This window comes from Mixophyes fleayi, chromosome 2 (genome assembly GCF_038048845.1).
Source record: "Mixophyes fleayi isolate aMixFle1 chromosome 2, aMixFle1.hap1, whole genome shotgun sequence".
NCBI classification, from domain to species: Eukaryota; Metazoa; Chordata; class Amphibia; order Anura; family Limnodynastidae; genus Mixophyes; species Mixophyes fleayi.
The window spans coordinates 50139903-50428260 of NC_134403.1; the positions used below are offsets into that span (position 1 = coordinate 50139903).

At 41.8% G+C, this 288358-nt stretch overlaps 1 protein-coding gene and 1 non-coding gene across 2 annotated transcripts; one reads left to right on the forward strand and one right to left on the reverse strand.

Moving 5' to 3' along the window:
- Positions 1-38477: 38477 nt before the first annotated feature.
- On the reverse strand, positions 38478-150405 carry UBL3 (ubiquitin like 3). The gene is made up of 5 exons (XM_075198946.1): positions 149701-150405; positions 86475-86583; positions 51115-51201; positions 44954-45031; positions 38478-40409 (listed from the first exon to the last, which is right to left on the reverse strand). Exons 1-5 carry the CDS (start codon positions 149725-149727, stop codon positions 40357-40359), a joined length of 354 nt encoding a protein of 117 aa, XP_075055047.1. The 5' UTR covers positions 149728-150405; the 3' UTR covers positions 38478-40356.
- Positions 150406-194434: 44029 nt separating this feature from the next.
- On the forward strand, positions 194435-194506 carry TRNAA-UGC (transfer RNA alanine (anticodon UGC)). Its single transcript has one exon. It is a non-coding gene; the product is annotated as a tRNA-Ala (tRNA).
- Positions 194507-288358: the final 93852 nt, after the last annotated feature.

The window sequence follows — 288358 nt, forward strand, 5'->3', positions numbered from 1 at the left end:
TCTGGACTAGGCTGTAGGATTCTAAGAGGCAAGGTCAAGCACGAAGTAGAGCACCCGGGACTCCAACGGACAATTTCCCCTCTTTTCCAGTCTATAAGGGGGTTATGACTGCGAAGCCAAGGATACCCCAGAATCAAAGGAGCATAGGGACAGGTAATTAGGTAAAAGGAGAGTTCCTCCGTATGGAGGGCTCTTACAGACAACCGCACCATTGGAGTCCTAGCGAGAATTCTTCCCCCAGGCAAAGGGTTACCATCCAACCCACAGGTGGCAATGCTTGATCCTAGCTTGATATCCGGGATGCCGAGCGTCAGAGCCAAATGTATGTCCAGGAAGTTACCGGTCGCACCACTATCAAGAAAGGCTGTCAGATCCATGGATTTCCCATGGAAGGCTAAACGTCCAGGTACTAACAAGGAATTCTCTGAAGAGATAATTTGAAGACCTAAGCGCACCTCTTCACCTGCACTTAGGCTTTGGAGTTTCCCGGCTTATTGGGACAGGAACGTACTAAGTGGCCGGGTTGACCACAATACATACAAAGGCCCAGTGAGCGTCTTCTGGAGCGTTCTTCTGGAAGCAAACTGTAAGTGCCCAACTGCATGGGTCCAGAGGAATCGGGCAGAGAGGTACCGGAGCTGAAGGATAGGTCAGTAGGTACGGATGACTCCCGTTCAGTCTTCCTTTCTCTGATCCGACGATCAATTTTGATGACGAGTTGCATCAACTCCTCCAATGAATCTGGTAACGGATACTGAACGAAGGAATCCTTAATTTGCTCGGTAAGACCTAGGCGAAATTGACTTCGTAGTGCTGGATCATTCCAGGCACTATCGGTGGACCAGCGCCGGAATTCCGCACAATATTCTTCAGCAGAGCGACGTCCTTGTCTTAATGCTCGGAGATGAGACTCAGCTGAGGCCACCCTGTCAGGGTCATCGTACAGTAACCCCAAAGCTTGGAAAAAGGCATCCACGGTCTGCAAGGCTTGACTCGTTGAAGGCAAGGAGAAGGCACAAGACTGAGGGTCGCCCTGTAGTAGGGAGATAACGATCCCTACCCTTTGCTGTTCAGACCCGGAGGAACGGGGTCTCAGGCAGAGTACAACCTACAACTCTCCTTAAAGTTGCGGAAGGCTGACCTGCTTCCAGAGAACCGGTCCGGCAAGTTAATTTTTGGTTCCGGTGTGTCACCAGCGGGGGCTTGCTGAAGCTGCAGGTTTCTGGAAGCCTCTTCTTGGACTGCCAACCGCTGGGATAAATTCTGCACGACTTGGGAAACCGTCTGTATCTGATTCACCAAGGATCTGGGCTGGAGACAGATTCGGTTTGTCGTTGTCCATGGCCGTATAATGCCAATCTTCCTCGGCCGGTTATAATGTTAGGAACTCCCAAGCCAGTACAATGAAACTCGGGGTCTACTCTGAAGGCCCGGTGTTCGCTGGAGCCCCTAGTGGTGGGGACAGACTTGGCCGCGGGCCAACAGAGGGACGAATAACGTATACTGACTTAAGGAGAACCCAGGAGTGGAGTGATTGGCGGACAGTAGCGGGCAGGAAAACCAAGGTCAGAGGTCACAAGCACAGGTTCGAAATCCAGGGACAAGGGAAGATCAGGAGCACTAGCGGAGGAGCAGAATCCGGTTAACAGGCAAATGGTCAGGGTCAAAAGCGTAGGTTCAGTGGTCCAGGAACAAGCAAAGGTCATACACGGGAAGTCAATCAAAGGTAATAATAACCAAGCAGAGAGAGAACAAGCAGGCAGCAGAACAGAGGACAGGACGCTATAATCGGCAATAAGGCTCAGTCCTCATTGCCTTAAATAGTCCAAGTAGCCAATCAGGGAAGAGCCCTAGAAGTGTCCAGAGGCGTGACCAAACAGATAATGTACCAGGTGGCCAATAGTGATGTAGTTTGGCTGCAAAACATACCACTCAAGACACTGCCTCCTGAACCTCCAGATAGCCATGATTGGCTACCACCTAAGTAACCCTGCGCGCGCACACCCGTCTATTGGCCAGCTGGCCGGGCGCCGCGCCAGGGAGCCTGCAGCGTCCCGGTTGTTGCCCAGGCAACCGGGACGTGGAAACCGGAAGTGACGTCCCGGTTGCCGTAGCAACAGCCGGGACGTCATCAGAAGACAGAGGAGAGTCGCGGCGGTGCCCGCGGCCACCGCAATCTCTAACATGCACCAGCCAAATATGCTGAAATCTACTTTTGAATTAACCATTACTCCAACATCCACTGGGCACGGGTGTTGAAAGAGCTCAGTGCTGTTTTTTTGAAGGAAGGGGGGGGGGGCACCTTTTTTTGCAAGCCCACCTCACCTAGTAATTTCAGCCTTGTGCTGAACAGGCTAGGGCTGGTTGACATTATGAAGGGGACCCAGGATGCGGGTTTCCCTGCTATAGTGTCACCACCAGAGCCTGTCATATCCTAGTGCTGGTAGTCATAGGAGCCAACTTTGTAAAATAATCACATTTACCATCACCTCCACCAGATGGCTGAGGGAACGGTCGGGATTCTGTAGTCAGAGTACAGTAAGGATGCTCCACACACCGAATGTAGGAGTGAAAGCAGCCTCAGAGAGGCTTCTTAAGAGGCGTATCTTTTGCAGCTGCCCTTCCCCCGGTACAAGATAAATACTGATGAGGATCTCCAGCACGGATCCTGCATCAGCATTAAGAATAAAACCATGCCCCTCCAAAAAAGAAAGTGAAACCAGCTCTAGTACTGCCAAGCTTGGCTGGTATTGACACAATTTGTGTGGCAAGAAGTGGGAAATTCCCCAAAAGTACAGATACTAGCAGACTAAATGAGCCAGGACTTTTGGCACCGTAGCAGCATGGGATCCCCCTGCCATAGTAATAACCAGCCTTAGGCCGGACAGCACGGGGCTGAATTCCCTAGGTGAAAATGTTTGTTATCAATAATTAAGTTATTATAATTACATCTTCTCCTGTGACATCTGTGTGGTGATCTGATATCTGCCTTCACACAGCTGCTCTTACCATTAAATATTTCTTCTAGTGTTTTAGATTTATGACTGTGCCTGGTTCATGTTCAGCTGCAACTATCTCTCTCTCTCTCATATATACACACACACACTATATGGACAAAAGTATTTGGTCACACCTGTTAATTATTGAATTGAGGTGTTTCACACCCGTTGTCAGAGGTGTATAAAATCAAGCACCTGGCCATGCAGTCTCTATTTGCAAACATTTGTGATACATAATGGGTCGTTCTGAAGAGTTCAGTGACTTCAAGTGTGGTACTGTGATAGGATGCCACCTGTGCAATAAGACAGTTTATGAAATTTCATCCCTGCTGGATATTCCACTGTCAACTGTAAGTGATATTATTACAAAGTGTAAGTGTTTAAGAACAACAGCTACTCAGCCACAAAGCGGAAGACCACGTAAAATCACAGAGCTGGGTGAACGACTGCTAAGGCGCATGGTGCATAAAAGTCACCAATGCTCTGCTGATTCTATATCTAAAGAGTTCCGAACTTTCACTGACATTAATGTAAACACAAAGGGCTAGATTTACTATCAGGCGTGATGCATGGCGGCTTCAAGCCGTCATGCATCGCGGCGGTTTTCCGGCGGGTTTGCATTGCAAACAGCCGGATTTACTAATCATACTGGGTGAAAAAATAATGGAAAAAAAAAAAACCAGTAGCCTGAAATTTCATGACACTTTGGCCATTTTCTATACACAGTCCTATACACAGTCCTAATGGGTCATTTGACATGAAATAGGCCTTTCTCTTATGGTCTGATTGGCAAAATATCTGAAACAGCACACTGTTTGAACCATCACGCCGCTCACAAGCAGCGCTTTCATTTTGGTCTTTTGAATGGCGGTTTTCTGGCGGCTTTATAAACCCCCTAACAGTAAATCCGGCTGTTTGTATGTTGAACATTGTTGAAACCGTCATGGCGCTTTATACAGAGGCGGGTTTGAAAACATCATTTCTGGTCGTTTGGACGGCGGGTTTAGCCTTAGTAAATCCGGCGATGACTAAACCGCCGCCAAACCCGCCGAAAGTCGGCGGGTTTACAAACATGCCTGATAGTAAATCTAGCCCAAAAACTTTGTGGCAGGAACTTAATGGAATGGGCTTCCATGGCCGAACAGCTGCATGCAAGCCTCACATCACCGAGACCAATGCCGGACATAGTGGTGTAAAGCACACTGACACTTGACTGTGGAGCAGTGTAACCGTGTTTTGTGTTTTGTCGAGTGACGAATCACACTTCTCCGCTGGGCAGTCAGATGGGTGAGTCTGGGTTTGGCGGATGCTGGGTGAATGTTACCTGCCTGACTGCATTAGGCCAACGGTGAAGTTTGGTGGAGGAGGGATAATGGTATGGGGCTATTTTATAGGTTTTGAGCTAGGCCCCTTATCTCCAGTGAAGGGCAATCTTAATGCTTCAGCATACCGTCATTTTGGACAATGCTATGCTTCCAACTTTGTGGCAACAGTTTGGGGAAGGCCCTTTTATTTTCCTACATGACTGTGCCCCAGTGCACAAAGCAAAGACTATAAAGACATGGTTTGACGAGTTTGGTGTGGAAGAACTTGATTGGCCCGCATAGAGCTTTGACCTCAACCCCATAGAACCTTGGGATGACCTATAACGGAGATTGTGAGCCAGGCCTTCTCGTCCAACATCAGTGCCTGACCTCATAATTGCTCTACAGAATGAATGGACAAAAATTCCTACAGAAACACTCCCAACATATTGTGGAAAGCCTTCCATACATATTTATTTGAATACAATGTCATTACAGTCCCTGTTCGTAATTGTCAAGAGTCTGATGCTTTTGTCCATATAGTGTGTGTGTGTATATGTGTATGTATATTTATTTATATATATATATATATATATATATATATATATATATATATATATATATAAATATATATATATATATATATATATATATATATATATATATATAATATATAAAAGCCTAGCGGCGTGTGTGTGTGTGGAAAACTACCGGGTGACAGAGTGCTCAAGCTGCAGTGCCACATGCTGGGCGGAGTTATATACTACACTGACCTACTAAATTCTTAGCATTATCTAATATATAAAAGCCTAGCGGCGTGTGTGTGTGGTGATGAAGATGACAAGAACCTTTTTAACACCTTAAGTAGCTTGATCTGACTAGAATGCATGAGTATCATGCACGGGTTAACTTGTATGTATGTATGTATATATATATATATATATATATATATATATATATATATATATATATATATATATATATATACATACAGATTGCATACTGTGTATATTCAGTAAAAACATTCCCAGCATTAAGTAATACCAACTATTTTCTGAGAAAATGTGGATATGTTTAAATAAATATTTTAATACCTTAATACTAGTATGTGTAAAATAACAAGTAGAGACAGGCACTTTGCAGACTTTTTGGCAAGAAATAAAATAAAAATATCTATTATATTTTTTGGAAGGGGCCTTGCTGTGGGAGTGCAAGAGAAGATTCACATTGTCTCCCATCTCGATACATACTAATCCAGAACTCTCTTTTATCATTAAGGCAGATGCGTTGCATTCTACTATTGGGGACATTATTGTTGCAGAGAATGGGAGAGAAGTTGTCACTGTACCCATGTGATTTTTTTTTCTTGTGGAAATTGTAACATCATCTGTACGTACTGGCAGCAGCACAGTTAAAGGCATGCCACAAGGCTATCCATATTTCTGGTGGCCACAATATCTCCAATCAGATTCTAGGTGTCATTTTGTAGAATGTACTAAATAAATGCTAACTAGAATCTGATTGGTTACTATAGGAAAGATCTCCACTTTTTCAGACCTGCAGTTTAGTAAATATACCCCCTGGAGTTCTTCCAGGTGCGCTGCCTGTAGCCTCCTGCATTCCAGAGACACCGAAGCCAGCACATGACCCCGTCTCTGGAGATGCTCCTGAATTATCTGCATTTGTACAGCACTGTATGGACTTGTTTGTCAAATCCAGTACAATACTAGCAATAGATAGCATGTGTTTCTGAAATTCCAAGGTGATGCTTGGAATCGGGCCCTGTTTCTTATTGAAACCTCCCATCCTATGCTGCACATAACTGATATTGTGGTACAGGAACATTGGTGTTTAGTGCAGCCCCAGTGCATCGTCCTAGGTATCGGAAATGACTGCCTTGTATGAAGTCTATGAGACAACTCCTCTGCCCAGGGTCTCAGTGACAGCTGCCTGAGGTCCATAGCTGTGCTCAGCCATTGAAAGTCTGTGTCAGTGTAGCTGCTGCCTGAGGATACAACTACTGTCCCGGCCTTCATCCCTGATAATAAACCTGCTGCCCAGGCATCTAGGCCTGAACACACTGACTTTCCAGAGGGTTCAGAGATTCCTGCATTGCTAGAGGGTCCCGAAGGTGTAGAAGTTGTTCTAATGCTTATTTATTTTACCCCAAGACATTGTGGCCCTGTCTTTAAATGTCCCTTCACATCATAGTTGCAAAGAGCTATTTAAAATTTTGGTTTCAAATAGGTATTTTTTGTATTTGTTATAAAGATATTATGACATTTATTATTGCTGCTTTTAGATTTGCTGCTATCATTGTTAAAACATTTTCATAGGTCATTTTTTCAAATATTTTATAACATTAACATTGCACAGGTCTAAAATTTTAGAGATTAAAATGTGGTAAATATAAATAAAATAAAAAGAAGTGCAGTGGCAATGCCAAGAAATAGTAAACTTATTTTGTATGTAGTCCAGGTAAAAGGTAAAACATAGCTAAATAATGTGGGAAAAGTAAGTGTGAGCACCATGAAGATTAATGTTTAAAAGACAGTCTGGCCAATGTGAAGGAAAGCTCAGACAGCATCCCAATTTGTGCTTGGGAGGGGACGGGGCTTTGTGGATTACTTCACTTTGGTCCTGTCCCTGTGATGTAATGGCGCGTACTCGTCATTATACAGTGGGGGGGGGGGGGGGGGGGGGGTGGGGCCAACATGACGTGATTCTCTGAGAATAGCCTCACTGAAGCTCTAATTCTGTCCACTTCCCAGTGAAGTGGGCAGATGTGGGAGGATGCCAAACTCTCCCGGGAGTCCAGGAGACATACCTGGAATTTGGGAATCTCCTGGACATTCCAGGAGAGTTGGCAAGTATGGATAAAGTATACAAGCCACACCCCACTATTACCATATGCACCTAAATTTGCAGAAGGGATGGTGGTGGTTTGTGAACAGTGAATTGTGGGGGAAACATCACATAAAAAACCAACCTCTTTGCACCTTTTTCATTCAATTATACTTTTCAGTCGTCCTCCTAAAATACTGTTCTGTTCAGCCTCATTTATGGCTTACATTATTTATGAAGGTGAGGGGACATCGGGATGTGTCACTTTTGTGTGTGTGACACTTGAAGACACAACATTTGTTCAATTTAAAGAGAACTGAAGACCTGCTCATAGCTGGTGCAAAACTCAAATACGAACAGGCCCGGCGCTCCCATTAGGCAAGGTTAGGCACTTGCCTAGGGCGCCGGGCTCTGGAGGGTGCCACAGAATAATAAAAGACTTTAAAACGGGGAGGGGGGAAAAGGCTATTTTGTCACCTCCGCCGCCTCTCTGCTCCCTCAACTTACTAGTGTCAGTGAGTGGAGGGGAGGAGACGGAGCAGAGAGGCGGCGGTGGTGAGACAAGGTAAGGAGAAGAGGGAGGAGGGAGGAGGGCGGCGATTTTTGCAGTTAGTGCAACTATTTCATACTTTACGTTTATATGTGACCCAAGACAGATCACCGGTCATCAAACCTGTTTAATCCTATATAAATATATTTGACATTTTATAATTAGTTGATGACTGTTTACAATTTTTATGGACAGCTAAACATACAATAAAAGTTGGCTATATAAAATAACTATTACTACAACATTTAAACAACTGTTTTGGATAAAAATGAACATGAGTGGCTAGTCTGAAAGTAGCTCTTTTATTTTGTTTATATCGTAACTTTAATTTTGGGTTTAGTGGATCTTTAAATTTATTTGTGTTGTTAAAATAATATAAACTACAAAGTTAGAGCTATTAAAGCCTAATTCCATCTAAAGTGTAGAGGTTACATTTAATTATCTACCCCTTTACCAGAATGGGGATGGCCATTCTACTGTGATTTCCTTTCTCCGTGCCGGGGAGCACTCCTGATTAAATGGGGTGCAACTTGCAGCCAAGCTGGTGTGGTCTTTCGTGTTATTCCACTACTTAAGTCTGCCGACATCTGGTCCCAGCAGCAGAAGTTATTATGATGGAACTTTGAAGTGTTATTATTTGAGTGAGCTGAAGTGAATGACAAGATTAAAGGTGGGACCCAATGGTTTTCTCCACTGCAAATTGCAATATATACAGTGATGGCACCATAAGTGTGGGACAGACATTGCCTAAAATTCTATGTTGGTACCTCATAAAGGGTTAAAGGGACATCATAGATTAAAAGTTTTTTTTTATTTTATGCTGTTAAATGTTAGGCTGGGTGCAGACTATGGTGTTTTCAGCCGATTTTCAGGCCAATCAAACTATAAACAACTGTTCGGGCCGATATTGCATTAGCGTGTTTGCTCCAATGATGAACAATTATTGTGTAATTTAATTTGATTTTTAAACCAGACTAAAAGTGTTGTTCAACGATGGAACAATGTCATTCCAGTCCTGCAGTGTGTATGCACTCATGACCGGCAGTGTCCATAGATCTCTGTGGATTGTGCAGAGTCACAATTTTTTCAGCAGAGGGTTATGACAGATGAAGAGCACAGATCTGACGGTAAATTATGTGAAATGTGTTTAGTGTGTTCACATGAACCAGCATGCTGTTCGGGACTTTGTAAAATTTCGATAGTAAAATCTTTATAAGGATATCGCATTGTGAGAAATTTTCTATAGAATGTACCCAGCCTTAGGCACTGTCTATTGTCTATGTTACAACAATAACAAATGAACATTTCCTTGTGTGGGGAGTTTCCCCATGTCTCTAGGAGTACATGGTCTCCCGTTATGATATCTGTTGCTCCATTAAATAGCAGGGCTCAGATTCCCCAGGCTTTAGACGACACTACCAGCTGATTAGTGATTATACTAAGGGGACCAATTCAATTTGGGCGCGTATTCTAGGAATAACGCGGCCTGCGCACTATTACCGCTAGTACGGTAAAAGTGCGCAGTATTACAGTTAGTACGGTAATATTAATGCTGATTTTTGCTCGCACCTCACAGGGCCGCAAGTAAAAATCTGGGTTAAAATTACTGTATTAAAGGTAATAGTACTAACGCCGCGTTAATCCTAGACTAACGTGGCCGAATTGAATCTGCCCCTAAGGGGCAGATTCAATTCTTTTTTTTTCGGCGCCGCGGAAAAACTATTACCGTTAATTACCGTATTAACTGTTTTTACGTAATAACAGTAATCATGCGCCGACCGCGAGATTTTCGGCGTTTCCGCCGAGAATTGAATCTGCCCCTAAGTGTCTGTTGTTTCCAGCACAGTGACACAAGACATGCCTTTGAGACCAAAGGTGCCCACACATGACCAGAGCCGTGGCTGTGTCAGACCGAGATGCCAAGAAACAAGAAAAGAAGATGACTTTAGGTTATTATTTATTATGGAGGTAATGTTTAATTATAAATTATGGGAGCAATATTAATTTCTTTATTAAGATGACAATATTAATTTATGTAAGGGGCCACTGCTGTTGATTGTACGACTTTTGGGGGCATTTTAATTTATTTCATTAGGAATGGGGGCAATATAATTTATTAACTAAGGGTGCACTACAATTTATTTCATCACTATAATTCATTAAGAATGGGGGTACCATTATTAAATTCATTAGGGAGGAAAGCTCTATTTTTTTTCATTAGGAACGGGGGCAATATAATTTATTTGCTTAGGTAGGGGGGCAACACTTGTCGTGCAATGTGGCATTACAAGTGAAAGTATGCGCATGCTGGTACTTGTAGTGCCAAGAGAGTGCAGTTTATTTGGAGAATATTATTCTGATACCCCCCAGCCACGGGTACTAGGAGGGGCCCAGTGCTATGCAGCATTACTCTATAAGTTCAGGGTCCTGATCATGTTTTTGGCCCACCCCAAAAACATTTACATCTGACTGTACCATGTGGTTTGGTCTGAATTGCATGCGCTTTATAAATTTTTAGTTTTCAGCCTCCAGATCTCAGGATAGGATAGTAGTTTGGCTCTGAAAATCACATTCGTTGTTCGGCTCTTATTTGAGGTCTCCAAAGCCAGAAAGGAATTTCCTCCCAGCTGCGCAAAGTTGCTCTTCTCTTTCCAGCTAAAATAAAGACTTTCATTAATAAGGGATATGAAGAGGAGCCAAGACCTTCTTAGATACCCAGGGCCTGATCAACCACTAGGCTGACCAGGCTGCAGCCTGGGGCGCTGGGTCCCGGGGGGCGCGGCGCTGCGGGTATTTTTTTTTTTTTATTTTTTTTAATTTTTTTTTTTTTCTTCATTCATTTTTTTTCTGGGTGGGGGAGGGGGGGGGCGCCGCGGGGGGGGGGGGGGGTCACCGCGGGGGGGTGGGGTGGATGGCTCAACGATCAAAAGCATTGGTGGTCAGTGGTTAGCAACACACAGCCAATCGCCAGGCTGCCTGTTGCTGTGCAGCAGACAGGAAGCAGGACGTCTTCACTTCCTATCTGCTGATCTGAGGAGAGGAGCGACGCTGGCACAACTACAGGTAAGTGAAGGGGGGAACTGCCCTGCATATCTATAGGGAGGGGGGGGAACTGCCCTGCATATCTATAGGGAGGGGGGGAACTGCCCTGCATATGTATAGGGAGGGGGGGGGGAACTGCCCTGCATATCTATAGGGAGGGGGGGGAACTGCCCTGCATATCTATAGGGAGGGGGGGAACTGCACTGCATATCTATAGGGAGGGGGGACGACTGCCCTGCATATCTATAGGGAGGGGGGGGGGAACTGCCCTGCATATCTATAGGGAGGGGGGAACTGCCCTGCATATCTATAGGGAGGGGGGAACTGCCCTGCATATCTATAGGGAGGGGGGGGGAACTGCCCTGCATATCTATAGGGAGGGGGGGAACTGCCCTGCATATCTATAGGGAGGGGGGGGGAACTGCCCTGCATATCTATAGGGAGGGGGGGAACTGCCCTGCATATCTATAAGGAGGGGGGGAACTGCCCTGCATATCTATAGGGAGGGGGAGAAACTGCCCTGCATATCTATAGGGAGGGGGGGGGGAACTGCCCTGCATATCTATAGGGAGGGGGGGAACTGCCCTGCATATCTATAAGGAGGGGGGGAACTGCCCTGCATATCTATAGGGAGGGGGAGAACTGCCCTGCATATCTATAGGAAGGGGGGGGAACTGCCCTGCATATCTATAAGGAGGGGGGGAACTGCCCTGCATATCTATAGGGAGGGGGAGAACTGCCCTGCATATCTATAGGGAGGGAGGGGGGAACTGCCCTGCATATCTATAGGGAGGGGGGGAACTGCCCTGCATATCTATAGGGAGGGGGAGAACTGCCCTGCATATCTATAGGAAGGGGGGGGAACTACCCTGCATATCTATAGGAAGGTGGGGGGGAACTACCCTGCATATCTATAGGGAGGGGGGGGAACTACACTGCATATCTATAGAGAGGGGGAGGGAACTACCCTGTATATCTATAGGGAGGGGGGGGACTACCCTGCATATATATAGGGAGGGAGAGGGGGGACTGTCATGCATATGTATAGGGAGGGAGAGGGGGACTGTCATGCATATGTATAGGGTGGGAGGGGGGGTGCTGCCATGAAAATCTATAGGGAGGGAGAGAGGTTGATATGTATGAAGGAGGGCAGAGGAGGGGGGGCTGATATATGTGACGGGGGGGGCAGCTACAGAGTGGAGGCAAGGAAAATAGCTGCAAGGGGGATGGATGCAGGGTGGGAGGTAAAGAAAATGGCTGCAGCAGGGGTTAAGGAAAATGGCTGTGGGGGGGTTGTGGTTAAGGAAAATGGCTGCAGGGGGTATTTAAAAAATAGAGCAGCTTTGGGGGGCAGAATCTCGTGATTGTGTGGTGGTCACATGGGTGGTCTCAGCAATCGCTAGAATACTAAATATTAGTGGGATGGGGCTGGTAGAGGTTTGTATTTGATTGACAACAAATATTCAGATATTGCTTATATATGCCTGTCCAATGGGGTACTTTAAGCTGGCCATAATGGAGTGTTTTGTTTTAACTAAAGGGCCTAATCATTCAGGGTTTGCATTATAATACATTTTTGCATTTTCAAAACAGGACGCCAACTTTCCAGAAGCCAGCGAGAGGATAACAAAGTTGCAAGAGAGAAGAGCAAGAACAGGTAAGAGACAATGGCACAATCTGTCTAAATTTTAATGCTGGAGAATACACCTGAACATTCATATTCAGGAATGTTCCTATACACCTATATATTCGGAGGAGGGGGGGGGGGGGGGCGCTGCGGCTGTATTAGCCTAGGGCGGCCAGAACCCTTAATCAGGCCCTGTAGATACCAATGGAGAAGATGGCGTGTGCCAGGGGCGAATCTAGACTTTTCTTGAAAGGGGCAGTTTATAGATTAATACTGAACCCTCCCCCTCTCCAGTTATGGCTCCTTCCCCCTCCTTTCCTCTACAGGCTCCCCCCTCTCCAGTCCCAGCTCCTCCTCCTCTCCCTCTTAAATCCTTCCCCTCTCCAGTCCCAACTATTGTAGGCCCTGTGCTCTACAACACCATTGCATTATTTTAAGTTTTATTATTATTATTATTATTTATTTATAAGGCGCCACAGATTCCATAGCGCTGGATACAGAAGCAAGTAACAAATAGATGAGGCAATACACGTCAGTAGCACAGATGAGTGTGAGTAATTCTATGGGGACTCACACAATGCAGCAGCAAAAGACATGACAGGATGTACGAGGGACAGGAGACAGATGTGGGACAATAAGTAGAGAGGACCCTGCCTGCGGGGGCTTACATTCTAAAGGGAGGGGTGGTGAGAGACAGTAGGACTATCTTGGAGAAAAAATTTAGATGGCAGATGAGGAAGAGGATGTGATGGATATAATGGTTAGGAGGTGGTAGGATAGGCAAGCTTAAAAAGGTGAGTTTTGAGTGAGAGTTTGAAGGACTGAAGGTTAGGGGAGAGTTGAGTCAGATGAGGTAGGGAGTTCCAAAGATTAGGGGCAGCATGGCAGAAGACTTGGCGGCGAGCATGGGAGGAGGTAATGAGAGATGAATTGAGGCGGAGGTCAGAGGCGGAGCGGAGTGGCCGGGTAGGTATGTACCTCAAGAATAGTTCAGAGATGTAAAGGGGAGAAGTGTTGGTAAGGGCTTTGTAAGTGAGGGTAAGGAGCTTGAACTGAATTCTGAAATGAATAGGAAGCCTATGAAGTGTTTTAGGCAGAGGAGAAGCAGAAGAGGTGCAATGGGACAGGAAGATGAGCCTAGCCGCAGCATTTTGTATGGTTTGAAGGTCAAAAGTGCGAGAGCGAGGAAGACAAGTGAGAAGGAGGTTTCAATAATCGTGACGAGAAATCAGTGAATTGACCAGGATTTTGGTTGCTTCCTGAGAGAGGGAGGGATGGATTTTTGTAATGTTACGGAGGCAGAAGTGGCAGGATTTGGTGAGGGACTGGATATGAGGGATAAAGCTGAGGGGTGAGTAAAGGGTGACTCCAAGGCAGCAGGCTTGTGTGACAGGAGAAAGAGTGATGTTGTCAACCAAGAGGGAGATATTGGGAGGGATAGCAACATTGGCAGGAGGAAAGATGATGAGCTCGAATTTGGAGATGTTGAGCTTCAGGAAACGCTGTGACATTCAGGTAGTTACAGCAGACAGACAGCTAGATACCAGGAGAGAGGTCAGGGGAGGAAAGATAGATGTGCTTGTCATCAGCATAGAGGTGGTATTGGAGGCCAAATGATTGAATAAGTTCACCAAGAGATGATCGACGGTGTCAAAAGCAGCAGAGAGGTCGAGGAGCATGAGAAGGGAGAAGTGACCTTAGACTGGATCACGTATTAATAACTTATGTGTCACGAGCCGCAGCGGTACTCACAGCCGCCCGCGGCTCGCTTCTCATGCGCCCCAGCGTCCCGGCCGTCACCTTGACGACCGGGACGTCATTTCCTCTTCCTGTCCGGCCGTTACCAGGGCAACGGCCAGACGCTAGTACACTAGCGCTGCGTCCCGGCGGTGCTGGTAGCCGGGCGCATGCGCATAGCAGGCAGCCTGTGGGCTGATTAGGCTTAGTAACAGGCATTAGCCTGCAACTGTGTAGGTCAGGGGCAAGCCCTGATTGGCCCTGCTGGATACTAGTAAATTAACCTGCAGGAGTGTGTTCAACTGCTGATTGGTCTGTGTCTGTATTTAAGGCAATGAGGTCTGCTGCCTCATTGCCGGTTATAGCTTCTGTGCTCCAGTCTGCTGACCTGCTTGTTCCAGTTCCTGTATCCTGTTACCTACGTTTTGACTACCCGTGTTTGACCCTTGGCTTTGTATTGGACTTCGCTTGTGTTTCCTGTGACCCTGATCCTTGGCTCGTTTACCCGTTCCGCTTCTCTGCCTGTGACCTTTGACCTCAGCTTGTTCATCGATACTGATACCTGCTGCCGGCCTTTTGACCTCTGCGTGGACCTGACTCTTCTTGCCTGGGTTCTCCCCAGCCGGTACACACTTCACGACCCTCTGCCAGTCTGCAGCCCAGTCTGTCCCCACCATCAGGGGCTCCAGTGAACACCTGACTGACAGAGTAGACTCCGGGTTGTGTTGTGCCGGCTGGAGGAGTTCCTAACATTATGGTATACATTTATTTAAAGGAAATAGCGCAGGGTGCTTATTTATATAATTGCACATGCACTTATTTTTTGATATTGTGCATATTTTGAGATAGGAAATAGTTATTTCTGAGACCAGGGTAGAAAATGTGTTTTTTTTTTTGTTTTAACCTTTCTAAAGCAAGTGCCTATTTCTGATGTATATATCTGATACAATGAGCCTTTGTGGATGGAAGCCTTTTGTGTATTGTGATGTGGGAAAATAGCTTGTTTTGGTTTGTGATGTTCTGTGGGAATGTGTATTCTGAAGAAAAACCCTATATGTTAATTGGGTCTTTTGATGTGTGGGGTTTCACTTGGAGACAGGAAGGTTTAATTTAAAACGTGCTGTTAGATTTCCTGCATCTAAAACAAAGATGCAGGACATCACAGAATTTCACAGATATGTGTAAATATTGTTAGCTTTGCAATTCATGTAAATCTATGTTTTGGTAAATAAGGTACATCCTGATTCTAAAAAGAGCCTGTGTCTAAATCTGTATAAAAAGCACTGTCCTGTACACTGAAATGTATCATTCTGATGTGCCACCTGACCTGACCACTGATACCTTTAATCAGTGGAACTGTCCTTGTCAGGGCACCTGAGCGAAGTATAACATCACTCTTTGCTTCAAGACCCTGCTTGACAACCTCTTCCATATTGCTGTAATCCTGTGACCTGAAGATCAGACCCTAAATCTAATCCGTTCTCCGACTGTCTCTGAAGTTTGGACCCAAGCTTTTCCGGTACCACCGCTCTCCCGCTACTCTGCAGCCGTGGTCAGTGTGTTAGGCCAGGGGGGATCGATCAACAGCCACCCTGATCTATAGGAAGAGGTCAGGAGTACCAGCCCAAGTGTAACAGCACAGGAGTACACTAGCAGTGACAGTTACCCAGAAGGAACGTGGTTCGAGAGGACAGGTTGTAGAAGAAGAGGAGGAGAGAAGAGAGAGGATCTCGGGCACAGTAACAGATGGGGTTTATTAGACAGAGAGGAGATGAGGGATGTGAAATGGGTTTTGTTTGGCAAGAGAGAGGGCAGAATAGTAGGAGGAAAGAATGAATTTATACTGGGTGAAGTCAGCAATGGAGCGGGATTTCCTCCATTGGCGTTCACAGAAGCGGGAGCACTTTTGGAGGAGACGAGTAAGAGGGGAGTGCTAGGGTTATGGTTTAAATTGGCAGGGACGAAGGGAGGTGGCAGGAGCTGCAGTATAAAGGGCAACAGAGAGTGTGGTATTGTAAAGAGAGACAGCAGCTTTGGGACATGATAGAAAAGAAATGGGAGCAGGTAAGTTTTTGAGAGAGGACGTAAAGATGATGTGGTCAATAATGTTGATGGATCGCAGTGTTAGCGTGACTTTGGGTGGGAGAGGTGAGGCAAGGGGTAAAGAGAGGGGATAGGAGATTGTGGTCAGAGAGGAGGAAGACAGAATTGGAGAAGTTGGAGATGTCACAGAGATAGGAGAACACTAGGTCCAGGGAGTGACCATGGCGGTGGGTGGAGGAAGTTGTCCACTGGGAGAGACCATGGGAGGAAGTGAGAGTGAGGAATTTAGAGGCAGCGGTAGTAATAGGAGAGTCAGTAGTGATGTTAAAATCCCCAATTGTCATGTGCAAGCTAATTTTTAGGCATAAATCTGCAAATATATGTTTGTGAATTACTTCCTAGAAATAGTGTGACATGGTTCTCTTAGAAGCTGTTAGATCAAGGGGGTTTTGTGTATGTTAAACCACCCAGGGGGGCTAGTAGATAAGGGTAGCACCTTATGCCATTTATGGCAGGACGCAAATGTGAAAGCCTTTGAAGAAATCTCTTGCAAGACAATGAAATCTCACACATGTTTGGGAGGCCCCAGACATGCCGACTGCAGAGACTGGGTTGTATGTAAATGACAGATTCCAGCTGAATAAGGTCACAGGAAGGGGGGGCCTGTGGGCCCTGTAGCTGGGTTTTAAAACTGTACTGAAAAGGTAACTCCTGGTTCTTCTGAGGGATTCATTTAATTGAAGAGGTTCCATTTTTTCTGCTTCTCCCAGCCCAGAAACTTGATTCTAAGTGAGGTATCAATTCTGTGTTTTATCCTTTTTATTTTATAAGAAACAATTGCACTATATTTGTATGTCATTTTATTATCTTTTTATCTTAAGCATTGTGGATGTATTTTTCATATTAAATTACACTTAATAAGTTCTAGTCTCTGTGTTCTTATGAATTCACGCGACCGTTTGGTCCAGGCGCTACCTAATTGAAACTGTGCAAACCTTGTGGTTTATGTGAACTCTGATTAAAGTAAATTGTGTTGGATTAATGCTAGGGAGAACCGAAGACTTCCTAAATAAGAGTGTCAGCTCTTATCCGAAAAACCTTGGTGGTGGTAATTAGTATCGCAAAGCTAGTGTGTGGCATAGATAGGGAAGGATTTAATCATTTTAGACAGACCAGGTGGTTGTCTTTGTGGTTGACCCTGTGTCACATATGCATCACGCAGACTCAGGTGAGTGCTGTTCGTGACACCAATGATAGTGGAAAGATCAGAAGAGAGGAAAAGGAAAAGCCAAGCGGCAAAGTTATCAAGAAATTGAGAGGATGGGCCAGGGGGACGATAGATGAAAGCAACACGAAGGTGGAGAGAGAAGAAGAGGCGATGGAGTGAACTTCAAAGGAGGAGAAGGAGAGTGAGGGTTCCGGGGGAATAATGCTGAAGGTATAGCTAGGAGACAGTAGGACACCTACACCAGCTTATTGGCGGTCCCCAGGATGGGAGAGGAAGAGGTCATGAATGGGAGTGAGTTTGTTGCACACAGATATTGCATTCCAGAGTGCACAGGACAAGGGAAGGTGAGTAAGAGGAGTGATGGGAATAAGGTTGGCGGGATTGGATGTTCTGAAGAGACAGGGTGATATTTGGTGGAGGGAGGAGCGACAGGGGATAGAGGGGATAGGTTTGATCTGTAGTATGGAGAAGTGATGTGGGGAGCCATGAGGGAGAATGGGTGGAAGTGCTGAATGGAGAGTAATACGGCACAGGAGATGTAATAATTGAGAGTTATGAAATAGGTTAAAACAAAAAAAAATTGCGTGTAAAAGACAAATGAGTGTGTGTCAGAGAGTAAGGACTGTGACAGGTTACAATTGAAGTGAGGAAAAGAGAACAGGACAAGTGAGTAAAGTGAAAGACTGTAGAAGTAGTAGGAGAGTGAAGAGGAAGAAAATATGTGAAAGAATCAGCAAGGGAATGGGAAGTAGCTAGGACAGCCAACAAAATCAGCGTTTAAACATTAAAAACATGCTGCACAGCAGACACTGATCCACACAAATGTTTGGACAATATGACATGAGCCTTGAAGCTGAAAAAAACAAAAACATAAAAATAGTACTCGGTAAATCATACATGTCACGGCAATAGGGTTTCTGATATCCGTCTCAGGACCCTTAGGGCTAGCTGTGGCAGGGATGTAGTGGAAAATGGGAGGCCGGATGAGTGTCCTGCTAATAGGGGCACCTCTATTCCTGTATACTAGATGTTAGGAGGTGTGCTGGACTGGAATCTGGACCTGATGGACTGGAACCTGGACATGGGAACAGGGGGGACCTGACCCCAAGGCCAGAGACTCAATACTACCAAGAACTCAAAAAATCAGAGGAATATAGTACCTAGAACTGGTACTGAGAAGAGTCAGAACTCAGGCAGAGACTATACAGGGGTTTCAGCCTCCTGAACAGAATAAGCCTGGAACTGGCCCTGGACAACTCAGAACATGAGGTAGACCTGGAACTGGAAGTCAGTACCCCGAAACACAGATATGGCTCCAGAAAGTGGATGACTCAGAACAACAACCTACTACCCCAAGTAGCCAGTAGGAGAGGCAGGAAGAGATTGATGAGAGGAGGATCCACACAGGCGGTAACAGCTGGATTCTGTACATGAGCAGATAGAATGAAGGTGAATCCACACCAGGAATAAATAGCCAAAGTCTTTATTTCAGCAAGCAGAGAGAAGCTGAATTCACACAAAGGGTTAATGGCTTAAAGTTTGTATCACAGCAAGCAGAGTGAAGCTGACTTTTCACAAAGGGTTACTGATTTGAAATCCATACAACAGCAAACAGGATGAAGCTGAACTCACTCAGAGAAGTTGGCAAGACTATGGGGCCCCTATGCTTGTGCGCCCATGCGTTAAGACAGCTCTGATAAGGGACAATGATCAGTAGCAGGTTATCTGTATTTCTGCAAGAACTGAAGGTGTTCTACTTTGTAATTCTACATTGTCAGCCTAATGCTACTGATTGGTATAATTATTGACAAGCTTATTACCGTAGATAAGTTGCTTTAGCTTAAGAATTGATCAATCTCTCATGTGAGTATTACTTGAAGGGCAAAGTTACTATAAGAAATAGTCACCATTAATGTTATCTTAATTGTTATATTTACCTTTTAATTATTGAGACTCTGACTAAACTATATTGATCTTTAATTATATGTCACTCTGTGCTACTGGGTTGTTTAAGTAATGTCAGCTACATCTCGATGATTCTATGAAATCATCCTGGTATTATTGGATTTCAAAATAAGGAATTCCTTTGTTGGGCGAATGCCTTGCAGTTTAGCTGTTGTTTCAGGTTCCTACATGTCATTTTTTTCTGTAACTTAGTCCATTTGTTCCTTATTGTTTTTTTTATTGCCCATACTCCCATGTCTTTCTCATAGAAATATCATCTTTGGGAGAAAAATTGATGTTTGATATTCATAACCTAGACTGATAACATATGAGTTAATTTTTCTTCTCTGTCTTTTGACCTAGGGAAGGAATTAGCAATACATTTTGACATTAGACCTTACCTATATCCTGGAATCTGGGAGGGATTATCTCTTCTGCAAAGTGTATGAGTATTATATCCTACATCAATTACCCTACATCTCATATAAACTTCCTACAACAAACTCATTTGTTCCCTACAGTACTGGAATAATTAAATCGGCAAAAGCAAACAATACTAACTTACACCTCATCTAACTTCAAATCAAGAGGAGCAGCTGTATAAAAATATTTCTCCATTTACTGTACAATCTAAAATTGTAGATCAGGCAGGGAATTACTTACTAATGGATCCCTCCTTTAATAGTGCCAGATTTACTTACGTAATGTATGCGCATCAAATGCTTATAATAAGGACTTCATCATCATCATCAGTTATTTATATAGCGCCAACATATTCCGTAGAGCTTTACAATTGTGGGCAAACATAGTAAACTAATAAACAAACTGGGTAAAACAGACAAAGAGGTGAGAATGCCCTGCTTGCAAGCTTACAACCTATGGCACTTCTTGTACCTCATTGCTGATCACAATTAAATGGTGAGTAGGGAAATTAATTTAGTTGTATCACAGATATTAGATAGAAAACCGAACTACAATTTGCAACAACATAACAAAATAAGGGTTTCCTATCTTACCAAATAACTCCATCATACAGATTTTTGGAAAGCATCAATTTAGAGTATACCTGTCAATCAATTGTACACAATTCTGTGTGGAAGATACTTTTTTTCTGATCATCATTATTTTAGCTACTAAAATGATCAATATGAGTTTAGAGCCTATAGTTCTCTCAGACAACATCTTACTTTTACTTGAGATTGAGAGACTTGGAAACGGAGGCATAAGTACTGGAAATGTCCCCATTTTCCTAGTGAATTCTCCAGAATATGTTGGGTAACACTTGGCATCACCATAATTGAGCACATTTTCCTATCCCTTTTTTGGCAAGCAGCGAAGACTATTATAAAAGGACAAATTATTTCATACATAAGGAAATGTAATAAAAGTCACAATGCAGTCTATGTAACTGTACAAAAATAGTCGACTGAAGCTTTTCAAATATTTAAAAACGGATCATTCCCGAAACTAAAATTTTATAGCAACAAACAAGACTAAGCTTGATTCAATTGCTGCCAAGGTGGAAAACTGCTTTACATACATTTGGGTGGGGTACAAATTACCGATGAGCAGAACTTTGACATCAGGGATGTAGACGCTAAAATGGCCATGGGTATTATAGTGACATGTAGTAAATGTAGACTTACAGAAAAAGTGACAACAAAGAACAACTGTTAGTACAAAAGCTAAAATAAAAGGCATAAGGGATTGTCTTATAAACACTATTAACTGTAGTGCTGCCAAAGTTAAAAGTGTTCATAAAAACCACCCCAACGTTTTTTATTTTAGCTTTTGTGCTAACAGTTGTTCCTTATCCTGGTGCCAGGTGCTCACATAGCCCCCTTAAGACCAGCAATCTCACTGTCTGCAAGTTAAGTGGCGAGAATCAGACTGATTCGCCTGACGGCTGTCGGAAATCTTTGCTGTCACTTTTTCTGTAAGTCTACATTTACATAATACCCGTCGCCAGTTTAGTGTCTACATCCCTGTTGTCGGAATTCTGCTCATCAGTAATATTACTACCACCGATATATATTGTAATAAATTGTGCAGATTTAGGTCTAATTTGTTAAAAGGAGACATAGATCATATTAATATAATAGGTCTTAGAGGAGAAGAAAAATATATATGAACCTGTTGATTTCTTATATAATTTTATTCAGACTGATGAATAAAAAAAAGTGTTTTGGGATCAAATAAAATTAATTTATATTACCAAAGAACAGGAGTATTTGTTTATTGTTTACATTAAGACTTATCAAGTGCTCAAAGTCATTCCAATATTTTAGATCCCCAGGGTTTGATGACCTGACTGGCAAATGTTTCAAATTATTAAAAACTCACGGAAGTGATACTAACATCTTTATTGTAACACAATTGTAAAGTCACAACAGAACACTGCCATGTTGTGAATCAGCATCATATAGCTCAATATCTTTACTTAATGCCGAATATAAGAACCTAGTTAACATTCTCGCTGAGAAATTAAATTTGATATTACCTTCTGTTATTAAGGACCATTTTATATTGGGCAGCACGGTGGCGTAGTGGTTAGCACTTCTGCCTTACAGCACTGGGGTCATAAGCTGCCGACCATGGCCTTATCTGTGAGGAGTTTGTATGTTCTCCCTGTGTTTGCGTAGGTTTCTTCCGGGTGCTCCGGTTTCCTCCCACACTCCAAAAACAGTTGTGTGTGTGTGTGTGTGTGTGTGTGTGTCTTAGGGAATTTAGACTGTAAGCCCCAATGGGGCAGGGACTGATGTGAGCGAGTTCTCTGTACAGCACTGCGGAATTAGTGGCGCTATATAAATAAATGGTGATGATGATATTGTGAAGTAACTCAATCTCAAATATCTGATTTGATCCGATTTCTAATTGATTGTTAGAAAAACACCAAAGTATGGCCCAGGCTTCAGATCTAAATGTATTAAACTTTATTAAATTACTCCAACAATTTGGTTTCCTTGACAAATTCATGCAGAACGCAATCTCTGTTTACTCGTCACCCATGACCCAAATTGTTACTATTGGTTTTATTTCAGTTCCCTTTGATGTGTGCAAAGGCAGAAGACAGGGATGCCCAATTTTACCACTACTTTACCATTTTGCCATGGATGGTCAGTGAGATGTGGTGGGCATTAAAATAGGCAACCATGCCTTGTTTGCTGATGACATGTTGCTATTTTTAACTAACCCAGAGAATTCCCTACCAGAAACATTATAAATAATAGAGCAATTTTATGAGCAAAATGTTATTCACACAACTTTATACTATCAACTATATGCTTCTAAATGTATGTTTAAGGTTAAAATTAATTAGTGAAATTTTGATGATCGTGTCCCTTTAATAATGTCTTGACTGTCAGGGATTCAGGGCTTTAAAGACTGACGATTGTCACTCATCCATAGGGATTGGGGGTTGGCCATTCTTTGCTCTTCTATTAACGACTCATTTCTGTGTTGCTGTTTTTCTACGTTGAGGATCACAGTCTTTCTCGAATGTTGTTTTGCATAAAGTATGTCCACACATTGCGATTGGTCAAGTTAGTGCAGTTTTGGGTCAGTCATAAGGAAATCAAACTGATAATGACTAGGTAGCCTACATGGCTGTATTAAGGATTGGTGCAGCCCTAACCACTATGAGTGAATACACCCAATAAAAGTAAATGCACACCCCCAAGGCTCGTGCCCCATCATCCTGTTTCCCCTCCACCATTATTTTATTTTTACAAGAAAAAATAGATTGTTGGTAAAAATCAAACAGGAAAAACACTATAATTTCAAAGAAAAATGTAAATAGACATAATGGGGCTCATTATATACGGACTCATACATATCTATTATTTTGGGGTGTACGAGCAGTATGGAAATGCAAATGTTAGGGAAAAAAAAAGCCAGGCGTTCGTCTAACCCTGAACAACTCAATGTAATTTCTATGCTGTCTCTTGAAAAGTCCTGTCCTATGTGGTATATCTACATAGCATATTGTGTTTCACAAACAAAGTGTAATTTTTTTTTTGTAATATTCTTTTAAATTGTTACTTTATATACAATGAAAAGGTGTGGCCATTTTATTATTAAGGTAATTATAAACGGAATTATGCATTAATACGTCTTCATGAATTTAATACTCTAGAATATGTCTCAATATAATGTTTAAGCAAGAAACAGATGGACGCTTGTGAAACAGAAAATATTTGGATGACATATTTGGATGAATATTTGAGATAACTTGGCTTGTGTATTGTGGTTAAGTCAGTTTAGTTTATATTAGAAGTTTTGATAGCATAGCCTGGGAGCCATAGTTTCTAGGTGTGTATCAGTGTTTGCAATGTAAATTATCTGGCGGACATATACTTGCGGCAGGGTGCCTAGATTTGTTGAGGATGTATCATGTGGAGTCCGAAAGCAACGCAATAGGGCAATGTAAAAGATAAGCTGAACTGCTGTAAGGATGCTTTAGTGCTGACAATCATGTCTGTGGCTGCATATGTGGAGGCCCAGATTGTACAGATTTCATGCAATCATCAGAGGTTTACCAAGCTCAACAAAAAATACTTTGATAGCGCAGAATAACATTGTCAATCACATTCACATAGGCTATGCCAGAACACATTTTGGTACAGAAAACAAACTGGCTTTCTCAATTATAGCATATATGACCGAAAAAGAAAAGATGGACACAAAGACATGTTCGATAGTTTTCTTGAACCTCTTGTTGTTAAATATACTATAAAAGTCAAACTGAAACAACTTGTGTGTTTATACTCACAATCATAGGACCTACTTTAGTATTGCTTTTCATCTATGTTTATTTCCATTTTAAAACTCAAAAGTAACATACAGAAATACTAAAAGCACAACACTTCCACATCACCAGATAACTGGATCAGTGCAGTTTATCCAATGAAAACATATATTAGCTTGTTTCCAGATATAGCAATTTTATTTTCTATTATTTGGGTCCATTTGAATTTTTGCATGTTAGTTTGGAGGGGCTGAGCTCTCCACACCTAGCTCATATTGTTATGTCACAGTGCCAGAGATTTAGTAAAGGGTTGGCACTAGAAGAGCCAGGCCAGCTTGCTTTGCATTATTTAAAACACTATTATTGTGAACATACACACCGACTATAAATGACTGGAAATAACTCACACCAGGAATGGGGGATAAACTACTGATCACGTTTATTAAAGGCTGTGTAGCTTAAGGGGCCATAACCTGTAAAGCAAAGATTCAATCTCTGATAAGGACGTTGGGTTTTCATGCAGTGTAACCATGTCATGGAATGAAGCACAATGACAATGCTACGATATCAATGCAGGAATAGAGGGACAATGGCATTGATAAAGACAATCAATGACGACAACGTATGGCAGTGATACTCTGTAAAGAAACCAGTGGTATTATTGGTGACTTGACAGGTTCACAATAGATAATACATAATATATAAAACTTTCATATAATGCACTTCAGCATAAACTGTTTTCTAGCTTTGTATAATGAAGCTGTGTAGAAATACCATGTCACATCTTTGCTAAGATCCTTGGGCAGGACTGAAATAGGTGACAGTACTGATGGTTAGCCCTGTGTAAGGTGCTGTGCAGTATATTGCGGTTCACTTGCGCTTTCCATGAACACTGACTGGCCAGTCCTGGAAACCTGGATAACTCTTTAAACAGAAATTAAAGGTCTGGAGGTGCTCCAGTGACTCTCCTCTAAAAGATGTAATGTAGTAGTAGTATTAGCAGCAGAAGCAGAGAGTTCTCTTCTCTTTTGCATGCTGTGCACTCCCTCACTCCTTCCATTTGATTGTGTTTGGAAAGCTCTGATGTACTTCCTCCAATCTCTCTCTCTGGGTGTGCTAGGAGGTGTAGTTTCCAGTACCCACCCACTGCTACCCCTACTGGAAGTGGCTCTTCCTCCCCAGATGTTGGAGAACTGATTCTGGGGTTTACACAATTATATATTTATACACACAGACAATGATCAACCACAACATTAAAGCCACTGACAAATGAAGTGAATAACATTGATTATCTCACTACAATGGCACCTGTCAAGTGGTGGGATATAGTAGGCAGCAAGTGAAATGTTAGTTCTTGAAGTTGATGTGTTGGGAGCAGGAAAAATGGGCAACTGTAAGGATTTGGAGCAACTTTCACAAGGGCCTACTTGTGGCTATATGACTAGGTCAGAGCATCTCTAAAACTGCAGGTTGTGTGGGGTGTTTCCGGTATGCAGTGATTAGTTGTTACCAACAGTGGTCCAAGGAAAGACAACCAGTGAACTGTTACAGGGTTATGGGTGCCCAAGGCTCATTGATGCGCCTGGTGATTGAAGACAAACCCGTCTGGTCCAATCCCACAGAAGAGCTTCTGTAGTACAAATTGCTGAAAAAGTTAATGTTGGCTATGATAGAAAGGTGTCAGAACACACAGTGCATTGCAGCTTACTGCATATGGGGCTACATAGCCGAAGACTGGCAAAAGTGCCCATACTAACCCTTGTCCACCACCAAAAGTGCCTTCAATGGGCACCTAAGTGCCAGAACTGGACCATGGAGCGATGGAAGTTGGTGGCCTGGTCTGATGAATCACATTTTCTTTTACATCATGTGGATGGCCGGGTGCATGTGCATCATTTACCTGGGGAACAAATGGCAGCAAGATGCACTATGGGAAGAAGGCAAACCGGCGGAGGCAGTGTGATGCTCTGGGCAATGTTCTGCTGGGAAACATTGTTCTGTTGGCATCCATGTGGATGTTACTTTGACATGTACCACCTACCTAAAGATTGTTGCAGACCAAGTACATCCCTTCATAGCAATGGTATTTCCTGATGGCAGTGGCCTCTTTCAGCAGGATAATGCACACTTGTGTTCAGAAATGGTTTAATAAAGAGTTCAAGGTGTTGACTTGGCCTCCAGATTCCCCCAGATTTCAATCGGATTGAGCATCTGTGGGATGTGCTGGAAAAACAAGTCCGAGCCATGGAGGACCCACCTCGCAACTTACAGGACTTAAAGGATCTGCTGCTAACATCTTGGTGCCAGATACCAAAGGACACCTTCAGAGGTCTTGAGGAGTCCATGCCTCGATGGGTCAGAGCTCTTTTGGTTGCACGAGTGGTACCGAAACAATACTAGGCAGGTGGTTTTTATGATGTGCCTGATCGGTGTCTTATTAGCCCTTTAAAGCAGGAAAAGTAGCTGATTACAATGAAATACATTGCTGGTGTTGTACGCATCTAGAAACTCACAGTACTTGGTGTACTCACTAGTCTTCAGCATCTCTGGTTACGTAGGGAATCTCTCTCTCTCTCTGCACAAGCTGTAAACTTGCTGCTAAAATCTTGGTGCAAGATACCACAGGACACCTTCAGAGGTCTTGTGGAGTTCATGCCTGGAGGGGTTAGGGAGACCTACACATTATTAGGCAGGTCGCTTTAATGTTGTGGCTGAGCGGGGTGTGTGTGTGTATATATATATATATACACACACACACACACACACACTATCATTTGTTTTGTTTTGTTTTGTTTTAAGAGCAGGGTGAAGACAATCTGTATGTTGAATATGTATTTCCGATATTGTTGTAAATAAATATTTAAAAGAAATTCTAATTTCACTCTTAACTCCTCGTATTGGTCCTCCTATTGGCCAGTGCAAACCTCAACATATGTCTCCATCTTATTCCACATATATGCACACTTTGGCGGAATTCTTGATGCATTTGTGTAAATCGATATGTATAGTACTACCAAAAGAGCATTTTATGCTGCACCTTGGTTATTTTACGCTTTGTAAATTAGTGGCAATTCCTATAGAGACAAATTATCTGCAGTCACTGTGCAGTAAATTAAACCAAACTAGTACCAGATGGGAACCATAGCCACGTTTGTAGTGAGTAGGTACCCTGATATTTGTATACAGAATTTGTCTAAGATTTTTTTCTTTTTCAACCAGTGGATCAGCTCCACTTTATTTTCTAAAAAATTTCCTTGAAATAATGCCAGTTGTAAATATCCTTATTTGTATTCTAGTTAAAAAAAAAAAAAATCTTCAGCGTTGCTCATATTTGCATATTTCCTGGATTTGTAAAGAGTGGGAATTTCTGTGCTGGAAAATTTTATGGTAAAATCAAAATTCCCAGAAAACGTTATTCAGATGTTGTACTGCAGGATCAGAGTTATTGTGAAAGCACTTGTATTTGAATGTTAATCTATAAGTACAGCCACAGCTTTGAGTAAGGATAGATTGGACAGAACCTTGTAGTTTTATATTCAGTAAGTTACCAACACACATAGCTATTGAGATCAGTGTGAGTCACCATACAGTACATGTTAAGAGACACCTTCCTGAGCTAGACAGGAGTGACTGCAACTACTGTGCGGGAAAAACAACTTGAATCGCTGTAAAAACTAATGGCAACATACAACAAAACAGTAGACATAGTGTTACAGGACAATACAATAAACACATAGCAATACAAATCACAACACAGCTATGAATAGTCGTACTAGGCAATGAAGTTTAAACGGGTATAACACACTATAACTAGAAGAAGGAGAGGTGGGTAAATGATTCATTGCAAGCTGAACTCAGTGCCTATGAGCGTGGGAGCATCTAACAGGATCAGAGCCACTGACTGGAGGTTGAAAACAAGGGACAGGTGGAGGCAGAAAGTCCAGGGAGGAGGTGCAAAACATAGCTGGCGGTTAGAGGGCATAGGTTATGAAAAGAGGACATGAGGAAGAGGACCAACTAGAAGGGAAGGGGCAGACAAACAGGGGAGACATATGGGATCTAGAAATCAGATGGGTGTGTTTGAAATAAGAGCGGTTGACATGAAGAGGGGAGGATGAAAGACGGTGAGGAATACTTTGTATAAATGAAAGGCCAATGAAGAGGGAAGAAATAGAGGTAAGGCTAGTGGTTAAATTACAGAATGCATATAATCAGTAAAAGAGAGAAGAAAATGTGCTTTTATTGGGGCACTCAGCGATTCTGATTATGATAAAATAATAATACTTTATTGTTTCATATTAAAAATTGTATACTTCCTACCTACATAATTAGTTGTGAGTGAAATATTTTAAAAAATTAAACAGTGACTGAATTGCATAAGTGGATTAAAATAGCAATATATTAGTTGCTAAGCCTCGCTACTTTGTATAGTTGAATTATGTTTATATCTTTTAGGAACCCCTCCAGCCGGCACAACACAACCCGGAGTCTACTCTGCCAATCAGGTGTTCACTGGAGCCCCTAATGGTGGGGACAGACTGGGCTGCAGACTGACAGAGGGTCGTGAAGTGTGTACCGGCTGGGGAGAACCCAGGCAAGCGGAGTGAGGTCCACGCAGAGGTCAAGGGCCGGCAGCAGGTAGCAAGTCCAGTTAACAAGCCGGGGTCAAGGGTCACAGACAAACAGGAGAAATGGTAAACAGGCCAAAGGTCAGGGTCACGGGATACACAAGCGAAGTCCAAATCCAAGCCAAGGGTCAAACACGAGAGGGCAGAAGAATTTCAATACACAGGAGCAGGAACAAGCAGGTCAGCAGACTGGGAGACAGAAGCTATAACCGGCAATGAGGTAGCAGACATCATTGCCTTAAATAGTGAGCACAGCCAATCAGGGCCTGGCTCTGATAGTTCCCAGCCCCCCTGCACCTAATTTCATTAGCCCGCAGGCTATTAACTTTACTGAGCGCATGCGCCCGGCTTCTCACTGCCGGGACGCAGCGCTGAAGCGTCCATCCGTTGCCCCGGCAAAGGCCGGGTCATGGGCGGAAGTGACGTCCCGGTTGCCATAGCGACGGCCGGCTGGGCACCGCCACGGCTCGTAACACTGTGACAGTCATCACTACACCTGCCTTGACGCTGGTGCACATACTTTAGAGAGACCCAGGACTTAAAGTGGCCGAATCTGAATGCCTACTCCACAGCCATGACAGCCGCCTGGAGGAGAGGTGTGGGAGCAGGAGAGAGGGGTAGGGGAATCTGTGTCAAAGGGGGAGATACAGGTTTTGGCAAGATTCCGGTAAGAGATAGAAAATTGAGGGAATGATATAGGAAAAGGTCATGAGTTTGTTGCAGACGAAACATGCGGTCCAGAGTGTACAGAAGGGGAGGTTGCTGACAGTAGGATTGTTAATGAGGTTGGATGGGTTGGAGGTGCATGGTTTGAAAGGAGTTTTGGAAGGAGAAGAAAGGTTAAGATGAAGATAATAGAAAGGGAAAAGTGGGTGAAGGGATAGAGTCAGAGGTGGTACATGGGACAGAGTGTTAGGAACTGCTCCAGTCAGCACGACAAAACCCGGAGTCTGCTCCGAAGTCTGGAGTTCACTGAATCCCCTAGTGGTGGGGACAGACTTGGCTGCAGACGAACGGAGGGTCGTGAAATGTGCACTGACTGGGGAGAACCCAGGGGTAGCGTGAAGTAGTACACAGCGGCGTGAGATCCAAGCAAAGGTCAAGGGCCGACAGCAGACAGCGATACCAGATAACGAGTCGAGGTCAGGGGTCACAGGCAATACAACAAGGTCCAGAGACAAGCCAGGGGTCATACACGGGAAATCCAAACTAGAGTACAGCACAGGAGCAGGGAAACAGGAGCCTAGCTACACTGGGAGCTATAACTGGCAGTGAGGCTCTGTCCTTACTGCCTTAAGTAGTGAGAGGAACCAATCAGAGCAGTGTGCAGCGAGACTCCTCCCAATACAATCAGCCAATCCATATTAAACAGACTAGCCTGAATAAACAGTGGTAGCTCTTGGACATAAGTGTCCATGTATATTCCTATCCTGCCTCCCACAATAGCTTCTAACAGTTGCCTAAAGTTATAATTTTGTTAAATTGCGTCTGCGCGCATGTGCCCGGCTGTAGGACAGCTGGCCGGGCGCTGCGGCAGTAGAGGCAGAGCGTCCCGGTTGTTGGCCAGGCAACCGGGACGCGGAAGGCGGAAGTGACGTCCCGGTCATCAAGGAGACGGCCGGGACGTCTGAGTGACCCGGAAGTGAGCAGCGTCGGCCCGTCGGGGAGCTGCGGCTCGTAACACAGAGGTAAGATGCAGGAGGGTGAAGAGTGCGAAAACATATAGGGGGGGTACGGACAGAGGGGAGAGAGTGAGCAGATGTAAGAGATAAGGATGCTGGTGGCATTGACAGGGGTGTGGGAGGAGATCAGGAGAGTAATAGGGAGGGAGGTATTGGTGGAAGACTTAGGAAGCTGGAAGAGGGACAAATAATAGCTTCTGTAATCTGCAACAGAAGCAGCTAACAGGGGGTACAAGAGGTGAAGAGTAGAATGAGTGGGGGCAAGATGAAGAATAGTAGTGGAAAGGTCAGAAATGAGTAGCAGTAAAGGCAGATTGGTGCAGTGTACTAAACTACAGTAGACCATGAGGGTAAAGGAGAGTTTGTCGGGCAGACTAGCCTACCTGGGGTGAAGGAGATGGAAAGAAGCTTCATTTAGTGGGAAGGCCGAACAGAATGAACATGAAGTTAGCTGTGGTAGGTGGCATACTTGCCTGCTGTTTTTTTAGATACTGGAGGGGAGTGCAAGTGTGGAGGGGGCAGGCGGGGCATCACAAATTGTGTCATTTTGGCTCTGCCATGCAATGACAATCACACTAGGAAGTAAGCAGTATGCAGGGAAATAGCCTGCTCCCCCGAGAGACCTACCCAGAATTCAGAAGTCTCTCAGACATTCCAGGCAGGGTCAGACTGTCCCTCTTTGAAGATGTGCATTGGGAGGAGTTTGCCATGACCAAAGCTGTGTCCATGACAAGGTAAACCTTTGTGTATGTGGAATATCCATTGCAGGACCCAGCTATCCCACTGGATGAGGTGTGCCTATTGATGCTCAGATTTACTTATCTGATGGTTTCCACACATGGTTGTCTCTCTTTCCTTTCTCCCAACTTCTCCACGTTATTCACAACAGACGTGTAGTTTCCCCCCCCCCCTCCCCCTTTGGCTTCTGGTCCTCTCTCATCTGGTCCTCTCTCCTCTCCCTCACGTTGTCTTTTCATTTAGCCCTTTTTTCCGATTGTCTCCCACCCTTGATTCTATGTCGCTCAGTTCTCTATTGCTACCTCGTCTCTGCAGCAGTTTTCTTACCCTGCCCATTGAGATAGGCCAGGCAGCAAGGTCCTCCTCTCCTCTTGTCATTTTATCCATGATGCCTAAAGAAGGACCTCTGGCTCTTCAGGATCGTCTACCAGAGTCTTTGGTATGAATAACTTTGCACTGTAATACTGCACTTCAATGATTAAATTCTTCATCTCTTCAATGAGCTCTAAAGCGAATACAAGACGGTGGAACTTGGATGTTCAGGTGTCGTAGGTGAAAATGTTTTTTCAATTGCAAACCTAACTTGCCTCCCCCCATTATTATATAGGCCAGGCTGAATTAATTTAACCAGATCTATATTTAAAATACACTATACAATCATTTCCAACAAATGCACACCTTTAGCCTGATCTAGATTGCAATGCAAAAATACAGCTGGACCACATGTTCTTTTTCTGCTGTAATTTCAATAGGCTGTATATTAAAATATGTCTCAATTAAGAGAGCGCATATAGATGTGTCTGCCTTAAAGATGTTTCCTAAGCAAAGATCCACCAGTCATCATGATTGACTGCTGTATCTATGCTTTTTTTTTAAAGGCTTAAATATTTTAAATAGGAGCTTGTCTTCTCCCCCCAAACAATCAATAGCTAGCACCAGTGCTACAGCCTGGCTACACGTTGGCTCCCACAATTTTGAGTACCATACTAGAGATTAAGAGCATAATGTTTCTTTGCGTGACAAAGTTCTGTTTACCCCCAAAACATTGTGCTGGGTATTTAGCAAGGTGAGAATTGATTCCTTTCTTTGGACTGTTGTAAGTGCACCAAGTTGTCCTTTGAAGTGTCATTGATAATGTCAGTAGGATAATGTTGATGTCATTTATTAGTTAGTATTATCCTGTCGCTTTTCCTGATAAATGACAATATTCTTATACTGAAAAATCTTGGTAAACATGTAGAGGTAGAAATGAGTAGACTGTGTGAACCATTTCACAACCATTTGAAGCATTTTACAACTATTTGAACCATTTTATATTTTATTTTTAAGTATGCACAATCAGAAAAATGTCATGGAGAGAATGCAGTAAAGCAACATACCCCTGAAAAGTCTTGTTTAGCAGCAGACAGGGGGACAGGGGGAATGGGGTGTTGTCATACTAAATGGGTGTGTGGTAGGGTGGATTGGGGCTGGGCTTCCCGTTTTCTTTACCCGGAATGTTGAACAGTGTGCTGTACAAGATCTACCAGACAGACCGAAACTATTAGTTCATTGGTGAACTACATAGTCGCTTTCTCTGATGTGAAACAATTTATGATGGGTTAAAAGAGGAAATTAAATTTGATTCTGTAAAAAACTGGTGACTTAGATAACGGGTTTGCTTAGATTTTATTTAAATAAACAACAATAAAAAACTAATGGGATTATACAATTCTGTTGATTAAACAGAATCAAATCGGGGTTTTAATCTAATCCAATTTTTATCAACTCCTTCTAATAGTTTGCACATGGCTGTATGTGGAGTTTTCTCTGCAGACGGCGCAGTTCGTGACCTGGAATGACCTGGTCTTCTCATTTATACTTCTGCATTCCTGATGAAATAGATCTAGACGTTGGAATGAGGTTCATTTCCTTCAAGCATGGAGCTCTGTATCACAATATTGTGTTTGCTTTTTTAAATTAACTTATTCTTTCAGTTTCCCAATGTCTTACTGGATTACAGCGTTAGTCAAATGCTACAGTTTATACCAGGAGAATACAAGGAAGGAAAACTTTAGGGTAGTGTCAAACGAGCCTATATGAAAAGTGTATTTTTCCAGCCACAGTCCCCAAAATAACATATTACATTATTTACCAAAACTGTTTCACTGTCATACAACACTTTAGAAAGCTGCAGCTGTTGTCAAAATGTTTTTACAATAAATAAAGTACGTAAATAGTACGCTGACAAAAAGCACAAAAGTAAACAAAATAAGGGAAGCCACACATTGAAAGGATAATTACCGTATTTCCCCATGCATAAGACGCTCCTGTATAAATCATGTGAAAAAATTGAGGTTTATAGTCTTTTGTAGAGTAATTGGCGACTGCAAAAAACATTAACCTCAATTTTTTCACAGAGTAACTGTGCAGCGGGTGCAGAGAGGAGAGACGGAGTTCTAACCCTATTGCTAATTCTGCCTTACCCTGTCAGATGCTTCCTCTGTCCGGTAAAGTCTTCTTTCTTCTGTCCGTTCTGATCCTGATGCTGGAAAATCGCTTACAGTCCTCTTCCCGATGACTGGATGTCCAATCAGGACTTTGACAAAGTTAGACAAAATACTAAATGCAGAAACCGGAAGTGTGCGTTCCAACCGCGGTTCACGCACCACATCCGGTCATCACGAAGAGAACGGTAAGCGACTTTCCAGCATCAGGATCGGAATAGACAGAAGAAAGAAGACTTTATCGGACAGAGGAAGCATCTGACAAGGTAAGCGCTACTACCCCTGTATAAGACGCACCCAGTTTTTAGACACAAAATTTTTGGGAAAAAGGTGCGTCTTATACATGGGGAAATACAGTAATTACATGAACCAGAATTTTGAAAAAAGGAATTCTACTTTGACAAAGCATGAGTTTTGTGCTGCAAAGTCACTAAATATATTCACTCTATAATGTAAAAAAAAGTAGAAGTTATTGTGCCATCTAGTGGTGCTGAGATGTTTTGTCACTTGAAAATATATTTCATTGCATGGTTTGTAAATTTCTTAGGATTCCTGGGTAGGGATATCAGGATCTACTTATCATGTTTCTTGGAGCTTGTTGGTTCTAAGGAGAGCTCAGGGAGGAAAGAAACCACCCGTGTAGCAGAATTACACATATGACTAAAGTACACATATGCACCGATCAACTACTGACAATTTAAGTGAATAACATTGATGATCTCGTTACAATGGCACCTGTAACGGGTGGGATATATTAGGCAGCAAGTGAACAGTCAGTTATTGAAGTTGATGTTGCAGGAAAAATGGGCAACCGTAAGGATAGGATGATTGACTTTGATAAGGACCAAATTGTGATGACTAGACCAGTGGTTCCCAAACTTTTGCAGTTCGCGGCACCCTTAGAGTCTCCAAATATTTTCAAGGCACCCCTCCAAAATAATTATTGAGCAGTCCTGTTTTAGAAGTAGTTGGGTCAAAAAAATGTAATAAGTATTTACGTCAGGACAGAAATACTTATTTAGTTGTATGCAAAAATGCCCCCTCTGCATCCAGACACTCTGACCCCTCTGCCCTCAGGCACTCTGCCCCCTCTGCATCCAGACACACTGCCCTCTCTCACGCTGTCCCCCCCTCCACTGCCCCTCTCACGCTGTGTCCCCCTCCACTGCCCCTCTCACGCTGTGTCCCCCTCCACTGCCCCTCACGTTGTGTGCCCCTGCACTGCCCCTCTCACGCTGTCCCCCTCCTCTGCCCCACTGTCACCCTCCTCTGCCCTGCTGTCACACTCCTGCCCCTCTGTCTGCCCGCTGTCACACTCCTGCCCTTCTGTCTGCCCCGCTGTCACACTCCCTCTCACTCCTCTGCCGCAAGCCAGCCATAGAAAAAAAAAAGCAAAGGGCACATAAACTTACCAATCAGCGCGGCGCCGGGACCCAGCAGACTCCTCTCTCCCGCAGCTGTCACTGACACGGACACTGACGTCGATATTCAGTGACAGCTGCGGGAGAGAGGAGTCTGCTGGGTCCCGGCGCCGCGCTGATTGGTAAGTTTATGTGCTCTTTGGTTTTTTCTATGGCTGGCTCGCGGCACCCCTGGGAGCCGCGGCGCACACTTTGGGAACTGCCAGACTAGACGATGGGGTCAGAGCATCTCCAAAACGGCAGGTCTTGTGGGGTGTTCTCGGTATGCAGTGGTTAGTACTACCATAAGCTGTCCAAGGAAGGACAACATGTGAACTTGTGACCGGTCGTGGGAACCGATGGCTACCCCGTCTGGTCCAATCCCACATTAGAGCTACTGTAGCACAAATTGCTGAAAAAAGTGGCTGGCTATGATAAAAATGTGTAGGACAAACAGTGCATCGCAGCTTGCTGCTTATGGGGCTGCGCAGCTGATGAATCATATTTTCTTTTACATTATGTGGGTGGCCATGTACATCGTTTGCCTGAGGAAGAGATGGCACCAGGATGCAAGATGGGAAGAAAGGAAGCCGGTGGAGCCAGTGTGATGCTCTGAACATTGCTGCAGACCAAGTACACCCGTTCATGGAAATTATATTACCTAATGGCAGGGGCCTCTTTGAGCAGGATAATGCATCCTGCCACACTCCAAAAATTGTTCAGAAGTGGTTTGAGGAACATGACAGAGCTTAAAGTGCTGACTTGGCCTCCAAATTCCCCATATCTCAACCCAATAGAGCATCTGTTGGATGTGCTGGAAAAACAAGTCCGAGCCATGGAGGCCCCACCTCATAACTTACATTAACTTAAAGGATCTGCTGCTAACGTCTTGGTGCCAGATACCAAAGGACACCTTCAGAGGTCTTGAGGAGTCCATGCCTCGATGAGTCAGAGCTGTTTTGGTTGCACAACTGGTACCGAAACAATACTAGGCAGGTGGTTTTTAGGATGTGCCTGATCGGTGTATTAGTAGCCCTTTAAAGCAGGAAAAGTACCTGATTACAATGAAATACATTTCTAGTGTTGTACGCATCTAGAAACTCAGTACTTGGTGTACTCGCTAGTCTTCAGCATCTCTGGTTACGTAGGGAATCTCTCTCTCTCTGCACAAGCTGTAAACTTGCAGGTTCACACGGACTGTGAGGACAATGTGCTAGTACAAATAACATTTCTGGATCGCTTTAACTATCCATCTGCTTGACACCTCTGACAGCTCAGCAATTGCGTTTAAAGTACAGATGCAGCCTGATCAAACAGTTTTTCAGAGAAACATACTTTATGATGTCTCAGTTCCCCAGCACAGGGAGATTGATGCGGTTTATCTCTGTCATACATCTGCACAGAACTTTGAAAATAATCTGTAAAATAACTCCAGAACAGACTGTCCAAATCTAATACAGGGTCAAGTGTACATAGCTGTGCTCGCTTGCAGGAAGAACGCAGGATATATAATGACTTGTATTTCGCTGTGACAATAGTAGGCATTCTGCTTCAGTCATTTACTGTGCAAAGTCTCCTATTAAAATGTGGTATTACTGGGGACCATCGCACCCACAATGCTTGTACAGAGTGCAAATTGGGTAATTTTTACCTTCTAGTCCAATAATATGAAAAGGAGAAAAAATATATATATAAAATGAACATAAAAATTTGCACTTAATGATTTTAAGACAGCAATATAACTTTCAACCCCGACACCGTGTTAATGTGTTTTGTTTTTGAGTCTTAGCAAAACCTTATTCAGAATCTTCTCTACAAAAATCCATCCATTTGAAATATATCAACAAAGAATGTAAAGCCATGAAAAACAGCTCGGAAAACCATTTTGTATTTTAGGCAAGACTGGGGTCAGAGCGCCTATTGAATTCTTGAAAATGGGTAAAATCATACTAACACATTCTGCAGCCAATCAGAGCAGTAGAATGTTAATATTTCACCACTGACAATTTCTGCATGGCCATATGTAGGCAATTTAGAAGTGGGAGATGCTAGGCCATCATATAGCCAATCTCCAAATACAAGCTCTATAGCGAGTAATGCAAGATGTTCACACTGGTTTGGTGGCAGCAACCACGTTTTTACAAGAAACAAACTTAGTACATCCAATTTGTTACGAATGTTATGTTCCACTGACTAACACAGCCAAGTTATTGGGACTTTGTGAGAACACACTTGGACAAATGGCTTTTTACTCTCCAATTCAAGAATAGAAAGCCTATAGGCTTGCCTGAATAGTGACATGGCAGTGACTCGTCTTCGTCCGATGCTGAAGACACTGGTTAGCTCATGGGGCTGAGAACTACAAATTATATAACCGGAATTCAGAGAAAGGGTTGGGATTACAGATGATGGGTTTTATGGTGTGGGGTGATCCCAATGTATCCTCACCTTTCCACTTTCACTACAATCAGTACCATTTCTTGACATGCTATGGATAACAGAAAAGTTGCAAAAACCCCACTTCTGGCACTCAAGCACGAAACAGAATAACAACATTCAGAATCTGGATTAAACACTGTATTGTTTCGGACGCATTCCTGTATACACTACTCGGTTGGGATGGTGGCAATTATTTCCCCAACTAATAGCAAATACTCAGGATATCCATGCTCTGTAGTAACTACTATGAACGTATGCACCGACTAGTCCAGTATTTGCAACCAGTCAAAGGACAGGTTGCTTAAATTAGTCACTTTGACAGTTCCCACTTTCAGCTTGATTACTTACGCACAGGACAGCACATAGGGAGCCACAGAGCCCATCTAGAATTACATGACTAAAGTTACTGTATAGCAATCCTCTTTCAGAAAGACAGAAAAGGCAAATATATGACGAGAGCTCTAAGCAGATCCAAATGGGGGTAAATATAGCAACTGAGGCTAGTCTGTAGTCAGATCTTCCACATAGCTTCACATTGAGATGGGCCTTTAACCCTGAAGCTCTTTAATAAGATCTACACTAATACAAACATGCTAAAGTGTTTTATATTGTCTCTTTTGTAAGCTGTTTGATGTGAATGAGTAGAAACAGTTGTCTTGGGGATCAATGATCCCTGTGACAACAAACTAGGACAATCCGACCAATCCCATAAGCTACTCCAGCTGCCAATGCTTTCAGTAAAGACCAATCCAAATGGTGGAGACACGGTCATGTGAGCTACAAATAACTTAATTTCCACGTTATTTATTTGCGCTGTTTAGAATATAAAATATTATATTAATAAATTGACCATAAACATTAAATTGCAGTACTGAGCATAATAAATACTACACATATACTTTTACATACTAATCGGCCATTAGAAGAGTTCAGAGGGCATATTTAATTATACGTTGTCTTCACATTTTTATGTCCAATCTTCAGCAGTAGTAATTAATATAAACATTACCAAAGTAAAACATGTGCTTGTAACCGAAGGTCAGAGACAGACGTCACAACTTTGTGACAATTTACTTTATTATATAGCTATACAGGAAAATATCATAACAATTCACTATCAATGGGATTACAAAAGAAATCAGTGGGATTAATTTGCAGAAACAAAAAGAAAAAAATTGCATTGATTTTAAGTTAAGTTTCAAATGACTTTTCCAGTTTTATCAAAAAATTTCAAAGCAAATACAGCCCCAATCAGATCCACCAAACAACCAACAAAAAAATGCACTACAATATTATTTTATTTAGTTACAGAAGAATCTATATCAGCACAGGTTGCAGAAAGAAAACTCATTAGTGCTATTTACATTTGTTATCTGTTTGAGTTGTTTTTTTTGTTGTTTTTTTTTTTAAATTGTGTTTACAAATTTAAGTCAGATCCATATGAACAATATTAAGACCGAATGTATATAAAGCATCTTGTCAAAGCTAGAATAATGAACAAAATAATTTGATTACACTAAAATAATGCTAATCGTTGGAATTTTTTTTTTTTTTGTTAAATGGAATATTTGTCATGGTGTTTTCACCTATTTTTGAATAATGAATTCAGAACGTCAGGTCAACCTGTGACTTTGTGTGTTTCGAAAGCAATGTATAGGTATATTGTTCTATTAAACTATGCCAATCTATTGTTAGATTCTATAATAACGCATTTTATATATTTTTTTTATTAAATATATTCTACACATATTTGTAATTTCAACCAAGAAGTTTTTCCTCCCTGGTGGAAAAAAAATATAAAAAAAAGTTTATATATATTTTGTTTTTGTTTTTTTTACAGTTTTAAATGAAACATAGCTTCATGCTTTAGTGCTGTGCAAATTCATTATAGCATGTCTTAAATTATTTGTATGAAATGAGGAAATGGCATCTTTTTGCTTGAATTTTAATATCCTTGCAAGCACTAGTATAAATGCAAGTTACATAAAGAAACAAAAACTAGTACTAAGGTTGAGAGCTGTTTCTCTTACTATTTAGACATGAAATTGGACACTAGGTTACGGATGAGTTGTTTTTTTTTTTCTTCTTCACCGAAAACATCAATGTTTGATATTAAAACACAAGTTTGATTAATAATGACATCTGCTAATATCTCTGCACAATAATAAAAGCTTATGGACTACAGGAAAAATAACCCTCCCATATTAAGGCTAGGAAAGGCACTCTTCTCGAATGCTTGGTATGAGCGTGCATGCAACGTACGCTTGAGATAAGAGTGCACAAAATAGTACATTAACATTTACTCCAGCGCCCCCTGCAGAGTGCTTTCAGATTACAGGCACAATTAGCTTTGTTCCTTGAATATAAACCGTATTTTCTTTCTCCCGATACTACCTTGTGCCGCCATGGGCAGAAATGACATTAGGTAGAAGTCACATCACTAATACTTTGATTTCAGTCTGATTTGACGCCTTGATTTCCAGTGTAGAACTTGTCCTCTAGATGGTTGTATCAAGTATGGCTACAGCTATCTGTCGTTGAGGTCATCGTTCAATCTGCATATAGACAGCCTGAAATCAGTAATTTGTATCTTGTTATGCTGCAGCAAGAATGAATATTGTTGTAGAAGAGAAGATATTGACTTTTTCCCCAGAATACTGAATGCATTAAAAGATGGAGATACTATAACATACTACAAAGTTACTCTGCAAGAAAAACAAAAGTTAAATCGTTATGAGAATGTCCTCGTTCTCTTGCGATGAAGAGAGCTCTATGAGAGTGTCCATGTAATATATCACTTCCGTGGATATTATGATAGGGTGTTGATCTAAGGTTCTCTGAAGCAATGGGTCTCCTCTATTCCAGCAGCATGAAAAACAAAGACTATATTACATCACACTTCGCAGACACATCGTCATTTACAGAATTACACAGCAATTGCTCTCTCCGGTCTTCTCGCGGTTTCTTTGACCTGCAAGAAAACGAAGACAAGTGTTATAAGTGTTAAAATCAAATCACAACCACACATTACACACACAAATGTCAGCCAAGTCCTTACAAAAAAGTCCATAAGAGAGACACGTGATGTAACTGAGCATATCATTACTATAGGGAGGAACAGTCCACTGTCAGCCACATTAGTCCGTCAGTAGCTGTATGTTGCCGATAGATTATACACACTGGATCTATTGGCACTTACAGTAGGGGAGCGCTTAGGAGTCATTTGTTGAAAACAAAATGAAAAAAAGATAATGTCTGGTCGTAGCCCTGTGATTATGGTCAAGCTTTATAAAATACATATATTTGGTATAAAAAAAAAAAACCTAGAAAGAACTAAACAGTTTAATTTAGGCTAAACAAACAGGTTGTCACAAATTGCGCAAAAGAATGGATGGGGAAAACTTTATAAAGGCCTGTTTCGCTGTATCTGTTTTTCCATTGATAATAATATAAAATATATATATTTTTTTATTTGTTCTACTACTAAAACAAGTCATATCAGTCCCAGACTAGCAAAGCTGACTCACAACAAGACCTGGACCTATCATTATGGTGTCATTGAATCATTAACAAAGACAAAGTAACCAATGGAAACTAAATGTGAAGGGGGACTTATATTTCCCAAAACAAGAAACTGTTTGACACAATGCTCTGAGTGATAAGTACCAATAGTGGTGGCATAACTAGAGGGCCGTCCTGGTATCCTTCAGCACTGTCCCCACGTTGCCAAGTACTAATAGTGGTGGCATAACTAGAGGGCCGTCCTGGTATCCTTCAGCACTGTCCCCACGTTGCCAAGTACCAATAGTGGTGGCATAACTAGAGGGCCATCCTGGTATCCTTCAGCACTGTCCCCACGTTGCCAAGTACTAATAGTGGTGGCATAACTAGAGGGCCGTCCTGGTATCCTTCAGCACTGTCCCCACGTTGCCAAGTACTAATAGTGGTGGCATAACTAGAGGGCCGTCCTGGTATCCTTCAGCACTGTCCCCACGTTGCCAAGTACCAATAGTGGTGGCATAACTAGAGGGCCATCCTGGTACGTCTCCTTCATCACTGTCTCCATGTCACCAAGTACCAATAGTGGTGGCATAACTAGAGGGCCATCCTGGTACGCCTCCTTCATCACTGTCTCCATGTCACCAAGTACCAATAGTGGTGGCATAACTAGAGGGCCGTCCGGGTACGCCTCCTTAATCACTGTCTACAATGTCACCAAGTACCAATAGTGGTGGCATAACTAGAGGACCATCCTGGTTCGCCTCCTTCATCACTGTCTACAATGTCACCAAGTACCAATAGTGGTGGCATAACTAGAGGGCCGTCTGGGTACGCCTCCTTCAGCAATGTCCTCAGGTCGCCAGCTGTATGTTTTATTCCATCGCTTCTACACTGTTTTAACCCAAAGGAAGACCCCCACAAAATGTCAAAGAACACAATACTCCACCTCTCCCCAGCACTGATAGATTCAGTGTTAACTGGATCTAAAAGTAACAAAATCATATCTCTAGTTGCATCTCACTGGTTCCCCTCTCTTATGAGCTGTCCCACCTTACAGAAGTGCTCAGTGTGAATGCTGTGTGCACTGACTTGTGGTCATTAGTTATGTGAAGTTAATCAATGAGGTTGTGGTATCATACACCAACGCTTATTTATTCAATGTATGCCAATGTTATGGAACATGGGACAGATCGCCTCAAAGTATGGCAGCATCTTTTGTGCATTTATTATGTTATTTCCAGTGTTAAACAGAGCTGTTCTTGAAAGTAGGAAAAGAGACCCGAGTAAAGGACAATGATTGTGAGTTCACTTTGTGTCATCCCTGTCACTATCCCGCTACACGCTGCTGTGTAACGGGGATGCCCTTTCAGTAAAATGCCTTGTTAAAGGTCGGCATGTAAATTAGACGCTACTCATAGGGAATCATGCTAGTAATTTAATGTTGGTAAAATGTCAAGTTACTTATCTCTCTAGAATTTTAAATCAAAATGAATATTTATTACTATAAATAATGAAATAAAATCGACATAATGAAGCGGTAAATGTGTTACGTTTTGCATGAATAGTAGTAGGCAGGAAAAATAGGAACTTTGTGATGAAAGCACATTACATCAATGTAACAGTGAGCAGAAAGAGTGATAGATCCATGGATGGGCTCCCAGTAGATGTGCTGGGGAAATAACAAATGCAAGTGACAAACAGACTATTTTAAAAGGGAAAGCCCATAAGTTAGGTAGAGAGTGGAACAATTTTTAAATCTATTATAATATTTTTGACTGAAGGGCAGATGGGCATAGGACACACACATGGCACATCAGATCGCTGGTACAGGTGATCTTCTGTTTCGGATGTAAATTAGGACTACCCAGCCATGATATCACCGCAAACACTGGAGGAAGCCATAGTTATCTTACCAAGTCTCCAACTGTCTGTACCAGGAAACACAGTCAGTGATTCTTTTAACAACTTGGTGCTAAAATACAATGGTTGGCAGGCACTACACTGCAGCCAAAGGCTGTCACTGACACCACAGGTCCAGCAGCTGGGTGCAAAGATCTTTATGCACAATCTGAAATGTAAGAAGACGTGTAGGTGTACAGTGGGTGGAAGTGGTTAAATAACCATCTGGGGCAATGAGTTAGGACACAAGTGTATGTAACCTACTGGATTTAGGTGTAATGCATTGAACTCGAAAGACCACTAAACTCTGCAATTGAACATTTCTGATATAAACTATGAAGGTAAAATTGTTCAAAGATACCCTAGCATCCCACAAAGAAGTAATCTATTACGTTACCACTCCTTTACATCTAGCTACATGGTATGTCATACAAGCAGAGATATCACTGGCCCGGTAACTGCATATTAATCAACCAATCCACACTGTGCATTCCTGCAAAGCAAGGTCACTGTCAGTCACTGTGTGCCTGCTCAGTAAGAGAAACATCACATAACATGGATAAACATTCCAGTTATTCCATGTATATCATTCATAATACACAGCCTCTGATATATATTAATGTCAAGCAGTGGCTTTAACTCACGCTTTAAGAGAAATTACAAATAAGAGTATACTAAGATTTCTCTGATTTTAGGAATGTTTGCTACCAATTGTTAAGAAAAAATGCTGTAGAAAGTGTTTCACAAAATCAAAAGGATTGGGAAGTGATCTGAATAAGCCCTGCTTTATGTACTTGATCATTGGTATATAAAGCACCCATATATCAAATTATATTAACATTATGATTCAGTAGTACACAGATATTTATGCCCATCTATTCCAGAAATACACCTCTCTCTATCCTTATCTAACAGCCCTGTTATATTGCCAGTAGAATTCCTTGCAATTGATAAGTTTCTATAGTCTCAATTACAGTATAAATGAAGCAGGTAATGGTTTTCTGATTATGTTCAAGTTCAAAATGTTGTTTTTTTCCCTCAGATTTCTAAATGACTTGTTAGTGGCCTGTCTGTTTGCGTTGAGCTTATTGAGGTTTCTCAAGCAGAAATCATAAGTGGTAGAATTGTACAGTGCGAGCATTAATAATCTCCATATAGGTCATCTATAACTACTGACACGTATAGGATCTGAATCATATACAGGCTAAGAAGTTTCCTCAGGCTCCCATTCTATGTTATATGAAGTGATCCACCTCTTGTCTGGGAGATCCGAGCTCCAGTCATGTGATACACGAGATAATCCAACAATAGCTCAGTGTTCCTTTACTATAGAGGACTCGTTGTCTTATTACTGGAGGAGTGGTAAGAAATATTCCTCTCATTTACAATCTAATCATCTACTGGCTTTCATTCTCGGCACATACTCCAAGCTATTCAATGATAATTAACAAACGTTGTAATCCTAGCTTACAAGACTGGTAGACAAGTTCTATGTCACAGAATAAAGAGCAAGGTAGAAGTGAAGAACAGTCAGTCACAATGTGCCTGAATAGCCAGCAGACAACGAATAAACCTGGGTTTGGAATGGACAGAGAACTGTTCTACCACTACGTGAAAGGTAATTTATGCCATGTACAATATGGAGTAATTACAAAACTGGTGCTCAGAATACTTTCACTCATAAAAGGAACAATGGAAAATGAATTATGCAATCTGAGGTTTCGGTCACACCTTCACTATTGTCATCTATATGAGATCTATAAACAAACAACTAAAAATAATACACATTTGAACTGTCCCGTTCCCACCCAAGCATTTATATGTTGGTGCGGTTTTAGCATTCCCTTACACATTTAGTGCATTTAATTGAATCCATCTAGGTGGAGGCTTAATAATACACAACTAAATGTCTAAAAGACAAGTCTAACCAAATGTACCTAAATGGAGAGAATGAGCCCCCAAAGCCTTGTCTCTAGATCCGAGGTACGCAACTGCCACTCTCCAGCTGATGCTGATCTGTACATTTCAGTAGCTTCACAACAGCTGAGGAGCCGCAGGTTGTTTAACCCTGTTCTAGAGCAAAGATCTAGAATTTGTACCCAGAGTAAAACATACCTTGAGAGTTTGGCTCTGGCAATGTCTCTCTGGCAACCAAATGCATCACTGTTGTCTTGCCAAGTGGAAGTTTTAATGCTGTATGAACCAAAATAACAATAGATTAGACTACAAAGGAAATAAAGTGCAGACACATAGATAAAGATACACACTCCAACCAGCTGAAAAGGACAATAACTGATAAGAAATTATGATACTAAAAAAATTTGAAATGATCAGGAGCAGACAACATTTCACTCTACAGATGTTACTGATCACTATATACTAGAAGGTATATTCAGCAGCAGGTATCAGTCATGATCTAGCCTCCTGCTAAAGCACTGCATGGATTTAGAAAAATACCATTTAGAATCAAAGACCTAGTGTAGCGTGTGCGTATGTATGTATGTATGTATGTATGTATGTATGTATGTATGTATGTATATATATATATATATATATATATATATATATATATATATATATATATATATATATATATATATATATATATATATATATATATATAGCTATCGGTGACAGAGAAGCAGGTGTGTTGTGGCACATATCTCAGGTAGGATACAGGACACGCCGGAGGTTGGGCTGAAGTGGGCACAGCATTATCAGCCTGGAGGGGGAGGGAGTGGCTAAACATGTTATTTTGGGCCTGGGAGCTGAAGGAATAGAATGTGCAATAACCAGAGACAACCGGTTCTAAGACTGTAAAGAAAAAACTTTAGAAACTGGGTATACTTCGTTTTTTGGGTATTTTAAAAAACAACAACAAAAACAACAAGTAAAGATTTTTTTTTTTTTTTAAGGGGGGGGGGGTTAAAATAGTGCTGTTCCCACATGTGAATTTTGGTGCTGTATGTTTATAGAAATGTTTGGTTTAATGAGTCTGTAAGAAAAGAATAACAAAACCATGATATACATCTGTATAATTAAATTCAGGCTAAGCTGCTTACTGGATTTCATCTGCTACTGAGTATTATATCTGTCTTAGTGATTGTGTTGCTTTTTTTTGTTGTTGCTACTGTCGTAAGAACACAAAACCTGCTATTAGCCGTAAGTCCACAAGATGGTGCAATTGCATTGTAAATGAGTAACAGACACAAATTGTGCAGCAGACAAGCATATTTTTGTACTAAAATAACAATGATTTTTTTCACCAGAGCTATTGACTTAGAATATAAACACATAAGCTACTGCATACTACCAATATAGAAAACTAAAACGGATCACATTTGGTAATGGTTACCTACTTGAAAAGACTGCAGCACACAACATGTAATCACTGCAATCACCATCTGGGACAGTGAAAAATTAAATGTTTACATGCTATATATTGCCGTCTCTTTGTATAGCGCTAATACTTCCACAGCGCTGTACAGAGAACTCACATCAATCCCTGCCCCATTGGAGCTTACAGTCTAAATTTCCTAACATACACACACAGACCGAGAAAAAGACTAAGGTCAATTTAATAGCAGCCAGTTAACCTACCAGTATATTTTTGGAGTGTCATAATTTTTTTTTTGTTGATTACAAAAGTACCTAATGAGTAAATGAAAACCTATCTATCTGTTACCATGGAGAACTGGTGTTCTCTATTTAAATATATGGTGCTTTGCACATTATGCATATATACAGCTTGAAATTCTCTGCTGCCTGTTTGAAGGCCTATACAATAGGATTCTGTATATGAACTGCTATAAATTGCTTCTAAATTGGTGCTGCACTGTGTTTCTGTGGTTTGTTTGGGAGCCACTTCTTATAATCTCCCTAACACGCCCCTCTTAGCACATTGACAGGTTGTTCCACTCCATGCCTCAGCTGGATACATTATTATTAAGTGTTTTCAAATCTGTTGTACAGGATATATAGCATTTTATTTTTTAAGGCATTTCTAACCTTTCAACTATTTCTGCTTTCACCCATTCTGTGTTTATATCCCTCTGTGTTATTGCAGGCAACTCTGTTATGTTTTTTTAATTGTTTGCCATAATGTAAATTTATGTTTTATATAATAAACAGTATCTTAACAAAATAAATAAAATAAAAAAATGGCTGTATGCGCTCATCTTGCAATATGTGATGCTAGAAAGAAGAGGAGAGCAGGTGATAGCTCTTGCAGACCAGATATAGCGCTGGGACTGTCAATCATTGTGACAGGACAGCAAGATGGACGACTTAATTAACACTGGTTGGCTCTCTATAAAAAGTTGACTGTGGTAACCAGTGAAAGATTAGCAGCTGTTACACTGAGAGGACAAATTTGTCAGCCAGGTAAGTAGTTGTATTGAAAAAATGGTCTCCTTTCACTATCCACAATTCTAATTGTAATACTATACACTAATAGGGGGAGATTCAATTAGAAAAAAACACCTACAATGTGTCTCCCCAGAACGGCCATGAAGACACCTCGCGCATATTTTTTTTTTTTTAAGTAAAAAGAAAATATTTGTACTTCCGTTAAATCTCTTTCTCCGATTCCATCTCGGGGACACTGCTACCATGGGGATGTATGAGGGCACATGGAGTTGTCACTTAAATGGTTAACAACTAAGTTTGCTGCCGACTCCTTCCCTCTGCAACCCCACAGACCTCAGTAATAGTAAAGTCCCAAGAAAAGGGCTCAACAACACAACTAACCATAGAACAGCAAAAGGGAGGGAACGCAGTGTCCCCCAGATGGATGGAATCGGAGAAAGAGATTTAACGCAAGTACAAAAATTTTCTTTTCTCCTTCATCCACTCTGGGGGACACTCATACCATGGGGACCTTCTAAAGTAGCCCCTAAGGGAGGGAATGCTCTTGTCTACAAGCCTGCAAAACACTGCAGCTGAAACTGGGGTCCGTAGAACTGGCAAAACCTTGCAAAGGTATGAACCTCGTCATCCTAAACAGCTGCTCTGCAGATGCTCCATGGCGAGCAGCCCAGGAAGCCCCCACCGCACAGGGAAAGTGTGCCGTGAGAACTTGAGGCACAGGCCGATTTCTACACACATAAGCAAGCTTAATCATAGACCTAATCCGATGAGCAATGGTCTGCTTAGTGGCTGGCCTACCTCTTTTATGAAAAATCTAAAGAACAAAAAGAGCCAGACCTGCATCCAGACTAACAGAGGAAGGAGGCCCAGAAGGAGCAATCTTTTCTCTAAAGGTCGGAACCACCCTAGGTAAGAAACTAGGTACGGTCTTATGAACCATCCTATCCTCATGGAACACCAAATAAGGAACCCTACAGGACAAGGCTCCAAGCTCTGACACCCCATTGAGTAGATGCAATGGTCAGCAAAAACACCACCTTCCATGGCAAGAAACACAGATCAGCCGACTCCAGGGGTTCGAATGGAGGGCGCTGAAGAACCTTAATAATCAGGTTCAAACCCCACGGGGCCAACGGAGGAATGTTGGGAAGCTGAACATGAATCACCCTCTGAAAGTACAAACGTCAGGGAGGAAAGCCAACGGGCGCTAAAAGAAAATAGAAAGCGCAGAGACCTGAACCTTCAAAGAACTCAGTCTTAGTCTCATCTCTAATCCATCCTGAAGAAAGGCCAGAAAACGGCTAATCTGAAAGAGGCAGGGTTATGACACATCTTCTCGCACTACTGTACATAGATCCTCCACACCTTGTGATAGATCTTAGCTGATACCGGCTTCCGAACCTTTGAGGGTCTCCACTACCCTGGAAGAGAACCTCCTCGACCGCCAGAGGTCGGCTTCAACAGCCACGCCATTAAAGCCAGCCAAGGTAAGTCCAGATAGTGTAAATGGCTCGACTGTGAAGATCAGGCCTGAAAGAAAGAGCCCAGCCTGACCCTTCCCACCAGAAGCAAGATGCTGGCGAATCAGAATTCTTTGCCACCAGAATGACTGGAAGGCCTTCCAACAGTACTCGCCTTAGAATCCGCAGGATGATTGGAATTGGTGGAAAGTGATATCCTAAACAGGAGTCTCAACCTATGGACATTACATGCAGTGCCACAGCTAGAGAAACTTGCGCAGAATCTTGAAACCTAGTGATTGTGTCTGCGTGCCATCAGATCCAGATCTGGCAGGCCCCTTTTCCAGACTAACTCCTGAAACACCTGAGAATGCAGTTCCCATTCTCCTGGAAGAATTGCATGCCTGTTGAGATAATCCGCTTCCAGTTGTTCACTCCGGGAATAAACCCTGCTGAAATCGTTGGAACGAATTTCTCCGCCCACAAGAAGACCTGTTCCAGTACCTGCATAGCTCCTGCGCGTCTTGTTCCTCCTTGGTGATTTACATATGCTACTGCAGTGGCATTGACGGATTGGAGGTGGACTGGTTTTCCTTGAAGGAGAGACTGAGCTCCCTGGAGGGCTAGCAGCATGGCTCTTATCTCGAGAATATCCCTGGGCCGAAGCGCCTCCCTGTCTGTCCAAAGAGCCTGGAAACGAAGCTGGAGAACAACAGCTCCCCAGCCCTTCAGACTGGCATCTGCGGTCACCAAAATCCAAGACCACAGGACAAGAGATCGGACCATCATCAGAAGTTCTTGAACTAACCACTATTTAAGAGGTTGACAAGTCTCCCTGCAGATTCTGATTCGTTGGGTCTCCAGATGAAAATAGCGGGGGTCACCACCATTGTCTTAGTAGATTCCACTGGAATGTACGAAAGTGGAAACGACCGTATGGGAGGGTTTCGAAAGTCAATACCATCAACCGTAGAATCCCCGTGCCCAAGCGCATGGAAGGACCAGGGTGACTCAGGATTAACCATACAGAGAGTTGAAGGGAACTGTAGCGAAGGTTCTGAAGACAGATCTTCTGAAAAGTGGTGTCTATAATTAATCCTAGAAACCTCATCCTCTGTGAGGGCATCAACTGGGATCTAGAATAATTGATTATCCAACAGTGTTGCTCCAGAATTCAAACAGACAGGGACAGATTCCGACAGAGAAAAGGACCTGATAAGGCTTTGAGGAGAAAATAGTCCAGATGCGTAATAATGTTCACTCCCATGGCACGTTACGTGCTGCCATTAATACCATAATCTTTGTGAAAACTCTCTGGGCTGTGGAAAGCCAAAGGAGATCACCCTAAATTGATAATGGGATCTTCCTACTGTAAAAACAAAGGACTGATCCCTTCCAAAACTTGTCTACTCGTAGATGTTGGTTTAGCCCCTTGAGGTTTAGAATTAATGGAAACGAATCGTCCTGTTTGGGCACCAAAAACAGGTTTGAATAAAACCCCCGGTGTTTCTGCCACTCTGGACATGATCCCCAAGACCCAAATATATCAGCTGGATGCCGCCCACTGATACTTGAATAATTGTTGGTGACCCCCTATACCGCAGTCGCGTGGAGAGGAAGGGTCCGTTGTACAGATTACTATTATTTATTTATATTTATGAAACAAAAACGGAACTATATTCCATTTAACAACTAAATGAACCATTGTAAAACATAACACTAATCCACTTCTAACCTCATTGACATGTCAGTAACACTAAGAAAATAATAAAAATATAATCTAGCAGCAAGTACTGCTAAGCAGTACTGAAACAACCCAACTCCTTGGGCACTTAAACAAAACTGAGGTCTGTGGGGATGCAGAGGGGAGGAGTCAGCAGCAAACTTAGTTGTTAACTATTTAAGTGCCAACTCCATGCGCCCTCATACAACCCCATGGTAGCAGTGTCCCCCAGAGTGGATGAAGGAGAAATATCTGCTAATTTTTTCTTGGGCCCCATAGAGCTGTGAAAAATGAGTGGATATCTTCACTGTACTAACAGTACGTTCTCAGGAACATCGCGGCTAAGTGAATCTTCCCCTAGTCTGAGTAAAACACATCACATCAGAACACCAATTTTGTCTGATAAACCATTTTTCAGCAATGGAAACACAGCGGTTGTCTGCACTTTGGATGGTGCTCAATGCTGTTCACAGTGATGTGTTTATGCTTCTAAAACAACACATACAGATTTAAAAACACATTATATTTCTATATATTTGACACACGGATGACAAATGGTTGACTATGCAAAGACAAATATTAGCTGGATTACGGTCAAGGTGTTTCTTTGGTAGCAAAGCATTTATCAGGATAAATGTTCAGTCTGCAGACAGATTATCGCGCTGCTTTCAAGACTCTGCAACATAACTTTTAATGAAGTTTCAATGAAAAATATGTCCCAATACCTCCTAAAGTCACATTGCCGTGGAGAAACCGTCCTTGATAAATGAGTCGGAGAATGCACGGACTGCTGACCTGTTCCTCTTCCCAATCTGAAAAATACAAGACACCACGATCAACACCGGATTCAGGATTTTTTATTTTGCATGCACATTATATAGTAAAACTGGCAATACTTCAAGAAGAACATTCAAATGATTCTTAAATCTCTTTACTTATAAATGTCGACAGATAGGAAAATATACAAAAAAAACAACCCAGTATGCTTAGAAGTCAGAGGGCTACTTGTGCGGTTCATACCCCCTCAATCAATAATTATCTAATAAGATTTTGAGTTTAAATATAAAACAGGGAGAAAAGAGGGTAACGCTGGGTTCTAGCAGAGGTTAGTTGGTGAACAGAGAGATGGTAATTTTATGAGGCTTCAGGGAGAGATGAATTTGTCTCAAAGTTTTGTAAAAGACAGATACCCTATTGCTAAGTAGACTGGACAGGTATTATTATTATTATTATCATTTATTTGTTAACAGGTAACCCTATTAAGGAAACAAACCATACAGGTTTCTAGTCGGAGGGCCCTTCTTCAATTCTCTTGTGATCAGAAGCTTGGCTGTATTACTTAGGTGGGTGATGAGCTTATCCATATGTTTGTTAGGAGATTTAAGCGGTATATTAAGAAATTGCTTTATTGGATCTACAGGTTCCATAATTTGGTTAATTAGGTTAATGACCATAAGCCAGAACTGAACCATTAAGGGACAATCCCACCAGATATGCATTAATGACGCAGTGTTCCCACAATTTCTCCAGCGGGGTCTGTGGATACTTCCTGTGTACCTTCGATGGTACAAATACCATCTGGAACACTAGGAATTTTGATTATTCAAATGATTTTTAATCAAAGAGTGACATTATTATTTCATCCTCAACATAGTGAACACCAGTTCACAAATAATACATATAAAAGCAGCTTTGAAAACAGACTTATTGTGTGATAGGAGATATAACGTATGACTGATGGATATAATACATGTAGAGGATATTATCCTCTTCTCTTTATGGTTAATGCGTTTTCAGATAACATCCCATACCATTACTTACATAAATATCTATCTATAATATATCAGATACATACACATACAATTGTCAAAAACGGGGACAACCAAAATACAAGTAAACTGCCCAACTGCACCATAAATACCTCAAGTGAAACCTCCAGTATGAAATAGAAAAATGGGCACTTTCTGGTCTTCCCTGTCAGTTTATCTGTTACCAAGACTCCGCAGCATGCACAATGCAGCAATGTTTCGGAGACATAAGAGACTAGTACTATTTTATACACTGTACATAACATTAAAACCACTGACAAGTAAAGTGAGTAACATTGATTATCTTGTTACAACGGAACCTCTCAAGGGGTGGGATATATTAAGCAGCAAGTGAACATTCAGTTCTTGAAGTTGATTTGTTGGAAGCAGGGAAATTGGGTAGGTGTAAGGATCTGAGCAACTTTGACAAGGGCCAAATTTTGATGACTAGATGTCTGTGTCAGAGCATCTCAAAAACGGCAGGTTTTGTGGTGTGCCAGTATGCAGTGGTTAGTACCTACCAAAAGTGGACCAAGGAAGGACAACCGGTGAACCGACAACAGGGTCTTTGGTGCCCAAGGGTCATGGATGCCCAAGGGTCATTGATGCTTGTGGGGAGCAAAGACTAGCCTGTCTGGTCCAATCCCACAGAAGAGCTACTGTAGCACAAATTGCTGAAAAAGTTAATGCTAGCTATGACAGAAAGGTGTCAGAACACACAGTGCATCGCAGTTAGCTGCAGACTGGTCAGAGTGTCCTTTTTAACCGCTGTTCACAGACAAAAGTGGCTACAAATGGGCAAGCGAGTGCCAGGACTAGACTATGGAGCGATGGAAGAAGGTGGCCTGGTCTAATTAATCACGTTTTTTACATCATGTGGACAGTCAGGTGCATGTGCATCTTTCATCTGGGGAAGAGATGGCGCCAGAATGCACTATGGGAAGAAGGCAAGCCAGCGGAGGAAGTGTGATGCTCTGGGAAATGTTCTGCTGGGAAACCTTGGGTCCTGGTAGTCATGCGGATGTTGCTTTGACACATACCACCTACCTAAATATTGTTGCAGACCAACACCACCCTTCCATGACAACTGTATTCTATGGTGAGCCCTGCAAAAATTGCTGGTTTGAGGAACATCACAAAGCGTTCAAGGTGTTGACTTGGCCTTCAAATTCCCCAGACCTCAATCAGATCGAGCATCTGTGGGATGTGCTGGAAAATCAAGTCCGAGCCATGGAGGCCCCACCTCGCAACTTAAAGGAATTAAAGGATCTGTTGCTAATGTCTTGTGTATATTTTAGTCTCAAACACAATGTCAGATAAAAGTTAATTCACCTGAAATGGATGTTCTGAGAAAAGGTCTATTTAGGAACTTCTCAGCAGAGTGAAGAAAACCTGAAGATCCAACAGTGATGCACCACCAGTAGCTGTAGGGGAATGCCAGTTACCAATGGCAGCTATTATTATTGTTGGCAGATAATACTGCTGCCCCCTAATATATTATATTAATATATTATATTAATATATTATATTAATATATTTATATATATTAATATATTATATTATATATATATATATATATATATATATATATATATATATATATATATATATATATATATATATATATATATATATATATATATATATATATATACATATACACATACACACATATATATACACTAACATGCACACACATACATACACACACAGTGTGGATTTTGCACTGGCCATGCTACCTTTAACTCCAGCTGAGAAACTATATACACAAGTATAGATGTACACTCAAAACTGATTACTGGTATAAGAGTTTTAAATTATTCTTTAATTACTAACATATTGATACCTAGAATAAAAGCTATTTCAGAAATTTATGTTAATATGGCAAGATCGGAAGGAAAATGTATGCTCAAGCAATCAATGATCTCACGGATCAGATGCTGATTTATTAGCCACTTTCCACAGAATCAATGTCATGCAGTCCATGGAACACGTGACTGACCCAACAGAACAGTTCAGGAATAAATATTGCAGAACATAGCACAATTATGGATGCTGCTCAGATACTAGACATTTTTTATTTCGCACATGACCTCATCAGTGACATCAGCCATGCAACAAAAATCGGTTGCTCAGGTGCTCTGAATCTCGGTTTCTTTAATTTAACCTTGGGAATTTTGTATAGCTCAGACAGACAATGTTTCTGCTATCTGAGAAATGACTGATAAAGTATGGTAAGCAGACATAGGTTGTAAACATATCAGACCAAGAACTGAGCCCATGGCTCAGCACAAACTGCTACCAGCATGGGAGATGTGTAGCTCTTCTCCCAGCATGAACAAGCAAAACAAAACCATATTTTTTGCATGCATAATCAACAATATGCTCTACTGCAAAACAATGCATATTAAATGAAAGAAATAAAAAAAAACATCACAAAATATTAATAGATTTCTCCCAATAAAAGACTTGCTGCTTTCTTAGAACTGTGACAGATGAAATGATAAAAGGGGGATTATGAGATTGTTGGGGATAATATAAGAAAACTCTAAAATGCCAGATGTGGTCTAGGTGTCAGAGAAGACCATTGCTTAAGACAAGGGGCTGCAGTCTAAATAATGTACCATAGATGGCTACCAGACCCTCCTATGAGAGGAATGCGCTCAAGGTCATGTGATCAGACATTTGTTTATACATGAAATGTACCACACTGCAGCCAGGGCCGCCGAGAGGGGGATGGGGCGGGTACTAATTACCCAGGCCCCTGATGTTTTTTTTTGCAGGGGGGGGGGGGGGGGGGGGGGTTTGGGGGCTCGGTCGTTGGTGGGGGGAGCAGGGTAGTAAACAAAAAATATTCATACTCACGTGATCGCGGCGCCGGTGTCCCTACTCTCTGCTGCTCTGTGCTCCATTCAGACTGTCTGAATGTCGGGTGTGACGTCATCATGTCAGACCTAGCATTCAGTCAGTCTGGAGCAATGGAGCACAGAGCAGCAGAGAGGACCAAGAGAGAAGAAAAGGTAAGTAAAGGGAGGAAAACGGGGGTGGGGGGGGGGCTGACAGAGGGGTTAAAATCGAGGGGGGGGGGGGGCCTGTCATAGAGGGGTTAAAAAACAAGGAAGGGGGGCCCTGTCATAGAGGGGTTAAAAAAACTAAGGGGGCCCCTGTCATAGAGGGGTTAAAAAAGCGAGGGGGGGCCTGTCATAGAGGGGTTAAAAAAGAGCCTATTGATTTTTTACCATACTCGACTATAAGGGGGCCCTATTAATTTGTTGTACCGGAGCCCTGAATTCCTCTTGGCAGCCCTGACTGCAGCAGATAACCGGATTGCAGTGCAGATTCGTCTGACTGGGGCGTGATATTGTCAACATAATAGCCAACTTGAACGAGTTGCTCTATGTAATGAATCACAATATTTCTCTTAATGCAAGGTATATGCCTTAATGTGTATTGTTAACATGGATCATCCTTATTTATAAGTTGTCACAAAACTCTAAGTCAGGGGTCGGCAACCCCCGGCACGCGTGCCAGACGTGGCACGCTGACCACTTTTGTCTGGCACGCCGACGCTTAAGCTGCTTCAATAAAACAACCGGTGATGGCTGAAACGGAGCTTGTGCGCATGTGCAGAAGCTCCGTTTCAGCCATCACCGGCTGTTTTATTGAAGCAGCTCCCAGGTTTCTGAGTCTACAAAGGTAAGTAAGGGCAGAAAATTGAGGGGCACATATACTTGGCATACTTTTTATTTGTGGGGGCAACTGTGGCATACTATGTATTTGGGGGGGCAACTGTGGCATACTATGTATTTATGGGGGCAACTGTGGCATACTATGTGTTTCTGGGGCAACTGTGGCATACTATATATTTATGGGGGCAACTGTGGCAAGCTATGTATTTCTGGGGGCAACTGTGGCATACTATATATTTCTGAGGGCAACTGTGGCAAAGTATGAATTGTGGGCACAACTATGAGGCATAAGATTAATTGGGGACACAATTATGAGGTATGATGTGAACTGGGGCACTACTGTGCGTTATAACGTTTTTTTTGCTGAGAGGGGAGGGGGCGGCTACAAATTGGCCGGGCCTGCTTGGTGGCCCGAGTCCTCACTGGAGACCTATCTTTGAAAATCATTTTTTTATTTTAAAAGTACTTTTTTTTAAAAAAAATTATTGAGTGCAGGGGGGATCGGTAGTGGCTAAATCCCCTTCAGCTCAGGTATCTTCAGACGCCAGGTCATGTGACTGCAGTGGTCACATGGTACTCGGTGGGCTGCTGGATATCTTCCCATGCTGTGCAGTGGAGAATAAGGTAAGAAGAAGGTGTGCTGGAGAGGGGCATGTGTCACTAAAGGTGCTGGGCAGAGGGGGGGGGGGGCAGTGTCACTAAAGGTGCTGGGCAGAGGGGGGGCGAGTGTGATTAAAGCATGTGGGCAGAGGGGACATATGTGAGCAAAGCTGCTGAGCAAGGGGGCATGTGTGAGTAATGCATTTTTCTGTAAGAGAGTGGCCTGGTGCTTTTCACCAGCTAGACATGCCCCCAATGATGCACTGCCACACCCCCAATTGTACGACCACTTGCATGGTAAAAAAATGTTGTGGAGCGGCTGCGCAACATTTTTTTTTACCATGCTTGACTATAAAGGGGGACACATGAAGTTGCTGTACTGGGGCCATGAATTTCTCTAGGCAGCCAACTGGCACACCTGGGCTTCACTAGATTTTAGCCGGCACTCTGATAGAAAAAGGTTGCCAACCCCTGCTCTAAGGCGTATTGCAGATGGTAAAAAAAAATCTTACAAAAACATTCATACAAAGAAACAGAACAAGGACATAGCAAGCTGCTGGAGAATGTGCAGACATGAAAAGAGTACAATCTAAACAGAGTGCAAAATTAAAACAACAGGAGCTAGTGGGTCGGGATGATAGCTGAAGAAGTCAGAGAAAGTAGTATCAGGTTGTCTGTAGTATAAGTTATAGTGAGAAATGAGTGGTTTTGAGGCAGTGCTTGAAAGGTTAAAAGGAACTTGGAGAGTCTGGTCGGGTGGGCTAGGGTTTTTCCATGAGTGAGGGCCAGCATGGGAGAAGTCTTGGAGAGGGAAGAGAGAGGTGGTAACGTAGGTGAGAGGGCATGAGGGAGAGTATATTGTGACAAGGTCTAAGATGTATTAGGGGGAGGTATTGGTAAGTAGCTTCAATTGTATTCTGAAGGTTATAGGAAGCCAGTGTAAGCATTTGCAGAGCGATACGGAGAGAGCAACACTAGTCACGCAGCAACATTCAGGATGGATTTTAGTGGGTACAGATGGGCAAGGAGAAGGTTAGATAGGTGGAGGATGAAGTTGTCAAGAAGGGAGATAATGAGAGTGTTTTGGTAATGTCCTGGGGGAGAAATGTGTATTCAGGAAATTTTTCAAGGAATAAAACAACAAAGGCCAGGAGAGTCAACAGTGTGCAGAAGAGGGTGGTCTAGTGTATTGAAAGTTGCAGAGAAGTTAAGTAGGATGAGTAAGGAGAAGGGACCATTTGATTTAGGGACACTAGAGTGAAGTCAGTCTTGGTGGAGAGTAGAGAGCAGAAGCCTGACTGCAGAGAGAAAAAAGGGAGAGGAGAGAAAGTCTGTTAAGTAGCTGTACACGAGCCAGTCAAGTAGTTTAAAAGTAATGGGTTGGGAACAAGGTGAAATTTGGAGAGGTAGGGTCGAGAGATGGTTTCTTGAGGAAAGGTGAATTTGCACAAGTCTGAAGATGGAAGGGAAAATGCCAGTGGAGATGGACAGGTTGAAGAGGTATACTAGATGTGGGCAGACATTGGCTGATTAAACGGAGGTATGCTAGATGTGGGCAGGCATTGGCTGATTAAACTGAGGTATGCTAGATGTGGGCAGACATTGGCTGATTAAACGGAGGTATGCTAGATATGGGCAGGCATTGGCTGATTAAACTGAGGTATGCTAGATGTGGGCAGGCATTGGCTGATGAAACAGAGGTGTGCTAGATGTGGGCAGGCATTGGCGGATAAAACGGAGGAGTTGGGAGAATGTTATGGGGACAGAGGGGGAAGAGAAGGCATGGTCATCTTGGATCATTCCACATCCATCAGAACAGGAAGACTTCACCATGGAGTGGAGGTGAGCATACAGAATTTATATGTTTTGCCATGCCCAGTGAACATATCTCACACCATAATAGAGCAACAAACCTGCTTAATTATCTTGGGAAGTACAAATGGGAAGTACAAATGTTCAGAAGCACTCACAGTAAGTAATACATACAAAATATATTGACTGACATGTTTATTTTGGGTATCAGTTCTTTTCTGTATGGATGGGAAAATCCAGCGTACAATGTCTTTTACTGCTCAGTGTCACGCTCTCCTTGCATGCATAGATAATCCTAGTGTTCTAGATGTGCTGGCTGCAGACTAATTATGACCAGGACATCTCTAAATACATAAAGAGGGTGGTCCTATGGGCGAGTTTCTGACGGTTGGGTTGTTAGGATATCCAACAAATTTTCCCCAGGATTTTCCGCCATAACTGACAGAGACCGCCGCACCTTTAGAAACTGTGATCTAAGTAAACAAACAAAACTCCTGCCACTTCCCTCAGTGGGATCGGTTTACAAATAGCACCTAAAGTGCCTCTGATGTTGTTGTCTCATCATACAATTGACTTGTTATCCTTAAAGTAACCTTATAAAAGTGAGCCTCGTCAGTCTCTTCAAGACACAAAAATACACCTAAAAGATAAATTAATTAAATGATGTGTCCACAAATACGTAGTTCTCCGTTGTGGATATCTTGTAAAGCTAGTCATAAAAGAAGAAGTTGTACATTTTAGAACAATGCAAAAACATTTTTAGAGAATAACCATAATGTCTGCATGGATGCTTTGTACATACCAAGTCACCCTTTTATTTGTTTTTAACCTAAAACAGGAATGCAGCTATGTGGCTGGATCACTTATAAATAACTTATTTGTGGCTGGATCATGTAGAATTAATTTATTTAGAAATGTATTTCAATTAGTGGTGTAGGCACCAATATATATATAATTGCAAATGCACTTATCGTGTTACATTGGGATGTGTTTTGCATGCAAATGTCATGTTTGGGGTTGTAACTATTCTTTGGGAATTCCCAAGTTAGCAATAGAGTGGAGGAAATTTATTTATTTCTGAGGCATATGCCAAGTGAGGAAATGTGTATTCTGCAACTGTCTGAAGAAAGGACCCCATGTTAATCTCATGTTAATTAGACTTTTTCATGTGTGAATGTCCAACACACCTGAAGGCACAAGAAGGTTTGATTAGACTTGCTGTTTAGACTTCCTCCGTCTCTAAAACAGGATGCAGGAAATCACAGAAAGTTTTAGGATATTACAGATAAGTGTAAATTTTGTTAAGTATAAATTGCATTTAAATCCATGTTTGGGAAAACATATTGATATAAAAAAAAAACAAACACAGACTTTAGGGAACTGGCTTACCCCCCTGTGAACCTGTGTCCAAAACTGTATAAAACAGCACTGGTTTGTACTGAAGTGTATCATTCTGTTTCTTCTGACCTCTTGATCACTGGTACCTTCAATCAGTGTGAACTGTTCTTCAAGGCACTTGAGCAAATAAACATCACTTGCTTCAAAGACCTGCTTGACAACTTCTTTCATGCTAAAATCCTGTGACCTACAGATTAGAACCAACTGATAACGCATAAATGATTCAAAAAAAATATAAGTATTTGAAAAAGCAAAGGTTATCTTTATTCTTACAAATTATAAGATATATAAAGATAACCTTTGCTTTTTCAAATACTTATATTTTTTTGAATCATTGATGCGTTATCACCAACTAATCCGTTCCCGGCTGTTTCTGAGATTTGGACCCAGGTTTCTAGTACCAATGCGTTGCCCACTACCCAGCAGCTCTGGCCAGTGTGATAGGGCAGGGGGGATCCATCCACAGCAACCCTGATCCATAGTAAGAGGTCAGGAGTAACAGCCCAGATACACCAGCAACAGGGTACACCAGCAGTGACAGTTACCCAGAAGGAACGCGGTTCTGGATGCCAGTAAGGAGTCCAGTGGTGGCAGCAGGTAAGCCCCTCCTACTGCGGTTAGAGGGCACATTTGGGATAACAAAAGGGAACGGTGGCAAAGTAAGCCCAGCCGGTTCCCAGCAACAACAGACAGGGTGGCATAGGCGGTCCATCCTGTCACAAGCTATGACAAAGAATGGCAAGGGAAAGTCGATAATTACAGCTGAAAGATAAAAGCCAAGTGGACTCTCTGTCACAGCTCCTACCCAATATATCCCATGTAAGCAACATTGGTCCCTGCTGAGTACATGAGCTGATTACATTTGACACATTAAATATTTTGAAGAATGTTTTCCTTTAAAAAGACTTGTGAATGAGAAAATCTCATTATATTCAGGGCCATCTTTTCCATTGGGCATGATGGGCAGGTGCCCGGGGGCCCCACGGACAAGGGGGCCCCATAGGCAGGGCTCTTAATTAGAATAAATAATCCTGAAAAACAAAAACCTTCAAGGGATATATATATGGGCCCCGCTGCACTGCTTTGCCCAGGGGCCCATAATGTTGTTAAGATGGCCCTGATTATATTTACCTGCAATCTCAAATCTGTGTTTAGCTATAAATAGAGAATGAAATTAAATCTATTTAGCAAACACCCACTGGGATGATTGGAATAATTACTGCACTAGAACACAATGCACAAGTCTATACAAGTCGGTTTCATTCTTCTTGGCGGCAATGTCTCTACCCTACTCCTATACATCCAATGTCATCAAACACACATTAGCATTAAACACTCACAGCTATGAAAGGTATATGATGTTTTGCTTAATAGTAGTTCTAGGCCGCTACTAATTATGCAGGGTCATTTAAGGAAGGACAGTAAAAAAATTAGACCTTCAGAACATATTACAGTAAATAATCCTGGATATTACCAAAGTTTTACCTAAGCGACTAATGCTGCAGATAAAGCTCTTTAGGACAGAACAGACCTGGACACTTGCATTGGTACAGTGTACCTGCCATCTACACACTGCTGAGGCAGCCATTTTGTGGTTTGAACAAGTAATCCTGATAAATCATTCTATCAATTCACGTCTGTGATAACGCTAGTTCCTGGCTGCCTGCACTGTGTCTAGGCAACAGTACACTGTCAGGAAACCTGCAATTGTAAAAGTTAAACATACTCGGGGGATCTCCACATTAATTTACAGTCTGTCAAGTGCATATGCTGTTTTATTTTGTATGATTTTGCTGTGGTTTATTTTGGCAAAACTCCCTCATTTAATTCCCTAAAGCTCTTCAGAAGCACATTAACAGTTGCTTATAATGTGTTTTGCTACACAGTACAGCACAAAGGAGAATAGGCTTGCATTTAGCAAATAATGTGCAGCTGCAGGTTCTTATTAATCCTCAGCTATTTGTAAAATGCGCAGATAGTGCCCTGTAGTGGTTATGGCTTTTTCCCAAAGACCTCAAAGGTAAAACATAACAGACAGCTCAAGCTGCGTCCTCAGCCATGGACAGAATGAGCAAAGAGATGGTCTACATGCACTACGTGGCAAACAGGTCTTTTTCAATGTTTTGGCTGCCGACAGTTATTGCTGTGAAAACAGGTGTTTGATAGATGAATTGGTGTAAAACACAAGTCAAACCAGCAACCTGCTTTCCATGAAACAACTACTCCTATGATGGGCAACAGTGATACAAACAAGAAAGAACATCTGGATTCATCAAGTTCTTCTGCACCTAAAACTGCAAAACTCCTAGGTAGGAGGTGTTGGCATCAACAAGGGGCCCCTCCTGGACGAAGTACAGAAGAGATTGGACAAGCATAAACTTTTGGAAGGTATAATTATTCTGGGACTGGGGCAAGCAGGGCCTTTTGGACCAGAAAGAAGACATCTTTGGTGAGTATTTGGGTTGTTTTTATTTTTATTAAATACATGTGGTGTAAATGAGGGTGGTTAGTGTGTTTATTGTGGGTTTTTTATTTTTAATAAATGTATGTGGTGGTTACTAGGGTGTTGTGGTTTATTTAACATTTTTTTTTGTGGAACTACAGGTCCCAGCAAGCCAGGGATGTCAGGGCATGTTGGCACTTGTGGTTCTCCAAGTGCCAACATGCCCTGGCTGCCGTGGGTATGCTGGTGCTTGTAGTTATACAAGCAGCAGCATGGGCACACTGTTTTTGGCAACCTGGCTGGCTGGGACTTGTAGTTCCACAAAACAAAATGGCGTCAGTTTATTATTTTTACTCTTTTGCGCCGTTATTACCCTATTACCCACAGCCCAGGGGTAGGAAGAGCCCTAGTGCTATCAGCACTGGGCTGGTTCTTTCTATGGTGGGGGGGTGGGAGCCCGCTCTTTTTTTTCGGCGGACCCCACTCCCTCGGGAATCCAGCCCAGCGCTGAACAGTCTAGGGTTGGTTAGTCATTATGGCAGGGGGACCCCTGCTGTGTGTCCCACTGCTATAGTGCCGCCAACCCTGGCTGGTTTGCCTAGTGCTGGTAAAGTGAAAATCGGGGGGACCCCACGCAAATTTTTTCCCCGATTTTCACGAGACCAGCACTAGTCAGGCAGCACTAGGGTTAAGCTGGAATAGCCGGGCGACCCCACGCTTTTTTTTTTTTTTTACTTTTATCTATTCTTTTACATTTTAACACTGCCAGGGCAGTGTAACAGTGATGTGTTTGTATAACACGCTGCTATCAAGCAGCGTGTTGTATCTGGCGTGTTTTGAAGCAAACTCTCCTGAGCAGCTTTATACATTTGAGAGTTGTATAGCTGCAGTGGCAAACAGTCGGGAGTTTGATCTCTGGCGATTTCGCAAATAGCGATTTTGACAGAAGCACAACTCTGGCGATTTTGCATGAAATCTCAGCTTCATACATCTGCGAGTTTCAACTCTCCTGAGAAAAATCGCTGGATTTGCAAAATTGAACTTTGATACATTTACCCCCCTAATCTTCATTTCCACCCTGTAATTAGTCATTACCATGTGATGAGCACGCTCTGTGAAAGAGAGCAAAAGAGGTACAGACAGAGACCCTTACCATTTTTAATGGTGTCCTTGGCTAGTTGGCATGGTAGATATACAGGAATATATTTCTGTGGCCTATCATTTTAAAACTGCAGCAGCAATGTCCATATTATAAAGGGATCACGTGTTATCTGAGGCTTTATCATCTCAGAGTTGTGGCAACACTATAAAGATGTTCGTCCCTCAATCACAGAACACCTCCCTGTCCTTATAGATGTACAGGGCCGGATACAGTATTAGCATTTCCAAGGAGGAAAGTATAAAAGTATATCATGCCAATACTGTGACAGTACACCAGACAAAGCAAAAGGTCTCTGTACATAATTTAAGAATAAATAAACATTATCTAGAGGTTTCTAGTGTTATATTGTATCCCCCCCTATTATTTACATTTAAATTAGTGTCAAGAAACAAGAAACCAGCACATTGCTGGAAAATGCAAACCAGACTTTTGAAAATGGCCATGGTAAAAAAAAAAGCAGAGAAGACATCATTATCATGTAAATAGCCACATCCCAGGGACTCACATTGAATTACTAGGAGATGCTATCTCGGACTGATATTCTTGATCAGAATGATCTTGGAAGAGCTGTTCACCATTAACCCCTGTAACTGCAGAGCCCATGTCTTGACTCGCAGATATTAGTTTTCAGATGATAAGAAGCTAATGGGTTATTTAGCTTTAATGAGCAGCGCTGAAGGCCTTGTAAGATTAAAAATGGGTTTAAAAAAGATCTAAAATCGGCATGAAATAATAATTATCTGAATTATGGAGGAGACTCGAGCTAGTGAGGAAATGTGATCTTTGCGGCTCAGACAGCTTAACTCTTGTAAAAGGATTGGAGCCATCATCATTTGTGAGGAGCTGAAATCAGAAGTCTCCTCTACAGGCCAAAATGTGAAGACAACATGAAATATAATTAGCATATGGGAGAGATAGTACTGCAGCATTAACTTCATGTGGTTCACAGATTGCAAATGAGCTTTTATATGTCAGCAAAGCCAAAGGGAGACTTGCACTATCATTACCAGGTTCTGGGGCTACTAGAATTGTCAGTTTTAAAAGTCATTGATAAATTGGAAGCCAGGATTCAGAAATCTATATTTTAGGATTTGGACAAATGGAGGACCCTTTATCCACAATGTTAAAGCAGAGGTGTAAAAAATCTGGTTGGCCAGTCACCCGGATGCCTAGAACTGGTGACCAGCTGCTGCTCCCCGTGTCCCTTCTGTAACACAGGCTGATATGTAGAGATGCAAACATGTGTCTGCAGTGAAATAATAAAAAACAATATTTTGCCCTCTTATCTGCTCCCTGCACGGATGGTTTGGTCCGACTCTCACCTGTATATTACACCAGCGGTTGGAAATCACCACGGCCCAGAATGCAGCTCGCCCATTCTCCCTCGCTCTATTTGAAGTGTAAGTACAGACTAGGGATGTGCACCGGCGACTTTTGAGGTCTCGTGTTTTGTGTTTTGGATCCGGATTTTCGTTATTTTTGAGGTTCGGATTTGTCTCTCAAAACACTTGACGAATGGTCTCGGTTCGGATTTAAGGTTTTGGATTCGGATTTTTTTTTAAAAAGAACATAAAAAGTTTAAAAATCAAGTTTTTGGGCTTATTTTCACTCCTAGGCTATTATTAACCTCAATAACATTCAATAACAAGCATTTCCACTAATTTGCAGTGTATTCTGAACACCTCACAATATAGTTATTAGTCCAAAACGTTGCAACAAGGTATCTTTCTGGACTGCGTAGAGGAGTGGGTCACCACAATATATATTAAAAACCCTGAACTTTTATGATTCGCACCAATAATTGTACCTGGACTGCGTAGAGGAGTGGGTCACCACAATATATTAAAAACCCTGAACTTTTATGATTCGCACCAATAATTGTACCTGGACTGCGTAGAGGAGTGGGTCACCACAATATATTAAAAACCCTGAACTTTTATGATTCGCACCAATAATTGTACCTGGACTGCGTAGAGGAGTGGGTCACCACAATATCTTAAAAACCCTGAACTTTTATGATTCGCACCAATAAATGTACCTGGACTGCGTAGAGGAGTGGGTCACCACAATATATTAAAAACCCTGAACTTTTATGATTCGCACCAATAAATGTACCTGGACTGCGTAGAGGAGTGGGCACTGGGCACCACAATAAAATATATAAAAAACCTTCAACAGATCTGCATTACACTACACATACGGCTGCTCCTCCATCCTCTCCATCATATACATGTTGGAGTTTTAGCGTGTGACAACCTCTTGTTTTTGATAATGTCAGTGCATTTTGAATATTTTTCAATTTGCCCCACACCACTGAATGTACTTTATCTATGATACGCAATACGCATCTATCTATCTTGACTGCGTAGTGTGGTGGCCCCGGTACACAATTTGGTACCGAGGCCACAATATAATTAAAAAACCCTCCACGTGTCAGAATTCCACCAAACAAGTATCTGGACTGCATAGTGGGGTGGCCCCGGTACCCAATTTGATACCGGGGCCACAATACCTCCTCCAAACATGGTACAGACAATTCGTCATTGAGATCCCAGACAGACAGGGTCAAAGTGTTATTGTTTGACTTTGTAAACCCAAAAAACTGTCCCTGTTGCACATAGTCGTGCAATGAAGACTGACTTTTTCATTTAAAGGCACGATCTTTCAAGTGTAGTGTTTGTAAGTCTAAGTCATATTATACTTTTGGTAAAATTGGTTTATTTTGTTCCTCTTTATGGTAATTAGTAATAGAATTAAAGTATGAAATAGAATTAAAGTATGAAATAGAATTAAAGTATGAAATAGAATTAAAGTATGAAATAGAATTAAAGTATGAAATAGAGTGGTATAGAGTTGTAGTGTGGTATAGATAGAGTGGTCCACACAATATAATAATAAAACCCTCAACTGGTCTGAATTTCACCAAACAAGTTTCTGGACTGCGTAGTGTGGTGGCCCCGGTACACAATTTGGTACCGAGGCCACAATATAATTAAAAAATTGGGCATCAACTGTCACCGTTGTTTAATATCTGATACACCTAAATATGGACTGCACAGTGGAGTGGCCCCGTTAGTAAATTTGGTGCCGGGGCCACAATACCTCCTCCAACTTCCAAGTGTAGTGTTTATAAAGACAGACAGCGTCGAAGTGTTATTAGTTGACTTTCTTAACCCTAAAATTGTCCCTGTTGCAAATATTCGTGCAATGGACAGTTACTTTTTTATTGAAAGACTCAAGCTTTCAAGTGTAGTGTTTATAAAATATAAACAACAATACAGTAGTTTTAGAGCACGTCAATACCTCTTGTTTTAAATTATGACACGGCATTTTACTTTTGGTTTAATTTCTTGTATTTTTTTAAATTTGGTTTTACTTTTTGAACATGGCAAACGACTGTTGATTGGTCATATAATGCAAAAAAAAAAGGTCCAAGATGGAATTGTCCTTGGGCCCTCACACCCACCCTTATGTTGTTTAAATAGGACATGCACACTTTAACAAACCAATCATTTCAGCGACAGGGCCTACCAAACAACTTTGGCTGAAATGATTGGTTTGTTTGGGCCCCCACACCAAAAAAGCTATTCATCTCTCCCTGTACAGACTAAACAGGCTCTACTGAGGCAAGATGTCGTCCTCATCCTCAACCTCTGATTCCTCTCCCCCTACAGTGTGTACTTCCTCCTCATCACACATTATCAATTCGTCCCCGCTGGACTCCACAACCACAGGTCCCTCTGTAGTATCTGGAGGGCAGTGCTGTACTTCATTGAGGAATTGATTATTCATTTTTATAAACATCATTTTTTCAACGTTGTGAGGAAGCAACCTCCTTCGCCGCTCACTGACCAGGTTCCCCGCTGCACTAAAAACTCTTTCCGAGTACACACTGGAGGGGGGACAACTCAGGTAAAATAGAGCCAGTTTGTACAGGGGCTTCCAAACTGCCTTTTTTTCCTGCCAGTAACAATATGGACTGTCTGATATGTCTACTTGGATGGTGTCAGCAAAGTAATCATCCACAATTTTTTCTATTGTGACAGCATCCAATGCAGCGAGAGTAGACATGTCTGCAATGGTTGGCAGGTCCTTCAGTCCGGACCAGATGTTATCAGCATCCCCGTCAGTGCCTCTTTTGGGAAAACTGAGCTTTTTCCTCGCAGCCATAGATGTGGAAGAAAATGAGGGTGGAGCTGTTGGCATGTCACGGTCCTCTTCAGAGGACAATCTCCTGACCAGCAGATCTTTGCACCACTGTAGACTTGTGTCCGCCGGAAACAGAGACACAACATACGCTTTAAACCGAGGATCGAGCACGGTGGCCAGAATGTATTCCTCTGACTTTAAAAGAGTGACCACCCTCGGATCCTGGCAAAGCGTACGAAGGGCTACATCCACAAGAGCTACATGCTTGGTGTAATCGCAATGGCTTACCAGCTCCTCCCTCACTTTCTCCAGCTGCTTCTGCAACAGCCTGATCAGGGGAATGACCTGACTCAAGCTGGCAGTGTCGGAACTGACTTCTCGTGTGGCAAGTTCAAATGGCTGCAGAACCTTGCACAACACGGAAATCAGTCTCCACTGCGCTTGACTGAGGCGCATCCCCACTCCTTTGCCTATGTCGAAGGTGGCTGTGTAGGCCTGAATGGCCTTTTGCTGCTCCTCCATCCTCTGCAGCATATAGAGGGTGGAGTTCCAGCGCGTCACAACCTCTTGTTTGAGGTGATGGCAGGGCAGGTTCATGCTTTTTTGATGTGCCTCTAGTCTGCGGTAGGCACTGGCTGAATGCCGAAAGTGTCCAGCAATTTTGCGCGCCACCGCAAGCATCTCCTGCACACCCCTGTCACTCTTGAGGTAATGCTGCACCACCAAATTAATGGTGTGGGCAAAACATGGGACGTGCTGGAAATTGCCCATATTTAATGCCCGCACAATGTTACTGGCATTGTCTGACACCACAAATCCCCATGAGAGTCTAAGTGGGGTAAGCCACTGGGAGATAATTTCCCTCATTTTCTCTAATATGTTGTCAGCGTTGTGCCTCTTATTAAAGCCTGTAATGCACAATGTTGCCTGCCTTTGCATGAGCAGCCATTTTGTAGATGCTGCTACTGATGCAGCTGTTGCTGTTGCTGCGGAAGGGGATGCATCTACCCAGTGGGCTGTCACAGTCATATAGTCCTTCGTTTGCCCAGAACCACTTGTCCACATGTCCGTGGTTAAGTGGACAGTGGGTACAACCGCATTTTTAAGAGCACTGAGGACACTTGATCGTACTTCTCTGTACATTTTTGGTATCGCCTGCCTAGTGAAGTGGAATCTCGAGGGGATTTGGTACCGGGGACACAATACCTCCATCAACCCTCTAAATCCCACTCCACTGATGGCGGACACCGGGCGCACATCTAACACCAACATTGCAGTTACAGCCGCAGTTATACGCTTTGCAATAGGGTGACTACTATCGTATTTTGTGGTCATGGCAAACGACTGTTGGACGGTCAATTGTTTTGTGAAAGACTTAGCGGTCTTACGACTTCCCCTCTGGGAAGATGACCGACTAACAGCAGCAACAGCAGCAGTGGCAGTAGTAGGCGTACCGCTGCAGGATTCCTCGGATGAATCCCGTATTGAGGAGGACTCAGTCTGGCTGCTGACTTGGGCTGCAGGACTGAATCTGATGGAGATTGTGGAGGAAGTTGACGAGGAGGGTGTTGCTGGTGTGTATCCAACTGGACCACGGGATTTAGGTGTCCCTGTACCGATGAGGGTCCTAGCCCCAGTTCCTGAACTAACCACTGAACTATGAAGGTTATTCAGGTGACGTATAAGGGAGGATGTTCCTAGGTGGGCAAGATCCTTACCCCTGCTTATTTGAGCTTTACATAAGCTACATATGGCCATACATTGGTTGTCTGGATTTGGATAAAAATAACTCCAGACCGAAGAGGTGCATTTTTTGGTCTTCTGACCAGGCATGACGATGGGCTTTTTCATCCCATGGACATCAGCTTTTTCCCCCCCTGGTGCCTCATTTACAATAACCACATCACCATCCTCATCATCAAGTTCCTCCACAGCGCCAGCTACATCATCAATAGCCTCCTCCCGAGCCACCTCTTCCCGTACAGTGATGGGAAGGTCAGGCTTGACAACCACCAACACCCTTGGACTCGCCTTGGGGATTTGTGATAATTTCTCTTTAGAAGGCAGAGTTGTTTGCTGTTTTGTTGCTGACAGCATAACTCTCTTCAATTTTTTGTAGGGGGGGGGAGGAGGAGGAGGGCTAAGATCCGTGGGTGAAGCTGAACCACTAGTCATGAACACGGGCCAGGGCCTAAGCCGTTCCTTGCCACTCCGTGTCGTAAATGGCATATTGGCAACTTTACGTTTCTCCTCAGATGATTTAAAGTTTCTCTTTTTGCTACTTTTTCTTAACTTGGGCTTTTTGGATTTTACATGCCCGGTACTACGAGATTGGGCATCGGGCTTGGAAGACGACGTTGATGGCATTTCATCGTCTATGTCATGACTAGTGGCAGCAGCTTCAGCATTAGGAGGAAGTGGGTCTTGATCTTTCCCTACTTTATCCTCCAAATTTTTGGTCTCCATTATATGTAGCACAAGATACTGCAGAATGTGTGAACTTGGTAATATTGCAGTAGCAATGGACTTATACTGCTGTATTGGTTTTGCAAATTTGGTTATAATTATTATATATTTTTTATTTTTTTTAATTTTTTATTTTTTTTTACTTTTTTTTAATTTTTAAAAAACGTGGGAATAGTGGGGAAAAAACTATGCCCTTAGAAGCACAGAGCACAGGACACAGCACCACTGGACTGAACAGGACACGGCACAGGACCCAGCAGCACTACGGAACTCAGCAGGACAGAGCACAGGACACAGCACCACTGGACTGATACTGCAGAATGTGTGAACTTGGTAATATTGCAGTACCAATGGACTTATACTGCTGGATTGGTTTTGCAAATTTGGTTATAATTATTATATTTATTTATTTTTTTTTTACTTTTTTATTTTTTTTTTACTTTTTTTTAATTTTTAAAAACTTGGGAATAATGGGGAAATAACTATGCCCTTAGAAGCACAGAGCACAGGACACAGCACCACTGGACTGAACAGGACACGGCACAGGACCCAGCAGCACTACGGAACTCAGCAGGACAGAGCACAGGACACAGCACCACTGGACTGATACTGCAGAATGTGTGAACTTGGTAATATTGCAGTACCAATGGACTTATACTGCTGGATTGGTTTTGCAAATTTGGTTATAATTATTATATATATTTTTTTTTTTTTTACTTTTTTATTTTTTTTTACTTTTTTTTAATTTTTAAAAACTTGGGAATAATGGGGAAATAACTATGCCCTTAGAAGCACAGATCACAGGACACAGCACCACTGGACTGAACAGGACACGGCACAGGACCCAGCAGCACTACGGAACTCAGCAGGACAGAGCACAGAACACAGCACCACTGGACTGATACTGCAGAATGTGTGAACTTGGTAATATTGCAGTACCAATGGACTTATACTGCTGGATTGGTTTTGCACATTTGGTTATAATTATTATATATTTTTTTTAATTTCTAATTTTTTATTTTTTTTTACTTTTTTTTTATTTTTTAAAAACTTGGGAATAATGGGGAAATAACTATGCCCTTAGAAGCACAGAGCACAGGACACAGCACCACTGGACTGAACAGGACACAGCACAGGACCCAGCAGCACCACTGACCTCAGAAGGACAGAGCACAGCACACAGCACCACTGGACTGATACTGCAGAACACAGCACAGCACAGCACAGCACAGCACAGCACAGCACAGCACAGCACAGCACAGCACAGCACAGAACTAAACAGCACAGAGGACCACCTAACACACCCTCCCTCTACCCTGATCAATGCCCGAGTGAAGATGGCGGCGACTAGCGGGGAATTTATAGGATCCGAGTATCGCGAGATCCGACAACGGGATTATGAGTCAGAGCCTCAGTTTCACTTTTGAATTTGGCGCCAATACCCGGATCTGTCTCGGATCCGACTCGGATCCGCAACGTTCGGGTGGGCTCGGATTTCATAAATCCGAGTGCGCTCATCCCTAGTACAGACACAGCCTTATGTGAGATTTTTATTTAAAGAGTTAAATATGTACGTTGAAGTGCATCAAGTGTTTACTATACGTGTACTTTATTAAGGTCACTAGTTTAGATTTGCCTCCTGTGATCACATTCCATTCAGTAGCACACCTGACAAACTGCCCATAGAACATGCATTAAAGTGTAGGTAGCACAGCGATATTATATATGGTCTATTGCTGTTTACTGTTACACCTGTGTGGCTGAACTGTGATCAAAAAAGTCCATAGTATCTTGTATTTTTCAAAAACACGCTGGTTTTGCCTTCAATAAAACTGTCGCTTTAAAAATGAATCCACTGTTAAATACATTTACCTCTAGGTTCCTATGACGGACATGGCTGGAATGCAGAACATTGGAGAGCCAGCTTAGGAACTATAGTTCATTTTTAAATGTAAAATCTAAATTTTTAATGTACAATACATAATAATACATTCATTGAAAAGTGTTAAGATGATATCATGCCCTTAAATCACCCCACTGATTGGTGCATATAAGCTGTAGTCACTCTCAGGATTTCTCAGAAGCTCAACACCAATTGCAGGTAGGTCAAGAAAGCAGATGTTGTGCTGGGAATTGTTGGGCACTACTTGGTTATTGTTTCGGGCAATGCCAGTAAACTCTGACTTGGGGGCTCATGTTGGATATTGTTGGACAAACCCACTCCTAACACTTTTGTACATGATTCTCTGCGAGCCACAAGTTTCCTCCTACTAAATTGCTGGATCTTAAACTTATCAAATGACATCCTTAAATATCTGTTAGAACAGTGATGACCAACCTGTTACAAGTAGTTTGGATACAAAGGATACAGCACCTACCATCACTGCTTCGCCATAGGCCCAACATTACATGATCTGAATTGTACAATTCAAACTCTCTAATATCATCCTATTGAAAAAAAAAGTTTGCTTGGCTCCAGTAATTACTACAGCATATACTTAAGCAGCAATTATTTAAGGGGTTTAATGCCTAGGGTCTTTTACATTTAACAAAGTAAAAAAAAAATAAAAAAAAATAGTCATGAAAAATGACCTCTGACATTGTGTGGGTTGAAGGGAGGATAGAAAACGTACTTTGTTAACTAGACATTTCCTTACTTGGTATTTTAAAAAGTCCAATATAATTCTATGCAGGGGGTCACAGGCACATAGTAAGTGTGAGCATGGGCAACCGACTTAAAGTTGTTTTAATAACAAGCAAGGTGTTTTAGATTCTAGAGACGATTTAAAAGCACCTGCCGCTAGATAGTGACTGAGGTTTTATCTACGGAAAAGTTTAGTTGCTCTTAAAACAACAAAACAAAACCATGCTACCAGCTATGCCATATAGCTCTTTCAGTATAAGAGGGCAGCGCTAGTTCCACTCTGCCAATGCCAACAGTCATCTATTATGGTAATTTATTTGTATAGCGCCACTATACTACACAGCGCTTTCCAGATAACCAGTCACATCAATCATCAATTTAGCTCAGTGTCTAAATCCCCTCGAACAAATACACACTAGGGTCCATTTCTGGTCTATGCCAAATAACCCACCAGTACGTTTTTGGACTCTCCCTACCAGTAGGAAGTGCTGGGAACGATCACTATATTGTAGATTCTGTTCTGTGTTGTAGGTATGGGTGGGGTAGGGTTGAAAATGTTTTTGTTTTGTTTCTTTAAAACATTTATTAAAACCACTAAACTTTTCAGTAAACAAATAAAACTCCCATGTCCCATTTTACAATAATAAGGGCCTGATTACAGTGGAGCATACCTGGCCAACCTGTGGCTCTCCAGCTGTTGTGAAACTACAAGTCCCAGCATACCCTGACAGCTACTGACAGAGCATGCTCTGGCTTGTTCCCACCACCTGGAGAGCCACAGGTTAGCCAGGCCTGCACTAGAGCATTACCTGAGAACTGTCTGGACAATGCAGTTGTCTGTCCAAAGTGTAAAGACCAACACACTGCAAACATTACTTTCATATTTTCTCTTCTCAGTAAAGAAAATCACATATTTCCATCAATAAAGTACATTTCCTCTATAACATCCATAATGACAAAGTGTAGATGAAGTGGTAATATGTGAGTGTGTGATATTCTCGTCAAAGCTTTTTTCCACAAATCTATATAAAGGTCATTTTTACTGGATTAGAAGCGCAACAGATGGCTGTGTTATTATTAATTACCTCTTCACTCAATTAAACGAGGGGGATCACCAGTGGACATCTACCTACTGTCATTTCATGAGAGCAGGAACACAGACTGCAGCCGGTCATCTGCTCTTTTGTCTGCTCTGGAGCAAAGACCCCTTTCCTAATGAATTGTACCTAAGCTGTCCTATAAGTGCTGCATATATTATATGGAGCAGTATAACACACACACGCACACATACAAATATATACACACACACACACACACACACACATATACATACATACAAACATATACACACACACACACACACACACTACATTTCTGTAGTTAAGGATAATTGAAAGTCTTACTTTTTTGGGTTTCATACTGCACAATAATACCACAAACAATAAGAATATTTTCTGACAGACTATGACCATACACTTTCCACATAATAAACAACATCACTAATATCGCTGATCTGAACAAGACAGGGAAATGTAACTGCAGTTGCCATGGAAATAAACCAACCAGAGCAAAATATCTACATACAGCACAAACTAATTTTACTAAGCAACCACAAGATGGATTGGGGAAATTTCTCCAGGTAACTAAGGAGGTGTCACCCGTAGCAACTAGAGTGTCATATTTCTAGCACAGCTGACGAAATGAAAGGTCTGAATGGTTGCTATGGGCAACACACCTTCTGCTACACATTTTAAAATATTTGCATGAACTGTATAGTACAAAGATAGCCACAAGTCAAAGGTGATTTGGGAAAAATCCAAAAGCAATACATTATTTTGTTTATAACCCAGTTAGGTATTATTCATGCACATTTCGTGTTCCAATCTTATTAATACATTTAATAAGATTGACTACCCATACATGTTATACGTTCCCCTCATGGTATAGTATAACAAATGACATGAGGAATGGGGTTACCCATGCAGTGTACATGTTCCAATCATGTTCATACAGCACAGTGGGCAGCACAGTGACCTAGTGGTTAGCACTTCTGCCTCACAGCACTGGGGTCATGATTTTGATTCCCAACCATGGTCTTATCTGTGTGGAGTTTGTATGTTCTCCCTGTGTTTGCCTGGGTTTCCTCCGGGTGCTCCGGTTTCCTCCCACACTCCAAAAACATACTGGTAGGTTAATTGTCTGCTATCAAAATTGACCCTAGTCTCTGTCTGTCTGTGTCTCCGTGTGTGTGTCTCCGTGTGTGTGTGTGTGTATCTATATTAGGGAATTTAGACTGTAAGCTCCAATGGGACAGGGACTGATGTAAATTATATCTTTGTACAGCGCTGCAGAATTAGTGGCGCTATATAAATAAATGATGATGATGATGATGATGATGAACATAAGGCAAAGCACATGGGGTTACATATCATGTTACATGTTCCACATAGGTTAATATAGACCACACTGAAACATGTCCCCCAGCATACTCCATAATCCACATGTTAGAACAAAATCAAGTCAATTAAACCAAGGAGAAAGCTTGGTTGTTGAGCTATTGAGCTGATAAATTACCCCAGTAAATAGGTTTTTTTTTTTTTTTTTTTTTACCTGGCAGTTGGTGAATCATAAATGCAAACAAAATAAATAACTCCCTATGTGGAGTAACCTTTGTTTTTGCTTCATTTAATATCAATAATATGAAACTGGTTCCAAGAAAACAGGTTTACTTCTATTTATGTAATAGTTCAGTGGAACTTGTACACGAGCAGTTATGTCCTAATTATGTACAAGGCTTATTACCAGCAATAATACCAAGGAAGTTATGGGGAAATTGCAGCCTTCTGAATTCCTGTAACACCTACAGACAATCCTGTGAAAAGCTGTGTTCCACGCAACTGGATACAACCAAAAGCACTAATCTGCTGAGCTTTTGTTGCAGTGACGTTGTCTCTTACACAAAGAAGAAAAAAAGCTACACCGCAGGGCATGATGTATACTAGTGGTGTATACTTCAGCTGGGTACACACTACAGAAAGTGTCAATATTGTTAATGACTTTACCAAGGACTGAAAGCCCCGATCAGCATGCCGATCCATGTGTACACCCTATACACATTTTACAAGATTTACCGTTAGATCTGTGCTCTTCATCTGTCAACAATAATCTGCTGAAAAGATTGTGACTCTGTAAACTCTATGGAAATCCTGACCGTAAGTGCATACACACTGCAGTTCCATCACTTATGGAGATTTTTAGTCAGTTTATACAATTAAATCAAACAATACAATGTGCTTTGGAACAATAAAACATGACACACTAATGCGGTCGTTTGTTGTGTAATGGGCACGAGAATCGTATGAAAAACCTGTAGTGTGTACCCAGCCTAAGGACCTGTTCCCAACGGTATTTTATAGGTCTGGTGTGTGGAGCTCATGAAACGCACAGGACCAGAGCAGAGATCACTAATCCATATGTAATATACACGGCTCTGTTCACATGTGTATGAGAAAAAATTAAAATAGAACAAAACCGTGAATGACCCATTAGGTTCTTATCATTTATCCCCATAATCACATCTTTATGTAAAACATTTTCAGCACTAATGGGCTCCAACACCTTTTGCATATAAATCTGTACAGAGCAACAAGTAAAGTGAGTTAAGGGAGTCAAAATGCCCTAAACCACAAATAAAACGGTCAAAAACATTTTCTAACTAGAATACATGCACATGCTAACGGCTACATAAGAAGCAATCCTTCATAATACCAAGAAATGGAAGCGAGGGTGGAGACATGCAAATTCCCCTTTCATATCCTGTCTTCTGATTACACATCCAGAATGGCTGGTTTAGTAGCATAACTAACGCCAGGTATGTAGAGCCATATATTCAACTTTTAGACAGTTCTAGGCAGGGCCGGACTGGGACTAAAAATCAGCCCTGGAATTTATAGCACACAGGCCCACGTGTTGTGAGCTCCATGCACTATATTGTTGCGCACTGATGCTGGCGCAGTGCGCGTTGCTGGTGCTGTACAATATGATGTAGTATGTGTGTGTGGGGTATTTATTTCTCCTAATGACCCTCAACATTACATTGTTAGCACCCCAATTACATCAATAAATACCATGACAATACATTATTAGTGCCCAAATTACAGCAATAAATAACCCCCCACACACACTCATATTACATCAATCACCCCCACATTACAGCAACCGGCATCACACCCCACATTACAGCGTCCAGCATCACCCCCCACATTACAGCATCCAGCATGACCCCCCACATTACAGCATCCAGCATGACCCCCCACATTACAGCATCCAGCATGACCCCCCACATTACAGCACCCAGCATCACCCCCACATTACAGCACCCAGCATCACCTCCCACATTACAGCGTCCAGCATGACCCCCCACATTACAGCGTCCAGCATCACCTCCCACATTACAGCATCCAGCATGACCCCCCACATTACAGCACCCAGCATCACCTCCCACATTACAGCACCCAGCATCACCTCCCACATTACAGCATCCAGCATGACCCCCCACATTACAGCATCCAGCATGACCCCCCACATTACAGCATCCAGCATGACCCCCCACATTACAGCATCCAGCATTACCCCCCACATTACAGCATCCAGCATTACCCCCCACATTACAGCATCCAGCATAACCCCCCACATTACAGCACCCAGCATCACCTCCCACATTACAGCACCCAGCATCACCTCCCACATTACAGCACCCAGCATCACCTCCCACATTACAGCATCCAGCATGACCCCCCACATTACAGCATCCAGCATGACCCCCCACATTACAGCACCCAGCATCACCCCCACATTACAGCACCCAGCATCACCTCCCACATTACAGCACCCAGCATCACCTCCCACATTACAGCGTCCAGCATCACCTCCCACATTACAGCGTCCAGCATGACCCCCCACATTACAGCGTCCAGCATCACCTCCCACATTACAGCATCCAGCATGACCCCCCACATTACAGCACCCAGCATCACCTCCCACATTACAGCACCCAGCATCACCTCCCACATTACAGCATCCAGCATGACCCCCCACATTACAGCATCCAGCATGACCCCCCACATTACAGCATCCAGCATTACCCCCCACATTACAGCATCCAGCATGACCCCCCACATTACAGCACCCAGCATCACCTCCCACATTACAGCACCCAGCATCACCTCCCACATTACAGCACCCAGCATCACCTCCCACATTACAGCACCCAGCATCACCTCCCACATTACAGCATCCAGCATGACCCCCCACATTACAGCATCCAGCATCACCTCCCACATTACAGCATCCAGCATCACCCCCCACATTACAGCAACCAGCATCACCTCCCACATTACAGCATCCAGCATGAGCCCCCACATTACAGCATCCAGCATGACCCCCACATTACAGCACCCAGCATCACCCCCACATTACAGCACCCAGCATCACCCCCACATTACAGCACCCAGCATCACCCCCACATTACAGCATCCGGCATCACCCCCCACATTACAACATCCGGCATCACCCCCCACATTACAGCATCCCGCATCACCCCCCACATTACAGCAACCAGCATCAACCCCACATTACAGCAATACCCTCTCCTACTTATTAACAATACTAAGCCCCAAACACACTAGAACATTGCCGCCACCACGACACCCCATACTACAGCAATACCACCAATTATACAGGCGCCACAGTAGGAAACCAATGTTTTGCTTTTTTCAAATCTCCCACAAGATAGCAACAACAGAATACATACACACCTATAGGTAACAGGTACCCTTTTCCCTCAATTAAATAGTAATGGCAGAATTTTCATGAATCATTCCACATGAAATAAAACTCTAACATATATCTAAAAAAAAAAACATAACTATTGAATGATCATTTGAACCCACACGGCCACATTAAAAGTATTTCCATCTACAGCAAAATATCAGAGAAGATAATATGGCAGAAGTTCATATTATGCCACACCATAGTGCGCCCAGTTCATATTATGCCACATCGTAGTGCCCCAAGGTCATATTATGCCATAATAGTGTCCCCAAATAACATTATGCCATAGTAGTGCCCACAAATCATTAGTAGTGCCCAGACAAAAACTCATTCACAAATAAAAATTGTACAGCATATCAGATACTGAGTGTGTAAGTCCCAGGAGCAGCTTAATACACCATTTACAATGCAAACATAAATAGATATATTGACACAATCAGATAAAATTTATGACAAGCAATGTTTTTTCCTTTTAATTAAAAATCTTTGTACAGATAAATATGCAAGAAACATTACAGCGCAATAATGAGCAATACATAGTGTTTTAAACGTCATTGGATACACAGTAGTGCCCCCAGTTCAAGAAAGGATGGTTAAAAACACATTGCACACGAGAAAATATTTGAACTTACCCGATTATGGCATCCTGTGTTCTGTTCTCCTACTGGGTGCGCTGGGCGAGGAGGGATCAGCAGCTGTCAGCTCACAGGCAGTCGGGAGCAGGAACAGAGGGCAGTGGTCGAAGCGGAAATTTAGAAGTGGGGGTATGGAAAATATAAGTAAATTGTCCCCTCTGTGCATTCCTATTCTTCATTACTACTTGTGTTTTATGATGGCTGTATCCCTGACATTCCCATTCTTAAGATGTCTCTCCCTTTACACTTTCTTTTACCTATGTCGCTGCACCATCTTCTCCTTTGTCCCTCTCACTTAACCCCCTGCACCACCTTCTCCCCTGGCTCTCTCACACATCTTCCTGCACCACCTTCTCCCCTGGCACTCTCACACCTCTTCCTGCAACACCTTCTCCTCTGGCACTCTCACACGTCTTCCTGCACTGTCTACCCCCTGCACCCCCTACCTCCCTGGCTCTCTCACCCCTCTTCCTGCACCCCCTACCTCCCTGGCTCTCTCACTCCCTCTTCCTGCACACCCTTCCCCCCTGGCTCTCTCACCCCTTCTTCCAGTGCCCCCTACCCCCTGGCTCTCTCACCCCTCTCCCAGCACTCCCTGGCTCTCTCACCCCCTACCCCCTGGCTCTCTCACCCCCTCTCCCCCCCTCTCCCAGCATCCCCTACCCCCTGGCTCTCTCACCCCCTCTCCCAGCACCCCCTACCCCCTGGCTCTCTCACCCCCTCTCCCAGCACCCCCTACCCCCTGGCTCTCTCACCCCCTCTCCCAGCACTCCCTACTACCTGGCTCTCTCACCCCTCTCCCAGCATCCCCTACGGCTCTCTCATCCCCTCTCCCAGCACCCCCTTCCCCTTTGGATCTCTCATCCCCTCTCCCAGCACCCCCTTCCCCTTTGGATCTCTCATCCCCTCTCCCAGCACCCCCTGGCTCTCTCACCCCCTCTCCCAGCACCCCCTGGCTCTCTCACCCCCTCTCCCAGCACCCCCTTCCCCTTTAGCTTTCACCCTCTCTCCCAGCACCCCCTTGCTCTCTCACCCCCTCTCCCAGCACCCCTTTCGGATCTCTCATCCCCTCTCCCAGCACCCCTTTCCCCTTTGGATCTCTCATCCCCTCTCCCAGCAACCCTTTCCCCTTTGGATCTCTCATCCCCTCTCCCAGCAACCCTTTCCCCTTTGGATCTCTCATCCCCTCTCCCAGCAACCCCTTCCCCTTTGGATCTCTCATCCCCTCTCCCAGCACCCCCTTCCCCTTTGGATCTCTCATCCCCTCTCCCAGCAACCCCTTCTCCTTTGGATCTCTCATCCCCTCTCCCAGCAACCCCTTCCCCTTTGGATCTCTCATCCCCTCTCCCAGCAACCCCTTCCCCTTTGGATCTCTCATCCCCTCTCCCAGCAACCCCTTCCCCTTTGGATCTCTCATCCCCTCTCCCAGCAACCCCTTCCCCTTTGGATCTCTCATCCCCTCTCCCAGCACCCCCTTCCCCTTTGGATCTCTCATCCCCTCTCCCAGCACCCCCTTCCCCTTTGGATCTCATCCCCTCTCCCAGCACCCCCTTCCCCTTTGGATCTCATCCCCTCTCCCAGCACCCCCTTCCCCTTTGGAACTCTCACCCCCTCTCCCAGCACTCCCTTCCCCTTTGGCTTTCACCCCCTCTCCCAGCACCCCCTTGCTCTCTCACCCACTCCCCCAGCAGCCCCTACCCCATGGCTCTCTCACACTGGTGATCCCCGAGCGCAACTCGCGGCACCCCCGCGACCCCCCCCCCCACCCCCCAGCGAAAATCGCGGCACCCCCGCAGCTCCCCCTCCCCCGAAAATCGCGACACCCCTCCCCCAAAAATCGCGGCACCCACGCGGCCCCCCTCCCCCGAAAATCGCGGCACCCCGACGGCCCCCCCTCCCCCAAAAATCGCGGCACCCCCTGCGACCCCCATTCAGAAAAAAAAATCTGGAAACTGATTGCTTGTAAGTGCAACGGGGGAGGGAGCGCAACAGAGGTGTTCCCGGGGAGGAACCAGCTACCATGAAGACAGGAGTCGGGCCGGCCCATATAGCCATCGGCCCTTCTGGCATTTGCCAGAAGTGCCAGGTGGCCAGTCCGGCCCTAGTTCTAGGGCTCCCCCACCCATCCACGGTTAATGCACACGTCACCTGCAAACTGACACCTGAAAAGCACATTAAGAACAGGATGAATGGTATCTTTAGGGCTTATTCCAACCACTGCATTCTAAATGTTAAATGCTACATCTCAAATTTTAGAACACCATATGCTCCATTTCTCATGTGGTAACACACACTACCAGTACAACAGACAAGCCCTCAACATCTAATTAGTGTCATATTTTGTATAACAGCTTTGTAGGCCTTATAGATTAAATCAGTGGATCCCAAACGTTCTGAGTTCCAGGCACCCTTAGGGTGTCCATCATTTTTTCAAGGCACCCCCCCAAGTCAAAATAAGTACCAATTTGCCCCCGCCTTGCTCAGCACCGGCCCTAGCCGCAGCACCCCAGGGAGACTGCCGCAGCACCCCAGGGAGCCACGGCCCTCAGTTTGGGAACCACTGGCTTAAAATCATGCAATGCTTTTACTGTTCTGTTTCTGGCCGTTCAGGTACGAAGCCAAATAATTCAAATCTTGCACTAATAAAATCTAGTGAGATCAAAACAGCTGAATGTAAATCAGATGTGTAGCTGTACATATGTGGTTATATATCAGGGCACCAGGTCACCATGGAGCCTAACCCCATTCTCTGATGTTTTAGGCTGTGCTCAGAGTATAAGGCTTGGTGTATATGTGCCGCAGAGAGGTCTGTAATGTATGATCAGTTCCCCCAAGTAAATGCGCAGGAGTTGCATATCAAGGGCTAATAATAAAGGATTAGGTTAATGATGGAGGGAGGTTATGATGGCAGGTTAATAATGATGCAGAATGGAGGGGTTAATTATATAGACTTGAGTGTATGTGTATGGGACGGTACTTATTAGCAGATACCATATACAAATATACCTTGCTCCTATATTTAGAGGCATATTGTTAGAGACCTGTTTTATATATACCAATAAAGCAGCGCTTCTGGATGCATAGTTAAGTTTACCCACAAATCCTTAAATTATTATTAAATTCCTATTTTTTGTTGATGTGATGCAAAGTTTTTACTAAACCAGAAGGTATGTTCCTTGCTGAGCATATATAAATGTGACTGTCCTTAGTTACTATTTAATGTAAGACAAGTTGCATAATTCCTATGTTGCAATGCAGTGTAATAGTGGACTTAAAAGTATCTCTGGATCAGCAAACACTGAAGGTTTCCAAGTCTTTGACTGTGCAAAATCTGAATACGCTGAACTGTGGTATCAATCACATTATGAGACTGAACACTATTTTATACTGCTTGGCACCATTCCCTGCATTACTTCTACAGACATAGGACAACAAACTGGAAGTCAGCACCTTCCAGGCAGCAGTGTCTGACTGTACAAATTGAGATACTTGCAGAAAATGACAGTCAGTATTTCCTGTGGAAAAACATGGGATCCAAATACTATATAAAACCCCTTTCCAGTCGATACCTTATATCTCTTAAATGCAATGGTATTTCATAAAGTGCAACACATAATACAATTATTCTCATTCTTCCATTGTTCTAGTTCATCATAAACTCTCATTAACCGCTTAATTAAAAAAAAAATCTTCATATCTTCTTTCCTTGCCTGATGTAGTCCAAAACTGGGACAACAAAACATCAGATGCAAAAAAAATATGACCGAGAGTAACTGGGACCCCCTATTAATTGGCAGCTAATCATAAGCGGTTTCCTGAGATGGCCACTTGATACTCTGATTTTTGCAAGCCAATTTCCCTTGGCGCAGATTATACTACTCGTGTGTAAGATTGTTTTCTGAAAATGCATTATTTTATTTTACATGTTTTGCTTATGCATGTCTGTGGCCGGGTGACCCGCGTACCGGCCGCCCCACTCGTGCTGTGGCCATCTTGAAATGGACTCCGGCTCTGGGAGAGTTAATACATGGTGCCGGAGGGGTTAAATCACCGGCGCTAGGCGCTGCGTGAAAAGTTGATAAAAATGTTAAAATAAATGTAAATGAAAATGTATTTTAAAATGTGCGCTGCAGTAATGAGTGGGTAGCACCCAGCACTGCAGCAGGGAAAGGGTTAAACCCTGGTGGAGTGTAAATGTGGCGCTATGTGTATAATGTGTATTTTAAATGTACAGTGTTGAAAGAAATAAAGTGTATATGCGTAAAATAAAAAAATAAAAAATACTTACCTTGTGCTGGGGCTGCAGAGGATCCCCTTCACCCTCTGGCAGCCAGATTTAGTGGCTACCGGAGGGGCTTAGCAGCCAGCCTCCTGGAATCCAATGGGTCCAAGAGGTGCAGCGTCTCCAGGAGGTCCCTGGAAGTCTCTAGCCGGAGCTCAAAGAGCTTTAGCTAGCGACAGACAGGGGCTGCTGTCCCGGGACTTGGTCTCTCTGGCACTATTTTCGGCCAGGAGGGAGAGCCAGAACCCGGAGCAGAGTCCCTGGAATTAACTTTGGGTGGGAGAATTAAAAGATAAATCTCTTGCCCCAGACAGACAAACTCCTGTGACCTACAGATTGGACCCAACTCTAATCCGTTTTCGGCTGTTTCTGAGGTTTGGACCCAGCTTTCCGCTAACACTGCTCTGCCCGCTACCTTGCAGCTCTAGCCAGTGTGATAGGCCAGGGAAGATCCATCTACAACAACCCTGATCTATAGGAAGAGGTCAGGGGTACCAGCCTAGGTGCACCTCAAGGGGTACACCAACAGCAATGGTAACCAAAAAAGAATGCGGTTCTGGATGCCGTGAAGGAGTCCAGTGGCGGCAACAGCTTAAGCCCCTCCTACTGCGGTCAGAGGGCGCATTTGGGATAAAGAAAGGGAAAGGTGGCAAAATAATCACAGCCGATTCCCAGCAACAACAGACAGGGTGGCATAGGCGGTTCATCCATTCACAATGTCATGTCATCTTAATTGTTTTTATTACCTGTAAGCATTGTACTTTTTGTATATTAAATCTTAAAATTGAATAAGTGCTGTCCTTTTTGCTTCAAAACTAACTCACAGCCGAAGAAGATTGCTACACAGAGCTAACCCTTTAAGTGCTGATGTGTGAATGGCCAATACATATGTCTACCAAGCTTAGTGTGTGCTTTCATTTACATTTATGTAACAAAGTCTGGAGGTGTTAAGTGTTAACCCTTGGATTGCTGGTGTGTGCAGGGCTCACCCGCGTGTAACAAGGAGCATAGTATACCAGTGTGGGAAGTGTTAACTTGCTTAGCTATCAAAGTGCAGAGTGTGCGCAATTGGGTAATTAAGTCAAATGTTTGCTACAGGCCTTATACGTAGCTGGTGGCAGTGCGGAGAGTTGTGGAGGAATACGCCTGTGTTGGGAAAGGGACCAGTTAGATCTGTAGCCTAAGAGAAAGGTGAGAGTGACTTTGAAGCTTACTGTAAGGAACACACAGAATTCCAGTCTCAAAGTCATGAGTGGTCAGGAGCGGTGTCCTGACAAAATAAGAGGTGATATATTGTGTGACTATTTGATTATATGATAAGATATTAGATCAGGGAGCTGATAGAGGTGGCTATCCATGACAATTGGGTTAATTGTATGAGTCTGTCCAGGTTACATGGGCTGAATGGGTGTATCTTGAGTGCTGTTGGTGTCATTTAGTCTGCTTTTATTTTGTGGATTTCTGTAGTATTGAACACAATATTATTTTCAACATTACTCAGGGATGCTTCACATTATATATTCATGCACCCTTCACACTAAAAAAGTAGGACATTATTGCCCTTGATCAACCCAACCAAGCTGACTGGTGGAATGTGATCTCTATAATATAAATGCCTAGTGGTGTGTGTTAGTCTGACTGTGTGTGTGTGTGGAAAAAATAAAACCAAGCTGCAGCGCCACCTGCTGGGCGGAGTTATACACTGGTCTACTAAATTCTTAGTGTGTGTGGGAAAAAAAAATTCAGAAAGGGCTGAAATTTGGTATACTAAGATGTTTTTAATTTGTTAATTTAATTTGTTAATTGTTAAAAGTGTTTATAAAGATTTAAAAAAATATATATATATATTTCTTGAAGGAGAAGTGACAGTTGGGAGTGGTTGGTGGTTGCCGGTGGTGACAGTGGGGAGTGGTTGGTGGTTGCCAGGGGTGACAGAGTGAGAGGAGTGTGATACTCAGGACCGCTGAGAGAGATCCCTGTGTCTGGATAGACATGGCGATGAAAATGAAGAATGAGGTGATGGAGAAGAATGATGAGGTGGTGACATGTGGACAAAACCACGTTAAAAAAGGGCGCTTACGTCGGGAAGTAACGCTCTTCCCCTGAGGAGGCCTGGGCTATGGCCCAAATGCATGACAAGAACCTTTTTAACACCTTAAGTAGCTTGATTTGACTAGAATGCATGAGTATCATGCAGGGGTTAACTTGTGTGTGTGTGTATGTGTATATATATATATATATATATATATATATATATATATATATATATATATATATATATATATACACATATATATACATATACATATATATATATATATATATATATATATATATATATATATATATATATATATATATATATACACATACATACATATATATATATATACATATACACATACATACATACATATACACATATACATATACACACACACCTCAATGGCCTTATTACAACACTACAATTTTCATCATTGAACTTAACAACCTGGTTTGTGGTTAGTTAAAAGTACCATTTACCCCCACACATCCCTGCAGACCGAATGTAAAAATACTTGTCTCACTTAGTTGTCACAGGAAGCATGTGATACATTTTTCTTCCTGCCTTCTGCAAGACCTTTCTGCTCTTGATCAGATGTATCCTGATGCATAATAACACTGTCTTAACATGCTAAGATTTATGTAATACTGTAACATGTATAAGTCCCAAAGTAACAATTTAGTCCAATCAAAATTCAAGCACATTACACACGATTGACCAAGATGAAAACTGTGGTTGGGGCTCAATAGCTGATAAGGCCAACCACTAAATGAACAGATCTGCCCAAGCAGCCCTCCATGCATGGTCAGACTGGTCGTTTACCATCAGGTTGAATGACCAAATTGTTAAAAGTCACTGACGATATCATCAGCACCAGAAGGGTCCAGAGATGTCAGAGCAGACAAAGGCAGACGGACACAGTCCTCTAAATTTGATTAGAGCTTGTAATATAAAATTATGTCTAGTATATGAATCACCTTGAATTACAAACACAATGTAGTTTTCATGCTTATGGCCAAATGCTAGTAACACATGTGGCATGCACAGTGATATTCAAAACACACCCAAAAATGACAAATTCAGCACAGCAATGATTTCTCAGACAGGAGCATTCTACTCACCCATTGGCCAGTTATCATAGACATGTTTAGCAATGTCTGCTGCAGAATCATTTGGTGAAAAGAGAAATTCTTTTGTCTTGCCGCTTACCAAGATAAGACGTAAATTAATCTGCAAAAGAGAATAGTCAAATTTAGGAGAGATTTATGAAAAATGTTACTTAGTAGAACATGACACATGAATGATCCCCCTGTACCCATTTCCTTAGACTGCAAATAAATATTCAATTTTCAATAAATAAGCTGATATTTTCAGTTTGTAGCATATTAATCATTTTGCTATGGCCCTCCAACCCTTCAGTAATTTTGTTAGAATGTTTTGTTTGGAAACTGCAAGCCTAAGTTTCAACTGTTGTTACATCTATGTGGTATGTGCCCTGGTACACACGACATTGCAGTCAGTGCAAGGACTAGCCATCTCAAATTGGGACTGTCACACCTAAAAGGGGGATAGTTTTAGGAGGTATGTCCAACTGAACCAGTCTTTACTTGTAAATACTATATTTGTTAATGCATGTACTTGTGTCTTTACTGTGAACACATCACTCAGTTTTCACATTAAGAGTATTTATTTTAGAACAAGTTTACATTTATTTTACTTTAACTAAATTTTTCATGCTATCAAATTATGATGCATAAAGATAAAAATAAATAAAAACAAAACAAAACTAAAATTAAGTGTTAAGATAGATTAACTTTTAACAGGCTGAACTCTCAGGAGGACATTGAAACAACATATGTGTACAATAGCCCTTGGGACTTGCTTTGGAGCTACAGAGTAGACATGTGATAGTAGAGCTTCCCCATAAAATCAACTATCCCAAAAACACAATTACAATCTAAAAACATTACTGCCAAACCTCCCAGTCTCACTATATATTTTCTGAAACTAAATATTTTAACATCTTTAATTCAAAGACCGTTGCTACCATTCTGGGTTGACTGCTGTAGTTTTCAAAATACAACTGTGAAGAAAACAAATTGAAAAGTGAAAATGTTTTCCCTAATTTACCATTAAGGACATTTATTAAACAGGTAAAATAAAGGCATATTTTGCAATAAACGGCAAGATCACCAAACCTGTAAAGCAGGGTGCACAAGAAATTGTAATTTTCTGTGCCCCCTTGACTTGACGTAAAATGGGAATAGCATTTAGTGGGTGGAGCATTTATGACAGATAAGCTGCACTTGAAAACACAAAACTGACACAAAGAAGACACATTTCTTAGGTCAGGTTCGACCAAATGCAAGATGTTACTCTTGTCCATGGATTTTCTTCTGGTCTGTTGGGTTTTTCTTTCCAAATTTTTCTATGCAAGTCTTTAAATAAAAGCCACTACATACCTGCAATTTAAATATGTATTGTAGAATTAGCTACATATGTAATGTGTCATGAAGCGGCCTTAGCCAGACACACAACTGCCCCCCTACACCATAATGGAAATAACATAAGGATCTAAACACTAATCTGACTGCTAACAGGATGTCAGGTGTGATTACAGATCAAAGATCGCTGACCTGGATTACAGGGAACCTGGGGAGCCAGAAGTGAAATGCATTCTTTACTATATTCACAAAGGCAGTCATCAATCACACTCTTCATTAGTATCCTGCTCCTATAGATCAGATCACCCACTGTACCATTGTCAGCAGACATAGTTCTACACTGCAGCCGACAACTCATTAAAGAATAAAGTAACAGCACTGAAAGGTACAGTCATAAGCAAAAAAAGATATTGCTGTTAAATGTATGGTGAAAATGTACATCATGAAGTTGAAAATAAAATATATTATTATTGTGCTACTATTTGGAGTCAGCACATGCCCATTATGAAGCCTGGGGAAATTAATGACAAACATGATGATTCAAGTCTGACACATGAGTAGTCCCCACACACAACTGGCATGGGATCACTCCAACACTCAGCTAGACAGTAAGCACTGATGGTTTCCACACTCTCCTACATCAGAGTAATGCAAGACAGAGAAGCACCTCCCTTCCACACTCTCCTACATCAGTAATGCAAGACAGAGAAGCACCTCCATTCCACACTCTCCTACATCAGTAATGCAAGACAGAGAAGCACCTTCATTCCACACTCTCCTACATCAGTAATGCAAGACAGAGAAGCACCTCCCTTCCACACTCTCCTACATCAGTAATGCAAGACAGAGAAGCACCTCCCTTCCACACTCTCCTACATCAGTAATGCAAGACAGAGAAGCACCTCCCTTCCACACTCTCCTACATCAGTAATGCAAGACAGAGAAGCACCTCCATTCCACACTCTCCTACATCAGTAATGCAAGACAGAGAAGCACCTCCATTCCACACTCTCCTACATCAGAGTAATGCAAGACAGAGAAGCACCTTCATTCCACACTCTCCTACATCAGAGTAATGCAAGACAGAGAAGCACCTTCATGTCCACAACCTACTAGAAAAGGGGATGGAAGGAAAACACAGGTAATTTTTATATGCAAATTAGTATACTTTAGAAACAATGGAAACCCCCTTATCCAGAAATACCTAGACATAGATTACATGGCCTGTATTGCAATATACCAAATCCAAATAAGTAGTTCATTTAAGTTCTAAAGCCTTGATAAGGCTGTGAAAACACAACAGGATTATCTAGTTATCCATCCATGTGTGAGCTGGCCATAAACTATCTTATCTACCTATGTATGTATTTGTGGGCCAGCCTAGCCACTATGGGGGAAATTCAACTAGGAGTAAGTTGACTTGCACAGAATTGCTCTGTGTGTAATATACCAGAGAGCAATTCTATTACAAGACCTAAGGTACTAATCTCAATAGAAAAATAGGTCTTGATTTTGCTCATACCCTGGAAGGTGTGCGAGAACTGGCCTGTGCATGTGTGTATGTATTACACATCAACATATAAATAAATGTAGCATTACAAACGTAGCATTATAGAAACCATGCATAAATGACATGTGAACACTTTAAGAACCCAAAGACAGAACATCGTTAAATAAGATTCAATATGACAAAAAGTCATAATGCTTACTAAATAAAAATGGTAACAGTCTGAAATATAAATACAAAACAGTTTTTTTTAACACAAAACTGAAATAAAACAGAAACAAAAGATTTATACTAACAAACGTCTCAGGTAAGCTACCACATAGGGGAAAGGCTATAGAATGTGGACAGTGCTCAGTAGCACAATGACCCCCTAAAAAACCCCTGCCCTTTTCTAAAATCATTTAAATCACCTTTTATACCTTGTTCTTTATTGCCACACTGCCCTTTGTCCAAAAACAGTTCTATTATTGGGTTCTACAATTGTATTATAACACTCTTCTGGAGATATATGGCATTAATTCTATTAAACATGGTATGATTTTTTTTGAACATATGAATATGAAACATGATTACGTTATATTGATTCCTTGGTAGATTATATGGCATTATTCCTATAGGTTAATTATGGGGCCTGTAAATGTCATTGATTTAGATGGCTTCTTCCAGTGGTTACAAATTAATACAAAGGTCTTCTCTCAAACATGGATTATGGAAAGTACTGCTTGAATCCATTATGATTCGATAAAAGGATTATTCAAGAATTATTTAGAATGACACCTTATATCCTTTCTAGCCAAAAGAATTTTAGCCAAGCTTTTAGCATCCGTAAGCTCTTAACTGGGCAATCACTTCTGAGACACCAAGCATCTCTGAATAAATAAAGGTGGCATAAAGCAGGCCACTGAAGCATGCCTGTCTCCATCACTAAAACACATTAACCCTTAAATGCTTACACATAATGATCCTATAGGGCATGTGTATCTTTTTTTTTCTTACTATCTGTCATACATTTCTGAAAAGTGCTGCATTAGTTTTAATGAGTTTTAATGTGGAGAATTGTAGATAAAAGGTTTCAGTGATTATTAGTCTCTCTTATGTTGGTCCTAGATTTGTACACAGCTGTATAGATTGTCAGCAACATTCCAATAATAACGGAAATAAAACATGCGTAAATTCATAGACTTAACCACAACGTCACAGGAGATTTAAATAAATATGCATGTGTAAGATACATTGTAAACAAAATAGATTAAATGCTTTATTGCTTTTGTAGTGCTGCACATATTTTCCATGGAACGGCCAAAAAACCAGGTATCCAGCCTGTCATCCATGAAACTACAACACTTCTGTAGACTGTGTTCCATCTTACTGCACGACTTGGATCATGTAGAGATTAAAAATGCTGAACAGTCATTATGACATTCGTTTTCTTTTGCTCATATTTGATTCAACTGACAAAATAAATTGAATGTTTTTTACAGGAACTGGCAACTGACTTTTTGGAGTCTTGCACAAGAAAATACCCTTTTAAAAGTTACTTTAGGTGTATGCATATATATGTGTATATATATATATATATATATATATATATATATATATATATATATATATATATGTATATATATATATATATATATACACACATACATACACACACACACACACGTAATACTTCAGTTGACTGTCATTGAGAAGAACACCCGTCTCTTATCCATTTTTAATAAGCTCTGCCTACCGATTGCTGTATTTTGCAGACTTAACAGCCTGGGGGAGGTGAAGTACATCAGGAATGGGGGTAGGCCACCAGAGATTCTATTGCTTGGGGGGAGGAGGAGGAGAGGTCTTTGAAAGCACAACGGCGGTTTAAGAATGATGGCATTTTGGAGAAACATTTTGGGGAAATAAAATTATTCCCAAAATGGGACCCATACCACATTGAGAGTGTTAAAGCAGCTGGTTCTATCCACAGTCACATGATAATGATAAGCTATTTGTTTTCAAGCTTGCTTTGGATCAGGTTATGAAAAAGGCCTCTGATGTCGACATGCAGCAGAAATCGTCACCATGGAAACTATTATCTCTCCAAGCTGATCTTGAATGATTTACGGATCTTTTCAGGTTTTGAATCGGGGCAAATTCCTTTGCTAATGCAGTTATATGTGGTGGTTTATTAGATTTTATAGGAGAACCTTGTATTTGTTATTTAAACATGATTTCATTTTGAGAGTACTGCAGCAAAATTAAGGGGAAAGTTGAGGTTAAATCAAATCAGAGCAACTGAAGTTGTGGCTGGCATTAATTACACTTCACACCATCAATTTTGTTAACCTCTGTTCAGAATAACTGGGATTGATAGTTTTACTAGTTAAGTAAGGAACCATCATTGGTATAATACAGGAAGAGCTACACTGAGAATGGGTACAATTCTCAACTAGCATGATTGAGGTTGGTCACTACCAAACAAACCACAAATTTGAAATGTTCACATATGTAGTGAGAAGGCAAGGCTGGGTACAGTATACAGAATTTTTCCTGATGCGACATCCTTAACAATTTTACCAATGATATAAAAAAAACCCCAAAAAAAAAAACCATTCAGATTCATGTGTACACACGAACACATTTTACACGATTTACCGTCAGATCTGTGCTCTTCATCTGTCATAACAATCAGCTGAAAAGATTGTGACTCTCCACACTCTAGCTCTATAGAGATCTTTGGACATTGCCGGTTGTGAGTGCATACACACTGCAGGATTGGAACAATATCGTTCCTTTGTTTAATGACATTTTTAGACCGGTTTAAAAAGCAAATGAAACAATATAATGTGCAAACGATAATTGTTCACACACTAATGCGATATTGGGCTGAACGTCTGTCAATCGTTTGATAGGCCCAATAATCTGCTGAAAACACTGTAGTGTGTATCCAGCCTACATAACATTGTTCTTTAGTAACCTGACAATCCACTGTAATGCTGTTGAACAGACTATTACAGACACTTGAAGCCACCTCTCACATGTTTGGGATAGTGTTCTAATGGGATCTAATGCAGGCCAGAAAGCGGACACTCACTGGCACTGTTCCTGCATATGAATCTACCAATCCACACAGTCTGTTTCTACATAGCATGCCTGTTCAGCTACAGAAAAGCCTGGCCCTTAACAAAGCCACCTGCTGCAGAGTGAGACAGTCTTTACATATAGCTAAATAGGTCCATAAGAAGTTACTTCTTGTAACTCAACCAGCTTAGTTATACACAACCTTTGTTACACAAGTATGATTAGAACTTAAGCATAGTTAATACTAAAAAATGTCGCCTGCACCTATATAATGCTTAGCAGCCTGCATTGAAAACAAAACTGTTCAAGCAGTTTCATAAAGTGGGCACGGATCCCATCACTTGGAGCTGGAGTCAAGATTGAGCATGTGTGGCCAGCTTAATTTGCAAGACACCACAAACGTGTCACACTATACACGACACCCTGTTGTGCATTGGAAGTGTAGCAATTGTGATTTATTTTTATTTTCCCATTTTGCTGCTGCCATTCAGCCTGTGCATTGCTGACTGAAACAGAAAATCATTAGTTCCTAAAAATAAACACAAGAAACAACAGCATATGGATTTTTCATACTTTACTTGTAAATTGTTTCATTGGCATAGCAGCGCACAACAAAATTAGCAGCTTGCCCACCAGGTGGCTGGATTAAAAGGGACTCCAACTCCACTCTCACTGGACAGGGGCCTTTGGCTCTCCAATTAGACAGTACATTCACATCTGTATTCCTGTCCACTCCTCCAGCTCTGAAACCTGAATATTTCTGAGGCTTGAATTGGTCCAGATGAGCAGCAATCATCAAGTAACTTTATGGGATTCAGAGAAACAACTTCAGCCAAACGGCTATATGTAGGGCCACCAAGGGACATCAGAGAGCCCATTAACATTTGGCAACTGGAGCCACACTTTCATTGGTTGATATTTCATAATTCAGACTGGCATGCAGTACGCCAGCTTCCACTTATGCTAATACATGTAAATATATAGAGAGAAAATGTCCTATGATCATTACGTATAATTGAACTTTTGTAGGAAAATTATGTAGTATAAAATGTAATCCTGCTTATAAAAATGTTACATTTGACACAAAAGAAACGAGAAAAGTCAAATCCATTACTAAAACTATAATGCATCTGGTACAGAGTCTCAAACAAACAAAAGGTTGACACCCCCCTTAAATCATTATGCAGAGTACTGATTGATCGCCTTGCACTTAACAACCCAATACTTTCACTAATTCAGTCAGCAGGGGACTTTTTAAACCATACTCTTAATTGTCTAATTTCACTGCAAACTGCTCATTAAGTGATTTTAATTACATTAAAATGTCTTAAAATAATCTGAAAAAGTCTAACAAAAGTATTAAAAGTCTCTTTCACTCGACAGATTTAATGAAATGATTTTTGGGAAGATATGAACATTATCTCTAGAGTATGTGACAAGTTCTTGCCACCCTGAAGCCTCTGTGCAGCTGTCAGATTTTAGGGAAGGCGTCGATTGAAAGGCTCAGTACCTAATCAAGGGCTTCAGGCCTTTCAGCCTAAGCAAACGAAAGATGTGCCATTCATCTTCACATGGTTTATGGAGATGAAATAAGCCTTGGCTCAAAAACACAGTGTCCTCACAACTGCCTGAAACATCAGCACTTTATAAAAGAAACTGGGACTATGCATTTCCCATTGAAATATAAATGTATATAAAATTTGCTTTACATGACCATGATATACGTGTTACGTGTAAGTTGAATCGCACATATCTCAAGCTACGTCCAACTCAGAACACAGCAGCATTTCTACGACATGTGTACAAATGTGTAACTATAGCACGGAGATGCAGTGTGACAGCGTTTGTTATAATACAATAGAATGTAATGACATGTCCTATACACGAGAGGACTGTGTTCTGACAACGGTATTGATAAAAATGAAAGTCACGTTTTCCATACTATATAATTAAATATAAACACTGGCCACATCCGTCGTTTACCATTTTATAAATCCCCAGGGAACCTTCTTTCCTGCAGTAATTCAAATGGAAATGACAAATAACAAATATGAATAGACGGCTGCAACTTGACATAATGGAGCCGCCAAGCTAATGAATGATGCATTATTGGCTGAAGGGGTCAACACCCAGAAGCAGCTAGATAGTACTGCTGTCCTCCTCATCATCATCATCGTGTATCTTTACACCAGTCCTCTGGTACCCGCAAAAGATACGCCTCCTAAGAAGTGTAATTGGAGATGTGTCCAAGTCTAATTAGGTTTCATCTCCACATCTCCAGAGGTTGTGCTATACTTATGTGTACACACCCCTACTGTGTTCAACTTACGTCTGCCAACCCTCATTCCTCCTCTCCTGCTGTAACGAGCCGCAAACCTAAGATATGCTCAAATATCATCATCAGCTATTTATAGAGCGCCACTAATTCCGCAGCGCTGTACAGAGAACTCACTCACATCAGTTCCTGTCCCATTGGGGCTTACAGTCTAAATTCCCAAACATACACACACAGAGAGACTAAGTTGAATTTCATAGCAGCCAATTAACCTACTAGTATGTTGTTGGAGTGTGGGAGGAAACCGGAGCACCCAGAGGAAACCCACACAAACACGGGGAGAACATACAAACTCCACACAGATAAGGCCATGGTCAGGAATCGAACTCATGACCCCAGTGCTGTGAGGCAGAAATGCGAAGCCACCGTGCTGCCTCAAATATAAATACGGACATATTTGGGTACACATGCACAGTAGAGTAGTACTTCTTTTTATGTCCCACAAATGAACTTATGTACGAGGCCATCAATGTGAATATCCCAAGAAAGTTTTAAATGAGGTGGAGCCAGGAAAAAATGTTTCAAACCTTCTCATTGGGTGACAATAACCTTAAGTCACTTGAAGCACCACTTTTATGTCTGTCTGTCTCATTGTCCAGACCAGAAAAAAACTTTTTTTGTTTTTTCAGTCTCAAGACAGTGACATTTCTGTGCATGCAATGTAATTGCTGCAATTATGTTCTCTAACACCTATGAAGTCAGTATGTTAAACACCAGTACCAGGGGAAGATCCAAAAATGTCACAGAACAGATGGCGCAAAACAAAAAAAGAAAAAAAAAACTTGCACACTGAAGACACTTTTATAAATGTACATTAATGTGTAGAGAGTGATGTTCTTCTCAATGTATAATGCGATATTCTGCTACAAGAACCATCATGTAGCTCACTGAGCAGAACAGCTCTTGCAGTATATAATGAAATGTTCTCCTAAAATGGAACCTGGTCTACATCACTCTGAATAAGTGAAGCTCCTGTATTGTATAACATGATCTTATAGATCAGTGTTCATAGAGTAATAGTTTTAAAAGAACAACTCTTATAATGTATAATGTGACATTCAGCTATAAGAGCCCCGATCCACATAACTCAGCAGGAAAACAGCAGGGTATAACCTGATTATCTATTGCTCAGTGAACCCTGGTGTAGATCTGTCTTAGGAGAAAAGTCCTTAGTGTATAGCGTGACATTGTACTACAGATATCTAGTCAGAATCACACGTTAGCAGCATATAATGTGCTTCCCACAAACTGGTCTCATGTAGAGTTGTATGCATTTGTGTTCAAAACATGCACATAAAATGCGTGCCACTAAAATTGTGCATTTATGTTTTTATTCTGGACTGCACATATCTTAACATGTGCAACTCAGAATATGCATTAAATGCATCAGCCTGCTGTAAGCGTTTCAGGATTCGGCCACATACTAGAGATGCCAGTCATCATCATCATCATCATCATCATCTTGATGATTACTGGCAGTTTAATGTAAAATACGAAAGTTGTGAAAATAGTGGCCCACCCCCAAGAGTGATCCAAGCGCTAGCGCTCATTTCTAATGCAGGGAGACAACAGTAGTGGATCCACGAAAGCTGCAACCAGCACAAAGCTATGGCAGGTTGGTCTGGTCACACTGTAATACCCCTTTCACACAGAGGCGTGGACTGGGGAATAACCCAGGCCGTGTGTCTGTATGAATGGGGTGACCCGTGTCCACGGTTGGACCCAGAGGATATGTTTCTGTGTGAAAGGTGTTACCAGGTTATTTGACCCTGGTTCAGTTAAAAGCAACTAATTTGCAGGGCAAACACAGGTCCAGTGTGAAAGGCAGCAACTTGGGCTATTCCTGGGTCCATGCCTCTGTGTGAAAGGGGTTCAAGGGTTGCAACACATGTTGAAACCATGTTCATTATCCCATGTCTGACCTGGGATTTTGGTGTGAAAGGGGGATAAAAGGGAAACCCGCAGCATTGGCCAAGTTCTGCTACACCAATCATTTTGGAGGGTAGCTTCACAACTGTCACTTTTGTCATTATCAAATCGGGATTCTTATCAAAGGCTTTTATTATCACCCTTTGTTTATAAAGGGGTCACAATGGTTCCACAGCACTGCACAAAGGGCTTAGGACATACTGCATTGTAATAAAAAATAACATAAGTGCAAAAGTGACAAAATTAAATACAAAACAACAAATTTACATCATTACATTAAAATCCGCAAAACCACATGTGGATGGATCACTTATAAATAACTTATTTAAAGGAAATAGCGCAGGGCACTTATTATATGGAATTGCAAATGTACTTATTTTTAATATTGTGTGTATTTTGGTATAGGAAATGTCTTGTTTGGGATTTTGTAACTTTGCTAGAGGAAATCTCCAATTAGGCATATGTGGGAAGGGAGTCTGTTTTTCTGATAACAGGAAATGCTAACTAAGTTTTTTTTTATGTGAAGTGTCAATTGCCTGCACTGGCCTGAAGGCCCAGCAGGGAGCCATTACCTGTATATTGGTTAAAGTAAAAGAAAATCTCTGATTATTATGAATTAGGATATCACAGATTACTGCAAATTTTGTTAAGTATAAATTGCATTTAAATATATGTTTGGGGAAACACATTGCATACTGATACTAAAAAATAACTTAGACTTTAGGGGACTGGCTTACCCCCTGTGAGGCTAAAACTGTATAAAACAGCACTGGTTTGTACTGAAGTGTATCATTCTTGTTCCATCTGAATTCAGATCACTTGTATGTATCTTCAACCAGTGTGAATTGTCCTTCAAGACCTGCTTGACAACTTCTTCCATGCTGAAATTCCTGTGACCTACAGATTAGACCCAACTCTAATCAGTTTCCGGCTGTATTAAGGTTTGTACCCAGCTTTCTGGTACCACCGCTCTGCCCGCTACTCTGCAGCTCTGGCTAGTGTGATAGCCCAGGGGGGATCCATCCACAGCAACTCTAATCTATAGAAAGAGGTTAGGGGTACCAGCCAAGGTGTACCAGCAAGGGGGTACCCTAGCAGCAAGTGCTACCCAGAAGGAACACGGTTCTGGATGCCGTGAAGAAGTCCAGTGGTGGCAGCATTGTAAGCCCCTCCTACTGCGGTTAGAGGGCGCATTTGGGATAAAGAATAGGAACGGTGGCAAAGTAAGCCCAGCCGGTTCCCAGCAACAACAGACAGGGTGTCATAGGCAGTCCATCTGGTCACACTACATAACTGCGTAAGGAAAACGCTAAGAAAGAGGGCCCTGTTTGCAAGAGCTTACATCCTACAGAGGATGGCTGGGACACTGAGTGGGTGAAACTGAGTGGCGGATGAGATCCCAAATATTATGGAAAGTTGGTGTACTTTCATCATATTCTACTGTGCTCAAGCATTTGTTAACTGTAAAATTAAGAGTACTAATAGATTTATCTAATGACAACTAACTGCAATGTACATTCAGGGCAGGATAAAATATGCAAAACAAATATTTGTGTTTTTACTGATCCATTTAATTGAATCATCAATGCAGTCCTTCTATAACACCAGCATGATAAAGGGTTGCCAATCAGCTTCCTCAAGTAACAGAACATTGCATTCAACTGTATACAAAACATTGTCAACATCTTAATTTGCAGACAAGACACCTAAAGATCAGGAGAAAACAAAATGACCAGGCTCTTTCGAGAGCAATCTGTTCTTCTGGGACTCCATTATCAATAACTGAAAATGCATATTGGCAGGAAGCTTTTAAATGTCTAAGACCATCATAGTGTTTGCCCAGCAGATATTCTTTCAAAGTCTGCATTACATCTGTCCAAAGAAAAATCAATGAAGCACTGTGTCTTGCAGTAATTACAGATGGATGGACAAATGTACAGGGAGAAGGAATCATAAACTTTGCAATGTGAAAGCAACATCGGAGATCATACTGGATACTTGTCTACGTATTACAGCAAAAGGATGTGCATCCCATGGGCTAAAACGGCTTTATAATGACTCTGCAAAAGATTTAGAGAAGTACAAAAAAAAAAAATCAAACATATAAAAGAAAAGAAAGAAGAAAAGAGTGTAAAGAAGTGTAGTGAACACAGTACTTGATGAGGATCTTCTGCGTTCCATCACAGAACTCCCTGAAGATTCTAAAGTCAATTTCATCAGCTATCACTGCATCTGAATCTGACAGTGCACTTTCATATCTAATATTATAGATTCTTACCACAACAGCTGATATTAAGTGCTTCTCCGCTTAAAAGTACAGAAGAATGAAAAAGTTAAAAAGTTTATTAACAGACTGAAAGACTCAAAGAATTTTATGGTCAATTAATTAATGGTTCAATAAGAAATGTAACTCATAATAACATTGCTACTGCATGTGGCTTCATGACAAAAGATGTAACACACTTAGGCCAGGTAGGTACTGGTGTTGTGTTTTCTGTTTCTGCTTTTACTTCACCTTAAAAAAAACTGCAGAGAAAACCCCTATCAATACGGGACTCACGTTATTACGGGTGTTTGAAGCTCAGTTATAGCGTTTGAGCTCCTTGTAGGCTATTCCAATGCATTTAACATGCAGATAACGCAAGATCTGTTCATAAAAATGCCACACACTGGAATGCCACATGACAGGGTATGATCTGGAGTGGGTATGGTGACATTAGAAACAATTGGTACTATTGTCACCCCTTCTTACATGGTGTTCTATGAACACCCTCTCCTCTAGATTGTAAGCTCTTCAGAGCAGGACTCCCTGACTCATGTTTGCAACTTCTCTGGCATCCCTGTCCCTTGTTTTGTTTTAATTAGCCATTTGTTTGTGTCATGTTATACCAACCGTCCAGTGCTGCGGAGTTCTGCGGCACCTTATAAATAAACGATGATGATGAAGTATTCTGATTACAGTGACTGAATACTATGTTATATCCGCTAGAAATACATCAAGAAGACATTTAGCCAATAGTTATGCTATTTAGTCACACCTCTGCACATTTCTAGTCCCTTTGATTCTCTTCTCCATGCAGGGCAGTAAAATGGTCAGGAGCTTTTACTACTAATAACTGTAACAAATCACTTAACTATTTAAATAACTAGACTCTTGCATACAGAACACACAAACATCTAACATACATAATCCCATCCCCAGGAGCAGATCAGTGAAAGTAAACAAAGTCTGTAAAGCAGAGGTAGGCAGCCACCGCTGTTGTGGAACAAGCAGGGGCGTAACTAGGCCTTTGTTGGCCCCTTAGCAACATTTTGAAGGTGCCCCTATAGTTTTAGATAGTAACACCTATGCTGTCACCCTTCCCCGACTGCCCTATTTGCCCTGTGGATTATGAAAGCCAACTTCACACACAAAAAACATTGTGGCTTTGGCAGGAAGCAGGACCCGTCAGCTGCTGGATACAATGGCATTTGCACCCCCTGCTACCACTGTAATTCCGCCCCTGGCAAGGAGTCATGATATGACCTGCCAGTTTGTGGCTGGTAGTGTATGCTGGGAAATGTAGTTCCACAACAGGTGGACAGCCACATATTGCCTAACTCTGCTCTACAATAATAATCGAATGCCCAACTGCGAAATAGTAAGATACAGCTCACAGTGCAATGTTTTGCCATAAAATCTGTGGCCACATTGATTTTTAGGATTGGAGCGATTTGACATTTACAATGTAAAGCCTACACAGTACTGTGTTAAACAGGGAAACAAATAATATATTTCTGTAACAGAATAAAAAAAAAAAGACATTCAATTACCTGGAAATGCACCAGTTATTGATCATCAGGACTAATGAGGTTCTTAAGCGCAGTGGATGTCTGCCAGAATGTTGCCATTTAAAAGTCATTGTGTAATTTGTGGAGCCACCATAATTAAAGGGAAAATATCCAATGTTATCTTAACTGAAATAGATAGCAATAACCTGAATGGCTGTGGAACACTCCCGCTGCGTGACTGGCTGGCAATCTATGTGCTGGTAGCCGAGAATGGAAACTTGCAGCAACCGAAAACACTATATCCTCCCCAAATACATGATTTTAGGAAATCAGACTGTAATTCAGCCCTCTTTGTTTTACCTGTGACAAGAACACTGTATCACAAACAACGTCATTATTTTCAGTGACAGGATTTGATAAACAATTTAATATCTTGGGCCAAGACATTATTACAGTGTATGACTGCTTGAGGCACATACCTAGTAACAATAATATACATATGAAACACAGAAAGGTAGACGTTTCTAAAATACAGATTGGGAGTTAGTTGTTGGAGAGTGCTGGCAACTTCCAGCATTTGGACAGTCGTTGCATATACCTATGTTGAAGCTCTTGATAAAATAATGAACTGTAAATATGCAAACATAGCTGTACTAATATAGTACATAGTTAGAGAGAGAGCTCTGCAGAAATTTGAATACTATCAGTAGAACTGTCTTAAACAAATGTGATTAGTGGTTTCGTGACCCCAAGAGCTTACAATCTATGTGGGAGAGGACACATACAGAAATAAGTGGACAACACAAGTGTGTAAGAGTAGGTTCTATCCACCCTTCTTACCATGGAAACGATTCCTGAAGAATGTCACCTTGGCACATATCTGTACCTATGGATCAGTCCTCAAATCATCATATGAGAAAACTGGCAAAATTCCATGGTTTAAATCCAAAAAAACATTAGGAAAATTGCACTATAGAAACCACTCTGGAGTCTTGGACTGATTTTTTTAATGCCTGAAATCAATTTTGCAACTGAACAGTCCAGGGTGATCACATGACATGTTTAGTGTGATATAAAACAGATTGGGCCAAGGGGGGTAATATTGAACACAGACACGGGACAATACTGGACTCTTTTTAAGATGAAGTACAGAAGTTATATAATTGTACTGAGCTCAGTGACACTTGTACTTTTTACCTGACAAAGACACTATATTTCATCATAGTATGGGAACTTTTACATACATGTTACAGACTGTGTTTTTCCGTGGTAACATCTATTTTGGGCTAGAGACCCCTTAATTATGACATAGAAAAATTTAACTTTATTTTTGTTTTCAAGTTGATGGATGGTAGTTTCACATTTAAACTCCACAATACTAAACATCAGTACTGCAATCCACACAATCTAGACCAACAGATACACCGATAATCAAAATCAACAACCTTCAAGCTGGAATTTAAAAAAACTCCATGTGAAAAAAAATCACTGATAATAAGTCATTCATATTCTACCTAGCCCACCATACAGTCACTACATTCAAACACACAGTACAAAATAGTCATTAGTCACAGAGTGAACCATTCCAATTATCCATTTACATGAATCGAATCTCTGTATATTTTAAGATGGGGTTTAAACGCTTGTTGCTCTTTTATGGCCTTTTTGGGCCTGTTTCCACAATTAAATCATTAGAGTGGTAGATACGACGGTCTGGCTGTCTGACACGGCAGTGGAATCAGTTTGATGACTTGGATGAAGCACAAGGTTGCAATACACAGATTCACTATGTGTTTTGGGTCACTCATTTTACAAGTATTCTCAGTGTCAAAGTGCTCTTATGTTACTATTACTACCTACACTATTTCTGTCTGCATCTTTTAGCTATATACAGTATAAAGACAGTGTCCTGGGAAATGCAGAGGCTCCAATGAGGTAGGTGGTCACCCTACCCAGCAACACAGCGTTAATACTCATCATCAGCTATTTATATAGTGTCACTAATTCCACAGCACTGTACAGAGAACTCCCATCAGTCCCTGCCCCATTGGGGCTTACAGTCTAGTTCCCTAACACACACACACACACACACACACACAGACTAGGGTCAATTTGATAACAGCCAATTAACATACCAGTATATTTTTGGAGTGTGAGAGGAAACCAAAGCACCGGGAGGAAACCCACGCAAACATGGTGCAAACATACAAACTCCACACAGATAAGGCCATAGTCCAGTGCTGTAAGGCAGCAGTGCTAACCACTAAGCCAATATTCTCATCCACGTATTTACAAATAACACAAGAAAAGTATACAAAAACTTGCATCATACTAAAGTGTCACACTTTTCCTGAGTGCCTGAGTGGGAGCTACCATGATATCTATCTCTCAAAAGTGGCAGTACTGTGACACAAACACACATTGTATCTACACTAATATTATATCGCTGGTCTGTATATGCTCTCCTACAACTTGTACTTAATAAATGACTTTATCATGCTAGTCTTATTCAGTACTTTATAGCCTTGCCCTAGCCTAGTATACACCATGCAGAATGGTTTATTTTATGCCCTTGGATATGACATAAATCTGCTTTATAAATACACTGGAATCTTATGCAGAGATCACAGCTGTGTTGTATCACAGGACAAAAAATAGACCTCTTCTTGATGACAAATATGTGGCTAACCAATCACAGGAGGCTAGAAAGAAAAAGAAGTGCATTAAACAAACGTTGCAGGAGTGATGCACAAGCCAATATATCAAAGTTCTTTGAAGGTGGAAAACTATTGTATTATAAAAAGCAAACATCCCATTCTAAGGATACAAGGTTTATGACATCACAATACTGGGGGCTAGTAATGGAGGCATGTACACAAGTTTAATCGCTAGACAAATGGTAGCTTTGTGAGAAGTGGCACACTATAAACATGTAAACTATGTTAATTCCTCAATGGATTAATCTCTTCTAATAGAATTTTCAAAGGAGTCAATGGCTGTATTATGAACGGAAGTCTAGACACGCACTAAGAACTTGTGGTTATACTTTCAATGTTTAGCTTTGCACTTTCAACACTGTCCTAAAAAGAGCAGGCACCAAGGAAATTCCTACTCTCCTATTTATATCAGAAAGCCCTAGGACTGGTGGGGACTAAGCCCCTTTTATTAAGGGAAAGGAAACATTACAGCAGAAAGCTTATACATTTTTATATTATTCAAGGATTGGTGCAGGATTTCATAATTCTCTCATCAAATAATACCTACACTGAATGGGTGAAGTCTTGTTAAGGAGTCAGTGGTGGGCAGCAGTTTAGTTTAGAATTTAGGTGTAAGTACTATATTACCAGCTGCTGTGGCTTCTGGGAGTTATTTAGAGCTGACCCTCGTGTTTTCTTCTTAAATTACCACGAGCCCCAACCACTAACACAATTTAAACATTTTAGCAACCTTTCAGAATTAAAGATATTCAATATAAACCAGTAATTAAATGGACATTATAGGTGCATTCCGCTAGAAGCACTTCTACTTCAAAACCTGAGGACAAGTAGGGGATGACGTGGTCAGGACTAGAATGTATCTGAAGGATTAGATATTAATAGCAGCACAGAGTATTTTAGTTAAGGCAATGCCTCCATATCCATGTGTAGGCAAGTTTGAAGCGAGGGGTGTGAAGGAGCGAGCGCTCCTGAATGCGCCATCAGCGATGATGTCATTGCGGTGCTGTGTGAATTAGCGCATCTTTAATGCTGCACATCCCCCTCCCCTTCAGAAACCTGATTTCTGCTGTAGAAAGTGGAGCGGCTTAGGTCAAGCCTCAGGTAATTAACATGTCTAAAGGTATAACTGTACTAACACTCCATCCACAATTGGGGTCAAGTGAGAGTTCTCTCTCTCTCGCTTGCTGGACTCAGAAGCAGGCACACACATAGGATATTTCTCCAGTTTGGACACAACAAAAGACAAGTATATATGAGCCCACTCTGGGCTGTTTTAATAAGTGATCATGAGGGAATATATACCGGTTAAATATGTTTAATGTGTACAGGGTTTCAACCCAGTGTCTATGTTCAGTGTTTTAATAGTAAAGTTTTGCATGCATTGATGTTATAAGGTTGTATGAGAAAGTTTTGCATAGATTGATGGTTTAAATGGTAATAATGTGTATGGGAAAGCTTTGCAGATTGCATGGATTGTTCAGTGTAAGCGCATAGACTGTTTTATAAAGAATATTGCTGAGATTTTGGCGTTAGATAGGATTGGAAAGTGAAGGAAACGATTAATACATAGCAAGAAATAATGCTGTATGGAAAGTGACGATAACGCTTACTTAGATGGGACTGGATTAGAGAGTGATACTGATTTGTACTGGAGTCAGTGGCAAGATGTTAGAATGTGGCTGAGGTTTACTTTGTTACATGGGATAAGTTCAGTGTTGCTAGTTAATATGGCAGCAAGGTGATATTTACAAAGACTGCACTGTTATGGTGGAGTTTGGTATTAATATGGCCAAATGCCGTAATATGCTGGTTATACTAAGATGGCCGACAGTCAGAGCCACGAGGTCTGGTCTCCAGTTTATAATGTCTTTGTCTATCTACCATGTGGTTTATCTTCTCTAATGCACACACTGTCTTACAATTAACACACACACACAAATACAAATACACACACAAATCTGATTTATTAACATAGATAAGAAAGACATACTTATAGATGGATATAATACCTGAAGCGGTCAATGCATTGTATTTTATGTACAATGTATTATGCTTTCTACACTATTATATGTATAAAGACTGTTACTGAAAATACCTATTGTTACTAAGAATATATATGATCTTAAATGAGACTTTGTGGAAATCCTGTCTTGATATGATATGTATTATTCCCTGTATTATACTATGGTAATCAGAGTAAATAGAGCAGACATTGAAATATAATTAACTTTCTAAGAACTGGGGTTAAACTGGAACCTACTCTGTGTGAGTGATAATGAATTTAGTTATTAAATGGTCATCAGTGCGATATTAGCATTAATTGTATATTTGTCTCATCATTGGACCCTCCTGATAAGAGAACAATAGCAGTCTCTCAAAGGAATGTAGCACCTGCTTTAGGGTTGGTATATAGAAACCCTTTTACAAGGGGCCAAATCAAAGTTAAGCCAATCTGAGCACCAGTGATGAGCAACATGATACACTTCAGGGGCAAAGCAAAATCTTCAAAATTGCTGCATATTACCCTTAATCTCAGTTATAAATTAAAATACATTTAATGAAAAAAGAGACACCTATCTGTAATAGCCTATCACCACTGCAGCATGGGAAGGGTTCATAACCAATGCTGTAGCCCTGAATGGTCACTCCTCAGCACAGCGGGTGCCAGAGGGTCTAATGGTGCCTCCAGGATTCATGTGAATCCAGGAGACACAGAACAGACTGAAATTTCCAGCCTGCCAAGTAGCATACTGGCCCAGGAGCGGCAGCATAGGGACTATTGCCCTCTATCTGGAGCCAGACCCCAGAACAAGGTTCCTGTGAGTATTTTTAGGGGGATTAAATCTCCCACTCTAGACTTAGTGGCACCAGTGGTGGAGAGGAGGCTGAGCCTTCCTCTATCAGGCAGCTTGTATACAGGGGGAAGTACACTCGGCCCACTCCCCACCACTACCAACAATATTAAAGGTGTGAAACCCCTCCAGGCTGATTCACATGCTAGCTGCATGAATCAGCCTGGACTGCTTAGGGGACAGGAGGCTGAATTACCTCCTGACAGGTTATTTGTCCAAAACTTTTTTTTTTAATAAATACAAAGAGATGGAATGTGCATGTTAAAGGGTGTTCCAACTTGTATTCCTTCTTTACTTCTGGATGATCACCAGTACCTCTAACTGGTGTGTAATGGTCCTTATAAGGACCCTTTAAGCGTAATAGACCATCACTGCTTTCAAGATTCTGCCCGATGCCTATCGCCTGCTATAACCGGTGAGCTTACACTCTAATCTGTTCTCTGGCTGTCCTGCGTTGAACACAGCGACTGCTAGCCGGCAGTCCTGCTCCATAGTAAGCGATCAGGAAGACCCAGTTAGTATACAACAAAGTGGCATTACTCAGAAGTGCTGGTGAAAGAGCCTGGTGGCGTTAGCTACTATCCTCTTCCAACTAATGAGCAGTTGGCATTCGCAGCCGACGAGTATCTGATGGCAGGTGACACCAGTAGGAGTGGTCAGTAACAGTCTGTTATGGATGGTAAGAAGAAAATCCAGATAAATTGTATAAGACCTGCTCTCAAAAAGAAGAGCAGGTGGCAGCGTATGGCCATCCTGACACACAGAGTAAATAATGCGATGCTATGGTGAAACTGGTGGTGGAAGATTGTGGTGTGAAACACAGCTCGATATGAAACAAAGTTCATACATCCAGAGACAGGAAGAGACATACAGAGGACAACAGCTTGTATGTAATAGTTATATGTAATCTCAGCTAGCTGGGATTACATACAACTACTTTACTGTGTATCACAAGATTGTAGTATCAGTGGCATCATTACTGCGATGACGATAATTCTGGCAACAGTTACAGCGACTTGAAAACAGCGATTGTTGTAATTACGATATGCAGGAAATCCAGACTTCATGCAAAAGTGACAGACAAGAATTCTGGCAAGCCTGCTATAAATGGCAACAGAAGAACATGCCGGCACTGAAGAGATTGAAGTCATTTAATAGCAGCAATGTAACCGTCGCCATTTTAACAGGGCAATGTGAGGAACCAGCAGTTCTATAATGTTTTTTTACGAGGGGTTGGGCATTATACAGCCGCCGGGTCCTCGCATTGCCTCGTTAATAGCAGCAATGTAACGGTCGCCAATTTAAGTGACTTTAATCTCAGTGCCGGCATGTTCTTCTGTTGCCGTTTATAGCAGGCTTTCCGGAATTCGTGCCTGTCACTTTTGCATGAAGTCTGGATTTCCTACATATCGCAATTACAGCAATCGCCATTTTCCTGACACTCTGTTGTTGGAATTACCATCATCGTCAACTTGTACCCTACCCGGTAGTATATAATTTCAAAAACAAAAAGGTTTAAAAGAGATTTGGTCAATTCCATATGAATGCCATTATTAAATTGAAAAAGTATAAAATCAAAAAGCAGGACTAATAGGTCAGGTAAGTCAGCATGCCTAACAAATGTAAAAATAATAATTCTGTCTGGTGCGTAAACTTTGGCTGCCCTTTCAATTTAGGACAATGGATGCGCATCATCTTTTGCTTGTTAAAAGATACTGCTAGCCCCTAGAACTGATAGATTGGATCCTGAATTATCCATTATTTTGCCCTTTTGCCTGTGTGTAAATACAACCAAAACAGAGAAACAAAACAAAAAACTCTTCATTTAATATGCCTGATAAAAATGAGTTCAGAGAACACCGAATGGACACATTTAGGGCATGTGCACCTTCAGTAGAGGCGCAGAAGAGATAGAGGGGTGACATAAGCTTATAGGGATCAGCCACAATGTTTCTCACAAAATGGATGCTGAACAGGGATAAGGAAAAACAGGACTTGTTATACTTTTGTACATCCATGTCAGTCAATCAGCCGCTTTCTTCCAAGTACGATCATGCGTTACTTTGTGAGCTCCCATCTCCCCTCTGGAAAGTGATTAACAGTGAATACAAGGGAACGGTCTTGTTAGCCAACTGGCATCTGTGGGATGCTGCATCGTCTTTGGCAATTACATTCAGCGCTAGCAGTACAAATGTTTAGCAGAACAGGATGGCAGGGAAATAGACACAGATTTCAAATGATCTTTTTAAGCCAGCTCGCTCATACAACAATTGTTTTGTACATGAAGCACAGAATACACGGAAGCTAAATCTACAGGTACCAAACATTTTAGTTGGGGGTTTTAAAAGCTACAATTTGGAGAAATAAATGAAGTTTACATTTACACAAAAAGAAGACGTGTGATTTTCTCCAGAAAACATCACCGTTTCACTTCCATGTTTAGTCTGTATGTAGTTACCTTGTTATTGAAATACTAAAAAAGTAACCACAGCATCTTACAGTCAAGATGGGAGTATATCCCACTTCTCACACCAAATATGTTGTAGAAGAAACTGTCAAACCATAAAATCTCTATACAAAGAATTTATTTAAATTCCAAGGTGATAAATACACTTTCTGTATTACTCCCATTCACAAGGTATGTAGAGGAGATTCAAGGAGTGGAGAGAGCACATTTATGGCAGTTCCCTTGTTTGTGGACACACACACACACAACCTTCTTCTCCCATTAAAAAGTACTATGGGTGCTAGGTGGTGCCAGTAATCAAGAGTTGTTCTAGACTTTCAATTAGACGGCTTCTTTATTATCATGTGGGCATAAGTTATTAATACTCAAGCACAAAGTGACATGCAACAAAGGCATCCCCAATGTTCCCCATTCCCTCGCATGATTAACCTAGGACATAAATGAGGCTGGAATGAGCAGTATTTTTGGAGAAAATATGAAAATTTTATTTCATCTACTGGATGGTAAGTGGTAAAGTCATTGTATAGTGTAAATGAAGACTTTGAAGTGACTTTTTTTTTTACTACATCCAGCATGTACATTTCCACCTTGGATCCACACTCCTGAAAAAGTAGACGCAGACTGACTTTATGGGCATGTCTTTATGTATCCACAGGCTGAATACATAAGCACATATGTTAAATTAGGGCCATATTTTGGGAGCGCTTGTTTGAGTTTAAAATCCTGTTGAGTAAAGCAACCTTCGTCTATCCAGTATTTGTGGCACTACAACATCCACAATGCTCTGGCTGGCAGGTCGTGCTGAGACTTTGGAGAAATCATCATCATCATTATTTATATAGCGCCACTAAATCCGCAGCGCTGTACAGAGAACTCATTCACATCAGTCCCTGCCCCATTGGAGCTTACAGTCTAAATTCCCTAATATAGACACACACTCACACACACACAGACACAGACAGACAGAGAGGGAGAGACTAAGGTCAATTTTGATAGCAGCCAATTAACCTACCAGTATGTTTTTTGGAGTGTGGGAGGAAACTGGAGCACCCGGATGAAACCCACGCAAACACATGGAGAACATGCAAACTCCACACAGATAAGGTCATGGTCGGGAATCGAACTCATGAACTCAGTGCTGTGAGGCAGAAGTGCTAACCACTAGGCCACTGTGCTGCCCACGAGAATTGTTCTACAATATACTTGTATCACCACAGACGACACACGAGATACTAAGGTGTGATTTATAAGGCAGTCACTCCCTGTGTGCACAATCTCTACTCTAGTCTGTGTGGGTGGCTTAATACGTAAGCAGTGATACATTCAGAGTAGCAATGGTTGCATGTCACAGGATCATAAAGTTATCTATAGAACACAATGAGAGCAGGTCATATGTACAGCTGAAAACATTAAGTGATGTTTGGTTTCCTAGTAATCAAACATCTGGTACCGATCAGTGTTTTCATTATTTTATCACAAAACTGTTTTAATAAAAGATATTTTTTTTATATCATGCATCTCAATTTAGGGAGAATTATTATTATTTTATTTTTTTTTTAAATTCAAGTTGGTGTGCCAGTCTTGCAATGTGTTCAATCACATTAATAAAACAAATACTAACCAAAAGGTGCAATCGTTCTCGCTCCCGTCTTTCTGGTACTGTTGGTGTCTGGAGTTGACTTTGCATGACTCTGGAATAAATTACTATGTTGAAGGCTTCAGGTTACCTCTTGGTTAGTTCCACTGGCTGCTTCTAAATATGTATGTTAATGAATGTGGTCACCCTCAGGGATTAGGAGTTAGGACTATCCTATTAGCAGAAGCTTCCTGAAAGCAGTGGGTGGCTTAGACATGCTTTGCAAATTATGCAACTAATATCTCTCTGCTTTAATTTTCCTAAACACAGGCTTTCGATTACTTTTTTGCTATGAAGCAATCGAGTGCACTTTTGCAAGTTAAAATAGACAATCTGCATTCCTTCTCCTTTTATCTGGCTGCCTCTATAATTATCTCATCAACTGAAGAGGGCACTCTCCTCCCCCCGGTATGTATGTGCGTGTAATTATATATATATATATATATATATATATATATATATATATAATTATATATATATATATATATATATATATATATATATATATATATATATATATATATATATATATATATATATATATATATATATATATATATATATAGCTCCCATTGGGGCTTACAGTCTAAATTCCATAACACAGAGAGAGAGACTAGGGTCAATTTTTGATAGCAGCCAATTAACCTACCAGTATGTTTTTGGAGTGTGGGAGGAAACCGTAGCACCCAGAGGAAACCCACGCAAACACGGGGAAGAACATACAAACTCCTCACAGATAAAGCCAAGGTCGGGAATTGAACTCATGACCCCAGTGCTGTGAGGCAGAAGTGCTAACCACTTAGCCACCGTGCTGCCCAATATATAGACATATACACAAATATTATTTTTACTGTTGTCCTAGTTATCTGCATCTCATGCCGATGCTGAACAAGCTCCGATGTGTTGGTCAGACACAGAACCTGCTCGCTGTGACATCACCACCTAACAATTTTATTGCAACATCTCTAATTTCTATTCCATCTTTACTTGAATATGGGCCATCATCAAAATTTAAATAACATCCTGTACATTATGCATCATAACATTCACTGTACATTAAAATATTCATAGGACTAAATTACTGTCCTATAAAATGCAAAAATAAAATAAGAGTGAGTACAAAGAATCCCATTTTCCAGGACCAAATAGAACATGAACAATATTTCACAATGTACAGCATTAAAGGGTCAGTCATGGCCAAAGCTATGGACACCTGTGACGGTTTTTTTTTTTTACTCCTAATAATGCACCATTTCTCACAGATGAGCATGGAGAAAAGCTGAGAAGGTCATACAGAAGATTGTAGCCAAGCATAGACAAATCAATCTCTAGAGACCTTGATGATCCCGTTTCCACCATACGCAATGTTACTAGGAAATTTATGGCCAATGGCAACGTAGCCAACCTTCATGGAAAGACAAAAAAAAAAACTCGAAGATTGTAGCACAAGAATGTCCGAATGGAGAAAGCAACTTTATCAACTGCTTAATAGATTCAAGCTGACACCTGTCACAATGTACGACAGTTTCAATTTGCAACATGCGGCGCCAACTCAATGAATTGAGGTTATATGGTAGGAGGCCAGGAGAGTCCCACTGCTGAGAGAGAGTCATAAAGCCCAAATTGAGTTTGCCAAAACACACCTGAACAAGCCAAATTGATTCTAGAAGATTGTTCAGTGGACAGATGAGACCAAATTAGAGCTTTTTGGTAAAGCACATCATTTCTCTGTGTACGAAATGCAAAATGAAAAGTACGCCTTCCCAACAGTGAAACAGGGAGTGATGTTTTGGGGGTGTGGTGCTACATCTGGCAATGAGAGCCTTGAACATAAGCAGGGCATCATTAAATCTGGAGATTTACAGGCCAATTTGGAGAGCAAGGTTGAACACAGTGTCAGAAAACTAGGTCTTCCTCAAAGGTCATGGGTCTGCCAGCAAAACAATGACCCTAAACACGAAAAGTACCCAGAAATAGTCAAATAGGCAGCAAGAGTCCAGATCTAAATCCCATAAAGCACATGTGGAAAGATCTGAAAACAGCAGTTGGGAGAACTGAAGCAGATTGCAAACAAACAGTCGACCAAAACCAGTAGAGAGGTGCAGGAAGCTCATCCATGGCTGTAGGAAGGGGTTGATTGCAGTTATTTTGACCAAAGACTGTGCTCCCATAAATTATGTCTAGTGTGTCAATCACTTTTTCAATGCCATTTCTTTTCATTGCCCGATTTAAAAGGATATACAGTAAACTGTAAATTCACAATAAAAAAAATAAAGGTTTTGTAATATTTACAGATAAAGAATATTACATATTATAAGGACCAAATACTGACAATTTCCCTTTACGTTCAGAGGAAATTGTGAGTTATTTGAAAAAAAAAAAAAGCCAATATTTTTGCCAACAACTGTACATACTTTGAAGACAAGTGTGTTTATACGGCTGTAGAAAAGTAAAGGAAGTTATAAGCAAGCGTAATCTAGCCACACACGTGCCCATTCTGTTGGCAGAAAATCAGAACGCGCGTCCCACATAACAATCACACTAAATGAACAACATCCAATTGTATAAAATGCAACAGGAAACCTGAGGTCGTTGAGACCCGTTTGCTTGGGCCATTCATAGAAAAGAGCTAGTACAGAACAGGTACACTTTAATATGGTGATGAAAGGGACAAACATCAAAAACAAGCATTAAAGCCTGCTAGGTTTAATATAATGTGAAGGCATTTTAATACACTCTGCTTATGTCACAATGCATAAATGACTATTAATAAGTACCAATCTATGTACCATGGAACACAAATGTCTCCACTTCAAGTAAAAGCTATTTTTGTGTGAAAATTATTTTAAAAGAAAATACTTGTTTGCAGGCATAAAGCAGAATAAAAAACATCACATTAAAGCAAATGCAGCATCTGGAGAAGACAGAGACGTGCACAATGCAGAACAAAGCTGTACAAAGGATTTAAATAAAGAGATCCCATCACAAAGTGGTACCACAGTCTGCACACTTGTAGCCTACGCATATGTACATCTACCTTCAGCTGCATGATGCACAAATGTCATAATAGACTCAGAAGCCAGGCTGCTCAGTGCAGGAAATGACCCCTCACCATTACCTTGTAATTCCCTCCACTCCACATTTCTTTCAGTCTTAGAAGGGGGAAATAAGGGGACGGGGCACTCTAGGTTTCTTCCCAGGCTTCCAAACAACATGGATCCTCAGCAATTACAGGGTAAGAGGGGTTTAATCAATATGTCTTTGGTCTGTTGAACATAGCAAAACTGCAGTCAGTGTAGGTCTATGGGTTATTTTCTTGTTAATACACATGGAGATTTTCTAACCCGTTTTTCAACGTCATTTAATGATTACAAAGTGCAAATAGAAAATTTATCCAGTTAATAAAATATTTTTTTATGCTTTCTATTAATGTCTATAGAATATGTTAAATGACAGATTACGATGAGAGTCCGAGGGGTGGGACATAACCCGAACTAATAAACAATAGCAAACACGTATCAGAAATTAGCATCTGCAAGGGAATCTTAAGGGGTGAGTCCACCTAGAATGTTGTCGGTCCACCTAACAGAACCATGGGGGTTCCATGCCGGTGAAAACACTGTAGCACGTGTGGCAATGACTTCTCACAAACTCTGGGGGTCCCTCGTGGTTCTATTAGTCTGTGGAGATCAATGAGCAAACATTTAATTTCACCATATAAATATACACTGCACATGTGAATAAATCTGCTCTCAGAAGCTGGTCTGGTCAGTATGGAAATCAAACCTGTGTGTCTGTCTGGCCAAGGACACCAGAAACACCCCACAGGAAACCGGATTCACCATGAGCCAAACTAAGACAACATCATTATTAATTCAACATAGAAAACGCTGAAGGGCATTTGGAATTTGTCAGCTCTATTGCAAGAAGTGAATGTGATATACATTCACCTCTACATTCAGCATATTTACTGCAAGTGTAATAAGAGAAACCGCCGTCCACAGCAGCAAATCTACATAAATACGCAAGAAAAATGTTTATGCTTAATCATCTGATAATCTAGGGCGTCATATGATTGTGGTTGGAGGCCAGATGGATAATTACGGATCAAAAAAAGAACAGTCTATCTCTACGAATTAGGTCTGAATATAATTATATATATATATATATATATATATATATATATATATATATATATATATATATATATATATATATATATATATATATATATATATATATATATATATATATATATATATACACACACACACACATACACACACACATACACACACACACACACACACACTACCCGTCCCTGTATAATACTAGCACATTTGTGAAGGTGGAAGGTACCCTTAACCATGCCCCTTCCTCATGCCCTGCCCCTTTGCCACGCTTGCCCCCCACATTGCTGAGTTTTTTTTTATTATTTTTCCTCCCTTCTCCTTCTATTATAATAAATATATATATCCAATTCGCATTTAACAGTAATAGTGAATTTATAAATTATTAATTCACAACTGAAGCATAACTCCTGAAGACAACTCTCATACCTAATCTAGCTCTTGGGCCGATGTTAAAGAACAAACTTTAAGCGCTTTTGGTCTTGAACAAAAATAGAGTGAACTAGATGTCAGTTTAATACATATGGACAATTAATCATACCAAACTCAAACACAGTCCTTTTAGACAATACAGGAAACAATAGGCGAAAGTGGTTAAACAAAGTATTACTAAGTCCACCAAGTTTACATGCACATCCCCTCTCTTCCTAATTATGGTGGGTGTGAACTGCAATTTCCAATAACTCGCCCCCACCAGTGCTGTAATGACTTCTGTTCTAGCACTGAAATCCAGCAGTAAATCTGAACAGTGCTGTGACGTTCTCTAACACAGTCACTGACATTAGGAAGCCAAAAACACACAAGAGGTTAGATTTACCAACTGCAATGACACATGGATCAGTATATGTATAATAAGAGGTCCCCTGAACAGTTTACATTAACATTGCCGACACATAAGGCACCAAGGGCCTCAAGCCTCAATGGTGTCGCTGCTTCCTAGTTAACAGCATTTCAATTCACTTGGATTCAATGGCTGTCTCCACTAAGTGGTTAGCTTTAAATGACAAAATCTCTAACTTAAAATGTCTGCATTGATGCAACATGTTATCTTAGAAAAAGCTATGCACTATCACATCCATTATCTTCATCTCACAGCATTAATATTGACTACTGTCAGGACAATGCCACATAATGACACATTACCTGTTCCACCTCCACAATACCATGCACAGCAATCTATAATATACTGTATTGATTTACCAGTAAGTCAGAAACCCGAGTTCTGCAATACACAGAAAATAGTCTCTCTGTGAATAAGTTGAATAAAGAAACAATATTTCATTATTATGTACAGAGAAATATAGATCACTGTGGCAATGTTCTTCCCCTCTGCTTTGATAAACAAGTGTGTGAGGAATAAAACAGTTGCCATCCATCTTTGCAGATAGGAAAACACTATTTCCCTGCAGAAAAGGCAACAATTTAACAGCTATTGAATTGTATTGAGTCTTAAACAGCACATATATGTTATACATCAGACATATGCCTCTCGTCATGCAGTATATACCACATCATTGTTAGGATCAGTGGGCAGACATGCTCCACCAAAACCTCCTCTTCCTTCCCCGGCTGCTCAGTTCTTATGAATGCCACTGAGCAACGGGTAGGTAGTTCAGTTTGATCATGTGATTGTGCTACAGCAAATCATCTCAGCGGAACTCGGCTCACTAGTAGCCTCCTAATTGGCTTCCTGCTCTTCATAGTGCAGAAGGTTCCAAGCTGCTGTGCCGATTATCACACTGCAATATGTCTGCTATAGTTTGTCTTGCCTTTGATTCTGGTTCTGAGCTCTGCTTTGAACCCCGACTGCTCTCTCTGGATCGCTGCCTGCCCTGACCTCTGCTTTGGACCCGGACTACTCTCCCTGCATCGTTGCCTGTCCTGACCTCTGCTTCGGACCCTGACTACTCTCTCTGGATCGTTGCCTGCCCTGACTTCTGCTTTGGACCCTGACTACTCTCTCTGGATCGCTGCCTGCCCTGACCTCTACTTTAGACACAGACTACTCTCTCTGGATTGCTGTCTGCCCTGGCCTCTGCTTTGGACCTTGGCAACTACTCTCATTCACTAGTTGCCCTCATCGCCACACTGGAATCAGACTACGATCTGGACCGCTGGTCGCTCATACTCCTGTAACTCTTGAATTACACATACAGAATTATAAGTGGAAGCACATAAGAATTCAAGCCAACATAAAAATTAAATAAAAAAATGTATATACTGTATATTGTGCTATATCGCCCAACACTAATAAATGTTAGAGGTGAAAGGCACGTGACCTCATAGGGAAAGTTATGTGGCATTAGTAGAATAGGCTGTGGCTGGGGGAGGAGTCAATTTGATCTGATTTTCTAATGTTGCGAGTATGGCAGTCTTCATGAAAGGCTTTCACATTTACAGATGTCTAAACCACTCAATGTTTAAAAGTGCAAAAACCTAGACAAAAAAAGCCATACCCTGACTCACCAAGGAAGATACATTGATGCGACCTCTATAGTTGTATGCTTTAGGTGGCACACAATGTAGAAACTTAAGTTTTTTGCTTGCTTAAAGAAAATTACAGAAAGGTGGAGAGGTGATTGAAGGTAGGTGTGTTGTTAATTAGCTGTACTAAACATCTGTTACACTCTTACATTTCAGGAATGGTACAAACAAAAGACAGAAGACAGCATAATTATGTAATAGGAATAACAGTTTTATGGTTATATTATACTATTACGAGCGGCATGATCTAAAAAAAAAAAAAAAAATAGAAAAATCTTCATTTATTTCTTCTCTTTTATATACATGTGTAGACAAGCGTGTTATTTATTGAGGAACAACAGAGTGGTGTTTATTGTTGCTTATAGAAACTTCTTAATTGGAGCACTGTCTGATCCCAATATAAAGGGAGGATATTGAGCGTGTGACAAGCAGTGACAGTGAAGACTGTAATATGACTGGTACAGGATACAAGGGCAGCTTGCCCAACACTGCTCCTGAACACAATAAACAGCTCTGATATTTACAGATAGAAGTTTCAGGATGCCCAACCCTGAAACTACAAACAGCATTTCAAAACAACTAGTATATTTTTAATATGATACATTTGCTAAATGCTCATAGTCAACATGCCAGGAAAAGGAACAGCATACACAGACAATCTTCTACAGTTTGTCTAACTGAACAAAGCTGGGACATTCAGTGATTTCTCCCCCTTTCACTACAGAACTTCAGCAATATTGTCCTGGCCTGGGTGATTGGCATTTCATTTGCATCTCATTATCCATTGAGCTTCATGATTCTAACAATGTGTAACATTAATATTGTTAACACTAGTAACGAGGTCAAATAAGCTTGACGGTATATGTCCCAACACATCACTACACTGGAAGAACTGCCTGCTTCCAAAACCATTACAGTAAGAGTACAACATGGCTAGTGTAATGTATTATCTTGAACAGGAGAGCTAGCAGGAACATGTTGGGAGTAAGGGATTCTGGGATATAGTATATGCTCTGTTCCTTATGCTACAGTCTCTGTGAGCAACACAGAGCTACAGAAACAAGGCAATGACATCATTGCTGCTATTTGGATATATAATTTCATAAATAATTTATAAGAATCATCACAATGCACTTGACTTTAGCCTGTACTTTATGGCCGTCATCATTCACAGCGAGCCAGCACATATGAAAAGCAGGAGTGCATTAGCTCTACCTGATAGCATACTGATCGCCCATTATTGATAGATATATTTTTGGGGTGGAAAAAGGGCCTGGCTGTCCTCCTACTGACTATTATGCAGAAATTATTTTTTGTAGGGGTTTCTGGTTGACCCAGCTTTTGAAAACCTAAAACTAACAATCTTAGAAAAGTATAAATCCACCATTGTGCAATATACTATCTAGTGCAGTGTTGGCTAACCTGTGACACTCCAGGTGCTGTGAAACTACAAGTCCCAGCATACCCTTCCAACAATAAGCTGCTATATATTGGCAAAGCATGCTGGGACTTGTAGTTTCACAGCACCTGGAGTGTCACAGGTTAGCCAACACTGATCTAGTGTGAATCAGTAGGTCCCGGAAATATGCACAGGACTATACCCTTGGGCTTCTTATGATGGAGACTCTCCATAACAAGATCCTAGTTAGATGAACTGGTAAAGAATAAACATATCCAATGATTAGATACAATAAGGGTTAGATGTAGACTCGCCACTAAAGGTATTCACTAGATAAACAGTGGCAGAGAGCATCTGTCCAATGGTTAGATACAATTTGACCCTTTGATGTTAGTTTACATTTACCCTCACCCATCACAAAGCAGTACTTATTTATATTAACCCAACTGATCTGGTCATATGCTGTGCAGTAAAGATAGCTATAAGTTCTAATGTAAGCCTCAGCTGTTGTAATAAGGGGCAAGAGCACTGTCCCACAGGTTAATGAAAACCGCTAAAGAGACAGATTATAGCGATTTGGGACAGATGTTAATATGTATATAGAAAGAGTACAACTTTTGAATGACATTCAAAAAAGCCAAAAGATACATGTTACCTTCTGCTGCAACATAGGATAAATGAAATGCAGAGTGCAGATGTCAATAATGTAGTTTATGTAGCAAAATGTATGACATTTAGGGTCATTTCATATCACTTGAGCCAGAGATACTGCACATGGAGTCCCTATGTAAACGGCAACTTTCACTATCCTATTGGTCCGTCAAACATGACAACATGGAGACAAGCCGTTCTAAATCCAATCCGCTCACTTTTCTACATTTACACGTTTTACTAAAGTAGCGATTCCCAAACACTGTCAGATTACATTTATATTGGACAATGTCAGGCTGGATGTTAGACAAAAATTTAGGGGTAACCGAGAAAACAAACAAAATATTTCGAACATATGAAATATAAATGTATACAATTAACTTTAGTTTAATTGCAATCTATACAAATTAGCTTTCTGTTTTTCTGTATTACAACATTTGAACAATTATGTGCCGTGAAAAAAATAATTGTGTGGCATCTGTGGTGGCAGATTGTCACACACCACCACAAAAGGTTGGGAGTCACTGTACAGGCATTATATAACAATCAGATTAGCTTTAATTCCACCATACACTAGCTCCGGATCACATCTATCTTAATAGGCTTTTTTTTTTTTTTTTTTAAACAGATGCAAAGCCAAGATATTTATACAAACCGGAGAACTGGCTAAAAGAGGGATAAAAAAATAAAAAAACTTTGGTGGGAAACCCAAAAGTGCATATACTCTATACAATAAAAATACACATGAATCAAAATAAAAAAAAAAAAAACATCAATTGAGCTAAATAAATGTATGTAAGGGGAATATAAACCCATTTACAAGACGAGAAGTGGAAAGTCGAAGAACAATATCATGTGATTTGATATTCATAGCAGAACCGGCCATACAAGTTTTGGCGAACCAACCTTTGAGTACCGCTATTGCTTCGTTATTCCAGGGAAAGACATTATGGGGCAGATTCAATGCAGCTGTGACTAATGCGACGTTAAAGCTTATATTGTTAACACAGTAATTGTAAGCCTGCCTTCTGCTCGCGGCTCCCTGAGCAGCAAGCAAAAAGACAGCGTTGAAATGACCGTATTAACGATAATTACGCGCACTATTACCGTAACGTCAGTTATAGCGCGCAGGCCCTGTTAGTTTTTACAGTACGGTGCCAATTAAATCTGCCCCTATGAACTGTAATTGTAAATTTGCATTTTGCGTTGTTTATATTTCAAGTCAATTTATTGTCTCTATAGGTCTGAGTCAATAACAGACATTTCATTCTGCTGTGTGGTGGGTGCAGGGCTGGGACACTTAAGGCCAAGCTCTGCTTGTGAAATATGATATATGATATATGATATATATATATATATATATATATATATATATATATATATATATATATATATATATATATATATATATATATATATAAAATTTGATGTGAATCTGCACAGCTTCTTTGAATATTTGCATGAATTACACCACCTATCCAAATTACTGTGAAAAAAATGACAAAATACAAAACACAACAAAGCAAAGAGAAAATTGGCATCTCCAGATCCAATAAAGTAAGTTCCAAACAAAACATATTCTGGACATTACCTGGCATCATGTCTGGCAGATCCCATGTGCATGTCACAGAAGGTGATAGGACCATTCAGCAGGATTTTCCACCTTGCTGGATAAAACCTAATCCAGCATGTAACTGACCAACCCAACCCTGTCTACAGAGGGTGCGTAGGGTGTATGGAGAGACTGCTTGTTTCTCTAGACTTTGAATTAAAGTTCCCTGTTAGAAATTAGCAACAATGAAATACATATTTGCCAAAGTTTCAGGAAGACAGTAATACTAAGCACATATGCTGCCCACATGTAACGTAATGATATACAGAGCATAGAGATAGGAGAGAGTAAAATAATGCAGGCAGGATTTGTCAGGGTCACAGGCATGTGACAAATCACTGCTGTCCGTGCAGTATACCTAAAATAGCACAGACAACGGATCTCTTCTCAGTTTCCTCCTATCCAGTTCTGACCACAAGAGAAACTGCTTGTCTGAATGTGCGCTTAAAAGACAACTCCAGCCAAAAGAGTTTTGGGTGGAGTTTGATGGTGATAAATATAGTGTCACAGGATGGACCGCCTATGCCACCCTGTCTGTTGTTTCTGGGAACTGGCTGGGCTTACTTTGCCACAGTCCCCTTTTGTTATTCCGAATATGCCCCTCCTGCCGCAGTAGGAGGAGCCTGCCACCACTGGGCTCCTTTATGGCGCCCAGAACCACGTTCCTTCTGGGTAACTGTTGCTGCTAGTGTACTCCTGTGCTGGTACACTTGGGCTGGTACCCCTGACCGCTTACTATGGATCAGGGTTCTGTGGATGGATCTCCCCTGGTGTGCAATATTGAAGAAGTTATCAAGCAGGGTGTTGAAGCAAAGAGTGATGTTTTATTTCGCTCAGGTGCCCTGACAAGGACAGTTCCACTGATTAAAGGTATCAGTGGTCAGGTCAGATGGAACATCAGAATGATACATTTCAGTGTACAAGACAGTGCTTTTTGTACTTTTAATACACAGGCTATTTTTAGAATCAGGATGCAATGTGTTTACACAAACATGGATTTACATGCATTGCAAAGCTAACAATATTTACGCTCATCTGTGATATCTTAAAACCTTGCTGTGATATCCTGCATCTTACAGTGGACAGCAAGTATAATCACATCTTCCGATTGCCTTCACACATCAAAAGATCTAATTAGCACGAGTCCTTTCTTCCAACAGGTGCAGAATACACATTTCCCCCAAAGAAAAGAATTCCCCAGGAAAAGTTGTAAACCCCAAACAAGACATTTCCTTACACCAAGATATGCAAAAGGCTTTCAAAACAAAGGCTTATTGTATCAGATATATACATCAGAAATAAGGTATTTCCTCTAGAAAGGTTAAAACAGAAAAAAACGAATTCTCCCCCTGGTCTCAGAAATTAAAGATTTACCTTACCAAAATATACACAATATAAAAAATAAGTGCATGTGAAATTATATAAATAAGCGCCCTGCGCTATTTCCTTTAAATAAATTTATACCATAAGCTATTTATAAGTGATCCAGTCACTTATATTATGCGCTGAGACAATATATGACTTATTGACAACTCTTGTGAACCCCGTGAACCTGGAGGATCAGCGATTGTTTTTGTTTGAGCTCACAGAATCCACCCAAAACTAAATTCTTACTTTAGGGTGGAGTAAATTAGTAAGTTTGAAAAAAGGCACAGGTTCATAAAGGTCAACATTTTGTAAATGCTAATTACGTCAATCCAGAGGAAGGGAAAACAAAAATCACAGTAGGACAGTGGCAATTCAGCCTCGCAGGAGACCAAAAACAGCAATCAGGTAAGTTTCCTGGATCAGTCACCCTCATAATATCCTCTGCTAATTATAGCTACAGATACCATTACAGATACTGAACACTTGACAGGTGGTAGTGGATTACATTTTTCTTATGTTTACAAGGTAACTGGAAGTAAATGGAGAAGATGCTTGTAAAAAGGCAACAATGATTCAATGCTCCTGAACTCGGCTATCATTGTGAGTGGATATGGGATAGTTGGAAAAAAAAAAAAATAATTAACTCAGACCTGTATTCATGCATTGTTCAAGGTGCAAAATTTCTAGCACAACGCACAAAATTGGCATCAGTGGGTATGATGCCTAAAGGAACTTTATTATTATCATCTCTAAAGCGCCAATATATTACAGAGCACTACAGAGAGAATGTTTTATTATTCACATCAGCCCCTGCCCCATTGAATCTTGCATGCTAAATTCCCTACTACACAAACACATACACTAGGGCCCATTTGTGCCAGCAGACAGTTTTAAAACGGTGAGAGAAACCATAGCACCCAGAGTAAACTCACTCTTACACATGGAGAACATGCAAACTCCACACAGATGGCTCTGGTCGGACCCTAATTTTAGTCAATTATTAGGAACAGTATAAGAATTACTCACAATCACTCACTGTACATGATCCTACTGTGATTAAATCTATAGACATAGTTTCTTAGCTGTATATAAGAAAATACTAATAATAAAAAACAAACAAACAAACAGATATTTAGACACATTTAATTAATTGTCATACTCCGTTGTCACAAGATTATCTGAAAATCAATGCATCAGATCATGGCGGGGACATGGTAAAAAAGAAAAACTTAAATGTCACTGACTGTACAGCGAATGAGGCTTGGACATTCAAATATATTATCCCTAATCAAAAAAAATAGGCTTTACACAAAATAATAAAGTTAGAATGTAAGATAACTGAAAACATAATTTGTAGCTTTCATTTCGAGTAATAGGTTCTACTTCAGTCTGCTCAGCCGCATAATACAATTCGTATAGCCTTAAATATATGTAGTTATGTAACTATTTCAGATCACTGAACTCTTCTGATAGAAGCGTCACACTGCAATGAAGGGCGGACTGTAGCTACTGTGAGACATTCTCAGAGGTAGCATTAAACATAGCATTCACAGCCAATAGCTATTGTATGAAGAGATCCGGCAATAGGGACGACAGGAAATCACAGTGCTGACGTACAAGAGAATTCAGACGGTAAATTACAGCACATATATGGTGTTTACAAGAACATAAGGTTTCCCAAGAAAACATTACATGTCCTACAGATATTGGGTCATTTCAGAAATCCGACAGTTTCAATGGAATTAACTGAACACTGGGGAAACGTCAAGCTTATATCCAGGTTTCCTAAACTTTTGACTAGATTTCTCAAAATAAAAGTACAGGTTTGGGATCTATTCCCAGAATGCCTGGCACTTATGGATTTCCAAATAAGGGTTGTTCCTGTAATTTGGGCCGCAATGACTAATATACACCAAGTTACATTTAATATCCCCCACTCTTTCCCTACAATTCCACTGACACTTCCTTCACCAATAAATTATTTAGCAGTGCTCCTCATAGCACCTGTAGGAAAAGACACTGAAGGGTAAATGTACTAACCTTCTAAGAAGGAAAAGTGGAGCCTCATAGTGCTGGGGTCATGAGTTCCTCTCCCAGCCGTGGCCTTGTCTGTGAGGAGTTTGTATCTTCTCCCCGTGTTTGCGTGGGTTTCCTCTGAGTGCTCAGTTTTCCTCCCAGACTCCAATAAACATACCAGAAGATGAATTGGCTGCTGACAACATTAACCTTAGTGTGTGTGTTATAGGGACTTTAGACTGTAAGCTCTAATGGGGAAGAGACTAATGTGAATGACAGAAGAAAAAAATATATCTGTACATCACTGTGAATTGGTGGTACTATAGAAACCTGTGGTTGTGAAGATGATGATTGTTTTGCCCACAGGAACCAATCTGACTTCTGCCATCATTTTTATAGAATGTACTATAATGATAGCTTGAATCTGACTGGGGGTGTTACCCATAGCAACCATGTTTCCTTTTTAGCACAGCCGTGATCATGTTGGTGTATGGGGGGAGGGGGGGCGGACAAAAAACTAAATAACAGAATACCAATCATTTCGTTTTTGTCATTGATGTAATTCTGAACTTCCTGGGTAAAAGGCCCCATACCGGGACATATTATTTACATATAGATTACCAATAAAGATATTATATTATATTTATACACCAACATTTCATTGTAGCTTTACAGTTCTAGACTTAAAAAGGTGCTTCTATTTGTGGGTATGGATACTTGTTTTTAAGTTTCATTTTTGCATTTTAGTATTCAAAGGACACAGAGGCAGAACAAATTATATATTTCTGCAAATTAAATTTTGGCTACCAGCAATATGATTACCAGACTTGTGTGTCATACTTTCACTTTACTAGTCCTTTATATTGCAGCATTGGATCTTCCCTAGTAGTGATTACAAATACTGCTTTATTTAATATTGTTTAATGTTTCTGCTCTTTCCAACAGGTACATGCTAACCTGAAACACAAGCAATACAATGGTATTCCCAATTAATATTTAAAATAGGTATAAATAAAATATGTATAAAGAAACATATGAAAAACACTCACAAATGTTACGCATTGCTTTACATCAAAGTCACATTTCAAAATGAGTTTTCCTTTCAAATAATCCTTAGGCAAAAGTAGTGACTTCTCTGGAGGGTCGTGAACAGGATTTCAGCTGCATTCTTGCAGATAATTTGTTTCCATTCATCCCCACTTCTGAGACAGATGTGTTTTAGTCATTTGAGTATAATTTTATTCATTTACATATGCTGCACTGTTCAATTTTCTCAGCAGTTTACACGTTGTGCTGGTAATTACTTAACCAGATTAGAAGGCCAATGTTAACTGCAATTTAGATGGGATAAGGTCCTGTTTTCATGCATCAAGTATTTTAGCAACGGAGAGCTACTGACATCAGACTGTGCTCGCAGTCTCCTCAATAGGGGGTCCAGAGGAGAGAGATGTGAGCAGTGAATGATTCAGTGCACAGCTTCCTGCGCTATGTCAGCATAGAGACAAGCGCATCAGCTGCCAGAGTCTGCTACGTAGATGCGATAATATATTCATACAACTCTAACACTTTAATCCGTAAGGATAACAACTATTTTATATTTTACCTTCTCAAACATGTAACAAGTGAAAGAAAAGTAAAAATAGATTGGCAGTATGTGTTACTTCTCGGTTATGGGTGAAGGGATTATAAATGATCTATGAGATGCTATGATGCTAATAAGTCAATGCTAGTTCAGGGAGCAAGGCATTAGATGGGACGTAATTAATCCTTTTCCTGACAAACGAAAGCATCAATATTATTATTTATAAAGTGTTACAAGGAAGATATACAAGTATTTGGCTACATCCCAGCCATTATTAAAGCCAATATGCAGATAAGCCTAGCCAGGGAATGAAACACTGTATACGATTCTGCACCAGGGGTAAATTGGCTCACAATGTATCTTGTCAGGTAGTCCCTAGAATCCAACCTACCAACACCCGATTTAAGTGGCGAGTTACAACACTGTTCCCACAAACCAAGCCACTAAATTTCCACTGCTCTCTACATGTAATCACGACCTTCTCACAACTAAGTGTGACATTTAACCTAGTGAGAGACACTGCAGTCCAAAACGCACTCTCTCTTTACTCCAGCCCACTGTGACGTTCCTCCCACGTAGACACTTGAGTATAGTAAATCACTAATTTAACTGAGGTTCTAATAATCCAGGTATTCACAATCTGAACTGTAACCAGGAAACAGGATGGCCTAGAGCAGGGTTCAGCAACCCGTGGCACGTGGGCCACTATTGTCTGGCACACCGGTGCTCCACAGCTGCCTCACTAAAGCAGCAGAGGATGGCCAAAAGGGAGCTGCTGCGCCGTTTCACCCATCATCAGCTGCTTTAGTGAAGCAGCTCTCAGGATTCGCTATGGAATGGAAGACGTGTTGGCTAACTTCAAAGATAAATATGAGGTGCACTATTTATCGGAGGCACAACTATGTGCCATACTATGAATTGGGGGCACATCTATGTGCCATACTATGAATTGGGGGCACAACTATGTGGCATACTATGAATTGGGGGCACAACTATGTGGCATAATATGAACTGGGGGCACAACTATGTGGCATAATGAAAATTAGGGGCACTACCATGTTGTAGTATGAACTCGGGCACTACTGTGTCGCATACCTTTATTTGTGGGTCCCATAACTATTCCTAATCATCAACATTTTCGCTACTGTGGGGAAAAAAAGGAGTCAAATTATTCAAACATTTACTCAGAAATCATGTTTGATATTTAAAGTTCTTGCAAGAAATCACCCTCCACGTGGTCAGTTCCTGGGAACCTCTTACTGACAGATTTGGACATTTTGTCAACACCTTAACTCAGGCATTACTAAACAGTAAATATAAAACCTTTAATATTTCTATTGTACCATAGAAGAAAGAGCTCTTTAGATCATTCAGGCAGCTCTGGTTCAGGCCAATAAATTACTTTTATTAATAAAAGTTGGTGTGTTAAAAGCTCAGCCAGGAAGAAGAGACATGGAGAGGAGATACTGCAATGGAAGAAAGTGATCTTACGGAAGAATATGTTAATACAAAATATGTCAGTGTCCCTTGCCTTCCTAAGTATAATAATAAATGGGCGGTATCGAACATAACATGCATTGGGGCGAATTTAGAGGTGGGCAAACAAGTTTTTTTCCCCTATAAAACACACACTTTCGTACTGCGCATGCGCACCTATAAATGTGTATCGGGGCAGGCAACGCAAACTGAGCGTGAACACATAATCGTTATAAAATTCAATATGGACACATACGCAGATACACCAAAACCCCATTGAGAAAAAAGAACTTTCAAGTTCAAAGACAAAGGTAGAAATGTAACATATATACAAAATATAAAATTACTAATGTGGAAAAGTTACTAAAAAGTCACTGTCAATTCCTCTCTCTACTTCTGTTTTTTCCATGCAATGAGGATTCCTCCTCCTGATAATCTTAGACGGGTATCTTCATCACGCGGATTCACCATAAAAACGTGAAAAGATATATGTTAGTGTAGTAGTTCCTCATTCATCCAGAAATAATATTCCAGATCATAGAGAGTGAAACAACTGCAACAAGATCTCAACTGTGAATGTTCCTCTGTGGATCTGCAAATCAGTTGTAACACAGCATCACCCCCCAGACAGTGTGCTGGAAATGGCCAGATCTTAAGCCCTCTGGTCTTCTCTGGTGACTCTTATCCAAGTATCTCTAGATATATAATAAACAAGGGAACAACACACAATCTAGTGCATAAGGGAACAACACACAATCTAGTGCATAAGGGAACAACACACAATCTAGTGCATTACCCCTTTTTTATTTTACAAAAAAATACATATGAAGTTAAAACACACACAATCCATGTTCTGATCTACCAATGATGTGCGTAATATTGATAGATATAAAGGCGCTGTAACAGGTGAATGAATGGTCCCAGGATCAGCACATTCTCCACTTCAAACTCGCTGTGTCTGTAGCCCCACTTATCTGCAGATCCTCCTCCTAAGAGGGCACTTGATGCAGGTGCAATGATAACTTCACATTTCCATTTGGACTAGTGCAAGAATGAAGTTTGCCATTTCAAGCTTAAATCGGAAAACATCTGGGGGTAAATGTATCATACCCCGGTTTCTTCAACTCGCGGGAGTTCGGCGGGATGACAGCTAAAATTTAAAGCGGCGCTGCCTTGTAAAGGGAAACTTGCCTTTACAAGGCAGTGCCGCTTTAAATTTTAGCTGTCATCTCGCCGAACTCCCGCGAGTTGAAGAAACCGGGGTATGATACATTTACCCCCAGATGTTTACATTTAATTTGTTTTTGCGTCTTTCCCTTAAGGTGTAAGTATACACACTTGTACACCTGACGAACATCTGGCACAAATACTACTGTTTCTGAGCTGGACATAAGATGGTTCAGCATATACATGTAATATGCTTTTTCTTGTGCGAGTCTTTACCTACGTACGTTGCCTCTAACTCCCCATATTGTACATAGTATGGTTTCTTTTGTAAGACCATAGCTCATGTAAACTAGAGGAGGCAAACTACGCTCACTTATATTATTGATCCCTATGGTAAACACACCAGACAGAACACTGAAAAGTAACAAGCTGCTTTTCTTTAAACACATTAGTATTTAACATGTGCTCATTTTTTGGAGAGGTGCAGACAAGAAGCAACTTTTACCAGAAGGTTCTACTGTCCATAGCTGGTCCTTTCTTATCTGATGAAGATATACAAGTGACCCATTAAGGCTAAGTGTAACGGGTGTTTAAGTTTGTCTAGAAAAAAGGATGTACTAAAATCATTCACAGATATATATGTAAAATGTCCAGGAGCTTATATGAGTAGTTTAGATATTTAATGCAAACAATGCAATCATGGAGTAATATTTTGTTCTTATGCACATCAGGTTTCCTGTGTTTAGGTACACAGCAGCCATTCTCAGTGAAACGGCTGAAGGCACAACTTTCACTCATTTATTAATAATATAAATAGTTTTTTTCATATTGAGTCAACCACTTTATTCTATATTAAAACGCAATAACACAGCACTCTAGTATAAAGTACAGCATTCTTGCCTACTCGCCCAGATCGTCTGGGAGACTCCTGAATTTCTAGGAGTTCTCAGAACTCCTACCAGATCTCACTCGATCTTCTATATAAATAGCCAATGAAGATGATGAAGTGGGTGGAATAGCACCGCGATGATGCAATTCACATTATCATACTTTGTGTGGGGTGGCGCAAATCGCCTTTTTATACCACCCACAATTGCCATTTGGTCCTCCCCTTTGACAAGTATGAAGTAAAGTATTACCTGCCCACTTCATTACAGCCACCAGAAGCCCATCCCATATATTAATGACAAAAAGCTGAGTATGCCATCTATCATATCTTCATACACCGTGCCAAATACTCATTAAATGAAAGACAGTTTATTTGACACAGTGCAATGCTTGTTTGGTTGTTTGACACTGGCAGAGGTAATCACACACACATACATACACTATATGTTATACACACACTCACATACTCTGTGTATGAAATAATGGCTTTTCCTGCACTGTAAGTGGTAATGATGTTGTCATGGCGCCTCTGACACTGTTACTACTCTATTGTTTAACCACAGGTCTATTTATTTCCCAGAATGCAGACATAGGTTGTCATTCTGCGTATATATAGAACACAAAATACAGCTCACAAACTCTGTTCTGCTATAAGGAAAATCCTGTTACAATGAAGCTGCTTTTTTAAAAAGAAAAAAAATTGCTCTATCAAATGAATAGACCAGAAATGGAGCATCCAGCAAGGGAATCATAGGCAGTGTGATATTGTATACATTACTACTAAAGATCTGCAGATTTATGTGCTGCCCATTGCAGCTCCTCATTGAGGAATATATCAACCACCACCTAGTGATTATATATTGCGCAGCTTTGGACTTCCCAGTTACATTACTTCTCAATTTGCTGAGCCTCTGCTGGATTACATTTTTATCTGTAACGATAAAATCCTGTTTCATCAGTCTGCTGACAATGTCATCTTACAGCTGTCCGTCCAGGCTAGAGCTGGCTCCTAAGATATCCAATGACTTTAATCTTTACCTAATTTTCTTGCAGCATAACTCTACTGGACATTTCACATTATCATAATCCACAAAACATTTTACAACCGCAGGCTCACCCAGGTGTATGGTTTTCCAACATATTAAAAGGGACGGTCCACTTCCTCGGGATATTGTGTGTATTGCAGAAGCTCTACTGCAACTTCCACCAAATACATTATTTGATCTTCATGGCTTCCTTCCGGCAAGTATTTATTTAATCAAGCAGAGTGGTTTGCTGTGCTCTGTGCTTTTGGATACAATCGTTTCCAAAGAACAGCTTTGCATTGTAACCAAGGGCAATAAAAACAATTGTAGATTGTATAAAGGTATACCTGAAAGAGAGAGAGGCGTCAGTAAAAGTTGGAAGGGCAGATGTAAGCCGATAAATTAAAAAGTCTTAAATACTCTAATGTTCTCTGATATCAGCCAAGTTCTGCAAAATGAGGGGAAAACAGGCTGTCTGCAATGTCCTTCAATGAGCTCAATGACAGGAAGCCTGAGGTGCGCAGGAAAATATTTCTCCCATGATCATAATCCCCACCCCCCAAATATCTATAGATCCAATATCATTCTGAAACTTTTACATATATATTTGGTGATTGCATTATTAGCACTTCTATATAAATCAATTTGTATTTTATGTATCGTGGACCTCTTAAACAAAATCACACATGTCCCCCACCTGAATCCAAGACCTCACTGGCACAGAATCACATTCAGCGTGCTACATCCATAGCGCTTCCACAGAGGTCTAATGAAGTAATATAAAACTGAGAGTGCAACAACTGACCTACTCTAGGCTTTCCTCCTTCTTACTGAATCAATAGGCTGCATTCTCATGAAAACTGTTCCACAACAACATGGCTGTCTCCTGTGTGTGTAGACAACAGGTACTTGTTTGCCTAAACAGTCAATCTGCTTGTTAGACATACAGGATGAACTATTACAAAACTATAATTATTTATATAAAGCATTATCAGTTTAACTGCGCTTACCCAAATTCAGAGGCTCATTATGAGAGACTCATGACTAACACACCAAGATATAAAGATCAAACTGAATATAAACTAGGGGGCCGATTCAATTCTGCTGAGAATAACGTGGCGTTCGCAGATTCACCGTTAATACGGTAAAATTGCGCATAATTACCAGGGGGGTATTCAATTATTAGCGTTAATGCTAAAAAACGAGCGCTCAAAAATTATTACCGTTTATACGGTAATATTGCGCGTAAAAAGCGTTAATACGGTAGTTTACTCGCGGAATTTCAGCTCGCCGCTCAGGGAGCGGCGAGCTGAAATTCCGCGAGTAATTACCGTATTAACGCTAAGTTTTTATGAGCGCTCGTTTGAGAGCGTTAATGCTAACAATTGAATACGCCCCTTAATGCGGTAATTTCAACTGTGGATTTTACTCGCAGCTCAGGGTTAAAATTACCGTAGTAAACGGTAATACTGTTAAAGCCGCGCTATTCTCTCGATTCCTAGCAATGTTATAATGATGGAATCTCCGGTATTATCATGAAATGTATTATAAACCAAAACAGTTCCTAAATACATCCTTTTTGAAAATTTGGCCAAGCATGTGCTTATTTTGCCACTTTTAAATTAAAAAACAATAATAATAATAATAATTTTAGTTTACTATTTTTTTATTTTTTTTGGGGAAAATAGTTCTTGATCAGGAATACTAAAAGGGTCAAAGAAGTCTATTAAAATGTAGTCCCTTGTCCCCATGTCTACACTTAGACATAATTATTAACATAGAGCATCAATTTCACAGGAAACGGGACATGAAAAAGACCACATTTAAGGCTTTGATTTTTCTCAGGGAGGAATATTAACCAAATACAACAATTCTCAAGATGAATGTAGTGTCCTCTGGCTAGAGCTTCACCACACTATGAAACAGCCGCTTCTCAGCCTTGTTCCTTCCCACAATTCTCATACAGCACAGAACACATTATATTCCTGATAATTCCATGTTCTTTTTACTAAAGGTACTAAAATCGATCCCAGAGGATTATAAAATATAAATGCAGTCTGAGTGGTAGGATATCTTTTTCATTGTTAACCAGGACAGACCTGTTCCAGCAAACCTTAACAGAAACTGGAAAATTGCCTAAATTACTGCAGAGTATGGCTGCCAGGGTTTGCTGGGTCTTGTGGTTCCACAAGGACTTCACAAGCATGGACATCATACAAAACATTGGCACTCTTCAAAAATTGAAGGGTTGCATAATAAAACTATACACAGACTTCTGAATTTCCCCACAGTCTAAAGTTATGAAAATAATTCAATTTACTACTGAAATTATTATTTTATTCTGGTTGTGGTAGATAAATCAGCCATCACCGTAGCAGGCTGTTGAAGTAGTGTAATTTATTAACAGTGCAGATTATACAGTAAATGTAACACTGCAGGCAATATATACACTTTTACAATACACGTCACATTAGCAGCCCGAAGTATTTCCAGAAAAGCTTGTTGTGGTTTTTTTTTTTTTTGTTTTTTTTTATCAACACCACTGACCTATTGGTTTGAAGCTTTATACCTCATACTGACCGGAGTCAAAACGGGTCTGAAAATGGAAACCATTGTATCCAATGGCCCTGTACCTATTTGTAATGTTACTTGTCTTTGGGCAAGTTATCGTAGCATTGGGGTTTTCTGACAGCTGCCGGCTCCATTTAAGGTGTATAACACTTATTAATATGCTTTGGAGGTAGACAGTATCTGACTTGCACATCAACTCTTTTTATTTTTATTTTAAATGCCAGTGGCTTAGCAAATAAGAAATAAAGACTAGATAGCAATCAAGCCACAATGCTTTCCCACCTAGGAATGTTGACGTTCAACCCAAATGCAAATAACTATATTTCAAATGCTTCTAAAAAATCCCCCATGTGTAGTTTATGGGCGTTTGAGGAAATCTTGCAAAAGGAGCTCTGCGATAGGACCATTCCTGGCTACATTTCTGAAAAGTTAAAATTCCGATGACAGTTTTTGTGTGAGCAATACGGACTTGCTAGTCAACATATGGATTTGAACATTAACTGAGTGCATACTTTATTATCACATTACCTGAGAGAAGATGTTAGAAGTATATGGGATATTACTCCAGTATTGGCCAGTTATGCTTAGTCAGGCAGCGCATCTGCATCAGTACAATAGACAACCTCACATGCTCAATGGACAATATACTTGAACATTGTGTTAAACATAATGGGGCTCATTTAGAGATGGATGCACCCACAAGATAAATTACATTTACATGCATCTCAAGGCACTTTCAGCTGTAAAACCGTAGTATTTGTAAGACGTATGTAACGTGTACAAGTATGTATAATTACATCTCACAATAGCGTAGACATATGACTTGACAGTGTTAGTAATAAGTCACATTACTCTATTAGTACACAATATAATAATGGAATGATGTGTCATATACACAAGAGAGCAATACACACATCTGTTGTCTTCACCTTTAAAAGCAAATGGGAATCTTCTTTCCTGCAGTAGTCCAAATAGAAAGGTCAATTAGGCAATGCAAATAGACGGCCGCAACCTCACATAATATAGCCGCAACACCAATGATGCAAGTTCTAGCAGCTGGAGGGGTCAACATGCAATCAGAAGCAGCTATATATTGCTGCTGCTAGTCAGTATCACCATTGGGTATCGCTGCACATGCACCGACCCCGTCAGGAGATGCGCTATCTAGAAGGCATATCTGCAGTAGCATCCTCATCCAATAGTGTGGCATTATGTAAATACGCTGCTACTGTACTTAGCCTATGATTGCGCAGCCCTGCCTGATCCCAATCTACCTCCCTAGGTGTAGAGAGGCACAAGTATGTATATACGGATGTAAGAATACCGCTTTTTAGTGTGCATGCACAGTATGGAAATGCATGTCTTATGTAAAAAAAAAAACAAAAAAAAACAAAACAGAAGTATGTCCACTATCAAAGAGCCCAAAATATGTATAATTGTTATTTTTAATATTTCATTTCCAAATACAACTATTGTTGCTTTATTACCATGGCTGAAAGCACAGTACTTTTAATGTTTTAAAGGTGTTTTCAGACATTTAGGGGTATATTTACTAAACGGCAGGTTTGAAAAAGTGGAGATGTTGCCTATAGCAACCAATCAGATTCTAGCTGTCATTTTGTAGAATGTACAAAATAAATGATATATAGAATCTGATTGGTTGCTATAAACAACATCTCCACTTTTTCAAACCCGCAGTTTAGTAAATATACCCCATGGTCTTTACCAAAAGTCCTTTAATCATTTGGGCAAAGTCGTTTAATTGTGTAACACAGATCAGGTACACCATGTACACTGGATACATTTGCATCCACAGAACAGAGCAAGGTCATATCCAAAGCCACAAACTTAAACACTGCATTTATGATATGCAGGCTTACATTAAGGAACGTTTTCCCTCTCTCTGGCATGGTGCAGCTCTGAAATATTAAACTGTACCTGTTGCCTACGCAGAGTGGAGGCAGCTATTTTATGGGCTTAACCAATATTCTTGATAATGCCTTCAATGAATTCACTGAGAGCCAGTGTCTCAAGAATGTTAGCCAAGCCTCATGCATAACGGCAATAGTGTCTCAATTATGTGGATTGGAAAAAAAACACTTTTGAAAAATTATTGAAAACAAACTATATCTAAAAACAAACAAACAAAACATATTTGTTAAATGAAATCTCCCTCCATCGCGGGGGGAAAAGCAGCATAACAATTACATTTTATATGGTTTCTCAATTATTCACCTTGAATTATTAAGAAATTGCATTTTGCGGCTTTAAACACGGCACTCTCTAGATCGCCTAAATAACACAGCAGTGAGTGAAGTGGAATAAGCAGAAGCGAGGTCAGCATGGAAGATGCAGTTAAAAATAAAAGCTGCATTTACTATTCAAAGTCTGGGACGCTGTCCAAATAAACCATTGATTCTTATTGTAAGCAGAAGTAGGAAATCAACTTGAAAATCCAAAAGGTTAGCAAAACTCCTCAAACCAGTTGGTCCACATTTTTAAAGGGCAACTTGCATTCTTTTCTTTCATGGCTCTATTTACTTACAGCCTAAGTCAAGATGCAGACAGATAAAATTCATGTATTAGTCTCCTGCATCCAGCTGAAGAAACCAGTTTGTGAGCTTAACCAATGTTCTTGAATATGCAGTCCATCACTTCACTAAATCATGGGGCAGCATGGTGGCTAAGTGGTTAGCACTTCTGCCTCACAGCGCTGGGGTCATGAGTTCAATTCCCGACCATAGCCTTATCTGTGTAGAGTTTGTATGTTCTCCCCGTGTTTGTGTGGGTTTCATCCGGGTGCTCCGGTTTCCTCCCACACTCCAAAAACATACTAGTAGGTTAATTGGCTGCTATCAAAATTGACCCTAGTCTGTCTGTCTGTCTGTGTATGTTAGGGAATTTAGGGTGTAAGCTCCAATGGGGCAGGGACTGATGTGAATGAGTTTGCTGCCGAATCAGTGGCGCTATATAAAAAAATGGTGATGATGATGATGATGATGATTTTATGCCTCATTCCTAGTGACCGGTTAGGCTGCTCAATGGTTAAGCCCACAAGTTGTAGGTTATGTGCTCACATTAAAAGGGGAAATGCTGTCCATATGTAAAGTGTAACGTGATATAGAGCTACTCAGTAGAACATGCGGTCATCCATCATTATGCAGAAAGAATCTACATTCCAATCATTTCAAAGCAAGAACTTAAAACGTGTCTCAGACACTAAAACTTTGTGTTTCAGCAGAACGGCCCAAGGCAGACATTAAGGAGCAATGGGGGTTTTTTGCTCAATGTTCTGTTTTTTATGCTGACAGTCAGACTGCCGACAAGATCACGTGAAGTCCTGTTACTCTAAACATAGAAATGTGTGTACAGAGGGCGAGAGGCGACTACTTCACATGGGTGACGACAGCAGAAAACTTACAACAACTAGGGATAAATGATTTCTGTATGTGGCAAGACCAGAGCGATAACACATGTAACCCAATGTAAACTTATACTCTTTACAATGTAAACCAGTACAACACAGCCTGCTCCATGAATATAAAACTCAATCCAAGAGTGAAAGAAAGCTTATAAATAAGTTGCCAGCAAAACAGCGTAAATGCCAGACAGCCATTTATTTTTATTTAATTAACCCTTCGGTGCTTGGGTGAGCTTTAAGCAAGATAACATTTAACAGCAGACGATCCTATTTTATTTAAGCAGCCAAAATGTTGTGCAAAATCAGCTTTGGTCTTGCCATGGGCCTCTATTTCCACCAAAGCGCGTAGGTCTATGGAGCAAGGTTGTGGCATTTACGGAGGAGCAGAGGTTTAAATGGGGAATGAGCTAGATATAGAAAATACAAGTATAGAGTTGGCGCATCAGTACGTCTACGTTTGCAAAGAGAGGGGAAGAAAAAAGACTGTGTATGAGATAAAGATGCAGAGAGTTCCTCATGTTCACATGTAACCCATTCAAAAACTAAAAAAACAAAAACAGTCCACATGTTCCCTCACTCTAACGATTAAGCTAGAAATCATGTAAACTGAAAAGTTTATTTATTAAAAGAGGTGGTTCTAAAATGATAGAAGCTGGGCTTTTGCACAGTGTATCTTTTGCTGTACCTTGGCCCTCCGCTCACCTAGCAGTACTCCTGACACCGTAGAGTAGACATGCACCTTAATGTGCATCCTATGGACTATCTAGGCTCACTAGCGTAAAACCAAGGTTCTTCTGGTGCTCATCCCATCATCATACTTTATTTATATAGCGCCACTGATTCCGCAGCGCTGTACAGAACTCATTCACATCAGTCCCTGGCCCATTGGGGCTTACAGTCTAAATCCCCTAACACACACACACAGAGAGACTAGGGTCAATTTTGATAGCAGCCAATTAACCTACTAGTATGTAGTATCCCAAGTGCTTCATAAATGGACTCCATTAATTTTAACTTCTTTTTGTCTGTGCAACCCTCAACTCTCAGCTCCCGCTGCACAAAGCAATTGGTAATTTACCCCGTTTCTGACAGATGATCAGAGGGGTGGATAGAGGTCCTCAGAGATCTGTATGAAGAGCCTCAGAAGTAGTCAATGTGCCTCTTCTTTGTGATCTGCATGGTGTCTCTCCATTCAGTGCTCCAGTCTCCTCTCACCTGACACCCATATAACAAGCCCTTATTTTGCGCAAATGTAGCATAAGTCGATGTCTTCCTCACAAACTGAATGGTTAGAGAATAACTTTGCGTTGTTACGGAATAGATAATACTTTAATCAATAGTACACATTTTAAGGGAAAGTAGTGAACAAATATTAATTGTAAAGCTGAATTATATTTTTCTGCATACAAACGGAGAAATGGAAAAGACACAGAACAGGGTAAAATGAGTGAACTTAGGATCTCTTTTTACCATATGTGCAATTCCAGCATGTCATCAAATAAGAACAGTTATTCTCAGCATCAGTAATCAAATTACTCGCTCATCCAAGCATAATTAAGCAGGACAAGTGTCCAGTATCCATATTTAGGACAGAGATGTAACCTGTATCAGGATGTAATATCCAGCTAAAAAGGAGTCTTAAGAATTTAGAGGTCAAATTAGAAAATGTTTTGTAAAGATAAATAAAATATACCTTGTAAGAAGAGAATATTTTCCATAAGTCAAAAGTTGACAGGATGGCTGTATATCCTATCTCAGATCTAAATATGATCCTAGGAAGTGCCATTCTAGGTTATGGGTTGTGTCTATATTAGCCTCAAATGCACTTTCAAATGTATGGTGCAATATTTTTAACTCACATCAGAATTCCCGTGTGCAAGGCAATGAGTAACTAATCTGGGTGTTCAAACGCATTGCTCAAGTTCGAGGTCTCAACTTGCATTTCGTGCTGTCACAGCTAAGGGTTTCATGAAGTTCAACTGAAACACCTATAAAGACACAAAAACAAGAACCGCAACCCATGGGGATAATGCTATTTTGTTTCTAAAAGCATGTAAAACACATATCAAGCACAGAGCCTTTTACAGACACCTTTTCATATAGGACCAATTTGCATTTATATTAAGAGACCCTTTAACACACAATAATCTAGACTATTTGAGTTTTTGAAAACACTAAACATAGTTTAATTTGCTAATGTATTGATTTATGTACACAGGGATCGCGTAATGCTTATACAGTTGTCCCCGACGCCTTGCAAACCTCTGGTACCCCTTCAGACCAATCTCATGCATATTTGTACACGAGACTGATCATCAGGACTGCTAAAGATAAGACAAACACTAGCAATGTGCTCCAGAGCTATAGCAATCCACAGCACATCTGGTACCAGGGAAAGGAGCTGCTAATGATAATAGCAATGGCCCTGCCTCTTACGCGCAAAGAGGCTGTCTCACGGCACAGAGCGCTTTCCTGTGCAGAGCTGCTGACGTAACCTGCTGAGCAACCTTGTTGGAGAAGAACCAATTTGACAATAGGGTCATTCCACATCAAATCAACACAATGTTAGGAAAACAAATCTATCTTACATACTCTAATTTCAATTAAATTTGGTAGAATAAATGCCGTCATGGGTGTAAAGAAGACACCCTTATCTTAGGCTGATATGTGCACTGGTTTTGAAGTTATATGCCTTAAAGCTACAATTTTGTAATGAAAAATTTCCTTTCAACATTTTTTAAAATTGCATTTTTAGCTCACCTGATTGAGCTAGATAGTTGGGCAAGATCTCATTTTAACCCTGTTTTTATGGGCTTAATCTGAAACAGTCAGTTTGAAACACTGTGCTGGTTTACCATCATAGTAAGAGTGGCAGAGTATTGCAGGACCAAGGGCACAGGGGGTGAATTAAAGTTACACATACGCACAACTTGCATTGACCTGTTCTGGCTGAATACCACTACAGAAAAAAAAGTACCTGCTAAAACTGGATCATGGTATTGCACAATTTGAGAGGAGGTGGGGGAGTGCTCTGAATGTTTGGGAGTTTACCGGAAATTATTTTAAAAAAACCAAGAATGGAGTTTACCCATTCATTTATGGTGGGAATAATGCTTGATGTGACATTATTGGCTTGTATGGACCTAATTTACCCTTATGTTGAATTACAAATATGATACCATGTTATACTTTGGACAGAAACACCCCTTAATGTCAAGAGGAGTAGTTTTACTCCACTGAGAAAATGTCAGGTGACCACTCTATGGACATTGCTCCCACTTCCACATATAACATTCAGAGACAGTTCCATGCTACAGTAACAGTATGCTATTCAGGTGTTTGACTAGGGTCAGAGCACCCAATTATATGTAATCTATTTCCTGCTCTTCTAGCAATGTCCCTATTTTATTAGTAAATTACATAATTAGAATGTTCACAGCAGCATTTATTGGGGAAAAGACGTGGTATGATGTGATAAGTGGAATGGACATTATATAGGGAAAGCAGCAGGTTCTCCCACCTCATCTCTCTTCACACTCCATCCTGCCCTCTTCACTCTGCCAATGACTGTTGCCGCTCCTCCTCACCCTCTCGTCTCCAAGGCTTCTCCTGTGTTGCTCCCCCTCCCTCTCTCAATCAGTCGCTCTACCGCCCTTCAAAAGCTTCAAGCGAGATTTAGAAACCCACCTCTTCATGAAAGTCCATCAGCCCTCTACATAACTCACCCCTACTTCCCTTGTTTCATGTTCCCTTTTAGATTGTATGGTCCCACGAGCAGGGTCCTCTTCCCTCACTTTCGATACCACCAATGTGCCTATACCTTGTCCCCCTATTTCTTTCAAGGGCTCTGATCTTGTTTGCTGCACCCACTATACAGAGTACAAGCCCAGCAGGCAATGTTTTACACCCTCTTATTTCCTCCTCTTTCCATGCCTTATACTTTCGGGAGATGTTACGTTACCCACCCACCCACCCCCCACACACACACACACACACACACACACACACACACACACACACACTTACACTTCCTCCTCCTCAGTGCTGGTTACCTTGCTCTGTCCATTTTTTAGTACTGTGCCTTTATTGGCATTTTACTGTTTTGCCCTGATATTCCAGGCCATGTCTTACTGTACAGCGCTGCGGACCCCTTGTGGCATCTTATAAACGAAGAATAATAATACAAAGAAGAATAATAATAATAATAATAATAATAATAATAATAATAATAATAATAATAATAATAATAATAATGTGAGGCTAGACAGTTGCCTGGTCTATGCTATTGCCATGGCTAGCTGTTAGTTGTTAGTTACCAACAGGGTTATCCAGAAAAACAATACACATTCTTGTACGACGCTGTGCACAATGAACAATGAAGCAACAACACCAGTCAAAAGAAGGTGGAAACACAAAAGAACATATTGCTGTTTACAAAAAAAACTTACAAAATAATATTAATCACATTTTACTGGTTTGAAGCAGTATAGAGTTGCTATGTAATTTGCTAACAAGGAAGAGATTTCTTATAATCCATAACACAAAACACCCGTGTCACTGTTGAGCAATAGGTATGTCAAGTTCTTAGTAAATAAATACCAGAGAACACTGTACAAGATATGTGTGGTGAGCTGCTAAAAAGCCCTTTTAGATATGATGAAACTCAGGATAATGGGGCAGTTTCATTTAAGAACTAGGTTGAAGGTGAAGGAGACACTCAGTTGACTCAATCAATCATATTAGGTGCTGTGATGGGGATCACACTCAGAAACAATGTCAGAAACTTATGTGAAGGTAGCAAAGAGGTTATTAGAGATGAGCGGGCTCGGATTCCGCTAATCCGAGCCCACCCGAACAGTGCGGATCCGAACAGGATCCGAGCACTGTTCGGATATTTCCGGCGGGCAAAAAAATGAAAACGAGGCTCTGTCATCCAAGTCTCGCGTCGAATCTCGCGAGGGGTGGGAGGGAAGGCCCAGAACAATTCCATCTTGTACCTCTTTTTTTGGCATTATGTGCTCAAGCTACCTCGGTGCCACCTTTTGGCCTAAAAACAATATTGTGAGGTGTTCAGAATAGACTGGAAATTAGTGGAAATGATTGTTATTGAGGTTAATAATAGCGTAGGAGTGAAAAAAAAAAACAAAACAAAACTGGTTTTTAGCACTTTTTATGTTTTTTTCAAAATAAATCCGAATCCAAAACCTCAAATCCGAACCAAAACCTTTCGTCAGGTGTTTTGCAAAACAAATCCGAACCCAAAACCTCAAGCAAATCCAAAACACAAAACACGAGACACCAAAAGTGGCCGATGCACATCAAATATGGATCCTTCCGAGCTAGTTTTGCTTGGGTATCGGTGAAAAACAGGATATACGATGACCCCCACAGCAGGCCAAGAAACACTTGCACCAAAGCAATGTATTGAAATCCTGTTTGGCAAAGTGCCTGAACAACTGGATCACAATTTGGTTAAACATGCAAGTGCCTAAATTTCTCCATAGTCCAGTTGTTCTGCATTTCTACCAAACTGCAAAGTGTCTAAGTAGTATAAGACCAACCATAACGTGATAAATTAGTTACATACTACATACTGTGGCTCTCCACATGTTGTAAAACTACAAGCCCCAGCATGCTTTGCCAGTAGACAGCCAGCATACAGCTAGCAGGGCATGCTGGGAGAGCCACAGGCTGGCCAGGCTTGCACTAGTGTAAGTATAGCTCCTTCTAATAAATTCATGAGCAATATATAATAGCACACTCACATTTATTACATACATATTTTACCCTGTGGAGGCTGCCTCAATGATATTAAGTTCAATGATAACTGATTTTCAGGCAGAGCAAATTATGGCAACACCACAGAGAGAGCAAGGTTGGTTGTAAAAGCTGCAGGATGGAGTGTAGATTCTATGAGTTTCATTATAAATACATTGTGCTACACTGTAAACTAGTTGGTAAAAGGAGACCCTCAGATCTTGGAGTGTTTGCCTATAAATCAAACATGTGGACATGTTCTGACAGATGGATCAGGTAAGTGCAATAGATGTCTCTTATGTCAAGGAAAATAAAAAGGGAGAACAACTAGTAAGACTTAATACAAGAAAGGAAACAAAGGAGGGATCATACGGTGCAGCTTGTAATCTCATGTATTATGCCACATTCATGAACTCTTCTGTACGGAAGTGAAAGTTATCCAAGCGCCGGTGTTTGCTCTTCCAGCAGTTTATGTAACATAAGGTTAGTGGGAAAAGAATTCTGTAATGGACACCTCTTCTACAGAAAGGAATGTAGTATCACCTATACCAAGACTGCTAGAAGGCACAGATTAGTCATTTAGGATTTACTGAAAGATGTGTTACAAAGCAACAGGGTGCAGAGCTGTTATTCATCTATTTCTATATAGTGCTGTACATACAGGATTGGTCAGAGAAGCCTCTTTTTGGGACAGACAGACAAAGTAACTTGTCCAAGGTCAATGTGATTGGAACGCGGGTCTCCAGCAAGTCTATCAGTGTCAGTCACTGTTCTTATGAAGCTATTGTTTGTAAGAGTTTAGAAAGCTTGGAGACCCTTCTGTGATGAATGTATTACTACTTCCTTTTTGATTTCAATGGGACATTGAAAAAAAATTTGGTTGCAGACTAAAACTTTTAGGTCCCATTATAGAAGCATCCCTGCTGTACAGACCTTAACAACATCAAAAGATAGATCAGCTTTTTTTATATTTACAGGCAAAGGGAACAAAAAGGTATTTTTCAAATGAGAAAAGCACTTCCAAAATGTATCAAATGAGGTCCGGCAGAAACATCAAATGTTATCTCACTTAGCCTTGTTTGAACCGTGTACATCAAAAGAGCGCAGCAAGAAACCATCCCATTAGCGGCAACTCAGAAGTGTCACTGCTCCGAGTTACCGGCAAATTATTGTAAAGAGCAGGCTCATCAGATTAAAGCCTTTAGGAGTATGCACCAGAAGCTGAATATATCCATATTTCAAGGTTCTTTCATTCAAATGTGTAATCTCACATGGAGCTATAACGGAACAGAATGCATTAGCGAAAAAAAAAAAGCAAAGGACCATGAAATAAACCATTTATATCCTTAGAAAAAAAAGAGTTTTGAACTGATGAAACTTATGAGAGTATAGATGGTCTTCAGAGAAGCCTCATAAGCTGCTAAACGTATTCTTCTGTTGACTAGTTGTTTCTTTTTGTGGTGTGAGCATTCTAATACTTGGGTTACCAGCGGGTTGTTTGTACCCTGGCATAGTTCAAAATTCCCACTGCAGAAATGTCACTTAAATAAACACCTTTTTTCTGTGGAGTAAAATTACTCATTTTAACATATGAAGAGGTATTTGTTACCGAACAGGGGCATGGTATTATATCTGTAATTCAACATAAATGAACTAAGCACCTAATCAACATAACGTCATTATTTTTTTTCTCCACTATGAAACAGAGTACCCTGCAGATTTTGATTTTGTGGTAGTAATGTATAGCTTTTTTAAGCACCCCCCAAAAAATGGGATCCCTAATGTCAATTGAACCTAGCGTTTTCAATTCTATTCGAAAAACGTGCGTTTTTGCCGTAACGCAAAACATGAGGCAGATAAAGTAATTTGGTTTGGATTTGGGAGGAAGAGTTACCTTAGGGGTCCAAATTTTGTGGCGATTCCTTAATAAACACTCGTGATACTTCAAATAAACTGGATAAAGAAGCCGCGATTAGTAAATTATTTAATAAATTGAAAAAATCAATATTTAATCATTGTCAAACAGTTGAGATATTTGGCAGAAATAGTTGTTTTGACATCCTCTCAAGTAAAACAAATAAAAAAAAAAATCTGAGATGGGTGGTGGCCATTTCATGTTTTTTTGGGTGATCTGATGTGGAATGACCCTTAGGCTAAAACATAGCTTATCTTTCCTGTGTTATTCTTCTAAAAGGAGCTTATTAGAACAGTAAATAAAGGCTTAAAGTGAACAGACTCGGGCAGATCAAACCGCTCGATCCAAGTGCCGCACGCAGTCACCATCTGATCGAGTGCTCTCTCACTCCTAATCAACATCTCAAAGATCATGATCAATTTTTGACCAGGAACGGGGATCATTTTGGGTGCTTAGGCTTTCTACCAATTTAGTCTAAATTGGCCTAATGGCCCACAAAATCTGAGTTTTTCTATCACTCTAGTAAAGAGCCCGACCCCCTGGGCTGTAGGGACATGAGTCATGAAAAAGACAGAGCCATTTGAGTGCCACCTTGCCACCACAAGGGTCCTTAATATTTTAATAAAATGGTGAACCAGGGTTTAAGAGGATAATAATTGTCTGTCTTACCTAAAAACAAGACAGATTTAGTCAAGCATAAAAACACACATTATTTCAAATATATTATTTAGCTCAGTCATACACAAGGTTAGATAGATCTGCACATACATATCTGACAGTGTACAGTAGTCTGCACTTGGAATATCTCTCTGTGGCCCAATGACAACCAGAAACACTATATAAAGCCACTATCCTGGGTATATATCCCTAAATATATATAAATTACCAAGCACAAATATCACTGGATTTCTCTCTCACGAAAAAAACCACTGAATTCTGGATCCAACCACATTACTTCAGCAAGGAAAACAATCTGCTACATACTGTAAATGTAATAAAATCTTTCTAACAAGCAGTTATAATCAGTAATGCAGGAAGCATCTGATTTACTAACCACAGCATAGAAAATGAGACAGAAGGCGTCAAGCATGAAATACATAACAATAGATTACAGACAAAGCATGATTAGTTGAATAAAGCAACATTTATAAGCATGTTTGATTCAAATGAGACTGATCTACATATGATGGAATTTTATGCATGCCGAGGGCTGTAGGAGCAAACTGAACATTTACAACAACAAGTGCAGGATTTACATAAGACTTGTCGGTGGCAGTTACTGAACGGTCTTGCATGGCATTACAATTAGACGCATGAAGATGGATGTCAAAACACACTTCATTAAAACACAGTGCTGTCCAGGATTCTCAAAAGCATGGTAAGCATACACAGCACGCTGTGTGTGTGTGTGTGTGTGTGTGTGTGTGTGTGTGTGTGTGTGTGTGTGTGATATATATATATATATATCTATATCTAATGGGATTACAAGTTACTACTAGGACTTTTTAGTTGACTCTACAGCACACACAACTTTCCAAAATCTCTACTCACCAGACACAGCAGTGTCACAGGCTGCTATAAAAAAAGATTTAGGTGTATTATACACTACCAAATCTCAGCAGCCTAATAAAATGTGGAAGGTCTTTGATAAAAAAATAAAAACACAAATTTCAAAAACAGAACAGATGATAATAAAAAGAGCCGTTTTGTGAAAAATTTCTTCAAAGCACTTTTTTTTAATTTCCAGTCTGGCCTTTGACCCTCACCATGTAATGTAGGAGGCCGGCTATGAATTGTGCTCCTGTCCATCCGAGATCTCATGTGACAACAATAAATTCCCAGAACAGACCTCAAAGAGATCTGGAAGAGTTACCAGAAGGAATGCATCAAAAGCTGGATAAATATAGAGCAACATTCGCCACATCAGTTCCTGCATAACGATGTGAATCAGGTACGCCGTCATTACCAACGTTATGTCTAAATAGGGCCTAATGAAATATAGAAAGACAAGAAAAAAAGTCTGAAAGTTAAAAATGTCCCTGTTTTACTATTATACAACAGAGGTTCAGTGGTTTGTTTACAGATATTTCACGTCAAACTGAAAAGTTAATATCAGCATGACCGAAATGTAATTCAAACCTAGATACAAGTGGAAGTGGTGAGAAGTAAATGCCAGCATCAAAGTCACAACCAAGTTAATCATACACGTGTTCCATTAAGAACACGTCAGGACTTTCTTCACTCTAATATTGCTTTGCATTCTTTGCATCGGGTCATTAACCAGCTCTCCCTCAGAGAAAAGGGGATGGGACATTCTTCTGCTTCTTCCACCCATTCCTTTTCTCTGAAGAGGGGAATTATACGCTCACTGCGTGAGGCCTAATGGATTCTTTTGCACCGGGCGCCAGCAGATCAATAGTACTACCACAGTAAACAGCAGGGTATGAAATAACCTGTTATTTAACACTGTTGGGCCAGACCTCGGAATTTGCTGCCCAACTGCACCTTTTTCTCAATCTTTTTGTCCTGAGCATGGTCTATTTACTTATACACAGAGTAATGACACCTTAAACAGCGCATAACAAATGAAGATTTAAGGATTTGAAGATTATGCTGTGTTAGAGTTGCTTATTGTCACATAAGCTTGCAAAATACGGCTGGGACAGGTCTCTGTGGAGACGTGTGATTTTAAAGTTGAAATAAGCACACACACAAAAAGATTTTTATTTAAAAGAAAAAAAAAAAAAGTATGTATTCTAAAATAAAATCACAGGAGTTTTGAGCTAGACTGCTAAACCCTATGAGACCAACAAGGGACACTTGGGAACCCTTGCTGTACAACTCCTGTTAATATTTCAACATTGTTTATGGTCACAAATATAACATACACGGTAAACATTTTGTGCCAACACATAGGAAAACCCTAATCATTAAAAAAAACATAGTACATCCACAACATGGCATCCACAACATGGCCTCTCTCACTAAAACTTTATTTAAACATGTGAAAACATAAATAAATAGAAAACATTTTCTATGTTACTTGATCTCCCATCTATTTAACACTCAGATGACAGGCCTACATTAAGGACAATGTAGAATGTATAACTTAATAGGCTGTTGGCAGAATGATTTATATAGTACACTGCAATTTGGCACTGGATCAATCAAATTAGCCAGCAACGCATCACAACATTTTCGCCATTTTTCACAATGAGTTTTCACAACATAAACTTATTCTCCTTTGACAGGCTTTTTGGAAACTATCAAATTACTATTTGCATTTTGCCATAACGTCAATGAAATAACGTTACATGAACCAAGAAAACAAATATTGAATATCTCTGACTGTCAACTGAAATAAAGCAGACACTTTATCACAAGTGTGGGGGGATTAGCAAGTACTACAGCTCAGAGACTTGTTTCTTTACATTTACCCCCCCCCCCCTATAGTATTATAACCAGCATGTTTAATAGCAATATATTTTCAGTGTGTTATCAGATGTTGTCCATGCAACTGCTTTTCAACCCACATGACAGGGAAACAGGAAACAAAACAAAAAAAGAATGTAAGTGTTTAAGCACAAGTACAGGACAAACAACTACATGATAGCAAAGTTCAGCCACAGTTATGTATGTAATTGCACGTTTTTTGAGCAATATTATATATATATATATATATATATATATATATATATATATATATATATATATATATATATTACAATGCAAAAAAAAAACCAACAGTGTTCTTATTCGAACACACAGCACATAAATAAAATACACTTTTATGTCACTGTTTCTAGGAGTCTGACAGTGGAAAGAAAACAGACATTTCAGTTTACAGTATGTGATTTTGATCTATTGAGGAAATAATACATCAGGTCATCCTGCTACAGTAAGGCATTTTAAATACAAAAATGGAAAGTAGATCAACAAGTTACTAGTACTTTCAATGATTGATATAAAAAGGTAGCAGGCTATCCAGTTGTTGTTCAGTGTGTATTCATCATTTAAGGAATAACTCATTCTGTAGAGAGTAACTAGTTACTGATATGCAGACTGCCAATGATACCAAACTTGTCTTTTATGGAATGTAAACATTTATAGTGATTAAGGGAAATATTTTTGCAAAGTGCAATGTGCTGATATTTTTGTTATAGACTAACCAATAAACAAAGCCTTATAGGAGATTCAGGTCTGTCTCCTCACCATACACTGACAACATATCACTCGCCATTCTCTCAGGCCTTAAAATAATTGTTTATCATCACGATCATAATCATCATCATTTATTTATATAGCGCCACTAATTCCGCAGCGCTGTACAGAGAACTCATTCACATCAGTCCCTGCCCCATTGGAGCTTACAGTCTAAATTCCCTAATATAGACACACACACACACACACAGACAGACAGAGTGGGGGTCAATTTTGATAGCAGCCAATTAACCTACTAGTATGTTTTTGGCGTGTGGGAGGAAACCGAAGCACCCAGGGGAAACCCACGCAAACACAGGGAGAACATACAAACTCCACGAACTCGGGAATTGAACTCATGACCCCAGTGCTGCGAGGCAGAAGTGCTAACCACTAAGCCACTGTGCTGCCCAACATAGAATATGATAAAATATAAAATTGCAGTGCTATTTTACTATCACAGGGAATCCTAGACAGACCGAGGATTGTCACATATAATTTTTTACTGATACATCCAGCAATCATACAGGCGAGACTGCAGTTACGGGTGTACAATTTGCCTTTCATTCATACTAAAAGTTTGGCAACCGATATATTTCTATAAATATTTTATATTAAAAATAAGTTTGCATCCTCATATGGAGCAGAAAGTACTGTACAAAAAAATGTAGAGCAAATAGGAAATGATGTCTTTTAAATTATTTGTGCCAAATTGTAGTAGACAAAATTAGCTTCTTGGATCACATAGCAGCACAAAAATTGATTACAGTTTTAGACTATCATGCAAATAAATATGCTGACATTCATTATGAACTCACTAACAGATTGGTTTGCTTAAATGATGTAGTCTGCATGTGGTACTGACCCTTTAAATTGAGATCTTCCTTAGTTTAGCACCTTCGGAAAAGGAAAATGCAGTAACACAGTGACGTCAACCACTAAGTTAGGTAACAAACACCAGTATAATCCTGCAAGTAACAACGTGTTTCACTAAAACGAAAAGATCTCTATTATCATGAACTGTTTAAATGCTTGTAAAATGCACAGAAACAGTAATGAATACTGTACAGACTATTACCGTTTGTTAAACGCCCACTGACAGTATTACTGAATTCTGCAGTAAAGATCGTGACTGCAAATAGGGAAGTTTAAAATTGAACATGTGAACAGATTTTGGACACCATTAAAAACAAAAACCTGCAGTTTAGATACAACCTGCTAATCCATGAAGCAACTGAGTGAGGAACTCAAACCTAAAAATGTATTAACTGCTGACATTTCACATTACTATGTACGCAATATATTTCCACTTCCCTTAGCTTTGTGTGAAATTAATTTAGACTGTAACAACAAAACTAGCAAATGACAATTTAATGTATTAGGGCACGGCGATGGGGACAAACTTTGCACTGAAAAGAAGAAAATACATAAAATTCAAAAATTCTGCTAATATAGTCAAAAGTAGCTTAGTATATCATTCTAACACATGACAAAATATCAAGACTCCATTAACTAACTGCTAATTAAGCCAACATTTATTGGAATACTGCATTAATGTTTTAACCTTACAGCAGTCTCTTCACTTACACATTGAAAAACAAAACGGTCATCAAATGAGCACATCGCTTTATTGTTGCCAATCCTAAACAGTCAAGATCTGCTTTGACACAATAACTATGGCATTGAGAAATAAAATGACTGCAAAAATGTGAGTTAACCGCTGTGAGAAAAGTTTTCAATCCATTCCAAACACAAATCAGTGGCTAATCGATGTCAATAGCAATGCCTACTATCTAAGCTGTACATTTGCAAGCGAACCTTTTTAAAATAGCTAAAATAAATAAATGTCTGATCCCATTAGGAAAGGTCAGGGTAATAAAAAGCAAAGTGTGATTCCTGATTAGATGATAAACACAAGAGCATGTGAATTCCCTAAGATCAGGACAGACAGATGGGTATCTTACCATATCCACTGGCACAGGATTTGACATCTTGACAATGACAGAAGAGCAGAGCCCAGAAAGCAAATGAACTGGATGGTGCTCACTTCCCAAGGGCTGTTTTAAATCCAGAGGAGATCCCCCCGGCTGAGTGGTCTCAGGCTGGTGAAGGGTGCAGAGGTCAGCTCTGGCATGGGGTGTCTTAGCCCCTCTTGTGTTGCAGATGGTGAGGGGGGGGGGGGGTAAAGGTGGTACTCTCAGATGCTGGGTGACACCAGCAGCCCTCCCCCTGCACAGTCTACACTGTAAAGTTTCACTCCAGAGGCTGCAGGGGGTGAGGAGGTTAAACAGGAGGAGACTGCTGATCAGGGGGCTACACTGAGACCTTGCCTGATTCTGACAGATAAGAAGTAATAATAGAAATAGCTCCTTGTCCCGATCTATAAATACCACAAAGGGAGGGATTAGGCTGTGCTCATCCACAGCAGCCTGTGCGACCCCCCTTCACTGCCTCATCCCCCGAAACTGCGTCACCCCCTCCCGAGCACCGGGCACCAAGCGCTGTCACGGGAGAGGATAGGGCTCCGATGGCGTCTCTGTCCTGGCTGGCTCCTTCTCGCCCGCAGCCCGTCCGTGCACTGTGTTACAGCCGGCGCAGCGATCACAAGCTTCCCCTTCCTGTCATCGTCTCTCTGGCATAAACATGGCGGCTGCGGAGAATGGGAGGGGCTTGTTGTGGGGGATACATTTTGACCACGCCCATCGTACTAAGCTTGCTGGCTGAAGTCAGGCCCTCCGTCTACGCATGCGCATACAGCGCCTGTAGTCTATAAAGCCCGTTGGATGCCGGGATGTGTAGTCTTTGTGTGTAGCTGTCTGTGCGTGTGGTGGTGACGTGAGTGAGTGCACAGGCTGTGAGTGTTGTGTGTACTGAGCCGGAGGGGACCCCTGTAGGCCGGTCATGACATCATTTCGCGTAAGATAATTTCGAAAAGAACCCTATGCACGCAAGTTATAGCTTGTTAGCGATGAAACGTGACTGCAAGGCTTTCTAGGCTCCAGTAAAGGGCACTCAGGGTTCACTGCAGGCGTCATGTTGGCATCACTGCAGTCATTACTTGAAAGGTTCGTATCAGTGAGGGATCTGACTCTGACAACAGCAGCCAGCGTGTTGTCATTAGGTCTGACAGAGACCCCATACATGGGCAAATCATTTTATTTATGTAAATAGTAGGCAGTGTAAATAAACTATTGTGGGCTCCACTGCAAGTTTAGTAAAAGACCTCTTATATACCAACCAAGGGTGGTGACACATGTCACATGTAAAAATGACGGTTAGACATTGGAGAAGTTCCCCTCCAGCTACTGTATTTACACATTTGCTTGTCATACTCCCATAGTACATATATATTACATTTCCAGGGATACTGTTCTGTTGGAGAAATGCATCTATGTTTATTGTCTTAATGAACTACAAAACCAATATGACCTGGTTAACGTTAAATATTCATGTTGAATATATTTCACGTTACACAGTGTGTGTATATATATATATATATATATAGACAAAATAAGGTGTAAACTTTAGCTAGCAAGACTTTTTCTCGTAGGCATACATGAGGGTAATTAAATGTAACGCTTAAAAAGGTGGGGGATTAACTTTAAGGTGTTGAGTGAGGAAAGGGAGAGGATAGGGCTAGGATGCGGACTCACTCATAAGGGGGATATATGCAGGGCCTGATTATCCAATAGGCCAGTGATGGCTAACCTGTGACACTCCATGTGTTGTGAAACTACAAGCCCCAGCATGCTTTGCCAGTAGATAACTAGCTGATAGCTGGCAAAGCATGCTGGGGCTTGTAGTTTCACAACACCTGGAGTGTCACAGGTTAGCCATCACTGCAATAGGCTAACTAGGCTGCAGCCTGGGGCGCACAAGGACAATGACTCATCTTTTGGTGGGTGCTTAAGGATAAGCGAGAGGGTGAGACAAGGATGGAGAAAGGCACTGGTAGAACAGCCCCCTCCCTTTTCAAATCTTCACCCTCAGTAGTGCTTGTTCAAGCCTCCGTTCTGCTAAAGATGTTAGATATTAATGAAAAATGAGTGACAAAGATTTTAGTAGCCCTTTTAAATTTGGGGGGGGGGGGTTGAAGGAAGCTGGATTATAAATAAAGGACGCATTTATTATTACCTACCGCTTATTAGCTTGGCGTGGAAGGAGAGTGGGCGCTACAAGTGTACTAGCCTAGGCAGGTCTGAACACTTAATCAGGAACCTGGATATATGAAATATGCTGGTTAGTACAGAAAAAGACTGTGGGCCTGAGTCATTAAGGCAAAAAAGGCGTAAATGTTCTCTGGGACAAACCATGTTACAATTCAAGGGGTGCAAATGAGTTTATTATTTTGCACATAAGTTAAATAATGGCAGTTTTTTCATCTAGCACACAAATACTTGCTAGCTTTATAATTACACTGAAATTTAAAGTTGATCTAGGAGATGTCCTACCCCAACTATAAATATGTCCCCACATTATAAATTTACCTCCCCCTCCAATGCAACATGGTTTTGCCCAGGTGCAAATGTTACTCCTTTTTTATGCTTTGCTCTCCTTAATGCCTCAGGCCCTGTATGTCTACTACTGACCAGACGCACTTCAGTACCATCGATGATATTGGCAAACTGTTGTTGGACTTACAGTGGATGGCGCACCATTATAGTTGCCTGCAAATCAGGGACTGAATATTACACTCCCACTGCCTCTCCCTGGTATCCCAGATAAGGGGTGTACAATAGTGAGATCAAAAGCAGCATCCGTGTGAGATACCGAAACTGCCATAGCACTGCAGGAAACCGGTAAACTTCAGGGTTGTTAATCCCTCTGAATACCCAGGGAAAAAAGGAAAGACGGTTAAGGTCAGGGAGATGAAGCATCACCCAACTACAGGGGCGGACCCAGACATTTGTCCTACCCCGGGCGATTTTAGGGGGGGCGATTTAGGCCCCGCCCCCTTTCTGTGTTCTAAGGCTGCCGGCTGCTGCACAGTATGTGCAGGTCTGTTCAGCAGTGAAAGTGTGCTGTCCCGCGCTCTGATTGTGTTTAAAACACAATCAGAGCAGCCGGACCTGCACAGTGTGCAGCTGTCGGCAGCAACCCCCTGGTAGGGGGGGCGATCGCCCCCCCCCCCCTCCTGGATCTGCCACTGCCCAACTATCACATGCTTGCTGATCTCTCTCCCATGCTCTCACTGCAAACCAGTATATATCGCCATATCTGTGGTATTTCAACTCAACAAGTTGGAAAATGGGGCACCTTTGCTCTGCCTGGCCAGCAAAATAATGTACCTGACTTTTGACTAATTTTTGGCTCTGGTTCTCCAGGTCATTTTGCAAAGTGCGCTTTTTCTCCTCATAAATAGCAGTTGTCTTCTCTAGAATATCTATCTTGTATTTCAGTTCTGTTCCACTGGAGGTTTTTGTCCTCCCTGCGTTACGGTTTGACAGGTGTAGCCCCCTAGTCAAAACCCCCCACCTGCCACTGACCTCGGAGTGGGTCAGATATACAGTATATACATGCATGCAGTAAGAAATGCATGTATATGCACATATACATGCAAACCATATTCATACCTGTATAAAAAGTTATTTTTATTTTGGGGTGGGCACAGGCCAATGGAAAAGGGGCAACATAAATTGTAAGCTCATTTGGACAGGGCTATCTTTACATTTTGTTTCATATCATTGTATTTAATTTGTTTATGTCATGATCCCTGTTGTGCACAGCTCTGTGTAGTATGTCAATGCTTTATAAATAAAAAATGATAAACTAAGAAATGATATAAAACTATGCATGTATATTTATATATAACCTTGCGTTAATCACAAGAGTTTAGACAATTACTACTGCACTAGTGCTTATATTTGCATATCATTTGCAGAACCTTAAGATCTCCTAATTTATTTATTTTGTAATTCTTATTTAAATTGTCAAGAAAAGGAATACAAACATCGAGGAAAATATACATGGTAAATCACTGTTATGCGACCAAGCTTGTGTTTTCTGGTATGTCAATACATAGATAAAGGCACAGAGGACAGCATAGTTGAGCATCAATATTAAAAGTAAGGAAAATGGGGGTGATAAGAATGGAGAGAAGGATAAAAATAGTATTAAAAAAATATAAGAGGGTTAGGTACTACAGGTAATATCCACAAGTATAGGCAATGTGAGATGATACTGTGTTATGTTATGAGCATAAGAGGATCCAAGAGCCTTGGGTTTCTAGCAGCGTGGAATATGAGATTAGTCAAAGGTGGTATTTTCTTGATTTTTGTATTCAACAAAGAGCCATGGCATCCCCACTTGGCCATATGCATATTCTCTATTATGAAGATAAGATGTATTTTTTTCCATAGAGGCAATGTGTCATATGAGATTTTTAAGGGATTTTATTGATGAGTGTTGTGGTGTTTTCCAGTTTTTGCTTATGAAGCTTTTAGCAGCCACTAAGATATGTTACATCAGTTATTAAGAGCGTTTGTTTATATTTTGGGACAGTTAACACAATAGAAAGGTCCAGGCATCTTTATGTACATGAGCTTTAAGCATGGAGGTTAAAAGTGATTGTATTTTGTCCCAGAAAGAGGAGATCCAAGGGAAAGTCCACCAGGTTTCGATGAATGTACCCATATGACCACAGAGCCACTAGCATCCAGAGTCTGAAGTAGCGAACATTTGCCTACTCTTAGAAACGCTCCAAAATAATTTTTAGTCCTCACAGAAAATTACTATTCTTCTATCAACATGTCAAGCAGTATTTGATCTACATTAATCTCATTAGAGGTGTGCTCTTTTTCGTTAACAATGTTATAATTACTAAAAGAGCAGAATGTTTTGCTTGGAGGCACTCTCGTCCACTGATAATCTTTTTATAAAAAAATATTGTTTATTGAATCCTCATTAAAAATGTATACTGCCTTCATATCTAGAACTAAGATTGGTGAAATATATAAAATAAACAATAGGAAAAAATTGAAAACAAGTAGTGCTATTGCAGTTTAAAATCAAGTTGTGCTCAACATATCAGATGGGTGAAGATATTATAATGTTTATATTCTTTGTGGCAACCATTCACTTGATTTTCATTTGTTTTAGATACACTATTGTCACAATTGATTGAGATCCAATATATAGAGCTGATCAAATTCATCCAGGTCATGTATATAAATGTGATTTATATATTTTTCATTAAATGTTGTAATAAATTACTATTTTTGTCAGATCAATTGGTCTCATGTCTTTCTTGCACATGAAACTTACACATTGTGCGTGCTTGTGATACAATACCCCAGTGGTTCCCAAACTTTTGCGGTTCGCGGCACCCTTAGAGTCTCCAAATTTTTTCAAGGCACCCCTCCAAAATAATTATTGAGCAGTCCTGTTTTAGAAGTAGTTGGGTCAAAAAAATGTAATAAGTATTTAGGTCAGGACAGAAATACTTATTTAGTTGTATGCAAAAATGCCCCCTCTGCATCCAGACACACTGCCCTCTCTCACACTGCCCCCTCTGCCCTCTGTCACGCTGTCCCCCCTCCTCTGCCCTCTCTCACGATGTCCCCCTCCTCTGCCCTCTCTCACGGTGTCCCCCCTCCACTGCCCTCTCTCACAATGTCCCCCCCTCCTCTGCCCTTTGTCACGCTGTCCCCTCCTCTGCCCGCTGTCCCCCACCCTCTGCCCTCTGTCACGCTGTTGCCCTCCACTGCCCCTCTCACGCTGTGTCCTCTCTACTACCCCTTTCACGCTGCCCTCCTCCTCTGCCCCTCTCACGCTGTGTCCCCCTCCTCTGCCCCTCTCACGCTGTGTCCCCCTCCACTGCCCCTGTCACGCTGTGTCCCCCTCCACTGCCCCTGTCACGCTGTGTCCCCCTCCACTGCCCCTGTCACGCTGTGTCCCCCTCCACTGCCCCTGTCACGCTGTGTCCCCCTCCACTGCCCCTGTCACGCTGTGTCCCCCTCCACTGCCCCTGTCACGCTGTGTCCCCCTCCACTGCCCCTGTCACGCTGTGTCCCCCTCCACTGCCCCTGTCACGCTGCGTCCTCCTCCTCTGCCCCTGTCACGCTGCGTCCCCCTCCACTGCCCCTCACGCTGCGTCCACCTCCACTGCCCCTCTCACGCTGCGTCCCCCTCCACTGCCCCCTCATGATGTCCCCCCTCCACTGCCCCTCTCACGCTGCGTCCCCCTCCACTGCCCCCTCATGATGTCCCCCCTCCACTGCCCCTCTCACGATGTCCCCCTCCTCTGCCCCTCTGTCACACTTCTCTGCCCCGCTGTCACACTCCTCTGCCCCTCTGACACACTTCTCTGTCCATTATTGGTGATGAGGGATCTCATTATAAAGCAAATATACCTCTCAAAAGGTCTCATGTGATTCTGGCAGCTTCTAAAGTTCAGGCCATGAATATTCATGAGGTTCTATTGAACACTTTTACAGAGTTGAGAGACAGGCTCACTGCAGGGATTTTCCCATAGTTTATAATATGGTGCAAATCTGTAGTACGTCATGTGTTGCTCATGGCCTGTTGTCTTGGGATGAACCCCCCCAGGATTTTAACCTATATTTTAACATCATTGTTAAGGAGGGAGATAGGTCTGTGTCTAGCCCAGTTATGTATGTTTTTCTCTTCATATATGACTACAATGCAGGCCTTCTGCATCTCCTTTGGAAAAGGGAAACCCTTGAGTATCACATTGAGTGAATGTGGGGGGATAGCATACCTGAATTTTTTGTTGTATGCGCTAGAGAATCCCTTCAGGACTGGGAATTGCCTGTCTTCTGACTCTTTAATGGTGAGGAATATCATCCTCTGTGATGAGGGAAGCAGTTTGGCATGATCGTTTATGAAATGTTACCTTTAAAAAAAAGAAAATATTAATATAATATTAATTAATGATTCTGTGGTGGTGCCAATGTAACAATTATGTAGCAATGTAAGTAATAAATATGGAGTACTTGCCTTACTCTAGATTAGCGCTGGCCGGTGGTGCAGAGTCTAACGAACACCCTGGTGTTCACCAAGAACCGCGGGGTGGGCTTTGCTGCGGAGGATCGCAGGTCGCGGTCCACTGGTCTGCCTCTAGAGGTAAGGATTAGGAGGTAGCCCACCATAACACTGGAACTGGAAGGTAGGATCAGGATAGCCGAGGTCTGGTACACTTGGAATGGAGAGGAATACGTAGTCAGCAAGCCTGGGTCTGGTACACGAGGTGTTAATGTCTGAAAAGCCTGGAAGGAGCTGGTACACGGGAGACACACGAGAAGCACCTAGTCAGGGTACATAGGAAGTTGCTCTAACACTGTCCAGGCGTCGGAGCAGGACTTTAGTAGTTTACAGATTTGAATTCCCCGCCCCGACGGTCATGTGACAGCGCCGCCGCGACCCGGAAGGAAGAGAGGATCGCGGCGCTGGAGCGAGGACAGGTAAGTTGTAACAGTACCCCCCACCAAAAAAGGTGGACTCCGGACACCTATATCGGCTTGGTGGGGAATTTCTTATGAAAGGCTCGTAGAAGTCGTGGAGCATGCAGATCAGCAGCAGGAACCCATGAACGTTCTTCGGGGCCGTATCCTTTCCAGTCCACTAGAAATTGCAGAACTCCTCTTGACTGACGGGAATCCAGAATTTGTTTGACTTCAAACTCAGACTGTTCTTGAATGACCACAGGAGGTGGAGGCCTCTCTTCAGTAGAGAATTGATTGTTAATTACAGGTTTAAGGAGAGACACATGGAAGACACTAGGAATACGTAATGACGAAGGAAGCTTTAACTTAAAAGCCACCGGATTGATAACCTTGGATATTTCAAAAGGGTCGATGAATCTAGGAGCCAATTTTTTGCTAGGAACCTTCAAATAGATGTTACGGGTGGATAACCACACTCTGTCCCCTGGGATGAATTGAGGAGCTACCCTCTTCTTCTTGTCATACGCCTTCTTAGCGCGGATCACGGATCTCCTCAGGCTGGTTTTCACTAGATCCCAGATGTCAGAAAACCTGCGAAAGAGAGAGTCCACCGCTGGTACCTCTGAGTGAGGAAGAGAAGAGAAGGCTGGTAGCCTGGGATGACAACCATACAAGATAAAGAAGGGGGAATTGGAGGCTGCTTCATGGAAATGGTAGTTGTGAGCGAACTCTGCCCAAGGAAGGAGGTCAACCCAATTATCTTGATTGGCAGAGATGTAAAACCTTAGAAACTTCTCCAATTCTTGATTAGTCCTCTCAGTCAACCCATTAGTCTGGGGATGATATGCAGATGAAAGATCCAGTTTGGTTCCTAATTTTTGGCAAAAGGCTCTCCAGAATCTAGATACAAATTATGACCCACGATCAGATACTATGTGTGCAGGACAGCCATGAAGTCGAAATATCTCTTTGATAAAAAGATCCGCTAACACAGGAGACGAAGGGTGTTTCTTCAGAGGAACAAAATGTGCTACCTTAGAAAACCGGTCAGTGACGACCCAGATGACGGTATGTCCCTTAGAACTTGGCAGGTCCGTAATAAAATCCATTGAAATATGAGACCATGGAATATCGGGAACAGGTAAAGGCATGAGTGGACCGGTTGGTCTCTGTCTGGGAATCTTATGCTGGGCACATCTCGAACAGGCAGAGACAAAAGACTTAACATCCCTGCGTATGGTAGGCCACCAATATTTTTGGGAGACTAATTCCCAGGTCTTCCACATCCCCGCATGTCCAGAAAAAAGTGAAGAGTGAGCCCAATGTAGCAATTTAACACGGAGGGGTGGGGTTACAAAAGTTCTCCCTGGAGGATAACTCCTCTCGGTCAATGGGGACAAGGCCAATATACAGTTGGTATCCAAGATTGGTTTGTCTCTCTCTGAAGCTTCGGTATCGGTAGCATCGAATGAGTGAGAAAGGGCATCCGCTTTAACATTTTTTGAGCCTGGGCGGAAGGTAATATTGATATTGAAGCGTGAAAAGAAGAGAGCCCATCTGGCTTGACGAGGGTTTAGACAATGTGCAGACCGTAGATAAAGTAAATTCTTATGATCGGTGTATACTGTTACCGGAAACTGAGCACCCTCCAGTAAATGTCTCCACTCAGAGAGAGCCAATTTGATTGCCAAGAGCTCCTTATCATCGATTCCATAATTCTTCTCTGCAGGCAGAAACCGGCGAAAAAAGAATCCACAAGGATGATATTTGCCACCTGAATCTTTCTGGGATAGTGTGGTGGCCGAGTACTGATGGGATTTCCTTCCCTTACCTTGTCCTCCAGACACGATTCAGGTTCTTTTTTATTCGGACATCCGGTGGTCAGGAGAGAAAATACTTCAATGAGAGGGACAAGGATTGGTCAAATAACTTGGGTTTATTAATAATGCGGTAAAGATAATTTTGGTAAGCCACCGCGCCACTGACCCCTTCAACTCAATGGCAATGACAAAACACTCATTTGATCAACATAGAGCACAATAGCATTTAACATATAATATACAATAAATCAATTTTCAGGTAAATCACTTAACATTAACATTCAACTAAAACATTTGGTGCACCAATATTATCCCTGGTAATGTTACCATATTTTACACTCAGTCCTGGGTTGAACTGTGCACATGAATTTAGTAGAAGTGGTGCACGTGGTTGGGGCCCATAAATTACTTTTTCACGCCAAATAAACTGATGATCTTTTGTATTACACAGTCTCTTTTTTGTGTATTCACAGACCTCTCTATTTTCTCTCCTCTCACACTGTTCTCAGTACATAGCTCAGTCTGTTTAGTGTGATGGCACAGATCTCTATACTGCTTATTTGTTTTCAGTACTTTCCTTTTTACTCACACCTCTCTTTGGCTCACTTCTTATCTTCTTCTGTTCTTACGCTTACTTCACTTTTAATCTGCTTATATATCACTTTGTCCGATTTTCATTCTGTCCCTATTTTCTCTCTCAGTCTATGCAGACACAGGGATCTCTCTCCATCAGAAGCCCAGAACCTTCCTCTTCCCACTGCCTTCTGGGAGTTCACTGTTATTACCAAAGTTAGTGGACTTGTTGCTATGCCACACACTCCTCCTTCCTGTTACTCCCGGCAACCACCAACCACTCCCAACTGTCACTTCTCCCTCAAGAAAATATATATATTTTTTTTAATCTTTATAAACACTTTTAACAATTAACAAATTAAATTAACAAAATAAAAACATATACATACACCCCAGGGTACTCAGATTTTGGGGCACCACAATAGTACCACTCCGACCCCTACGGATGATGCGTCCACCTCTACAAAAAAAGGGCCGTTGACAGTCTGCTTGAAAAAGAATGAGAGCTGTGGAAAATAAGGTCTTGAGGTCCTTAAAGGCTTGCACTGCTTCAGAAGTCCAGATTTTAGGATTGGCGGATTTACAAGTGAGGGCAGTAATGGGAGCTACTAATGAAGAATAACCCTTAATAAACTGTCGATAATAATTAGAGAACCCTAGAAATCGCTGAGTGGCTTTAAGGCCTGATGGTTGTGGCCAATCCAGGATGGCTTTAAGCTTAGATGGGTCCATTTGAAGGCCAGTCTTGGATATAATATATCCTAGGAAGGGAAGATTCTTTTGTTCAAACACACATTTTTCGAGTTTGCAAAATAATTGATGTCTCCGAAGCCTGCTCAATTCTTCTCTTATATGTCTGCGATGAGATGTGAGATCTGGGGAAAATATAAGGATGTCATCTAGGTAGATAACTACAAATTGGTAGAGTAAATCTTGGAAGATCTCATTCTTAAAGTTTTGGAAAACAGCAGGAGCATTATATAGCCCAAAGGGCATTACCAGGTATTCAAAGTGTCCATCCCGTGTATTAAAAGCTGTTTTCCATTCATCCCCTTCCTTTATTCTAATTAGGTTGTATGCACCTCTTATGTTCAACTTAGAAAAAATAGAGGCCACCTTTTTTCGTTAAAAGAGCTCAGAGATCAAAGGCAGTGGATATCTGTTTTTCACTGTGATAGAATTGATGGCACGGTAATCAATACAAGGGCGAAGGCCCCCATCCTTCTTCTTTACAAAGAAAAGACCTGCCACTGCTGGAGATGATGATTTCCGTATGAATCCTCTCTTCAGATTTTCTTGAATGTATTCAGATACTGCATTGGTTTCGGGAACAGACAAGGGAAAAATGCGTCCGTGGGGAATAGGTTTACCAGGTTGAAGATTAATAGCACAGTCCCAACTCCTATGAGGTGGAAGTTTAGTAGCTTCCTATTCACAGAAGACATCTGAAAAACTTTGGTAATGACTTGGCAATAGTTGGGGGTTGCCCAGTTGAGCACTGATCTTGGAAAAAACAGGGGTTACCTTAGTCAAACAATTGCTGTGACAGAGCGGACTCCAGGAAAGAATCTCACCGGTATGCCAGTCTATTCCAGGAGAGTGATGACGAAGCCATGGCAGGCCAAGGATCAAGGAATTAATAGCCTTAGGAATTACTAAAAAAGAAATGGTCTCAACATGAAGTGCTCCAACTCTGAAAGTTAAAGGTATGGTCCTGAATAGAATATGTCCTCCAGAAATGGTACCTCCGTCAATGGCGGTCAGGGAGATGGGCCTCTCTAAGGACTGGGTAGGAATGCCTAATTGAGAGATGGCCGTGGAAGAAATAAAGTTGCTCGCTGCCCCAGAATCCAATAATGCAGAAACAGGGTGGACCTTGGAACCTACCACTACTTCACAGTGAATAATAAGACAATCTTTGTTGTGGAAAGAAGAGAGGATTTGAACAGAAGAGCCTAACGAAACCTCCCTATTTAACGTTAGGTTCTGTCGTTTCCCGGACGCTTAGGACAGGTACTGAAAAGATGACTCCCCTCGCCACAGTACAAACACAACCGGTTCCTGAACCTTCTCTCTCTCTCCTAAGCTGAGAGGCGGGTTCTTCCAAGCTGCATGGGTTCTTCCAGAGGCTGAACAGGGGTCTGGAAACTAGGAGCGAGACGAAAGGGACCACGCCGGGATTGTTCTTTTTCTAAGGATCAATTTTACTGCATAAGGAGATTAAGTCATCCAAAGAAGTAGGGAGTTCTTGGGAAATCAATTCGTCCTTAATTTGGTCTGTGAGACCTTGCCAAAAAGCAGCTATTAAAGCTTCGTTATTCCATCGGAGCTCTGAGGCCATTGTTCTAAACTGCACAGCGTATTGACCTACAGAAAGGCTCCCTTGTCGGAGCCAAAGAATACTGTTAGCTGCGTTAGCGACTCGTCCTGGCTCATCAAAAACCTTCTTGAAGGTAGAAAGGAAATTGGAGTAATTTTGTAATAAGGGATCATCTCTCTCCCAAAGTGGCGATGCCCAGGCTAGGGCCTGACCAGACAAAAGGGATATTATATATGCTACTTTTGCTTTTTCAGAAGGGAAGTTTCCAGGAAGAAGTTTAAATTGTATAGCACTGTCACTCACCGGACCGTGAGTGCCTCTGCTCTGGTGCGTGGTTCTCTAGCCTTCCTGCCGGCGCCTGGCCTGAGCCACGGCCGTCCGTCATCTTGATGGACTGCGCATGCGCAGCATCCAAGAACTTATGACCTTTGCTTTTAATCTAATTGGTGGATCAGGCACCTCTCCCTATTTAAGGCACCTGTGCTCATTACATCGTTGCCTGTTCTTGAGTCTCATTCCCTGTGAGTCTCTGAAGGTGTCTCCTGTGTCCTGCTAGTGTCTTCAGCTTCCTGCTGATTACCTGCTCTACTCCTCGGGGGTTCCCATACCCGCTACTGATTCCTGTATCCTGCTCGTGTCCTCAGCTGGCTTCTGGATTACCTGCTCTGCTCATCAGCGGTTCTCATACCCGCTACAGACTCCTGTATCCTGCTCGTGTCCTCAGCTGTCTGCTGGATTACCTGCTCTGCTCACCTGCGGTTCCCATACCCGCTACAGCCATTCAGCGCTCCTGCTGTGCCTGCATATCCTCGTTGGACAAGCTTCTCTACTCATCAGCGGTATGCTTACTTGTTATTGACTATCAGCTGTTACCTTGCATATCCGCTTAGGACAAGCTTCTCTACTCAGCAGCGGTATCCATACCCATTACAGACTATTAGTGGTTACGCTGCATATCTGTTTGAAACAAGCTTCTCTACTCAGCAGCGATATGCATACCTGTGATTGATTATCAGTTATTATCCCGCATATCCGCTTTGTACAAGCCTCTCAACTCAGCAGCGGTATACATACCGTTATAGACTATTTAGCAGTAACGCTGCATATCTGTTTGGAACAAGTTCCTCTGTGCTCTCATTGTCTTCATACAGTTATTGACTCTTTTCATGCCTCCACTTATCCGCACCTGAACAAGTCCTCACTTACTAGCAGTGGTACAACTTGCTATACGCAGACCACTGACTTCCCCGCTACCTACCTGCACCTGGACAAGTCTTCTCTTCACAGCAGTGGTACAACTTGCTGAACGCAGACCACTGACTTCCCCGCTACCTACCTGCACCTGGACAAGTCTTTCCTTCACAGCAGTGGTACAACTTGCTGAACGCAGACCACTGACTCTCCCGTTACCTTCCTTCACCTGCTCACGTCCACTCTGGTCTCCGTGGTTGAAACCTGCCTTTCCACTATAGCTGCAAGTCACTGACTCATCTACAAGTATAGCTGCAAGTCACTGACTCATCTACCAGTATAGCTGCAAGTCGCTGACTCATCTACCAGAATAGCTGCAAGTCACTGACTATCATCAATTCCATTGGCATCCTCTCTCCATCTGCTGTTATATACGTTCCACTATTCACCCTACTGCCAGAGGACCGCTTTGCAAACTCCGCCCCTCTGGTAAGCATAGTCAACTGGTGAAATCCTGGGCAAAACTCCTAGTGCCTGTGACAAGCACATTGGTTTAAAAATCCCCTACATAATTTAGGTTCCCCGTGAAACTTAGGCGGGTTAGGAATACCCAAAGATGATGTTGCACCTGCAGGTGAAGGAGCGGCTGGAGGAGCCTGAACGGGAGCTGATGCCATCCCGGATGCCGCTAAAGTTGTTTGTAAGGTATCCATTCGGGCTGAGAGTCCCTGTAAAAATTTTAGTAATTGATCCTGATTGGATTCCTGTTTCTCTACTCTTCCTAATAGGTGTTGAAGCAAATCCCTAGGGGAGGGGTCTCCTGAAGTATCCATATTTTTTGGGTCAGAGCAAACTGTAACAATTATGTAGCAATGTAAGTAATGAATATGGAGTACTTGCCTTACTCTAGATTAGCGCTGGCCGGCCGGTGGTGCGGAGTCTAACGAACACCCTGGTGTTCACCAAGAACCGCCGCAAGGCGGGGTGGGCTTTGCTGCAGAGGATCGCAGGTCGCGGTCCACTGGTCTGCCTCTAGAGGTAAGGATTAGGAGGTAGCCCACGATAACACTGGAACTGTAAGGTAGGATCAGGATAGCTGAGGTCTGGTACACTTGGAATGGAGAGGAATACGTTGTCAGCAAGCCTGGGTCTAGTACACTTGGCGTGGAGATAATACGTAGTCAGCAGGCCGGGGTCTGGTACACTTGGAGTGGAGTTAATACGTAGTCAGCAAGCCGGGGTCTGGTACACTTGGAGTGAAGATAATACGTAGTCAGCAATCCGGGGTCTGGTACACTTGGAGTGAAGATAATACGTAGTCAGCAAGCCGGGGTCTGGTACACTTGGAGTGGAGATAATACGTAGTCAGCAAGCCTGGGTCTGGTACACGAGGAGTTAATGTCTGAAAAGCCTGTTAGGAGCTGGTACATGGGAGACACACGAGAAGCACCTAGTCAGGGTACATAGGAAGTTGCTCTGACGCTGTCCAGGCGTCAGAGCAGGACTTTAGTAGTTTACAGATTTGAATTCCCCGCACCGACGGTCATGTGACAGCGCCGCCGCGACCCGGAAAGGAAGAGAGGATCGCGGCGCTGGAGCGAGGACAGGTGAGTTGTAACAGCCAATAGGGGAGAAATGGTGTGCTAATTTATATAGGGTGGTATGATATTTTTGGAATTCCATTCAGAGCTATCATGTGTTAGGTTGCCATTGAAACTTTCTGATGTTTCTTTGGGATTTTACTGCCCTACGTCTAGAGGCTACTATTTTATCGCCTTTTATTGCCTTCGTAGGTTTGTTTTAACCATTAAAGGTTTTCAAGGTTTTTTAAAATTTTAAATAACACTGAAGTGCTTCATAAACCGTGATTAGGGGGACCTTTCTTATCTCAGAGTATCATATTGTGAAGGAGACCTTAAAGTCTTTAGCAACATGTTATGGTCTCCGTAAATTTGATAAGAGAGTTTGAGAGCATCTGGACCAAAGTTCTTTAAGAAGCAGTCCTCTCCCTTTAATAATAATTACAGCTTCTGACTGATAAGTACGCAGGAACCAGGTGAAGGATGATGTGTCTGCTAAGGATCTGCATTTCTTAGCATGTGTCAGTAAGATGAATTTGTGTCTTTTGTGCACTGTATCATTTTATATATATATATATATATATATATATATATATATATATATATATATATATATGTATCCCTGAGGCTTGAAACCTGGCCCACATGTACTTTAATGTTCTTTATCAAATTGAACGTCTTCAAGGTTATCTTTTTTTCTCTAATATTACTAAACTTGCCTCAAGCTGACTTATATGTGCATGCAGATCAGTATCTGTTCAGTCTGTTACTGTTACCAAAGGAAAGGAATTAACCGCACTAGGTGATTATATCCATTCCCTTGATATAACATCATTTTCCAGGAGCATTCAGGATATTAATATCAATAATTACCTGCAGGGTACACCTGAACTCATATATGAAATTCAAAGGACTAGATAAAAATAAGTACTTTTATTGGTATACATTAAGATAATTTAACCTGGTTTGATGAAAGTAGCAAAATATAGGTTAAAAGCAAAGTCAGTGTTGTAAAGTGCTTAACATAACATGTAACTAGTGATTTTAAAATTGCAGTTTTCACTGCAATGTTTCGCTCGCTCACTATTTCAAACAGTAAACACTTTCATTTGTGTGTGTTTCATTGACTCCATTTGTTAAGAAAAGTATTATAGAGTTGACTTATACCCGTATACGGAGGAGGGTGCAAAGGGCTACTTGTAGTCTCTTCTGTCACGGATTTGTTTGAACTGAAGGTTACTTGCTGGTATTGGTGCTGCTTAGCTAGGAGGTGCAGAGTCTAACAAAGCTTTGGTCTTCACCAGGGCTCACCGCAATGGAGTTTGAGGTTCACTGCAAGAGACATGGGTCACGGCCCTCCACGTTATCCACCAGCAAAGTAGGAGGTGAACAAATGTAGTCGTATAATCCAAGGTCAGACCGTGTGGGCAAGTGAAGTACCAAAGTACTTTGTTTGCCCACACAGTACCAAAGGAGCAGGCAAAAGTGGAGTCAAGAAGCCGGGGTCAGACCAGGAGATATAATCAGGCCAAAGAAGTATCCAAAAGCAGAGTCTTCTAAAGCCGGGGCAGAGTCCAGGAGGTCAGGCAGGATACTAGGAAACAAGCTGGAGCATAGGTAGACTTAGATACTCTGGCACCCCAATTGTGCCAGCACCTGCTTAAAATAGTGTTTGCGGAATACTGATTGATGGCAGTGGGATTCGGCAGTCAGAACAGCTGACTGCCGCCAGGGGTAGGAAACGAGCGTCCCATTGGCTAGCAACGAGGATGCAGAGGACTGCACATGCACCTGCAATACCGAGCCCAATGGAGAAAAAGAAGCGTCCCGTTACCTAGCAACGGGGTGAGCGAGCAGAAGGCAGGTGACCGTCCCTGGCACCTACTGAGCATGCGGGGTCGGCACCTGACATCTTCACAGTACTTCACAATCTCTATGGAGGGAACTATAAAAGTGCGGATAAAAAATTCACAAATTGCCAACATACTGTTACGAGCCGCCGCGGCTGTGGGCACCGCCGTGACTTGCTCTCTCTTGTCCCCTGCGGGCCGGGATGCAGCTTACGTCTTACCACCTGTTATCATCTGGTTTCCCTCCTCCGGCCCTGCCGCTGCGGTTTTGTTAAATTTGCACTACAAGAGAGTTAAGACCTGGGGGCATCTGAGTACCTGTGAGCGCACCAAGCTCTACGGGAAAGGCGGTTGCTATAGGCGAAGACCCCTACCGCTAGTTCTGCAAGTATTACGAGACCTGTCAGCCTAACATCATAACCGGTCTAAATTACTAGGAGGAACTCTCCTGGATAGATGAGAAAGGGACCAGTCCAACTCCAGCCCAGTTTCTGGCTGGTTAAATTCAGACCCTGTCCCAGATGGTTCAGGGATTATCGCATCGGCTATCTGCACAGGAAGAAGGCTATCTGCACAGGCAGAACCCAAATTAAATTTGCCAGACCGGTTTTCTGGGGACAGAGCTTTGTTCTAGAATTTTAAGGAGAGCTGCAAGCTCTTTCAGCCTGAGACCCCGGTCTTCCGGCTCAGAACAGTAAAGGGTCGGTATCATCATCTCACTTCTCCTGGCTGATCCTCAGTTATGGGCCTTTAGTCTGGCTCCAACGAGTCTAACATTGCAGTCGGTGGATACTTTGTTTAATGCCTTGGGTCTGCTCTATGATGATCCGGATCGAGTGGCCTCGGCTGAGGCTCATCTGAGGACCTTGAAGCAAGGTCGGCCCTCTGCTGAGAAGTACTCTGCTGAATTTATGTGATGGTCTACTGACAGTGAATGGAATGATCTGGCGTTACGCAGTCAATTTCGCTTAGGTTTGTCAGAACAGGTCAAAGACGCTCTTGTACAGTATCCTTTTCCAACATCTCTGGAGACCCTCATGCAGCTCGCCATCAAAATTGACAGACGGGTCAAGGAGAGGAAGGTGGAAAAGGAGGTACCTTCTTTTTCATCTGCCTTTGTTCCTGCATCAATGGACACTGAAGAGCCCATGCAATTAGGAGCATACCATCTTTCTTCAGCAGAAAAAAATAGAAGACGGACCCAAGGTCTTTGTCTATACTGTGGCAGCAAGGGTCACTTTTCCCGCTATTGCCCTAACAAATCGGGAAAAGAGCAAGCCTAGGGGATAATGGGGTAGTTCGCCTAGGTCTGCAGAACATCTCCTCCTAAAATTTGGTTTTAGTTCCTGCCCACATCACTCATGGTGCTTGTTCTGTTGCTGTCTCAACCTTTGAAGATAGTGGTGCCGCTGGCAACTTACTGGACATCGGATTCGCTCATTCTCCTGGGATCCCTTCGGTGAAGCTTGATTCTGCTATCATTGTCTGTGGCTAGAATGGAGTTCCATTGCCTGGCGGCAAAATTGCTTATGAAACAACTCCGCTGCAGTTAACTGTGGAGGCTTTTCACTCTGAAACCCTGTCATTCTACCTCATTAATTGTCCATTTGTTATTATTAGGCCATCCTTGGTTCTCCCTCCACAGCCCTGTAGTGGAATGGGCTGAAGGGGAGATTACTCAATGGAGTTCCCACTGTTCACAGTCTTGTTTGACCTTGCTCCTCCAAATTCTGCAAACTGTTTCTGAGCAGCTCCCTCCCCAATACCACGAATTCTGGGATGTGTTCTCTAAAAAAAGCATCTGATTCTCTGCCTCCACGTCGTGATTTTGATTGTGCTATTGATTTGATTCCAGGTTCTAGATTACCCAAAGGGAGGTTGTATTCACTCTCTGGTCCAGAGACCAAGACCATACAAGAGTATGTAGAAGAACATCTGGAAAAAGGCTTTATTAGACCTTCTAAAGACGCAGTAGGAGCCGGATGTTTGTTTGTATCATTTGTATTTGGATTGTGGCCTTGCATCGATTTTCGGGGCCTTAACAAAATCACAATCAAAAACACTTAACCTCTTGCCCTTATTTCTGTGATATTTGATCAGTTAAAGTTTGCTACCATCTTTACCAAGATTGATCTAGCGGAGCATATAACCTTATCCGCATTAGAGAGGGGGACTAATGGAAATACGGTATTCAACACACATTCTGACCATTAGGAATACCTGGTCATGCCGTTCGGTCTTTGCAACGCGCCCACAGTGTTTCAGGATCTCATTAATGAAGTACTGCGTGCATTTCTTGGCCAATTCATTATCGTGTATTTGGATGATATCTTAATATATTCACAGTCCTTGTCACTACATCTGTTCCATATTAAACAGATCCTTCAAAAACTTCATGATCACCATCTCTTTGCCAAGATGGAGAAGTGCGAATTCGAAGTACAGAAGGTATCATTCTTGATACTTCATAATTTCCTGTGCTGGTTTCTCTATGGATCCAACTAAAGTCCACGCCATCCTAGATGGGTACAACCCAATAATCACAAAGCTATCCAGAGTTTTTGGGCTTCGCAAATTATTATAGAAGATTTATTTGTGGGTTCTCAGATCTAGTAGCCCCCATTGTTGCTCTTAACCATAAGGGAATGGATCCCGGTAATTGGTCTTTTCAGGTCGATAAGCGCGTTTGAAGCCCTCAAAAGGGCATTTATCTCTACTTTTGTCCTCAGACACCCTAATCCGGATGTATCCTTTGTATTAGAGGTTGATGCCTCTGATGTAGGAGCTGGCACTAACCTCTCCTAGAAAGACCCTCTTACTCACCGTCTGCATCCTTGTGCATATTTTTCCCGTTAATTTTCTGTCGCTGAGGCCAATTATGATGTACGTAATCAGGAACTTTTGGCCATCAAATGGGCCTTTGAAAAATAGCGGGTGTGAGGGAATGGTGTCTACCAAGGCTGAACAGCCTACCGAGTTCCCCTGTACGTGGGTTAATACTTACACCCAGTTGTTAGACAATCGTGGCGGCCGCAGGCACCGCCGCGACACACATTACCTCCTTCTGGCGTATCGGCCGTCGCTGTGACGACTGGGACGTCACTTCCGGTAATTCAGGCCGACCGTTGCCAGGGCAACGGCCGGACGCCGAAAACAGGCTGTAGGCGCTCCGGCAGGCTGAATAGCCGGGCGCATGTGTGACAGGTCCGCCTGTGAGCTGATTAATACTTTTTTGACTAGCAATTAACAGGGGGCTGTGATTATTTCAGAGCTAGGCTCTGATTTGGCTATCGGCAGTATTTAAGGCAGTGAGGTCTGAGCCTCACTGCCGGTTATAGCGTGTCTTACCTAGTCTGCTGACCTGCTCCTGTTTCCTTGCCCTGTCCTGTGGAAACTCTGTTTAACCTCCCGTGTATGACCCCCTGCTTGGATTATTTGGACTCTGCCTGTTTTGCTTGTGACCCTGACACTTCCTGCCTGTATCTTGAACTTTGCTACCGTGCCTGTGACCCCGACCCCTGGCGTGTTTATTGATTACCCTGCTTGCCTGTGACCCCTGACCTTGACTATCGTTTTGACTACCCGCTGCCTTCTACCAGTCTCCTGCTCGCCGCCGTGGTCCTGCATTACCAACCCACACTACACTTGGAACTAAGTCCTGGGGGCATCCGAGTACCGGTAAGCGCATCAAGCTCTAAGGGAAAGGCGGCTGCTATAGGCGAAGATCTCCGTCATCTAGTTCTGTGGGTTGGTTATCAGGCCAGCAGCCTAACACCAGGCAGATATCGAACTTTACCAAGGGTGGCTTTTATTAATGGAACGTCAACAAAAGGCACAAAACCAACATATGTACAGGAGTAACAATTACAGGTATACACAATGGACACAAGAGTAGTACATACAATACAATACCGGTCATTTTATGGCCATCTTGGGAAATCAGACTATAGGCTTACGCTTTTCTGGGAGTACGAAGCCCTAGTGACCGCCAGCAGGGCAGCAGTCCGGCTTCACTGTCCCCTCACTTTTCGCGAGCACACAGATTCACAAGACCTGGGGTAACTTATCCAAAGGAAGAGGAACAAGGGTCCTCACAGTCCTTTTCCCGATCTCTGTCCTCTGTCAGCTGGCAGGAACCTTACCTCCTACACCAGCCTGATCTTACCTCCATCAACCCTGCCTGACACTACCCTGCTCTTTTTTATGCCCACAGAATAGCCTCAGGCTGTAGGGGTGTGTTGATTGTTTGCTGTGTCTTAGGATATTCAGGCATAGGAATACAATACATGTTTCCTAAGTAAGGTGCTTAAATAAGACACAGAAAGCCACCATGTTTGGCTTGTGAATACACTACTAAACATTATCTTGTTTGCCTACAGATGTAGCTAAAGTGCAATATTACAGTTTCTCATTGTAACGTGGGGTTAACTAGCAATGTAAATAGCAGGGTCATATATACAAAATCTATATAAATGGTTACAGCATAATGTAATGGTGATTATGCACTCTATTGTGTTTTAAACATAACACTTGCCTGACTAGATTTTAACAGAGGAGTGAAGGCTACCCCTAGCTAGATCTCCTGTTGTTTAGGTAAACAAAGATAGCTTCTGTTAAACAATAGTCTGGCCTACCTGATAATATAATTATTGATGTATGTGTCTACAGATCTAGAATACACATAGACTTACTCCTTTGGCATAAGTGAACAATAGGAAGCCCTCAGACGAACACAAATACCCTACCTACAGTGTAATAGATAACATAATACAACATATATTATTAATATCATACATTACCAATCTTAAAGCTAATATTCAAACACAGTATGGGGGTGAGCACAGACATGCTATGGGAATGAATGAAAACACATACGGAATACACAGTCATAATTTGTGCTAGGGCAGACACTCTAGGGGAGCATTGGGAATAAAAGTACATGTTTAATGGTATTGTAAAAGCGTCATTAGCTGGAAGGAGCCATTCATGTCATGTCTGTTATAACTGATCCAAAAACCTCCAGGACATTGAGTCTGCCAAGAGGTTGAATCCCAGACAGGCCCGCTGGGTGCTCTTTTTTACTTGTTTCAAATTCATTATTACCTACAGACCCGAATCCAAGAATATCAAGGCGGATGCATTATCAAGAAGTTTCTTTTCGCACCATGTACCTGTCTCTGAACCACTGCCTATTATTCCACCTTCTATTATTCATGCTGGCTTAACATAGGACTTGGGGGTAAATCTTCATAGATTTTAAAAAAATAGCCCCTGCAGAAACTCCGGTGAACCGTTTATTTGTTCCAGTCCAGTTAAGAGAAGCGGTCCTCTTTGAAGCTCATGACAGCAAGACCACTGGGCAGTGGAGATTCTTTCATGTTCTGTGTGGTGGCACTCATTGTCCTCAGCTGTCAGGAACTTCGTTCTGTCTTGTGAAAACTGTGCAAAGAACAAGATTCCCAGGAATTATCCTTCAGGCCAGCTTGTTCCGTTGTCCATTCCTTTAAAACCTTGGACGCAATTATCTATGGATTTTACTGTAGACCTTACATCTTCTGCAGGACACAACACTATATGGGTGGTTGTCGACCAATTTAGTAAAATGTCTCATTTTGTACCTATAACTACACTTCCCAGTGCACAGATTCTAGCTGCACTTTTTGCTTCGGACCCCTGACCTCAGCTTACGTCTGACCACCTGCTATCATCTGCTTTCCCTCCTCCAGCCTTGCCGCTGTAGTTTTCTTAATAGACTTAAACTACAATAGAGTTAAGACCTTGGGGCATCTGAGTCTCTGTGAGCGCATCAAGCTCTACAGAAAAGGTGGCTGCTATAGGCAAAGATCTCTACCGCTAGTTTTGCACGTTTATTACTTGACCTGTCAGCCTAACACATACCCATTACACCACTCCACATGCCATCAAACCTAACCAATTATCCCTTGCATGCCCATCTTGCTTGCCTTTCCACATGCCCTGTACATCCACATCAGACTTCCCCACATACCCATTAGACCTTTCCACATGCCCTTTACATCCACATCAGACCTCTCCACAAATATCCTTATCTCCACATCAGATCTCTCCACATATCGCCTTACATCCACATCAGACCTCTCCACATATCCCCTTACTGTCACGAGCCGCGGCGTTACTCAAGGCAACGGCCGGACGCCTCACAGTGTAGCGCCACGCGTCCCGGCAACAGGGGACAGCCGGGCGTGTGTGCAGGGTTATCTAATAGCCTGGAGGGTATTTGGCTTTTATTAAATTAATTAACAGGGCCCTGTGGGTAATTACAGAGCTAGGCTCTGATTGGTCTAACCATGTATTTAAGGCAGTGAGGTCTGCAGCCTCACTGCCGGTTATAGTTCCTGCTTGCCAGTGTGCTGACCTGCTTCCTGCCTTGTTCTGTCCTTTGGATATCGTGTTGGATTACTCATGTATGACCCCTTGCCTGGATTTGGACCTTGCTCGTGTTTCTCGTGACCCTGACCTTCTTGCCTGTAACTGGACCTAGCTACCGTGCCTGTGACCCTTGACCCCGGGTTGTGTATTGGATTCCCTGTCTGCTGCCGGTTCTCGTCCCCTGCCTGGACTCTACTCCGCTTTCCTGGGTTCTCCCTAGTCGGTACGCACTTCACAACCCTCTGCTAGTCTGCGGCCAAGTCTGTCCCCACCACTAGGGGCTCCAGTGAACACCTGACTGGCAGAGCAGACTCCCGGTTGTGCTGTACCGGCTAGAGGGGTTCCTAACATTTACATCCACATCAGACCCAACAAGCCATCAAACCTCTCTACATATCCCCTTACATCCACATCAGACCTCCCTACAAGCCATCAGACCTCTCCACATATCCCCTTACATCCACATCAGGCCTCCCTACAAGACATCAGACCTCTCCACATATCCCCTTACATCTGCATCAAACTTCCCCACATGCCCATCAGACCTTTTCACATGCCCTTTAAATTCACATCAGATGTCTCCACATATCCTTACATCCACATCAGACCTCTCAACATATCCCCTTACATCCACATCAGACCTCTCCACATGTCATCAGATCTCCCCACATACCAATAGATCTCCACACATTTCATCAGATGTCCCCAAATGCCATCATCTCCTTATATGCCGATTACACGTTACAATTCCCACACTTAGCTGCTGTGATGGGCAGGTTGTGTGAAAAAAATCTGACTAATTCTGTTAAAAAGAGAACCGTCAGAGTACTTTCCACGTTTCCGTGTTTAGAATGCCTTATTAAAATAGGACATAGACGTGTTTGTGCTATAGTAAGTCATTATCGATCAGTTACAAGCTGCAAAAGTAAACAATCACTAAAGAGATAAGCAGAAAGCCATTATTGTCTCCTGCTGCAATCAGAGTGTCTTCAAGTACCACCATCCATAGGGCAGTAGACACAAGATTCTCAGCATTCCCCTCACCCACAACATATTTCTTCCAACCTCACCAAGTACTCCGGTCACTGGTTGCTCGTCAGCAATTGAATACTTCTTACCTGTCACATCTTACTGGTCACTTAGCTGCTGGAGCCCATGCAGAGGTAGGAAGGAGCGGACACTACACTTTCCTCCTCCTGCCCTGATTTAATAATCGGTGTGTGACCAGATGGGCTTGCTTTGCCACCCAGTCTGTTGGGGAAAGAAGTAAGAAGAGATGTTCTTCTTGCACAGTTTATCTGCATTTTTTGCTCACCATAAGTAACCGACTACTCCTGCTAGTGTAATCTGCCACTAGACACTCGCCGATTTGCGAATGCCAACTGTGCAATAGTTGTAGTAGAATTTGGCTGCCACCATTAGGCTCCTACAACAGCGCCTAGAACCACTTCAGGGTAGCTAGTATAGCTGCTGCAGCACCTCATTGCTGTGGGCTGACTGTTACCTTCTGACTGCTTGGTAGCAGGCAGAGCATTAACACAGAGCTGCTGGGTTCAATGCAGGACAGCCTGTGAACAGATTAGAGTGTAAGCTCTGAACTGTAGGTCACAGGATACAGCAGGCAATAGTTATCCGGCAGAATATTCAACCAGTGATGTTTATTTGCTTAATGTTTTCTTACAAGCATCATTACACAATTGTTGGAGGTGATCATCCAGAAGTACAGATGGTATAATACAGTTAAAATACAAAATTCAGTTCTTATATACTGTTTCTGGCACACATGTTGGCAGGGAGTAACCCAGCCGGCTTCCTAAACAAAAATAAAAATATTTCCCAGAGCGCTTCAATATATCACAGCAGCCCAAATCACACCAGCAGGAAACCACCATCTTAAATAAATACATATTACAAAACAGATGGATCACAATGCACTAGATATATATCACACAGAGTTAATAAGTCCAAGTAGAGGTCTTCTTATGAAACTTTGTATAATGTTTACCTGATTCATCCTAAACAGTTTCTATTTCTCAGGCATAAAGGGATCAATGTTTTTGACCAAATCTAATAATTTCACTCTACTTCCATTTCACCGGATAGTCAGGTTACCTAGGTAACCATTGAAAACATCCTCTCACTCCCTACGTCATTAAGTGATAGTGTATTCCGTTGTTATGGCAACTATTCAACCTGTTTAAAAAAACCAAAAGTTGCTCACAATATTTATTCTTCTACTACTTTCTACGGCCAATCTTTCTTAAAAATGGGCCGAAAAATATGACTCAAATTTGTACTCTCTATGTGAAAAATATGTTAAATAGTTTGGATCATCGCCAAAAACATCCATGCTTCTGATTCATTCAAGAAGCCAAACATATATTTGCTATAATGCTAAAGGAAAAACCAATTACTTATTCCACTTTTTGATGGACGCCCCTATAAAAATCATTTTAATTCAAAATCACGGTTAAGCCCTGATGGTAGCAGAGTTTTCATTTTGTAAATATATTCCATCTCTGATCTAGTTAAGACAATATTTTTATTCCTATTCCTCCAATCTTCCTTAATCTGCTTAACAGCACAAAATAAGCTATAGTCCGGCGGTTCCCAAACTGTGCGCCGCGGCTCCCAGGGGTGCCACTGCGCTGTCACTGAGGTGCCGCGGGCCAGACATAAAAAAAAACCAAAAACACAGAAACTTACCAATCCGTCGGGCGCCGGGACCCAGCAGCCTCCTCTCTCCTGCAGCTGTCACTGAATATCGAAGTCAGTAACAAGCTGCAGGAGAGAGGAGGTTGCTGGGTCCCGGCGCCCGACGGATTGGTAAGTTTCTGTGCTTTGGTTTTTTTATGGCTGGCGCCTGGCGCGGGGCAGAGTGAGAGGGATCGTGGCAGAGGAGGGGGACAGAGGTTGGTGACAGCGGGACAGAGGAGAGCAGAGGATGGTGACAGTGGGACAGAGGAGGGGGACAGAGGATGGTGACAGCAGGACAGAGGAGGAGAGCAGAGGATGGTGACAGCGGGACAGAGGTTGGTGACAGGATGGTGACAGCGGGACAGAGGAGGAGAGCAGAGGATGGTGGTAGCGGGACAGAGGAGAGCAGAGGATGGTGACAGCGGGACAGAGGTTGGTGACAGGATGGTGACAGCGGGACAGAGGAGAGCAGAGGATGGTGACAGTGGGACAGAGGAGGGGGACAGAGGATGGTGACAGCGGGACAGAGGAGGGGGACAGATGATGGTGACAGCGGGACAGAGGAGGAGAGCAGAGGATGGTGACAGCGGGACAGAGGTTGGTGACAGGATGGTGACAGCGGGACAGAGGAGAGCATAGGATGGTGACAGTGGGACAGAGGAGGGGGACAGAGGATGGTGACAGCGGGACAGAGGAGGGGGACAGAGGATGGTGACAGCGGGACAGAGGAGGAGAGCAGAGGATGGTGACAGCAGGACAGAGGTTGGTGACAGGATGGTGACAGCGGGACAGAGGAGGAGAGCAGAGGATGGTGACAGCGGGACAGAGGTTGGTGACAGAATGGTGACAGCGGGACAGAGGAGGAGAGCAGTGGATGGTGACAGCGGGACAGAGGTTGGTGACAGCGGGACAGAGGAGAGCAGAGGATGGTGACAGCGGGACAGAGGTTGGTGACAGGATGGTGACAGCGGGACAGAGGAGGAGAGCAGAGGATGGTGACAGCGGGACAGAGGTTGGTGACAGGTTGGTAACAGCGGGACAGAGGAGGAGAGCAGAGGATGGTGACAGCGGGACAGAGGTTGGTGACAGGATGGTGACAGCGGGACAGAGGAGGGGGACAGAGGATGGTGACAGCGGGACAGAGGAGGGGAGCAGAGGATGGTGACAGCGGGACAGAGGTTGGTGACAGGATGGTGACAGTGGGATAGAGGAGAGCAGAGGATGGTGACAGTGGGACAGAGGAGGGGGACAGAGGATGGTGACAGCGGGACAGAGGAGGAGAGCAGAGGATGGTGACAGCGGGACAGAGGAGGAGAGCAGAGGATGGTGACAGCGGGACAGAGGTTGGTGACAGGATGGTGACAGCGGTACAGAGGAGAGCAGAGGATGGTGACAGCGGGACAGAGGTTGGTGACAGGATGGTGACAGCGGGACAGAGGAGGAGAGCAGAGGATGGTGACAGCGGGACAGAGGTTGGTGACAGCGGGACAGAGGAGAGCAGAGGATGGTGACAGTGGGACAGAGGAGGAGGACAGAGGATGGTGACAGCGGGACAGAGGAGGAGAGCAGAGGATGGTGACAGCGGGACAGAGGTTGGTGACAGGATGGTGACAGCGGGACAGAGGAGGAGAGCAGAGGATGGTGACAGTGGGACAGAGGATGGTGACAGCGGGACAGAGGAGGGGGACAGAGGGTGGTGACAGCGGGACAGAGGTTGGTGACAGGATGGTGACAGCGGGACAGAGGAGAGCAGAGGATGGTGACAGCGGGACAGAGGTTGGTGACAGGATGGTGACAGCGGGACAGAGGAGGAGAGCAGAGGATGGTGACAGCGGGACAGAGGTTGGTGACAGCGGGACAGAGGAGAGCAGAGGATGGTGACAGTGGGACAGAGGAGGGGGACAGAGGATGGTGACAGCGGGACAGAGGAGGAGAGCAGAGGATGGTGACAGCGGGACAGAGGTTGGTGACAGGATGGTGACAGCGGGACAGAGGAGGAGAGCAGAGGATGGTGACAGCGGGACAGAGGAGGAGAGCAGAGGATGGTGACAGCGGGACAGAGGTTGGTGACAGGATGGTGACAGCGGGACAGAGGAGGAGAGCAGAGGATGGTGACAGTGGGACAGAGGATGGTGACAGCGGGATAGAGGAGGGGGACAGAGGGTGGTGACAGCGGGACAGAGGAGGGGGACAGAGGATGGTGACAGCGGGGCAGAGGAAGGGGACAGAGAGCAGAGGATGGTGACAGCAGGGCAGAGGAGGGGGGCAGAGGGGCAGAGGATGGGGACAGAGAGCAGAGGATGGGGACAGCAGGGCAGAGAAGGGGGGCAGAGGAGAGGCACAGCGGGGCAGAGGAGGGGGACACAGCGTGAGAGGGGCAGTGGAGGGGGACAGAGCGTGAGGGCAGAGGAGGGGACAGCGTGTGAGAGGGCAGAGGAGGGGACATTGTGAGAGAGGGCAGAGGAGGGGGGACAGCGTGACAGAGCAGAGGAGGGGGGACAGCGTGAGAGAGGGCAGTGTGTCTGGATGCAGAGGGGGCAGTGTGTCTGGATGCAGAGGGGGCAGAGTGCCTGAGGGCAGAGTGTCTGGATGCAGAGGGGGCATTTTTGCATACAACTAAATAAGTATTTCTGTCCTGACCTAAATACTTATTACAATTTTTTGACCCAACTACTTCTAAAACAGGACTGCTCAATAATTATTTTGGAGGGGTGCCTTGAAAAAATTTGGAGATTCTAAGGGTGCCGCGAACTGCAAAAGTTTGGGAACCACTGAGATATACCATCCAAGGAACAATTATGATGTTCCTTAAAATGTAAAGATAGGCAATGGTTGGAAAACCCCTTTTTGATATTTCTCATATGTTCCACAGACGGATTTTAAAAGCTCGAGTGGTTTTACCCACGTATTGTTTGCCACTTTTACAGGCTATAACATAAACGACATTCTTTGAATTACAGCTAGTAAACTCCGTAAACCACAAATTTCCACCCATCCGCAAAAGGGGATATTTCTATTATTTTAGATGTTTTGATTTTTACTAATTTGCAACCAATGCATATTCTACACCTATGAAATCCCTTAGTGGCTATCTGCTTGTCTCAGTAATACACTCTTAACTAATTTATTCCACAGATTGCAGGCTTTTCTATATAAAAATATAGGTTTGTCCTGAAAAATGTCCTTAATAATCGTTTCTTTAGTCAAAAGGTGCCAATGTTTCCGAATAGTTCTTTCTATCAGTTTATGTTGAGCATTATACCTGGTTATAAAAGCTAATTTACATATATCCTTACTTTTCTTGTTTTCATTATATATTAGAAAATCTCTATCTAGGTCTTTTACTTTTTTCAATGCGTTCTCCACCTGTTCTCTAGGGTACCCTTTATTAAGGAATTGAAGTTTCATCTCCGTGGCTTTGAGATCAAATACATCTTCTTTACAAGTTTCTCCTAACCCGTTGAAACTGCCCTAATGATATCCCTTTTAAACAATTACATAACGATGGCTTCCTGATATAGGAATTACTATCCGTAGGTTTCCTATAGGTCTTGGTTAACAGGTTCCCCTCTTCAACATATATTGTCACAACTAAAACATTTACTGTTTCCTTACTCACATCAAATGTTTGCTCGATTCCATATTGGTTGGTATTCAAATGGGTACAGAAAAAGTCCAAGTCTTTTCTTTCACCCCTCCATATAAAGATAATATCATCAATGAAGCGGTATCATGCAACTAGGCCTGCTCCCTGTCTGCAATCCGCCCACACAAATTCCAACTCCCACATGTTCATGAACAGATTGGCGTAACAGGGGGCAAACCTGGTGCCCATTGCTTTACCAACTTCCTGTAACTAGAATCCTTCTTCAAAATAAAAATAATTATTCTTTATGTTATGTGCGTATTGTCGCTAACCAATAACGATTGTCGAACCTCGATTTGTGTTTCCAAAGCACAAAGATTTATTCGCAATAAGTGGAATAATATGCTCAAGCGAAGTAATAGTAAATACAGCCGTTACTTATGGCAGGCGCTCTGGATCCAGTGCAGTCATTCAATCCTGAAGTCTGGGGACAAGATGTCTGCACTCTGGATCACAAGCTGCAGCTTATATACACAATCAAATACAGTAATACAATGAAGATGGTATAGCTTGCATCTATTGGTCCGGGTCTCAGGAATGTCCAAGGGGTCGTCAATCATTGGCTGGTTCATCCTAAGGAATCCAAAGGAGGGGGTCATCTCTGCAGGGGGTATGCTCTGCTCTTCCCGCCAGGATTCCTTAGTCTTAAGTAGTTCATAATTCCCTATCATTCATAACTTGCGTATGCACTCTGCGATTCCCTCGCAGAGTGAACCAAACAGTAGGATATGTAACAACGTTCATTATGATACCACTCATGAGGTTATTCCTTTAACCCGTTCCGTGTATTTCACTAATATGCATGTAACTCTGATATAACATATAAATACTACTATATTTCGACATAACTGACTATGTGTTGCAACTACCATTAATGTGTACTATTTTATAAGTATGCGTGTTTGTGCGAATGTATGGTAAAAGACCAATTACTGTTGCTGCCACGTGCAGTGGATGCGTACGCCCTTTTACGCCGCAGCGTGCCCTTGTACGTCATAGCGTACCGTACGCATCTTTTCAGACAAAGACAACCAGGTTTGTTAGACTTTAATTGAAATGACTTTATCCAATTTGCTGACTTCGACAGTTCCACCCTTTGATAGTGTAATAAACTATCACCCAATCACCGTTTCAAGTTCAGGATTATACAATACTTCTTCACAGATCATGATCTCAGTATCTGGTACCACCCTTTCAGTCTCTTTACTCCCATGAGACCGTTTTCCACACTTCAACACAGTAGGAACACATTTGACAACTAAACCAATTGCTAAGATGACACCCAGTATAAGGAGAAGGAGCTTACCTACACTCGCAATCATTTCCTGTACCCACTCCCCCAGACCGGAGAACCATTTTGCTGGGTTCAACCATGAGAACCAACCCGCCACCTTTTCCCCGACCTCATATAATGAAGAATTATGGCTCTTTCGAAATTCCCATTTCAGCTGCAAAATTTCATCCATCTTCCGGTCTATAACCTCTTTAGGGTCATCAGTATTATTAGTAATGTACGTGCAACATTTGACACCGAACTGGGTGGCCAGTGTCACACAGTACCCACCAGTAATAGAGGTGAGATAATTTAGTACCAGTCTATGTTGCACCAACTCCTTTTTGTACGCTTGTAGCTCCCTTCCAGTATACCTGAAAGTGTCATCATACATCTCGGTGATATTATCTATTAATTTAGCTAGGTCTTGGATATATTTAAAGTTTAATGTTCCCCGAGCGGTCCTGGTGAGATCTAGAGCAACCATAACTTGGAAACCAGTAGTTTCGCTAATCAATTTTGTAGCTATGGGTTCCTCACCAGGAATCATATTTCTTTTGCCACGGTGTTCATACTGTGTGTGTATGTATGGTGGTGATGTAGTCTTGTGAATATCAACCATTTCTTCATGAGTAATAGTCATGATTTCAGGAACCAGTTTAGCTAAGAAACACAAGCCTTTGGAACTCGGAGTCACCCAGGAATAAGCTTTTCTTCCACAAACAAAGTACACATCCTCAGGGAGAACATAAGGGATGGTATGCCCATGAATTATGTCACACAGAGTTTTGATAAAACTACCCATGCCTAGTGTCTCCATCTGCTCTAGACATGTGTTGGCATTAATGACATTTTCACATTTATCAGTAGAGACTTTTCCAATGGATACCTTATGTTTGGTTATAAGCCCTAACTTGTGACTTCCATCAATATTCCTGCCTAGTAGTGACCTTGTGAGTCTCTCTCTAAAATGAGGGTGGCGAGCCATTGTCTGATCTGATAGGTCAGCCTCCCAATTCTCCAGGCGCTTTGCGTGAGATATGTTTAGGCACAGCAAAGATCTGCCTATGGAGTATTGTCGAAGCGTCAGACTAGGGGACCTAGTGTTATTGTACCTCCCTTCTATGGGCCTCCCACCCCTTAATTCGAGTACTTCGGATATGTTTAGAGGGAATGGCACTAGTCCTATGTTATGCTGCCCTTGAGGCACGTGAGAGCACACCCAACACTCGGTTTGGTTTAGCACCTTACCCACCAGGGAGTGATAATCCTCCAAAGGATGCCCGCCTATATTCAGAGTACTGGGGGACTGGCATCGTTGGATGCATCTCTCTTCAACTAGGGAGTTGCAGAACTTGCAGATACAATACTCATCAGACAATAGCCACTCACACTGCCTCCGAGTTCCTGAGCTAGCAGACCTTTTCATAACCCCTGGACCAAGTTTGATAATGGGCTGTTCAGGATATCCTATTAACTTTTCTTCGGCCTCCATTTCATCCGTATCACTCCCAGAACTCTCCTCCATCTTCCATCCTCCTTCACAAAAATAGAATGTCCTAGAAAAAGTAAAAACAAGGAAAATCCTGGAACAAAAGAAAAACAAAAACCGCCACTCCATCGCTGGAAAGGTAGTTCTGAGGCAACGTCTCTGGTTCAGGTGTCTCAACTGCAGGCTTTAGGTCTCCCGGAACAGGCTTACGAGTGACAGCTCTATGTCGTCGGTCTGAGTCTTGTCTTGCACTTTCTCCGGATTATGGACTCTCCTGCAGTGGGTGGAATGGACCCAAGTGTCTCTCTCTGCAACCTTCAGTGATGTAGTACTGGTCAGCAGCACTTGGTATGGGCCTTCCCATCGGTCTGTTAAACAACCTGAACGTAAGAAATTGCGGATCATAACATAGTCTCCAGGTTCAACATCATGAGAGTTCGTCTCTGGCATACCAGGTGACAGCATTTTTAGTTTTTTTTGTTGTTGTTTCAGCTGTCTACTCATTCTTATAAGATATTGTACAGTCACTTCATTATTACACTTTAAGTCGTCTTGTGGACTCACGATCAAATGAGGTTGTCGTCCGAACAGTATCTCAAAGGGGGACAGATTAAGAGGAGGTCTAGGAGTGGTTCGAATGCTGTGGAGGACCAACGGCAAAGCCTCAGGCCATGCCAACCCAGTTTCAGCCATTATCTTACCTAGTTTGTTCTTGATAGTACCGTTTACTCTCTCCACCTTACCACTGGCTTGTGGTCGGTAAGGGGTGTGAAGTCTGCTACTGATTCCCATGAGTTTACACATATTTTGGAAGATATCACCAGTAAAATGGGTACCCCTATCACTTTCAATGATTCTAGGGATACCGAACCTACACACAAAGTCTTGTACAATTTTCTTTGCAGTGAACACAGCAGTATTAGTGGCTGCCGGATATGCTTCTACCCAACCGGAAAACACATCAATACACACTAACACATACTTTAGATTCCTGCACGGTGGTAATTGAATATAGTCAATTTGTATTACCTGAAAAGGTCCGTCTGTAGGAGGGATGTGGGATGGCTCAGTTGGAATAGTTTTCCCAACATTTTTCCTCAAACAAGTAAGACATGACATTGCTTTCTTACCAGCTTGAGAGGAAAATCCGGGAGCACACCAGTATGCTCTCACCAGTTTGCACATACCTTCTTTACCCAGGTGAGTCAGGCCGTGTGCTGCTTCAGCCAGGCTTGGATAGTATGTTCAGGGAGCTACAGGCTTACCTTGTCCATCCCTCCAGAGTCCTGAGGACTCTTGACCACATCCCTTCGCCTTCCAGACCGCCTTCTCCTGCAGGGAACACAAATCTTGCATTTCAATTAATTTCTGCGTGTCTAATGTCTGAAAAACCATCATAGTCTCGGTTGATACAGTCATAGGTTGCCCTGCTGCCCATTTAGCAGCTTCGTCTGCCCTGTTGTTGCCCAATGACACTGGGTCTTCTTCAAAGGTATGGGCTTTGCACTTTATGACGGCTACTGTTCTGGGTAACTGTATCGCTGTCAGAAGTCCTTTTATGTGTTGTGAGTGTGCTACTGGTGTACCTGCTGCTGTCGTAAAGTTTCTAAGACGCCAAAGGGCCCCAAAATCGTGCACTACCCCGAAGGCGTACCTAGAGTCAGTATATATATTGGCTGATTTACCCTCTGCCAATTCACACGCTCTCCTTAGTGCTACTAGTTCCGCCACCTGGGCTGAGTGAGGTGGACCAAGGGGTTCAGCTTCTACCACATCCTGATCGTCTACAACAGCGTAACCAGTACATAGCTCTCCTGTCTCTGTCTGTCTATGGCAACTTCCGTCTGTATAAAACGTAAAATCTACATTTTCTAAGGGGGTGTCATGTATGTCGGGCCTTGCAGTAAAGGTCTGATTCAGGTGTTCCATACAGTCATGCGTGTCAGTATTCTTGCCTAACTCATCATCAACCAGGGTCTCCTCACCTCCCACCCTTTGTGTCTCTTGAGACACATACGGAAGGTATGTAGCTGGATTTAAGGTGTTACATCGTTTGATGGTGATGTTTGAGGGTGCCATCAGGGCTAGTTCCCATTTTGTGAATCTAGCTGAAGAAACATGTCTGGTTTGGGCTGAATTTAACAGAGCTGATACAGCATGGGGTGTATAGATGGTTGAATTATGACCTAATACTACATCTTCGCTCTTACTTACTAAAAGGGCCGTTGCTGCTACACTTCTGAGACATGTTGGGAGTGACCTTGCCACATTGTCTAATTGTGCACTGTAGTATGCTACCGGTCTGCTAGCGTCACCATGTTTCTGTGCGAGGACACCTGCTGCACAGCCATCAGCTTCTGTACAAAATAGCTCAAAAGGCTTTTCATAATCAGGTATTCCCAATGCAGGTGCTTTTGTCAGACTATCTTTAAGGTTAAAGAACGCTTGCTCTGACTCTTCTGTGTGTACAACACGCTCTGGTTTTGAGGAAGAGACTAGCTCCTGCAATGGTAATGCCAGAATAGAAAAACCTGGGATCCAGGACCTACAGTATCCACACATCCCCAAGAAAGTACGAATTTGCTTCTGGCTCTGCGGCAGGGTCATGTGTTGTATGGCCTCAATTCTGTCGGTTGTCAGGTGTCTTAGCCCCTTAGTGAGGCAGTGTCCTAAGTATTTGACCTTAGTCTGACATGGCTGTAATTTATCCTTTGCCACCTTGTGCCCTGTTTGTGAAAGATGAAGCAACAACAATTTAGTATCATGCAAACATGACATAAAAGAATCAGAGCACAGCAACAAATCGTCCACATATTGAATTAGAACAGACCCATTGTGGGGTTGAAAGGATTGCAAACAGTCATGTAAGGCTTGGGAGAAAATACTGGGGCTGTCAATGAACCCCTGGGGTAGTCTGGTCCATGTGTATTGCACTCCCCTGTAGGAGAATGCAAAAAGGTATTGGCAGTCAGGGTGAAGAGCGACTGAGAAGAAAGCAGAACATAGATCAATGACAGTAAAATGACTGGCAGACGGTGGAATCTGCATGAGGATGACAGCTGGATTCGGCACTACGGGAAATTGGCTCTCAACAACTTTGTTAATTCCCCTTAAGTCCTGGACTAATCTATAGCCCCTCCACCCACTCTTCTTCACAGGGAAAATGGGACTATTTGCTGTACTGGCTGTACGAATTAAAATCCCTTGTTGTAACAGCCTCTCAATAACAGGATATACCCCTAGTTCCACCTCTGGTTTTAATGGATACTGTGGGATTTTTGGAGCTAGCCTACCACTTTTTAGATTGACCATGACAGGGGCTATGTTTGCCATCAGTCCAGTGTCCTGTCCATCTCTGGTCCATAGGGAACCTGGTATTCCCAGCAACATCCCCTTTACTTGAGATGGACTTTGTTCTATAACAGTAGAGTGTAACATTAACCTTTGAGGGGTGTCCAATATATCCTGTACCTCATGTGCGACCTTCTCCGGCATATCTAAGAACACACCATCAGAAGTACAGTATATGACACATCCCATTTTACATAACAAGTCTCTCCCTAGCAAGTTAGTAGGGGCCGCTGCAGCCAAGAGAAACGAATGCTTAGTATGCAGAGGCCCGATAGTAACTTCGGCGGGTTTAGTTAGAGGATAATGTAACACTTTTCCCGTTACCCCATAGCTGGAATAGTTTTACTGGTCACCTGTAGGTTGAAAGGAGAGGTTATCACAGATCGGGCCGCCCCTGTATCTACAAGAAAAGTTTGTTTCCTACCAGCTATGTCAACTATCATTGTTGGTTCTTCACTCTGACTCTCAGTTAACCTCACTGGCTGTAGACTACAGGTATGACCTGACCCCTAGCGCTGACTATTGATTTCCCGCGCAGCATTTGCTGCCGTAATATGCGCGGGTAGATGTGAGTCTTCTAGTCTATGTGAATCCCTCCTTGGAGGATATCTATGTGACCCACCTCTCTGTGTATTGAGTCTTTCCTTTTTACACTCTCTAGCGTAATGTCCTTCCTCGTTACAGTTGAAACACCTGATCACTTTAGGTTTCCTATTATATGGGTTGTATGCTGGTGGTCGTGTATGCACCTTTTCTAGAGCCTGTATACTTACCATCATTAACCTATCACTTTTCTCCTCCCTTTTTCTAAAAAGGTTTTTGTCATGCTCCACAGCAGACTCCCTAAGAGAGTCTACCGTGACGCCTCTCCAATTAGGTAATGTGGTTTGTACTCTCGTCTTTAAATTTTCTCTAAGGCCATCCATCAGTACTCCTACAGCTACCTCTCTGTGATGTGGGTCCTCACTTATGTTGGATATCCCAGTAAATCGTGCGATCGCTGTTATAGCTCTAGCAAAGTAATCTGAGGCAGTTTCACTATCCTTTTGTTTAATGGTGAAAATCTTACTCCAATTTACTACTACTGGAAAACAGATGGCTAAGTGTTTGACAATTTGTTCTATATTCCATTGGTTAATCTCATCAGTCAAGGTTTCATCTTCCTCCAACAAACAATCTTCAATAAATTTTTGTATGTTAGTATTGTGAGGAAGACACGCCCTCAACACTACCCGCCAATCCTTACTGGTTGGTTCGTGAGCATTTCCTAAATCTTTAACAAATTTCTGACATTTAGCTAACTCTTTTCTAGGATCTGGGAATTCAGTCATAATGGAACGTAATTCTGATCTAGTCCAGGGACAATGCATTGTAACATTTCTTAAAGGAACTACACCATCCTTATCCGGTTTCCCATTGGGAACTGATATTGTGCGGACCGGGAACGCACCCTCTGGTGCACTGACTTCAGGAGACACTACAGGATTTACTGGTCCTAGATTTAGAACGCTTTCACTCCTAGTGATCACGCTACTCTCACCTATCTCAGCCATTTTCTCATACTTGCGCTGAGCCTCTAGTACACTAACGGCATGGGCAATGGCCGAAATCACAGTGGGTTCATCTTCACTTTCAGATACACTTGATTTAAACTGGTTTAAAACAGGATACAACTTAGCAATTTTCCTATTTTCAGTTTTAACAACGGCTGTACTTACCCCTCCCGCCACACAAGGTGGCGGGGGTGCGCTTGCGCTGAGTTCGCAACGGGTACATCCGCCTTGTGCGCGCTTTTCGTCACGCCTACTTCCGGTTTGCATTCGCTGCTCTGCCACGTGTTACTTTCCATTTGCCACAATTTTAAACAATCATTATGTTTATTCCTCACTTTCGTTGAGGTAATCAACCATACTTTATCTTTTACGGTATTTAGTACCTCTGCATTAAGACTTCCTATTGTTGGGAAAGGCCTATCACAAGTTTTGGTCATCTTGACCCACGTGTCACAATACACAGTTGCGTATGCACCATATTTCTTACACATGAGAAACTTCGCTGAACCAATAGGGCCTTCCTTAGGCAGTACACTGACCTTCTCTAGCGTATGCTTAGCACCCATGTTGAACAATATACCTTCTAGCCGGAACACAGACACACCGCAATGCTCTGTTCCTTCCGGCCAAATGTGAAACACAGACACACCGCAATGCTCTGTTCTTTCCACCTAATAATTTCAACTCTGTTGCTATACTCACCGCTAGAGATCTATAATACTCGGTGAACGTATTTCCTTTAGCCGCGTTCACTCGCTTTTCTCGCCCCTGGCGAGGATCCCTAATACAGAAATATCACTGTGGGCCCCAAGGGCTATCAGCTCCTCGATACCCTGGCTCAACCACAAAAATATGCTGAGTTTATTATCGCTGGGAGCGCAAGTTAATACAATCAACCTGCCTTTCCAGTATAATTCCTCCTAGCTGCTTCACCAATTCGCACTAACGGTGCGATCGGATCGCACTGCCTACCAATACTAATTATTAGCAAACCTTGCGATCTATTGGTAGCGCTTTGCGAAAACCCGGTTTTCGCATTCGGTATACCTGCCCTGTATACCGTCCTTCAGTTGGGCAATCCGCCTCGTCAGACAGCAACTGAGCACAATCCACAACAAAACAGTGTATCTACGTTACAACATCACACACTATACACCTTTTCTGCGCAGAAAATCAAAAGTTCCCAACAACAGTAATAATATCTCAGAGGCTTTCACAAGTAATTATACTATACATGTACAATAACTATCAAAACGATTGTTTAACCACGTGGCAAGTCTACCGGAAGTTCACGCACGCACAGCAGGAAATACACATACGCTAAGCAATGCAATACAGTTAAAACGCACAATGACAGAAAAAAGAAACAGTTTTCTCTTTTGTCCCTAGGTTCTAGTTAGCGTGCCCTAGATAATGCAAAACGGACATTCGGTTTCACAACACAGAGTAAAATTCAGGTTTTGAACACAATGCGTTCTTACCCGTTTATGACGCGTCTCCACCCTTTGTTGAGGAACCGAAATCCGTTGGTCTTGCGTATCATCGGCAACGAAACCTCCAAAGCTCACGAGCCCCCAAATTGTTATGTGCGTATTGTCGCTAACCAATAACGATTGTCGAACCTCGATTTGTGTTTCCAAAGCACAAAGATTTATTCGCAATAAGTGGAATAATATGCTCAAGCGAAGTAATAGTAAATACAGCCGTTACTTATGGCAGGCGCTCTGGATCCAGTGCAGTCATTCAATCCTGAAGTCTGGGGACAAGATGTCTGCACTCTGGATCACAAGCTGCTGCTTATATACACAATCAAATACAGTAATACAATGAAGATGGTATAGCTTGCATCTATTGGTCCGGGTCTCAGGAATGTCCAAGGGGTCGTCAATCATTGGCTGGTTCATCCTAAGGAATCCAAAGGAGGGGGTCATCTCTGCAGGGGGTATGCTCTGCTCTTCCCGCCAGGATTCCTTAGTCTTAAGTAGTTCATAATTCCCTATCATTCATAACTTGCGTATGCACTCTGCGATTCCCTCGCAGAGTGAACCAAACAGTAGGATATGTAACAACGTTCATTATGATACCACTCATGAGGTATTCCTTTAACCCGTTCCGTGTATTTCACTAATATGCATGTAACTCTGATATAACATATAAATACTACTATATTTCGACATAACTGAACGTGTTGCAACTACCATTAATGTGTACTATTTTATAAGTATGCGTGTTTGTGCGAATGTATGGTAAAAGACCAATTACTGTTGCTGCCACGTGCAGTGGATGCGTACGCCCTTTTACGCCGCAGCGTGCCCTTGTACGTCATAGCGTACCGTACGCATCTTTTCAGACAAAGACAACCAGGTTTGTTAGACTTTAATTGAAATGACTTTATCCAATTTGCTGACTTCGACATTTAGAATAAATTCAATCCCATCTATAAGAAACCTCTTTAGACCTTCCAAACACCCACTTCCAGAAAGGGCCTTATTTACAGCCTCTATTCCCTTGCCGTGGTCAATAATTGTATACAGTGAACTCACATCTACTGTCATGAAATAACTATCACTGCTCCAAGTAGGTCCCTTAATTTCCTAAGAATATCTGTCATATCTCTTAGGTAGGCCTTATTTTCACTATCAGCTGTAAATGGTGGTCAATAAACATGAACAAATTGGGCATAAGGGAATTGGTCCCTGATATTATACGTCTTCCTGGGGGCTTTGTTTGATCTTTATGAATCTTGGGTAATATATAAATCACTGGTACAGTGGGATTAACAACCATGAGAAACTCTAACTCATTTTGAGTTATATTTAATAAGATATTTAGTTTCCCCCTTATCCTCTTGATGGGGTCCCCTTTTAATTTTCTATAAATCTTCCGATCATTTAATTGTCCGTAACCTCATCAATGTAATCCTTTTTATCCAAGATAACTATAGCTCCACCTTTATCGGCGGGCTTGATCACTGTATTCCTATTTTCACCTAAAGTTTTCAATGAGTCCCTTTGTTTTTTTTTATATATTCTGATACTTTGTATTTTGGGGGTCTTATATTTTCAATCTCATTCATGTCTAACTTTACAAATGTCTCAATGAAATTGCCCCTCACATATGTAGGATTAAAGGTAGATTTATCTTAAAGATCTTATCAGGGTCTTCTTGTTGCTGTTGTTTTGTAGAGCCAAAAAAATTCTTAAGGGATAACTTTCTCAAAATTTTTTGCACATCTACAAAGATTTCAAAAGTATCAATTTGATTAGTGGAAGAAAATTTCAGTCCTTTTTCCAAAAGTGTTGTTTCTTCCGCAGTTAAATTATACTGACTCAAATTAAAAATCTTTATACTCTCTTTGTTACTTTATGTACATGTTTTATTCATATTTTTCTTGTTATTTACGTTATGTACCCGAAAGGGCAATATCCTACGTAACCCTCAAGGCCAGCAGTCAGTATTAGGCTATATCATTGAATTCCATCAGTGGATGGGGGACACTGATTGGAATGTCGCAGCCAAATGGCATCAATATCACAAGGGAGTTAATGATGAAATTAAAGACGACTCTGCCCATATAGTTTCTCCTCAAGGCTTAGAGAGATTCATAGATAAATATCTGACTATTAACTTCACTGTATACTTCACTGTATGGAACGTTCAGGTAACAGTTTTCAAAGTCGGTCACTGGTGAAGCAAGTAGATGAACATAGACTAGTCAGATGGTCCAGGGTCAAGAGCCAGGTGGGAACATGGTACCAAAAGACAGAAGAAGCCAAGGGTCAAGAGCCATGCAATAGGTGTCTATAGAATCAGGATCCTTGAGAGAAGTCAAATGCCAAGCCAAAGTCACAACCAAAGAATCAATCCAAGTCCGGGAACAGGAGAGGGGAACTGGACACAAGAACAGGGGAACAATTGCTAATGGTGCCAGAGCCTCCCTTAAATAGTGGGTTTAACTGATCCCTTGGTGGTCATTGATGTCATTGACCGGCGACACAAATAGTGAACCTTGTAGCGTTGGTAAGCGACGGTGCCTGACAGATTTACTGTCTGCTCAAATTCAGCAAAGTTGATTGGACAGCGCTCCACAGTACTGATGGACAATGACCCGTGTCATGAATGCCCAGCCTGTGTTATGAATCCCAGTGTATTCACGAAGAGCAACAGAAGTGTAAAGCAAAGTGTCTTTATTCAGGTAAATACACAAACAAAGATTACTCAGATCCACTGATAAGAACAGGTTCCTAAGGAGACTGTATAGTAAAAATGGCAGGAACAGGTATTATAAGTTTTACCCCAGTCCAGAAGGCACAAGGCTGTCCAGGAAAGCAGACAGAGTCCAGGGATAAAGCAGGGATCAGACAAACTAATCCAAATAGCCAGGCAGAGATCAAGCAAATTAACGAGGTCCAGAAGTCTGTCCAAAAGGTCAGGGCAACAGGCAAAACAGCGTGGTCCAAGGTACAGGCAAACGATTTGGGGTCTCAGGCAAGCAGGCAAGGTTCAAGGTACAGGCAGGGGTCATACACAGAAGTTCAGTCCAGCAGGTATATACTAAATAGCACAGGAGCAGGTTAGCAGCAGCCAGGAACAAACGGATGAACTGCACAGAGCACAGCTAGAGGTAGGTACTTAAAGCAGTGCGGCAGGTGCAGTTCTGATCAGGCATAATGCAAGGAGATTAACTCCTTCAGGCAAATAGAAGAGTTCAGGAACAGAACAGCAGCACCTCTGGTGGTATGAGGCACTGCTGCTTGGTACAAACCACAGAGTTGTAACATAGCCCCCCCTTTAAGGAGCGGATTCCAAACGCTCCATACAAGCTCCCTTCAGGTCTTCCTCCTCTTCTTTTTCTTTTTATGGGATCTTGCTGAAGATCCAATTGGGCTCTTCTCCAAAGGAGTACAGAGAAGACCCAATTCCTCAAAAGCAAAAGAAGAATTGACAAGTTCGTCCACTAAGTCTCTTGTATCTTCAACGAATTCACTTTCAGAGTCTGAGTCCCAGCAAGGGTCGGGATAGGACCTTTTATTCTATTAGAAGATCCCCAAAAAGCCAGTCACCAAGGTTGATGCTTGTTGAGACTGAGGTGGCATAGAGAGACCCCGATCAGGTGACTTTACTGGAGGTGGAAAATATTTCTGACAGACTGCATTTAAAAAGTCCATGGTGTTGTGGGTAATGGGATCATCAGATTTAAGAAGGGAAAAAGCCCAAGTCTGCGGCTCCCCTCTGAAATTCATGATAATCATACCAACTTGGTTAAATTGGTCAGAGAAATACACTGGAAATTCTTCAAATTGCTTCATACAAACTTGAAGGACTAAAGAAAATTGTTTCAGGTCTCCGTCAAAGAAGACTGGAGGAGGGTCTGAAGATTCAGAAGAAGCTTTTGGGCATTCAGGCTCAATAGCAGACTCTGAAGAGTTCCCAGCTTGTGAAGCAGTCTCTGGAGAGTCCTCGGCTGGGACAGTAGAGCAGGAGTCCCCGGCTGGGACGGCAGAGCAGGAATCCCCGTCTGGGACGGCAGAGCAGGAGTCCCCGGCTGGGACGGTAAGTTGGGCACACTTAACGGGAAGCCCGGACTGGGTACAGCACTCTGACTGGATAGCACTGTGAGATGCCCCAGAGCAGACAGCACTGTGAGATGCCTCAGAGCAGACAGCACTGTGAGATGGCTCAGAGCAGACAGCACTGTGAGATGCCTCAGAGCAGACAGCACTGTGAGATGCCTCAGAGCAGACAGCACTGTTAGATGCCTCAGAGCAGACGGCACTGTGAGATGCCTCAGAGCAGATGGCACTGTGAGATGCCTCAGAGCAGACAGCACTGTGAGATGCCTCAGAGCAGACAGCACTGTGAGATGCCTCAGAGCAGACGGCACTGTGAGATGCCTCAGAGCAGACAGCACTAAGTGGCAACTCAGGCTGAACCGCATAGAGTGGCAACTCGGGCTGAACAGCCGGACAGGCAACTCGGGCTGAACAGCATGGACAGGCAAATCGGGAGGGGACTGGAGGGACAGGGCCCTCTCTGGAACGGGCTGGAAGGGCAGTGCCCTCTCTGGAGCAGACTGTAAGGGCAGCGCCCCCTCTGGAGCAGACTGTAAAGGCAGCGCCCCCTCTGGAGCAGACTGTAAGGGCAGCGCCCCCTCTGGAGCAGACTGTAAGGGCAGTGCCCCCTCTGGAGCAGACTGTAAGGGCAGCGCCTTCTCTGGAGCAGACTGTAAAGGCAGCGCCCCCTCTGGAGCAGACTGTAAGGGCAGCGCCCCCTCTGGAGCAGACTGTAAGGGCAGTGCCCTCTCTGGAGCAGACTGTAAGGGCAGCGCCCCCTCTGGGGCTGAAGACTTGGGAGTAGAGGCAGCGGCTGAAGATTCGGCAGCAGAGGCAGCGGCTGAAGATTCGGGAGCAGAGGCAGCGGCTGAAGACTCGGGAGTAGAGGCAGCGGCTGAAGACTCAGGAGTAGAGGCAGCGGCTGAAGACTCGGGAGTAGAGGAAGCGGCTGAAGACTCAGGAGTAGAGGCAACGGCTGGAGACTCGGGAGTAGAGGCAGCGGACTCAGGACCGGATACAGCGGACTCAGGACCGGACACAGTGGCCTCAGGACCGGACACAGCAGACTCAGGGCCGGACACAGCGGCAGGAGACTCCAGTAATTCCACCACCGTCTGCACCTACACTGATATTAGAGTCAAAACAGGGCTTCACTGCACATATGCAGAGCCTTGCATATGTTCAAAGAAGCAGAGGGGACTGCGGGAGGACTGACTGTATCCCAAATTTGCCCTAGGGCCCAGCGATGTTGTGTTATGCTTCTGCTGTTAGTATCTTTAAGTTTATGTATCTTTATAGTTGCCCCACTGCAAGGATTTTAGCTGCAGTGATAAGCCCTACAAATTTTTTGGAGGAAGCGAAGAGAGAGTGGTGCCCTCTTCAGTATGCGATTAAGCCTCTGCAACTATGCTAGGAAACATGATACCTGTATCATAGATAATACAGAAGATAGGAAAGCAGCCGCAATGTAGGCCATGTTTTCTGGTTTTCGGCTACTGCTTGTAGCGAACTCTGAATACTCTCTTGAAGCAATTGTGGGTCCCAAACTTTGGCTCTTCTCTGTGTTCTAGATGTAACTTATCTAAAATTAATTAAATTAGTTATTACTGTTTGTTGGAGAGTTTAATCAAGGTATATGTGAAAAATTTGAAATTACATTAATTTAAAAGCCAGTTAAGTACCTAGTATTTTAATTCCATCTGACCTTAAGCTATTATATAATATATAATAAAAATTAAACATGATTTGTCTTAATGTCAAAATCTGCCTGTGGCAGGAAGATTCTACCAGTCTAAAATATTTTATTTTACCAATGTTAATATATTTTTTGTTAACCTTAAAGATGCCGCCCTCATTCATACACAAGTTTCTCAAGGTCTTATAATTTTGAGCTTTCTGGCTTTTCAAATAAATAAACTGCAATGCAAAGAAGGTCAAGAATAGTTGGGAAAATCAAATATCAGAGGGGTATATCAAATATCATACTAGGGGATGTTGCTCAGTGGTAGAGCGCATGCTTTGCATGTATGAGGCCCTGGGTTCAATCCCCGGTATCCCCAGTTTTATGGTTAGCAGTGGTTAGCACTTTCGCCTTACAGCACTGGGGTCATGAGTTCAATTCCCGACCATGAAGGCATCTGTGTGGAGCTTGTATGTTCTCCCCATGTTTGCGTGAGTTTCCTCCAGGTGCTCCAGTTTCCTCCCACACTTCAAAAACATCATGGTAGGTTAATTAGCTGGTAACAAATTGACCCTAGTGTGTGTGTTAGGGAATTTGGACTGTAAGCCCCCAATGAGTTCTCTCATCAGACTGTTTAATTTATCTTGTCTTTTACACTCAGTGGCCACTTTATTAGGTACGCCTTTCTTGATCAGCAGTTTCTGAAATTCTCAAACTATCTGTCTGTCTGGCACCAATAATCATTTCACAGTCACTTAGATCCCATTTCTTCCCATTCTGGTGTTAGGTCTCAACAACAACTGAACCTTTTGACCATGTCTGTATGGTTTTATGCATTGTGTTGATGCTACATGATTGGTTGAATATAGTGACTACTGAGTGTATACTATAAAAATCGGTGTTTAATGTCTCCTGACCTGTTGAGGTCAGTTTATGAAGAGGAAAATGTGCATTTTGTTCTTCTTTTCAAAAAAAAAAAAAAAAGATTTCTCAGAAGAGGAAGTAACATTGGTCCTTAAATCTCAGTAGAGCTCCAAGGCCCCAGGCCTGGATGGATTTATGATGTCATATTAGAAGGCCTTTTCCAAAGAGTTAGTGCCTCAGCTGACCTTGATGTATAGTCACATAATGCAAGGAGGGAAGTTCCATGACAAAACTATCCGCTCCACCATAGTTGTAATCCTAAAACCGAACAAGGACCCGATGTGTTGCGCTAATTATCGTCCAATCTCGCTTCTCAATGCGGATATAAAATTATTTGCCAAGGTATTAGGTACTCGCTTAAACACTTACCTGACGTATTTAATTTTGCCCGACCAGGTAGGCTTTGTTCCCACCAGGCAAGCCCTACACAATACAAGGCGGACCATAGCTATTATCGCACACATCAATAAAAGTAAAATACACTCGATCATCCTGGCCCTAGACGCAGAGAAGGCCTTTGAAAGGTTTTTGTGGTCCTTCATGTTCCTGTCAGGATCTGCCTGCAAGCCCTATGCATTGCATGCTGCTTTGCCTGGCAGCTTCTGCCTTTTGGACTTTATTATTGTTATATTGTGGCAGTACCTCTATTTACCAGAGGTGCTGCTATTGTGCTCCTTGTTTGTACTAGGGGTTAACCTGCTCATTAATTATTCCTTGCACCTGGGTGTGTCCCTTCTTATACCTGTCACTCCCAGCATACCTTGCTGGTTATTGTTGTTACATGCTGTTGGTGCATCCTTTTTGCTGTGCTTCTGGGTTATTTGCTGCTTGGGATCTCTCCATACCTCCTGCTTACCTGCATCATCCATGCACCTGGTATTTACTTCTGTATTTCCCTGCAAGCGCATTATTACACCTGGTTTGTACTCCTCAGCAAATAAACATTGTGTGTTTTCAACATATTCGTGGCTCTTTAGCTTTATTCCTGCATTGAACCGTGACAGTATAACCAGCCTACAAAAAACAGCTTAGGAGTCGTGTGAAAGATTTTTATTCTGGGACCTTTTTTTGCAATTCATTTTAATTTGTTTTTTGTAACATGTCTGTTTTACTAGTCTTGGAATTGCCACTGCTACAGACTTTACAAATGGACCTAATCTTGCTATGTTTTCAGCTTGCTAAATTTTCTGCTCTACTTGTGGACCCACTCGGAAGACTGTCAGACTCTGTCTCTCCTATTGCAGAAGCAGCTGATTTGTCTCAACCAACCTTCTCTGCTGTGGAATCTGTGCAAACAGCACCTCTTAACTGTGCTTCTACAAATTGGCAGGTTACTAAGAACTATGGTGTAACAAAGTCCTTGTTCACAGGTGGTCCACGCTTCATCTGACTGAAGAGGAGTTGCCGGTCCATGCGGTTCAGCCCGAGTTGCCAGTCCAGGCGGTTCAGCCCGAGTTGCCACTCTATGCGGTTCAGTTCCGAGTTATCACTCAGTGCTGTCTGCTCTGAGGCTTTTCACAGTGCTGTCTGCTCTGAGGCTTCACACATTGCTGTCTGCTAGGAGGCTTCTCACAGTGATGTCTGTTCTGAGGCTTCTCACACTGCTGTCTGTTCTGAGGCTTCTCACAGTGCTTTCCCCTCCGAGTCTGCCGCCCAGTCCGGGCCTGCTGCCAAGTCTGCCACCCAGTCCGGGTCCTCCTCCAAGTGTGCCCAGCCCAAGCCGCCTCTTGCCGAGGGTCTCCAGTTCGAGCCATCACCTACCTTTGAGGGGCACCTTTCTCAATTTAGTGCTCTACTGAGGTTTTGTGCTACTTATTTCCCCTCAGTACCTGGCCTGGTTAGTGACCCAAAGAGGCAGGTTTTGTTTTTGTTAGCAAACTTTAGAGGAGAGGCCATGGAATGTGCAAACCCTTTGGTTGAGACTGATAACCCCATTTTATCTGACTTACAACTATTTGTGGAGGCAGTGATCAACAAGTTTTCACCAACACCTGCAGTGCCATCTTGTGGGTCACCTGTGCTTTCGGCAACACTAGCCAGCACTACAATCCTAGAGCTACCTTTGTACTCCCCCCAGTTGACTCAGGCCCTCATTCCGAGAAAATGCCGTAAAAGGGGGAGGACGTAAGAAGAGAGGAGGTTTTGCAGTGCTTCGTTCTCGCATGACTTCTTTCGCCTTCCCGCCCATGGACGAGGACTTTTCTGCCTGTCCCCCCATTGTGGACTATGATTCCAATGAATTTAGACATTTTTTGTAATCGGGCGTCTGGAATCCGCCCTAAGGGGGGTGGGGGTACTGTCAGGATCTGCCTGCAAGTCCTATGCATTGCATGCTGCTTTGCCTGGCAGCTCCTGCCTTTTGGACTTCATTATTGCTATATTGTGGCAGTACCTCTATTTACCAGAGGTGCTGCTATTGTGCTCCTTGTTTGTACTAGGGGTTAACATGCTTATTAATTATTCCTTGCACCTGGGTGTGTCCCTTCTTATACCTGTCACTCCCAGCATACCTTGCTGGTTATTGTTGTTACATGCTGTTGGTGCTTCCTTTCTGCTGTGCTTCTGGGTTACTTGCTGCTTGGGATCTCTCCATACCTCCTGCTTACCTGCATCATCCATGAACCTGGTATTTACTTCTGCATTTCCCTGCAACCTCATTATTACACCTTCTGGTTTCTACTCTTCAGCAAATAAACATTGTGTGTTTTCACCATATTTGTAGCTCCTTAGCTGTATTCCTGACAGTTCCACTCTCTAAGACACTTTGGTTTCCAGGGCGCCTTTCTCACCGCCATACAAGCTCTTTACCATCGCCCCTCTTCATCTGTACTGACCAATGGGTTACTATCTTCTGCCTTACCTTTGAGCAATGGTACACAACAGGGCTGTTCTCTATCATCCCTAATTTACACACTTTGTATAGAACCCCTCACAGACGCATTTCGCTGGAACCCAGTTATTCTGGGGATAAAAATAGGGCCTCACAAATTCAAGCTGTCACTATTTGCGGACAATGTTCTTTTAACACTTTCCAACCCCATAATCTCACTTCCCAAGTTGCTCAAACATCTGGTGGAATATGGCCCAGTCTCAAATTACTAAACTAATAACTCTAAGTCGGAAGCCCTTGCCCTCCAAGTTTTGGATGCACTCAACACGACATTTGAGACTAAGTTCTTATTTCAATGGTGCCCCAAATCTCTACGATACTTAGGAGTTCTCATCACCAAGGAGTATGGCACACTTTTTCAAATTAACTATACCCCCCCATCTTAAGCGGGACTTTGCCAAATGGGATGCCCTCTACATCTCGTGGTTTGGCAGTATAAGCATGATTAAAATGAACATCCTCCCCGGGATCTTATACCTTTTTCAAACGCTCCTAGCTTTAGTACTGGGGACATTCCTGTCCTCCCTTCAAAAAATCTGTGGAGGATTTGTATGGCAGGATAAGAAACCACAAATCCGGCACTCTTGTCTGGCTAAAACAGCTGTGTCCGGGTGGTATGGACTCCCGATTTTTGAACAATATTACCAAGCAGTCAATCTCAGCCACATTATCTCCTGGCAAACGACACCGGGGAAAAAGAGATGGGTAGATTTGGAGAACGGACTTACACCTGCACACATACTGAAATATCTTACTTGGCTCCCACGTAATCAGCGACCAGTCTCGGTATACTGTCACCCCACTGTGCAATTTACGCTAGACATATGGGATAAACTCATCAAAAAAACGAAGGACCTCACTACATTCCCCTCACCTCTTACTCCACTTTGGTATAATCTGGCATTCCCTCCAGTTGATTCAACCACACACATCAAACCCTGGCAAAGGGCAGGCATAACCCAATTTGAACATTTTTCAGGGGAAAGAGAGGGTGGGCCTCCCATCTTCCTTGCATTTCTCCTACATTCAAATCCGAGGGTTCATCCAGGCCAATGCAAAATGCCACATTAAGGAAACCTACTACCTTAGAGAAGTTTTGCAGGGACCGAGTGAGGTTGCCCTGATTGGTGTCCCCATATATCATGTTACCTTATTATCTGTTACCTAGACCTTGGAGCCATTTGAAAAAAGAATGGGAGCACGACACACAAAATTTGCTGGTCAAGGAGAGATGGTCCAAGCTTACACTCTGGATATCTAAGGTATCTATAAACACCTCAATTAGGGAAAATACATACAAAGATTATACATGATGGTATTTGGTTCCAACACGTTTACATAGACTGTGTCCGGGCATATCCAATCTCTGCTGGAGGGAATGTGGGGATGTGGGGACTTTCTACCATATTTGGTGGTATTGCCCTCATATCTCAAATTTGTGGCGTCAGGTGACTGCGCCACTGACTCAGATCCTGAACAGCGATTGGACCCTCGACCCGCTGGTCATGTTGCTCTGCTGTCTGTTGAAAACCATTGATAAACATAGCGACAAGCTTGTACAGCATGTCTGTGCAGCTACCCGCTTACAGATTGCCTCAGATTGGAAGTCCTCATGCCCCCCATGCCTCCAGGCAGTGGTTTCTCGGGTGTGATATATAGAGTTGATGGAATATATCACAAACCTTTTAAAGGACAGAGTACTTAACTTTCACAAGACATGGGGTCCATGGTACACGTTTCATCACACTTCATTACTTGGCACTAGGTGAGCTGCTTCCTCACCTCTAGACACCTGAGCTCCCTTCTCTCTTCTTCTTTCATCTAGAACATTACATCTCTTATTCCCTAGGGTGGTAGTGGTGCAGGAACCCCCACCCTAGTAGAATCTCTTGCCGGGCAGCTGTGTATCACTCTTGGTTGTCGCTGCATAGTGGTAAATAGACATTTATTTTCCTATTATCAACTTAAAAAATTCTGTCGTGGCAAAAGGTAACTATAATCCAAGCAAATTATAAAAATGGCATTGGTTGTGTGAGAAATCTAATTGGATAAAAAATATTTCTTCATTGTGCAACAGTGTTTAAAGAAATAGTTGGATGATCTGTGTGTATCTCTATCCTCTGAGAAACTTCTGCCAATTTGGACTTATGCACCTTTTTTTAGGCATAAAATACCCACTTCTGTATAGTCCATATGCACTTTCGTCGCATTTCATAGGGTCAGTGGATGTTACACATATAGACCTTGTATCATCGCTATGAAATAAATTCATCTTTCTTAACTGCAAACATTAATATTCTATCAGGGGAAGTGTGTGCTACACATGTAGCCCTTGTACTGTCACTATGAAATAAGTCCATCTTTCTTAACTGCAAATATTAATATTCTATCAAGGGCAGTGGATGCTATACAGGTAGACCTTGTACCACCAGTATAAAATAAGTCCATCTTCCTTACACGCAAACATTAATATTTCATCATTGGGCAGTGGATGCTACACATGTAGACCTTGTACCACTGCTATGAAATAACACTATCTTTCATAACCAAAATTATTATTATTCATAGTAGAGGAAGAGGAAGAGTTTGACATTATGTTATCCAATAGTACTGCAGTTGTATGGGCAACATAACATTTAATAGAAGGAAATATGTATCCAATATGAGTGATAAACGTTTTATACCAAATGCTTCTTCCTGCTCAGTTTAGTTCAGCCTAGTTTATTGCAAGAAAAATGTGGGAAACTAAAAATGAACAGGATGACATGATGCCACATGTAGTCTTACATATTATTAATGATAGATAGGTAGATAGTAAGATAGATAGATTGATATTACAGATGTAGCTGCCACTTTAAGGAGACATAATAGGTCAAGTTTGTTTCCCAAATTTCACAAAGTGTAATAATAACAAGATTGGGACCTCTAGAGTGGCAGATTTGGCATCCCTGTAGTCCCATTATAATGAACATTATAAGAAAAGAGTAAAATAAACTTAAACTCAGTAAAATACTACCAGACCCCTGTTCACTAAATGCAAAACAAAATCCTCTTTTCTTCTTTCTTGATCTGCCATAGTCCAAATTGAAAAAAAAGCTTACTTTTCTTCTGTGTTTATCATATGCAACCCACATTGATAGAAAAATACACAGAAAACCCTCCATAAGAAATGATGAACCTGCTCTTGAAGAACAGCAGATGACTTTGACCAAGGGTAACTAGAATTACTTTTCCCCACCAGCCAATTACAGGTGATGTTAGTATTCAGCTGGTAGGTCAGTTTTGGTTGTTTTTTCCCCAATTTGAACTACATCAGATCAAGAGAGAAGACAAGAAGATTTTATTTTAAACTTAATAAAGTAGAGAATTAGGGTTTGGGGAAGCTTGTTTATTAAATTTAAACTTTGAGTGGAAATAATTGTGAGCCTTTTGCTTGCTCAGCAAACCAATGCAGTTTGGCAGAAATCTTGGTGCTCTACCACAAATTGAAGATTGTCATGTCACCAAAGAGGATTTTGCACTGCGTATCGGCTGTTTGCTGTGACACTGATGTCTGCCCAATGATTTTGGTGACAGTGGGAGCAAAGGTAATACTGGGATGTCAGTGGAAACTTGCTGGGCTCCAAGCATTCTATCACTTCCCTGTACCTACTGTGCTCATCATGCTGGAGGAAGTGCAGTGATTAATCCATACAATCACCAGTCACGTTCAATCCTCCTGTTAAGTCAGTGCACTATGACATTTACTATTTAGGCTGGATTTAGCATTGAACACAAAGATTCTCCGTTTCTCTATGAGAAAAGATGTGTCTGCACAGCTGGATAACATGTTGTCTATTGTGTTTTCTTTTTGTTTGTTTTGTATTTTAATAAAAATGTATCCCCTGCTGCCCCCAATATGTTCCTGTCAGTAATGCTGTGGACTGCAACATATCAATTGAGAGTTCTAAGTTTATATTCACCTTAATGTTGCCTGTAAATAACATTGTGAACAGTATCCAGCCTTGTCTTCCAGTCACCCACACAGTTTCAGCAGCATAAAGCTTCTCCTTGGAAAGATGTAGAGTCAAACTAAAAGTGTTTGCACAAAATAAATGTAAAGGTACAAGGGTCAGTTACCTAGAGAAATGAACTGTGAGCTATCGGTACAAAAACCATTTGCACATAAAATGAGTATTTTTGAAACAATTATATGTTTACCGTTGACCAAACAACTCTAAGAAAATATCAAACTGTATGATTATGTTTCTCTTTATAAATTGACACTTTTTTCAGTAGTGTTATCAGTTGTTTGCTGTTGAGTAACATACAGTGATAGTTGATACTGTCACTTCTTGTAGAGATGCAGTACTGTCTTTGTTTTGTGAGCTTCAGTTCATAGGAGCTGTTTGTATTTTTTTTTATTTTTAACCTTTTCATTTATAAGAAAATCACATCACAAAGTAGAACAGTAACATTTATTTAGTAGGCACAGCTACAGTCCAACCAATATATTGTGAGGCCTCTCAGAATGTAGCCACCTTCCTATTCCTATAGGATTCACAATCACTGCTGCTGCGGGAGATTGGGAACCACAGGGAGCTGTATACAGGCAGCTCGGCTAGTGTTATATCACATAAGCCTCTGGAATAACAGCATCTTCAGTGCACACTTCATCCAATCGAATTAATCTGCAGTGATTGTCTACATTGTGGAAGAATTCTCTTTTATATAGAGAGCAATTATGTTACCATTACAAAGCTCTCCGATCAGAAATAATTCCCAATAAATCAATTCACAGCATTCAGCTAAAGCACATAATGTAATGTATGTGTATTTGAGAAGTATATTGTACTCTTGCTAGTGAATCAATATTGAGCGTCATTTTACATAATATATATATATAATATAAAATGTACATCAAACGTGTGGAGTTCACAATAAATGTATCTGCGGGAGACCTTTTCTTTCAAAACAGTGAAGGAAATACTCTACTTAAAAACAGGGCGGAATTCAATTAGGCAAGATGTTTTCAGGAACATTGCGGCTACGCAGTTTTACCGTTACTATGTTAATAATATACGCTCAGTTTTGCAAGGAAATATGAGCGGATATTTCAGTAAAAATATATGCGCAAAGTGTCTCCGAAATGCCCGCAAGACACTTTGCGCTGAATTGAATTCCCCCCTCAGAGTTGGATTTAAGTCCATTCATGACAAAAATTAGTAAAATTTACCATATCACACGTGCACAACCTGCGTCTATTTTGAGTTTAGCGTATTTTATACTTGCGCTTACAAAGGAGGATCAGGGATGTTATCGTGTCAACCACGCCCCTTGTGCGAGGTGTCTGATTGTGATGTGTACGTATCTTTATGAAACACCTTTGAAGAGGTGTGACTTTGCATATCCCATAGACCTGGTACAAGTTTGTGAGTGTATGAGGTTTACGTCTGCATATTTGTGCTGGAGGTATCTATGCGCTAATTCAGACCCAGGGTATGTAAAACACATAAAACATCTTGGTTATTAAAACATGGTATTCAAGGGATCTATAAAAGTATATACATACATCTGCTTAGTTATATATACTATAGAAAAATATCTAAAAATCTAAATAGAATAAAATATATAATATGTATAAGTCTATGAAAAAAGTGAAGGAGCAGGAAACAAGGGTTAGATGGAATTTCCTATCTTCCATGCAAACTTTCATGTAGAAGGGGTTGTTGTTGTTGTGCTAACTTTTTATGTAGTTCACCCTCTCTCCCAATTGTAAATTTTTAATAGCCTTAAATTGTAAATGTTTTGGATCTTCATAGCAGGGATTAAGAAAATGTTTTGTAACAGAATGGTTATGTATTTGGTTTGTGATATTCCTAATATGTTTTTGAATTCTAAGCTTTATGTGACTCTTTGTTTTACATACATACTTCAAACCGCTGGTACAGTCTGATAGATAAATAACAAATATTAACACAATTAATACAATTCATAGAGGTCTTGATGTTGTAGATGCCAATATTTCTAGAGTCCATGAAAGTCCATAAATATCTTATTTGTCCCACTGATAAAATTCACAGATGCTACATTGAATACATTTTTAAAAAAATCCAACAGGTTCTTGTTAGACAACCAGTTAGATTCCTTTACCCTTAGGTATTAAACAGATAGGGGCTAGCCTAGCCTTTAAAGTTTTAGGTTTCTAAAAAAAAGTTTCCCAGGAAAGGTGCCTAAAATAGGGTCAGTTAGTAAAATTATCTAAAATGTCTTTGATTCTTCTTTCCTCAAAGTGATATTCCATAATAAAAAAGACAGTCCTTACTGCTCTATTGCCCTAGTTTTAAAGATAGCCTCATGTATGAGGACTTCTGATTATCCACTTTCCCGAAATCTATTAGCACACAGTATATGTTGCTCCTTAAATACCTCATTACTACTGCAATTTTCTTTTAAAATTGTAATAAACTGGGTAAAGGGAATGTTAAATTTCCAATTATTAAGGTGGACATTTGAATAATATAAACTAGAACCCGGTGGTAAACGCCTGAAATTAAACTGAAATGTAATGACTAAATTACTTTATTAACAGAATTCAATAATTTTTTTTATACCATACATTACATGTAGAAATTTTAACAATGGAGTGTAATGAATAATTAACTAGATTATCAATCACTATATTAAAGGAACTAAAGAATTTCTTTATACACTACAATATATGTATAACTTCTTCCATTGAAGTTACATTGCTGGGCATGGTCCCCGCAAAACGCGTTGATATATGTGGCTGCAAATAATTGTTGCAGTTTCCAGACCACCCAGCAGGTCACATGTTCCAGGTCACCCAGCAGGTGAACAGGGAGAGTTTACTAACTGTTACAGTTTTCAGACCACCCAGGACATTTTGCAAAATAACTCAGAAACGATGCAACCGATTACAATGCCAATTTCTGCAAATCTACAGACAAAGACCTTTAATTTGACATATGATATGCCCTGCTCAGACAACAGCATCATAGAAATAAATCACTCATAAAAGTTGTACTTATGTTATTAATATATAGATGGTTATTGGAACTAGCAGTTACCTTGCACTCACATGCTGCTCTCTACTATTAAATCCAGAAATTGAATTTCTTGTTTCTTTTTGTTTTTTTTTTAATTTTCAAGGTAAATTTTACATTTTAATCTAAACTGTAATTTTCCATTTGAAAAAAACATTTGCACATTTACGGTTTGATTTAGAGTTGAATGTAAAAGATGACTTATACTTATGCACAAATACATACACTTTTCTGAATTAGTTTTAAGAGTTACATGTTTCTTAAGATACATAGTGCAACCTTAAATCTAGTATAGAGATGCATCTGCAGCTTATATACAGCAATCATCATCATCAACTCTAGGAACTGAAATCATCATGCATCTCATCAGTCAGAAATTATGCTTGGCAGAAATGTATTTCAAAGATACGAGTAACCTAAAATAAGGCACATATCAAAGAGTCACACTTGACCTGCTTCTGTACTCCACATGTATGTGAATGCCCCAAACTGCCTCTCCATGTGCAGTGGAGCATGTGTGTCAGATAAGTGCAGCTCAAAATAAGTGCAACTAATTTTACTTAAGTTACAATATTATACTTTGCAAATTCACTAGCTCCAAATTACCCCCTTATACCACTTTCATACTGCCGCCCCGGCAATATCCCGGGTTTTTCAAGCCGGGTTTATGCCGGGGCCCGGAGCGTCCTAGCTCAGAAACACCATTCATACTGCACCTCGGACCAGGGAATTTCCCGGGTTGACCCCATTACTGCACAAGTCTGTGCCCTGGCAATTTGTGGGAGTCATCACCAGAGCAGTTTTCATTGGCTGAAAAATGAAGACTGGATGCTGCTCCAGTGTTTAAATCCTGGCAGAAAAACCTGAACTTTGCTTCCTTTCACACAACTAGTATTTCCCAGACTTTGTACCTCTGTAATGGGGGATATCAGCTACATCAGACACCCAAATAAATACACAGCACTGCACTTTAATCAGGACCAGTAACATTTAAAGGGAAATATACTCTATCTATTAGCATGATTTATATATATATAAAAAAGTACAATAGTGATGGTATGCCTTCTCTATATATCTCCAATCATGTATACCCAATGGTATATTTATGTATGTAATAGCCATTAATAAAATTTCTGTAAACTGCCCTTCTTTTCATATACATTCTTTGTATTCTCCTGCTTTAAATCCTCCAGAGACAGGCAGACAGCCAATCATCTTGTTTTCTGTGCAACCCGGGTTGAAAAACCCGGGTTGCACCATTCATAGTGCAGGTAACCCGGATCCGACCCGGGAATTACCCCTCGATAAATCCCGGGTTGAAGACCCGGGTTTTTAGACCCGGGATTTTTGACTTGTACCATTCATACTGCACCAAGACCCAGGTCGTTTGAGCTCGCCCCGGGAAAAACCCGGGATTTTGGTGCAGTATGAATGGGGTATTAGTGAGTGTTTGTAAAGCAATTACATATTTACCTTTGACCAAAACAGTGCAAAGAAACTACCAAGCTGCTAGATCGTGTATCTATTTCTAAATTTACACATCTGTCAGTACTGGTGTTAGCTGTTAAGTCACAACAATAAAAGTTGATATTGTAATTTCCTTATACAGATGTTGCAGTATCTTTGGTTTGTAGGCATGAGTTCATAGGAACTGTATTTATTGTTTTAATCTTAAATTTTTAATTTATCTGAAAATCAGATTACAGAGTAAACACATTTGTTTAGTAGACACAACTCTTTGCAGGATCATGTTACAGACAATGTAAACAATGTCCAACATGGAATACTAATAAGGTGAGAGTATAGAGGAGGAGGATCACATAAGCCGCCTTCTTGCAGACACCAACTGAGCTAAATCTCCCAAAACCTTTAAATCACTTTACAGCATTAGTATAGATCTCGCCAAGGTGTAGCGAAGATAGTTACCAGCAATTCTGAAGATAAGTGCATTCAGAAGTGAGTAAAATACAATATACGGTAGTGTAGCACATCAAGGAGAATGTGTTATACATGGGATAAAAGTAACATACTAAATATAAAATTCACAAGCAGGTTTAGCAGAAAAATGTCATGTGAGGGGCAGCTTGGAGGTTTAGTGGTTAGCACTTCTGCCTCACAGCACTGAGGTCATGAGTTCGATTCCTGACCATATCTGTGTGGAGTTGGTATGTTCTCCCCGTGTTTGCGTGGGTTTCCTCCAGGTGCTCCGTTTTCCTCCCACACTACAAAGACATACCAGTAGGTTAATTGGCTGCTATTAAATTGACCCTAGTCTATGTGTTTGTGTATGTTAGGGAATTTAGACTGCAAGCTCCAATGGGACAGGGACTGATGTGAGTGAGTTCTCTGTACAGCGCTGCGGAATTAGAAGCGCTATATAAATAGCTGCTGCTGCTGCTGATGCTGATGAGGGTTCTGAGAATGAATGAGTCGCATCACATTTCATCCAATCCACTTTGTCTGGGAGGATGATCTGCATCGCTGAACACCTTATATGTACATATGTGGTGAGGTCAATTGTTTTACTAATACAAAGCTCTCCAATCAGAAATAAATTCTCTCTTACATTTGAGTTTCTATTTGCTCCTGCATTCACAGCAAGTACTGCAATTGACATTTTGTTATGTCAGACTGTTACAGAATGATCCGACCATATAAAGAATGAGCGAGGAGGTGCAAAACTCAGGAAATGTTTGCAGCAATGCAGTATTCTGAATACTTTTATTATGATGAAATATGCATTTATATTATGATAATGTGGTGTTCTGCTCATATAATGATGCGAGCTACTCCCCTGTGAAAAATAATAACCCTTTGCTAGTAGATATGAGGACTTTGACACAGGCTCTTATTGATAGATGTAACCCCAGACATTCTGCTTTGCAACAAGAAGCAGCTCTCCATGCAGAGTCTGAAAAGAGCACTCATTCCTTACCCGTTTATCTGGAGGTGACTCTGCACAACTTTTTTCTTCAGCAGTGTAGTCAGCTAATTTTTGCTCACACCCATGACTTTCCATCTTTGGATTACTGTGTTGCTCATGTAATGTAACATCTCAGAAGCAATGCCCTGCAATGGGTAACCCTTATTTTGGAATAGGAGAGCCCCTTTGTGACAGGATGGACACCCTGTCTGTTGCTGCTGGGAACCGGCTGGGCATACTTTCATTATCCCAAGTGCGCCCTCCTGCTGCATTAGAAGGGACTTACAATGCTGCCACCACTGTACTCCTTACCAGTATCCAGAACCGGGTTTCTTCTGGGTAACTGACGCTGCGAGTGTACACTGTTACTGGTGTACCTGGGCTGGTACCCCTGACCTCTTCCTATGGATCAGGGTTGCTGTGGATGGATCCCCCCTGGCCTATCACACTGGCCAGGGCTGATGGGTAGTGGCAGAGCGGTGGTACTGGGTCCAAACCTCAGAACAGCCAGGAACGGATTAGAGTTGGGTCTAATCTGGTGGTCACAGGAATCAGCATAAAGAAGTTTCCAAGCAGGTCTTTGAAGCAAGTGATGTTTATTTGCTCTTCACAGGTTAAAGGTACCAGTGATCAGGTCAGATGAGACGAGAAGAACAACTTTCAATAAAAAACAGAGACTTTCTTATACACATTTGAAGACTAGTCTTAGCAGGTGGTAATCCGAAAATAGTACCAGGGGAGAGCAGCCAGATCCCAGGGCAGCAGTGCCTGCCCTGTCGCTAGTTGAAGCTCTTTGAGCTCCAACTAAGGACTTATCTTCCCTGGCACCCCCAGGAGGCGCTGCACCTCCTGGACCTATTTGCTTCCAGGAGCCTGGTTGTCATGTCCCCCCGGCAGCCACTGAAGCTGGCTACCGGAGGGTGAAGGGGATCCAGGGCTGCCTCTGCAGCCCTAGCACAGGGTAACTACTTTCTTTTTATTTTATACATATACATTTTACATTTCATACATTTAAACATACATTTACATTTAAAATATACATAGTTACACTTCCGTAACATAGCGCCGGGAGTTAACCCCTTCAACGCTGTAGCACCTACACGTTTTACAACTAAAATACATTTTTACAACCCCCGGTGCCTAACGCTGGGGTTTAACCCTTTCCCTGCTGCAGTGCTACCCACCCAGCGCTGCAGCGCACATTTAAAATACATTTTTATTTCTGAAAAAAAAAATTTCATTAACAAGATTTCACGCTGCGCCTAGCGCCGGTGATTTAACCCCCCGGCGCACATTTAAAATACATTTTTATATATTAACAAAATTTTTTTTCATTAACAACATTTCACGTGGCGCCTAGCGCCGGTGATTTAACCCTCCCGCCGCCGAAGTCCATTTCAAGATGGCCACCGCACTCGTGCGGCGGCCGGTACTCAGGACCCGGCCACACCCTTGCTTACATATTTGGTATCTTTTCCTCAAGCCATTATGCAAAGATTTGGACCAGGCACCTCTGACCTTTGTGCGTATATTAAATTGCGGCTATCTAATTGTATTCCATGTTTGTCCTTTCTGGTTGGACTACTGCAGGAAAGACGATTCTTATTGAGTTTATAAAGTGATAAATAGAGGTGTTTATGTTTAATTATATGTTTTTTTTATAGACAATGTGCTTTTCACATTTTCTATTAACACCGTAAACACATTATTCTGACACTCCATATTTACAACTAACAATGTAAACATGTTTTTCTGTCTCGTGTATCTGACGCAACTGTTTACCAGTAATTATTATTTTCACAGAGACTTTTAGTGAAAATAAGCTACAATGAGTTTGTACTGCCTTACATAATGTAGTTCTTTGCTGTGCCTGTAAAACTGTTCATTATAAGAGAACTGTTATGTTATTAGCGTGTAAAACTATATTATTAATGTTTTCTGTATAAAGTTACTTCCAATGAAAACATATTTTTTTCTAAACTCATTTATCATATATGCTGCTGGGATCTCATGCATATATGTCATTAGTGTTTATACACTTACAAACACATAATTTACACAATGTGAAGAATGAAAAATATGAAACATGTCTTCAAAATAAATTACCTGCATTAAACTTAACTTAGATTCACATTTTTTGCTACATTACAGTTTATCTGTCATTTATTGTTATATTGAAGTTATCTCTTATCTCTTTTACAGTCTGACAGATATAAAAACTTGGGTGCCTGTTTGTTTGAGTCGAACTATGTGAATCAGTGGGACTTTTGTTGCCTTTGGACCTATATCTATTCAATATTGCTAATTATCGCTGCTGATAATGATCTGTTATTTGGTCCATATATTTAGAGAAGTGCACTTTCTGTACTGCAGATTATTATCTGTTATTCATGTGTTATTATTTTTTTACTTTGCATTTATTGAAGAAACATGTACATATACATATTTAATAACAGTAAACATTGCGACTATAAACATTAGTGTTTCTCCTTTATCCAACAATAAATTATTTTAACCATATAGTTGCAGGGCCTGGGATAGCTGCAAAACATTGAAGTAGAAGGAGATAGCTTACGCATCATGTTGGCTTTTTTCCCATAAGATCATGAGACGGACTCGGAAGTGGCTTCAAATAGACATTTGCAAGGGAAAGGTTAGGGAAGTGTTGGTGCCCTTGTTCAATGACGATCAAGAATGTTGTCTCAAAAATACCAGGGGGGCCATATGGCATCAAATTTAGCTTGTTTATCATGGAGGCAGTAGGTGATGCTTTCCATGCATGCAATGTGCCAGATGGAATTTTTGAGGACAGAGATAGAGAGGGATCCTTGTTGCTTCCAATTCTTAGCTATTTGTATTTTTGCAGCTGTGAGAATGTGACATACCAATTTTTTTGTTTGACTGTCCATGTCTCGAAAGGTAAGAGAGAGCAAAAACTTCCAGGGGTCTTTGGGTATTGGTTGTTCTGAATGTGAATTAATGATAGAATGTACTTTGATCCAGAAAGGTATAATAAGTTGGCAAGTCCACCAGATCTGGAAGAGAGTGCCCCTGTAGTCACAGTTCCACCAAAATTCTGGTCAGAGGTTAGGAACACTTTAGATTTCGTTTTTTGGGGGTACAATACCAGCTATAATAGAGCTTAAACACAGTTTATTTTATGCAAGTGGATAGTGAACTGGTGGCTATTCCCTCTCTGACCTCCTCCCCATAAATTTCTCAGGGGGTGGCTAGATCCTTCTCATGTCATCTCTGAAACTCAAGGATAACCCATATTAGTAGATTGTATATCATAGAGATCTAACCTTTGTTTGTTGGGTATTTTAGGCTAATATAAATCCCTTAGGTAATCAGTAGGGAGATGGGAAGTAAGGAAATGTCTTACTTGATAAAAGTCAAAGAGCAAAGGTCTAAGTGGAGAACATTTACAAAATATGTTTTCTAGAGATGTACATTAAGGTCATAAGCTACCCTAATTTAGTCCTGTCCCCAGTGTTTAAACTGAGGAGCAGAGAGACTCCGGGTGGAATTCTGAATTGTCCCAAATTGGTGTAATGGGGGAGTTTTGGATAATTTAATCTGAGATTTACTTGTGTCCCAAAGAGACAAGCAAAATTTAAGGGAGGGGATAGAATTTAGTTGGGGAGGTCTATGATTTTTAGGTAATCCCCAGATAGAGACGAGATATTGTGAGTTAATGAGGTTAGTTTCAAGATCTATCAATGCAGTGGTATTGGGTGGAGCGAATCTTGCTGCTACATGGCTCTGTTGGGAGGCCAGAGAGTAGAACTTCATTGGGAAAACTCTGCATTTCCTGTACCTGGGCTTCTTCAGTACAGACATAGAGGATCTGGAGGATTTACCATTCAAGATAAATTTAAGAAAGGCAGATTGTAAGTCTGTAAAGATTGCGTTAGGGACTCTAACTGTTAGGGTCTGAAAAAGATACAGCTGGTTTGGGATCAGGTTCCCTTTTTATTGCAGTTATCCTCCCCAGCAATGAAATAAAATATTTCCACCATGTAGCCAGGTGTGATTTTATTTTAGAAATAAGTTAAGGGAAATTCTCCTGCTATAGGTGTTTGTAGGAAGAAGTAATATATACTCCTAAGTATTTCATTTTATGAGTTTGCCATTTAAGTTTGATATTGGCTTGAATCTTTTCCTTAATAAGCTGTCTACAGCAAAGCCTCTGATTTAGAAAAGTTAATTTTATATCCAGAAAGACTGTGGATACTGGAGACAATGTATCTATGAGTTCATATAATGCGGGAATGAAGTCTGGGGGGTGAGTGAGAGACAAAAGAATGTCATCTGCGAATAAGGAAATTTTATATTGTTGGTCGCCCACTTCCACTCCAAGTATAGATTTTGAGTTTCTAATCATCTCTCCAAGGGGCTCTATCACCAGGGTGTAGACCAAGGGCGACAAGGAGCAACCTTGCCTAGTCCCATGTGAGATTAGGATTGTATCAGATAGAGAGCCATTGACCATTACCCTAGCTATGTGGGAAGAATAAAAAGTACCAATTCCATTGAGGAAATCACCTGTGATTCCAAAGGTCTTTAGCTCTTGGAACATAAATTTCCAGGATCTGATGTGAAAAACATTCTATAGAAAATGGTCAAAAGAATGGATATTCTGGAAATATATTTATACATACTAGGCCCTGTAAAAATATGCATTTTTGTAATGTGCCTGTGTACCAAAATGCACCCATATTGCATACATGTAGCCCCCTTACTCATGATGAGGCGGAAAGGGGGTAAGCAGGCATAAGTTGAGAGCAGTAAGGATGGTACACATAAGTGTAGCATACCTCCTACAGATGTGGCCTATTTAGACTTGGCCGCAACTCCTGATCAGGCTTCAAGATTGATGTAAATATTCGTACTGATGATGATGATGATTATTAGCACGTATCTTGCACTTGCTATAGCCCTGTGTTAACTGTAACTTTTACAGCACAGCCTCACACTCCCCTGTTCCTTGCCCTCCTGCATTAGCAGCAAACAGTCCAGATTTTAGGACTGGCCCTGGTTACTTATTTTTGGGATGGTTAGACTTTTTTATTTTTTAATTTAACACAGAAAAGAGCTGGCGCATACAAAAAAATGCATCTGTATCATGCCGTACCATACGCGCCCATCTTTAAATACCTCTAAGAACAGACACACCTGTGCAATTTAGCAAGATTTGACTTTCAAAGACACTCAAGTGTTAAAAAAAATAATTACTGCAATGAACTATAATCCTTATAGTTTACGTATGATATTGCTTTTCTGCATCTGTAAACCTGTTCATGAAAATGTAAGTGTTAGATGTTGAGAGTGTAAAGCTGTAATATTTTTTCATTCATTCTGTATAAGGTTACTTCTAAGAGCAAAACACATACATCTTATATGCCGCAGACATGTCATACCTAAATTTAATGTGTTTCTATACAATTTTTGTAAAAAACTTTGTACACCGTGAATAAATAGATGTGTGAAGCTCCCTGCATTAAACTGAATGTATGTATACAGTTTATTTATTTTATTAAATGTCAAGTATTGTTTCCTGAATAATCCTCACATGAAGCATAATACTTCAGTGCTGTGTGTTTATGTGTCAAACATGTAATTTTGCAGCCTGTAAGAGAGAAATGGGGAGAGAAGCAGCAGCTGTGGTGTTAGCATGGCATTAGGGGAAGCGATAGCATTTACAGGCCATGACTAAATCTCTTTGGATGCACAGTGGTGAGAAGCAGGTTCATGCTACCATCTATTGTCATTCTAGAAATGCTAAACATTATGCAGAGTATCATTGAGCCTGCGATAAGCATCCACACAGCAAATATCAACTGAACTGTTGGTGGTGTTACATCTCTGTGTGTCTAGGTCATTACAGGTCACAGTCGGTGTAGTAGCAGGGATGTCACAGGATGTCTTAAGTCAAGTATTGAAGCAGGTGATTCATACTTTATACTGATCTTCATAATACATTAAGTTTCCATTGATTAATGACTTTCTTTTGTGGATAAAAGGGCATTTTTACATTGCTCACATTTGGCATGTCATAGGGACTGATACTGCACATGTATTTGTAAAACTAGACTGACATTGTGTTTCATCTGGCTGAAAGCTGAAGCTTGGCTGAGCTTTGCAGTCTACCTTCCAAAAATACTGGGTACCAATGGGATATAACAGAGCAGCATCTGACTTGTTAGTCATAGTCATACACGAGGGGTCAAATGCAGAAAGATAGTGGATCACAGGTAGACAGCACAATAATCTGGCAAGGATTTTACCTACTGGGCTGCCTTATAGAAGAAGGTGTTTTCTCTGCAGAAATTTTGCGCACACTGACTCTCCTATCATAAGACATACAAACTTCTGAGCTAGACATCTATGTAATGATGTCACCGTGGACACCCTTGTGATACATGTCAACCACTTTCTTGGTATTTTTTTAAATTTGAAAATAGATTTTCCAGTCTAAGATGAAGGCAACAAATGTTTCTAAGTGAGGACTGTTGCAACTTATCAAATATGTAGACAAATCCCTCCTGGGACAGTGAATCCTTTAAATGCCCGAAAAGCCCTACAGGTTTACTAGGAGGAAAATCCTACAGGAGCTGTACATAGACCGACTTCAGAGCCAATGGAATAATATGAACAGGCTGCAGCTGCATGTGATTAGGAGAATGAGCACAACAGCAAGAGGTATGCAGTACATAGTTTAATATTAACAGTGAGGATTAGTGATCCCCTGTTATGTAAAACATTTTTTTCCCATAAAACACACGTGGTTTGTTAGCATATTAGAAAAATAATGTCATAATAATATTTCAGATTTGTATGTGCAAAAACAATATAGTTAAGCATGACACATGGCCAATAAATATCAATGTAATATGAAATGTGCAATTATGATTGAAAAGTTTACATTAGTTCAAAAACTATACCATATTACTGTTTAATATCATCATCATTTATTTATTTATATAGCGTGAATAATTCTGCAGCGCTGTACAGAGAGTTCACTTACATCAGTCCCTGCCCCAATAGAGCTTACAGTCTAATCTATTTAGTTGCATATGGATAAGATATGTGGCATTCACGCCAAGATTTTTAACTTATATCATAATGTATACATATTCACATACATAATCCAATCATTTTATGTGTATGAAAATATACTTTTTTTTTTTAAATGTACACATTAGTGCTTATGCAGAGTGGTATTATGTCGGTTTGCAGTAGTGAGCCGTGGTCATGTCCAGAAAGTGGGTGTATGCATATGTGCCCATGCAGATTTGATTGATTCTGACACTTACGCAAGCCTGAGCCTAAAGAGCTGAGTTGGGGGCATACTTATATAAGCCAAGCACAGAGTGTGCTTGCAAAAGCGAACGGATGCACACTTGGAAAAAGACATTTATATGCCTTAGTAAAACATATTATTTGCGGGTGGTCAGGGGCGGATGTAAGTAGCAGATAATTATGATGGTCTCTGGCACTAGTGAACCACTTGTGATTGGCATTTTGTACCTGCACCGCTTAAGCTGATAGGTGCTTTTATGTTGCTCAGACATATATTATGCTTTTGTGTGCTGGTTTAAGCAAATTATTTTTTTATTGCTATACAAGACAGGTTGTTTCTACTGTACTAGAGAGATGTTTAAGTTTTTTTGGATGCTTTGGGTGCACAAATACGATGAAACAGTGCAGATAAGCACTTGGCAGAATATGTTATTGTGTTGAAGGGCTGGTCAATGATTAGTTTTTAGAGCTAGTGTCTATTTAATATTTGCTTTATTTATGTTCTTCCCTAGATATTTAGGGGGGTATTCAATTGACGGCGGGATCGCCGCAAAGCCCGCACTCGAAAAATATTACCATTAATACGGTAATATTGCGAGTAAATACCGTTAATACGGTAATTTACTCGCTGGATTTCAAATCCAGCGAGATATTACCGTATTAACGGTAATATTTTTCGAGCGCGGGCTTTGTGGCGATCCCACCATCAATTGAATACCCCCCTTAATGTGATTAGATTGCCATTGGAACTCAAAATTAAGTTTTAAATTTTTTTTCATGGAAACGTGCAATATTAAGATTTTTGTTTTACTGTTATTTTAAAATCCTCTGATATGTCTTTTAGTTTATACAAATTCGAAAGCATGGTAAGGGGTCAGTACAGTGTTAATAGAATGTCATCAGCAGAGTGAGATCTTATTTGTCTCTAGAGATGTTCTTGATATCCATATGAGTCTTATCAAAGTCACTTGGGCTTACATACATAATGAAAAAAAAACAAGGGGAACAATGACAATCTTGTCTAGTGCCAATAAGAATGAATATTTAGTAATACTATTCCTCATATCCATGGTAGAGGGGTTAAAACATAGCATTTTTATGACTGTGTGTTTGTTGATGCTTGTCTGTTACAAAAGAAACCAACTTCATCCAGATCGATTAGTGATTATAATAGAGGATCCAAACTTTTCCATAATACTTTAACAAAAAGAAGATTAGACATTTATGTGAACAAAATGATGGGTTCCCTTTTTGGGAAAGGACAATTATTTTAGCTTTTCTTATTTTTTGGAAGAGAGCATTCAATTTCCATTACTGAATGTAACAACTTGCTCAAACGTGTAATTTCAGTATATTTCTGTTTATAACATGCTATGGACAGACCACTCAAGCCAGAAGTGATTTGTTTTAAAAATTATCTTGGGTCTTGAGTTGAAATTGGAAGTTTACCATTGTGGAGGAACTGGTAGATTTATGTGCTATGTTTCTAACAGGGGTTTGGCCCATTCAGATTATCTATTGTGTGTTAAGATTTTTTTAGGAAATTTTATACTTCTTGTCTTTGAGGAGGGACACGTTTTCAGAAGCATTGAGAGATCCTTTTTATTTTTAAGTTGCTTTGCCAGCAGTGTATTTATATTATTCCCTTTATGGTAGAAGGTTTGGTTTAGACACAAGATAGCGTGTTCTATTTTTTCTGCCAGTAGTGAATCACCTTTTACTTTGGTTACTTGGTCCTCTTGTTATCTAGATTGGGCCTTTTTATGTATAGTTTCAATCTGTTGTAGTTAGGAAGTTAGTGAGCCTATATTTTGGTTTGTTTATTTCTTTGTATACGTTGCATAACTTATAACGGGACCTCTAATTGAGGCCTTGTGTGCTTCAGATCAGATTATGTGTGATATCCGAAGTAGCATTGAGATCAAAGTATTGTGAGAGAGCTATATTGATTTTGCCTTTTAACTCTGGATTTTTGAAGAGACACTCATCGATTCTCTATGATGACCTTCCTTGAGGAGATAACCGAAGGCTGGAGAGTGGTCTAATCAAGTGCATGTGTCAATGTGAGGTATTTCAATTAAGAGACACCATGTGGTATCTGTTAAGATAAGGTATGTTCTTGAATATGAGTTGTGAGGTTTTAATGTACTGTTGGTCTCTTGTTCTAGGGTGTTTAATTCTCAAATATTTCTTTAATGCATTTGGTGAGAGCTTTTGATGCAGTTATACAGTGAGGTGTTTTGGGAATGCATGATGTTGAATCTATAAATATTAGGATTAATAATTAAATTGCCAAAATATGTGCTGCTTACTAGCTTTGGCTAATCAAGGTTTCCACTCCTGTTGATTTGAGATGTTATAAGAGATACTTGACAGTAGATTTTACTGGTAAGTGTTGGCTATTTATCCCTGATAGAATATATGTTCTGGGATAATATTATTATTATTATTATTATCATTATTATTGAAAAGCTCTGATTTAATATGCTGTACATTGAGGAGATAATTAATACAAACACATTACCTATAATAATATGAAATAGAAGGTAAAGATGATCATGCACAAAAGAGCTTACACTCTGAGAAGTGTGGGAAACACTTAACTCATAAGGCAGTGGAATATCAATTGTAGCTGCTGGGAAGTAGTAAAGCAGCCAATGGCAATTGGTATATCTCTGCAGCTACCGGTGGTGTGTTATGGTTGGAATAAGGGGAGACACTGGAAGATGGAGACATGAAAGAAGAATTAGTCATTGCGGAAATCTTAAGACAGTCAGCTGCTGGCAACCATGACTGTCCTTCACCATTTAGATTACCTGAACCTCATTCCTCTTCTGGTTCTGGAAAAGGCAGTCACATTTTTGCTGCTGTGCTCTTTCCTGCCAGCTTGGAGTAGCAGTGCCCATGATATTTTGTTTTGGAATTCCCACTGCTGATTGCAGCCAGGACACTTGTTTCCCATGTTCACAGATGTTGTGATGACAGCTGCTGCCACCAATGAGATTGCATAGATCACCAGAGGTAATGTTATCATCATCATCAGCAGCTATTTATATAGCGCCACTAGTTCCGCAGCACTGTACAGAGAACTCACTCATATCAGTCCCTGCCCCATTGGAGCTTACAGTTTAAATTCCCTAACATACACAGACTAGGGTCAATTTGTTAGCAGCCAATTAACCTACTAGTATGTTTTTGGAGTGTGGGAGGAAACTGGAGCACCCGGTGGAAACCCACGCAAACATAGGAAGAACATACAAACTCCACACAGCCATGGTCGAGAATCAAACTCATGACCCCAGTGCTGTGAGACAGAAGTGCTAACCACTACACTACTGTGCTGCCAACAATCTAATGTTATAATTACAAAAAGGGAGAGAGATAAAGAATATGTGTACCAGGGCACTCTGAGGGCAAAGGGCATATAAAATTATTTGTATTTTCAAATCTTTATTAGGTAAGTTAATTAGCGAAATAATAAAAAAAACACAAAGTGAAATAATTCTTAAACCAATAAGTTATGTACTGTTAAAACTAGCAGCTGAATGCTAGACTGTGCCAATATTAAACTTTATTAAAATTAATAAATACCATACTGGTTATTATGAGTTTATCTGGTACTATTCTTATAAACCCCTCAAATACCAGTCAATTATACTCGTAATGAAATAAAGTTAATGCCTCTATTCAAATATATTTAATCATTGACATGCTGAGTGATATAGTTTACTTTAAATAAAGGTAGCCAAAATGTTCTTATAGATGATATCATGAATGGATCTTATAAATGGTAACGATGTATGGTGTTCAGTAGGGAACACCATACATAGGGACCATTTATGAATACAGAGATTTTTTCATCTCTGTCTCTTTTCCATGTCTTCATTTTTCTCCTTAAAGTGTTCTGTGACTGGATTACTATTAAATAACTTTTGGTAAAAATGTATTTAACGCAAATAGCGCAGGGCACTTATTTATATAATTGCATGTGCACTTATTTTTGATATTGTGTATATTGTGAGATAGGAAATCGTTATTTCTGAGACCAGGGGAAGAAATTTGTCTCTTGTTTAACCTTGCTATAGGATATGCCTATTTCTGATGTATATATCTGATACAATGAGCCTTTGTTTACAAAGCCTCTTGTGTATTGTGATGTGGGAAACTAGCTTGTATTTGTTTTTTGTTGTTCTGTGTGAATATGTATTCCGAACGGTCTGATGAAAGGCCCCATGTTAATTAGATCTTTTGATGTGTGAAGGTCCAACATTGAAGGCAGGAACTTTTAACTAAGACTGGCTCCTGGATTCTCTGCATCTGAAAACCAGGTGTAGGACATCACAGCATTTCTAGAAATTTCACATATAAGTGTAAATATGGCTAGCTTTCCAATGCATGTAAATCCATGTTTGTGTAAATAGAGTACATCCTGATTCTAAAAAATAACCTTTGTCCAAATCTGTATAAAATGCACTGACTTGTACACTGAAATGTATCATTCTGATGTTCCATCTGACCTGATCATTGGGACCTCTAACCAGTGAGAGCAAATAAATATCTTGCTTCAAGACCAGCTTGAAAATATCTTCAATATTGCTGTAATCCAGTTACCTGGCGATAAGACCCTAAATCTAATCCGTTCTCCGGCTGTCTGAGGTTTGGACCCAAGCTTTTCCAGTGCCACCGTTCTGCCTGCTACCTATGTGGCCCTGGTTAGTGTGATAGGCCAAGGGGGATCCATCCACAGCAACCCTGATCTAATCTGAGAGGCCAGGAGTACCAGCCTGGGTACACCAGCAACGAGATATACTAGCAGTGTCAGTTACCCAGAAGGAACGTGGTTCTGAGTGCCACAGAAGGAGCTCAGTGGTGGCAGCATTGTAAGGCCCTCCTACTGCGGCAAGAGGGCGCATTTGGGATAACGAAAGGGAACGGTGGCAAAGTAAGCCCAGCTGGTTCCCAGCAACAACAGACAGGGTGGCATAGGCGGTCCATCCTGTCACATGTTCTATTTCTGCATTTCTAATAATTGAGACCTTAGTATTTTAATTCTGTTTAATAATAAACGGTATCAATGACATAAAATATACAATTAAAATGCAATAGCAAATTTAGAATAAATGTGTAGGATTCATTATTCTAAATTTGTGTAGCTTCATTATTCTTCTTTATGTATGTGACATGTGTAGAATGGAGTGATTTATGTATGTGACATGTGTAGAATGGAGTGATTTATGTATGTGACATGTGTAGAATGGAGTGACTTATGTATGTGACATGTGTAGAATGAAGTGACTTATGTATGTGAAATGTGTAGAATGGAGTGATTTATGTATGTGACATGTGTAGAATGGAGTGATTTATGTATGTGACATGTGTAGAATGGAGTGATTTATGTATGTGACATGTGTAGAATGGAGTGATTTATGTATGTGACATGTGTAGAATGGAGTGACTTATGTATGTGACATGTGTAGAATGGATTGACTTATGTATGTGACATGTGTAGAATGGAGTGATTTATGTATGTGACATGTGTAGAATGGAGTGACTTATGTATGTGACATGTGCAGAATGAAGTGACTTATGTATGTGACATGTGTAGAATGGAGTGACTTATGTATGTGACATGTGCAGAATGAAGGGACTTATGTATGTGAAATGTGTAGAATGGAGTGATTTATGTATGTGACATGTGTAGAATGGAGTGATTTATGTATGTGACATGTGTAGAATGGAGTGATTTATGTATGTGACATGTGTAGAATGGAGTGACTTATGTATGTGACATGTGTAGAATGGAGTGACTTATGTATGTGACATGTGTAGAATGGAGTGACTTATGTATGTGACATGTGTAGAATGGAGTTATTTATGTATGTGACATGTGTAGAATGGAGTGACTTATGTATGTGACATGTGTAGAATGGAGTGATTTATGTATGTGACATGTGTAGAATGGAGTGACTTATGTATGTGACATGTGTAGAATGGAGTGATTTATGTATGTGACATGTGTAGAATGGAGTGACTTATGTATGTGACATGTGTAGAATGGAGTGACTTATGTATGTGACATGTGTAGAATGGAGTGACTTATGTATGTGACACGTGTAGAATGGAGTGACTTATGTATGTGACACGTGTAGAATGGAGTGACTTATGTATGTGACACGTGTAGAATGGAGTGACTTATGTATGTGACATGTGTAGAATGGAGTGACTTATGTATGTGACATGTGTAGAATGGAGTGACTTATGTATGTGACATGTGTAGAATGGAGTGATTTATGTATGTGACATGTGTAGAATGGAGTGATTTATGTATGTGACATGTGTAGAATGGAGTGATTTATGTATGTGACATGTGTAGAATGGAGTGACTTATGTATGTGACATGTGTAGAATGAAGTGACTTATGTATGTGAAATGTGTAGAATGGAGTGATTTATGTATGTGACATGTGTAGAATGGAGTGATTTATGTATGTGACATGTGTAGAATGGAGTGATTTATGTATGTGACATGTGTAGAATGGAGTGATTTATGTATGTGACATGTGTAGAATGGAGTGACTTATGTATGTGACATGTGTAGAATGGATTGACTTATGTATGTGACATGTGTAGAATGGAGTTATTTATGTATGTGACATGTGTAGAATGGAGTGACTTATGTATGTGACACGTGTAGAATGAAGTGACTTATGTATGTGACATGTGTAGAATGGAGTGACTTTTGTATGCGACATGTGCAGAATGAAGGGACTTATGTATGTGACATGTGTAGAATGGAGTGACTTATGTATGGTGCCACAGTATTCTAAGGTCACTAATGCATCTAAAATAATAAATCTGTGTAACCCATAGCAACTAATTCTATCCTATTTCTCACTTTTCTAGTGATGAGAGCAAATGTTTGCTAGCTATTTGTTATGCAGCATTTTACCTGTGGTAATTGGAGAAAAGAGATGCTGTAACTGACACCTATTTTTCAGATTCTCGGGTATATGTAGCAATATGCGGTGATAAGATTCGATTTTATGTAGCTGCTTTTTGCAGTGACAGAAAATCTAAGATTGCTGCATTTTACCATTAAAATACAGCTTTAGCGATACTGCCTGGTATCAGTTAACCTGAACTTACTGCCTCACCAGGCGCTGTGGGTCTATCTGCGCATGATCCAGGCTTGGGATTCCAGTTCTACATTCAGCAAAACAAAAACAAATACAATATTTAAAGAATAGTAAACAGAATGCTTATTCTGGCAATCAAATGAGAAGATACTGCTATACTTATAAAATGCACTGCTCTTGCCATAGAACGGCGATAGCAGTATGAGGATTCCTTCAGTACATGTTTTATAGACTTTGCGCGGAGAAGCCGTCTAAACTCTATGCTGGCGATAGCTGCATGATAGATTGGTAGAAGCCCTATCTCCATTGAAAACAACCTGTTTGTCTGAGAAATGGATTTTCTCACTTTCATAAATAAGCCCCTCTGTCTTTTTTTCTAGCGTAATTTTCCAAAACAATATTAAGGTGCTGTTTGGCTCATAGACACAATGTTGATGATGATTCTAGTATTTTTTAATTTTAATATTTTGCATATGCAGTCTTATATTTTTAAAGCAATTTACTATAGTGTGGGCAAACTGACATTTATTGATTTGCTATCATGTGATCAGGTACAAGTTATCTTATTGGTTTATCTCTACACATTAATTTTACAACTGGGATCAAGTAATCTAGTTCCAGCTCTGTCATTCACATAGTTATAGACTGACTGTTATCTTGTCACTATTAATAGGCTCACTTTCCATTTCATCGTTCAGTATCATGTCGTTAATTGTGAAACAGATATTTCTTCATGATACTTTTTTTTATATATCCTTGTTGTACCTGACTAATACTTGTGTATTCACTTCTGCGCTGTACAGAGAACTCACTCACATCAGTCCCTGCCCCATTGGGGCTTACAGTCTAAATTCCCTAACACACACACACACAGACAGACAGAGATAGACAGACGAACACACACACACAGACAGACAGACAGAGATAGACAAGCGAACACACACACACACAGACAGACAGAGACAGACACACACACACAGACTAGGGTCAGTTTAGTTAGCAGTCAATTAACCTACCAGTATGTTTTTTGGAGTGTGGGAAGAAATCGGAGCACCCAGAGGAAACCCACACAAACATGGGGAGAACATACAAACTCCACACAGATAAGGCCATGGTCGGGAATTGTACTCATGACCCCAGTGCTGTAAGACAGAAGTGCTAACCACTTAGCCACCATGCTGCCCATACATATATGTATATATATATATATATATATATATATATATATCATACTTACCAACTTTGAATAGTTGGTTTCCGGGAGCCTGTCATGGGAGGTGGGCGTGACGGGGGCGGGGCTCCAAAATGCGCGTCATTTGGACCCGCCCCCGTGACATCATGACGCAAACCGCGTCATTTGACAAACGCAGCGATTCCCCGGGAATCGCGGCGTTTGGGAGCTAATTCTGCCCACTTCACTAGGAAGTGGGGCACTTCCTAGTGAAGTGGGCAGAATTCAGGAGATTGCCACACTCACCCGGGAGTCCGGGAGACTCTCGCAAAATGCGGGAGTCTCCCGGACATTCTGGGAGAGTTGGCAAGTATGAAATATATCTATATATAAATAAATATATATATATATATATATATATATATATAGATAGATAGATAGATAGATAGATAGATAGATAGATAGAGATATATATATATATATATATATATATATATATATATAGCTGTGTATGTGTGTGTGTATATATATATATATATATATATATATATATATGTAATGCCTATAGATGGCTACTAATTTACTTAAGTGAAGCACTATCAGCTGAAGGTCAGCCCGCAAACACCGAATCAGATGCAGCTAGTTAGGGCTATAGCCCTCCAGCACCCTCAAGAAATAAATGTTGTGACCTGAGTATCTGTACCTGCGTCCATGTCTCACTGAGCTGTGCTTGCGTGAAGACGCAGTTAATGTAGTCAGCCTATGCTTGCTTGCCTATGGACGTATGGTTTTTTTTGTGCATGAACGAAGTACATAAATAAGCATTTTACACATAAAAAATCAGACGTGCGTCAAACTGTAAATGAGCCCCTTTATGTGGCCTCCCTGCCTACATGTTCACATACACGCCAGGTCACAGATTGTTTTAGTTGAATACTAATCAGACACTAATTATGCACATTAATTGAACACTAATTATGTAGCCGCTAATGTATACAAGCACTGTTTGGAGATGTCTTGTGGTGGGAGTCTTGACAAAGGCCTAGTGTGACAAAACATTGAAAAAATGCAATTTGCATTTAGCCTTGTGCGCAGATACTGTTTCTTCCGAATGGACAGTTTAAATATTATACAATATGATTTCACAGTGATTACAGCACCTTTTTTTCACAGTACCTGTGCACCACTTCATGCGGTTAAATTTTCATTGTACATCATAGACCTGTTTCATTAGGGGAAGTAAGGCAAAAATATTAGTAGGCTTTCTCATGGACTAAACCATGCTACAATGCAAGGGGTGTATATTAGTTTATTATCTGGCACACAAGTTAAATACTGGCTGCTTTTTCATGTAACACACAAATATTTGATAGCTTTATTTTTACCCTGAAATTTAAAGTTAATCTAGAACAACCCCAACTATAAATCTGTCCCCACATTTTAAATTTAGCTCCCCCTCCTATGAAACATGGTTTTGCCAAGGTGCAGAGTTACTCGTTTTTTTTTCTTTCCTTTCCTCAATGAATCAGGCCCCATAACTCCAAAGGCATGTTGGAAGGTATACAAGGTACATGTATTCTCTACCAAATTTTAATGCAGTTATGAATGTGTTAGGAAGCCAGCAGTCTTATTCACACATGAAAGCTGCTAAATATGGTGCAAGTTGTTTTTACAATTTAGATGTTTTGCCCACACAGATCATGAAATGATTGTTAGACATTTTGCATCATAAATTAATTTGAAATTAGCAAACCATTTTGATTCCCAAACCACTAATGCAGGATCTTATGTACCTGATAAGAAAGAAAGATTAAGACCAAGATTAAGTAAACGGTTACCATTGAGAAGTAATAATACTGTACATGTGGACTGTGCACCATTTTACATTGCAGTGAATGGATGCATGGAAAATGCTGTTTATTGTAAGGTTCCTTAAATCTTTATAGTCCTACCTAGGTGAGATGGGCACAGTGACGCTAATGGACTATGGAACGGCTTTGCAAAAATGAGATATTGATTTGTACAGTCATGGCCAAAGGTTTTGAGAATGACACAAGTATTGGTTTTCGCAAAGTTTGCTGCTTCAGTGTTTTTAGACCTTTTTGTCAGATGTTGCTATGGTATAATGAAGTAAAATTACAACCATCAAAGACTTTTATTGACAATTACGTTAAGTTTATGCAAAGAGTCAATATTTGCAGTGTTGACCCTTCTTTTTGAAGACCTCTGCAATTCGCCCTGGCATGCTGTCAATTAACTTCTGGGCCACATACTGACTGATGGCCGCCCATTCTTGCCTAATCAATGCTTGGAGTTTGTCAGAATTTGTGGGTTTTTGTTTGTCCACCCGCCTCTTGAGGATTGACCACAAGTTCTCCATCATGCTGGAAGAGGCATTGTTCATCACCAAACTGTTCATGGATGATTGGAGGAAGTTGCTCTTGGGGGATGTTTTGGTACCATTCTTTATTAATGGCTGTCTTCTTAGGCAAAATTGTGAGTGAGCCCACTCCCTTGGCAGAGAAGCAACCTCACACATGAATGGTCTCAGGATGCTTTACTGTTGGCATGACACAGGACTGATGGTAGCGCTCACCTTTTCTTCTCCAGAAAAGCGTTTTTCCAGATGCCCCAAACAATCTGAAAGGGGATTCATCAGAGAAAATGACTTTACCCGAGTCCTCAGCAGTCCAATCCCTGTACCTTTTGCAGAATATCAGTCTGTCCCTGATGTTTTTCCTGAACAGAAGTGGCTTCTTTTCTGGCCTTCTTGACACCAGGCCATCCTCCAAAAGTCTTCGCCTCACTGTGCATGCAGATGCACTCCCACCTGCCTGCTGCCATTTTTGAGCAAGCTCTGCACTGGTGGTGCCCCGATCCCGCAGCTGAATCAACTTTAGTAGATGGTCCTGGTGGTTGCTGGACGTTCTTGGGCGCCCTGAAGCCTTTTGAACTTCTCTCCTTGAAGTTCTTGATGATCCGATAAATGGTTGATTTAGGTGCAATCTTACTAGCAGCAATATCCTTTGCCCTTGAAGCCCTTTTTGTGCAAAGCAATGATGACTGCATGTGTTTCCTTGCAGGTAACCATGGTTAACAGAGGAAGAACAATGACTTCAAACATCACCCTCCTTTTAAAGCTTCCAGTCTGTTATTTTAACTCAATCAGCATGACAGAGTGATCTCCAGCCTTGTCCTCGTCAACACTCTCACCTGTGTTAACGAGAGAATCACTGACCTGATGTCAGCTGGTTATTTTGTGGCAAGGCTGAAATATAGTGGAAATGTTGTTTTTGGGATAAAGCACATTGTCATGGCAAAAAGGGACTTTTAAATTAATTGCAGTTCATCTGAGCACTCTTCATGACATTCTGGAGTATATGCAAATTGCCATCATAAAAAATGAGGCAGCAGACTTTGTGAAAAATAATATTTGTGTCATTCTCAAAACTTTTGGCCATGACTGTAGTATAAGATATTTAAAAAGGGGGCAAAACTACTAAACTAGGGCCCTGTAAGTGAGTGTCCTGTTTTACTTCACCTTTTCTTTATTAGAACTTGGTGAAGCAAAACAGGCTGCCTTCACTAGATCACTAACCCTACACAGTTCCCACTAGAGGACCGTACTCACAGCCAGGATGGCCCTATTTCACAATCCCAGCTTCTTTGCCAATGAGGGCAGCTGCATGTAATAATGTAGGTCAGTATGGCCAATAATGAAGAGCGGCAAAATAACCAATGAGGAAAAGTCCAGAATCCAGAGCCACATGGGAATGCTGATTGGCTTCCAATCCTGCATGAATCTATGTTACAGAGGTTTCAAAGGCGTTGTGACGGTGTGGGCTTACTCTGTCATACTTGCTCGTTGACACCTCCAGGCTCCGTCACCAGTTTTGTGTGCAGCATCTCATTGCTGGTGACTGTGGCTGGTTCCTTCTAACACCTTACGCTGGATAAGGGCCGCAGGGTAAAGCAGACAGCATATTGACTAAGGGTGTTGGGTTGGACACAGGACAGCTGGGGGATGAATAATCTGTGCGCACCGAGCGAATCAATCAGCACTTGGTTTAACTGAGCCAATGGACGAGGACTTTATCTTCGTGTGTAGTTAAGTTATCACCCAGTTAGTGATAAGAACAGACCTCATCTCTTGCAAACATCAGAGCTTTCAACACAGTGATATTACAGGTTATATTTGCATAAGGGGATGGCTCTGGGTTTAGATGTTTATCTAAAACGTGGTTTAAAAATACATTTTACAGTATTCTGAGATTCTCCCCCAAAAATGCATGGTTTATCATGGTGACAGTTTACACTACTTCTTTTATCTTAGACAGTAAGAGTCCCTAGTGGGCACTCTGTTGAAGGAATGTAGTTGTCAAAGTGATGCCTTCCCCTACCTGGGCTTACACCAGATGCTTCCTTAGTATACAATTTCCTATGTCAAACCCCATAAAAATCCCCAGAAAACTATGAGCAGCAGCTACAGAGGTGGAGAAGGGAGGTGAAGACAGACTGCATGCTGAGCAGTCAATGTCACCTTACTTTTATGTTATGGCTTTCAGTGTTTTGGAGATACAAGGTCTAGTATGCCCTAGGCAACATAATAAACAACTCTGTCTTGATGATAAGACTACCTTGATGAAAATAAACAGAAGAAAGAAAGATAAAGCAATGTATTTATTAAAAGCTGTAGAAAGGCATGTTCAAACCAATAACTGAAGGTCATTTGAAGGTGGTTTAATCTATAAGGTCACAAGTATGGAAACTGCAGCACTATTGCATTTGCAGGACTACTATACCAATCTAGACATATGCTGCTATAGGTAGAGACTGGAAATAGATTAATTCTGAAGAAAGACAGATGTTTATATATGTATTGCCATAATAATGAAGTTCAAAGTATCTCTTACTTTCCTGATTGTGGAATGACTCTTTTTTTTACAGGTAGCAGGAACTAATACATTTTTTTTCACTAGCCTGCTTTTATTAATTTATTGATTTTGGCCAAGCAATCTAAATCAACAACATTTTTATTAGTATGAGTGACACTTATTTCCCATATCGGCAGTTGCAGTTTAAAGGGAAACACATCCTGTGTATTAGTAGGGCTTATTTTCACTTCATTGTTCTGTAAATATTTAATGAACCATAAAATCTACAGGTTACAACCTAGCATAAGTTATTTGAATTTTTTATCATTAGTGGAGCTAATTGTGACTTGATTGATAAAGTAAAATTATGTACAATCATTGGGGTGTATATAATAAAATTGACCCGGAGCAATCATTTTATATTCTAAAAATCATTTTCCAATTTAAAAAAATAAACTAACAGTGCATTATTTCTACCTAAGGTGTACGTCATATGTGCAAATGCATATACTTACATCCAACTATATATTGTGACTGCGCTAAGCAGATTGACAATTCAAATTAATATCAGACAGATTTCCTTATGATGAAAGTGCCGTCTGCACAGAAACGTGTACCAGATAGTAACTGTATAACTCCTCAATGCAGCAACTGATTATCATAGATTGATTGCATATTATCCAGTGTTTATTATTTGATTACCTATTATATCTGTGTGTATTTATTCAGTTTTTATTTATCATTTATAAATAAATATTGTATGTATAATTATAAAAGTGAATGCGACTCTTTATGATATTAATGTGAATTGACAATCTACTTAGCGCAGTCACAATGTTCTCTTCTTTGTACCATTTCTATTGGGATAAATCCACTATTCTATGTGACAGCAGCTGCTATTTTGTTTAAGCTTTTCATTGCTCAGTGCCTATAGGGTTGTTTGTGTGGAGCACGGCCTATTTAATCCAAGTGACACATAAACACCTGTAGATAATATTTCTTTTTACATCCAACTATATATGCCTGAGGATAAGAACGTAGGGGTACTGTGCTTCTAAAGAGGACCTGCCTAGTTACTGCCTCTTACCGTGTACATTAAATTCTATATTTGCACAATGTAAAAAAAGATAACTAAGTGGTTATTGAATTTTCTTGCTTTGAAGGCCCCACTGGAGATTTTCACTGATTGCTGATATTTTGCGTATATAATAAATGATGTTGGTGGGGGCACATAATATCCATACATTTCTGTTTTCCTGGTATTTCTAGACCCCTACCGGAAATATGTCTGTTCTTGTAAGAGAATAGGTGCATCTTTAATAGGTAGCAGTGCCAATCACTTATACTACTAGCTGGGGGCAGAGCTATAACCCCAATCTGTGTAGATGGTAAGTGGTTAGCTTTTGGCTGGGAGATGTGTGGGGAGAGGGCGAGGGAGGGGGGGTGGCAAATTTGAACCCAGGGGGCAAAGCTCGACTCAGCTGCATATTTCAAAGAAAAAAAAATGCAGATGGCCCAGTGACCCAGTCCAAAGTAGCCTACCGTGGGACCGGCCCGGGGGGCAGTTGCCCCTCTGCCCCCCAGCCCAGCCTGCCACTGGGAGGGGGGGGCAGAGTAGTAATCTATTTAAAAATACTTTTCAAATATTGGATTTTTAATAAGGTTTTATTTAAGATTAGCCAAAAGTGACAGGTCTTCAAGGTTTTTCAGAAGTTAGAAGTGCTTCACTTGATCAGCATCAGAAGAGACTAATGACTATAGCAGAGAGCTAGAAAACACAATTTTCCAAGATAGGATAGTGCAGAGGGAAACTGGTGTAGTTATTTACCAAATAATGAATTTATTCTGGAATGGTTTACCCAAGTGACAGGCTGCTTCTGCAAGGCAACATGTCCTAACGAAGGATAAATCAAGTTGCTTCATCTTGGTAAGTGTACTCTGGGAAGGATCCTGAGCAGTGCTTACAACAAGTAATATAATATCTTCATTTTTATCATTTGTACAGATGCACGTAGAATTACTTGACATGACTGAACTTAGGGAAGATAATACCCTGCAATTTACAACCCATATACTCAAGAAAACTGAGCGCTGGTAAATTTGATCTTTCCTGCCCTACAATACTTATTTGGTGACATTTAACAATGGCTGATTTAAACGTGACTTTTCTCACCTCCGTCTTTCATAAGAAAAGACAGCAGGAAATCCTAGTATATGGCATAACTGGCATAACTAAGTATTTTATAAGAATGGCATATTTTAGTTATTGGGATTATGCTAATAATAAATGTGCAAGAACTTTGTTTCTTTACAGTACTAGCTGGTCACATTATTTCTGATGGGATGAAGACACTACTATCAGGGATGGACTTTTCAAATAGGGCCCTCTGCCATATTCATTCCAGGGCCCATTTATCTCACTCTAGAGGGCGTGGCTATTGTCATAGGGGGTGTTATTTTTAAATTAATGGAGGTACCTGTCAAATGTGGGTATGCAGAGAAAGGAGAAATCGAGGCAGAAGGAGATGTGGGGAAAGAGGGAGACGAGAAATAAAAGTAAATATAAATGAAAATATTAAAATAAAGGAGGATAAAAATAAAAGTGATAAGAGAAAGAAGCAAAGCAGAAAGATAGTAATGGAGAAATGGATAGGTCAAGCAGAAGGGCAGGTGGGGACAAAGGTGGAAGATCGGAGACAAATAGCGCTTGATTCATCAAGGCTCGTATGTGCGCAACCCGCCTTTTGCATATGTCCGTTCTGCTCTACTGCACAAGACACTGCAGGATACGTCCAATATCTATGTGGATTATAAATTTGCAAAAGAACGCACAGGGAAAATTAAAAAAAATTATTGAATTAATGTCACCTGTTAATAACAAAGGCAAAAATGATAAAACAGTTAAAAAAATGGCATTTTTTTTATTTATTTTTTCCCATGAAATACCGTATATATACTCGTGTATAATCCGACTTTTCAGCACATATTTTATGCTGAAAAAGTGCCCCTCGGCTTATACTTGAGTGAGTCCGTTCCCTCAGCTCTTAACTTCCGCAGTGGAACGCATGTGCATTCCACTAACAGGAAGTTAGGCATTTGGAACGCACATGTGTTCCACTGCGGAAGTTAAGGGCTGAAGAAAATTCCCTTCCTCCCTACCAGGCACAGAGGAGAGTAAACACAGGGGGACACATCCAGAGCTCCTCTTCAATGAGAAAGATGTGTGTACTGTCCTAAAGACAGCCTAGTAGGAGACGGGCGCAGTACCTGGGGTGAGCAGTTCATTTAGTAATTATTAATGACAAACATATCCTCTCCAATATTTTCCAAATTGTGGCTTCTGCTATCCCATGTGAACGCTATATACACCTTACTAATATGGTTGCTGATTTGAAATTTACCAGTAGCTGCTGCATTTCCCACCCTAGGCTTATATTTGAGTCAATAAGTTTTCCCAGTTTTTTGTGGTAAAATTAGGTGCCTCGGCTTATATTCGGGTCGACTTATACTCGAGTATATACAGTACATTAATTAGAATGCTGTTAATGTCTACTGAACATAAAATAGATTTTTGCAGTTGCACGTGATTGCAAACATATTTTATAACATGCATATGAGAATGTCAGCACTACTGATCAGGGGGTAAATGTATCAAGCTGACAGTTTTCCGGCGGGTTTGAAAAGTGGAGATGTTGCCTATAGCAACCAATCAGATTCTAGTTATCATTTTGTAGAATGTACTAAATAAATGATAGCTAGAATCTGATTGGTTTTTCAAACCCGCCAGAAAACTCTCAGCTTGATACATTTACCCCCAGGACTTAGACTAGCCCCTTAGCTGGAGCAAGAGATGCGGCAGAAAATCAAGTACCTTTGAGAGGCTCATCGCTGGATTTGGAACGTGGCTGCGTGCGCTTGACTTTGGCATGCCTCTACCGTACATTGGCTACGGTAAAACCCCCTTTCCCCGCTCAGTTCACTCCCCAAAATCGTAGGCTGTATTAAGTGTCCTTTGCTTACGAACATGCAGCAGACAGGGCTGCGTTCAGGGACGTGTCTCCTGGTTCTGGGCATGCACAGAGTGATTGTGTGGACGATATGGTCAAAATCGGCAGATATGTGCCTTGATGGATCTGGCCCTAAGTCAGTGTTGTCTAACCAGTGACACTCCAGGTGTTGTAAAACTACAAGTCCCAGCATACCCTTCCAGCAATAAGCTGTATATATATATATTGGCAAAGCATGCTGGGACTCGTAGTTTCACAACACCTGGGGTGTCACAGGTTAGCTAACACTGCCCTTGGTGTTAAAGTGTGATGCTGTAAGTGTAGCAGTTGTGATAACAGAACAGACCGAACATTTATGGACAAATAAAAATCGGATAAATGAACAGGCAAAAATATGGATAATTTCAAAGCATTTTTAACAATGCACAGTTGTTGGCAAGTTTTTAAACTCTTTGAAACAGATATAATTTTTATGGCTGCCTGTTACTTATACAAAGTAAGAATATATTGTATAATCATAAAAGCATAATATGCATATGGAAGAAAAATAAATAAATAAAAAGTGACATAGCTATTGTCACAGACACTGCAAAATTAACACTAGGGCAGATTGTAAACAGGTTTTTTTCAAGCACTCATTAGAGCCTAATAAGCAATTGAAGTTACAATGGAAAAAGCAAACGAGTACAAGAGAGTATTCAAAAAACAAGAGTGGATTTAATTTTTTTTATGCTACCACCCCTAAAGGAAATACATACAAATTCATGTTCATAAATGTACCCATGTAAGTTGCAGTATTTTATGGGTTTGTAATATTATTTTATAACCAATAATTACTGTATTATTGGCTCATGCATTTTAGTAAGGTCTTGGCATCACATCATACAAGTCCTTTGCTAAATTGAAGAATTGCAAAATGTGTTATGTGTGTGTGTGGTGTTTTATAATTGCCTTACATAACTAAATTGTATTTTCAAAGGATCAAATGTGGATCAAAATGGAATTTCACAGGCACTAACAATTGTGAAAATTAAAGTACAATCAAGCTGCAAAAGTTCATGACGTGTGTTTCTATGACGACTCTTCTAGAAAATATTATTTGCTTGTTTGCTATCCAGCCATCAAAGTTGTTTATAGTTGCAATTAGCCTTGCTACACTATATGCAAAATCTAAAACATTATGCAGTAATCGTGGTTTGGATAAAAACGTCTTTTTCTGCCATATATGTTTGAAAATCTTCTGCTATTCACCTATTCTGTTCCAGATGTCAGGACAAGAATGCCATTATTGTCTTATCAAACTTCACTGATATTCCCAACAATAAGAAGCTTGTATGGGGAACACTCTACTTAATTACTGTGACATTAGTAAACACAAGAACCACTGTGGTAAATAACTTTTGAAAAGTAACCAGATATTGGCCACTAGGCAGCATTGCAACAATATTAGAGAAAATATATTAATTGTAACCTTTTCATTTTCTTTTTATCCTCACCTTAATAAATAGAACAATTATGGACAACTTCCAAATACTCTATATGGAAATAAGCCACTGCTTTGTTTAATGTGCTTTACATTTTTATCAGAAAATTCTATTTTGCACCGATGAGCTCTAAGAAGTGTGAAACAGTCTATTTGTAGGAGGAAATTATGCCTCTTAGGAGGTGTATCTATTGAGGGTGACTAAAGTCTGGTGTAAAGATACATGCCGATAATGACAACAGCATTAGCATGTAGATTTAGGGGCATATTCAATTGTCGGCGGGATCGCCGAAAATCCCGCTGTCCGCGCACGATTACCGTGATAATACGGTAATTTACTCGCTGGATTTCAGCTCGCAGCTCCCTGAGCCGCGAGCTGAAATCCAGCTAGATTTTACCGTATTAACTATAATAGTTTTAACGCCGCGGAACTTTGGGACAATTGAATATGCCCCTTAGTGTTTAAAAAAATGAAAAAAGCAAAAAACATTTCCTTTCCCCCAAAAATAGCATTAATGCTACAGCCTGGGCTGATTACTGTTAAAGCAGAGTGACAAAATTTTCCTCTGAAAAAGCAGCAACAAGCACCAGACTATGCCAGGCTGGGTTGGTCACACTATTACAGGGTGACCTGCAGCTTGGGGGCCACTCACAAAAAGCAAAACCAGACCCAGCCCTGTCAACATGGGGCCACCTGCCCTGTGCTGAAAAGCACTGTGGCTCTTTCGGACACCCCTTGGGTGGTGGGTGCCAGGGTAATAGAATTAAAAATAAAGTAAGTCCAATTGTATAACTACAAGTCCCAGCAAGGTCTGGCAGCCACAGAGTGCTTGCATATTCTGTCGCTTGCAGAAATACCAGTGCCAACATATCCATGGCTGCAAGAGTTTGCATAAACCTTTGTTTACTTCTTTATTAGAATTTTAAATCTAGAGGGAATAATTTTTTCTTCATTCTTCTTTTCTTCTTTCCTGATTTTGCCCAAGATCAAATTAAAAAGCAATAAGAGAGTGATAAGACTTTCTTCTAGCTGTGATGAGAATAAACTAAAGGGTCAATATACAAACAGCCAATGAGGCAAAATCCCCTATGATTGGCTGTTCGCATATGAAGCGTGGTAACATTTCCTATCTATTATGAGAAATTTGAATTGAGCCCACTTAGAATTGCAGGGAGTAGGGCTTCAGATTATGAATCTTTGTTCCTGTGCAGTGTACACCTTTTGTTTTTAGTAGCGTAGGAAAATCACTGTGATTGGTTGTTCATGTATTGACCCCATAAGGTCAATTGAGTTCATTCATTTCTTTCTGCAGCTTTGCTAGAAGCAGGTATTGTTCTTCTCCTATGGGTTTTTTATTTTGAATCTAGTTTATTCCAATTTTTAATCAATGTCTGTGTGTTTTTTTTTTACTTAGGTGTAATTCACACACTGCATGTTCCAGTGGGCTTGATTAATTTTAACTTTATTTTTCTACATATTCTCATTTATAAAATGAAATATTCATAAACTGTACTAAAGTGCCGTTATGTGGCTAAAATAATGAAAAGTGAAAAATGCTTGCCTACCTCTAAGAGGCTATATAACTTTACTAGATGGGACATCTCTCAGGTATAATGCTACACTATGTTCAGTAAGAGAAATCATACAGACTGTGTCCTAAATTAGAAAACTGCTGTGTATCAAATGTTTTTTTGTAGCTCCTTCATATAGTAAACAGAGTAGTGAGCTATTTATGCGTGGTGCAGAAATAGAAATAGAATTTTCAGGCAGGAAATGATTGAGGACTGGGAGGTGGAAGTTAAGTATGTAGGGGTTTCCAAATGAAAAAGTGTTGGTTAATTTTAGGATGATTTTTGTATGGTTTGGGGCATATACAGTCATGGCCAAAAGTTTTGAGAATGACACAAGTATTGGTTTTCGCAAAGTTTGTTGCTTCAGTGTTTTTAGACCTTTTTGTCAGATGTTGCTATGGTATAATGAAGTAAAATTACAAGCATTTCATAAGTGTCAAAGGCTTTTATTGACAATTACAGTTTATGCAAAGAGTCAATATTTGCAGTGTTGAAATACTTCTTTTTGAAGACCTCTGCAATTCGCCCTGGCATGCTGTCGATCAACTTCTGGACCACATACTGACTGAGGACCGCCCATTCTTGCCTAATCAATGCTTGGAGTTTGTCCGAATTTGTGGGTTTTTGTTTGTCCTCTGGCCTCTTGAGGATTTGACCACAAGTTCTCAATGGGATTAAAATCTGGGGAGTTTCCCAAAATTTTGATGTTTTGGTCCCTGAGCCACTTAGTTATCACTTTTGCCTTATGACAAGGTGCTCCATCATGCTGGAAAAGGCATTGTTCGTCACCAAACTGTTCTTGGATGGTTGGGAGAAGTTGCTCTTGAAAAATGTTTTGGTACCATTCTTTATTCACGACTGTGTGTTCTTAGGCAAAATTGTAAGTGAGCCCACTCCCTTGGCTGAGAAGCAACCTCACACATGAATGGTCTCAGGATGTTTTATAGTTGGCATGACACAGGACCTGTGTTAACGAGAGAATCACTGACCTGATGTCAGCTGGTCCTTTTGTGGCAGGGTTGAAATGCAGTGGAAATGTTGTTTTTGGGATACAGTTCATTGTCATGGCAAAGAGGGACTTTGAAATCAATTGCAATTCATCTGATCACTCTTCATGACATTCTGGAGTATATGCAACTTGCCATCATAAAAACTAAGGCAGCAGACTCTGTGAAAAAAAATATTTGTGTCATTCTCAAAACTTTTGGCCATGACTGTAATAGATCTAATGTCCATTTTAACAGAGACAAGAGAACTATAATTTATTTTAGCTAATTTATGGAAAACATATTATATTACTTCTCATAAGTTTTTCCATAAAGTTAACTAGTTGTCAGTTACATGAAGGATAATAAAACCCACTGTGGATTAATAGTGCAGTATAATGCATTATTCACATGACATTAGGCATGAATTGGAAATGCCGTTTCAAATACGAAATGTGTTTACTTCTTTCCACTATGTTTTCTTTCCTTTAATGCTAATTTCAAGTCAGTTGCATCTAATACCTTACTATTGACTATTTAGCATAAATGCTAGGTTGCATTCTTTATTTTGGTAAGTTTAGCACTGTTGAATAGTTACCGTAATGTCATACTGCAGACTCTCATATGCCGTTCAGCAAGAGAACAAACTATTTGTGAGAACAATGTCACAGTCCCGATCCATGCTCAAAAGTTCAAACAAGTCAAGAACAAAGGCAAGTTAGTCTTTCCATCAGCTGCCAGATGAAGACAATGTGAGACATGTATAGCATCTTTAATATGATTTCCTCTAGTACAACCAGTGACAGTATCTCTTCTGAGACAGTAGACTTGTTCCTGCATAAATCTTCTGCATTTGATGACTGAAGCCAAGATATGTACGTTGCGAAAGTGCTACGTTATTTTATTGTAATATGTCTTATTATTTCATGAGGTTATACATAAGAAGAATGCTTTGCATTTTTGGATATTGTTAACAATATTTGTCTGTATATAGGATAATAGAGATGCGCAAAATTTTCAAAGCTGTTTTGCAAATTATTTGCCTCGTTCAGTAATTGGTCACAAAAGTTAGCACACATTCTTCCCCAGTCACACCATTATTAACCATCGCCACCCCGGCATTATTCACGGAGCGCAGAATAGCAATTTGTCGGTTGCGTCACTGGAACTTTGCAACTCGTTGCAGCCTGTTCCTGCATGAAACGCAACCCGGTTAAACATCACTCATCTCCATAAAATTTCGGCCTCTGTTGCCACCTCTACTCCCCCACCCACTGCCACCCCATTGTGCCTACCCCTACCCTCTAGGATGTAAGTTCTCACAAGCAGGGCCTACTCTCCTCATGTTTTCCTTTCTACTGCCCAGTCCTCTACATCTCCAGGCTTGTTTCCCAACCCTGTTTCTCCATCCCATATTCCTGGCTTACTTAATGCGGGTGATACTTATCACTTATGCTCACTGTCTAGTCATTAGCTTGTTCGGCAATATTATGTATTCTGTCAATTCGTGGCTGTTTATTTTATAAGTATGTATTGTGTAATTATGTATTATGCACAGCTGTTTGTGCATTGTGTAATATTGTAACTGTGTTCACCCCCTATGTATTGTGATGTGGACCATTTATGGTGCCCTATAAATAAAGCATAATAATAATAATAATAATAATAATAATAAAAATAACAATAACTTAATAATAATAGACACATAACTTTGTTCCTGTAACATATTAGTACTCGTTAGGATGTTCTAACATTGTAAAGCCACTTTGATTATATTAATTAATTAATATTTGCTGTACAGATTATACCAGAAGAAAAATTTAAATATTATTCATTTTTTTATATTCACAAAGTCAGCAGAGGCTCATGGTCAGTGAGCTTCGGAAATGTGCAGGAATCCAATTTGTTCTTATTTTACATAACTGATTCTAAATTAATATTTCTGTACTAATATCAACTAAATGTCGATAAATGGAGTTATATATGGGATAATGCACTCCCTACTGTACATTATATGGATATCTGAAGTCACAGAGCAGTTGTGTGTCCTATATTAGAAATCCAAGGTGACGTCTAATATCTGTAATACCACTGGTGTTTCCTTGATGAATTGGTTTTCTCTTTATTCATATGCATGTGGTGAGTTCAAAAATAACCATTAAAATGTGTTTGAAAAACTACTAAAAATATCTACTCTATCTTATATTCTATACATTAAGGTACATGAACCTAAAAATGAGAAAATAAAGATTATCCAAACATACTTTTAATAAGAATATATTTATTAAAATGAAGTGAATGAAGTTGTGATAAAACAAGCTTGATAGCGCCTCAACCAGCCTATCCCTCGTTTCTCACAAAATGTTTAGCTTTACAACATGTACTTTTTATTGCCCTGTTTTTTGTTCCCCAGCTCACCAGAGTATAACTGCAGTGTCTAATTACATGAGGATAAGGGGACATTGTACTTATTGATTTATTTTCACTATATGTTACTCATTGTAAATATGTATATTGTTTATTTTATCTTGTTGATATTGTAGTAGAGCTGTTATTCATCATGCATAAAGTGAAGCCAGGTGGGTTATGGGTAAGAATCAGATTGCAGGATACAGCTGAGGGGGAAGGCCAATTAGTATCTATTGTTCTCAACAGGACTAGTCCGGACATTTTATCTGGAACTCAGCAGGGAAGCTTCTGTGGAAGCACAGCTCATCTCAACTCCCCTTCCAACCCCCTAGTCCAGCACTCACCAATGTTTCATCATCATCATCATCATCATCACCATTTATTTATATAGCGCCACTAATTCCGCAGCGCTGTACAGAGAACTCACTCCCATCAGTCCCTGCCCCATTGGGACTTACAGTCTAAATTCCCTAACAGACACACACACAGACTAGAGTCAATTTTGATAGCAGCCAATTAACCTACCAGTATGTTTTTGGAGTGTGGGAGGAAACCGTAGCACCCGGAGGAAACCCGCGCAAACACGGGGAGAACATACAAACTCCTCACAGATAAGGCCATGGTCGGGAATTGAACTCATGACCCCAGTGCTGTAAGGCAGAAGTGCTAACCACTTAGTCACTGTGCTGTTTAAGAGCGAGTGATCCAGGGGTTTGCTCAGGGAGGGGAAAACACTGTGGAAATTTGACCTTAGATATAAGGAGCCACTCCAGGGGAAGCGGGGGATTCATTCTAAGGATTGATGGCTGGAAGCTGCAGAGTTGCTGGTTTTGAGTTGCTGTTCTCTACTAGTGGACTATATCTGCAGATCCATGGGTCTTCAAGTCAGGACAGCCAGGTTACTGTAACTCCTTAAGCTAGTAGGGTAAGGGACAGATAATATGGTAAACCTACTTGGCATTTATTTACTGTTTGTACATAATATTCTAGTGATTATTTTTATTACAATAAATGTGTTGTTTTACTTTCTAATTGCATTTGCCTGAGTGACTATAGCCTTAGAAGGTACTGGGTAGGCTTCTCTGGCATAGTAAGGCATCCGTGGGTGGCCAGCCAGCGTGAAGTGGGTAGAATTGGGCCAGATAAACCCGGTATCTTCACAAAAGTGACAAAAATATATTATAGAAATGTCGTTTTTATAAAAGACAAAAACTATTTGGCTCACATTTTTCAAGAATCACATTGTCCCAGTTGACTCACAGTTTGCACTTCTTCTTCACTTGCCATTTGCATTTGACATCCGAAGCATCTCTAGTGACAGTCCAGCAATAGTCCGTTAGCATTGCAACATTCCATTTGCCTTCAGATCTCTTCTCCATCAATGAGATGTACTGATGGAATCTCTCACTAATCACTTACTGCACCACAGCAGGAGCAAAAGCAGGATTAGTAGAGGGGGATTTCCAGTGGGCGTGACAAGCATGCATGGGGGCGTGGCTATAATTTTAGACAGTGCTTGGCTGCACTCCAACTCTTCCAATCCCCATAATATACATGGGCAATGCTGCATGCACTACTGTTAGGTGCACGCAGCGCTCCCTTTTCAAGCAGAGCCGTGTGAAGCGGGGGCAGGGTCCAGCCACCTCAATTATACAGTGCCCCAGGCTTGGAATGGGGGTTTCCAGGCACTAGAAAACCCTCCTCGGTTTGCCTATGCACAATTGTCTGGGAAAAAGTCCAGATGAGAGTGTAGATTTTAGGCTGCTGGCCTGATCACCAACCCACAGAACTAGATGACGGAGGTTTTCACCTATAGCAGCCGCCTTTCCCTTAGAGTTTGATGCACTCACCATTACTCAGATGCCCCCAGGACTTAGCTCAAGATGTAGTGTGGGTTGGTAATGCAGGACCACAGCGACAGGCCAGGAGACGGTTAGAAAGCAGCGGATAGTCAAAATGATAGCCAAGGTCAAGGGTCACAGGCAAGCAGGGTAGTCAATAAACACGCCAGAGGTCGGGGTCACAGGCAAGGTAGCAGGGTCCAAGGTACAGGCCAAAAGGGTCAGGGTCACGAGCAAACAGGCAGAGTCCAAAATCCAAGCAGGGGTCATACACAGGAAATCCAACAGAGTATCCACAGGACAGGGTACAGCAAACAGGAGCAGGTCAGCAAGACTGGGTCAGAAACGCTATAACCGGCAGGGAGGCCAAGCCTTAAATACTTAGAGCAGCCTATAGGAACCTGCCACCAGCCCCCATTCAGGTGCAGGCTAATACATATAAGAGGCTACTTAATCAGCCCACAGGCTGTGAGATCTACTGCACATGCGCCTGGCTATTCATCCTGTCGGAGCGCCTAGAGATTATTTTCGGCGTCCGGCCGTTGCCCTGGTGATGGTCGGCACGAATTTCCGGAAGTGACGTCCCAGTCGTCATAGCGATGGCTGGGATGCCAGGAAGAGGTACAGTGAGTCGCGGCGGTGCCCGTGGTCGCCGCGGCTGTCTAACAGTAGGACGTGTATTTTTAAGGACATGTTGCAACCTAATTTCTGACAGCAATAAGTTACTCACAAGTTCTTTATAGTTATCTGCTCTGTTGTGCTCTAAAAAGTTGGTTGCTACAAATTTTAATGTATCCGAAGCTGTTTTCTCATCACCCCGGATGATCTGGCCAAAGTGTTCATCCATCAGAAGCTCAAATGTCTCTTCTACATTGAACCCTGCCAGTTCAGTGCAGGATAGGAAGCTGATTTGCCCCTTAATTGCACACTACACAATTCAGGGAATCTCCCACTGTTCCGTCCAAGTGTTGTTCATGGTCTTGGGCCAATAGTTAAATTTTCATCTAATAAATTCATATATCTGTTAATGCTGATTTATGTAAAACAAGTTTAAATGCTCATTTTGAGGGTATAAACTGCTGTTTAGAGATTACATTTGTTATTTCTGACCTTTTTTATAAGATTTGTTGTGCATAAAGGACTTTTTGAAAGACAATCTCTGCGATGTGATTCGCTGCCTCCAAATCACTGACATTTACAGGATCCTCAGCTTTGCAAAAGCGTTTCACTCATCTCTATTGCAGACTTCACTGGCATAATTTCCAGCCATATCAATCACTTTGGCTTCCTGACAATCTTCTGAAGCCAGAATTTTAGCAGAAAAGGCAATGTTAGTGATTGACATGGAGGAGAGCACAAAGCATATTTAAAACAGCTTTTCTTTCCCCAATAGTGCAAAAAATACAAAGCTACTAAAACTATATATATATATATATATATGTATATATATATTTATTGTAGAATAGCAATTTTAGAGGTCCATTAAAGGACTTGGGGATTTCGGAATGTTGGTGCAGTCTATGAACTCATTTTAGAGGGGAGTCTTTGTTTTCCATATCTGGGGGTAAATGTATAAATGCTCCGATTTCTGCAACTCACCAATATTCGGGGAGGCTGACAGCTAAATTTAAACGGCAATGTCTTTAAAGGCAAGTCACATCATTAAAAACCTTGAAATAATGGTTCTGAATACACATTTGCATACAAAACACTCCAGAATTTAAACCACTTCAACTGAAAATCATATAATTATTTGACTCTGAAAACTGTAATCTAAATAATGATAATGATTTTCTAAGATATCATCACTGATCATGCAAACATTCTTTTTTAGTCTCCATCTCCTTAATTTGTTTTTATTTTTCTATTCATTTGTCTTTAACAGCACAATATAATTTAGTCATTCTTTTCGGTGTACTAGAGAAAATAATGTCTGTTCCTACACATGATATTGTGTACATAAGAAGATTATTACCTATCTTTTTAACAATAGCCTGATTGTCACTTAGCTTCACACTGACAATGGTCACCTAAGTTTGTGAATGGATATATTCCTTCATCGTGGTAGTCAAGGGAAATCTGGCAAGAGGGATTGCTGTAGCTGGCTTCTATAAATGCCAACATGTTTTCTGCTTTACTGTTTGTGTCCTGTTTATGTGACTATGGGCCTGATTCATTAAGGATCTTAACTTGAGAAACTTCTTATTTCAGTCTCCTGGACAAAACCATGTTACAATGCAAGGGGTGCAAATTAGTATTCTGTTTTGCACATAAGTTAAATACTGACTGTTTTTTCATGTAGCACACAAATATCAACTTTAAATTTCAGAGTACAAATAAGCAATCAAGTATTTGTGTGCTACATGAAAAAACAGTCAGTATTTAACTTATGTGCAAAACAGAATATTAATTTGCACCCCTTGCATTGTAACATGGTTTTGTCCAGGAGACTGAGATAAGAAGCTTCTCAAGCTTCTCAAGCTAAGATCCTTAATGAATCAGGCCCTTACTTATAATTCTGATTTATGCATTTTTCTATTTGATAACTAAAATGTTATAGGTATACAAGGCCTGATTAGGGATTCAGGGCACCCTAGGCTATTATGCTCATAGCACCCCCCTCCTTCCACGCCAGGCTATTACGCTGTTGGTAAAAACTTAACTTGTCCTTATCTTAAAATCCGACTTCTTTCACACTGCCCCCTCCAATGTTTTAATTCCCATCATGTTGAAACTTAGCTTCACTTGGCTTTTTAAAAGGTTCACGGCAATCACTGTCACTCATTTAGTTTTCATTAAAATCAAAACTGTACTGCAGAACTTAGGAATAACCGAGCGCTACTGAGGGTGAAGATGTCTCTTCTGCACCTGTCGCCGTCTCTCTACTTGATTATCCTCAAGCGCCCACCAATAGGATGACTCATTTTCTTTCATGTTTTCTTTTTACTTTGGAGAATTATTCACTTACACTTTAAAATTAATTTCCGCTTATACCTATTCCTGTAAAATGTTACCGCCCCCCTCACCACAAGCCTTGCCTCCTAGGCTGCAGCCTAGTCAGCCTATTGGATAATCAGGCCCTGCAGGAACATCATCAAAAATAATTATTAGTAAGAGCAGCTAATTGGACCCAAAGAGTAAAACAAATATACGTAAAACCCCACAGTTGCGCAATAAGAGGGGAAGTTGGAGAAACCTTTCATGTTATTCAATAGAACCAAATAGTGTTCTGTCCGCTGGGGGTTATTTACTAACAATGTGCAAAAGTGTAAATATGGGATAACCCATTGTAGTCAATCAACAATTAGCTTACATTGATCTAGTGCAAGTTAAATACTGTTGTTGGTTTTTGCTCATTACACACTATTGAAGTCAAGGATTCTATATATATATTTAGTAAAATCCATATTTTTTATTAGCGATTATACTGTTAAGAATTGTTCATTTATTTTATAATTCATTTTTTTTAGTGACCGCTTAGTGAACAGACACTTGTCTGTATACTGCAGTCTGTTGTGTGTATCTACATACGACAAGTAACAGTTAGGCACTTACACTCAGATTCCAATGGGAACGTGTCTTGAGATTAGAGATGGTCACTGACCCCCGTGTTTTGGTTTTGGATCTGGATCACCTTCGTGTTTTGGTTTTGCAAAACCGCCATTGCGTGTTTTGGTTTTGTTTGGTTTTGCTTAGCTATTTTGTTGGAAAATCAATGTTTTTGGGCCTAAAATAACCAAATTTAGTGCTCCACCTGTTTCTTGGATAAGTAATGTAATTGTAAAGCTAATAAATTATCAAAAACACAGTTTAATTCCTGGTAGGTAGGCCTTCATTAATTCTACACACAAACCAGATTGTCTTCCTCTCCATCTATGCATATTGGCAATGCAGCCATCGTCTTTGGGTGTATATTACACCCTACACTTATAGTTAAATATGTAAAGAAATGGACAAAGGCAGTTTGGTTTCTGTCTCTATAAGCCCCCCTCCAATTGCAGAAAATACTCAAAAATTCAGCCGTTATAGACTGTACAATATTAATTGAAATGGACAAAGGCAGTTTGGTTTCTGTCTCTATAAGCCCCCCTCCACTTGAAGAAAATACAAAAAAAAAATCAACCGTTAGAAACTGTACAATATTATTTGAAATGGACAAAGGCAGTTTGGGGTCAGTGTGTGTATGACACCCTACCCATAATGAGAAATTGCCAAAACAGCAACCTTTCAAGATGGTACGTGATATGGAAATGCCCCAAGTCCCTTTCCTCTTTGGGGGTAGATTGCACCCTAGACTTAAATAGAAAGTTTTAAAAAGATGTTATCATCATCATCTGGAGCTTCATCCTCACCCTCACCAGTGTGTACGTCATCATCACAGACTATCAATTCATCGGTGCTTGAATCCGCCATTAAAGAACAGTCAGTGCTTGAATGTCTTTGATGGTTTTATAAACATCATTTTCTCCACGTTTTTGGAACGTAACCTTCTACGACGATCACTGACTAAGTTCCCGGCTGTGCTGAACACTCGTTCAGAGTACACACTGGAGTGTGGGCAGCTTAGGTATTGTAAAGCAAGTTTGTACATGGGTTTCCAAATGGCCTGCTTTTCCTCCCAGTAAGGAAAGTGACTGTCTGACATTTCCATATCAATTACCTCTTGAAAATAATCCCCCACCATCCTTTGCATGTTTATACTCGTATTGGATGGAGTTATGGGCAAGGTGACACATTTTTTAGAAAAATCCTTCAAACCAGCCCAGATGTTAAATTGTTCTGGTCTGCCCCCTGCGTCTTCCCTGCTTCTTTTTGGGAAATTTAATTTTTTACGAGCAGCAGCAGCTTGGGAAAGGGAAGGAGGACACGTTGTCAAGCCGAGGCCCAGCTCAGCGGCCAACTTGCTGAGCAATAGCTCCTTGCAAAAGTTCACATCTCGCTCATTTACAAGTAAAGACTCAATCTAGGTCTTAAACCTTGGATCAAGCCCAGTGGCCAAAACGTACTGATCCGAGTTCAAGATCTTAATAACTCGAGGATCATTGTGAAGCGAATTAAGTACTTGATCGACAAGGCCAACATACTTTGCGGAATTGCTTGCTTTCATCTCCTCCTTCAGTTTCTCAAGCTGCTTTTCCAATAGTCTAATTAAAGGAATGACTTGGCTCAAACTAGCAGAGTCTGCACTCACTTCACACGTCACAACTTCAAATGGTTTCAGCACCTTGCAGAGCACTGAAAGGATTTCCCACTGTGCAAGACTGAAATACATCCCCCCCTCCTTTCCCAATGTCATGGCTTGTGCAATGTGCTTGAATGGCTTTGCGCTGTTCCTCCATCTTCTGAAGCATGTACAGGGTGGAATTCCACCTAGTTACCACCTCTTGCTTAAGTTGGTGGCAGGGCAAGTTAAACTGCTCTTGGAGCTGCTGTAATATCCTACATGCTGTGGCTGAATGCCTGAAATGGCCTGAAATTTTACGGGCCACCGAATGCATCTCCTGCACCTCACGGTTATTTCGTAGGAAGCTCTGCACCACCAAGTTGATGGTGTGAGCAAAACAGGGAATGTGCTGGAAATCACCCAGCTGTAATGCTCGCACTATATTGTTGGCATTATCAGAAATGACATATCCTGGGAGAGTCCAAGGGGTATATTTACTAAACTGCGGGTTTGAAAAAGTGGGGATGTTGCCTATAGCAACCAATCAGATTCTAGCTTTCATTTATTTAGTACTTTCTACAAAATGACAGCTAGAATCTGATTGGTTGCTATAGGCAACATCTCCACTTTTTCAAACCCGCCGTTTAGTAAATCTAGCCCCAAGTGGTATAATCCATGTATCAATCACATCTCTTAGTTTGCATAACAAATTGTCAGCTGTATGCCTGTTAGTGAAGCCGGTGATACAAAGAGTGGCCTGCCTGTGACAAATGTTACGTAGTGGTGTACATGCTGCTGCTGTTCCTGCTGGTGAAGGTGAATGACCAACCCAGTAGGCTGTCACAGTCATATAGCCACCTCTTCAGACAAGGTTATGATATTCCTCAACCATCATCTTAACTTCCCTAGATTACCCTATTACTAGGGGTGTGCACCGGCCACTTTTCGGGTTTTGGGTTTTGGGTTTTGGGTTCTGATTAGCTTGAGGTTTTGGGTTCTGATTGGTTTTGCCAAAACACCACACTCAAGGTTTTGGTTCTGATTTAGGGTTTTGGGTTCTTATTTTTTTTTAAAAAAGCATAAAAAGTGCTAAAATCCAGGTTTTTTTTTTTTTTTCCACTCCTACGCTATTATTAACCTCAATAACATTCAATAAAAATCATTTCCACTAATTTCCAGTCTATTCTGAACACCTCACACCTCACAATATTGTTTTTAGGCCAAAAGGTTGCAGTACTAATATTTCTGGACTGCAGGAACAGTGAACGTAGTTTAATATTGCAGTACTAATTTTTCTTGACAGCAGGAACAGTGAACGTAGCTTAATATTGCAGTACTAATTTTTCTTTACTGCAGGAACAGTGAACGTAGTTTAATATTGCAGTACTAATATTTCTGGACTGCAGGAACAGTGAACGTAGTTAAATATTGCAGTACTAATATTTCTTGACTGCAGGAACAGTGAACGTAGTTTAATATTTCATACTAATTTTTCTTGACTGCAGGAACAGTGAACGTAGTTTAAAATTGCAGTACTAATTTTTCTGGACTGCAGGAACAGTGAACGTAGTTAAATATTGCAGTACTAGTTTTTCTTGACTGCAGGAACAGTGAACTTAGTTTAATATTGCAGTACTAATTTTTCTTTACTGCAGGAACAGTGAACTTAGTTAAATATTGCAGTACTAATTTTTCTTGACTGCAGGAACAGTGAACGTAGTTTAATATTGCAGTACTCATTTTTCTTTACTGCAGGAACAGTGAACGTAGTTTATTATTGCAGTACTCATTTTTCTTTACTGCAGGAACAGTGAACGTAGTTAAATATTGCAGTACTAATTTTTCTTGACTGCAGGAACAGTGAACGTAGTTTAATATTGCAGTACTCATTTTTCTTTACTGCAGGAACAGTGAACGTAGTTTATTATTGCAGTAGTATTTTTTCTATACTGCAGGAACAGTGAACGTAGTTAAATATTGCAGTAGAAATTCCTTTTCACTGCAGGAACAGTGAACGTAGTTAGATATTGCAGTACTAATTTTTTTATACTTTTTTTATACTTTTTTTTTAGAATTTTTTTATACCAATGGACTTAGCAGGACAGAGCACAGGACACAGCACCACTGGACTCAGCAGGACAGAGCACTGGACAAAGCACCACTGGACTCAGCAGGACAGAGCACAGGACACAGCACCACTGAACTCAGCAGGACAGAGCACAGGACACAGCACCACTGGACTGAGCAGGACACAGCACAGAACACAGCACCACAGAACTCAGCAGGACAGAGCACAGGACACAGCACCACTGGACTGAGCAGGACACAGCACAGGACACAGCACCACTGAACTCAGCAGGACAGAGTGCAGGACACAGCACAGCACAGCACAGCACGAGAAAGAGCAGGACAGAGGACCACCTAACACACCCTCCCTCTTCCCTGATCAATGCCCGAGTGAAGATGGCGGCGGGAAGCGGGGAATTTATAGAATCCGAGTATTGCGAGATCTGACGGCGGGATTTGGACTCATAGCCTCGTTTTCAGTTTTTCTCGGCGCCGGAAATACCCGAACAGTGCTCGGATCGCCCTCGGATCCGCACTGTTCGGGTGGGCTCGGATTGCGATAATCCGAGTCCGCTCATCCCTGCCTATTACCATCCTTTACACTGCTAATGCAAGACAACAACCCTCTGACCAACATTGCCACACACACACACAGCACACTCAATACTTTTACCTTTGCAGTCTAGCTGGTCCATTGTGCAATATGATGTAGCACATGCCCTTGTGTTTCTAACTCCCATTGTCCTATAGATTGTAATCTTTCGAGCAGGGTTCTCTTACCTCTCTGCCTGTATTACCCAGTATTGTCTTATCAATGTTTGTTCCCAATTGTAAAGCGCTACCGAATTTGCTGGCGCTATATAAATAAATGTTGATGATGATGATGGTTTGGCACTTCCACTTGTCCACATATCTGTGGTTAAGTGGACAGTGGGCAGAATGGCATTTTTCAGCGCAATCTCTACATTTGTACACACTTTTTGGTATAGTTGTGGAATAGCTTTACGGGAAAAATGGTGTCGCGATGGAATTCTGTAACGCGGACACAAAACCTCATTTAACTGTGAAAAACCAGCTGCGTTTATTGTGGAGATTGGACGCAGATCTAACACTAACATGGCAGCCATGGCGTCTGTGATTCGCTTGGCGACTGGGTGACTGCTGTCATATTTGCTTCCCCTAGCAAATGATTGTTTCACAGTTAATTGCTGAAATGTAGGACTGCTCTTTTTCTTGACCTGCCTCTGGGCTGACGATTCACCCCCAGCAGCAGCAACAGCAGCAGCAGTGGGACTAACGCTTTCTTCAGAGGAATCAATTAGAGTGCAGGAGTCATCCAGCCTTAATAAGTGGGATGCAGGGCTAACTCCGAGCGCTACTGAGGATATTGATGAGGATGGTGTGGTGGGTGTATTTTGTAGCCGTCGGGATGTCGGTGACCGGAGGGTCTTAGCTGATGATGGAGTGCTGGTATTTTTTTGGGAAGAACTGTTCAGGCACACATCAGCAGAACTGCTGAAAGGGCCTTTCTTTATGGGTACACTAACAGAATGCTCACGATTAGACATACCACTGGTGGATGGACTCTCCACAGGGATTGTTGTCATTTCTGATTCAGAGCAAACATTATCCTCTAATGCCTTACTGTTATCTTGCAGCTCGGCTTGACGCGTAACCGTAGTTGTGCACCAATTGTAGGCTCAGTAACATTTTTGGATCTGCCACTAATAGAGAAAGGCGAAGGCCTCATTCTCTCTTTGCCACTGCGTGTGTAGAATGGCATGTTGGCAATTTTTTTTTATCGGCACTTAACTTTTTCTCAGTTACACTTTGTTTTCGCTTCAACACAGTAAAAAATTTTTGGGTGTGTGTTTTTTTGCCTGATTTCAAAAGACGGTGTAGTTTGACATCGCCTTTCCCAGATGACGTACTGGGAACACTACCATCAGGACTGGTGACAGAACCTGGTTGCTCATTTTGCTCATATATGGACTGCTTTGAATCCATTCTGAGCCCAAAGCACTTGTAGTGCTAGAAATTGTTTTTGACACTGCTGCAATATAGGACTTTTTGCACAGCCAGATAAATTTCTGCAAAAGAATGGGGGACACCCCAAAAGCAAATGGAAGTGCTAAATGTATTGTTTTTACAGTGCTGCAATATACTACTTTTTTCACAGCCAGATAAATTTCTGCAAAAGAATGGGGGACACCCCAACAGCACTTGGAGTGCCAGAAACTGAACAAAAACCCTCCTCTCTTCTTCTCTTACTGCTGTAACAACTGGTATTAAGCTTTCAATGGTATTGAATACAATCAATCACTGTCCCTGCGCTGATATAGCCAGTGTGACCTAACCCTGCTTTCTCCCTCTGTCAAATGGTGATGGATTGCTGTGGAGGCGGGTATTTATGCTTTTTAAATCTCGCAAGATCCGAGCTCAGAAAAACGTATACGTCACGATGATGTTTTGCCTCGATTTCGGTACTCGGATACCCTAAATTCGGTAGGATTCGGATCTCGGGGAACCGAGCCCGTCCATCTCTACGTGAGATACGCTTGGAGTTGAATACAGTCGCAACTACGCTCAAGTTTCGTGCTCGTTTTTAAAATGAGTTTCGTGCTCGTTTTTAAAATGCAACTTACATGCCAGTTGGTTATGAACATGGATCAGGCCCAATATACTTAATTATTTGTCATATTGGAAGGCAACAAAAGCATTTTTTCTATAAATATCAAACTTGCTGCAGGGCCTATTTGTGTCCCACTAGAAGATTACCTGGTAACACTGATGACCACTCCAAATAATCTCCTGTGGGTAATGTCAGATGGGCATCTTAAACTCTAACACTTTTCTAGCTGGAAAAACTCTAGTTTTAAAATAACCCCCATCTGATTCCACCATAATCCTGCTGCTGTGCAGAATAATATAGTATCACCCTACACCAACTATACATCTACTATACAAATCCAGAATTCATGTATATTGCCTGGTGCAGCGCCAGTGGAGGTGCTATACATACTATACATGAAGTTCGATGTGCAGAATTCTCAGCTCAGCTGAGACTCTGACATTCCAGTTAAGTAAGAAATATATATTTCTTGTGTTGAGAAAAGTACAGAAACATAATTCTAAATTTTCATTTTTATAAGTGCTTAGTCTTCTTCATCCATTTACATTATCAGTCTCCTCTTGGCTAATATCTCCTCCCTCATGTCAGCAACATTTTTTGGAAAGCGTAGCATTCTAATTCTTAAATAGAAAAGAAATAAGAATGATAGAGAACCAGTCCAAAGACTTAAAATAATGTCAGCAAATGCGCAGCAAGGAAAATAGCATCTTAAATTAAATTGTGTCACATTACTGCATAATGCTGATTTAGACGACAATATAAACAGTTATAAGTTGCTCAAGCATTTATGCACAAATGTTCGCCTGTGAATAAAGTTTGTTTCGTTGAATTATATGACATCACTTTGTACGTATGACTGCAATTACTGCTGCAGTACCTCTTTGCTGATTGCTCTGCGGAATCCTCCTGACTTAGGAACAGGACTGCTGGGTAGCTGGCAGAGCACTGAGGTAGGATGCTGAGCTCAACACTGGACAGCTGGGAGATGGATTAAAGTGTGCGCTATAATCTGTTGGTCGCAAAAACATAGCAGGGAATCTCATAGGCACAAAACAGGAACTTAGTCATACTTTCCATCTTCTGAGATCTTCCCTCTGGGAGGGGAGATCTCGCTGCCATGTCCTGGGGGTGTGGCCACATGAATGACATCATTAGGCCCTGCCCCCGCATCTAAACATCACCATTTTCAGCCTATTACAGCAACCTTTACTTTTGCTTTAATTTACTATAGTTGCAGGGTGTGTGTTTGCTCCCTTGCCAATTTACAGTGAGCACCAGGAGGTAGCTCAGACTCCCCTCTTGGCCCTGGCGCCACTGATACAGGGTTGATAGATCTTACCTTAAGATCTTCCGCTCAGACTGACTTCCAGGAATTTATGCCTGGAGTCTAGGGCCAAGTCTGGGTCCATGAGGTTTTGACTGATCCCAGGGGTACAGCCCCCATAGCGTCAGCTGCGGGACCACTCTAAACTCCACTCTGGCACTTGCTTCCTGTTCCTGGGACTCCCAAGAGATGGTGCACATTCTGGGTTCATCAAAACCCATCTAGTACTACTGAGAGGGCCTCCTGAGATGGTGCACCGAGTGTGGCAGAGTCTCCTCACAAGCAAATATCCTTTGAGAACTATGCATGAAGGTTTCTGCCACCACCGCCTTCTGGTCACTATGGTTGGGGAGTTGAGAGTCACAGTATAAAGCAATATATTAAAAAGTGACCACTTTGTATATGCAAATAATGAGGAATAGGAGTATTTTGAAAATGAGTTTAATGTGTGTATGCTAGAAAACTTAGACTGTAAGCTCCAATGGGGCAGGGACTTATGTGAGAGTTCTCTGTGCAGCGCTGCGGAATTGGTGGCACTATATATATAAATGATGACTAAAATTTCTGTAGACCTAAAGCCTTTAGCCTCTAGAGTGACCAGTTATAAAATCATAATGAAACAATTACCAGTAGAAGTTATACTGAACGAATACAGAAATAATCAACATGATTTCCAATGGATGAAGTACAACTATTTAATAGCAATAGGCTAATGATAGAAATATTTGGAACGAAAACGGCAGAACAGTGCTGCAGGTAGAAGAATAACTGAAAGAGCAGATTGAGAACCATTTAGGAATTGATCGAGTTGGCTGAAGATATATGGAGCGGAGTGGTCTACAAATATATTGGTGTAAAAGATGCCACAGGCTCTAGAAACCATTAAACACCTTACTAGAAGCTGTCTTAGGGATTGATTGATGAGACATCCAGATCTGCTAGAGAGTGGTAGGAAAGAAGATAAAGCAGCTATGTGTGGTCTATTATACATGTCTTGGAGAAAGATCACCGGATTACATGCTCCAAAGCAGCAGTGACTGTAACAGAAGAAAAAAATGTTTGTTTAGGAGGGAGCTTAATGTATTTGGGGAGGAGGGGGTGATTTTTAAACATAGAAAACACACATAAAGTATTTTGTGATGTCTTTAGTAGAATTACTTGTTAATTTAAAAATTCACGCACTTTAGGTGACTTGTATATGTAATGAGATTATCTAAATCAACACTAATTCATATACATAGACATACCTAGTGCTGATTTATTTCCAGTGATGGTGACCACTGAAACCAATACCATGAACCTCTTTTTAGGTGTCTTACCCAAGGTTGTACGCATCTATTGTAATAATTTTCAGGTCAGTGAAGTCTGAGGAGGTGATGTCAGAGCCCGCCAAACGCAAAGAGCTATGTGCCAAAGAGGAGGAAGGCGTTGAGCACCACCTGTCCAAACTGACACTATGGGAGACAGAGAGCTCTCCATAGAGCCTGTAAAATAACTGAAATAAAATAAAATAACTCAATCTGCTCTTTCAGTTACAAGTCCCTGGGAGAGTGAGAGTAAGTGCTGCAAAGCAAGACAAAGATATAGAGGAGGGCATCTGTGGGTTTCTTTCAAAGTATCGCCCGGTTTAAGCCCATGCCCAACTAGTGATCTTAACAAATTACTTCTACACAGCCACATGCTGAGAGAATACACAAATGGTTTAGCTTATTATATAGGGTCATTTTGGATGTATTGATGATGTACTATTTGGTTGATGATGATATGGGATATTGAAGATATTGAGATATGATGAGCGGTGGACTGATAATGGTATGGTTTGGGGGAATATAAAAGTGTTCATTGGGGGACATGAGTATGATGGATAGTGGGTACTAGACACATCCCTTCCAGTGGTTAATGCTATGGTGCAATGTCCCTCCTTCCTTTGGGGTCCCCTTCAAAATGATACCATGGAACCCACAGAGATCTAGTTACTCATTGGCTGCACTGCTGTCTATTTTTTATTCCACATGGCTGCCCCATAAAGTTGGCATACAGAGTATATGTGCATGTGTGAGCTGGTGTGCATCTCCTGCCCAGCAACACACTATGTTTTATGATGAAAGAAGCAACCAATAGGGAGAGGAAGGGGGGGGTGCAGGCCACATGACATGCAGCGTACCCAATCAGATTCTGAGCGGACTAGCTCAGAACTCCAGAGGGACTAGGTACCAGTGAGAGAGATCACCAATGAGATGACAGACCATATTTCCATGTGACTTCATCTAAGGTAAGGTATCTTTGAAAAAGTCAATATTTCTTACTTTCATTACTTGCATTTGTATTTCCTGTTTTTTTTTTTATGTTTGCATGTAGCACTCTTTTGAGGTTTTTTTGACTGTTCACCTTATTTCAGTTTTGCAGTCCTTTGTTGACCTTTTAATTTTAAATGATAAAGAAATTGTATTTAAGGTCTTGTTCTTTCATTTATGTACTTTTTTATTTGCACTTTGCGCCCAGGGCCTGATTAAGAGTTCAGGCCATTCTAGGCCAATATGCTTGTAGTGCAGCATTACCTTCCACGACATGCTAAAGGTAACATTTAACCTGTCCTTAATTTAAAATACGGCTTCCTTCACCCCCCCCCACCACTAATGTTTACGTTCCTGTGTTTTTTCGAAACTCAACTCCACTTTGTTTTTAAAAGTGTCTCAGCAATCTTTATCCCTCATTTCATTTTCATTAAAATCAGAACCACATAAGGGGATGGATTAATTAAAAAGGGATGCTGGTTTACCGTAGACCTTGTACTGTACTTCACAGGCCAAGTGTTGTCAGCCCCCCAACAGTGATAACGCTGTGTCCTCACTACACATTTTGTATTGAGGTCTTCAAGATTTTACTGACGTCATTGGTGCACCAAAACAGTTTTGTTCCAATGAGCCCAATTACCTGTAAATCTATGCCTGCTAATTATCCATTACCATGAACTTGCACGAGACAGAGCTTGTAAAACAAAATATCTTTGCACATTAAAACTGGTTCAGCACATTGTCACATGTCATACAGTGATTAAAAGGCAGATGGAGATTGCATGTAATGGCAATCTAATGTGCTTATTGAGAGATTGTGGACATGTTTTTGGTAAGTGCTACATGAAACATAACAGAGAGGTGATTTGGCACTTGGTTAATGCCTTCTCCCCAGTAGAACACTGCTATTTATATGTAGAACTAAACAGCTGTTGCAAAGAAAAAAACTCTCTGTTGTGGTTATAAACTAAGCAAATAAAATAGTTTTGTCTGTTGTAGTGTCATTCCATGTGGAAGATGAGATGGCAGAAAATGTTTCAAGAAGAAATGTTTTTTTTGTAACTCTGAACATTGTTCACTTTAAAATGTCTGGACATCAATTCACATAAGCAGAGCAACAAGCATAATCATTACAATGTAAAGAGCAAAGTGATTTAAAATTGTGCATAAAGAGACAGAGAGGCGCAAAACTGCTCTAAAACCATATGAACAAATCTGCAAACAACTTGCACCTGTCTATTGCAGGTTATATAATGAAGGCATATATCTGAGTGCTTTGATTTTAGTGCAGATTGGCACTTGTAAGCAATGTTTGCAAATTTCAGACAGTGAAATTCTTGCACATAGAGAAAATGGGAGATAGCAAAAATTTAGTTAAAACTAGAGACATAATTGCAGTGATAGGAGCGTTTCCCAGAAGTTCTGATGATACAACTTCTGCTTTTGCTTTGCAAGTTCCCCGAAATGCCATTCTGTAAATTTGGATTTCACATAATTTGTAGTATATGAATAGACCTGGGACAAAGTTGGTCAATTAATGCTACGTTGTAATTGTGGTTGGCCCATTCAAAACCAAATTCTACTGGCAAAACATTTGAATTTCAGAGCCCAATGTGAATATTTTGGTGAACAGTTTTGAAAATGTTGCTCTTCACTATTTAAAAGGGATTACCACTTAAGAGTTGTGTGTCTGAACAATGAACAAATCAAGTGGTTAGTTTACTTAAAAAAAATTAGAAACATCAGCTACCATCACTTCTAGAACCAATGTTTGGGACTAAACAATGTTTTGTAACCAATGTTTAAAACATCGGTACAACCAATGTTTTCTTTCTATGCCCTATCCCTAGTTCCAAGTAGATACAAAACACGACTCGATTCTTCGCGCCAAAATCGGATCTGATAATGAGGCAAAAATGCATTTCCAAGAAAATATGTAGCATTACCATCTGTTACAAACAGATATTGGGGAGCCAGACAAAAAAACACAATTATGAGCAGATAACTGGAATACTGTGAATGCAGTTGTCCCCTTAAAGAGGACTGTGGCCCGCTGTAGGAATAGGTTTTCTGATATTAAGCGTTGCATTAGGAGAAAGTGGCAGAGGAACAAAGAGCCACAAGCTAGGGGGCCAGCCCTGGTAATTGATTACACTACATATGAGGAGGAGCTGAGACAAATTCTGCCACCAGAGATTGTAGAGGCCATTGACAGTCACAGGCAGTGGCGGATCCAGGGGGAGGGGGAGATCGGGGCGATCGCCCCCCCTAGCAGGGGCTTGCTGCCGACCGCTGCAGGTCCGTTCAGCAGTGACAGTGCGTTGCCCGGCTGCTCTGATTGTGTTTTAAACACAATCAGAGCAGCGGGACAGCACACTGCCACTGCCAAGCGGACCTGCACATAGTGTGCAGCTGCCGGCAGCTTTAGAAATCAAAAAGGGGGCGGGGCCTAAATCACCCCCCCTAAAATCGCCCCGGGTATATCAAGAGTCTAGATCCGCCCCTGGTCACAGGCCTCCAACAGAACAACATGCTGATGAGTATAACTATTAATTTTAAAACAAATTTGCATTTAAAAAAGAAGTATTACTAAAGCATGATAAATGTTTATCAATGCAAATAGACTGACAAACATTAGCAGTGAAATATGCCATGCAGTGTCGGACTGGGGGATGAAGGGCCCACTGGGGGAATGTAATAGTAAGGGTTCACAAAAGGGTGTGTGCAGGAAGGGAGAAGGTTAACTGCACCAGTGTTATTGTATATTTTCTATTGTATCCAATTCTTCCCTTATAATCAAGTTCTTTTATATATAATATATCTCTTAGGAAAGGTGCTATTATTATGACTCCCATTACATTAGGATGCACTAAGGAGGTATCATATTAAAATTTTACTTTTCATTTATATCTATTTAAAATGATTTAATTCCACCGTATATGGAGGGATTCAGCGAAATATAAAATAGAAAAAAATTATAAGTGATTACAAAAGAATATTTTCAAGTATTTTAAAATTGGTCGTAGTCTGTGAAATTCTTAGAGATGTCTGATATTAGTCTGCAAGAGTGCGTACTTGATTAGTATCTATTATTACTTACTGAAATGTACCTTATATTTATTGGCTGCAAAATGTTCACTATCTCAATTCTATATAAGTTTATTAGGAGCATAGAGGTGTTTAGAGATCTATACCCCTAATAAACATATATAGATTTAAGATAGCTCGATTAGCAATGACAATTTTTTCAGTGAGAGCAGAATAGACTTTTACTGACATATCAGGGGTGCACGAAGGGGGAATTTCTGGGTCTCCAGAAACCCCTCCCCTCCGCTAAAGAAGTGCCCTACATAGCGGCACTGTACTATATAGCAGCCTAAACGGCGCGTGGGCAAATGCACAGTAGCTCTCTCTTGCTTTTTTTTTTTTTTTTTGGGTGGGGGGGGGAAACCCCCCCATAAAAATCCTGCGTGCGCCCCTACATAGTTCCGAATTACCAGTCTACACAGAAGTACAATAATAGACATGATCAATAAGTTTAAATACAATAATATACATCTGCATACTATCAGATAAAAAACAATTATATTGTTCGAAGATACATAACTGAAACATAAAAATATGGAGATTTACATAACTCTATGGTATGCTTAATCACTATAATAAATATTAGTTAGGAACAACCTTTTTTCCATATTCACAAAGATACCAGAATGTCTGAACAGACAAAGAAAATTAACTCTGTTAATGTTAAATAACATCTTAAAAATATAAGCGCATCTATAACAAAACATGAACATACATAAATTTGTCAGCAGGAGGAGTGCCTGGAGCAGGGGGTCAGCGGTGGGACTGCAACACTGGCCCTTTAAGGACAGGTTCAGCACTGTACATAGCCTGTCAAATCTAGGAATTCTCCTGTAATGAACCAGACATTGCAATCTACATTAAATGTCAACGAACACAAATAGTTTTTTACCTCCCTTCCGAGTCCAAAGGGAACTTTTCAAACAGGGTGATCCAGTGATAATTAGCAAACACTGCATGTACCTTTCATTTCTTTCTCCAAATATTTAATTGATAACAATCTGCACTGCAGAAAGTATTTAGATCTCATTTAACAATGCTGGCAGTGATTCAGACAACACATTAACTATCCACTATTCGGTGTTATATTCTAAATACTTCTCAAGTATTATTAACTTTAGCTTTAATCATTTGATGTTATCCAGCCTACAAAAACAAAACAAAAAAATCTCTCGGGAATAACATTTACCTCCTAGTCTGGCTCCATTTACATTGTGCACTTATGATCAGGTGTTTGCCTGGCCTTATGGCAGAAATTCCTCTGCGGAAGTATTTATCTTAGGCCCTCCTGTCTATACCTGGGTTATTCATTATTGAGTTCATGATCAATATCATACATTTTGAAGTAATCTCTGCATATTACTGACATGTATACAGAGTTGCAGACAGGAATATACATTGATCACAAGGGTCTCGAGGATAAGGATTTAACTTATAATAATGATATAATAATAATATCACTTATAATAATATCACTAGCTTCATGTACAAGTGTATCTCATGTCTCATGGAATGTGGATCCAGAGACTGGCCTTTGCGGAACGCTTCCTTCCCCACTGATGACTATGCGTAACCAAAAGTGTCCCCGGTACCTATAAGCTACACCCAAGCCACACCAAGTTTTACCATGATCATGCCCTTAAATTGGTGAGCCCCATCCCTTCTGAATCATAAAAATCAAGACATTGGTTGGCATTGCATAAGAAGCAGCATGGGATGTCAAAAATGTTTAATCTGGGCATATCTACTGCCACTCATTTGAAAATCAGATGGATGATGTAATAATTATGTATTACATAAGCTTTTTTTATAAACTGAACAAATATTTATCCTATTGATTCACTAGTTAGTGATGTAACTAGTTCCTAATGAACGGATAGGCTGCATTGTTGTGAATATTGGTTCATCTCGCAAAAATCCATTGTGAGCTGGCTACAGGTATACTTTAGATTGCCATGTGTGGGATAAAAGAAGTTTGTAATTCAATATGCACACATCTAGTGCAAAAAGATGGGAGGTTCTAGAAGGTAAGAGCATATAGATCAGTATGTTACAGTAATAAGCAGTCAACCTGCTGCTAAGGAATTTGTCCTAACATGTCAGGACACAAAATCAGGTCAAAGTTGACCATGCCCACAGTCCACCCTAGCCATTTACCCAAAATCTACCCAAACAGCACAAACTAGTCCTTCATTTTATGAGGCTATGCCACAAAAAAGTAGACTTAACACCATTCTGACCTTCAAAATTATGATAACCACATAAAACACAGGACTATTGGCAGGTATACCATGGGACATTCTTCAGCAGTATATTACTGGGTGAGCGAGAAATCAGATTAAAATGTGGATTGGGCATTGTGTTTACTGTGCAATGTATATATAACACCCTATAATAATGGGGCAGTAACACAAATCACACTGCATTGAAGTTAAGTTTTGTGAAAGTCAAATAATTGGATGAAGTAGGGTAAATTGATTAATATTGTTTTACTGTGTGATTGCAATTACTACGCTATGGTTAAATAACGCAATTGCACAAAAAAACAACACACACACTTACATTTATAATTACATTTGTAAATAGTGCACATTTAATAAAGATCCAACTCACATCAGTTTATTAGTAAAACTTAGATTATTTATGCAAAGATAATTTTACATTACAGCTATTTATGTTTCAGGTCCTAAGAAATGTCTGGTGTTTGGTCTAATATCATTCCTCATTTCACCAGTAGAAATACGGTGCTAATAGCGCGGTGATCGCACCTAGAGATCGCTAGCTATGAATACAATAAGATTGATACTCTATAATACTGTAGGCAGCACATGTTTATAGGTTGGTTCCCTCAGGCAAGACATGTGCTCAGCTGTTGGAGTAAGCTGCCCCCACCTTTGGAGGTGAATCATTTTGAACTGACCTATGATCTGCATTGTACCGGACTGACTTGACTCCTGGACCAATGAAGAAAGACCTAAGTTTATCTTTATGTAAATTGTGACATCATCACTGTTTTTTTTGTTAACTCAAACTGTATATAATCAAGCCCCTGGACCAGTATTAAATCTCTTCTTGACTGCAGAATACAAGACTGAATGTGGACCTGGGCCCAGGGGGTGCTTGCGTAATGTATTCAGTTATATACTTTCCTGTATATTGTTATACCTTTTATGCATCATCATGGTTTGCTGTTATCCTGCTATCTTTTGCTATTAAATCTTTTTGTGCGTTGGAACCACATTAATCGCATCGGACAATGTTTATTGGTAGCGACAACACAAACCTAACAGTTTATTTAATGATATGTTGTTTCCCTTTTAATTTTGGGTGCGTTTCCCCATAAAACAAATATTTCAGACATGCTATTACAGTATGCAGCAGCCCCAAATGGTTTAAAACTGTTTCATTATTTTTAAGATGCCAAGCAAACTAACTTGTATCCTCAGGTGTATCTGCTTCACCGAGACACAGATTGGAAAAGACAAACATAAATTAGAAAAAAAGTAATTGACAAATTAAAAAGAAGACTCTGTAAAGCCATTGTTACCTAGGGTAACATGACTCACTGAAGCACAAACATTCCAGACGTTTAAAGTATGTTCTACAGCTTCCTTTCAAACTTTCCTAAGATTATGCACTTCCCAAATGACAATTGATGTGTTCCATTGGCTGGATTCATTGAAGGGTGAAATAACCTAATGGCCAGAAGTGTGATCTAATTTAAGTTTCTTGTAACTCTTATGGAGGGTGGAGACAAAATATTGCTTGTAACTCATCCTTTAGCCACATAAACAGTTTCTTATAATTTTAAAAATGTGCTGTTCATGATGGTTACCAGGGTCAGAAATTCAATTATGGCTATATTGATGTCACGATAATAACACTATGAGTGCCACTGACTGGTATTGGCGCAACTAAGCAGGGAGGCATGGAGTCTAACGCACCCCAGGTATTTACCAGGGACCCCCACAAGGAGGTATGGACTTGGCTGCATGAGGTGCATAGGTCGTGGCTCTCCAAGTTAGTTAGCAGTGCAGTAGACAGAAAACAGGCATGGTCGTGCAGTACGGGTCGGATACCAAATGATAGTGCAGTACACAAAGAAGATTCAAAAGAATGGTCAGAGGCGATCCAGAGGTCAGAATCCAGATAAGCTAGTAGTACCAAATTGCAGGACAAGATAATAGTCAGGAACAAGCCAGGAGTCAGAACCAATATAACAGGAACATGGAACAGGAGACAGGAACGCAGGAGCTTGTGAACCAATACTCTGGCACCAGAATGCGGTAAGGAGGAGCTTTATATATATATATATATATATATATATATATATATATATATATATCTATATATATATATATATATATATATATATATATATATATAAATAAATATATATATATATATATCTATAATATAAATGTCTAGTGGCGTCTGTTAGTCTGTCTGTGTGTGGAAAAAATAAAACCAAGCTGCAGCGCCACCTGCTGGGTGGAGTTATACACTGACCTACTAAATTCTTAGTGTGTGTGTGGAAAAAAAAATTCAGAAAGGTCTGAAATTTGGTATACTAAGATGTTTTTAATTTGTTAATTTAATTTGTTAATTGTTAAAAGTGTTTATAAAGAGTATCATGCATGGGTTAACTTGTGTGTATATATATATATATACATATATATATATATATATACATATATATATATATATATATATATATATATATATATATATATATATGAGGGTAGCCCCTGATTGGATGATTGGAGGTATAATATTTTGGTGGTCAGATGCACCTGACCGCCGACCGAATGAAGAGGAAAGTGTCCCGTTTCCTGGCATAGGGAAGTGAGTTCACTGCGCATGCGCGCACGTTGCATGAGTCATGCTTCATTCAACTGTCCCCTAATTTGTGCACTTTTAAATGGGCATTTAAAACTCATATGTTCCTCATAGCCTACCACCCATCCACCTAACCTCTCCATGCTTGATCTCCTCACCTCTCTCCCCCTGTCCCGCTACTCGTTTGTCATTTTTTAGTCACAGTACAACATAGCTTTATAAAAAGTGGGCACTGGCAAAACATTTACTGGGATACAGAAAGAGCTAGCCACACCCCTGTTATAGGACTTCCAGGAGGTTGTTCTTGGATCAGAGTGAGACAACCAGAACACTGCTAGGCCCTCCTACAAGCACAAGTTTAGATTTCGTAAAAGATAAAGTAAAGAAAATGGAATATATATATATATATATATATATATATATATATATATATATATATAGTGTGTGTGTGTGTGTATATCAGAGATGTCCTTGGTTGCACATATTTTGTATTGAAATTGCAATGAATGGTACTGGGGTGTTTGCAGATATTCCCTCCCCTTGTGAGACAAAAGGAAAATTAGTGGACATGGACAATGTATAATGATTGCTGAAACAGAGAGATATCTGTGGTGGACTTGCAAGTATGATATATTGTATTACTGGAGCTTTAAAAGAATATTGCTAATACTGGTTGTGCAGTCTAATACGTATATATATATTTAATTGAAATGATGTTATTACATTATTGTACAAGTACGAGATTCTATTTCATACATATTTATCTGGTTTGTGCTTATGAATTTATAATGTCTTGATACAGGTGATATTATGTATAGAAATCTGTATGATACAGTAAATTAGGTTTAAAGGATTAAAGTAGGCGTGTCATAAGAGGGAAAGTGTAAACACGTGTGGTTATGTAACAAGCGTATCCAGGAGCAGAATAAGAAGATCACGCACGCAATTAAGAAGAAATGCAGTTATTTAACAATTAGTGTGGACCGATTGAGAATGCCCCAATAACAGAGTTTTTTCTCTTCCTGTTTGTATATTGATGGCATGAAATACTTTCAAGCTTTTGGGGAGCACCCCTTTAGCCAGACAAGATTATGATAAATATTCATAAAATTTTTAAGAAATGATTATGCACAGGTAATTCAAGGAGGCCCACATACATTTATAATTTCCAGTGGATATTCACAAATTCGTTATCAATACTGTCACTATTGAGTTTTCTGTGAGTTACTGCCCTGTACCACTTGTCCTTTGTACTTATCTTCTGCACTGTGCTACTATATACTGCTCTGTGTTGCCATATGCTGCCATACTGTTATATTCTTTAGTATTAGTTTGTGACTATGTCATGTGTTTTTGTTCTTTTTTTATCTGCGTGGCGTTTTTTGTCCATTTTTTTTTTTTTTGAATGTTGTGAGACAAGTTTCACATGTAATATACTGGATATCTGAAAAGTGCTCTCCAGCATTATGTTTTCTTTTAAACAAGTTTGAAGGAATTTGTTTTCTGTTTTGCCACCAAACCAAACAACTGGATCAATAGCAATTTGGCCAAATTGCCCTGATGTGGTTGTTTATTTACAGCGCTGAATAAAAGGATCCCAATGGTTGTATTGATTTCTTCACCTTTGGTGCAAGCAAATACTGCACATATGGCAATGTATCTCTAGTCTGAGTTTTCCTAAATGTGCTAGACAATGTGATCCCTTTTGAAGCTTAAAAACATACTTACCAACTTTGGAGTGATGATATCCGGGAGCCTGCGGGGGAGGTGGGCGTGATGAGGGACGGGCCTCCAAAATGTGCGTCATTTTGGACCCGCCCCCTGTGACTTCATGACGCAACCAGCGTCATTTAACAGCGGGAGGCGGGGCCAAACTCTGCGATTCACTGGGAATCGCGGCGTTTGGGACCTAATTCTGCCCACTTCACTAGGAAGTGGGCACTTCCTAGTGAAGTGGGCATATCCGGGAGATTGCCACACTCTCCCGGTAGTCCGTGAGACTCTCGCAAAATGCAGGAGTCTCCCAGACATTCCTGGAAAGTTGGCAAGTATGCTTAAAATTGATTGGTCAGTTTGGTGAAAATAGTGGCAGATCTACTGGCGTTTCAAGGAACAATACGGGGCTTCACTGTGCATGCCCAGGTCCCTGCATTTGCTCAGAAGAACAGAGAGAGGAGCGTGGCAGGATGGACTGACTGCATTGCCGTGTCATTTTTTCAAAATTTGCTATGGGGCCCAGCAATGTAATGGTCCACCCATGTTGGTAAGTTGTCAGAATGGAAATATTTGTATTATTTTAGTCTGTGACAAATGATGCACATTGGGTTTTCTTCTAAGAGGGGATGCTGGCTGCTGAATATTACATTGATAGCAAAAGAGCTTCTAAACAATGGTTTTGCTGTGCTCCTATCTCCATCTATCAGCCACCTTTGCAGTAAGCCTATTTCTTGTCAGGTCGGTCATGCGGAATGAAAATAAAGAATGAAAACGACATCTCTGCTTCTTTCACTAACTGTATTCAAGCTTGTAACTAAAAAGACTGAATATTAACTTCGCTCATGAAAAAAGATGATTGCATTAAAATATTATTAAACTTAGAGCACAAAAGATGATGTAAAGCTGCTGACTGATAAGTCAGACTCAGCAGTTGCAGGGTATTTTGAGTCTTTAATCCTAAATATATGTTAAAAAATCTATCGCATTCTTATAGAATAAAATGGTTCTACAAAAGTTACAGCTGTTCATGCTGTGCAAGTACTTTCTCAACTGGGCTCCAATGCATCTTTTATAAGCAGAATACATTTAAATAATATAGTGTAGTTCTACCAATAAATGTATGCCCTGGAAACTCAAATATACTGAAATACGGCCTATAGTATAATAGGCAGTAAGACATATGTTAGATGCATAATTTAATTGGAATAAGTAGGCTCATACTGTAAGTTACCATTTCTTTTACTTACATTGTACTGCTGAGACAATGCTAGCCATGAATTTGTCAGGATTGTAATGAACAGGAAATGACAACATATAGGAACATAGTTTCCAATAAGAGGCAATTACAATAGAAAAGAACAGCTCACACAAACAGCAAAACAGAGCACAGTGCCACCTCACTCTCGGGGCTGCTTCAGCGGAGAGACCATCTAACACCTCACATGTAGCAGTGCAGTCATCTCTGTACGCTTCCCAGTAGTCATATAAGGTAATTTCATTGTGCTTTCCAGGGGGTAAATTTACCAAGTTGCGGGTTTGAAAAAGTGGAGATGTTGCCTATAGCAACCAATCTAGGGCCTGATTCATTAAGGATCTTAAATGAAGAGGTATCTTATTTCAGTCTCCTGGACAAAACCATGTTACAATGCAAGGGGTGCAAACTAGTTTTCTGTTTTGCACATAAGTTAAATACTGATTGTTTTTTCATGTAGCACACAAATATCAACTGTAAATTTCAGTGTACAAATAAGCTATCAAGTATATGTGTGCTACATGAAAAAACAGTCAGTATTTAACTTATGTGCAAAACAGAAAACTAGTTTGCACCCCTTGCATTGTAACATGGTTTTGTCCAGGAGACTGAAATAAGATACCTCTTCATTTATGATCCTTAATGAATCAGGCCCCTAGTTATCATTTATTTAGCACATTCTACAAATTGACAGCTAGAATCTGATTGGTTGCTATAGAAAACATCTCCACTTTTTCAAACCCTCAGCTTGATAAATTTTACCCCCAGATGTTCAAATACCAGTCTGTCATCATGAGCGGAACACCATCGCAACTGATCAATGTGGCAGCCCATCACTTGTTTGCACATTATGGAAAACAGGCACTGTAACCTTGCTTTCTGTACTGGGAATCCACTTTGTACTTGCCCCATAATTCCTTGTATGTGTTAGGAACTCTTCCAGCCGGCACAACACAACCCGGAGTCTACTCTGTCAGTCAGGTGTTCACTGGAGCCCCTGATGGTGGGGACAGACTGGGCTGCAGACTGACAGAGGGTCGTGGAGTGTGTACCGGCTGGGGAGAACCCAGGCAAGAAGAGTCAGGTCCACGCAGAGGTCAAAAGGCCGGCAGCAGGTATCAGTATCGATGAACAAGCTGAGGTCAGAGGTCACAGGCAGAGAAGCGGAACGGGTAAACGAGCCAAGGATCAGGGTCACAGGAAACACAAGCGAAGTCCAATACAAGCCAAGGGTCAAACACGGGTAGTCAAAACGTAGGTAACAGGATACAGGAACTGGAACAAGCAGGTCAGCAGACTGGAGCACATAAGCTATAACCGGCAATGAGGCAGCAGACCTCATTGCCTTAAATACAGACACAGACCAATCAGCAGTTGAACACACTCCTGCAGGCTAATTTACTAGTATCCAGCAGGGCCAATCAGGGCTTGCCCCTGACCTACACAGTTGCAGGCTAATGCCTGTTAATAAGCCTAATCAGCCCACAGACTGCCTGCTATGCGCATGCGCCCGGCTACCAGCACCGCCGGGACGCAGCGCTAGTGTACTAGCGTCTGGCCGTTGCCCTGGTAACGGCCGGACAGGAAGAGGAAATGACGTCCCGGTCGTCAAGGTGTCGGCCGGGATGCTGGGGCGCATGAGAAGCGAGCCGCGGCGGCTGTGAGTACCACCGCGGCTCGTGACAGTACCCCCCCCTTGAGGAGGGGTCAAGGGACCCCGACACCCAGGTTTTCTTGGAAATTTCCTGAAGAATTCCTTCAATTGTTTGGGAGCATGGAGTTGTCTCCGCGGAACCCAAGAGCGTTCTTCTAACCCGCGGTTCTTCCACTGTACCAAAAAGTGCACCTGTCCTTGCACTTTTTTGGAATCCAAGATTTTCTGAACACTGTACCTCTGTGGCTTGCCTGAAGACTGGGCTTGAGCTGGATAAAGAACTGATTTTAACAGAGAACAATGAAATGTGTTTGGAATTCCTAACGAGCCCGGAATTTTTAACCTAAATGCAACAGAGTTTACCTGCTTGATGATGGAAAACGGCCCGATGAATTTAGGGCCCAACTTCTTGCAAGGTTGCTTCAGCCTGATATTTTTTGTAGACAGCCAGACATTCTGGCCAACCTTAAGAGAGTAGATGGTACGGTGTCGGTCCAAATTTTTTTTTGCAACAAGTGAGGCTTGTCTTAAAGATGAGTGCACTTTCTTCCAGATAACTCTGAGATCCCTGGCAGTGGAACAGATCTCCTGGATACCAACGGACTGGAGAGAATACAAAGAGTTCGATCTGGGGTGAAAACCATAATTGCAAAAAAACGGAGAGGTTTTGGTGGAGGAGTGACAGGAGTTGTTACAGGCAAATTCCGCCCAGGGCAACAAGGAGGACCAGTTGTCATGGAACTCCGACGTGTAGCATCGCAAGAACTTCTCCAAAGACTGGTTAACCCTCTCCGTCTGCCCATTTGACTGAGGGTGGTACGCTGATGACAAACTAATCTTGATTCGCAGGAGGGTACAGAATGATCTCCAGAACTGCGCAATGAACTGAGAACCCCGATCGGAGACGATGTCTGTAGGGAGTCCATGGAGGCGAAAAATGTGTTGAATGAACAGGACGGCCAAATCTCGAGCAGAAGGAAGCCTGGCTAGTGGAATGAAATGCGCCATCTTGCTAAACCTGTCTACCACAACCCAAATGGTATTGTGTCCCGCAGTGGGTGGTAGATCAACTATAAAGTCCATGGATAGATGTGTCCAAGGTTTAGCAGGAGCGGCTAACGGAACTAACTGCCCTACCGGGCGAGTCCTGGGAACCTTGTTCCTGGCACAAACTTCACAGGACAGGACGTGACTTTTGACGTCGGCAGACAGAGACAGCCACCATACGGTACGGGAAAGTATCTAGTGTTTTGTAGATGCCAGGATGTCCAGCAGTCCGACTGTTGTGTGCTTCAGCAAGAACTGTCTTCCTTAAATGAACTGGGACAAACAACCGTCCTACCGGAGTGTTGTCAGGAGCCAACTTCTGAAACCTTTGTAAGGTACAGCTCAGATCTTGAGTTAATCTGGTATGGATCATGGATACAGGAACAATAGGCTCTGGGTTAGTGACTGGGGCATGATGTGCCAGAAAACTTCTAGACAGAGTGTCCGCTTGAATATTTTTAGAACCAGGACGATAAGTGATAATAAAGTTAAATCGGGTGAAGAACAGTGACCACCGAGCCTGACGGGGGTTTAGGCGTTTAGCTGACTGAATATACTGCAGATTCTTATGATCCGTTATAACGGAGATCTGGTGTGCAGCGCCTTCCAACCAGTGTGGCCATTCCTCAAAGGCCCATTTAATTGCTAGCAATTCTCGATTTCCCACGTCATAATTGGTCTCTGCTGAGGAGAATTGGCGGGAAAAAAAGGCACATGGATGCAAGCGGTGAGTCTGAGGATCCTTTTGTGACAAGATAACTCCAGCACCGACGTCAGAAGCATCTACCTCGAGAATAAATGGTACCTTTGGGTCCGGGTGTCTGAGGACCTGAGCGGACACAAAAGCTTCCTTTAAGGTTTTAAATGCATTTATTGCTTGCCGTGACCAAACAGCCGGATCACCCCCTTTGCGAGTCAAGGAAACGATAGGAGCCACGATGTCAGCAAAACCGCCAATAAATCTCCTGTAATAATTGGCGAATCCTAGGAATCTCTGGACCGCCTTGAGGTTATTGGGTTGTACCCAATCCAGGATTGCCTGGACCTTGGTGGGGTCCATGGAGAAACCCTCTGAAGAAATTATATAGCCAAGAAAGGATACCTTCTTAACCTCAAACTCACATTTTTCGAGTTTCGCGTAGAGATGATGTTCCCGTAGTTTCTGTAGGACTTGTCTGACATGACTCCGATGTGCCGGCAATGAATTGGAATATATGAGAATGTCATCTAAGTAGACAACAACAAAGTGTCCCAGGAACTCACGTAACACCTCATTAATCAAATCCTGGAACACAGCAGGAGCGTTACTAAGGCCAAACGGCATGACCAAGTATTCGTAGTGGCCCGAGAGCGTGTTGAACGCCGTCTTCTACTCATCACCTGCTCTAATGCGTATGAGGTTATAAGCACCACGATGGTCGATTTTTGTGAAGACCGTTGCTCCTCTTAATTGATCAAAGAGTACAGAGATGAGAGGAAGCGGATAGGTGTTTTTAACCGTAATCATATTCAGTCCCCGATAATCAATACATGGTCTGAGTCCACCGTCCTTCTTGGACACAAAGAAGCACCCAGCCCCTACTGGAGACTTGGATGGCCTGATGAAGCCTTTCTCCAGATTTTCATCAATGTACTCCTGCATGGATTTGGTCTCTGGACCGGAGAGAGAATACAAACGTCCCTTGGGTAGTTTAGTACCAGGAATTAACTCGATGGCACAGTCGAACTCCCGGTGCGGTGGTAGGATTTCAGCAGCCTTTTTAGAGAAGACATCCCAGAAGTCATGATACTGGGAGGGAAGCTGCTCCGGAATGGACCGAACCACACGTAGAGGTACTGTCAAACAGGACTGTGAACAATGAGAGCTCCACTGGACAATCTCTCCTTTTGCCCAATCTATGACAGGGTTATGACAGGATAGCCAAGGATGACCTAGAATCAAAGGCACTGACGGGCATTCAATGAGACGAAAGACTATAGATTCGGAGTGGAGAGCCCCAATCCTCAATTGTAGTAGCGGGGTCTCCTAGGTAACCTTACCACCTGGCAATGGAGCACCATCTAAGCCACATACCGTGATGGCGGTTTTGAGTTTAACCCGCGGAATTCCAGCAGAGCAGGCAAACTCGAAGTCCAAGAAGTTACCTGCAGCTCCACTATCAATGAAGGCCGCCAGACCCACAGAACAAGCACTGAACGTGAGCTGTGCAGGAACCAATACCGCATTTTTTTGGGAGACAATTTGTAGACCTAAGTGAACTCTCCCCTCGTTCCCTAGGCATGCTCGTTTCCCGACTTGTTTGGGCAAGAACGGGAGAAGTGGCCTCTTGCGCCACAATATAAACATAAGCCTTGTGACCATCTCCTGTCTCTTTCCTCAGAGGAAAGACGGTATGCTCCCAATTGCATTGGTTCCTCACCATCCTGGGAGATAGGAACGAAGGCGGATGAAGGTGATGACGTTTCCTTTTCAGTTTTCCGCTTTTTTATCTCCTGTCAATTTTAATGGAGAGGTGCATCAGATCCTCCAGAGAGCTAGGAGACGGGTATTGCACCAGCGAATCTTTAATCTGTTCAGATAGGCCGACACGGAACTGACTACGTAAGGCAGGGTCGTTCCATCCACTGTCAGGTGACCATCTACGGAATTCCGCGCAGTATTCTTCTGCCGACCGTCGGCCTTGTTTCAAGGACCGTAGGTGAGCTTCCGCGGAGGCCACTCGATCCGGGTCATCATACAGTAAACCCAATGCCTCAAAGAAGGAGTCTACGGACTGCATGGCCGGACTGGTCTGTGGCAAAGAAAACGCCCAGGACTGGGGGTCACCCTGTAGAAGGGAAATAATAATCCCAACTCGTTGCTGCTCTGAACCGGAGGAGCGGGGTCTCATCCGAAAATAGAGCTTGCAGCTCTCCCTGAAGTTCCGAAACAAGGTTCTATCTCCGGAGAACCGATCCGGTAAATTCATTTTGGGCTCACAGATGGGATCTGGAGGAGATTGTGAAGCTATTGTGGCTTCTTCTTGAACAGACATACGTTCAGCCAATCCCTGCATCATCTGATACAAAGACTCAACATGGCCTGCTAGGGTTTGTGCCGGAGACGGTGTGGATCCACTTGCATCCATCCTAATCTTGTCTCCGTGAGTGGGCCGGTTATAATGTTAGGAACTCTTCCAGCCGGCACAACACAACCCGGAGTCTACTCTGTCAGTCAGGTGTTCACTGGAGCCCCTGATGGTGGGGACAGACTGGGCTGCAGACTGACAGAGGGTCGTGGAGTGTGTACCGGCTGGGGAGAACCCAGGCAAGAAGAGTCAGGTCCACGCAGAGGTCAAAAGGCCGGCAGCAGTTATCAGTATCGATGAACAAGCTGAGGTCAGAGGTCACAGGCAGAGAAGCGGAACGGGTAAACGAGCCAAGGATCAGGGTCACAGGAAACACAAGCGAAGTCCAATACAAAGCCAAGGGTCAAACACGGGTAGTCAAAACGTAGGTAACAGGATACAGGAACTGGAACAAGCAGGTCAGCAGACTGGAGCACAGAAGCTATAACCGGCAATGAGGCAGCAGACCTCATTGCCTTAAATACAGACACAGACCAATCAGCAGTTGAACACACTCCTGCAGGCTAATTTACTAGTATCCAGCAGGGCCAATCAGGGCTTGCCCCTGACCTACACAGTTGCAGGCTAATGCCTGTTAATAAGCCTAATCAGCCCACAGACTGCCTGCTATGCGCATGCGCCCGGCTACCAGCACCGCCGGGACGCAGCGCTAGTGTACTAGCGTCTGGCCGTTGCCCTGGTAACGGCCGGACAGGAAGAGGAAATGACGTCCCGGTCGTCAAGGTGACGGCCGGGACGCTGGGGCGCATGAGAAGCGAGCCGCGGCGGCTGTGAGTACCGCCGCGGCTCGTGACAGTATGTACAAGATCCAGAGGCTTAAAAGTCTATAGTGATTATGAGAATAAGGATGAGTCCAGTGCTTGTTTCTGTTGCAAATCCTCAGCTAGGTCTCAGATGATGTCCCATTAACAACTTTACTGGACTTACAGCAGTAGTTGGACATGGAGCAACATGTTGAGACAGAAGGGATCAGGTAAGTTTTGTTGACCAGTCACCAATCTGCATCCTTTTTAAAGCATCCTTGGCTGTTTGCCCAATTGCGAGGGGAAATGGTGACAGCTCAAATTAGAGTATTATCAATTATTAGATTCCTCTGATGTTAAAACAACCCTGTTGTCTGGCACAATGACATCATGCATTTCATGAGTTGTAAATAGCTGTCAAAGGGCCGAGGCAGTAACAGAAGAATTTTGTGATGTGGCTAAGATCACTTTAAGCCAACTACTATATTATATATTTTTCTCTTCAAATGACCCAGCAAAAACAATATGAAGTATAGACTATTACAGCCAGAAAGTCCACATACAATTCATGAATACAATTAAGCATACTAACAAATATATGAATACATATATATATAAACAAATAAGTATAATAACAAACACATGAATATAATTAACCATAATACGAGTGGTAAAAGCACAAGTGGGTACAAACAAGTTTCAGTCGTGCTCATACAATTACATGTAGCAAAAAAAAAAGTATGAATACAGTACGTATGAGTTAAGCCTCAGTGTAGTACTCGCACAAAAAATCAGCATAAGACATAACTGGGACATAGAAGGTAAATAGATTTGAGATACATGAGACTTTAGGTAGAGAGGACCGTGCCTGTGAGAGCTTACATTCTAGAGGAAGGTGGTAATGAGAAACATTAGGAGCAAATGGGATTGCCAGTGAATGTGGTGGGTGGAGGAAGAGGAGGGAGTGGACATGAGTGTCTAACGGGGTGGGGTAGGATAGGCAAGCATAAAGAGGGGGGTTTTGAGGGAATTTGTGAAGGAGTTTAGGTTTGAGGACAGTCTGGTAGGGTCAGGTATGGAGTTAGATGGGGAGCAACACAGGAGAAGTCTTGGAGATGGGAATGAGAGGTAGTTATAAGAGGGGACGAGAGGTGTAGGTAAGAGGCAGGGTGGAGTGGTCAAGCTGCAGTATATCTCATTATGAGGCTGAAGATGTGTGGCGGAGTGGGGTTAGTGCGGTCTTCTAAATGATGATGAGCAGCTTGAGTTAAATTCTGAAGGGAATTGGGAGACAGTGAAGGGATTTACACTCTGGTGCAACAAAGGCAGTTAGACATATATTGTAAGAAACAAAGAGGTTAGGGGAGGAAAGGTAGAATTATGTGTCATTAATGTAGTGGTGGTAGTGGATATGAAGTTCGCAAAGATAGGAGGTGTAGATAGAGAAGAGCAGAGGGCTGAGAACGGAATCTTTTGGGAACCTGGTAGGGAAAGGAAGGAACCGAGCAAGATTCAAAAGTAGAAACACTGACGTAACAACCTGAGTGTCACGGGCACTAGGAGTCTTTACCCAGGGATCACCAGGTGATAGGCTTACCAGAGCAGTATAGGTGGTAATATGGTACTCTGGTAGCAGGGTGATCACGGAACAGGAAATAGCAGATGATGAGATGCTCAGGAAAGTCTATGACTAGCAGCACTGGCAATATGATGGTAATAATACACGAGGAACTGTATGGACAAAGGACACGTGAAGGTAGTCAGTGGTCTGCGGTAGCAAGTTGTACCACTGCTATAGTGAGGAGGAATGTCCAACAGAAACGAGGAGATGATGAGAGTCAGCGGTCTGCGGATAGCAAGTTGTACCGCTGTCTGAGTGAAGGAATGGAATCCAAGTGGAGGTATCCGGGGAGTCAGTGGTCTGCGTTAGCAAGTTGTACCACTGCTATGTGAGAGGATACTGGAACAGGTGATACTGGAAACAGGGATCAGTGGTCTGCCACTAGCAAGTTGTACCACTGAATATATATGTGAGGAGGTGCACGGGGAGAGACTGCAACACAAGATATACACGGGCACCTTAACTTTGATCCACAGTAATATGCACAATATATATATATATATGACTGAACAGCACTGCCTTAATAGAAAGTCTCTTGAAGTAATCCAGCACGAGATAACACAGTCAATGATGGCAATAGACTCAGCGGATAGCAAACTCCAGAGGAGAACCAACACAGTCCAGCAAGATATGCAATACACCAGCACAGTCAATGAGAAGTATGCATACCGTGGTTCAGAAGCAGGCAGTCAGACAGGAGTGCAGAGATACCTGAACGGCAGGAGGCCGGCAGGATGCAAAGTCCCTGGATGGGTGAAGCGGTGGTCTAGTAGGTGCAGCGCACAGGTAGGTAGACCAGCAGGGAAACAAATATACAGGAATCAGTAGAGCGTGGAACCGGACTCCTGGCGGAACCTGGAGAATGGCGATGGTCTAGCAGAGAGGTAAGTAGAGAGACACGAATCCAATGCTGACAGGCGGGTAGAGACCAGCGGGAACACAGGAAAGCGTGGAGAGCGGATCAGCAGTAGATGGATGAGTAGCGCTGAGGAGTAGCAGCAGCAGGTCTCTGCGGACACGCGGAGGTAGCCAATAGCAACCAGCAGGTGCAGTAATGATGGGACACGGGAGAGCAGAGTTGAACTGGAACTGTTGATCACGGAGAGTAGCGGATAGCAATAGTGGCAGCAGTCTCGAGGAAACACGGGAGAGTTGACATGAACTGAAGACTGAAGCGCACAGAGGCAGCGGATAGGAATCAGCCAAACAGTCACGATGAAACACAGACGAGTTGCAGGTTGAAGACTGTAGTGCACGGAGGCAGCGGATAGGAATCAGCTAACAGTCACGATGATGAAACACAGACGAGTTGCAGGTTGAAGACTGTAGTGCACGGAGGCAGCGGATAGGAATCAGCTAACAGTCACAATGATGAACAGGTGAGTGGATGTGGATGGAAGACTGTAGTGCACGGAGGCAGCGGATAGGAATCAGCTAACAGTCCCAATAATACATGGTAGAGTTGAAGTGGTTAGAAGACTGTAGTGCACGGAGGCAGCGGATAGGAATCAGCTCACAGTCACGATGATACACAGAAGGGTAGATGTGGTATGGGAACCACAGTAGTAGAAGTGGTTTGGAAACCACAGAGGTAGAAGTGGTTTGGAAACCACAGGAATCAGCAGCGCTGAATAAACGAGGAAACACAGGAACACCTTCAGAGACTCATGGGGAATGAGACTCCAAGAGCAGGCAACGTGGTGTTGACCACAGGTGCTTAATATAGAGAGTGTTGCCTGATCTGCCAATTAAGTTAACATACACACATACACTGAAGGATTAGAAAGGGCTGCGCATGCGCAGTCCCTCAGGATGGAGGACGGCCACGGTTCCTAAAATGTCCGGGAAGAAGCACTCACAGTCCGGTGAGTGACAGTACCCCCCTTTTAAAGGTGGGCACAGAACGCCTATCTGACACAATCTCAGACGGACATCCATGGATGCGTAAGATTTCTTTAATGAAATGTTCAGCCAGAGTAGACGAGGAAGGTAAACCGGACAGAGGGACGAAATGAGCCATCTTCGAAAATCTGTCTACCACTACCCAAATAGTATTGTGATTCTTACTTGGTGGCAAATCAGTAACGAAATCCATACTAATATGGGTCCAAGGCTTGGACGGAATGGGTAGTGGTCGCAGCAACCCTGCTGGAGTTCTGCGGGAGGATTTGAACTGAGAACATAAATCACAGGAAGCAATAAACTCTTTGACGTCTCTCCTCATTGAAGGCCACCAGTAACTTCGAGAGAGAATCTCAAAGGTCTTGTGTTCACCGGCGTGTCCAGAAAAACGAGAGGCATGGAACCACGAAAGGATTTTCCTCCTCAGAGTAGGAGGCACGAGGGTCTTCCCAAATGGTAGCATTTTGGTGGATGAAGCAGCCAGAGAAATACATTTGGGGTCTAGAATAGCATGGTTGGAAACCTCTTCTACATCAGAGGACGTCACAAAAGCTTGAGATAGAGCGTCAGCTTTCTTGTTCTTAGCGGCTGGTTTGAAGGTTATAATATATTCAAAACGGGAAAAGAAAAGAGACCATCTTGCTTGACGAGGGTTCAAGCATTGGGCAGATTGCAGATATGACAAGTTCTTATGATCCGTGAAGATCGTCACCGGATGGCGAGCTCCCTCCAACAAGTATCTCCATTCCTCTAATGCAGCTTTGATGGCCAGCAACTCCTTGTCCCCTATTGTATAATTTTTCTCTGCGGGCAGAAGACCCCGAGAGTAGAAGGCACAAGGATGTAATTTTTGTTGCTCCGAGCGTTGGGAGAGAATGGCTCCTAAGCCCACATTAGAGGCATCTACTTCTAGGAAGAAGGGGAGTGTCACATCAGGCTGTCGAAGAATGGGAGCAGACGAGAAGGACTCTTTGAGAATTTGAAAGGCTTGGAGAGCCTCAGATGACCATTGCTTAGTATTAGCCCCTTTCCGAGTCAGGGCCACAATAGGAGATGCAATGGATGAAAAGTCTTGAATGAAGCGTCTATAGTAATTGGCAAAACCTAAAAAACGCTGAATGGCACGAAGAGTAGTTGGCTGGGGCCAATGTAATACAGCATTTACTTTGTCTGGATCCATCTTCAGGCCAACTCCGGAAACTATATAGCCCAAGAATGGAATCTGGGGTAACTCGAATGAACATTTTTCCAATTTACAGAACAATGAATTTTTCCGTAGTCTGGAGGGGACCTCTGCCACATGTTGGTGATGAGAAGGCAGGTCCTGTGAAAAGATCAATATGTCGTCCAGGTAGACAACGACACATACATATAATAAGTCCCGAAAGATCTCATTGATGAAGCCTTGGAAAACAGCGGGGGCATTACACAGCCCGAAAGGCATTACTAAATATTCGTAATGCCCATCTCTGGTGTTGAACGCGGTCTTCCATTCGTCACCGGAACGGATTCTAATTAAATTGTAGGCACCACGAAGATCCAACTTAGTAAATATCCGAGCTCCCTTGATGCGATCGAATAGCTCAGTGATCAGCGGAATGGGATACCGATTCTTGATAGTAATGGCGTTGAGTCCACGAAAATCTATGCAAGGGCGTAGTGATCCATCCTTCTTTTTGACGAAGAAGAACCCAGCTCCAGCGGGAGAGGTGGAAGGTCGAATAACCCCACGCTGGAGATTCTCCTGTATGTACTCAGATGTGGCTTGAGTTTCAGGTAACGAGAGAGGATAGACCCGACCCCTGGGAGGAGTCTTGCCAGGTAGAAGGTCGATCGGACAATCCCAAGAACGATGAGGAGGAAGACGTTCAGACTGAGCTTTATCAAACACATCGGCAAATGAAGCATACTGAGGAGGGAGTCCCGGGGAGGAAGATGAGATGGAAGATTGCTGTACTTTAAGAGGAATAACTTGGGAAAGGCAACGATGGTGACATTCAGGCCCCCAAGACGTAACTTGAGGGGTGCGCCAGTCAATCTGGGGAGAGTGACACTGAAGCCATGGAAGGCCTAAGACAATCGGACTTGTCGTAACTGGAAGAATTAAAAACTAAATTTCTTCATGGTGTAGTACACCAATCTGAAGAGTTACTGGAGACATACTCTGGGTGATGAGACCATTGATGAGACGTGATCCATCTATAGCCGTCACAGTAATGGGTGTTTTTAAAGTAATCACTGGTAGGGACCATTGATTCACTAGTGATTTAGAAATGAAATTTCCTGCTGCTCCAGAATCAATCAATGCCTGTGACTCAAAGGATTTGGTAGCAAAGGAAATCGTAACATCAAAAGCGCAGACTTTAGATTTCATAGACGATGGAGAGGACTCCAGGGACCCTAACTTCACCTCTCCAGAACTAGTTAGGGCCTGGCATTTCCCGATCTCTTAGGGCAAGAGCTGAGCATATGCGTGGAATCAGCACAATAGATACAGAGTCTATTCTTTACTCTTCGTTTCCTCTCCTCTGAAGATAATTTGGAACGTCCTATCTCCATGGGAATCACAGAGGGTGAAGCTGGACGAAATTGAGGGGTTGAACGAAGAGGTGCTTTAACAGCCGTTGTTTTCTCAGACTCTCTTTCACGAAATCTCATATCTACACGATGGCAAAGAGAGATCAAATCTTCTAGTGACGAAGGAAGCTCTTGGGTAGTCAGTGCATCTTTAATTTTATCGGAGAGCCCGTGCCAGAAGGCGGCAACTAATGCTTCAGTGTTCCACTGAAGTTCAGAGGCTAAGATCCTAAATTGAATGACATACTGACCTACTGTATGGGAGCCTTGTCGCAAACGAAGAATGCTGGAAGCAGCGGAGGTCACACGACCTGGTTCATCGAACACACTTCGGAACGTGGAAATGAATTTGGCACTATCTTGTAGAATTGGATCGTTTCTTTCCCACAGAGGGGAGGCCCAAGCCAGGGCTTGTCCAGAAAACAATGAGATAAGATAGGCCACTCTGGAACGATGGGTAGAAAAATTTTGAGGTTGGAGCTCAAAATGGACTGAACATTGGTTAAGGAAACCCCTACAAGTTTTGGGGTCCCCGTCGTATTTTGACGGAGTAGGCAGGTGAAGCGTGGGAGCTGTAGACACCTGGGATGGCACTGGGGAAACGGAGGAAAGCACAGGAGCTTCAATATTAGCTGTAACAGTCTGTCCAGATGTTCCTTGGGAGGTTAACGATTGGTAACATTGAAGTAACAGCTGTTGGCGAGCATCCTGTTGCTCCACACAGCTGACCAGATGCTGCAGCATCTCTTTAGCGGTAGGTTCCGTATCTGGGTCTGTCAGGCCTGATCTTACTGTCACGGGCACTAGGAGTCTTTACCCAGGGATCACCAGGTGATAGGCTTACCAGAGCAGTATAGGTGGTAATATGGTACTCTGGTAGCAGGGTGATCACGGAACAGGAAATAGCAGATGATGAGATGCTCAGGAAAGTCTATGACTAGCAGCACTGGCAATATGATGGTAATAATACACGAGGAACTGTATGGACAAAGGACACGTGAAGGTAGTCAGTGGTCTGCGGTAGCAAGTTGTACCACTGCTATAGTGAGGAGGAATGTCCAACAGAAACGAGGAGATGATGAGAGTGTCACGGGCACTAGGAGTCTTTACCCAGGGATCACCAGGTGGTAAGCTTACCAGAGCAATGTAGATGGTAATAGTGTACTCTGGTAGCAGGGTGATCACGGAACAGGCAATAGTAGATGATGAGATGCTCAGGAAAGTCTATGACTAGCAGCACTGGTAATATGGAGGTGATAATACACGAGGAACTGTATGGACAAGGGCAAGTGGAGGTAGTCAGTGGTCTGCGTTAGCAAGTTGTACCACTGCTATAGTGAGGAGGAATGTCCAACAGAAACGAGGAGGTGATGAGAGTCAGCGGTCTGCGGATAGCAAGTGGTACCGCTGTCTGAGTGAAGGAATGGAATCCAAGTGGAGGTATCCGGGAAGTCAGTGGTCTGCGGTAGCAAGTTGTACCACTGCTATGTGAGAGGAATGGAACAGGTGATACTGGAACAGGAATCAGTGGTCTGCCTTCAGCAAGTTGTACTACTGAAAATATATGTGAGGGGGTGTACGGGGAGAGACTGCAACACAGGATGTACACGGGCACATTAAACACGATCCACAGTAATATGCACAATATATATAAATGACTGAACAGGTCTGCAAATGTAGGAAGTCTCTGAAGTAGTCCAGCACAAGGTAACACAGTCAATAATGGCAAAAGACTCAGCGGATTGCAGACTCCAGAGGAGAACCAACACAGTCCAGCAAGATATGCAAAACACCAGCACAGTCAATGAGAAGTATGCATACCGTGGTTCAGAAGGCAGTCAGACAGGAGTGCAGTGATACCTAGGCGGCAGGAGGCCGTCAGGATGAGAAGTCCCTGGATGTAAGACGCAGAAGTCTACTAGGTGCAGCGCACAGGTAAGTAGACCAGGGGAACCAGGAAGGCGTGGAGAGCGGATCAGCAGTAGATGGACGATAGGACTGGCAGCGGCAGCGGGACTCTGCGAACCCACGGGAGAGATGAGATGACGCTGAGGTGCACAGTAGCAGCGGGTAGAAATCAGTTAGCAGTCACGATGATGAACACAGGCGAGTTGCCGGCTGGAGGCTGTAGTGCACGGAGGCAGCGGATAGGAATCTGCTCACAGTCACGATGATGAACACAGACGAGTTGCCAGCTGGAGGCTGTAGTGCACGGAGGCAGCGGATAGGAATCTGCTCACAGTCACGATGATGAACACAGGCGAGTTGCCAGCTGGAGGCTGTAGTGCACGGAGGCAGCAGCTAGGAATCTGCTCACAGTCACGATGATGAACACAGGCGAGTTGCCAGCTGGAGGCTGTAGTGCACGGAGGCAGCGGATAGGAATCAGCTCACAGACTTGATGATGAACAGGTGAGTGAATAAGGAGAGAAGGCTGTAGTGCACGGAGGCAGCGGATAGGAATCAGCAAACAGTCACTATGGAATATAATAGCGTTGGAGTGGTATAGGAGACTGTAGTGCACGGAGGCAGCGGATAGGAATCAGCAAACAGTCACTATGGAATATAATAGCGTTGAAGTGGTATAGGAGGCTGTAGTGCACGGAGGCAGCGGATAGGAATCAGCAAACAGTCACTATGGAATATAATAGCGTTGAAGTGGTATAGGAGGCTGTAGTGCACGGAGGCAGCGGATAGGAATCAGCAAACAGTCACTATGGAATATAATAGCGTTGAAGTGGTATAGGAGACTGTAGTGCACGGAGGCAGCGGATAGGAATCAGCCCACAGTCACGATGATACAGTTGATGGTAGAAGTGGTATGGGAACCACAGTAGTAGAAGTGGTTAGGAAACCACAGAGGTAGAAGTGGTTTGGAAACCACAGGAATCAGCAGCGCTGAATACACGAGGAAACACCTTCAGAGGCTCATGGGGAATGAGACTCCAAGATCAGGCAACGTGGTGTTGACCACAGGTGCTTAATATAGGGAGTGTTGCCTGATCTGCCAATTGAGTTAAAGGGACATACACTGAAGTATGGGAAAGGGCTGCGCATGCGCAGACCCTCAGGATGGAGGACGGCCACGGTTCCTAAATGTCCGGGAAGAGGCACTCACGGTCCGGTGAGTGACAGTACCCCCCCTTTTAAAGGTGGGCACAGAACGCCTGGAACCGGGCTTGTCCGGATTTTTGGAATAAAACTTCTTCAAAAGGGCAGGAGCATTAAGATCTTCAGCTTTGATCCAAGAGCGCTCCTCAGGACCAAAGCCCTTCCAATGAACGAGGAAACGGAGTACTCCTCGCGAAATTTTTGCGTCTAGTACCTCAGTAATTTCGAAATCCTCCTCCTGATGAACTTGAACTGGCTGCGGAGCTGAGGGAGGTTTTGAAAAACGGTTGATAATAAGAGGCTTGAGTAAGGACACGTGGAAGGCATTAGAAATCCGAAGATTCTTAGGAAGAAGAAGTTTCACACATACTGGATTGATTACTTGAATGATCCTATATGGACCAATAAAACGAGGGGCGAATTTCATAGATGGGACCTTCAAACGAATGTTTTTAGTAGATAACCAGACACGATCTCCAATTTTTAGTGGTGGAATAGCCCGCCTCTTCTTATCTGCGAAAGATTTATATTTGATAGATGTTTTCTTCAAACAGGTTTTGACCTGAGACCAGATATTTTTAAAGGTCTGACAAACAGTCACCACAGCAGGAACTTGGGTGGGCGGGAGGGCAGGAAATTCCGGAAAAGACGGATGGTGACCGTGAACCACCAGCACTTGACTTTTTGAAGATGACTCCTGAGATCCATCTTCAACGTCCGATGACGTCACGAACGCCCGATGAGGAGGAAGGCGTTCAGACTGAACCTTATCACACAGATCCGTAGATGAAGGATCCTGTGGAGGAGGCCCTGGTGGAATAGACGAATGCTGTCTTTTGAATGAAACCACTTGAGAGAGGCAACGATGATGACATTCAGCTCCCCAAGATATAACTTGAGAAGTGCGCCAGTCAATCTGGGGAGAATGACACTGAAGCCATGGAAGGCCTAAGACAATCGGACTTGTCGTAACAGGAAGAATTAAAAACGAAATCTCTTCATGGTGTAACCCACCAATCTGAAGCGTTACTGGAGACGTACTCTGAGTGATGAGACCGTTGATGAGACGTGAGCCATCTATAGCCGTCACAGTAATGGGTGTTTTTAAGGTAATCACTGGTAGAGACCATTGATTTACTAATGATTTGGAAATAAAATTTCCTGCTGCTCCGGAATCAATTAATGCCTGTGACTCAAAGGTTTTGGTAGCAGAGGAAATCGTAACATCAAAAGCGCAGACTTTAGATTTCAAGGAAGATGGAGAGGACTCCAGGGACCCTAACTTCACCTCTCCAGAACTAGTTAGGGCCTGGCATTTCCCGATCTCTTAGGGCAGGAGCTGAGAATATGAGTGGAATCAGCACAATAGATACAGAGTCTATTCTTTACTCTTCGTTTTCTCTCCTCGGAAGATAATTTGGAACGTCCTATCTCCATGGGAATCACAGAGGGTGAAACTGGACGAAGTTGAGGGTTAGAACGAAGAGGTGCTTTAGCAGAAGTTGTTTTCTCAGCCTCTCTTTCACGAAATCTCATATCAACACGATGGCATAGAGAGATCAAATCTTCAAGTGATGAAGGAAGCTCTTGAGTAGTCAGTGCATCTTTAATTTTATCGGAGAGCCCCTGCCAGAAGGCGGCAACTAGGGCTTCAGTGTTCCACTGAAGTTCAGAGGCTAAGATCCTAAATTGAATGACGTACTGGCCTACTGTATGAGATCCTTGTCGTAGGCGGAGGATGCTGGAAGCAGCGGAGGTCACACGACCTGGTTCATCGAACACACTTCGAAATGTAGAAATGAATTTGGCACTATCTTGCAATATAGGGTCATTTCTCTCCCACAGAGGGGAGGCCCAAGCCAGGGCTTGTCATGAAAACAAAGAGATAAGATAGGCCACTCTGGAACGATGGGTAGAAAAATTTTGAGGTTGGAGCTCAAAATGGACTGAACATTGGTTAAGGAAACCCCTACAAGTTTTGGGGTCTCCATCGTACTTTGACGGAGTAGGCAGGTGAAGCGTGGAAGCTGTAGACACCTGGGATGGCACTGGGGAAACAGAGGAAAGCACAGAAGCCTCAGGAGTAGCTGTCACAGTCTGTCCAGATGTTCCTTGGGAGGTTAATGACTGATAACACTGAAGTAACAGCTGTTGGCGGGCATCCTGTTGCTCCACACGGCTGACCAGATGCTGCAGCATCTCTTTGGCGGTAGGTTCCGTATCTGGGTCTGTCATGGCCTGATCTTACTGTCACGGGCACTAGGAGTCTTTACCCAGGGATCACCAGGTGGTAAGCTTACCAGAGCAATGTAGATGGTAATAGTGTACTCTGGTAGCAGGGTGATCACGGAACAGGCAATAGTAGATGATGAGATGCTCAGGAAAGTCTATGACTAGCAGCACTGGTAATATGGAGGTGATAATACACGAGGAACTGTATGGACAAGGGCAAGTGGAGGTAGTCAGTGGTCTGCGTTAGCAAGTTGTACCACTGCTATAGTGAGGAGGAATGTCCAACAGAAACGAGGAGGTGATGAGAGTCAGCGGTCTGCGGATAGCAAGTGGTACCGCTGTCTGAGTGAAGGAATGGAATCCAAGTGGAGGTATCCGGGAAGTCAGTGGTCTGCGGTAGCAAGTTGTACCACTGCTATGTGAGAGGAATGGAACAGGTGATACTGGAACAGGAATCAGTGGTCTGCCTTCAGCAAGTTGTACTACTGAAAATATATGTGAGGGGGTGTACGGGGAGAGACTGCAACACAGGATGTACACGGGCACATTAAACACGATCCACAGTAATATGCACAATATATATAAATGACTGAACAGGTCTGCAAATGTAGGAAGTCTCTGAAGTAGTCCAGCACAAGGTAACACAGTCAATAATGGCAAAAGACTCAGCGGATTGCAGACTCCAGAGGAGAACCAACACAGTCCAGCAAGATATGCAATACACCAGCACAGTCAATGAGAAGTATGCATACCGTGGTTCAGAAGGCAGTCAGACAGGAGTGCAGTGATACCTAGGCGGCAGGAGGCCGTCAGGATGAGAAGTCCCTGGATGTAAGACGCAGAAGTCTACTAGGTGCAGCGCACAGGTAAGTAGACCAGGGGAACCAGGAAGGCGTGGAGAGCGGATCAGCAGTAGATGGACGATAGGACTGGCAGCGGCAGCGGGACTCTGCGAACCCACGGGAGAGATGAGATGACGCTGAGGTGCACAGTAGCAGCGGGTAGAAATCAGTTAGCAGTCACGATGATGAACACAGGCGAGTTGCCGGCTGGAGGCTGTAGTGCACGGAGGCAGCGGATAGGAATCTGCTCACAGTCACGATGATGAACACAGACGAGTTGCCAGCTGGAGGCTGTAGTGCACGGAGGCAGCGGATAGGAATCTGCTCACAGTCACGATGATGAACACAGGCGAGTTGCCAGCTGGAGGCTGTAGTGCACGGAGGCAGCAGCTAGGAATCTGCTCACAGTCACGATGATGAACACAGGCGAGTTGCCAGCTGGAGGCTGTAGTGCACGGAGGCAGCGGATAGGAATCAGCTCACAGACTTGATGATGAACAGGTGAGTGAATAAGGAGAGAAGGCTGTAGTGCACGGAGGCAGCGGATAGGAATCAGCAAACAGTCACTATGGAATATAATAGCGTTGGAGTGGTATAGGAGACTGTAGTGCACGGAGGCAGCGGATAGGAATCAGCAAACAGTCACTATGGAATATAATAGCGTTGAAGTGGTATAGGAGGCTGTAGTGCACGGAGGCAGCGGATAGGAATCAGCAAACAGTCACTATGGAATATAATAGCGTTGAAGTGGTATAGGAGGCTGTAGTGCACGGAGGCAGCGGATAGGAATCAGCAAACAGTCACTATGGAATATAATAGCGTTGAAGTGGTATAGGAGACTGTAGTGCACGGAGGCAGCGGATAGGAATCAGCCCACAGTCACGATGATACAGTTGATGGTAGAAGTGGTATGGGAACCACAGTAGTAGAAGTGGTTAGGAAACCACAGAGGTAGAAGTGGTTTGGAAACCACAGGAATCAGCAGTGCTGAATACACGAGGAAACACCTTCAGAGGCTCATGGGGAATGAGACTCCAAGATCAGGCAACGTGGTGTTGACCACAGGTGCTTAATATAGGGAGTGTTGCCTGATCTGCCAATTGAGTTAAAGGGACATACACTGAAGTATGGGAAAGGGCTGCGCATGCGCAGACCCTCAGGATGGAGGACGGCCACGGTTCCTAAATGTCCGGGAAGAGGCACTCACGGTCCGGTGAGTGACAGAGAGTCAGCGGTCTGCGGATAGCAAGTTGTACCGCTGTCTGAGTGAAGGAATGGAATCCAAGTGGAGGTATCCGGGGAGTCAGTGGTCTGCGTTAGCAAGTTGTACCACTGCTATGTGAGAGGATACTGGAACAGGTGATACTGAAAACAGGGATCAGTGGTCTGCCACTAGCAAGTTGTACCACTGAATATATATGTGAGGAGGTGCACGGGGAGAGACTGCAACACAAGATATACACGGGCACCTTAACTTTGATCCACAGTAATATGCACAATATATATATATATATGACTGAACAGCACTGCCTTAATAGAAAGTCTCTTGAAGTAATCCAGCACGAGATAACACAGTCAATGATGGCAATAGACTCAGCGGATAGCAAACTCCAGAGGAGAACCAACACAGTCCAGCAAGATATGCAATACACCAGCACAGTCAATGAGAAGTATGCATACCGTGGTTCAGAAGCAGGCAGTCAGACAGGAGTGCAGAGATACCTGAACGGCAGGAGGCCGGCAGGATGCAAAGTCCCTGGATGGGTGAAGCGGTGGTCTAGTAGGTGCAGCGCACAGGTAGGTAGACCAGCAGGGAAACAAATATACAGGAATCAGTAGAGCGTGGAACTGGACTCCTGGCGGAACCTGGAGAATGGCGATGGTCTAGCAGAGAGGTAAGTAGAGAGACACGAATCCAATGCTGACAGGCGGGTAGAGACCAGCGGGAACACAGGAAAGCGTGGAGAGCGGATCAGCAGTAGATGGATGAGTAGCGCTGAGGAGTAGCAGCAGCAGGTCTCTGCGGACACGCGGAGGTAGCCAATAGCAACCAGCAGGTGCAGTAACGATGGGACACGGGAGAGCAGAGTTGAACTGGAACTGTTGATCACGGAGAGTAGCAGATAGCAATAGTGGCAGCAGTCTCGAGGAAACACGGGAGAGTTGACATGAACTGAAGACTGAAGCGCACAGAGGCAGCGGATAGGAATCAGCCAAACAGTCACGATGAAACACAGACGAGTTGCAGGTTGAAGACTGTAGTGCACGGAGGCAGCGGATAGGAATCAGCTAACAGTCACGATGATGAAACACAGACGAGTTGCAGGTTGAAGACTGTAGTGCACGGAGGCAGCGGATAGGAATCAGCTAACAGTCACAATGATGAACAGGTGAGTGGATGTGGATGGAAGACTGTAGTGCACGGAGGCAGCGGATAGGAATCAGCTAACAGTCCCAATAATACATGGTAGAGTTGAAGTGGTTAGAAGACTGTAGTGCACGGAGGCAGCGGATAGGAATCAGCTCACAGTCACGATGATACACAGAAGGGTAGATGTGGTATGGGAACCACAGTAGTAGAAGTGGTTTGGAAACCACAGAGGTAGAAGTGGTTTGGAAACCACAGGAATCAGCAGCGCTGAATAAACGAGGAAACACAGGAACACCTTCAGAGACTCATGGGGAATGAGACTCCAAGATCAGGCAACGTGGTGTTGACCACAGGTGCTTAATATAGGGAGTGTTGCCTGATCTGCCAATTAAGTTAAAGGAACATACACTGAAGGATTAGAAAGGGCTGCGCATGCGCAGTCCCTCAGGATGGAGGACGGCCACGGTTCCTAAATGTCCGGGAAGAAGCACTCACAGTCCGGTGAGTGACACTGAGGCCACAAAGGCCAAGCAAGGATTATCAAAGAGTAAAGTGATCAACAGTGTCAAAAGTGGTGAAGAGATCAGGGAATATGAAAAGAGAGAAGTGGTCTTTAAACTTAGCTAACAGTAGGTCATTGGTCACTTTAGTGAGTACAGTTTTAATGGAGTGAAGATTGCAGATGCCTGACTGCACAGGGCTGAGAAGAAAAAGGGAGGAATGAAAGTGGGTCAGTTGGTTTTAGACAAGACGTTCAAAAATTTTGTAACAAAAGGGGCAGGGGAGGAGAGATAGAAAGGTTCCTTGAGAATTAGAAGATGAGAGCATGTTTGAAGGCAGAGGAGAAGTCTCTGGTGGAGAGGGAAAGGTTGAAAAGGTGAACAATGTGTCAGAAAGTGTTGGGGGCAAGGGAGAGGAGGAGATTGAAGTGAAGGCAGAGGGGGCAGGTTGTGGTAGAAGAGCAAGAGAGGCTGGCAGGGTAACCGGTGAGTGAGAAGGGGTGGGTGGAAGACAGAGGAGACAGTGGTGAAGAGGGGCAGGGTATTTTGGAAAGGGTTGAGATGAGGGAGTTGAATTAAGCTTCCTTGTAACTTTCTATAGCAATATAAAGGCTGTATCTAGTTGCTTGACATTTGTTCCACTGGTTTACAACACCTTCTATGGCCGCATCAATCTTAGGCCAACAGACATAACTACTGTTTAGTGCTTTCATGCATTTTGTATGGGCAGTATGTAGCATAGCCAAGATGAGTTTATGACTTTTTTCTGGAAAGTGCACTCTGTTCGCTCATATCATCCCAGCTATGTTGACCAGATTCTTCTTGCTGATGGTACCAGCTCAGCAAGCCTGGAGTGCAGGGACCTGCAAACTCACCAGCAGCAAAGCCCAAACCTGCTTGTGGCGGTCCCAGGTGAGAAACGAGGATTCGTTAGACTCTGAGCCTCTATTACAGTGTGGTTGGGTAATATCAACATTTGCAAAAAATTTATTTTTGACTAGAGCAGTAAGTAATTCATTTAAAGCAGGTACTGGTTATTGATAGTAAGTCTTGCTTACTGTACATTTGGAATCACTGCAGATTCTTATATGTCCATTCTGTTTAATAACATGTTCAATTGGTGTAGACCTTGTTTGTGTAACTGGATCAAGAACATCTTGTGCTATGGGGTGCTCAAGTTCAATGTCAATTTCTTAGTGTATTGCATGGAACTGTCCTGGCTTTCAGGTGTATGGAAGATACTGCTGGGTCCAATGTATATTATACTGGGGTTCCATTATAAGATCCAAACCCATCCTTGAAAACTTCTTCAAATACATCCATTAGTGGTTCTTCACTAATCACATGGACACCTAGGATGCTGACTACCAGCTTTTTCCTGGCCTTTTGAGATAAGAGGCAAATTCTCACTAACATAATTTACTTCCACATCACAACTACCTCTCGGTTCAGTAGTTTCAGCATTATAATTCCTCAGGTCACAAGGAGGCTTTGACAATCTAGTAATACTGTGTGGAATGTAATGTTTTTTGCTTATAAATGAAACTCCAGACTCTGACTCA

Coding starts and splice junctions, on each gene's coding strand:
- UBL3 (XM_075198946.1), bottom strand. CDS start 149,727: ATGTCAAATCCTGTGCCAGTGGATATG. Junction 86,584..149,700: donor ATCCTGTGCCAGTGGATATG/GTAAGATACCCA, acceptor TCTCTTTTGCAG/ATTAATTTACGTCTTATCTT. Junction 45,032..51,114: donor CGGCAATGTGACTTTAGGAG/GTATTGGGACAT, acceptor TGGTTCATACAG/CATTAAAACTTCCACTTGGC.